Below are 277,001 nucleotides of genomic sequence, written 5' to 3'. Positions count from 1 at the left end.
AGCAGTAAAAGTAACAACCACCACCCACGTGTGTGCTGGGTCGGGAGAGAGAGAGAGTGAGTGAGTGTGTGTGTGTGTGTGTGTGTGTGTGCGCGTGTGCTGGGTCAGGAGAGGAGAGGGAAGGACAGCGCGCGCGTGTGTGTGTGTGTGTGTGTGCGCGTGTGCTGGGTCGGGAGAGGGAGAGAGAGTGAGTGTGTGTGTGCGTGTGCTGGGTCGGGAGAGGGAGAGATTGTGTGTGTGTGTGCGTGTGCTGGGTCAGGAGAGGAGAGGGAAGGACAGCACATGTGTGTGTGTGTGTGTGTGTGTGCTGGGTCAGGAGAGGAGAGGGAAGGACAGCGCATGTGTGTGTGTGTGTGTGTGTGTGTGTGCTGGGTCAGGAGAGGAGAGGGAAGGACAGCGCATGTGTGTGTGTGTGCTGGGTCAGGAGAGGAGAGGGAAGGACAGCACGTGTGTGTGTGTGTGTGTGTGTGTGTGCTGGGTCAGGAGAGGAGAGGGAAGGACAGCGCGCGCGCGTGTGTGTGTGTGTGTGTGTGTGTGTGTGTGTACGAGAGAGACACAGTGTATGCGAGTGACAGGATTTGAATTGCCAAGCTCCCTCCATCCCCTTCTCTGTGTGGAGACAGTACGGGAGTGGGGGAGGAGGGACAGCCTGACATCAGCCCCCCCCCCCCGGCCTTCTCCCTCCCACGCCCTGCACAGCAGGCAGGAGGCTCCCGGGGGGCTGCCCCGAGGCAGAGGCGGGAGCAGCAGGACAGTGGGTGAAGGGGCAGCTGAAGTGCCAGCGCTTGGGAGCTTCCCGCCAGACCAGCCGGGCGTGTCTGGCTTTCCACACGTGACTCTGCTTGGGGCCGGCCCCGAGCTGCTGGGGAGCCCTTCCCTGGCACAGAGCTCTGGACAAAGGGGCACCACCAAGCTGCTGCACAGCCCAGGGGCTCCAGTTCTGGCTCCAGCTCCCGGACGGGCGTGGGCTGCGCTTTTCCCCTGCTCACATGCCCAGACCTGCAGGCACTTCCTGGAGCCAGACACACGGTAGCCCAGGGCCAGCAGCCAGGTCATAGCCATTGATTTGGGGCGGGTTGGAGCTGGCACGGCTCCGTTGTTGCGGCTACACGGCCCAGCACTGGCATGTGCACCCGCGCAGGGGAATCCCAGGCTGAGCTCACCCCGTGAGCATGGCCACAGCCCCAGGAAAGGGCATTGCTCAGCACTGAGCCAGAGAAACCAGCCTGCTCACCGCGCACTCCGCCTGGCTGGAGCCCCGTTCCCGGGCTGGAACGCCGAGCGCAGCTGCGTGCACGGGGCTGTCCAGACCAAAGAGCCCGCGAGCTAAGAAGGCCGATCCGATTCCAATTGCTGCTTGCAAAGGGCTCTCCAGGGTGTCCAGCCGTAGCCGCCACGCGCGTGATGGCCTGTTATCTGGGTAATGGGGAGGCAGGACTCCGGGGCCAAAAGGGGCAGGTTGGCGTGGTAGTTAACTCCATGTGGCAGGGAGAAAGTCACGGTCCGTCTGCGACGCAGGCTCCTGGGGCCGGGAGTGCTGGCAGTCTGCCCCCAGGGACACAGCAGCATGAAAGAACAGTTACTCACCTCGTAGCTGTTGTTCTTCGAGACGTGTTGCTCATGTCCTTTCCGTGTAGGTGTGTACATGCAGCGTGCACGTAACACGTACACACAGACATGGAATGGACGTGAGCAATCACTCGAAGGAGAACTCGCTGTTCCATTCATCTGCAGCCTGGCACCTTCACACCCGGCTCTCCACGCGCTCTGCACTCAGAAATTGCACCTCACCAATGCCCCTGGGATGTCCAAAGGTGACTGTGTCCCCCAGGACGGAGCCGGGGGGCAGGACACGGCAGCCGGGGAGGAGCTGTGCACGAGGGCAGACAGAAGGGGAAGGGTGACACGCCTAAACAGAGTTGTTTTCACAGTGATACGTGAATGTCCTAAGCAACTGGAACCAGGTCAGGCCCTGACCCCCACGACGAACTCTGCGCAGACAGAACCCCAAGTCTGCGTGGTCCCCTCGGATGCCCGGGAGCTCTCTGCTGACGCAGTGTCTTGTGCATGGAGCTTCCTGAGGGACCGGGACAGATATTGTCTCTTTCCTTGCTCTGCAAAGCGCCGGGTGCACGCATAAATTAGCAATAAGCTTTAATAATGAATGTCCTGGTCTCTCTGCTGTAGCCACACAGGGGAGTCGGTGGCTGGAACGTTACGTTCTCCCAAAGGCTGGCTGGCTGGCTCCAAAGAGCCTTGCTCCCTCCCAGTCTTCCCAAAGCATCAGCCCTCCCGCCTTTTCCAATCAAACTGTGCCCTGTGCTGAAACATACGTACAACCCTGCACTGAGGAGAAACAAGTATGGAATAGAGTCATCAGACAAAAGGATAATATTCAGCTCTAGCAATACCTGGCCCTGTGTTAAATATCTTTTCGCCTTTGTGGGAGACAACACTAGGATCAGAGGAAATCATAATGCAACCCTGTTAAAACAACACCATTCACGCTGGGCTACAGCCTCACTGCGAGTTTTTTTGGCAGAAAATATGCTAACGAGGGACTCATTAGCATAAGTTGCAATTCATTAGCATATTTTCTGTCGCAGTAAAGACGTAGCTTCTGATTTCTGCTTGTTGCCTGCCATTGGCCTTTGCCTCCTGGCTGGGGTACTGGGTGTAATGGAACACACACACACACACACACACACACACACTCTCTTACTTTTCTTATACAATCCCCCTTGCTGATGTTAAAGTCTCTTCTATCCCCGGCTTTCTTTTATTTTCATGGGTGCTGTGCAGTATTTATTTGAAGCGCTACAATTCACTGTCAAAGTCCATTCCCGGCTGGGATTTTGCATCGGTCTCTTAGCAGCCGGAAAGTCCCCTCCTCCATAGTGGTTGTGATCCGTTGTGTTCAGTAGGCTGGGACACAGTCTTGTGTACTCAAGAACGGCCATTAGCACCTCTGCCCCTCAGTGCCCTGGGCACATTAACTAACCGACCTTCCTAGCCACCTGGGAGACAGAAACACCAGAATGAATCCCTCCTGTTAGATGGGGAAACTGAGGCAGAAGTTAAGTGACTTGACCAAGACCACAGAGGAAGATTACAGAACCTCGAAGGGAACCCAGGAGTTCCTGGCTCCCAGGCCTGAGCTTGTTCCACGAGACCATACCTCTCCCCGACATATAAGAGGAGGGACATCCTTTGCAGGCCGTGGTGTTGCCAGCTGGCTATGTTACGCTAGGTATTTCCCAGAATGCTTCACTTCCCTCCTCTCCGTGCCTCAGCTGGACTCATTTCAAAACAGGCGGGGATGCAGGAGAACGTCTGCTTCACCCGCAGCAGAAAGGGGACCGGGACCTTCGGGTCTCTGCTCCTTGGCCCCCGTCCCTGCAGGGGTCCTGCTGTCCTGGACGCGCCGTCTGTGTCTGCAGGAAGCAGGGCCCTGAGCTCTTCCTTGTCTTTGAAAGGGTCGGTGCCATATCTCTGCGCCAGCTGTCTGTGGATCTGCGGGGTGCAAGGAGAGTGATGAGGACCCGGCTGATTCCCACAGTGCAGAGTGCCCGAGGCTGGACATGTGCTGTAAGATACAACGGCCTGGTCACCTCTCCTGGGACTCCTCGACCCCTCTCCTCACATCATATGGGCCAAATCGTAACTGGCCCCCGGAAAGGGAAATGGATTGGCCCCGTATTTCAGTGGCAGGCCTCCCGGGCTATGGCTACCTATGTCATTAGCATATTCTCTGCCCAGGGCTTTTTGCACAAGAGGTTTTTGCGCAGAAACAAGCAGCATAGATGGATCCGTTCTGTGCAAAAACTCCTTTTTGTGCAAGATCCTTATGCCTCAAAAAAGGAGGTACACGGATCTTGCGCAAAAGGGAGTTTTGCACAAAACGGATCCATCGACGCTGCTTGTTTCTGTGCAAAACCCTCTTGCGCAAAAAGCCTCGGGCAGAAAATATGCTAATGACAGTGTGACAGATGCTAACGAGCACTTCATTAGCATACTGTCTGCCGGTAAAAGCCGGCAATGTAGACATAGCCTCGGATACAGGGCTCGGCAAGGGGTGCTCGTCCTCTGGAGTCTATTTGAAGCACGGGAGAGTGGGCGGGCGAAGCCTTGTGGGAGGGACGACTGGACCCGTGTCCAGTTAATTACTGGGGACAACTAATGACAAAAGGGGCAAGGAGTGCAGGCTAAAGGTTCATAACTAGGGAGCCGGATGGGGACACCGAGCAGAGAACCCCGGCAGCGCCCACCGCTCCTCAAAGCTGTGGATGGAGCCAGTGGGCGCCGCCCAGAGGAACTCTGCCCGGATTCGTGACACGAGGGAGGAGCGGAAATGGGCCCCACAGTCGCAGAGAACCCCTCGTCCAACATCTTACTCCTGGGGTTATAGATGGCGGCCTTTGCTAGGGCCAGGAGTAGGCTGACGAGGTCTCGCGACTCTGTGGGGCCACGGATGGGGTGTGCGTACAGGAAAAGGTGGGGAGAGAAGTGCAGCCAGAACCTCAATAAGAGGTTCTGGAGGAGCCAGAATAGGGGCTGCACCCTGGCGCATTCGAGAGATGCATGCGCCAGGTTTTCCCTCACGCCGCAAAAGGGACAGGCTTCCGGGATGGGGGTGAACCGCGCCAGGTACACGTCCATGAAGGAGCCGCCAACTGATGTCCCCGACGGGCCGTGGAATTAAGGTGGAGCACACACTGGCCCATCGGGGTCCCCCGCCCTCTATAGGTCTGAGATAGTCCTGCCACTTGGAATCAGGGCGGGACAGGAGGGTGGGGAGATGCAGAGTGTGGAGCATGAGCGTGTACAGCTGTTCCTAGGCGCGGTCCAGAAACAGACTGGCTGCAGCCGGCTGGGAGTCCAGGGGTGGGGAGGCCAGGGGGGCCCGTGGAACAGGGGCCCAATAAAAATAGACGGAGGCTTTGCAGGAAGGGAGGGGCGGGGCATCCCCTCTCGCAGGGCTCTCTGTAGGAGGTCGAGAGCGGGCCCCGGCAAAGCCGCCTTCACCTCCTGGAGTAGGCGCAGGAGGGTTCGGGGGGTGGAGAGCCCCATGCGCCGAGCGAGCGCTTGGGGATCCACCCAGTCCCCCCTGTCGTAGTCCAGGAGGTCTCCGACCATGGTGGTTTCTGCCAGGATCAGCCTCCAGCGCACCGAGGGAGACTCCGCCACCTGCACGCTCAAGGCTGGATTGTGGAGCAGGGGCTCCGTGAGGAGGTCTGCTCCCTCGGCGGCCACAACGGACCTGGTCGCCGAAAACAGCTTCCAGGTCTGGAGGAGGTCCTGGTAGAATTCCGGCAGCTCTGAGAGGTCTCGCGGAAGGCCCCTCGGGTGGATAAGGAAGAGCTGCCGGTCATATCTGAGCCCTCGGAGGCGGCGGAGGAAGGTGCGCGCCAAGGTGCCCCATGCCGGACTACCTGCACTAAAGAGGAGTCTCTGCAGGGCCTGGAGGCGGAAGGTCCGGACCTGGCTGCGCTTGCAGACCAGGCCCCGGCCCCCCTCCTCCAGGGGGAGGGACAGGACCCCTGCAGAGACCCAGTGCAGTCCCGGCCAAAAGAACCCCAAAGCTGCCCTCTGGAGCTTGGCCAGGACCTCCAGGGCCGGGCGCAGGGTGTTGAGCCGGTGCCAGAGCATGGACAGGACCAGCTGGTTTAGCACCAGTGTCCTCCCGCGAAGGGAGAGACACCGGAGCAATCCTGTCCATCTCCGCAGCCGCTCACCCACCCTGGCCTCCAAACCCTGCCAGTTTTCCGGCGGCGAAGGATGTGTGGCGGATAAATAGACGCCCAGATAGAGCAGCGGACCCGCGCTCCACCTGATGGCCTGAAGCGCGGATGGGAGGGAGCCGGCCCGCCACCCGTCCCCGACCACCAGGCCAGAGCTCTTGACCCAGTTGACCCGGGCGGAGGAGGCTGCCGAGTAGACGGCTTGGCAGGCCTCCACCCGCGCCAGGTCGCCCGGGTCCTGGACCACGAGGAGCACGTCGTCGGCGTACGCCGACAGGACCAGCCGCAGCTCCGGCTCTCGGGGCACCAACCCCGTCAACCTCCTACGGAGGAGACAGAGGAAGGGCTCGATCGCCAGAGCGTACAGCTGGCCCGACAGCGGACACCCCTGACGTACCCCCCGCCCAAAGCTGACCGGCTCGGTCAGGGTCCAGTTGAGCCTGACCAGACACTCCACGAGGGCGTACAGCACCCGGAGAAAACCCACAAAATGGGGCCCGAAGCCGAAGGCCTGTAGGGTGCCCAGGAGATACCCGTGTCCATCCTGTCGAACACCTTCTCCTGGTCCAGGGACAGGAGGGCGAACGACAAGCCGTCCCTACACCCGAGCTCTAAGAGATCCTGGACCAAATACAAGTTGTCAAATATGCTGCGGCCCGGGACGGTGTAGGTCTGGTTGGGATGGATCACGTCCGCCAGCACGGACTGCAGTCGTAGCGAAATGGCTTTTGCTACGACCTTGTAGTCCGTGCTGAGGAGCGAGACGGGACACCAGTTCTGTAGGTCGCGGAGGTCCCCCTTCTTCAGCAGTAGGGCGAGCATCGCTCGCCTGCACGACAGAGGGAGGACCCCGCTCTCCAAGGACTTGGCCCAGACGGTGCCGAGGTCTGGGCCGAGGACGTCCCAGAACACGCGGTAGAACTCCACGGTCAGCCCGTCCATGCCCGGGGTTTTATTGTTGGGCATGAGACGGAGGGCTTCCAAGAACTCGGCCAGAGTGAGAGGCAGCTCCAGCCGGTCTCGGTCACCCACGCTGACGGTCGGGAGCTTGGTCCAGAGCGCCTTGCAGGCGTCGGCTTCGGTCGGATCCGGGGAGAACAAACTGGCGTAGAAGGCCCTGGCCCTTCCATGCATCTCCGCCGGATCCGTGAGGGGGGGTGCCGTCCTCTGCCAGAAGGCAGGTGACGTGCTTTTTAGCCCCCCTCCTTTTCTCAGCCAACCAACAGCCCGGCTTGGTGTCATCTTTCACATGGACAGAAATCCAAGGCGCTGGGCGCTGGTGAGCCTGCAGGGTTCCATACGAGGTGACATGTGGGAACGGAGGAGGGGGTTTACGTACTGCGCTGCCGAGTTGATTAGGGTTCAGTCTCTCCCCTTTTGCTTTCTCTTCACCCAGCTGCCTGGCTTGCCCACCTCTTAGTCTGGCCCTGGGTTTTCTCCAAACCTCTTCTAATTTATCAACTGCCTTATTGAATTGGTCACAGCAGTCACATCGGCGCCCACACACAGAGCTAAAATAACCCGCCCCCTGCTCCTGCTCCTGCTCCAGATTTATGCACTCGCTCGTGTGACCACTGTCTCTGGGAGCTCAGGTCAGCTGATTATCCACCAGGACTCCCCAAACTTTCAGCGTCAGAGTCCTCCCTCTTGCCAATGTGGCTACCTGCTTTCTGCCTAGAGGAATAGACATCCATTTAGCAATGTAAAATACGTAGTGCCTGCTTGCATCCAATGTACCAAGTGATCCGCATCACTCTGAATCAGCCACCTGCGCTCCTCCAGTATTTACCAGGGAGGGTGTTATGTTTTCTTCCAGGTCCTGGCTCAAAATGTTAAACAGCTGAGGGCCAAGAATCAATGTCTGTGGGACCCTACTGGAAACATATCGACTTGACAACTATTCTCCATTGACAGGTACAATTCGAGACTGATCCGTTAACCAGTTTTCAAACTGTGTAATGTGTGCCATGCTCATGTTAGATTGTTCTGGGTTTTACCTAAAACATCATTTGATACTAAGTCAAATGCCTTACAAATGCCTGAGCACATTACATTACTACTACTATTACTACCTTTATCAACCAGCCCCCCCCCCCCACAGAGTTCTTCTTCACACAGCGTGTAGTCAACCTGTGGAACTCCTTGCCAGAGGAGGCTGTGAAGGCTAGGACTATAATAGAGTTTAAAGAGAAGCTAGATAATTTCATGGAGGTCAGGTCCATAAAAGGCTATTAGCCAGGGGATAGAAATGGTGTCCCTGGCCTCTGTTTGTCAGAGGCTGGAGAAGGATGGCAGGAGACAAATCACTTGATCATTGTCTTCGGGCCACCCTCTCTGGGGCACCTGGTGCCGGTCACTGTCGGCAGACAGGATACTGGGCTAGATGGACCTTTGGTCTGACCCAGTACGGCCGTTCTTAGGTTCTTATGTTCACACCGCTCCACTACCTTGCCTGGGATCGATGTCCGGCTAACAGGCCCGTAATTAACTAGGTTGGCCTGTTAAACAGGTCCAGGAACATGCTAGAGCAGGGGGCTGGACTTGATGACCTCCTGAGGTCTCTTCCAGCTCTATGGTTCTAGGATTCTATGCTCCCGGTTTGTGCTTGTGGCCATGGGAGTGACCAATCGGAATGAAGGGGCGGGGCAGGGCAGACTGGCTAAGCAGGTGATGAAGGCTACCGTGACCGGTGGGGGCCCAGAGAAGGTCCCAGCAGGGGACTACACTGCTCCAGGCAGGCGTCTGGGTTCCATAGCCCTGACAGCCTGGCCCTATGCAGTATTTGGAAAGTGGGTGGATTGTATGGCTCCCTCATTGGGAATCTCTCCCACCATTGGTCCCAAGCCTTGATCAGTGTCTTCCTAGTGACCTCATTTTCCCTCTCTTGGTTCCACACTCTTTGCTCCCAGGTCCCTCTCTGGACCCGGAGTCCTTCTCTCCCTGCTTGGGCCGTGCCCGGGAAGCGCTGCGTAAGGACTGACCAGCGTTACCCTGGCTCTACGCCGCCGTCTGCTCTCACCTTCTGTGCAGCGCCCTGGCCGAATTCCTCCAGCTGCTGCTTGAAGCCTGGGTTGGGATTGGCGATCGGCCGCACAGCTCTTACTGCCTGCAACACCTCCTGCCAGCTCAGCTCCGTCACTGCCATGACATAGGCAATAACAAGGGTGGTGCTCCGGGAGATGCCTGCCAGGCTGCAGACAGAAGGGGGGGAAGATCAAGGCCTTCATCCTGCTGTCTTCTTCCTCCTCCTCTCACAGCCCTCCTCCTTGGAGCCCATGGGCAGCCCCGCCACCACATGCTCCTTCCCTTGTCATGGCTATTTCAGTGCCTCCTGCGAGAACTTCTCCTGTCACCCTGATCTGATCTGCATGCACATCACAGCCCCCTAGAAGTGAAAACGTAACGGGACCTCGGGCACTTAGTGTAGGAGCCTCTACAGTAGGAGGGAGGAAAGTTGTTTGGGGTCAGGGGCCGCTGACCCACAGAAAAATCAGTTGGGGGCCACAAAACAAAACCCCCTCCCTGACGTGACTGAGTAGGGAGTCACCCTCCCCACGTTCCCCTCGCACAACAGAGCCTAGGGCAGGGGCTCCCAACCTGGGGTACGTGTACCTCCAGGGGGGACGAGACGCTTGTCAAGGAGGCATGGGGAATATTTGTTAAATAACTAGATTATCCTAATTGAAATATTCCAGAAGTAGCAGTGTGAGTGAAAAAAGTTGTGGATTCTAGAGTCTAGAATGTGTTTCCTTTCCTATTGAATGGGGGTACGGGAAGGTTTACTAAAAGCCAAGGGGGTACGGGAACCAAAAACAGTTGGGAACCCTTGGCCCAGGGGGCCCCAGCCTAGTAGATGTTATGTGTTCCAGCCCCACAGTGGGGCAGAGGAAAGGCTGGAGTGCCAGTGCAGGCTCCCCAGTACTGGGGGGAGCCCTGAGACTCAGGGGCTGGATCCAGGCAAATCAGGGGTTCCCCTCCCCTGCTCTGTAACTTGAGCTAGAAAGCCGGCTGGCTCTCAGCTTAGGCTGTAGCGCTCACTCCTTACCTCTCGCTGGAAGTGGGCTAAGTGCCGCTCCCCAGGGCCGCATTACGACTTTTGGGGGCCCTAGGCACTTCTGCCTTCGTGGGCCCCTCTCACCATAATAATATCAATATTAAAAATTATTTTTGATCTCACTTTAAATACTTCACCATTTTATTTTTTTTCTGTTTTAGGCAAAATGTAATAGATTTTCGTGGGCCCTAAAAGTTTCGTTTTTTTCTGATGCGAGAAAAAAATTAAACCATTTTCTTCGACCCTAAAAGTTTATTTTTTTTCTTCTGATTTTAAAAGAAATTAAAACATTTTTGTGGACCCCTAAGCATATCGTGGGCCCTAGGCACTGTGCCTAATGGATAAGTCGGCCCTGCCGCTCCCTGGGACAGTGACCCACCCCCCGTAGGCGTGTGGGTTACAAAAACACGAGCCACTTCCTGGAGCCCTGCCCCCCAAACTGGTTCTTCTCCTCCCCCACCCATTAAAGCTGAAGCTCATGCTGCCCTGTCTGCTTGGTCAAGGCTCCCCTAACCCAGCGGCCCCCGTACATCAAGCTGGGCTAGGAAGTCTTTCACTTCATCCCTGACTCCAGGCAGCAACCCCGTCCCCAGCGGGGTTCCCCCACCAACAGAGCCCGTCCGCCCAGCATGTGTGGTCTGTTTTCTACAGAGCCGGAGCCTCCTGGGGACTCTACTTCCCAGTCCAGTTTCCTGTGGTGCTGTGCTCCTCCGGTTATGGGAAAGGACCCTACCAGTGAACAAGGCAGTTCCCTCCGTGCAGGCGGCAGCAGTGGATGAAACGGATACAGGCCTTAAAGTGCTTCTTGCTAGCAGACAAAAGCGACAGAGAGTGAAGACTCCAGGCTGTTAAATAGGGTGTCACAGGAAGTGCAAGTGTTCCCCTGGGTGCAGGGCCAGGCGGTGGCTGCTTCTTTCCTAGGCACCGTTCCCAGCTGCTGATTTAACAGCATGGTGCACGGGTGCCAGGGGGCTGATGGGCCAGGCTACTCCGGGCACCTTGCAGCTGCCAGGCTTCCAGAGGGCCCCTCTGCTGTACCCACCAGGCCAGTAGCACAGCTGGGGACTGGGCAGCCCTTTCCTGGAGCGACCTCAGTTAAAGGAAACGAGCCAGTCTCTGGCCTTGGGCAGCTTGTCTGCTTACGCCCTTCTCTTTGTGCTCACCCGCCACAGCGCTGGGGGCAGGACACAGCACCAGACAGCCCTGCTCTGTTATTCATGCCTCCGAAGTGTGACCCTCGGCCCCTCCGATTCAGCTAAGCCTGCGGCCCTTCTCCCGCAGTGATGGGTGCCCACTGGATTCTCTCACAACGAGGCGGCCACCCACCCGGATCTCAGGCAGCCTTGTGCCTAGCTTGTGACCCCTCTCACACAGAGCTCTGGCAGGCTGGCGCACTGGGACTATGACCTAGCTTCCAATGGCCGATAGCACCATCCCTGCAGCATGGCATGATGGTTTCAGCCTCCAAGGCGTCTCTTGCAAGGCCCCACCTTGGGGGCCCACTTGAGACAGCTGGTTTGAGACCTCGGCTGTACAGTCAGGGACTTCCCTCCCCCCCCCCATACGTCCTGCACGCTCCCAGGTTCCCTCAGACTCTGGAGCAGCCTTGGCTTGGCACTCACATGTTGGCCTCGGGCGTGTCCTGCAGCGGAATGAGTAGATACGTAATTTCCTGAAATGTATACAATACATTGGTCAGAGAGATGTGGAGGTCTTATTGTCCCTAGCGCTGCCCACTCTGCAAGGACTCCTCTCCTTTTGTGTTTTAGTTACTGCTTCCTTCTCTCAACCCTGGCTCTACAGCAAAGCAAGTACGCCCCCACCCGAAAACACTTCCAGAGGCCATGGAGCAATGTCCGCTGTCTGGGAATGCAGCCCAAGGACTGAGCGATCAGGGAAGGAAATGGATGACTTCCGACAGCGATGGGATAAACAGACGAGGACACTGTGATCTCCCACTAGGGCCGAAGGGCCGACAGTCTCTGATCATTTTGCTTTCAGATCATGGGACTCTAGGATTTGGGTGCGATAGACACAGGAAGGCCCATTTTCCAGGCGGAAAGAGCAGCCCGCTGTCCCTGTGGCTGTTCTTCTTGAGGGAGGAGGAAGGTGTTAGGGGCGACCGATGCAGGGGGCGATGTTCGGGGCTTAGGTACCTACCTGCAGCAGTGGCTGGGGAGATTCATGGATTGAAATAATATGGGTGATCTTATTCCTGCTCAGTTGCTCCACGTCTTTGGCATCTGACAGAAGGAAAAGTACAACAAGATGTCCGTATGCCCTTTGTTCTTACCCGCCCCACAAGCGCGCCTGCCACACTGCTGCAGACAAAGAAACCTGCACATGCCTAGCTGCATAGGAACACACAGCTGCATTATATAGACACACAGAGACGGGTGCCCATATACACACCAGGACTACGTCTACACTGGCATGATTTTCCGGAAATGCTTTTAACGGAAACGTTTTCCGTTAAAAGCATTTTTGGAAAAGCGCGTCTAGATTGGCAGGATGCTTTTCTGCAAAAGCACTTTTTGTGGAAAAGCGTCCGTGCCAATCTAGACGCGCTTTTCCGCAAAAAAGCCCTGATTGCCATTTTCGCGATCGGGGCTTTTTTGCGGAAAAGAAATCTGAGCTGTCTACACTGGCCCTTTTGCGCAAAAGTCTTTCGGAAAAAGACTTTTGCCCGAATGGGAGCAGCATAGTATTTCCGCAAAAAAGCACTGATTTCTTTTGGAAGTCAGTGCTTTTGCAGAAATTCAAGCGGCCAGTGTAGACAGCTGGCAAGTTTTTCCGGAAAAGCTGCTGATTTTCTGGAAAAACTGGCCAGTCTAGACACAGCCCAGGGGAACAAATGCTACCACAGGTGAAAACACAACCTATAAATCCAGGCGCCCACACACGCTACATCAACAGACACATCCCTGCGCGCACCCTTACCCTGCGTGCTCACATCTGAATGAATACAAACAACATGCACTCCACACACACACACGCCAACGCTTACTGAACACAGGCCTGGAAAAATGGGAGCCGACACATGGGCCAATACATGTATCCGAATGCGGCCACATGACGGAACGCGCTCTTCCCCCACATGCACAAATGCCAGCTTGTACTGCTGCCTGCACCATGTACCCCATCCATTACCTGGGATGGAGCTACAGCCACGTACAACACGTCTGCATGTGGCCCCATCTGCCTGAACTCTCTAATGTCTGACTTTATCTCAACTGATGCCCCCATCTCCTGCCTGGCAGACGGGATCCCGCCCACGGGCCGGTATTTGCCCACTGCTAGTATGAAGGGTACTGAAGCCTCTTTGTCTGCAACTACAGTGACAAAGCGCAAGGAGCTTAATAGGATATAAAGGTGCTTCTTAGTCATGACCAAACCAGGGAGAAGCCTCTCTTCTGTGCCCACGTGGCATGGAACAATCCCTGGATGTCCCTGCCTTCTCTGGGACAAGTTGTATGGCTCAGCATCTCCGGACATCACCTCTCAGGATATTAGAACATAAGAACGGCCGTACTGGGTCAGACCAAAGGTCTATCTAGCCCAGTAGCCTGTCTGCCGACAGTGGCCAGCACCAGGTGCCCCAGAGAGGGTGGACCGAAGACAATGATCAAGCGATTTGTCTCCTGCCATCCCTCTCCAGCCTCTGACAAACAGAGGCCAGGGACACCATTTCTATCCCCTGGCTAATAGCCTTTTATGGACCTAACCTCCATGAAATTATCTAGCTTCTCTTTAAACTCTATTATAGTCCTAGCCTTCACAGCCTCCTCTGGCAAGGAGTTCCACAGGTTGACTACACGCTGTGTGAAGAAGAACTTTCTTTCATTAGTGTTAAACCTGCTACCCATTAATTTCATTTGGTGTCCTCTAGTTCTTTTATTTAGGGAACTGTAACGTGGGAGCCCAGTCCTGCTCCCCGTCGTCTCAGGTTCCCCGGTAAGCCTCCGGGTGCCGGTCCTCCGCCACTGCGTGGTAGGGGGGTCCGGGCCCACCCTCTCTCCCGGACCCCAGCCCAGGGCCCTAAGGACGGGCGAGTGGCCACCAGCTCTGCTGTGGCGGTGCTTGTCCGAAGCGCCCCGGTCCGCCGCGTTCGCCTGCCCTGGGCTGCTTCCTACCCCCTCTCTATTACCCCGAGACCCCCTCACGGGCTCATGCTACCCTCACCCCCTCTTCCTGTGTTGTGTCTATCTCTCCTCGCCCTCCTCCGCTAGTTCCTCCTTCCTCCGTCTCGTCCTCCCCCTCACCGTTCCTCCCCCGGCCTCCTCCGTTCTCCTCCGCGCTCCCTCCCTTGCTCCACCGGGCCTGTTTTTAAAAACCGCGCCGACGTCCGGCCCTGATGACGTCAGGCGCCGCGTCGGTTGGCTCCTCCCCCTCCGTGCGTCCCCACTCCGCCGTCAGCCCCACCCCCGCCGTGCCGCTCGTCAGCTGGGCCGCGGCGGCGGAGCAGGCCTGGCAACTCGGCCCCGCTCCCCGGGTAGTGCCCAGGAGTGTCAGGGCAACCGTGGGTTTAGTGCGGGGCGGGCCGACGTCGGTGGGAAGGGGGCGGCGCGCCCCATCACAGGAACTAATAAATAACTTTTCTTTATCGGCCCTCTCCACCCCACTCGTGATTTTATAGACCTCTATCCTATCCCCCCTCAGGCTCCTCTTTTCTAAACTGAAAAGTCTTAACGGCTTTAATACCAGTGTTCCTGATCTAAATAGCACACACTGTATTGTCAGGGCCTGGAGAAAATGAGGCCCTTTAGGAATGGGGACGGGGGGCAGAGGTTTACATGCAAGTGATGCAACACAGACTATCTGGAGCTTCCCAACTCAGGCAGTTCTCTGGCTCCTCTCAGCTGCGCTGCTCACCTATGAAGTTCCCAAGGTAAAGTCCAGGGAGAACCTGCAGGACACAAAAAGGAAGATTCAGCCGGAAAGTGGGTGACACCTAATGTGTCCCCCCCCCCCGCCCCCCAGAGCTGGCGTTCAGACAGAGACGCCTGGAGCATGCTTGCCGCTCGGAACAAGCCAAGAAGAACCAAGACAGACAGAGGAAACCCCCCTCTCTGCACCACCAGAGCTCCCCCTTCCTGGACCCCTGCCCACCTCTGCTGGTGAAGTCGCTAAAGCTCTTCCTGCGATGAGTGTGTGGGGACAGGGTGCTCCATTAGTGTGAGGCTCCTGCTTTGACTCTGCTGCCTCCGTGGACCCCAGTGAGACGGGCCTCCCACGCGTGAGGAGGGCTAGCAGCCCCCCCATCGGTCCCCCGCTTAGACCACTAGGTTATACTCCCTCCTCCATTTAGCCAAAGAGTGCCAGTCTTATAAGCAAATTCTCACCAGCAACTATAGACCGCACCACAGTAACTCTAACTCAGGAACCAATCCCTGCAGCAAACCTCGGTGCCAACTCTGCCCACATATCTACACCAGCGACACCATCACAGGACCTAACCAGATCAGCCAGACCATCACGGGTTCATTCACCTGCACACCTACGCCATCATGTGCCAGCAGTGGCCCTCTGCTATGTACATCGGCCAAACTGGACAGTTCCTACGTAAAAGAATAAATGGACACAAATCAGATATTAGGAATGGTAATATACAAAAACCTGTAGGAGAACACTTCAATCTCTCTGGACACACAGTAGCACATTTAAAGGTAGCCATCCTGCCGCAAAAAAACCTTCAAGACCAGACTTCAAAGAGAAACTGCTGAGCTACAGTTTATCTGCAAGTTTGACACCATCAGTTTAGGATTAAACAAAGACTGTGAATGGCTATCCAAGTACAAAAGCAGCTTCTCCTCTCTAGGGGTGTGTCTAGACTACATGCCTCCTTCAACGGAGGCATGTAGATTAGCCAGATCGGAAGAGGGAAATGAAGCCGCGATTAAAATAATCGCGGCTTCATTTAAATTTAAATGGCTGCCCCGATCTGCCGATCAGCTGTTTGTCGGCAGATCGGGGCAGTCTGGACGCGATGCGCCGACAAAGAAGCCTTTCTTCATCGGCACAGGTAAACCTGGTTTCACGAGGCTTACCTGTGCCGATGAAGAAAGGCTTCTTTGTCGGCGCGTTGCATCCAGACTGCCCCGCTCTGCCGACAAACAGCTGATCGGCAGATCGGGGCAGCCATTTAAATTTAAATGAAGCCGCGATTATTTTAATCGCGGCTTCATTTCCCTCTTCCGATCTGGCTAATCTACATGCCTCCGTCGAAGGAGGCATGTAGTCTAGATACACCCTTGGTGTTCACACCTCCACATCAGAGACTAGAAGTGGGCTTCATCCTCCCTGACTGAATTAACCTCGTTATCTCTAGCCTTATTCTTGCCTGCATATTTATGCCTGCCTCTAAAAATGTCCACTACATGCATCTGATGAAGTGGGTCTTTGCCCACGAAAGCTTATGCTCCAATACATCTGTTAGTCTATAAGGTGCGACAGGACTCCTTGTCGCTTTTGCAGTCTTATAAGAAGTCCTTTCTTTTCTTTCTATTGCTTCTGAAGTAAACTTGTTCCCAACACAAGAATAGCAGGCCAGTTTGTTGCAGAATTTAGGAACACAAATGCATGTCTAATCTGTGCAAGCAATCATAGAATCATAGAATCATAGAATAATAGGACTGGAAGGGACCTCAAGAGGTCATCGAGTCCAGCCCCCCGCCCTCAAGGCAGGACCAACCTTCGTCTACACCATCCCTGACAGATGTCTATCCAATCTGTTCTTAAATATCTCCAGAGAGGGAGATTCCACCACCTCCCTTGGCAATTTATTCCAATATTTGACCACTCTGACAGTTAGGAATTTTTTCCTAATGTCCAATCTAAACCTCCCCTGCTGCACTTTAAGCCCATTACTCCTTGTCCTGTCCTCAGAAACCAAGAGGAACAAATTTTCTCCTTCCTCCTTGGGACACCCTTTTAGATATTTGAAAACCGCTATCATGTCCCCCCTTAATCTTCTTTTTTCCAAACTAAACAAGCCCAGTTCATGAAGTACCAATCATGGTAACTGAGGTGCATACTTTGCAATTGTGTACCTGAACGGTCTGAAAATCTGGTCCTAAAGTTTTAAAGATTTTCATTTCCACATGCTCTCAATTCCAGTAATCTACCTACTGCTATTTCCCATGGTGAGATGACATCTGTTGTAGTCTTAACTTTGTTAGGCACAGTACGAACTTCCAAACCACAGAAACATCCATTTCTTTACCGCCCTAACCAATAGCACCATAGACTGTTAGAAGTAAGGCATTTAAAAATTCAGTGCACTCAGAACCTTTTAGGTTACCTTTTTACATTTCTCTCAGTCTGGACAATGAAAACAAATTGAGTCGTTTTCACTATTTCTAGAAACAGAAGATTAGATGAGATCTCAGAATCATTGAGTCCACCCCCCTGTGTTGTGGCAGGACCAAACAAGCCTAAACCATCCTTGACAGGTGTTTCTCCAACTAGCTTTTATAAGCGTGCTAGATGGGAACTCCATGACCTCCCTTGGCAGCTTGTTCCAGAGCTTAATTACTGTCACAGTTAGAAAATTAACACACCCCAAAATCGTATTTATGCAGCTGCATCTCGTTGACGATTCATATTCAGTTTGCGGCCCACTATAACCTCCCGATCCTTTTCAGCAACACGGTCACAAAACCAATTATTCCATTTGTGGTAGCTGAGCATTTGACTTTTGTTTATCGTCAATTTCAAGTTCTTGATGCTTCCATGCTTGGCTCACAAATTCTGCAGGGGAATGCTCAAAATGACAGTTTCACTTTTTTTTCCAAAGTACATTTGGAAACGTTTCTATTGGCCTCATAGTTCATAAGAGGTCTTTGAAAACATTTACAATTTGGACATCGACAATGTGCCTTTAACAAACTAACTTTCAACTGCTATCATAGCAGCTAGCTACTAAGAGACTGCTGTAGTGCATGGACTCATATTCAAGGGAAACTGCAGTAGCCACGCACCCAGGCATGTCCTTATTACACAATAATATGTGCCTCATTCAGTCCTGCTCTTCAGAGAATGGCAATAACTTCATTATATTGCATCCTTCATCCAAAATATCACAAGATTCTTTGCTGTGCAATGACAGCGTGGAGATAGAATGCGTTAAAGGGTGAAGTGTGCCGGTTCCTCCATGGGTAAATGAAGTCACTTCCTTGCAACCTGAGAAAAGTTCATTGAATGGGAAGTAGTGGCTGCCCTTTCCATTAAGCTATGCCCTGGATACCGGCTAGAGCAGTTGTCACCAACCAGTAGATCAGGATCTACTGGTAGATCTTGGAACCTTTGACAGGTGATCCTGAGAGGTTTCACTGGGAGGCTAGCAAGTGCCGGCACTTCATCTGCCCCTCTCAGCACTGCTGTGCTGCTCCTGCCCTCTGCCTTGGAAATGCCCCTCAGCCCTGGGAGTCTCCTGCTTGCTGTGCAAGGCACAGGAAGAAGAGGAGAGGGTGATGATGTCAGGGTGCCCCTCCCGCCACCCTGTACCCCATTGCCACAGAGCAGAGGGGAGAAGGGATGGAGAAAGTTTTCTGGCTGCTTTTGGGAGTGGTGCAGGGCCTGGGTCAGAGTGAACCGGCCTTAGCCCCCTGCACCACCACCCAGAAGCCACCTGTGGTAAGCGGTGCCCAGCTGGAGCCTACATTCCGAACCCCGGCCCCAGTCCTGAACCCCTCCTGCCCCCCAAACTTCTGCCCCCAGCCTGATAAAAGCGAGTGAGCATGGGGGAGGGAGGGTGGAGTGAGCAGGGGCGGGGCCTCAGAGAAGGAGCAAGTAGGAGGCGGGGCCAGGGTGTTTGGGTTGGCGGTAGATCCTGGATTGCCCTTACATTCAAAAAGTGATCTTATGCTTAAAAAGGCTGGAGACCCCTGGGCTACAGCAAAGCCAGTGGGATTAGAGCAGCTGCCACTGAGAATGCTGAGCAGCCAAGTGCGCCAGAACAGAGCTCTACAGATCTCTTCTCATGTGCTCGGGGCGGCCCTAGACTGGCTGCCAGCAACTGGCGCCCTAGGCGAACCATGCAATCAGCACCCCTACCTCCAAACCCCTCGATGATATTGCGCCACCATTCGGCGCCCCATTTAACTTGATGCCCTAGATGACTGCCTAGTTTGCCTATATGGACGGGCTGCCCATGCATGTGCTCATCTCATCTAGTTCTCCGGGGTAAAACTTTGCTTTCACCTGCACTGGGTAGTGTCCTGGGCTTTTCCTTGGCCTCCCTGGTGTCCCTGCTGTAATCTCCTGGGGAGGAATCCCAGGACCGCCATTCATCTGCTCTGACGTCTGTCTACTTACTGCTGTCTTCCTAGGGTGGGAGCACAGGTGCTTGGAGCCCTTACACTGCAGACTGGTACTAAGGACCTTGCCTACTGTCTTGCATGACCTCTAAAGCCAGTGTCCAACCAGTTCTGAAGCAAACTAGCCACATTCAACCAGCCACATAGACACATGGTTCAAGCCAACTAGCCACACACAACCAGCCACCTAGACACATGGTTCAAGCCAACTAGCCACACTCAACCAGCCATATAGGCACATGGTTCAAGCCAACTAGCCACACTCAACCAGCCATATAGGCACATGGTTCAAGCCAACTAGCCACACTCAACCAGCCACATAGACACATGGTTCAAGCCAACTAGCCACACTCAACCAGCCATATAGGCACATGGTTCAAGCCAACTAGCCACACTCAACCAGCCATATAGGCACATGGTTCAAGCCAACTAGCCACACTCAACCAGCCATATAGGCACATGGTTCAAGCCAACTAGCCACACACAACCAGCCATATAGGCACATGGTTCAAGCCAACTAGCCACACTCAACCAGCCATATAGGCACATGGTTCAAGCCAACTAGCCACACTCAACCAGCCATATAGGCACATGGTTCAAGCCAACTAGCCACACTCAACCAGCCATATAGGCACATGGTTCAAGCCAACTAGCCACACTCAACCAGCCATATAGGCACATGGTTCAAGCCAACTAGCCACACTCAACCAGCCATATAGGCACATGGTTCAAGCCAACTAGCCACACTCAACCAGCCACATAGACACATGGTTCAAGCCAAATAGCCACACTCAACCAGCCAAATAGCCGCATGTGGCTAGCGGCTAGCGTGTTAGACACCACGGCTCTAAAGAATCCCCATGTAATTTCCTGCCCAGCTTTGCACAACCTGTAGCTGAAGACCCACTTCTACTCAAGGAACTGGATTTTGCTGGTTCCTTAAAGTAGATTTCACTCTAAACTTAGGCACACACGAGGGTGCCTTGAAATCTAACAGAAAGTTCACCTGGCTCTTGCTTTCCAAGAAACAAGAGTACAATAAAAAGACCTCACACCCTAAAAGCTCTGCCAAGCCTGTCTCAGAGAGAACAGAGATCCCCAAAACCGGCGTCTCGGAGTGTTCACCTTATTCATGCCATTTCCCATGGTTCAAAGCAATTACTACCGAAGGCCAGGAGGGATGCAGGCGATGTTTCCTGATGCTTTGGCACAGCGGTCCCTCAGCTGATATCGTAGCTGCCTCTCCAAAATGCTCAATGGCAGGATTTCTGTGTGGGTGAGGAAGAGATTCACTGTGTTTGTTGCAATAGGAGCGGCTTGCTTGTTTTTTCCTCTTCACAAGCACCAAAACTGATCTGGCAGCAGCTGAAGCCCTTCTCTCAGGACGGCCTCCCTTCCGGATGGTGAAACTGCTCTCAAAGTGCCTTGTACCAGTTGTACTCTTGGCCAGGGCTGAGACAATAGAGGAGAAATCTGAAACCACCCCTCTCCGCACTCTTGTGGGAGTGCTAAGGCCATGTGGGTCTGCTGTCTTGTGTTGCTGCTTTCCAAGCAAATCTGAACAAAGCCTCCAGTGTTGGAGAAATAACAAAACCCTTTGTCCCTCTTGCTCTCTTACAAGGAAGGTTTGTTAAGCCACGCAGCTGAATGCTCAAAGGGATGCCCACTTCTTCTGCATGTGGCCCCTTGGGGCCGTGAGTACTCCTACCCCTCCAGTGAAACTCGAAGCCTCAAAGCAATTCCAGCTCTTGGTTTTCACTCACACAGAGGCAAAACTTCCCTGCTTTTGGGGTACCTTCTTGCTTTGTACTGCCAGGCATGATAGTAGCCTCTGCAGAGCAGAAAGCAAGGCCAAGGGATCACAGAGGGAAAGTGGGGTTCGGGTACCATCCATCAACATCATCGTACTTGGCAGCATGGCACATACGAAGTTCATGACAGTCTGGACAAGTATGCCTCATAATCAACCCACTCTTCAAGGTATGTAACCACCTACCCTGTTTGCTACATGGGCATGCTCAGCATTGAGAGGCGCTCAAGCAAAACTCCTGTTCCAAACATGCCTGAACTTGAGAGGACTTGGATCTGATTGGGTGCTAGCCTGTGCTGCAAGGAAGACACTTTATCTATATTTTAACGTAGGGAAACTGAGGCAGAAAGCGAAATTAACTTGAGAAAGGTCTGAAAATCCATAGCAGAACGGAGGCAATTCTCATTTCATTCTCTGCTGTGCCACAGGTGCTCCCTGTGTGACCTTGGGCAAGTCCCTTAAGTCTCTTGTACCTCAGTTTCCCATCTGTGAAACAGGGATTATAACCCTGCTCTGCATCATGCTGTGAAGCCAAATCCATAAAGACTGTGAGGTGCCTGACAGTGTAGTAAGGGTGGGGAGTATGCTTAGATCCTTGTGACCTGTGACTGTTCCTTTTACAGGACTGTATCCACTGTGCCTTTAAGAATTTAAGCTCTTTGGGTAGGAACAGGGATAGTGTTCACAATCTATCTACTATAAAGTTTCATGCCCACTGAATGCTGCACAAATTACCTGCCAGCAGGCCCCAGACAAAGATGGAATGGTGTAAAAGAATTGAGTATGCATTTGCAAATAGGCTGCGAGAAGATTCCCTTTAAGTCCTTTTAGTAAAGAAATGTTTTCTCTCTCTAGCACCCAACAGTTGTGGATTTCAAAGCACTCCATTATATCACTGTGCTGCAGGGAAGGCACATTATCTACATTTTTAAGGTGGGGAAAACTGAAGCAGAAAGAGAAATTAACTTGATAAAGGTCTGAAAATCCATTGCAGAACCCAAATCCTGCAGTTCTTTCTCAGGCAAGGCACCCAATGAAGTCAACCAGGATTTTTCTTGAAGAAATGGCAGCTAGTGCCACCCCCCCTCCCCCCGCGATTGTCGTGATCTTGCTTAGACCATTAGGCAATACTCTTTCCAGTATTAGCCAGGAGCCTCACTCACTTATTGCCTCACCAGTGACTAATGTTCCCCCTGAGAAAGGACACAGTGTATCCTTGCTCCTAGCTTCAGCAGCCAGCTCTCTCCTATAGAGCTTGAGTGCTGCTTGTGATTTCCCCAGCACCCTTCACTCTGGGAAGAGGAGGCGTGTGTCATACCCAATGCCTGGCAAGTCAGACACTGAAGTTTCTGAAGCTTCAGGGGGTAGCCGAGTTAGTCTGTTACAGAAAAAAACAACCAATGGTCTGGTGGCTCTTTATAGACTAACAAAACATGCAGATGGGATGGTGAGCTTTCGTGGGCACAGCTCACTTCTTCAGATGACCAGAGTTATGAGTTTAGGAAGTGCAGACCCAAAATAAATAGGAGGGGGAAGGGGAAAAAAGGGAAAGGGGGTGGGAGACAGGGAGCTAGAGGGAATCAGGACAGTACATATCTAAAGATTGGGTAGTTAAAATGAAGCAGATAAGAATCAATGTCAATTGATAGGATCCTTCCTGACTTAGGAGTCTACACAAAGAGCTGTTTGGACCTTCAACAGCTATTAAGGTGGTAGTGCCCCAACTTCAGATACTTACTGATTCCCTCTAGCTCCTCTCTCTCCTATTTATTTTGGGTCTGCACACCCTAAACTCATAACTCCAGTTGTCTGAAGAAGTGGGCTGTGCCCACGAAAGCTCATGATACCGTCTACATGTTTTGTTAGTTTATAAAGTGCTACCCGACCATTTGCTGTTGTTTTTACTGAAGTTTCTGGCAGATATCACTGACCAGTCTCTTTCCTACACAAATCCTTAGTTTGGTGCCAGGGATGCCTTTGGTTTGATAATCAAAAACATTATATACTCCCTTTGCTTCAAAAGGATTCAGGGTGGTTCTTTACTTGTGTAGGTCTCTGCCCCGTCACAGCTGTAAGCATCTGGATTGAGAACCGTGTTCACTGCAACAGAAAGGCAGCTCAATCATCACTCAATCACGGGTTTCAGTGAGGCCAGCGTGGAACCCAGAAAATGTTTCCTTGAATCCCTGGGATGCTTTACTAGTCTATGGATTGCCAAGGATGTTACAACAAAGCTGGGCCCAAGAGGCTGTTGCCCAGCCAGGCCTTCTGGAATCAGCCTTGTCCTTCCAGTGAAAAGTGGATGGGGGGTGTGTGTGTGGGGAGGGGGGTGCATTCACAGAGCAGTCCAGCTGCAGCTCCCAGAAGGGGCTCAGAGCAGGCTGGCTGCTGGATCCAGTTCTACCTACCACCAATGTTCTCTCTAGTCTTTTCTATACATGTGCAGAATAATTTGTGATGTGCACCACCAAGAAAAACACAAAACCTAGTTCTGAGTGCTCTGCTAATCAGCAGAGAGGCACTGGAACCTCTCCCGAGCAACTGCACAAGCACCCAGCTTGCAGGAAACACTGCCCCCCATGCAAGTCTGGCCAAGAGTCCAGCTGGAGGCCTTGAGGCTGGCAAGCAAAGGTGCATGGAGCAGACAGGAGCAAAGGCAGGGAGCCTGGGGGACAGGACCCAATGTGTGCGTGTGGCGGGGGAAGGAATGAGGAGATGGGCTGGGAGGGGGAGCAGGAAGGGAGATAAGATGGGGGAAGGGAGATGGGGGAACGTGGGGCAGAGGACAGTCTAGTGGGGGCTGGGGGAAGAAGGGAGGAGAGGTGCAGGGCAGGAAGGCAGAGTACAAACTAGTGAGGGCTGGGGGAAGAAGTGGGAGCAAGAAGGCAGAGGGGGTAGAGGACAGGGTGGGAGGACAGGCTAGTGGGGGCTGGGGGAAGAGGTGGGGGCAGGAAGGCAGAGTGGGGGGCAGAGGACAGGCTAGTGGGGGCTGAGGGAAGAGGTGGGGGCAGGCTAGTGGGGGCTGGGGGAAGAGGTGGGGGGCAGGAAGGCAGAGTGGGGGTAGAGGACAGGCTAGTGGGGGCTGGGGGAAGAGGTGGGGGCAGGCTAGTGGGGGCTGGGGGAAGAGGTGGGGGGCAGGAAGGCAGAGTGGGGGGTAGAGGACAGGCTAGTGGGGGCTGGGGGAAGAGGTGGGGGCAGGCTAGTGGGGGCTGGGGGAAGAGGGGGGCAGGAAGGCAGAGTGGGGGGTAGAGGACAGGCTAGTGGGGGCTGGGGGAAGAGGTGGGGGCAGGCTAGTGGGGGCTGGGGGAAGAGGGGGGCAGGAAGGCGGGGGGGGGACAGAGGACAGGCTAGTGGGGGCTGGGGGAAGAGGGGGGCAGGAAGGGGGGCAGGGTGGGGGGGGCTCTCGCCTCAGGACGCCCCGCCCCCCGCGCGGTGTCTGTGCGTGGGGGGGAGGGTTGGTTGGTTGGTTGCTATGGGGACGGGACGCGCAAGATGGCGGCGGCGCTGGCGTGAGCGGCGGTGCCATGGCGAAGAATAAGGTGGGGGGGGGGCCGGTCGCGGGCGCCGCGCACCTGGGGGGGGGGCGGCGCAGCGGGGCGGTTGCGCAGGGCCACGTGCCCCCCCGTCCCCCCCGTTTACCGGTGTGTCTCCGCTTGCAGGGCGCGGCCCACAGGGGGCCCTACGGCGGCGCGCGGCTGAAGGAGCGGTGAGTGGCGCCCTGCGGCGGGCCCTGGTCGGCGCCTCCGCCCGCTGGAGCCCGGGCCTGCTGGGTGCCCCCCCCTGCACGTGGAGCCCCCCCCCCCCCACAAGGAGCCCCCCCCCCCCGCGGACTCTTTGCTGATCCCGGCTCCCGGTGGCGCTGCCGCTGTGAAGCGCCCAGGATGGCCCCGCTCGGCGCTTCTAAGCGGCAGGTGCCTGGAGCCGCACAGCGCTGCCGCTTTCAGGTACCTGCCTCTTCCCCGCCCCTGCTGCCTCTCTCCATAGGGACAGCAAGGGTGGGGAGGGCTAGTCCCGCACATCCCTACTGCACCTGACTCCACCTTTGTTTCTCATCACACAAGTGCTCAGGTTTGGGCTGCCTTGGATGGTGGTGATGGGTTTCAAACAGACCTTGGTATTGTCGCTTCAGCCGCAGCGCCTCAGGCTTGCAGAGTCCTTGGGCTTTTGTGAAAATGAGAACAGTGGTTTGGGAAAGTTCTGACTCGACATTTTTGGTTGGAATGGAAGGCTACGTCTAGACTGTAAGCCTCTGTCGGAAAAGAACGTCTACACTACAACCAGTACTTTTGAAAAAGCAAGCCACTTTTTTTGAAAGGGAGCACCCAGGCAGGCTGGATGCTCTCTTTCAAAAAAAAAAAGCACAGTTTGCATTACATAGCGCCTTTTTTTTCGAAAGATCACTTTCGAAAAAAGACATTCTTCCGCGTAAAATGAGGTTTTCTGCGGTCAGAAGAAACTGCTGCATTCTTTTGATTTACTTTGGCAGCAGTCTAGACGTAGGGGAAGTTTTTTCGGGAAAAGGCCATTTTTTTTTTCGAAAAAACTCTGTAGTCTAGACACACCCTAAGGCTACGTCTACATTGGCACCCCTTTCCGGAAAAGGGATGCTAATGAGACGAGTCAGAATTGCAATCTGCGGGGGATTTAAATATCCCCCGCAGCATTTGCATTTACATGGCTGCCGCTTTTTTCCGGCTTCAGATAAGCCGGAGAAAAGCGCCAGTCTAGACGTGATTCTCCAGAAAATAAGCCGTTTTCCGGAGGATTTCTTATTTCTTTCAAGTAGGAATAAGAAATCCTCCAGAAAAGGGCTTATTTTCCGGAGAATTGCGTCTAGACTGGCGCTTTTCTCTGGCTTATCCCAAGCCGGAAAAAAGCGGCAGCCATGTAAATGCAAATGCTGCGGGGGATATTTAAATCCCCCGCGGATTTGCAATTCCGACTCGTCTCATTAGCATCCCTTTTCCGGAAAGGGGTGCCAATGTAAACGTAGCCTAAGTGTTTTGTGAAGTCAGTGTGATTTTTTTTTTTTTATAAAGTTTCTCCAGCAACTAGGCAAGTCCCAAAATGTTTCCTGGTTTCTTGCCAGCTTGCCTGCCCACCCCTTTGGCAGGCTGCGAGGGAGGATGGTTTCCAGAGTTCATAACTCTGGGGTAGCTGTCTAGGAGGATTACCTCTGAGTCTGGGACTTCAGGGCTCTAGGGTTCTGCAAGTTCCAAGCAGACTGACCCAGAGCCAGGGATCCAGAATTTCAAAAATTGGGGCTTTTGTTCCAAATTGGAATGAAACTAAATTTCAAAATTCCCCATGAAATGAAATATGTTTCTCCGCCCAGCAACAGTCATATCTTGCCAACTATATACTGTTTTTTCATCCCAGCAAATCTCAAATGTAATACACTGATGGGAATCATTTCATGCACCACAAAAATGCAGCCACATATGGGGTGAAGTGCAGCAAATAGTTAGCAGTGCTTAGTAACAGCGCATACTGTTTTGCTTATGCTAAATTATTATCAGTTGAATCAGCAGGTAGGTAAAATAATTACTTGAGATGGAACTTGACCATGGCACTGAAATTAGCCCCCCTGAGTTTCATGGTGTTTTTAATGACCACACGTGGTCAGTACCAGATTTTATATCTGATCTGAAAAATAGTATCTCCAGCACCATAGCACTTCATTACACAATTCAGGGCATTTATTATTTACAGACGTAAAGGAAAGAGTTAGAACCATTGTTTGCAGCACCGCCGTGTTCCTTGGAAACTCACATCCAGTATTTCATGCACTGACCAACCTTTTATTTAATCTGTAGGGTTGGATAGGATCATAATACAAGGTAGTATGACTGAAATGTAATTTAACCAGGGGTCTGCAAGTCATTTCAGGGGACCACAAGCCCCAGTGCCCTTCAAGGCAGGAAACCCTGCAGGGCAGAAACCGTGAGCCCCAGCATTTCATGGGGCTAAAGCCAGGGAGCCCAGAGCCACAAACCTTGGGAGTCCTGCAGGGCAGAAGCCCAGGAGCCCTATGAGGCTAAAGCTAGGAGCCCCTAGTCCTGGCCCTCTATGGGGCTAAAGCATCAAGACCCCCTCTTCCCATCCTGCAGGGCAGGGCTAGGGCCAGGAGCCCCTCAGGACAATAGCTCTCAGCCCCCAAACTATGTAGGACTAAAGTCCAGCATCTCATGGGGCAGAAGCCCAAGCCTCCTGCCTCAGCCTGGCAACTCCCCACTCCCCCCAGCAGGTGAAGCTCGGAACCCCAAGCCTATCTGGAGTCCACTAAACCCTAGAATTTTGATCACATGTTGGGGGGCTTCAGAAGGAAAAGGATTGAGAACCCCTAGATTAGAGGGTAACTTGACAGTCCGAATTACTGAAGTATAAAGGGGAGTGAGATGTTCTGCACTTCAGGACTTCATGCTGGTAAAGGCGTACATGAAAATGATTTGGGTTGTCTCAGCATAGTTAATTTTAAAATTAGGGCTGTCAATTGACCTGCATTAAAGCCTGTGATTAACGCAGGGCAGGATTAATGCGTTAATTGTTTTAATGTGTTAATCGCAGGTATGAATGCTGTACTGCCCCTTTGAGGTGCCGCTCTGGCACTTCAAAGAGGCAGCGCAAGCGGAACCAGGGATTAGCTGGAGTCCCCAGCTGATCCCCAGCTCTGCTGTTGCAAAGCCCCTTTGAAGCTGGGGACTCCAGCTGATACTGGGCTTCATGCAGCGCTGCTCCATTGAAACGCTGCTGTGGCGTTTCCAAGGGGAGGGGCATGCAATTAATTGCGTGATTAATCGCGATTGCATTTTTTAATCACTTGACAGCCCTATTTACAAATTTTTTATAGTCTTCTCCCTGATGCTCATCACCATAGTATTTAAAAACTTTGCCTATGTTAATGAATTTATCTTCATGCCACTGCTGTGAGATAAGGAAGTATTATTAACATTATTGTGCAGATAGGGAGCCTGCAGCACAAGAGATTAAATGAGTTTCCTAAAGTCACACCAAGAGCCTGTGGCTGAGCAAAGTACAGAATCCAGATGTGCATCTCAGGCAGACTTCACAGAGTGTACAGTATCTTTTTTCTTCCCCACAGAGAACCAAGAGCTTGTATCCGCTTCAAATGTGCGCTCACAAATACCATCTTAGATATCCTGCGCCAGAGACCAGGATGGGTTGAAGTAAAAGAGTAAGCTCCAGATCCTTTCCCTTTGCAAATGGGTTAGTTTCCCCCATTCTTTCATCAGTTCAGCTTGTCTGCACTCTAATTTTCAGTGTTGGCAAACATTGAAAACATTCCTCCTTGTCACTTCATGCTGAACTTTGTTATATTGTGGCTGTGGACCAGGTCATACAATGGTCAAGGCATGGTCAGTCCTTTCAAAAAGGCACGGTCAACCCTTTTTAGAGTGAAAGCTGAGTGACTGGTTTGTTGAAGCTGAACGACACTGTACACGTCATCAGAACAATTGAGCTCAACGCTGCGTCAGTCGGGGAAGGAGAAACCATGTTTGACTACTGTTGTTAAATGTGGCTGAAAATTACAGTGCAGACACAGTCTCTCTTCTTCGCCAGTCTCTCCTTCTTACTCTGATTTAGGATTGCAACCATTTATCCTGACCCTAGCTTTTTCTTTCGTTCACTGATTTGTTGTGTTTGAAAACTGAACTGCTGGGTATACTTTTTCAGTTTGAGTTCAGCTGCTATTGGTCTATCATCTGTTCACTGGGATCTTATAAATACAATTAAACAATGAAGTATTGACTCAGGAGGAAGACTGTCACACAGCGAATTGGAGGGAACTGACTTCAGTGGAGTTAACCTGGCGGTAGAGGATACCATTCTAAATCCAGCTTCTGATTTTCTAACTGGATGATTTCAGTTAAACTGGTAGGCAAGAATCAACACGGTAACTGTTCTGTGCGTGTGGTCAGCAGTCAACCATGAGGTGCCCTGACTACTAACTTGCTTTGTCTATTGAAGATAATCATTTGGCTGCATGGATGTACTCCCCTCTATGTCTCACTTGCTCTGCGCAGGTAGCCAGCATCGCAGACTTTGAGAGGGCCCCCAGAACACAGAATCAGATGAGGCATGAAGGCGCCCGGCCAGGTTTATTATAAATGACACACTGTCCTAGCTTCCCTGGATCGGGTGTCTACAATCAGGCTAACACATGTCTGCTTGTTACAGTGGACTCAGATCAAGCAGTGGGATTTCCGACTGTCACCTAGGCTGGACAAGGACAACCCCTTTAGGGTACATTTTTATACATCGGTGCAAACAAATTACACATCACTCCCAAAGTGTCATGTTGCCACTCCTCTGACATTACTAGATACCACTGCTTACTTCGCATATGGTGGTTCGATCAAAACATTTCTATCTGTCATGCTGTCATTTTAGACCCTGCCCTGAATCTGGGTCGGTATGTCCCTGTTATCTGTGGGGAATGTGTTTGGTACCAAGATGTTTCCTAGCAAGGTTTTCTGTTACCATCCCTCTGGAATGTGTTTATGCCCTGTGTCTAGTACCAATTAAGTCTAAGTGTTTCTGCAATATCAGCCCTGTTCGTGCCAAGTTCTGTGAGCAGATCCTGTCTTTTGCTCACAGTTTAACTTTGCTTTCTATTAGCAGTTTGGACCATTGGTGCCTAGGTCTCAGGCCTCATACCAGGCCAGCGGTTCATGTTTTATATATCGTCTTACTTCTTCCCTAATACATTGGTAAATTCAGACTAAAACAGACTTGGTTACAATGGGGATCATTAAGAGCCTAAAATTTTAAAGAACAAACATTTAAAAAAATAATTTAATCATGCGTACCATGGCTTTGTATTAGACTATAAAAACTGCAAGGAGAGAAGGAAGCAGTGGTGATGATGATAGCTGGTGGCTGTCAAAAAGGTTGGGTGTGGTGATGACCTACAACTCAATGCTTGCCTTATTGATTGTCTCTCCCTATAGGGATGGTGAGTGGGATTTTTACTGGTGTGATGTCAGCTGGCTTCGGGAAAATTTTGACCATACCTACATGGATGAACATGTTCGCATCTCCCACTTTCGGAACCACTATGAAGTAAGAAACCACTATGGGGCGGGGTGAAACATATGGGTCAGGATGATTTGGGGAAATAGTTTTAAACTGTTCGTAAACTTCCATGGGGAAAGCTTATTGATTAAAGTGCCTTGTAATATTCCCTCCCAGGAGACCTAATCCCCTCCTGACTGCTGGGTAACCCCTCTTCAGAATCTATCAACCTCTGCCACTCCAGGAAACAGAAGAATGACTTTGCCAGGAACACTGCCCTAGACTTAACTGTATTCCATGTCTGCTAAATCTCATGAAAACTGAGCTGGACTGTCTCAGAAATCCAGGACCAACTATACACTGTGTTGTAGCAGTTTTCCTTGGTACAGCTATAGGGTACGTCTAGACTACATCCCTCTGGCGCCAGAGGGATGTAAATTAGACATATCAACATTGCAAACGAAGCAGGGATTTAAATCTCCTGCGCTTCAATTGAATAAAAATGGCCGCCGTGTTTTGCCAAGTCAGCAGTTTGTCGGCAAAAAGCGGCTGTCAAGATGGGGATCGGGCAACAAAGAAAGCCTTTGTCGGCCAATCCCTTATGCCTCGTAAAATGAGATTTACAGGATCAGGCGACAAAGGCTTTCTTTGTTGCCCTATTCCCGTCTTGACAGCCGCTTTTTGCTGACAAACTGCTGACTCAGCAAAATGTGGTGGCCATTTTTATTCAAATGAAGCGGGAGAGATTTAAATCCCTGCTTCATTTAAATCCCCGCCGGTGACAGAGGGATGTAGTCTAGACATACCCATAGTGTAGTTCTAGAATGCAGCATGTCCAAGGCTTTAGCAGAAGCAGAAACCCAATAAGGTCCCATGTGCACTACAAAATAGAACTCTGTTTAAATATATCTGAAGACAATTGCGTTGCAACCAGGTCATCTGTGAAATGGTTGTATTTCCAGTATAGACAAGCCCAAACATTTGGTGGTCACCCTGGAAATCAGCATAGCAGCTGTTTCTAAGGGTGCGTCTACACTGCACCCTTAGCTCGAAATAAGATATGCAATTTGCATAGCATATTTTATTTTGATTCTGTTTCAAAATAGTCTATTTTGAAATTTGGTGCATCTACTTTTCAAAATTTCAAAATAACACATCCCTTATTTCTCATGGAACAAGGTTTACAGGGATGCTGAAATAGCAGGTCCGCTATATTTTGCAATAGTGGAAGTGTTCAAAAGACGTGGGATACCCAAAATAGCCTTGCATTGTAGACATACCCTGAGAGTTTTACACCAGGAAAATGTGCTGTGGATTGTGACAATTAATTTGTTTTAACATTTGCAGAGTCTGCTCTTGTATTTCTCTTTCCACTTAGCTGACTCGGAAGAACTACATAGTGAAGAACCTGAAGAGGTTTCGGAAGCAGATAGAGAGAGAGTTGGGAAAGCTGGAGGCAACAAAATGTGACTTTTTCCCCAAGACCTTTGAGATGCCCTCAGAGTACCACCTCTTTGTGGAAGAATTTCGCAAGAATCCTGGCATCACCTGGATTATGAAACCCGTAAGTATTGCCCTGTCCAAGGAAGGGGACATGGCTCACCTGGGTGTTCCGGGGGTGAGGAGTATGCACAAATCAGTAGCAGGCATTGCTCTTAGCCAGGCGAGCAAAGTAGAAACAGCACTTTTGGACCAATCTTCTGGTTGATGTTTCTTCTTTTATAACAACTTCTTTCAAAAATTGAAAAATAACCTCATTCATCTACAGTGACAAAGTAAAATGAGAAAACACAATGGCTATGTCTACACTGGCGGGTTCTTGCGCAAGAATGGCTATTCTTCTACAGAGCATCCACACTACCCGCCTGCTCTTGTGTAAGAAGATTTACAGTAAAGTGTGATAAGAGAGGGCTTCTTGCACAAGAGCTATGCTTTTTTCTAACAAGTGTAAGCTGTCTTGCGCAAGAGAGCAGTGTGGACGTGCGGCAGGGATTTCTTGCTCAAGAAAGCCCTATGGCTAAAATGGACCAACCCGGCAGCACCCCAGCTGCTCTGCCCCAGGCGTCTGGATTCAGCCTGCTGGTGAAACTGACGCTGCTGGTCAGTTTCAGCAGCGGCTGAATCCCGACGCCTGGGGCAAAGCAGCTGGGGTGCTGCCAGGTTGGTCCCGTAGCACCGCCCCTCTGCGCTGCGGGACCAACCCGGCAGGACCCCAGCTGCTCTTCCCCAGGGGTCCCCAAGTCAGCCGCTGCTGAAACAGATCAGCGGCTGATTCCAGGAAGCCCGGGGCAGAGCAGCGGGCTTCCTGGAATCAGCCGCTGATCTGTTTCAGCAGCAGCTGAATCGGGGACCCCTGGTGCAGAGCAGCTGGGGTCCTGCCGGGTTGGTCCCCCAGCGCTGTCCTTTGGCGCTGCGGGAGCAACCCGGCAGCACTCCAGCTGCTCTGCCCCAGGCGTCCCCAAGAGCAGCTGGGGTGCTGCCGGGTTGGTCCCGCAGCCCCGAGGGGCAGCGCTACGAGACCAACCCGGCAGCACCCCAGCTGCTCTGCTCCCGGCTTCCCCGATTCAGCTGCTAGTCAGTTTCAGCAGCAGCTGAATGGGGGAAGCCTGTCCGGCTGCCCCAGCACTTCCGGGTTCCTGATGGTGCCGGACCATCAGGAGTCCCAGAGCATTGGATGCCGGACTAATGGAGTTTTACTGTATATATGACAAATTAAGTTGTGCTGGTGGGGGAGTGGCATTGTATACAAAAGAAAGCATAAAGGCAAATGCAGTAAAAACCTTAAATGAATCAAACGGTATCTCTATGGATAGAAATTCCATGCTTGACTAGTAAGAATATAGCATAAGAATATGCTGCTGACTACCTAACTTGACAACAATGGCTGTAACATGATCAAGTAGAATAGAGAGGCTACAAAAATAGAAAGCCTAATAATAATGGGAAATTTTAGCTCTCCCCATGTTGACTGGGAACATATCACCTCAGGCTGGGATGCAGAAATAAAGTTCCTAGATGCCATTAATGACGACTACTTGGAGCAGCTAGTCCTGGAACCCATAAGGGAGGAGACAATTCTTGATTTAGTCCTAATACCACAGTCGCATTTAACTTCAAAAAGGAGAACTCCACACAACCAAGAAGGCTAGTTAAGCAGAAATTAAAAGGAACAGTGAGAAGAGTGAAATGTCTGCAAGCTGCACAGAAACTTTGTAATGACACAATAATGGAGGCTCAAACTACATGCATCCCCCCCAAATTAAAAAAAACAAACCAAAAACCAGAGGAACAAAAACACCACTGGGGCTAGTGAACAGGAAAAGAGGTGGTTAGAGACAAAAAGACATCTTTTAAAAACTGGAAGCCAAATCCTATTGTGGAGAAAAAAGGAGCATAAACTTGGACAAGTGTAAAAGTCTAATGAGCCAGTCCAAAAACGAATTGGAAGAGCAACTAGCAGAAGACACACAAACTAACAGCAAACTTTTGTTTAAGTACCTCAGAAGCAGGAAGCTTACCAAAATATCAGAGGAGCCTCTGGACAATCGAGATGCTAAAGGAGCACTTAGGACATCAAGGCCTGTGCAGAGAAGCTAAATTAATCCTTTGCATTGGTCTTCACTACAGCAGAGATGAGATTCCCACATTTGAGTCATGTTTTTTAGGTGGCAAATCTGTCACCTAAACTGTCCTAGGTGGACACATCAATAGAGGAGATTTTGAAATAAACTGACAAATTAAACAGCAGTAAGTCACCAGGACCGCATGGTATTCACCCAAGAGTCCTGAAGGAACTAGAGTATGTAATTGCCAAACTACTAATTGTAGTACTTAACTTACTGCTTAAATCATTCTCTATACCACTGTTTCTCAACCAGTGGTACAAGAACCCTTAGGAGTACTGGAGAGAAGTCTGAGGGGTACATTAACACAACTGAAATTTGAAGAAAACTGATTTTTTGTTTGAGTTTTACAGTGCTTTATTACTTTTGTACTTTTTACACCCAAAAATGTCATCACCTGCCCGGCTACGATTAAGTTGTTTAAACAAATGTGTTGCAGTGGTAGAAAAAAATTTTGTGTGTCTGAAAACTGTAGATATGGGGGGGTGCTTATAATTTTTTTTTTTTAAAGGGGGCACTTTATAAAAGAAGGTTGAGAAACACTGCTCTGTACCAGACTGGTGGTTAGCTAATCATTGAATCATCGAATGCTAGAACTGGCAGGGACCTCAAGAGGTTGACTCCCATCCCCTGCACTCCCAGAAGAATCAAGAACCATTTAGATCATCCCTGATAGATGCCTATCTCATCTGCTCTTAAATATCTCCAGTGATGGAGATTCTAGTACCCCTCTAGGCAATTTATTCCAGTGCTTAACCACCCTACAGGAAGTTTTTCCTAATGTCCAACCTAAACCTCCTTGCTGCAATTTAAGCCCATTGCTTCTTGTCCTATCATCAGAGGGACAATTTTTCCCTTCCTCCTTGTAATACCTTTTAGGTACTTGAAAGCTGCTATCATGTCCCCTTCTCAGTCTTCTCTTTTCCAAACTAAACAAACCCAGCTCTTTCAGTCTACCCTCGTAGCTCATGTTTTCTAGATCTTTAATTATTTGTTGTTCTTCTCTGGACCTCCTCCAATTTCTCCACATCTTTCCTGAAATGTGGTGCCCAGAATTGGACACAATACTCAGTTGAGGCATAAATGGCACAGAGTAGAGCAGAAGAATTACTTCTTGTATCTTGCTTACATCACTCCCTTTAATGCATCCAAGAAGGATGTTTCCTTTTTTTGCAATAGTGTCACACTCTTGACTCATATTTAGCTTTGTGGTCCACTATGACCAGATCGCTGTCTGCAGTACTCCTTCCTCAAATCCTTATTTTGTATGTGTGAAACTGACTGATCCTTCGTAAGTCATGTACTTTGCATTTGTCCTTATTGAACTTCATCCTGTGTACCTCAGACCGTTTCTCCAGTTTGTCCAGATCATTTTGAATTATGACCCTAGCCTCCAAAGCACTTGCAGCTCCTCTCAGCTTGCTATCAAATACTTTATAAGCGTATTTTCTATGCTATTATCTAAATCATTGATAAGGATCTTAAACAGAACTGGTCCCAAAACAGACCCCTAAGATTCCCCAGCTCCTAATGTGCTGCTCTTTTGAAGCGCCGAACCGGTGCTTCAAAGGGGCAACACAGCATTAATGCCTGCGATTAATGCATTAAAAAAATTAACGTATTAATCCTGCCCTGCGTTAATCGCAGGCATTAATGCAGATCAATTGGCAGCCCTATTTTGTATACAGACAACTAAGGGTACATCTAGACTACATGCCTCTGTCACCAGAGGCATGTAGATTAGGCTACCAGACATAGGAAAATGAAGCAGCGATTTAAATAATCGCCGCTTCATTTAAATTTACATGGCTGCTGCGCTGAGCTGACAAACAGCTGATCAGCTGTTTGTCGGCTCAGCGCGATAGTCTGGACGCGCAGGTGTCGACATCAAAAGTATTTGTTGACCACCCAGGTATACCTCATCTCAGGAGGCATACTTGGGTGGTCAACAAATACCTTTGATGTCGACACCCGTGCGTCCAGACTATCGCGCTGAGCCGATAAACAGCTGATCAGCTGTTTGTCGGCTCAGCGCGGCAGCCATGTAAATTTAAATGAAGCGGCGATTATTTAAATCGCCGCTTCATTTTACTCTGTCGGGTAGCCTAATCTACATGCCTCTGGCGACAGAGGCATGTAGTCTAGACGTACCCTAAGATACTGATTTAGTTTTGCCCCTCAGTTCTGCCTTTCTCTTCTTTATCCCTGCGATTACAGCCCATGCTCTCTTCCCAATTTCTGACCCATCTCCCAGGTCTCCATGTTTCTCACTTACCTGTGGGCTTTGGTCACCTGCCCCCCTCAAACCTATTTGAAAGCCCTCTTCAGGTTAGCCAGACTGTATCCAAATACTCTCTTCCCCTTTCTAGATAGGTGCACCTCATCTCTGCTTAGCAGTCCTTCTTCCTAGAACAGCATTACAATGTCAAGGAAACCAAAGCCCGCCCAGAGACACCATCTTCACAGCCATACATTCACCTCCAAGATGCATCTGTTATGCCAGTTTTTAAAATAGCTCCAGCAGCAAACCTGGCAACTAGAGGCCAGTAAGCCTAACTTCAAGTATTAGACAAACTGATTAAAACTGTAGTAAAGAACAGTTGTCAGACACACAGATGAATATGATATATTGGAGAAGAATCAATACGACTTTTGTTAAGGAAAATTAGACCTCACTAATCTATTAAAATTATTTGAGGATGTCAAGGAACATGGCTGAGTGATACAGTTGATATAGTGTACTTGGACTTTCAGAAAGCCTTTGGCAAAGTCCCTCACCAAAGCCTCTCAAGGCAGACTCTCGTGGGATCAGAGGAGAAACTTGAAAAACAACAAATATTTCTGCAACATCTTAGAGACTAACAAAAAATGTAGATGGTATCATGAGCTTTCGTGGGCACAACTCACCTCTTCAGATAAATGGAGTTTAAGGGGTCGGTCCAATTTTCAAATAAATAGCACTGAGAGGGGGATGCGGGGGTAGAGGAGGAAAAATAAGGAAAAAAAGGGAAATAAATTGTCAATTCGTGTCCATGCTAAATGAGGCAGATAAAAATACTTAGTGCCCTTTTGTTAGTTTTTTTTATGTCATTAGGATGTGGAATGTAGCAGGCCATCCAGCCAATAACTTTGTTTAGACTTCTCTTGTAGGTATCAAACTTGTAAATAAAATTAAGTTGTGTAGCTTCCCTGTGGAGCCGGCTTTTGAAATAATACGGTGACGCTTAGATCCATTACTAAGTGCCCAGGCAAGTTAAAATGTTCCCCAACAGGTTTCTGTGTGTTGCCTTTTCAGATATCTGAGTTGTGTCCATTAATTCTTTCTCATAGAGACTGTCCAGTTTGGCCAATATACATGGCAGAGTTACATTGCTGGCATTGATCACATTGGTGGATGAGTTGTATGAGCCTCTGATGTGGTGGTTTATGTGGTTAAGTCCTGTGATGAAATCACCTGTGTAGATGTGCGGACAGAGTTGGCATTGGGGTTGATTGCAGGGGTGGGTTCCTGGGTGAGTATGATGAGGGGGTGTTGTGTGGTTGCTGGAAAGAATTTGTTTGAGGTTAGGGAGTTGTCTGTAGGTGAGGATTGCCCTGTCCCCCAAGGCCTCTGAGAGAGAGGGGCATTTTCCAGGCTAGGTTGTAGAGTGTTGCTATCGCGCTGGAGGGGTTTAAGTTGGGGGCTGTAGGTGATGATCAGAGGGAAAGTCCTCTCTTAAACAGGCTGGGGGCTGCCTGTTGAGTAGCTCTGGTCTAGATAATACTTAGTTGTGCTTAGGGAAGTTAAATTGAGGTTATTTTAGCAATCAAGTAGTCGATAGAATTTTTATTGACTACTTGATAGGGGAAGCAGCCCCACTCAGTCCCGCCTTGCACCGGGACCTAATGCCACTGTGATTCTGCAATTTAAAAGGCAGTAGGAGTTGGGTAGCCTTCTCCACACGCGCACACGCACACGCACACGCACACACACACACACACACACGGCTCCTACCGCATTTTAAATTGCAGAACCACAGTGAGGTTTGGTCCCTGACCCAGCGTGAGCAGGGACTAAGCTAGGTTGCCTGCCCACCTGGCTCCTAAAGTTAGTTTAAATTGCAGAGCCGCAGCGAAGTTTAGTCCCGGTACAAGCCAGGACTGAGCGGGGCTGTCTGCCTAGCCTGTAGCAGCCCCTGTCTGGAGGGGAGTCCCAGCTCCCTGCTGGGACCCCACAGGCAGGGGCTGCTTTGCAGGCAGCAGCCCTTGGCCACAGGTGATCCCAGCAGGTAGTTGGGATCCCCCTGGACAGGGGCTGCTACCGGAGCTGCCTCCCCTGCTCCCCTCTCCCTGCTGCCTCTGATAGAGGCAGTGGTGGGGGGAGAGCAGAGACAGTGCTGGGAGGAACTGGCTTTTAAGCTCCTGCTCCTCCCTCCCCCCTCCCCTCTGCCTCTGATATAGAGGAGGGGTGTGTGTGTGAATGCAAGTAGTCACCGTGACTACCCGATAAGTTTAAGCTTATCAACTAATCGACTAGTCTCTTACAACCCTAGTCTTGCCTCAGTGCAGGGGACAGAAGTAGATGACCTGTCAGGGTCCCTTCCAATGCTACATTTCTGTGATTCTATGACTGAGCAACAAAAATGGCAGCTGAAATTCAGTGTTGATTAAAACAAAGTAATGCATGCTGGAAAACATCCCAACTATACATGTAAAATGATGCCATCTAAATTAGCTGTTACCACTCAAGAAAGAGATCTTGGCACCATTGTGGCTAGTTCTCTGGGAACATTTGCTCAATGTGTCATGGCCAAAAAAGCTATAAAGTGTTAGGAACCGTTAGGAAAGGGCTAAACAAGAAAATGTCAGAACGCCACAATATAAATCTATGGTACGCCTATTCCTTGAGTACTGCATGCAGATCTGGTCTCCTCTTCTCCAAAAAGGTGTATTGGAATTTGGAAAAAGTACAGAGAAGGACCAAAAAATATGAGGGCTATAGCACATACAAAGAGAGATTAAAAATACTGTTCAACTTAGAAAATAGACAACTAAGGGGGTTCAGGTCTGAGAGAGGTCTGTCAAATCATGAAGTAGGGAGAGTGACTAAGGAAGTATTAGTTCCCCCTTCACATAACACCAGGATCCGGAGTCATTGAATGAAATTAATAGGCAGCAGGCTTAAAACAAACATCAAGTAGGACTAATTCACATAACATACAGTCAACCTGTGGAACTTGTTGCTAGGGGATATTGTGAAGGCCCAAATTATAACTGGGTTAAAAATAATTACATACGTTAATAGAGGATAAGTCCATAAATGGGTATTAGTTGAGATGGTCAGGAATGCAGTCCCATGATACCTCTGATTGCCAGAAGCTGGGACTGGAAGACAGGAGATGGGTCACTCAATAAATTGCCAGGTTTTGATCATTCTCTAAAGCATCTGGCACCGGCCACTGTTGGAAGACAGGGTAGTGGGTTAGGTCTGACACAGTTACCATTCTTAGGGAAAAAAACTTCAAAAACAGACTGCAAGGGGTACTACTGAGCTGGAATTCATATGCAAATTGGAGGAATGGCTCCCACATTTCCCCTTCAGGTCCTCTCCCCTTCTCCTTACTGTTGGAGGTGAGCCACATACACCCTGGTTTAATTAGCACTAGGGTTACACTCCCCTCTCTGTATCCCTGCCTTTCTTTCACTTCAGGCATCTGAGGAAGGGACTTGTATCTCATGAAAGCTTACGCCCTAATGCCCTAATTTTGTTAGTCTTTAAGGTGTCACCAGAGTCCTTGTTGGTTTTGCTGAAACAGACTAACACAGCTACCTCTCTGAAACCTGGACGAGGTCTGGCACAGTATGGCCATTCTTTGGTTCTTGGGGCAGTCATTTTGCTCTGCAGGTCTGGCAGGAGGGGACGAGATAGGCCTGATCTGCAGCGACAAACTATGAGTAGTGAATGGGAGGCAATTATGCAAACTAACAATTTAATTACAGCCAGGAGGATAACAGCTAGTGATTATCCCAGTCTACAGATGTTAATTTGGGTTAATCAGCAACAAGAAACATTCTATTAAGCTTACATTTTGTGCCCACATCCTCAATTATCACTGGAAACAACCAGAATACAATAAATGAGAACATATTAAAAGATGGTCGTCACAAATTATACCAGCAACTGGAATGAAGTAGTTTGTGGTTGACCTCAACACTTGCAGGTAAAAATAAACTTCATGTTGCTTCTCATGTTACTCTGTGCTCCTGAAAGGCCCTAGATTTTGCAATCGCAGCCACTGCATGTGTTGTGATTGTGTTTAGAGGGATATACACAACTCTGGTCCCAGAGCTGAACTCATGTGAGGCCAGGGACAGATCTTTCTTAGTGGACAATCCATGGGATTTCCATCCTCAGATGCTTCACCAGTGTCTGGCCACTTTTACTGTGCAAGGCAAACTTGGTGGTCTTTAAGCTCATACTGCTCTCGTGCTGCTTTTCGTAGCTCTCTAGCATCTCTCTCGACTGTTGCTTTAACCACATTCTCGTTGCTACTGTAACACAACCAGACTCCAAACAGAGCTTAAATCAGAAACACGTGTTGTATTACTTTATTTCCGTAACCATGTGATTTACTTCTTGTATTTGGTCCCTTGGAACAGCCTTACCTGCATTCTGCCTACTAAGCTATCTCCACTTGGCTTACGTCTAACATCTGAGCTACTCTGATAAAAGAAAAGAGCAGGGAAGTCTCTGCCGTTTTACTTCTTTTCCCAGAAATGTACAGTAGGGAAAATGGAGCCTAAACTTAGAGGCTACAGCTACACTGCTGGTTTTGGAATCCCAGCTCTCCAGTGTGATAAAAACAAGTGTTTCTAGCTTCAAACTACCAGGACAGTAGATCATCCCTCTGGCTACGCCTACACTGCCGGTTTTGCCAGCAGTGAGTATGCAAATGAGGCACAGATTAGCATATTGCCACACCTCATTTGCATAATGTACGCAAGGCATTTTTGCGGGGGGGGGGGGGGGGGAAGTGGTGTGGATGTTTTCTTTTTGAGCAAAAACCCCTTTTCCCGCCAGATCAGTAAACCTCTTTTTTGGGGGGATAAGGAACTGGCAGGAAAAGGGGTTTTTGCACAAAAAGAAAACGTCCATGCTACTTTTTTCCCCTGCAAAAACGCCTTGCATAAATTATGCAAATGAGGCATGGAAATATGTGAATCTGTGCCTCATTTGCATACTCACTGCTGGCAAAACCGGCAGTGTAGGCGTAGCCAGAGGAATGATCTACTGTCCTGGTAGTTTGAAGCTAGAAACACTTGTTTTTATCACACTGGAGAGCTGGGATTCCAGAATTTCCTGGGGTAAAGCTTGTTTCTATCCTTGGCCTGTCTTCCTAACATCATGTCACCCTGAATTTACAGAAAATAGCTGAATTTTGGGAACTTTTTTTAATTGAATTTTACATTCACTCCAAGGCTGGTAGTTAGTAATTAAGGCAACGTGGCTTTGCTCACAGACGGAGGTGAAAAATAGTCCCCATAAAAACTTCTTACAAAATCTGAAAACTCATGGCACCCCACTCATGTGTAATGTCAGTGTGACGGCGCGTTGAGGGTCCCCCGTCTCCTGCACCCCCGAAATGGCACGAACAGACTCCACCAGCCAGTAGAATAGAGGTGGTTTATTGCTTCCCCAGTATACAGCACAGCACAGATGTCATCAGGTTACAGGGCAGGCCTAGGATGCCTCAGCCCCCCTTGATATGGGGCAGGGGTCTCGGCTTCTAAACCCCCCAGCCTTTGCTGAGGCTGCTTCCTCCATGCTCCCAGACAGAAAACTAACTCACTCTCCTCCAGCCCTGCCCCCCAGCCAGGGTAACATCCACCTTCCTTTGTTCCTCTCCATGGGGGATGGCTGGTCAGACAGGTTGAGACACCCTTTGCATAATGACTCATCCTGTTTTGCTGGGCTGTGGTACCAACTGCAGCCAGTGGGGGTTACCCCAGAGCCAGCAGCATAGAAACCAGCCAGGTACCCCCACTACGTCACAGTCGGCATCCCAATAAAACATTTATATCACCAACACCATCAAGTATTTGCTTTTTATGGCTCTGTGTAAATTGCATCTTCTGCCTTTTAAACAGAGTATGGAAAAGCACTGACATATTCATCTGTACTGGAACTGTGCGGGGTTTTGGCCGACTTTTGTAAATTAATATTATAGCTCCCTTCATCCCAGGAGCTCAAAGTGTTTTACAAAACATTGTCTCACAATATGCCTGCATAGATACACCGGTTCACCCACCGCTCAAACAGCAGCATAAAAGATCCTGATTCTGAGCTTCTTGACCTCTCAGGTCCAAGCAGCACAACGCAACAGTTCAGGACAGGAAGTGAAGTAGGACACAATTGCCTATGAGGAAGTGCAGGGAGAGCTTAGGGAAGCCAAATGTTGTTACCTGAGTAGGAATGTGGCAAATACTCCAGTTGACACTCTTATTCTTTCTTAAGTTTTAAATGGTGTTAAGTGTCCAGCAGCTGGTTTTGTCTCTTCCCACAGGTCAGCCCTCAGATAGGTCCATGACTCAGACTTCTAGGTGTTAAGGTATCACACGTTAGTGATAGCAAATGCTGTACCAGCATCACAGTCTGGAGCTGCTGGCCAGTGACGCCTGTTGAGTCTCCTGTTTCTAATTTTTTGTACAGCACCCAGAATGCCAAATGGGTGTTTAAGATATAAATGATGAATCGGTGCGCGCACCAGGTGGTCCATAATCATCGCTTAGAGGACTGCCAGTGCTCCTGAAAGGAATGCAAACTGCTGTCTGTGACTGTTGCCAACTGTAAAAGGGGCAGGAACCTGCATTTTCTGCCACAGTGCCCAGAAATAGATTCCTTTCCGGAGTCACTGGCTCCCAGCTGGAGGCGAGTGAGAAAACTCAAGAACAAAGCGACTAATACATCCCTTCTTTATGCCACAGGTTGCCAGGTCTCAAGGGAAGGGCATTTTTCTGTTCCGAAAACTCAAGGATGTCATTGACTGGAGGAAGGTGAGACATGTACTTTCTCTTCTCACACCACCAGAGGTTTTTTGGGAAGGTCCACTAGAGCAGAGGTCACCAAAGTGGGGGTGCAGTACTCTAAGGAGGTGTGGAGGACCATCCAGGGGGGCATGGCAGGGCCCAGCCAGCCCTTACGGGGGTGGGGAGGGAGTACAACCAGTCTCTTCCTGCCCCCAGCTCTGCTTCACTCCAGCCCCTAACCATATTTCCTCCCTCTCCCCCCCCCCCCAACGTGTGCATGGCCCCAGCTTCTACTGCAGCTCAGTTCCTGGCCCAGGGCTGAAACTGGGGGCAAGAAGACCCAGAGTGGAGCTGCACCTGTTCACTGATGTGGGTGCCAGCCCCCACTGCAGCCCAGCTGTGGCTCCACTCCTGCCCCCACCCCAGACCCACCTCCAGCTGTGGCCTCAGCCTTGGGCCCTTTACCCCTGTTCACAGACCTCTCCCCCCACCCCAGCCATGGTACTACTCCCAGCCCAAGCTCAAGGGAAGTGGGGGGCATGGACAGGAGAAGGGGGCACAACCCTCAAAAGTTTGGGGGCCACTGACCTAGAGCTTTGGTCTTCCAACTGTATCGTCAAGCTTTTGGTAGTCACTGGTCCCATCTATAGCTGTTTATGTAACACTTATCACCAGACCCCAGGATTACAGCAGATTTCCTTACTGTCCAATAAACCAAAAGGTGGGATGTTTTGTCATTAATCTAAAATCTAAAACTGAGTCCGACTGACTGGAGACTCATGCGAGTGCTCGTGATTTGATTTTCTCCTTATCCAGTCTGGTCCATGGAGAAGAAATAACTTGTTTTATTTTGCAGGATGGGATCCGTACAGATGATCAGAGAGATGAAACTCAAGTAGAGAATTATGTAGCTCAGTGCTATATTGAAAACCCATATTTAATAGGAGGTAAGGCGCTAGTTTCAGTCTGTATCCTCCTGACATTTGGAGGGAAACACTCCACCTCTGATGTTCCTGTCACACAGGGTGGGAGTCCTAGATAGCTCTTTCTGGTGAAGGTTAAGACTTTCTCTCGTTAGTTCGTGCCTGAAATTAGCTGGATTTAAATGTGAATCTTAGAATGCTGCTCATAGTCAGCGCTGCTGATGCGGTAGGTTAGTGGTCCTACCCAAAAAGACTTTGAGAATACAGAGGTGATCAGATGAACAAAAATGAGATCTAAGACAAGCCACAGATATTAAAAGATATTGTCATATAATAGCAGGTTCCTCTCTAAGAGCTTGGTCTTCCTACAGCCAGGTACCAAAATTACTAAATGGGTTTTAGCGCAGATCTTTCGTTATTTTGATGCAAGTCTGTGTTTGGCCACTTATTTTAGATCAAGAGCATCCTAGGGTATGTTTACACTGCCACCCTAGTTCGAACTAGGGTGGCTAATGTAGGCTATCGAAGTTGCAAATGAAGCCCGGGATTTAAATATCCCGGGCTTCATTTGCATCTTGCCGGGCGCCGCCATTTTTAAATCCCCCTTAGTGCGGACTCCATGCCCGCGGCTACACGCAGCACGGAGTAGGTAGTTCGAATTAGGCTCTCTAATTCCACGAGGTGTACTGGTAGTTCGAATTAGAGAGCCTAATTCAAACTACCTACTCCGTGCCGCATGTAGCTGCGGGCACGGAGTCCGCACTAAGGGGGATTTAAAAATGGCGGCGCCCAGCAAGATGCAAATGAAGCCCGGGATATTTAAATCCCGGGCTTCGTTTGCAACTTCGATTGCCTACATTAGCCACCCTAGTTCGAACTAGGGTGGCAGTGTAGACATACCCCCAGTGGTTTAAAGTGTCAGCAGGACACTCTTAATCTGAAATTCACGTCCACACACAGATTGGCACCAAACAACAAAAGGTGTGATTTAAGTCCTATCTCGTTATTTTGATGCACAGCTCTAACTTAGGTATTTTTAACAGTTGGTATGCAGAGCACTAACTTTGCTATGTTACGTTACTGAGTATTTCTCTTTGATTCACAGGTCGAAAGTTTGACTTGAGAGTTTATGTTCTAGTGATGTCTGTAAGTGCCAACATCCGTTGTATTTTTAGTAGTGACTGGGTTGGATTTTCTTGCTATTCACCGTCAGTTTCTCTCTCCCTTTTCTCTCAGTACATTCCCCTGAAGGCCTGGCTATACCGGGATGGCTTTGCTCGCTTTTCCAACACACGCTTCACGCTGAGTAGCATAGATGATCATTGTATCCTGCCTGTCCTTGTGTGTTACAGGGCAGCTGCAAAGGAATGGAATGTATCATTTTAGTATTTCGGGGGAAGGAGATGGAGGGGAAAAGAAGGGATCTAGAAGAACAAGAACCCTTATCTCTTGACTCCTGGATACTTACAGAATTCTCACCCTCTGCTCTAGTTTCTCACTGGCTGTTCTGCTGTTGCCTTGTTTTGCTCGCATCATCTGTCATTGGAATTCTGATATCAGTGAATCTCCAGAAACATCAGCCAGCTAGGACCAAACCTGAGTGATCAGTCCAGGTGCACTTATTGCTGCCTGCTTTTTTCATGGATTCTTGGTGTTTAAAGCCAGAAGAGTCATCTAGTCTGGCCTCCCACCGTCCATTAAGTTTCAGCCAGTTACCTCAGCCCAATAACTTGTGTTTAACAAAAACATAATTTGAATATGGCTACAGTTAAGCATATTCTTTGAGAGGCGCATCCAGTCTTGACACCGGGAGAGAGAATCCACCACTTTCCTTACTCAAATATTTAGCAACCCGCTTATTCTTGTTCAGTCTGATTAAAAGGGGGGTTGTTTTACTGAGGCAGAGCAGGTCTCCATGCCAGGCTCTTGGGCACCAGTGCTCTGCACAAAGGTTAGGCTGTATTCCCAGAAGAAGAGCCAATGAGGGCTAATACTTGTTATGGGATTTGCTACTAGTTTCTCCAGATTTCTATTTTTCGCTGTATTTATTTTTCCTGAATTTTTCACCAAGATGTCTCCCTGCAGTGTGGGTATAAGCACCCCCATTACGGAAGGGAGGAGAGATTCATTGGCAAAAGGGGCAGAGGTTGGTTTGGGACCCAAATTGAATTTCTGTTGGTTTAAATGTCATTTTTTGTCTCCATGATCCTTAACTCCTCCTCCTGTCAGATGTGCATCTCACCAATGTAGCAGTGCAGAAGACTGCACCTGACTACGATCCAGAGAAGGTAAGTGAAAACTTCCTGACTACTGCAGTTGGCCCAGCCTGAGTCCAAGAGCACATACTATGCTGGGTAGTTCAGGGAATGCAGGCACGTACCTGCTCTGGCCTCATCGTTCCAGCGTCTGTCCAGTGTACATGGCAGCTTGGGAGTCTTTGAGGATGTACTCTATGGATGCTCTGCTTAGCTGTCCTCGGCTAGCCCATGAATCTGTCCATTGATGGCTGAGTCAGGAGATCCAGTGAGCCAGAGCTCTGCTCTCATTGTTCCATTACAACTGTGCTCTACTTAGTGGCATTGACTGTTCTGACTCCAAAGCAATTCATTCTGGGGTAATGCTTCTCAGAGACTCAGCCTAGTGGTCCCGAGCATTCACTGCTATACCCACAGCTGTAAAATGAGCTTAGCATCTTCAGAGGTCATCTCAGATTGCTACCCTCCCCCCTTTTCTGGGGGGCCTGCAGTTGGAACAAAGAGAAAAGCTTAAACAAAGGAGATCAGCATTAGACAGTCTTTGTGAATCTGAGAGTTTAAAAGTTCATAGAAACAAAGGTTTGCATTGAACTTTCCATTTTATATGTTTTTCATCCTCTAAATCTCTAGTCCTGTGGTGTCCAACACGCTAGCCACATGTGGCTGTTTGGCCACTTGAGTGTGGCTAGTTCGCTATAGCAGTAACTACCCTATCATGGCTACTGCTTCAGAACTGGTAGGAAACCATGGCTCTAGCCTAATATTTCAAGGTCCCTTGGAAAGGGAAATCTTAGATGTGCATCTTGAGAAACTCTGATGGAAAGAGAAGGTGGGATGGTGATCACTGTTAGAATCTCACTCCTGGTCTTGGGGGAAAGTTTTGGTTTTACTCCACTTTCCAAGCAGAGACTGCAGTTTCTCTCTAGACTATGGTTCAATTATTCCTTTCCAAGATGCACCAAGAGGAGTAATATCTGATTCTGGGTGTTTGACTTCTTATGCAGAATTATCTCTTGACTGCAGAGAACACTGAATGATTGTTTCATGTAGGGGTGGTCACCTACGTAGGAAGAGCTTGTCACAGTTATCTTTGTACGCATTAGGGCTGCAAGTGGACGCTTCAGCGGTTCCGACAGTACCTGACTGCCAAGCACGGGGCAGAAGGGGTGGAGATTCTCTTTGCAGAGATGGACAACATTTTCATCAAGAGCCTACAGAGTGTTCAGAAAGTGATCATCAGCGACAAACACTGTTTTGAACTGTATGGATACGACATCCTCATAGACCAGGATCTGAAGCCGTAAGGATGTTAGTGCGCAGACAGGTGGCATGCGGTGCATGGAAGGCTGCCGAAACAGCTGAGCAATGGCCAAGGAAGGGAGGCTCATGGGAAACCCCTGCCAACTCCAATAACACGTAGTACAGTAACACTCCCAGGAACATTGAGATTCAGCCAAGTGCCACTATTGAACTGATAGGACTAGACATTAAGTACACTTGCCATAACCTCAAAAGTAATCGTGTGAAGTGTTGGTGAATAGGCAGCCCTTGTTACAGAGTTTTAGACCTCAGGGGGGTATTTCTGTTAAAGACTATGGGAGGAAACAGACTCCCCAGAAATCTTAGAGACTGTAACAAATCAAATTTGGTTCAACTTTGATTTTTATAAAAACCAACTTTCACAGTGGTCTTACTAGAAACAATTCAATTGTTTTTTAAATATGCATCAATTAAAATGCGCTTTTAAATATATAAGCTGCCTTCTGCAATGTTTGCAACCCAAATATTTCAGTACTGCAAACCTGAAATTAGAGCACACTTTCACTGCAAAAGTAAGCAAAGAGCAGCAAAGGCAACAAGATTAGATTTGTACGGTTTTTGGTTTTAATTACAAATTAATTAAAACTGCTCTTTGTAACACTGATAAGGAAATGTGTATAACACGTGGTTCAAACTGACAGTGCCCCTCTGAGCATCCTTATGTTTCTTCTTCCTCCCTCTAATGACGTGTGGGTAGCCAGTGTTCCAGTTACAACCCTCTATGGCTTGTCAGCATCAGTCTGATGCCTGTGCGGTGCCACTGGGGACAGCTTCATTTCAAGTGAGCTAATAAACGCTGCTCAGCTGTGGTCTTGGGTAACCCAATTTTGTACAGGCTAGTGTGCTGCAGTCATGACTTCAAACCAAGCTACTGCTTCCGTAGTGACACTCTGCTCCGAAAGAGCTTGTGTAACTTCCAGTGCTCAAGAAGCAAGTCAAGGTGAGGTGAACTGGAAGGAATCACTGATGTAACTATAATACCAGGGTTTGCTGCTGTCAACTGAGCAACTTAGTGGGAACTTCCAGAGCCACATAATCAGACTGCCTTTTTTTTTTTTTTTTTAAGGAAACTACTTCCAAAATCCCTCCACATTTCCACACTGCGGAAAGGGTTAAAATTAACCTGATTGAAGAGGATGGCAGGGGAGAGTGTTTCATCTAGCCTGTAGTTTTATTGGTATACTTTTTAGATGCTGGAGGGGCTCTCTCTTTATTACAGTCGAGCTGAATGATGTTTGCGATTAGATTGCCTATCACTTCACGCCCTCTCTCCAGCAGTGCAATGAGGTTTCTATAGATAGGCATTTCTGTTAGGTGGACTGATGATTTAGCTGTCCGCTTCCCTTTAATTCACTGTTCTTCTCTCTCCAGCTGGCTTCTTGAGGTTAATGCTTCCCCCTCCCTCACGGCCAGCAGTCAGGAGGACTATGAGCTCAAGTGTCGCCTGCTCAAGGACACCTTGCATATTGTGGACATGGAGGGCAGGTGGGTGAGGCAAACAAGTTTACTGCTCCCCATGTCTCTCACCAAAGTGTGTGAGATGTGTCCCAGCAAGTCCTTTGGCTTCTGTGGGCGAAAAGATCGTTGTCGGGGCTGTAGGTTTGACATGGTGGCATTTGCCTCCACCACCACTTGGTGCCTGTCACTGCCCTGTGATCCATTGGTGAGTCAGGATCCACTGCTTGGAAAACAGGTTCACACACATTTGTTTTACACGTCAGGAAATTGAGCCACCAAGAGCGCTCTCCCAGCGGCCCTTCCTCAGGGCCACAGAGGAAGGTGATGTCAAAGCTGGGTCTTGAACTGGAATTTCTGGTTCCCAGTCTGTTGCTCTGACCTCACTTCTCACCTCTCGCACCTTACGTATCCAGTCTCCTGTCCCAGGAAGCTTACACCTTGCATCACTTTATGATGGACTGTACAGTGTGGCTAACCCAAGATGTTCATAGTAAATATCAGCCCATTGCAGCTCTCATTTGGTTTTCTTCCTGATGATCTGCACCGATTTCCAGGCAGTGTGCAAACAGTGAATCTGAGAGCCGTTACTCCTGCACATTAACCCCTTGCATGTGATCTTGCAGGCTGACCGGGAAGGAAAAGCGTGTTGGGGGCTTTGACCTGATGTGGAACGACGGCCCTGTCAGTAGAGCAGATGGGAATGTGGATACACCAGTCAATGGAAGCTTCGTGGCAAACACACATTTAGGTACCTCACTCCTACGCAGCTGGCAGGCACCCCGCTCGAGGTCCTTCACGGTTTGGACATCACCAAAAGTGCAAAACATTCTTTTCCCGCAAGAGTAAAGGGACTGGGGGTGAATTATCACACAGGTTAGTGCTAGCTGGGCGTAGTAACCATGTGAGGTTCCGTGGGAAGGTGTGAACATTTCTCCATTGGGGGCGTAAGTGATCAAAGTTAGCACTCCTATAAAGCTGATGTGGGGGCAGCAGTTAAGATTTTTGGAATTCCTTACCTCCTGAGCACCCACAAGTATTCTTCACCTGCCAGTTCCTTTAAAAACTATTCCTAAAGGTCCATACCACAATCGTGACAGCTGTTTATTGTGCACATTTCTACGGTGGGTTGCATGTTTGTTTGGTAGCAAATCATGAGACTCTTAACCTCCCCAGTTCAGTCTGGCAGAAAGTGGCTAGTGCAGGGTTTCACATGGCATACATTGCTCCCATTTTTTTCTCTGGCTGCAGCTTCATGCTGATTGGAGCGCAGCTTTGTCTGAAGGTAGGCGGTTATCTCTGCTCTTCACCCTTTGGAGGGACTAAGTCATCCGTCCCTCCGTTGATGCTTTCGTTTCAGGCTACAACAATGACAGGAAAAAACAGCTGAAGCAGCTCTTCAAACCTCTCCCTACGCAGCAGAAAGTTTAATGCTGATCCAGAGCACCAGGCAAGAGAAGTTGCAGAGGATCGAGCTCTTTCACTCCCTCTTCCTCATATTGTACAGCAGCAGTTCTCATTTGTCTTGGACAGTTTTGCTACCTCAGCATAGGATGACCGGCTATTTCTTGGCTCTTGTGTGGGAATCTTAAACAACAAGTGAACTCTGTTCTGAAGCCAGAGCAACACTAGGAGCGGGTTGGCTTTTAACTCTGACGTGATGCAGGCAGGTGTTTTGATTGTGTCCCGGTGTGGTTGACCAGTTCTTCAGTAAAGAATGAATTTGTTTTGTTCCACTGTGCAGGCTGTAGCAAGGCTGTCAGCGGGGGGGTCCTAGCATGAAGGGAACATTATCTTGTGTCTACTGCATATGGCTCTAGATCAGCTGTACACACCATGTTGCAGCCAAAAAGCACTCCTAGCCATCACTTCGCCTCTGCATGCTGAATAAAATAGATAATGCCTTTGTGCTGTAAGAAATCCAGACGTGCAGCTTCACTGGTCCTCCATTTGAGGTTATTGACATGACTAGATTTCCTTTAAAGTGTAAACTATAACAGAGGCTATACAGACTGCTCAGTAAAATGGAAGCTTTTAAGAGAGGTGGGCATTTGAGCCTCCTGCTGCTATGATTACAGAAACCTGTCAGATCATAAAACCTGTTGCCATGATACTGTAGCAGTAACCATACCGTTATGTTTTATGAAGGCACTGAGAGTGGCTCCACTCTTCTGGTTGTGTTAAAAGGGCTCTTGTAACGAAGAGATTTAGTACCTCTGAGATAAGGAAAGTCCCTTGGCTGCCTTTGCTACAGCAGAGATGTCATTTTCTGGAAAGCTACAGGAGGGGCTATTCACTAATGGGAATTATTTTTAACTTCTGCAGCTGGAATGTAAGCTTACAGTGCACAGCTTTGCTTTCGGCCTTTGGAAGCTTAGGTGGACGTCACTCTGAACAATCTTCGACATTAGCTAGCTAAATACAGCCCCCTTCAAAACCAAAGCAGTCAAGCAAAGCTGATAGATTTATCAAACCAGCCCTGGCTTTAAGGAGAGTGGAACAGGCCTATTCTGGTGCAAACCCACTCCTCCTGAGCTCCACTTATATGTGCAAAACTGAACAAGGCAGTGGATGGTGGGGTGGAAGACCGGCTCAGGAGCAAATCATTACAGTTGTTCTGTTTAAACACCTGGTGCTCACCAGCTGTTCATCCAATCCAGCAAGAGGGGGAGTGCTAGACAAAGATAAAGGGTCAGCTACAGTTCTCTGCTGTGTCTACAGCATTTATCAAAGCAGATGCAGTTCTTTCATTGGCTTGCTAGCTATTCCTACTGCACTAAAATTCCCCACCCACAATCAATTTCCTGCAGTGCAAACACTTAAAATGAAAAAGAATGAAAATGATTCTGCTAGGCCCCTTATTCTCTTTGCTGTTTTCCGAGGAGCTCAACCTTGAGTTTGTCAAAATTAAATAGTAATAAGATATAATGCACCTATTACTGCACTATCCTCTATTGAAGCGATGAAATATGAAGGAGAGCTGCTCATGGTGGACTTGCCTTAACTCTTTTCCTGTGGTTTTTGCATTAACAATTAACTATACTTTATCTAGAAACCTTCACGTCTAGAGGGAGAACAGCAGGTTTTTCTTGCCACTGTATGTTCCTCTTCCCCAAGCCTGTGCACAACCGTAAGCAGTCACATTTGCCGTTTCATTAGAGGAGCTAGGAACAGAGGAATGAGCAGACATGGGATTTAGCTAGTCACTATACTGTTGCCAGCAGAGGCTGCTTCCAACAGCTTCTCAGAAAGGTTCAAGAAAACCTCCTTTAGGTAGTTATTGAATAATCTACCCCCCCAAGCAGTTTCCTCTGAATTCCCCAGCATGCCCACACTCCTCTTTCTCCACTCCAAATCGTTAACGTTTGTCTGAAACCCTGAAGCCTCAGGGTGTATTTTAAAAACACTATTATAGCTCTGCCAAGTCTTATTTGCCAGTGTGCAATCCTGTTTTGAATCTTGCTGTTAGCCTCCCTGTAGCTAACTGTGTAAAGAAAGTATTTCCTCCATTTTATCAGTTCTGAATTAATCACCTAGCAATTGCTTGTTCTTGTGTCGAGGCAGGATGAGACACCTCATCTCTCTTCTCTAAAAGATTCGCTGGTTTGCATACTCGTGTCCTTTCCCTAATGTAAACCATCCCACTTCTTCCAGATCTTCTTTCAAGTTTAATCACAAGATCCTAGCTCATAGGCATGCCCCTTCAGATTAACAGGCACTCTTGTATCTCTTGAACATGTATGAAAATTCCTGAATTTTTTTAAGTGCACAGTTTAATTCACAAGCAAGCTTTACAACGCAAAGTGTCTATTTATTCTTTGAAGATGCTGTGGATTCTTTCCCCTTTCCTGCCAAAAGAACACACTAGCTGGGAGATAAATTACAGGGGCTCATATATATATATATATATATATATAAAAGAAGATGCAGTTAAGAATGCCCTGTTCTTCTGATTCTAATAATCCCAATGCCACCCCAGTGATGGCAGGCAGTCAAATAATGAAAAGGGATGGTGTTCTAACACTTGTCTCTGCAGCGTCCAATCCACAACTAACACTGAACCCTGATGACTGAGTGACAGTCGGAAGTAAAGCTGAAGTCCCCAGGATGAAGGTCTAATTTCGTCCTTCCAGTATCTGGTGGATTGCTTTCATTTCCTCGGGGGTCATGGGGTTCAAGTTAAACCCCCTCAGCTCAGGCTTACCTGAGGAAAACAAGCAGAAAACACAGATATGGTTAAAAAGCATGCGTACACTGGTCCCTGCTGAAAGAGTTTAAACTGCCAGTAGAAGTAGTCTGGAAAAACACTGCTGTATCAGCCTGTCTCCATGGCCATCACTGACTCAACTGCTGTCTATTGGAAACAACTGATAACGTGGTAGTGCTGGGCAGAGGGGTCTGCGACAGGACTCATGCCCAGGAAACTGGGCAAACATGGGGCTTTTGCTGTCAACAGAAGAGAGAGGGTTGTTAAAAAGCAGGTAACTGGATAACTGTACTGGCTCCCGCCCTGCTCCCAGGGAACTAGGTGCCGCCTCATGCTGCAGGCTCTGATATACAGCCAGCAGTGCGGGGTGACAGCTGGCTCCCTGAAAGTGGGCCCAGAGTCTGTGTGTCACCGTTCACACTGACCAATAAGCCCAGACTTATTTGGTAACCGTGTAAACACTTAACCTGTTACATCCCTAGAAGAGAGGAGAGTTATTCTCGGACTCTGTTTCAAGGATTTTTTAATATCTTCCCTCCACCCCTCCTCTGATTTGTGCCTCCCACCAAATGTTCCCTGAACCTTTCACAAATACCTTGAGCTTCATAGAGACGGTTGACTTTTACTCTCAGCTCTTTCCGAAGTTGGTTTATTTCCTCATCCAACTGCTCCTGATCTGAGAAGACAGGGATGATGGTGATAATGAAGCATCCAGGAGTACAGTGAGTTAAGGAAACACAAACAGCAAGCTCTCGACTGCTCCTTATGTTGTATTCAGATTTTAACCACAAGTGCAGGGGAACTCTTCCCTACTGCCTATTCTTCAGATTCTCGTGCTCGTTGAAGTGGCTGCATTTTTTTGGTCATATAGAAATACAGCAATGTTCCCTCTAATGTTTTCCATCAATGGATGGAATAAGTTTTATGTGCACCAAGGCATGTGTGGATGTGCACCACAAGTAGAAACATGCTGCAGGCCGTGGGCTCTCTGCTAATCAACTAGGTGGCATTTTAATGTCTCCTGGGTGGCTGCCCAAGCGCTCAGTTTATAGGAAACACTGGGAACTTATACAGTTCTCTTTCCATAGCCTATGTTCCTGCCAGATAGTCCCGTCCAGCTGAGTACAATGAACTGAATGGTAAAAGGTACAAAGTTTGTGGAGCCCATGCAACCTATCAGAAAAGATATGCCACGTCAGTGCTTCTAGCCAAATAGGCAGTTTTTAAAATGGAACCATAAGCTGTCTGGAGCAAGCACTGTCTTTTATTGGGGGGAGAGGGATGTAAGTAACTAACCATCAGGGCCTGTGGGCACTACCACAATACAGGTAACACTTGTAAACCTGCCCACTTTCACAGATTTTAAGGACGGAAGGGCTGACCTGCATAGCACCAGCCAGAAAATGTCACCCGCTTACCCTTGTATTGAGTGCAGCTTTAAAATGTGCCTCCTTTCAATTTCATTGAATGTCCTTTGCCCTTTGCATTAGAGGCAAGTTGAATACACCTTCGCCTGCCCCCCCCTTTTGTTTAATACCTTTATCACATCCCCTCATAGCAGAGATTTTTTTGTCACTCATCTCCAAAGCCCCTCGAATTCTGTTGTGCCTCCTTTGATATGGGGGCCCAATGCTGCATATAGTATTAAAAAGACAGTGCCCTATTGATTTATAGACTGGTACAGCCGGTCCCTGAGTTACGACCGTTCGCATTTACGACCAAAGCTCCCATGGAGCGGTCATAAAGGCGGTCCCCGAGTTACGACCGTTCGCATTTACGACCAAAGCTCCCATGGAGCGGTCGTAAAGGCGGTCCCCGAGTTACGAACAGCGCAGTCACTATGTAACTCAATGGGGTCCGAGTTGCGAACAGATCGAGTTACGGCCAAGTGTTTGGTCCGTAACTTGTTCGTAACTCGGGGAGAGGCTGTATTCAGATATTTTCCATAGCATTCCCCAGCCTATTGTACCCTAACACAGTTTGCTTTAATGCACATCTCAGTGAAATGTATGAGGGGTTCAAATTATTCCCTCTAATATCTATTTGTCCCCACTGAATTCCATCTGCCACTTTGTTGTTCATTTACCTACCTTGCCTGGGCCCCTCCGAAATTCCTCCTCAGCTCTGCGCCCTTAATTCTTTGACCTAATTTGTCCCTGTACAGTTTATACTTAAGTGTTAAAATATGCACATAGTGTAGCTTTATGCATTTAGTCTCCTAGTTTCTTGGGAAAGAGTAAAGTCTCAGTTATGTGCACAATATGGACAGAGACCATCTTATTTCCCAGCTGAGTTCAGTGCCTCTTCCTCTGATCTGCCTCAAGAATGCTGTGCCACGCTTTGAAAAGGAAACACAGGGTACATGGTTCACAATGCAGGTTGGCACATGGGATAAAACAATAACCTGCGTGTTAGGAAACTTGAGTTCTACTCCTTATTCTGCCACTGCTCTGTGTGTGGCAAGCTACTCCTCTGTGCTTCAATCTCCCTATCTGTAAAATATAAATACTCGTAATTAAGCCTTCTCTGTAAAGCACTTTGAGGCCTAGGGATGAGAAGTGCTAGGTAGGAGCCAAGCTTCTACATGGCAGCAAGAATAAAAGCCCCGCGTGCAAAAGCTCTAAGTCGGTAAAGAGAGTAACTCAGCAACTAAATTAGCACAAGTACCACACATCTGACAACTCCTGTGTCTGTGTCCACGGTATGCAAAAAAAACCCCTTGTTCAATACTGGCTGACGCTTGAGTTTTCAAACAGACTTTAGAAATCTGACATCTGTCTTACCTTTCTGAATCATTTCTTTAGTCTTTGATTTTGGAAGCTGAATAAACATGTTTCCAAAGCAAACCATTGCTGTTTCTGAAAAGAGAAAGCAAGCCTATGTAGATATTTTCACAATGCGCTTCTCTGCTTCCTACTGGGTACAAAATAAATGTAAAATCTAACCAGCAGGCTAGCCTTTGTAAATCCCCCTATAGTCTACTCTACAGAATCGTTTAGGTGTGTTTCTAAGAGAAATTAAGCAAGATGCAGTCTCGTGGATTTCAATATTTTGTACTGGCATCTGTATCCACAAAAACGAGGTACAGATACCTGCATCCATAGCCGCAGATATAAAGTGGATATCCACAAATGTGCAGGGTTCTAGATGCAAAATTTGTATCCGCATCCACAAAAATGAGATATGGATATAAAGCAGAAATCACGGAACCTATGCAAGAGTGAGTTAAGTCACCACAAACAATTCTACCCTTTCAGAGCAGAAAGACACACACTTGGTTTCCCAAAACCCTTATTTAGTTTCTGAAACTATTCAATATTTACTACAGAGATCAAGTAAATTTTTAAATGCAGCTCTGTTTTAAGAAGTGACTTTAAAGATGGCATCCCTCTATTTTTGTCTGTAACTTTCTAATTCAATCTCCTCAATTTTTAAATTATAAACGTTTCTTCCAACGACCAGCTCTTCAAAACTAACTTGGGATGTCTGTGCCCAAGTTGGGTTCTTTCACCATCCCAGTGAAGAGTCTGCCATTGGGTCTTAGTTAATAAATCTGTTGCTAAAAACGCAGAGCAGAATATCATGTTCTCATATACAGAGTGGCTGCGTCTAGACTGGCATGATTTCTGTTAAAAGCATTTTCGGAAAAGAGCGTCTAGATTGGCACGGATGCTTTTCTGCCAAAGCACTTTTTGCGGAAAAGTGTCCGTGGCCAATCTAGACGCGCTTTTCTGCAAAAAAGCCCCAATCGCCATTTTTGTGATCGGGGCTTTTTTGCGGAAAACGAATCTGAGCTGTCTACACTGGCCCTTTTGCGCAAAAGTTTTGTGCAAAAGGGACTTTTCCCCGAACGGGAGCAGCACAGTATTTCTGCAAGAAGCCCTGATTTCAGACAGCAGGAAGTCAGTGCTTTTGCGGAAATTCAAGCGGCCAGTGTAGACAGCTGGCAAGTTTTTCCGGGAAAGTGGCTGATTTTCCGGGAAAACTGGCCAGTCTGGACGCAGCCCGATTCCAAGGGCCAGTGAGGGGTTGCAATGACACCCGCCCACACTGTAGGCAAGCAGTGGAGCTGTAGCTGCCTGGCCTGGCTGCAACACAAGGCGGGCCCGTGCAGACTGGCAGGGCGGCTCGGCCAATGGGGGAGCCGGACGCTGCAGGCGGCCCGGGCGGACACTCGCGTGCAGCCCGCGGGCCGCTCTGCAGCGGGAGGGGGGGGCCGCCCGGCGCATGCGCGCTGGCTCCCTCACCGGCGGGCTCCGGGTCCGTCCGCAGCGCCCTGAGCGCCTCCCGGTTCTGGTTCCGCTTCGCGTCCAGCTCCGCGATCTGCCGGAGAGAGGGGGGGTCAGAGCCCGGGGGGGGGGAACGGGCGGGGGGGGGTCGCGGGGGTCCCCCCCCCGCTCCCGGTACCTGCCGCCGCCCGGCCAGCGCCTCCTCCGCCAGCGCCTCCAGCTCGGCCAGGTAGCGCAGCACGAGCTCGGGCTCCCGCGCCATGGCCCGGCCTGTGCAACGCCGGCCCGCCCGCCCGGCAACCGCCGCCGCGCGCCCCGTTCCGCCCCGCCCCGCGCCCGGCCCCTCCCCGCGCCCCCCCCGCCTCCGCCCCGAGCCCCCCCCGCTCTGGTGTTGGGCCCCCCCGCCTCCTCCCCGCGCCCCCCCCCCGCTCTGGTGTTGGGTCCCCCCCGCCTCCTCCCCGCGCCCCCCCCGCCTCCTCCCCGAGCCCCCCCCCTCTGGTGTTGGGTCCCCCCCGCCTCCTCCCCGAGCCCCCCCCCCGCCTCCTCCCCGAGCCCCCCCCCCCGCTCTGGTGTTGGGTCCCCCCCGCCTCCTCCCCGAGCCCCCCCCGCTCCGGTGTTGGGCCCCCCCGCCTCCTCTCCGAGCCCCCCCCCGCTCTGGTGTTGGGTCCCCCCCGCCTCCTCCCCGAGCCCCCCCCCCGCCTCCTCCCCGAGCCCCCCCCCCGCTCTGGTGTTGGGTCCCCCCCGCCTCCTCCCCGAGCCCCCCCCGCTCCGGTGTTGGGCCCCCCCGCCTCCTCTCCGAGCCCCCCCCCGCTCTGGTGTTGGGCCCCCCTCGCCTCCTCCCCGAGCCCTCCCCCGCTCTGGTGTTGGGCCCCCCCGCCTCCTCCCCGAGCCCCCCCGCCTCCTCCCTGAGCCCCCCCCCCGCTCTGGTGTTGGGCCCCCCCGCCTCCTCCCCGAGCCCCCCCCCGCTCTGGTGTTGGGTCCCCCCCGCCTCCTCCCCGAGCCCCCCCCCGCTCTGGTGTTGGGTCCCCCCCGCCTCCTCCCCGAGCCCCCCCCCCGCTCTGGTGTTGGGTCCCCCCCGCCTCCTCCCCGAGTCCCCCCCCCCCCCGCTCTGGTGTTGGGTCCCCCCCCGCCTCCTCCTCGAGTCCCCCCCCTGCTCTGGTGTTGGGTCCCCCCCGCCTCCTCCCCGAGTCCCCCCCCTCTGGTGTTGGGTCCCCCCCGCCTCCTCCCCGAGTCCCCCCCTGCTCTGGTGTTGGGTCCCCCCCGCCTCCTCCCCGAGGCCCCCCCTCTGGTGTTGGGCCCCCCCGCCTCCTCCCCGAGCCCCCCCCGCTCTGGTGTTGGGTCCCCCCCGCCTCCTCCCCGAGCCCCCCCCTCTCGTGTTGGGTCCCCCCCGCCTCCTCCCTGAGTCCCCCCCCCCGCTCTGGTGTTGGGTCCCCCCCCGCTCTGGTGTTGGGTCCCCCCCGCCTCCTCCCCGAGCCCCCCCCTCTCGAGTTGGGTCCCCCCCCGCCTCCTCCCCGAGCCCCCCCCTCTCGTGTTGGGTCCCCCCCGCCTCCTTCCTGAGTCCCCCCCCCGCTCTGGTGTTGGGTCCCCCCCCGCGCTGGTGTTGGGCCCCCCTGCCTCCTCCCCGAGTCCCCCCCCCCCGCTCTGGTGTTGGGTCCCTCCCCGAGTCGTTCCCCCCCCCCCCCCGCTCTGGTGTTGGGTCCCCCCCGCCTCCTCCCCGAGGCCCCCCCCCCGCTCTGGTGTTGGGTCCCTCCCCGAGTCGTTCCCCCCCCCCCCCCCGCTCTGGTGTTGGGTCCCCCCCGCCTCCTCCCCGAGGCCCCCCCCCCGCTCTGGTGTTGGGCCCCCCCGCCTCCTCCCCGAGTCGTCCCGTTCCCCCCCCCGCTCTGGTGTTGGGTCCTCCCCGAGCCCCCCCCCGCTCTGGTGTTGGGTCCCCCCCGCCTCCTCCCTGACTCCTCTCCCCCCCCCGCTCTGTTGTTGAGTCCCCCCCGACTCCTCCCTGAGTCTCCCCCCCGCTCTGTTGTTGGGTGTCCCCCGACTCCTCCCTGAGTCCCCCCCCCGCTCTGTTGTTGGGTGTCCCCCTCCGGACTCCACCTCTAGGGCTAGCCCCCACATTCCTCTCTGGGAGGCCCCATCTGCTGCTGGCCCCTCCCCCCACGCTCCTCCCAGGGGGTTCCCTCCTCCGTGGCTGGGGCTCACCTGGTCAACCCCCCCTCCCCTTGGTCCTCTGTTGCAGAGGACTTCTCCTCCTCCATGCCCCCCCCATTGCGGGGCTCTGTTGCCAAGCCCTCCCCTCCCCATGGGTCTCTCTTGTGGGAAGTGCCCTTGGGGTCTGTCATTCCCTGTCACTCATCGCAAAGCCTGTTGCCAGCCACCTCCTGTCCCAGAAGGACCATTTCACCCTTCTCCACAGTGCATCGGCCTCCGGGCTGGGATGTAGCAATTGTTTAAAAGCCACCAGTAACACTGCATACCAGTTTAGGGCAAGGACTGGCAAAAAATTCTGTTACCTGGACCTTGCAGGGGAGTCCAGGTGGGTAGAACACAGTTACCAACATTGTAATTGACCTGGGGCATTGGGGTTAACAACACAAAACTTAAACGTGGTTGGCCCTGCTGTGAGGGCAGGGGATTGGATTTGATACCCTTTCAGTTCTGGTATTCTGTGATTCTCTGCCATGGGATTGCTAATGATCACCAAGTCAGCATGGGTGACACATGTCCTGCTTCCTAAGTCCAATTCTTGAGACCAGTGACGCACCTGATCTAAACAGACACTTAGGTCTGTCGATTATGGATACTCGTAGAGGTTGCTCAGTTGCATAATTCTTCCTTCGAATTCCGGCTACAGCAGTATCCCAGATAACTTCAGCTTTCAGCTGAGATGTGTGAACTGGCTTTACATTTTGTTCTTCTCACAATAATTGAATGTTTGTGGAGAATGGAGACGTTCCGTGTCCATTTGTAGGGGATGTTTGTGCGTACGTGTGCAAGAAAGAAGGGGGATCTTAGCTGAAGATGAAGTTGTCTTTATATGGCAAACATCATTTGAAATTAACAAACATATTTTAGAGAATTCCCTGCCAGAGAGAAGAGGGCTTAGGCAAATAGCCCCTCCGTTTGAAGTAACTGTGAGGCAGGGCAAAGGTGCTGTTTGTAGTATAAGAGCAAAGCGTGATGTCCAGTCCTTGGTGAAGAATAAGGACAGGACTTGGCAGCATCCCCTTCCATGCCTCTTCTGTTTGATCACTGCCTGGACACCCCTTTGTTGCCAAAACGCTCTGCTGCAGAAATGACAGCTGAATATTTAGCAACTCAGGATGGGGAGATGATTCTGTGGAAGTGAGTCAGCACCATTTTTAATGAAGCAAGCAACTCTGCTGCATGAAATAGTAAATTACATGCATGTAATTAAATGGAGGCTCTCAGAGAAGCATCTGTTTAATGCACAAAAGCAATACAGGCAAAGGATCAGAGCTTCTCCAAGGCTGGTCCCTGCCAAGTCACTGAACCGTTGTCATGACAGTATTGAAGGCTTTTCGTGGCATTAAGAACCACTTCAGCTGCAGAAGTCCTTGGAATAATGCAGCAGCGAGTAACTTTGGCATCCTGTTCTGGATTGCACGAGGGACAAGATTTGGCCAAGGAAATGCACAAGGAAACCTCACAGAATTTGTATCAATGATTGATTTGCATAAAGGTGGGGGGGTTGCTGTGCTTAGAAATCACTTAGAATATTAAGACCCACTCTTGTAGTGCCAAGTGTCTGCAAGGATGGGAAATCAAGTGCGATGAAAAGGCACAATGCAGGCAAACAATGGTACCCATGTGTCTGCAAGCCCTTAGAACATCAAGGAGTGGGTAGGGGAATTAAAGGGGATGAAGCAGTTGGAGAGAAGGTAAATCAGCAACCTTCCTAAAGCAGATGAGAAGGAAATCCCTATTTCAGGAAATCAGAGAATGGCAGGAACAGAGCAAGACGGCTCTGAGGAAGAGATTACAGAACAGCTCAAGTAACTTGAATGCAGGCAGCTCCTGGAACCAGATGGCATTGACACGAGATCGGAAGGAACGAAAATGTGAGGCTGTGGTATGGGCAGGGATCTGGGACTGGTCCCAAACCAGCTACTGAACCTGAAGAATGGAAATTCACCACTGCGGTTATCTTCCACAGAGGATCCAGGGTGACAATGAGAATTATGAACATGCCTCATGGCCGCACCGGGAAAACTGATTGGCTGTGTCTAGACTGGCAAGTTTTTCCACAAAACCAGCTGCTTTTGCGGAAAAACTTGCCAGCTGTCTACACTGGCCGCTTGAATTTCTGCAAGAACACTGACGATCTCATGTAAGAAATCAGTGCTTCTTGCGGAAATACTATGCTGCTCCCATTCAGGCAAAAGTCCTTTTACGCAAAAGCTTTTGCGCAAAAGGGCCAGTGTAGACAGCTCAGATTTGTTTTGCGCAAAAAAGCCCCGATCGCGAAAATGGCGATCGGGGCTTTTTTGCAGAAAAGCACGTCTAGATTGGCACGGACGCTTTTCCGCAAAAAGTGCTTTTGCGGAAAGCGTCCGTGCCAATCTAGACGCTCTTTTCCACAAATGCTTTTAACAGAAAATTTTTCCATTAAAAGCATTTGCGGAAAATCATGCCAGTCTAGACATAGCCACTGAGTATAATCCCCAGATAATGCACCATGTAGAAAAGTGTAAATGAATACAGTCAAACTAGCACAGGTTTTGGAAGAGTAAATATTGCTGCTCTGACCTCCTAGAAATTGACCAAGCCCTGGCTGGGATGATTGAGTTGGGATTGGTCCTGCTATGGGCAGGGGGCTGGACTCGATGACCTCCGAAGATCTCTTCCAGCCCTGGGATTCTAGGATTCCATGAAATCTTTGGCAGAACTATTAAAATACCAGAGGAGGGGGTATTGTGCAGATAAGCTTTTCTTGGATTTTCAAAAGCATTTACCGAGGTTTTTCCAAGATGCTATTAAAGAAAATAAATAGCCATGGAGTAAAGGGGCAACCTCCTCTAGGGATTTTAAAAGTAGCTAAGTGATAGGAATTAGTGTCATAATTAACTGCTGCTTTTCATAGAGGGAAGGTGCTTAATAGTGGGAAACCATGGTGATCAGTGTTGGAATTAGTCTTAAATGTTATGAAAAATGTGGTGGAAGGGGGAAATGAGCTATCTTTTCTGATGACTGAAATCTATGTAGGTGATTAACACTTATCAAAGATTGTCAGAGTCGTCCGAAGGAGGAACATTGGGGTCTGAGCATCACAGGGACATGGGACATTCACTCACCTCTCCCTCCCCCTCTCGTCAATTCACACAAAGGAAGGGCTTAATTGAGGTGTATGAAATACCAAAAGGGCTATTGAAAGCCTTCTCATTTCTGGGCAGGTAACACACTGGATGTGAGGGGACAGTGGCACTACAGCTGAAAGGCAGTACATCTAAAATGATGGCATAGGTGGGGGAACTAGGGATGTGGGGGGTGCTGCAGCACCTCCAGGCTCTCAGCCTAGCACCTAGAGTCCAGGTTGCTGCCCTACGCTCCCAGGGCTCTGCTGCCAAACCTGTGCCCAGGGTCCCGGCTGCTGCCCCATGTGCACATCACTCTGCTGCTGGCCCTGCACGCCAGGGGCTCTGCAGCTGGCTCTGGGCCTAGGATTCCAGATGTTGAACCCACACCCTGGGGGCTCTGCTGCCAGCCCTGGGTCTCAGCTGCTGCCCTGCATGCTAGGGCTTTGCTCCAAGTCTCAGCTGCGGGGAAGGGGGGAGGGAGGACAGCGGTAATGGGGGGAGATGTCAGCGCTCCACTTTTTAAAATGTTCCCGTGCCACTGAATGGTGGCATTTTTTTTTCTTCTAAACACATTGTGCAATCAACCTGTGGAACTCCTTGCCGCAAGAAGTTAGTTACACCTAGTGAGAAGTGGTGGAAAGAATAAACTAATTTCCCTGGAGAATGTCAATGAATCCATCACAGACTGAGTCTGACTAAAGAGAATGAATGAATGAATGAATGAATGAATGAATGGTGTCTCACATCTGGGAGCATTTAGCAAGAGAATGGCTTTGTGCATATTTTGGAGAGTCTAGGAAGCAATTCTTGCTTGGACTTTGAGTAACAGAGTTGAAATGACTGTGCATGAACAGATGTAGTAGCAGTCATGGGCCAGATTCTGCTGTTGGTCATGTTGGGATAAGCGCGGAGTAATTCCACAGAAATCAGTAGATGTAGGCCACATCAGTACTGCTATCATAGAGCATCGCCCGACCTAAGACAAGAGTCTAAACAGAATGGTAGTGAGGTCAGAACTGAGTGCCAACGAAAGGAGGACATTTCATTTCAGTAGGACACATTCGGAGACTCCATTCAGATTTGGGCAAAATTGAGAAGAAAAAGCAATGGAGGAAAGGGACACATAGGAAAATGGAAAGAGTTTGAAGGCAAATTACTGTATCCCCGAGTGTCTGTGCACCATAGAGCTCAATGAATACCTCAGGAGCAGAAAAAGGCCAATGGGAACGAACAGGGAAGCACAGGAAGTAATCAGGAGAGACAGCGAATTGCCCTCAAGACCTAAACCAGTGTTTCTCAACTTTTCTTATAAAGTACTCCCTTTAAAAAAAAATTATAAGTTCCCCCCGTACCTACAATTTTCAGACGCACAATTTTTTTCTACCATTGCAACACATTTGTTTAAACACCTTAATCGTAGCCAGGCGGGAGATGAAATTTTTGCGTGTAAAAAGTACAAAAGTAATAAAGCGCTGTAAAACTTAAAACAAAAATTCAGTTTTCTCCAAATTTCCATTGTGTGGACGTATTCCCCAGACTTCTCTCGAGTACCCCTGAGGGTCCTCGTCCCACTGGTTGAGAAACACTGGCCTGAACCATCGAACGGAGAAGGGCAGGAGAGTCTTCAGTGCAAAGCTAAGAGTCGATCCGTGGCAGTGAGGACCAATGGGAAAGCTGCAGCATTCAGACAGAGTATTTATGGTAGAAGGTAGCGGTTACCGAAAAGGCGGAAATGACTCCGTGGTTGTCGATTTGACAAGACAGGGTGAGGAGGGAGCATTTCTGCCGTGTCTGTTTCCCATCCAGGATGCGGCGGTGCTGATACTGAAAGTAAAAGGGGATCGGAGACGTGGGGAGGGGGGGACAAGCAGCTGGTGTAAGAGCCCTGTCCTGCCTCCGCATGAGGAATCCTCCTGAGGGCAATGCCACTGCTCACATGGGAAGGTGGGTTTGCAGATTCCGACGCCTGCCTTGGAGCACAGCTACGTGGCCCTGCCAAGGCTGCCTCAGGCTTCCCAAACCCAGAGCTGGGCAAGCGAATTGAACACAACCAGAGCCAAAAGGCTCGGGCTTGCTCACATCAGAACCAGATCTTTCTCTTTATTTTTGGGAATAAGACTTTTCCTCCCAGTGGAGGCTACAGATCTAAAATAATTAGACAGGCAGGACGAACCGTGTAAGTAAGAGGCAGGGAGCTGGGGCAGGTGAATGCACCCTAGGAAGGGGTACGCCTGAAGTGAGAGGGAATTTCTGTGACTAGTCAATGTATGGAGATATTTACCAGGAAGAACAACTTCTGTATTTCAAACAAAACGACATCGGGGTGGGGGGGGAAGGGGCAGCTTGCTTCCTCAAGACACGAGTACATACTGAGATGGAATTTCTAGCATCCTATGCCACATGTGTGGCAGGACAATCACATCATGGAAATCCCCTTTAGTCTGGACAGAAATCTGCCCTCACCATTAACCAGGCACCTCCACTGAAGTCATGGGGGTGTGCAAATTTGATCCACGATTCTGAACCCGAGGAAGATCGCGCTAGGACCTTAGCAGGAAGATCCTGTTGCTCCAGCATTCAGATTCACGGAGCAAAAGAAAACAACCAGGACTCTTCCGGTGGCACCTTGAGGTCTATTTGGGCCTCAGCTTTCATGGGCCGGAACACGCTTTGTCAGAAGCATCAGGTGGAGTGGGCTGCAGCCCCCTGTCATGCGGTTCGATTGATTTTAGATCCAAGGGAAACCAGAGAGACTTAACCACCTTCTTATTTACTGCAAGCTTTAAGCAGTTAATAGTTATTTAAGTTTTACAAGCCTTAAAAACAATTACTACACTATTTAAAGATTAAATACTATAAATTCTAAAGCAATAAATACAGTGCAAAGCAATGCAAAAGCAATTAATAGAAGATCTACTATAATACAATAATCAAGCGTAGCTCACTTACACTTCACCCATATGCTACCTGCAGTACCAGGGAGGAGGTGGTGGTCCCTTTGATTCCCACCCATCGGGATGCCAGGCACTGGGGTCGCCAGTGTGAAGGGCGGTTTCCTTCTAGTTACAACAAGCAGGACCTGAGGGTCAATCTTGCTCACTCCCTGCCATTGATTCTTCTTACTGAGCCATTTATAGCAAAGCGAGACTCGGTCGTTCTACTAATATTTACCAGTTGATGACGTATTGTGTACGATATCTAAAATGCCCAATGCCCTGTCTGGGGTCCGTCCTGATCAGGATGTTGCAAACACTCTGGCTATGTCTACACTGGTGGGTTGTTGCGCCAAAAGTATGCATATGAGGCTAAGCGTGGAATATTGCTGAGCCTCATTTGCATATCTAATGAGCCGCCATTTTTGCGGAAGAGGCTCTTGCACCAGAAGGAGCTGTCTACACTGCCCCTTCTTGCGCAAGAAAAACCCTCTTGTGCAATGCTGTTATTCCTGAAAATAATCAGTGTAATGGCATTGCGCAAGAGGGTTTTTCTTGCGCAAGAAGGGGTAGTGTAGACAGCTCCTTCTGGCGCAAGAGTCTCTTCTGCAAAAATGGCAGTTCATTAGATATGCAAATGAGGCTCGGCGATATTCCACGCTTAGCCTCATTTGCATACTTCTGGCGCAACAACCCTCCAGTATAGACATAGCCTATGTGTGTAGTTGGCAGTTCTATGGCTGCATCTGTAATTTTTGCTTATCAAAAACAGACGTACCAGTACAAGGTTGCTTGTCGTGTGTTCTTGACGTGGTCTCGCTGTACCCATTAATCGGCATTGTTATGCAAAACATTCCTGCCTCTCCCAGCCCCCGCCAGGGCCTGGCCTGCGTGCTGACCTGCACCAGACCTGAGACAGGCCTGGGTTTTGCTTTTTAGGGATCCGAACTGTGGTCAAGGTAGACATCGCCGTTCACTGTCAAGGCAGGGCTGCCTGGGCTCCCCTAACAACCACGAAAGCTGATGCCCAAATAAACGTCTCAGTCTTTAAGGTGCCACAGGACTCCTGGTTGGTTTTGCTGAAACACACTAACCCGGCTCCCCGTCAGAAATGGTGCCAACTAGGAATGTTAAACATCGGTTAATTGAATAGTCGATTAACCTCATGAATTCTTATTGGTTGCTCAACTATTGGATAGTCCCCGGGGGTGTGGCTGGCAGCCAGTGTGTGCCTCCCGAGGAGCCCCTGCCACTTCGTGCTGCTGCCTCTGTATTAGAGGCAGCAGCGTGGGATGCCAGGCAGGAGCTGGTCCACGAGGAGAACCAGTTTAAAAACCAGCTCCCTTTGTTGACTGGCTGCCTGTCACCCTTGCAGCAGTGTGGGATGGCAGAAGCCCCTGTCTGGTGGCGGGTCTGAGCGCCCAGACCCAGCGCGAGCGGGAACTGAGCCAGGCTGCCTGCCCGCCCAACTCCTAAAACACTAAATGCAGAACTGCAGCAGGGGGAGCTCCCAAACCCAGCGCAAGATGGGACTGAGCCAGGCTGCTGGCCTCCCTGCTAAAAATTTGCTGGGGGGGGGAGAAGGAAATGCGTGTAATCTATTGCATTAACTATAAGCTTTGCTTGTCAGTAAATCGACTACACGATTACATGCCTAGTGCCAGCAAGAGTAGGAGCTTGCCTTTAACGCCCCCTTTTCTGAACTCGGGCAGGAGGACAGGCGGCTCTGTCCGGAGGTGGACTGATCTGTTGTGTTGTCACCTCTGCCATGGAACGGTTATCGGAGGCAAGGCGCTCCAGTCACTGGCTGACCCCCGAGGACGTGGCGAGGAGGGCGTGATCCAGGATCACGGTTTGCCCCTGCTTCCCCCACGGGAGGCCTTACTCCTGCTCGCACACAGAAAGGATCTTCTGAGATGAAAGCCGATGGCGTCTCCACATTGCTGCCGCTGTAAATAATTTATCCTTTGTCATAAACAATCCCCCAGCCCAGCCTCCCGAGCGGTGCTCACTGGGGTTTGCGTTTTCTCGCTGCTTTCTAACAATACGCCCGTGTCAGGCAGATGGTCTCATTAATAGCAGAGGGTTGGCAGCGGCTGCGGCTGTGTTTTTTTAACAATGCGTAATAAAGAGCATTAGGAGACACAGCCGATGAGATCACATTTCACTCCCTGCAGCTTGGCTGCTCTTTCGGCGCTCAGCTGGTTATCCGCTCCTGACAGGTCCCTGGGGGAAGGGGATCGGGCTGCGGATCGGGGCAGCACCCAGCGATTAATGGAAGACGCCGTGATCTGCACTCAGAGCTGGGCATCATTCATCGTAAAACCTGCCCGATTACCCACATCTGGTGAGGCAGCAGCAACAAATCCATCAATGGAGTTCAAAGTCAGAGGGTGGGTGCCAACCACGGCCCTGGGGACCACACTGGCAACTTGCCAGGACTTTGAGGCTGTCCGATAGGCTGTGCATTTCAACCTTCAGACGGTTTAAAGGAGAACTACACTCCCCCTGCTCCTCTCTACTGATGCTATTGCGAAATAGCACGTCTACACTGCAGGGAAGCCTCAAAATGAGTCGGAGGCAGGCTCCCCTAATGCAGATGGGCTATCTCAATGTAGAGCCCCAATAGGCACGGGGGAGGAATAACTTAGAATGGCCGTGGTGAGGGGTTATTTCGAACCAGCAGCAGTGGAGCGTCTACACATGCCTTATTTCGAATGACGCTCGTTATCTCGAAATAACGGTGCAATGTAGATGCACCCTGAGTGTCCAGCAGGAGGCGCTGCAGTGCTGAGTTACACACCATGCTACAAGCAACAGCAGGGGCCGTTTCTCATGACTGACTGCGAATGCCAACAACGGACCCTCCGGATTCCACGTAGGACACGTTCCTACTTGCTTCCTCCCCTGCGGCAGGGATGGGGGGCGCTCCCAAACCACAGGCGCGGGTTCGCTTGATGTAAAATGCCAACGCTGGCTGGAAAGGGTCCCATTTCTGAGTGCCCAGGATTCCAAATGTTTTCTGCCAAACCAACCTCACCGATCAACAGCAGCTGGGATGCGCCTTGCTTGATGGCTCATTTCCGGTACTCATCAGACCAAAGAGGACGGCTGATTGGCGAGTGTTTTCTTGGAATGCACCTGTTATCCTCTTGGCTTCTCCCCAATCCTCGGCAAGCTGGGGAAAGGCGGGGGGGGGGGGCGCAATGGGATGCCTGTAATCAAGAGACACTGAGCCGGAATCGCAAGGGGAGGGGTAGTGGCCGGAACGTTTTTATGACTCATACGGCGCTTTTTGAATTTTAAAATGTGCTTGAAGAATTGCACAGCAGCCAGTGAACAGAGGGGGGCTGGGAGGCTGAGGGGAGATTGGCCCAGTCTACCCTTGCCGGTGAGCTGATGATGGGTGTGTGACGTAGTGGGGGTACTTGCTGGGCTGTGGTGACCTCTGCTGTCTGAAGCAAGACCCATCAGGGAAAACCTTATTATGCAAAGGTACCATACCGGTTGAACCAGCCTACCTCCCATGGGGAGAAACAAAGGGAGGTGGATGCTGCCCTGGCTGGGGGCAGGGCTGGGAGAGGTAGAGTTAGTTCCTGGCTGGAAAGCAGGGGAGAAGGAGCTGGGGAGGGGGGCTGGGAACCCCCCATCTCAAGGGGAGCACTGAGACCTCTTAGCCCCAGTTCCTGTAACCAGATTACATCTGTGCTATGCTGTATCCTGGAGGAGCAATAGACCACCCTCAATTCCACTGGCTGGTGGAGTCTGTTTGTGCCATTTTGGGGTGCAGGAGACGGGGGACCCCCAACGCGCCATCACAGGGTGTGAACAGGGTTGCTCGCCCGGAGTCTGGGACAGATAGCTACATAGCTCCAGCTATCGCTACAGTGCCTTGAGCCCCACACACCTTCCAACCCCCTAAACGTGAGTTAGAGACCTGAGCAGCTCCGGGTACATCCACTAGTCTCTCTGTCTCTAGGTAGGTGGATTTAGAGAGTTTGTGCATCAGTCTGTCCGTGAGTCCGTTTGTCTGTGAGTCTGTTTGGACAAGAACTCCGCCTAAATGGTAAGAGCTAGAAACCCCACATTCGGTAGGCAGTTCCCTCTGATCCTAACTTAAAGCAAGGTCAGGGTTTGGTTGTGCCAGGACAATGGGATGTGCCTGGAATCTGACTGTTTTCCATCGCATGGAAAGGGAGGAGGCTGATAGGAGGGACAATTATACTGCAGAGTGACCGCTGGGGCATGGGGGACCATGGCCAGCTGGAGCCAGGGCTCTCCATGTTGCTGGCTATAGGCCCTGGTAAGTGGCCTGTCTCCCCAAACCCTTCCCCCCAGCCCTTGGCTGCAGCACCAGACGGTGGAGGGAGGGAGCCCTGCTGACCAGCAGTCCCACTGCCCTGGAAGCATAGACTGGGGGTAAGCAATGGAGTCCTGGCCTCCACCAGAAAAGCTGGGGGCTCGGGCCAAGCAGCAGAGCCTCACCCCCCTGTCTCCCCATGGACAGGCAGGAGCCAGGGCTGGCCTGCAGAACCCTGCCCCCCCCCCAGACAAGCTGGAGGCCGGGGGCGAGGGGGGCAGCAGGAGGCTGGAGCCAGCCCACAGAGCCCCATCCTCTGACAGACAGGAAGCCAGGGCAGGCCTGTGGAGCCCCAACCCCACCTCCAGTGAGGAGCCGCTGCGGGGCCTAGATAACCCATCCCCCGCCCCAAGAGGAGCTGCCAGCTGGGGGTCCAGACAGCTTCACCCCCACAAGTATCTGCCTGCCAGAGGGGCCAGGCCGTGCCACTCTCGCAACCACAGGCAACCCCAGTAAGCCTCTCCCAACCTCCCAGCCCCCCCGATCTGAACCCCCCCCCCCCGCCCTGACTTCTGCACCCCTCACACCCACAGCCCCGTGCCCTGACAGATCGAGCAAGGGCAGGTAAATCTTCTAGTTAGGCATAAAGTAAACCCAGTGGAGTGCAAGACAGGAGATGGGAAAAGGCAACCTGCTGACGGGCCCGCCAGGAAGCACCAGACTTTTGTTTGCAGATAATCTCTTCCGAAAGATTACGCAGGGCTGGGACGATTACTGATCTTAATCACATAAGGCCATTTGTTCTCGTTAACTTGAGATGTGTTTCTGGCCCACAGCAGCGCGTGCGGCAGCAGGGATGTTTCCAGCGAGCACGGCGTTAATTAAATCGTGCCCTTGTCCACCGCGAGTTTGGCCACCACAGGGCTAAATTGGACGTCTGAGATTTTGTGAACACTGGCTAAAAAGGCACTGGAAGACAGAAATGAAATCTCCTTCTTAATTCCAGCCAGGAGAGACCCACTCTATAGCCACTGCTTTCTACCCCAGGTTTCCCTGGCTCTCCTCTTGTTCTCCTGGGAACTCCGGCATCAAGTGCTTCCTGGACAGACGTCCCTTCAGCTTCTTGGCCCACGGCCCACTGTGCTCAGTGCAAACTTTTGCACGAACCACCAACCACCCAGGCACACACCAGTGCCGGACCAAGTCATAGTTGCGTCCCGGGCAACTTCACGCATGGTGCCCCTTACCACTTCAATCAGGCACCCCCATAGGTTGGCGCCCCGGGTAGCTGCCCGGCTAGCCCCCCCCCCCACCCCTTAATCTGGCCCTGCCACCCACCCATGATAACAACATTGGTGCAGAAGCGGGTTGAGGGTGAGGGTCTCAGCACAATGGGGGTGTGTGAGGGAGATGGGGTGTAGGGTCTGAGCATGAGGAGGTTTGGGGGGCACTTACCTTGCTTGTGCCCCCTGTTGCTCCTAGGCACCGCCCCCCACTGCTCCCATTGGCTGAGATTCCAGCCAATGGGAGCAGTGAGGAAAGCCTCCAGGCAAACACTTTCCCAGCTGGGGGTAGAGAGAGCAGCAGCGGATGAAGCTGCTTCCTGCCCCCGTGAGCTGGATCCTTCCCTCCAACAACGCAGGCTTGGGGCTCCCCCTCCAACAACGCAGGGGAGGCACAGGGCTGGAGCACCAGTGGGCTCCCCAGTGGGGGGGGCGAGCTCCGAGCCTGCAGCCCACCTGCTGGATGTTTGCAGTTCACTAGTGGCCCATGGAGCACACTTTGAGAAGCACTGCGCTAGCCCCTTCTCTCTGGCCCTGCTGACCTTGGACCCCGCCCCCCGGACGACGTCATTCCACGTACGGTCCAGCAGTGGCTCCCGACTCACCGCCCTGACACATCTCCAGGGGCGCTCTGGTCGCCCGAGTCTGCTCCACACAGGAGCGCTGGCCTGACCGTCCTTTTGGGTCATTGTCCCTTCAGTAACACGGGCAGCTGTTTATCAGAAATCACTCGGCTCCTCTTGTGCCCGGCCCTTCTCTGCTGAGCCCTCCCCTTGCCACCAGCCAGCCCCGGGGGTGCGAAAAGCAGGAGCCTCGTTGGGGTGCCGGCTCCCCGGGTTGCTCTCAGTCTGTCGTGCTTCCACTCAAGTGCCCCCCATTGGCTTCAGTGTTTCCTCGTTCTGAGATGGGCGTGTTTTAGTTCCCTCTTCCAGGAACCAGTTCTCCAGCCCAGAACTTCCTCTCCAGCTTGGAAAGAAATACGAGGGAAAGGCTTCTGCTTGGTCTGAGGTGAGTGGCTGAAACCCAGACTCTGAATGGGCCCTGAGGGTTCCCCACTGGGACACTGGCTCTGACCCCATGAGCATTACTCTGGCATAACAGCGGTGCACGCAGAGTGGAGAATCGGGCCCCAGAGCCTGTCCCATGCCACTGCACAGGGTAAGGCCTGGACGCAGTTGCACTGTTGAAGCCTGAGATCAGGGCCCCAATGGGGCGGGCAAAGGGGGCAGTGACCCAGGGCCCGGAGCGTGCTCCATGTGGCTCTGAGGGCTGGAGGGGGGACATGCTCCGGGAGGCAGAGAGGGCTGGCTGCCCTGGCCATGCCCCTTTCACCCACAACCCCGCCCTTTGAGAACATGGAGCCAGGAGCCTGCGGAGGCTGTCGGCTCCCCTGCCATGATAAACATGACCTCAGTGCAGCTGTCATTGTGGTCCTACTTCCACTTGATCCTGATTGCTTTGAGGGGCGCAGAAGATAGAACCCTTCACTAGAAAAATACACAGGCGGGTCAGTATCAGTCCTGGAATCTAGACGGAGCTTTGCTTCACAAGGACACCAACTGTTAACTTCATTTCCAATGACAAAAGGCCTTATGGGCAATTATCTTTTCCATCCATGTGCGGAATACATTTTGTTATGTGTGCTGAGGCACGTGCACGTGTGTGTGGGTGGGTGGGTGCTCGGCGGGGAGGCATCTGACTGTCTCATGAGCACCCGGCTTCGAGGGACACTGCCGCTGGCAATAAAACCCGTGGATGTCCGACCCTTTCCAACACGTGAGCCGAGAGCTCGAAAGAGCCTTTTGGGAGAAGGGTTCAGCCATGGAGAGGAGGGAATCCCGCCGGCAGCTGTACTCTGGATGGCCTTGGATCCGAGAACACAGGGCCCTCCTGGCTCTCCTAGTCCCGCCTGCCTCTGCTAAGCAGGCTCCCTTTGAAGACCTCTGAGGTTGGGGGTCGGTGACTCCCCTTCTCAAACGGCCCCATGGCCTAATGGCCACAAGTCTTTCCCCCACCTCCACTTTCCCCGTCCTTTTCTCCGCTGGGAAGCCACGACCAGCCCACAAGATCCATGCTACCTCCTTCGCCTCCCTTTGTCCTCGTGTCCCAGCGCGGCCGGGGGCCCCCGACGCTGCACCCCCACCCGCAGCCAGATGTGACTCTCAGCGGGCAGGTGGAACCGAAGGTGTTATTGGTCTCCAGGGACACCGTGTAGCAGGAGATCGATGTTAGCACAGACCCCGAGAGCAGGCAGCTTTATTCTTCTGGGGGAAAGAGGGCTCCTGACCCCTCTCACCGGCCCTACCCCCCAGCCTGGGGCAGCCCCCCCTCTCCTTTGTGTCTCTTCCCGGGCAGGAGTGAATTCCTACGTTGCCCCCAGGAGTCTGGGCCCAGTGGGTCATGCTCAGCCTCACCCCCCCCCCCAATACAGCAGAGCGATGTAACAGCCCCCCACTGGGTCTCACCTCGCTTCTCTGAGCAGCCCCTATTAGCCCCCCGAGCGCTGCCGTCTGGACTGGAGCTGGAAGAGAGTCGTGGGGGTTCCCCTAGACACAGTCCCACTGGCGCTGAGCGTTGCCCTGCGCACAGGGGCTGCATTCCCGCCGCCCATTGGAACAGCCGCTCTCCGCCAAGCGCCTGGCGGGGCAGCCAGACCTCGGCCAGCGGGAGGGCGCTCGAGAGCCAGGCTGGGGCCTGTGCGGTGCGTCCCGGCCGGCAGGTTTGGAGCGGGGGGGGTTGCCCAGTTCTCCGCGCAGCCAGAGCTGGCAGCGTTCGCCCGAGGCCTGCCCGGCCTCGCCCAGGGAGCGCGCAGCCGGCGAGGGCTGGCTGCGCGCACCGCCCAGGTGCGCCTCCGCCCGTCTGGCGGGCTGCCCGGGCAGCGCGTCCCCCCGCAGCGCACGGAGAGCCGCGGCCGGCGGGGCCCTTTCTCGGGAGGAGCCCGGAGCAGCGGGGGGAGGCGCTTTCCTCCGGCCCAGGAAGGGTTCCCAGCCCGAGCGAGGCCCCTCCCCCAGCGGGCCGGAGCTGTCGGGGGCGCTCGAGGTTAGGGATGGGAGTCACGTCGTCCGAGCTTCCGCCGCAGCGCGCCCAGCTCACCCGGGGCCGGGCGCCCCCAGCCGCGAGTTACCCCACAAAGGGCTTCACCGAGTTCGGGGCAGGGGCGGGGACCCGGCCCCCGAGGCTTGCTGCTCCCCCCCCCCCCCGCATTAGCTCCAGCCCTGCGCCCCCTCCCCAACCAAACCGTGCACCTCCACTCCGCTCCTGCGCCCTCCCCGCAGCCCCTTCCCACCCACCGAGCTCCGCATTTTGGGCCCCACCCCAGCGTGTAGGGGGGGCCACAACATCGACTCGCTCCCGCCCCCCAGGCGCTGGTCTGCAAGTGGAAGGGGGGGGGGAGGTTGCTTCTCCCTTTTGCGCGACTGATTTTTCTGTGGCTCCCTGGCCCCCTGCCCCCAAAGAAGGTGCCCGCCCCTGTGTCGGGGGCAGGAGTCCGAGCCGGGGCTCTTTCGACTGGGCTCATTCTGCGGAGCGGTGCGAGGAAGAGTTTTCAAAGTTGCCAGCAAGTTTGGCCGCCCCCAGCCCCCACCCCCCACCCGCTCGGGGCCGGCCGGCGTCTGGCCCGTGAGCGTCTCAGACAGGCCCCACGACAAAGCTCCAAGGGAAATGGGGGCGAGGACGGTGCATGGCTGCTGCGAGGGGGTGGGGGTGGCCCGGGGAGCTCTGTGCGGCACAGATCAGCGCGGCCTAAAACCCGCGCCAGGGAGCAGCAGCAGCTGGTTATGTAGGTGCCTGGACCATGCGCTGCCCGGTGGGATGGGGGTGATGGTGGAATTCTTCCTCTGCGCCCCTCCTCCTGCATGTGGCTTCTTCATGGGCGCAAAGCCCTGTTGCTAGGGGCTTCGTGCTACTGCCCCCCTGGTGGCTATTCCCTCACATGGATGGCACAGGCACAGCCGGGGCATTTGGACCCCTTTGGAATACACCTGCCCCTCCATTTGCGCCCCTGGTCAGAGACCTAACCAACTCCCTGCACATCCAGGGGCCGCTCCATGCATGCCAGTGCTGGGCCTGGACCTCTGACTCTCCCAGCAATGTGGCACGAGACCGAGCCCTGCGTTCCGAAGGGTCCCACAGGAGCAAACGACAGGCCTGGGGTCATTCTCACGCCCCGGAAATGCAGCCGCCCACAGGATGGCAGGGGGCAGCTAGTCTGCATGAGAATCACTGGGTACCAGCTCGAATGGAGGGGAGCCGGGACCGGTTCTGTGGGAGCCGGTTCACACCTGGCCTGCTGTGCCGACCCCAAAATTCCCTCCGTCTGCTCGCCAGCTCCTGCCGTTGACTCCGCGGCTTGGCACGGCGACTCCCGGGACCCAGGCCTCTCCAGCTGGTTAAGTTCTCCCGGGGTCGTGCCCTCCGGAAGAGCGTGGCTGCGGTGGCGTCTCTGCCCGAAGCTTGAAGGAGCGGCCAGCCGTGGCTAAGGCGTGACGTTGGCATGGGAAGCCATGTCACCGGTATGCAGCACGTGGGATGTGAGGGGTCTGCGTGGCCGGCGTGGAACATGTGGCCTGAGGTGTGGAGGGCTCGCATGGCTCCTGAGAGCAATGGGCACGCCGGGCGCCAGCCCTGTGCCTGCTGTCAGGCCTGGTGCCAAGCTGAGGATTTACAAAGAAACCCACCCCGGGCAAAGGCTCTGGATGGGGGACCCCCTGAGTAAGGGACAAGAGTTTGTAGCTGGGTGAGAGAAGAGGAAACGACACGGTTTATCCCCTATGGAGGAGACTCTGCTAACCTGGTTCTCATGACCAGCGCTGGCCCATCCCATATTCCTTGTAGGCTGGGGGCTTGGGAGGTCACTCAGGAGAGATTCCAGTGCCACCCAGTGGATGAGCAGGGTGCTCACAGCTGGGCTTTTTGTTTCTATGGGTGGTGCACATTGCACATGCCTTGTGCACATGAAAAAATTATTCCGCATGTGGATGGAAAAAATCTGCCCATGGATGGTTAAGACGAGAGGGAATATTGGTCCTGTCCATAGGATGAATCAGTGGCCATCCCAGGACCTGCATTTTTGGGGGTGCCCTGTGGCAGCCGCTGCAACTGTCCTATAGACGGGAGGGATTACAGGGGCCTGGCGCAGGGCAACAGCAGGGGACCCCCCCACCACACTAACCACTGGGCAGTGGGAGCTGGAGCCGCCTGGCAGCCTGCCCCACCCTGCCACGCTGCCCTCTCAGCCTGCTGGGCTCTGCTTCTCCTCGGCAGCTGGAAGCAGAGCGCCCCGGCTGCAGGGCACTCTGCTTCCCATCACTGTGGGGGAGAGGGCGGTGTGGCAGGGCAGAGCAGAGGCGAGACTTAGTGGAAGGGGGGGGCGTATGGCGGGGGGAAGGGGTTGCCCCTGCCCCCACTCCGCTCTCAGGGTGGCCCCGTTCATGGCAGGCTGATCCCAGCTTTCTGGCCTGGAGAAGAACACGTTGGCTGAGAAATCCTCTCTTAGACAGGGAAGCAACATCAATCTAGGCTCCAGGTTGCGTTTTGTGTTTTCCTTTACCCCGGGCCTGATGTTTCCGAGCTTACACTGGCTTTTCTTTGAAAATCGGTCTCCAGTTCTGCTAACTAGACTGCCAGCCGGTATTACTGGAGCCAGGTCTGGGCGCCTGGCAGCAAGGCGAGTGGGGAAGTGAGGGGGACCAGCAAACCCGATGGGTGTGCATTGCAGGGGGCCAGGGGAGAGGGGACTGGGTGTAACCAAGTGTGTGGGGAGTGTAAATTCCTAGCCTGCACTGGGAATGAGCAAGCCTGATGGAACCCAGGAAAGCATTTGTCTTGCCACCAGCCAGTAGATGGATAGGGCTCCCCCAGGGGTGAGGGGGGGGCAGGCATGGCTGTCTTTGTAAGCCAGTGGTGGTGATTCACCCTGGACGCCTTGTGGATTGGATTCACTCTGCTTGCTTTGTTATGTTGCATGTGATTTCTACTGTCCTGTAGTAACCCCGTGTGTGTGTGCCTCAGTTTCCCTGGGCACTGCACCAATAGCTAGATGGGGATGGGAATTCTGCAGTGAGTGTCTCCCACAGGCACACGATGGCTGATGCCTTCTGTAACCTGAGCCTGGGGGAGGGGAGGGTGACCAGAAGGCTTGAGGCCAGGTGGGCTGCTGGGGATGTGAGTGGGTCTCGCTGGCTTGGGGTACAGGGCGGGGGGCTGGGCCCTTGGCTCTGGGCCCCCTCTCCCCAGGATGGATGGTGCTGACTGTTCCTGGTTCTCCTGCTGACAAGTCTGTTCTACTGGGAACTAATAAACCTTCTGCTTTCCCTGTTGGCTGAGAGTCACCTGTAGGGTTTAGGCTGCCATGGGGCGGGGGTGGCTGAAGGGTGCAGGGGTTCAGGGGCAAGAGGGACACCATGTTCCTGGGGGCCAGGGAAGCCAAAATCCAAGTTCGCCAGGTGCCATTTGCCCTAGGGCCGGTCCCACTGATGGGTATTTCCATTAAAACCCACCAGGCCCCTCCTGCTTCCGCCTCCCCAACTTTCCCCACGAATGACCCAACGGCTCAGTTACAAACTACCCGGCACCGGGCCCCCAATGGCCCCTGTCGCCTGCTTTCCCCTGCGCCCCGCAAAGGCACCGGCTTGGCTCCAGCCAGGCCCCTTCCCCAGCGCTGGGGGGTCACACGGTCGGGGGCTGAGACTCTGCCGGGAGGGGTTCGCCGCAGGACCCGCCTTGCTTCCCAGAGCCGAGGCGCGGGCTGAGCCCGGAGCCCAGCGCAGCGCGCACCGCCCCGGCTGCGGGGAGCCGCCCAGGAGCGCGGAGCAGCCGCTGCCGGCCCGGCCCCGAGGGGCCCCTCGCAGCGCCCGGGATGGAGGGCGCGGCCCGCGATCGATCGGGGCTGGCGGGGGCGCGCCCGTGCGAATGCGGCGCCCTCGGGGGAGGCTGAAAAGCCAGGACAGCCGGGCCGGACGGCGCGTCGCAGCCGGGTGGGTGGGGGTGGGGCCTGCCCCCGAGCCCCTCTTCGCTGAGGGGCAAGGCCCCCCCCCCCGGCAGCGGCCGGCGGGGGAAGGAGCGAACGGGAGGGGCTGGGGAGGGCAGGAGGAATGAAAGAGTAACCCCCCCCCCCCAGCGCCTCCGCCGGCTGCCCCATCCGGGCAGGCTCCGGCTCCTGCTGCCTCCGGGGGAGGGGGGCGTTCAAAGAGGGGAGCGGGGTTTGGAGAGGGGCATCCAGCAGGGGCCCTTCTTCCTGCCCCCTCCCTCCAGCCCCTCCCGACCCCTCCTCTTCCCTTCAGCCCCTCCCCCAGCCCTCCCCTCCTGCACCCCTCGCCTCCATCCCTTTTCTCCTGCCCCCTGCCCTCCATCCCGATCTCCTCCCTTCCCCCCTCCCCTCCTGCATCCCTCTGCTCTTCCCTCCAGCCCCTCCCCAGCTGCACCCCTTCCCATCCCCCCTCCCCCTCCATCCCTCTGCCCTTCCCTCCAGCCCCTCCCCAGCTGCACCCCTTCCCATCCCCCCTCCCCCTCCATCCCTCTGCCCTTCCCTCCAGCCCCTCCCCAGCTGCACCCCTTCCCATCCCCCCTCCCCCTCCATCCCTCTGCTCTTCCCTCCAGCCCCTCCCCAGCTGCACCCCTTCCCATCCTCCCCTCCCCCTCCATCCCTCTGCCCTTCCCTCCAGCCCCTTCCCAGCTGCACCCCTTCCCATCCCCCCTCCCCCTCCATCCCTCTGCCCTTCCCTCCAGCCCCTCCCCACCTCTTCACCCCTCCCCTCCAACATCCCTCCATCCTCCTCCCCTGCACCCCTCCCACTCCCCTTCCCCCAGCCCTCCCGCCCCCCTCCCCGCCCCCCTCCGGAAGTCTCTCCCTCCTCTCTCCTCCTCTCCGCCAACATGGCCGCGAAGTCGGATGGAGCGGGAGCCGGGGCCGGGGCCGGGGCCGCCGTGCGCCTGGAGGGCGCGGAGGACGCGGGGGGCGGCGGGGCGCGGCGGGGCGGGGGCGCGGGGCCCGGGCCGGGCCGGCGCTACAGCCTGCGGGACGGCTGCTGGCTGCTGGGCGCGCTGCTGGTCTTCTTCTCGGACGGGGCCAGCGACCTGTGGCTGGCGGCCCATTACTACCTGCGGCGCCAGCGCTGGTGCTTCGGCCTCACGCTGCTCTTCGCGCTGCTGCCCTCGCTCGTGGTGCAGCTGCTCAGCTTCCGCTGGTTCGTCTACGACTTCGCCGCGCCGCGCCCGCCCGCCGGCACCAAGGACAGCGGCTGCAGCAAGGGCAGCGCCCGCCCCGGCCCCGGCCCCGGCCCCGGCCCCGCGCCCGCCCGCGCCCGCGGCTGCTGCCGCCTCTGCATCTGGATCCTGCAGTCCCTCATCCACCTCCTGCAGCTGGGGCAGGTCTGGAGGTAGGGCGGGCCGGGGGGCGCGGCGGGGGCAGGGCGGCGGGTGGGGCGGGCCGGGGGGCGCGGCGGGGGCAGGGCGGCGGGTGGGGCGGGCCGGGGGGCGCGGCGGGCAGGGCGGCAGGTGGGGCGGGCCGGGGGGCGCGGCGGGGGCAGGGCGGCGGGTGGGGCGGGCCGGGGGTCGCAGCGAGGGCAGGGCTGGAGGTGGTGCGGGCCGGGGGGCGCGGCAGGTGGAACGGGCCGGGGGGCGCAGCGAGGACAGGGCTGCAGATCGGGCGAGCGGGGGGGGGGGGGGGGCGCGGTAGGGGCAGGGCTGCAGGTGGGGCGGGCCGGGGGGCGCAGCGAGGGCAGGGCTGGAGGTGGTGCGGGCCGGGGGGCGCGGCAGGTGGAACGGGCCGGGGGGCGCAGCGAGGGCAGGGCTGGAGGTGGTGCGGGCCGGGGGGCGCGGCAGGTGGAACGGGCCGGGGGGCGCAGCGAGGACAGGGCTGCAGGTCGGGCGAGCTGGGGGGCGCGGTAGGGGCAGGGCTGCAGGTCGGGCGAGCGGGGGGGCGCGGTAGGGGCAGGGCTGCAGGTGGGGCGAGCGGGGGGGCGCGGTAGGGGCAGGGCTGCAGGTCGGGCGAGCGGGGGGGCGCGGTAGGGGCAGGGCTGCAGGTCGGGCGAGCGGGGGGGCGCGGTAGGGGCAGGGCTGCAGGTCGGGCGAGCGGGGGGGCGCGGTAGGGGCAGGGCTGCAGGTCGGGCGAGCGGGGGGGCGCGGTAGGGGCAGGGCTGCAGGTCGGGCGAGCGGGGGGGCGCGGTAGGGGCAGGGCTGCAGGTCGGGCGAGCGGGGGGGCGCGGTAGGGGCAGGGCTGCAGGTCGGGCGAGCGGGGGGGCGCGGTAGGGGCAGGGCTGCAGGTCGGGCGAGCGGGGGGGGGGGCGCGGTAGGGGCAGTGCGCGAGGTAGGGCGGGTCGGGGGGCGCAGCCGGGGCGGGGCTGGAGATGGGGCGAGTCCAGGTCCTTGACCCTGGGGACCCCGCGGGGGAGCTCAGCTGGAGCGGGTCCGGAGGTGGGGCGGTTCTGGCCCCGCTGCCTGGCCTGGCGGAGGTTGGGGGGGTGAAGGGAGGCTCAGCTTGGGCAGGGCTGGAAGCCACGTGCTGGGGATTTTCGGCGGTGCAAGGGGGGGGCAGGGCAGGAGGCCTAGGCTGGGGGGGGGGTTGGGGTTCCCGCCCCTCTTTCAGGGGTAGCTGGGGCCGGGCCCTAGCCTCCCCCGGAGTGCGGGAGCTGTGTGGCTCTGCCCCTCCCCACACCAGGCTCTTCAACCCAGGCCAGGGGCTTCTGCCAGGCTCATGCCCCCCCTGCCGCTGCCAGTGGAGGAGTTTGAGGAAGGGGGTGGGGGACAAAGGACCCTGCCCTGCCCGGAGAAGTCGGCTGCCAGGCGGGGGGTAGGGGCCCTCGAGGGGACGGGAGCTGGTTGTAGCTGAATGCCCCTGGCCGGGGGGGGCCCATCTCTGGGTTTTGCCCACGAAAGCTGATGCCAAGTGAATCTGTTGATCTGTGATGCCACCGGCCTCCTTGACCCTGAGGACGGGCCAGTGGCTCTGTCCCTGCCCCCTCCCGCCCAGCTGCTCTGTCCCCTGCCTCTGGATTCCTCCTCTGAACCGTTCCGCAGACCTCAGCGAGCAGGTGGGGCCAGGGGCTCAGCCTGCCCCCCAGGCCCAGAGGCCCATCGCCCGCTACCCCCTGGAACCTGCCACTCCAAGCCCCTCTCCCCCAGCTCTCAGGCTCCTCACTCCTAAGCCCTGTGCTCAGCTGCCCCCACCCCAGGGTGGGGGTGAGGGGGATGGACATGGCCCCAGCTGCTTGCCTGGCACAGCTGGGCGAGTGCAGGAAAGAGTCTGGCCTGTAATCAGATCCGAAGCTCAACAGCTCGTTCGGGGGGGGCCGCTCCCCTGGGGTGGGAGCATCCGGCCAGCATGGGGGGAGGACGGTGGCGGAGACCTGGGCTGCTTCTCCTTTGGCGTGTGTCTGGACATTGTGATACAAACTCCCTCCTGTGAGTCAGAAGAGCGTAGAGTCCTGGCCAAGCCAGAGTCTGGGGGATGGGGGCAGCTCTGGGTCGAGCCAGGCTTTGAGTGCTGAATGTAACTGATGTGCCATGGGGCGGCTTTACCGAAACACCGGCAATGGGGAGGGGGAAGGGGCCCCTGGACCGGGGGCTGTTTTGAAATGAGATGTGGAGAAACTGGAGACGGGCCAGAGAAGAGCAACAAGAATGATGAAAGGTCGAGAGAACAGGAGCTGAGGGAAGACTGAAGGAATTGGGCTTGTTTAGTGTGGAAAGGAGAAGACTGAGAGGGGACCTGACAGCGGTTTTCAGGGATCTAAAAGGGTGTCACAAGGAGGAAGGAGAAAAATTGTTCTTCCTGGCCTCTGAGGACAGAGCAAAAAGCAATGGGCAGCAGGGGAGGTTTAGGTTGGACATTAGGAAAAAATTCCTACCTGTCAGGGTCTTCAAACACTGGAATAAATTGCCTGGGGAGGTTGTGGAATCCCCGTCTCTGGAGATATTCAAGAGCAGGGTAGATAAATGTCTAGCAGGGATGGTCTAGACAGTGCTGGGTCCTGCCATGAGAGCAGGGGACTGGACTCAATGACTCTCGAGGGCCCTTCCAGTCCGAGTGTTCTGTGACTCTATGACATTTGTGGAGCATTGTCCTAGCAGGCAGATGTAGGCACCAGGCAGATGACAGGATCAGCCTGCCCAGCCAACACCCCCCAGTTTATAATGCACGTGTGTGGATGCCAGCCAAGCTGCCAGCCTCTCAGGAAGGGGTGAACAGGGGCCCTGGGCCAAGGTCCTCAGCCACTCACCTGCTCAGCCTGGGTTCCCTGCAGGGCCTGATCCTGGGAGGGGCTGAGTGCATCGGCTGGGGTGCTGGATGCCTCTGGCTCAGCACAGGCTCCTATTCTGCGCTCAGCCCCATGGAAGCCAGTGGTGCCCCACAGGATGGGCAGGGGTGGGGGAGGGCCGTTGGTTCAGAGCTGGGAGCAGAGACGGTCCACGTGAGCGGGCGAGAGGGCACGGGCAGGCGCCGGGCACAGGTCCGCTCTGCAGCTGGCTCTCCGGACAGCCCAGCGGATCATTTCCTGGCGGGTGCGGTTCCCAGAGCCAGGCTACTGAGTTTCCCTTCTCCACCACGGACAGAGTCCCCGAGCTACACCCAGCACCGGGAGAAGGAGCTCAGCTCTGCCCTGGAACTGATTGCCAGACAAATCGATGCTGGGAAAGAAAGGGGAGACTGCAGCAAATTGCTTAAAAAAAAATACAACTAGCAAGTGAGGCTTTGAGCTCCTGTCCTGGCGCTAGTCCCTCCCTGGATTTCTGTGTTCTGGGGCCTCGCTTGGAACATCAGAGTGGCCAGACTGGGTCAGACCAACTGTCCATCCAGCCCTGTGTCCTGTCTGCCCACAGTGGCCAATACCAAGTGTCCCAGAGGGAGTGATTACAACAGGCAATCTCACGTGTTCCCTCCCCTGTCACCCATTCCCAGACAAACAGGCTGCGTCTAGACTGGCATGATTTTGCGCAAAATCTTGCCGCCTGTCTACACTGGCCACGAGTATTTGTGCAAGAACACTGACTATGTAATGTACAAAATCAGTGGTTCTTGCGCAAATACTCTGATGCTCCCGCTCAGGGATAAGCCCTCTTGTGCGAGTATTCTTGCACAAGAGGGCCAGTGTCGACAGCAACGTTAATTTCTTGCGCAAGAAAGCCCGATGGCTAAAATGGCCATCAGAGCTTCCTTGCACAAGAGCGCGTCTAAACTGGCACGGATGCTTTTGCGCAAAAGCACATCTTTTGTGCAAAGGCACATGCCAGTGTAGACGCTGTCTTGTGCAAATACTTTTAACGGAAAAACTTTTCCGTTAAAAGTATTTGCGCAAAATCATGCCAGTGTAGACACAGCCACAGAGGCTAGGGACACCATTCCTACCCACCCTGGCTAATAGCCATTGGTGGACCTAACCTCCAAGAATCTATCTAGCTCTTTTTTGAACTCTGTTAAAGTTCTAGCCTTCACCGCATCCTCTGGCAAGGAGTTCCGCGGGTTGGCTGTGGGCTGAGTGAAAAACTTCCTTTTGTTTGTTTTAAACCTGCTGCCTATTCATTTCATTTGGTGACCCCCTAGTTCTTTTCCTTATTTACTTTTTCCACACCAGTCATGATTTTATAGACCTCTATCCTATCCCCCCCTCAGTCTCCTCTTTCCTAAGCTGAAAATTCCCAGTCTTTTTAATCTCTCTTCACATGGGACCCATTTAAAAAGACTTGGACTTTGTCTTGTCTCAGCTTGTCTGTGGGGAGGCTACGCTTCCCAAGCTCAGGTAGCAAAAGTCCCCTAACTTTGTCACGATCTAGAGTGCGTCTTACTGGTGAGATTGCCTGTCCCCTCTCCTTCACGGCTGCCTAGACCGCCACCCTGGCCCTTCCTGGTCCCATAACAGCTCTGGGGCATCTGTAGCAAATGCTCACGTGGAAAAGGTTTGGTAGGGAAATGGGTTGGGTAGCACCTGTCTTTAATGTGCAGTAGCAGCTGGAAACAGTGGGGCAAGGCAGCGGGCTACAGACTGTTCCCAAGTGGTCTAGGGCCCACGGGCTTCGTGGGCCATCGATTTGAGACTAGCTCAGCCAGTTACACTGTAGTCATTTGTTCGTTTATTTCTTTGCACCGGGCTCTCTAAAGAATCTGGCCCCCTGACCTGCTACAGGGCGGTTGGGCGTTGAGCCGGTTCACGGGGTACCTCTCAGGACTGATCGCCTGGCAGGTCTGACTCAAAGCGCAGTCAAAACTCTTTCTAATCTTGGGATTGGTGGCTTGCACCGGTGGCCAGTTACATGCAGCTTGCTCGGCTCATTGGCGAGGCTGGATTGGGCGTGGGGGGCGTGGCCGTTTCTAACCGCTGGCGTACGGCTTATAAACGATGCGTGCGAAGAGGAGACTTTTCCCCCGAGCTCCTTTTTCCGTGTGGACCTGGCCGGGTTGCACTGGGGCCTTTGGTGCATCACAGCTTATGGTCAGTCAGTGCCTTGGCTGGGTGGAATCGCCCTTCGCTTTCCGGAGCACCATTTGCCCCTGCGGAATTTGCCCCGGGCATTTTTCTTTCTGCCCCTGCAGAAGGATTGGCAGCTCAGGGGTCCGCCGGGTGATCAGAGCTGCGAGTATTCCACCTTGCCCTGCAGCTGAACTGAACCATAGAATCATAGAACCATAGAACTGGAAGAGACCTCAGAAGGTCAAGTCCAGCCCCCTGCTCTAGGCAGGACCAATCCCAACTAAATCAACCCGGCCAGGGCCAAGCCAAGACTTAAACACCTCTAGGGATGGAGACTCCACTACTTCCCTAGGGAACCCAGCCCAGTGCTTCCCCACCCGCCTAGGGAAATCGTTTTTCCTAATATCCAACCTGGACCTCCTGGACCAACTGTAGGCACAACAGTGAAGGTGCACGTTTTGGGGGTGCAAACGGAGTCTGCTGAGGAGTCTGATGATAGGTCTTTGCTGTAGGAAGCTGGTGCGTAGCTGGGGGAAAGCGATGGCAGGAGTCCATTACGGCCTGTTGTAACCCGCCCATCCACAATAAACATGCGAAGTCAGCCTTGTGGGTGTGCCGGGGAGACATGGGGGTGAACCTGCGGAGTCTATTCAGGGTCCCCGCGGGCGAGCGTACCAGTGCTGGGAAATCCTTCGCACTGGACCCCTTCTGGGCCCCCGGAGCATGGTGGAGGGACAGTTCCTCGCATGCAGATTTGCAGCCCCGTCTTAAATGCCCTTCCTAAGCAGTGAAGCACAGGCCTGCTCAGAGTGGGGGCAGGTGGAGACCCTCTGAACCCATTAGCAGCCCGGATCACTGGGTGTCTCATGCTGACCAGCGGTTCCCAAACTTTTCGGCATCACGCCCCCTTTTTGATTTTTGAGAAACCCTCATGCCCCCCCCCCCGCAAGCAGCAAAACCGGGTCCGAAAAACAAAAATTGCAGCAAAACTTTTTTTTTTGGGGGGGGGGGATTAAAGAAGGGAGGGGGTAGGTTGTCTCATGCCCCCCCTGGAATATTTTCACGCCCCCAGTTTGGGAACCCATGGTTTAGATTCCTACCCCCTTTGTGCAAGAGGCCAACACTATCCCCGCAGCCTGGGGAAATAGCCAAGGGAAGAAGGTCCTTCCGCAGCTCTTCTCCCCTGGACGTGCATGCCTGACCCCCAGAAGTGTCAGTAGGAGCCTGTGCACCCAGCAAGGGGGCAGCCTCTCTCCCGTCTGTGCGCATCACGCAGAGTATTTGCATTTGGCCTTCATTGCTCTCGGCTCGTAATACCTTCGCTCAGAAAAACCTCGGCGTGGGGGGGCGTCTGGTTTCCCACTCGTGTTCTGCTTCCGCCCGGCTTCACGCCTACTTTGGTCCAGGCACGGCGCGGCCCCCTGATTTTGCAGCAGTCTCTTGCTGGCTCTGCCTGGTTGGCGTTTCTCTCTCTGCCGTCCGAGGATCTCAATGTGCTTCGCCGATTTCCTTAGGCCTCTGCGTGCGGCCGAGCCCTCCCATTTCAGCGGGGGGCTCGCCAGGAGAAACGTCCTGCCTGGGATGGTGCAGAAAAGCCAGTCTTTTTGCCAGGGCTGTAACCCAGGGGAGGTCTAGGCTGGAGATTAGGAAAAACGATTTCCCTAGGACGGTGGGGAAGCACTGGGATGGGTTCCCGAGGGAGGGGTGGAATCTCCAGCCCTAGGGGTGTTTCAGTCTCGGCTTGACACAGTCCTGGCTGGGTTGATTTAGTTGAAATTGGTCCTGCCTTGGGCAGGGGTTGGACTTGGTGACCTTCTGAGGTCTCGTCCAGCTCTCTGGTTCTATACTCTCAGGCCTGGGAGTCGTCTGGATCCAGCCCCGAGGCTCAGCCCCCCACCAGTATTGGGGAGCCCTCACTGGCACTCCAGCCCCCCATGGCCTCCCCGTGGGGCCGGAGCCCACAAAATCGACTCTCCTGGGCCCACCTAGGCTCTGGTGTGTGAGGGGAGTAGAGCGCATCTTTCTCCTTCTCGGTCATTTATTTTTTCGTTTCTTCTCACTCGTGTGCGGCCCTTGGCTGACTTTTCGGGGGGTCAGCAGCCCCTGAGCCAAAAAAGATTCCTCACCCCTGAACCTCTCAAACGAGCAGGGATTCCTTCGCGTCCCCATTTACACCGTTTTCTGGGCTCCAAACTTGGGCCATTGAAGAGCGACTTGTATTGAAAGCAGCAGTCCTGCTGTCTCGTCGGGGCACCTCCCGCATCTCCTTGCTGCGTGCTGGGCTTTTCAGAGCATGAGCTAAGAAGCGGCTGTCAGGCCTCCCCGGGGGCTTGCAGAAGTCAAGGGGGCGGGTGGGAAAGGAAGGACTTACAGCCTTTACGCCGAGCCTTGGTGTGACATCACTCATCCGGTGCCACGTGGCGCTGGTTCCAATGATTTCACTTTGCAAGAGGTATAATGGATTAAAGTGGCTGCAACTGAAAAGCAATTTTCTCCTTGTTTAAATAAAGGATTAGGGAATCATATCCCAACCGACCTGTTCGGAGAATTGGACTCTGCGTCACTCACTTTCAGATCAGTGGGTCTCTCTTGTTTTTTCAGCCCAGGACAATGATTCATGAATTCCGGTGCCGCTGGGGCTACGTGCCTCTTTGTAGTTTTTTTTATTTCGACACTTAAAAATCGGAGTCGGTAATTGGAACACGTGAAGGACCGAGCTGGCTGGCAAAGGACGGGGGGAGAGGCTGGTATTGTTTGGGGTTATTTGTGTCACACTCGACAAGGTTAATAATGAGGCTCTTTAGCAGGCCACTTGCTTGGCGGCTTGTCTCTGGGTGACCCTTGCCAGTGAGACGGTGCATTTCAACAGGTTTATTCCGGAGGCGCGAGGTTTAGCAGCACACACCAGCCACCGAAGGGCTAACGGTGCTTGTGCTAACCCTTCCGACGCTCTTCAGAGGAGAGCGGCTACTCAAACCCTTCATTTTAATTTTTACGCTCGTGTTCCTTGGATTTGGTTTTTTTTTTTACTGTGAAGAAGGTTGTAATTAGCCCTCGTGCCCTTCTCTGTAGATTTCTGCTTGATCATCAGGGTTTTTTTTTGAAAATCAAACGTGGTTTGTTTTTTTTATTGTCATTGATTTCTTATTTCGCAAGCAGCTGCCGCTGCGTTTGCGTCGTAAAACAATCTCGCCCCGGCCTGTCAGTGCCCGCCAGACTCTTTCTCTGAGTTGAAACACAAACTGCTTGATCAAATGCATAACAAATAAGAATCAGCGTTTCATTGTGGCGAGGGGCTGGGAGATGAAGCCTTGTTTTAATGAGCTCCGTGGCAGTGACGGGAAGCCGGGGGAGTCGTTGTGCCCTGCAATGAACACGCCGGGCGGGGGACAGACGGAGGGAGGCCGGGTCACTTGTTGAATCTGGGGAGCGTTGGGGACTGCATTAGCAGAGGGGCATATTTAGCGGGGCCTTAGCCCTCCCCGTTCCCTTTGTTCCCGTAATGAACTGTGCACAGCAGCTGCTGGCGGCACCGCGGGGAAGGCACCGTCACAGCCATGGGGGAGGCGGGCGTGTCGGGCCCCTGTGCACTGCAGACAGCGGGATCATTCCAATGACAAGCCCAATTAGCGACTTTGATGATGTCAAGAGGAGAAGGTCACTGGTGTGTGGGCTCCTGGGCACAGACTGGGCGGGGAAGGGGGGGGCCTCCCTGTGGATCCGGACGGCCCTGGGCACCAAGAGAGCAGAGAGCTGGGGCATGCTTCAGCTGAGCGGGCGGCGGGGTGCCGCTCCAGAGGAGGGGGCTCTGCTTTGTCCAGCCCTGCACAGCTTTGACAGCTGCCTCTCCTCCCGGCGGGGATCCTTCCACTCGAGGGCTCGGCCCCCCGTGCAAGGGGTTATCACGTGACTGTGTTGGTGCAGCGCCGAGCACAGAGGCCCGGGGCGCTGGCTAACTGGGGCAGCCGGGCACGACAGTCGTCCCGCGCCCCCTACCACCCGCTCACGTCTCTTCCCTCCGCTCCCCTCGCCTCCGGGAGTGGGCCTCCCTAGCCCTGCTCGCTCCGCGCAGGCCAGCTCAGAGGCTGTCTGTGTGTCCGTCCATCCCAACCACTCCTCGCACTCCCGAGTGTGCGGTGACTGCAGACAAATGGCTCCGCCCCTGCCCAAGGAGCTGGGTCTGTCTGGGGAGCACAGAGCGCACGTCTGTGGGGGGTGCCCTGCTAGTCCCTTTCATCGCTAGTGCCTGTCATGCTGGGAGACTGGGGCTAACTAGGCCTGCTCCATGCTCCGTGGGTCACCTTCCAGCAATGTGCTTGGGGCTGTCTCCGCAGCGTGTCTGCCGCTGACCCAAGCTTGTCAGCAGGGCCGTGCAGTAAACCCACCTCCCTGAACCATGCCAGTGTGGACCAGGGATGTGAAAGTGTCACCGTGCACATTCACGGATACACGCAGGCTCCCGGTATGTGCAAGGAGCCGGCTTAAAAGCCAGCTCCCTGTGCACACCGGCTCCCGGGGAGCCGGCTCTGGCCTTGCGCGTAGCTGTCACCGCTGAAATTTCCCACAATTACACAGTCACTTAATTACATGCATTTTAACATCACTAGTGACACTGCTTGACTTGTGCTGGCCTAACAGTCCTCCAGCAGCTGGACCACAATGCAACAGTGGCCGCTCTGGTCACTCTTGTGAACTCCGCTGCCTGGGGGCCACAGAAACTAGACGCCACTCCTCAGAGCCCTCTCAAGTATTTTTGAAATGCCTTTTCCTGATTGTCCAGCTTGGCGAACGCCCTCGGCAGCTCTCCCTGCTGCCCGCAACTGCCCCGCTACCCAGGCCAGAAGGAGCAGCTGTGCAAGCCCAGCTATGGACCAGCTGCAAAACCGTGGACATCTAGGAATACATTGCCCCGCCCCCAGCAGCGCAGGCCGAAGGGGTCCCACAGGGGTTAGCCACAGGGCTGCATAGAAGCCAAGGAGCCACCACAGGGCCAGGGAGGCCCACAGCCACGTGAGGCTGAGCCACGGAACAGCCACGTGTACAGCAGGCTGCATGCATGTCATACTTGGCAGGGACGTCCCCCTCCCCGGCACCTGGCAGGCCTTGGGGACACTGCCAGGGCCAGCGAGGAGCAGGAGGAGGGAGACGTGGTTGGAGGCGCTAGTAATGCCAGCAGCTGTTCCAGTCTCTCCCGGTCTCCCGCCAGCCTGAGCGCCGGGATCGATGCAGGGAAGGGCCCATGGGAAAGGGCTGGGGGCGTTCTCCCTCACAGGGGTGACGTGTAAAGATGGGGCCTGGCCCGCTCCCCAGACGACACCAGAATCAGCTTCTGGCGCTTTTACTCCTGTGAGGAGAGGCAGCAGCGCAGCCAGGAGCTGGCCTGAGCTTTCTGTTCCCCGGCTGGGCTGGGGGGCACAGGGAGCAGTTTGTTTACGCGCCCAAGGCCCTGGGAGCCTCTTGGAGATCGTCTGCAGCCGCCTCCGGAAGGTTTCGAGGGGCAGCGGCTTTATTTCTTCCTCTGCGGCGGGACACTTGGGGTCAGGGCTACGTTTGGCTGGCACGGGGGCAGGAAACAGGCCGTGGCCTAGAGAGCCGGGCAGCTCCGGACGCTAGTCGCAACTGAGGAGAGGCTGAGGGATTTGAGGTTATTTTGCCTGCAGAAGAGACGCGTGAGGGGGGATTTGAGAGCAGCCTGCAACTCCCCGAAGGGGGGTTCCAGAGAGGCTGGCGAGAGGCTGTTCTCAGTGGGGGCAGAACCAGGAGCAATGGGCTCAAGTTGCAGCGGGGGAGGTCTAGGTTGGAGATTAGGAAAAACCATTTCCCTAGGCAGGTGGGAAGCGCTGGGCTGGGTCCCTAGGGAGGGGGTGGAATCTCCATCCCTAGAGGTGTTTAAGTCTCAGCTTGACCAGGCCCTGGCTGGGTTGATTGAGTCGGGGCTGGTCCTGCTTTGGGCAGGGGGCTGGACCTGATGCCTCCTGAAGTCTCTGCCCGCCATGGGGCTCTCTGGGTCTTTGTGCCCCTCCAGAGTGAAATATGGGCGAAGTCCCCCCGCCTGTGGCAAACAGCGCCACGCGTCGGTACTGTGGCCTGGGCTCCTACCCGTGGGATAGGGGCTGGAGTTTTGCTCCATGCACCCCACGTTCCTTTCCTGCCCCACAGCAGAGGCGGCAATAAGCCTGCAAACTCGTCTGGGTGTCGGGAGGGTTTGGGACGTCGCTTTCCCCAGCCGTCGCGACTGCAAAGCTAGTGATGCCGCCGTCGGTTTGGATCAGCCACCGCAGGCCTACGGGGCGGCCTCGCACCCGCAGCCTGCCTGGCCCTGGGAGCAAGAAACGGGGTCAGTGAGACCCTGCAAACCAGGGCTGCCTCCGGCTGCAGAGGGTCTGGCCGGCCACCGTGGCAGACGTCCTGGGGAAGGGGCAGAGCAGAGAGGAGCGGGGCCCAGGAATCCCAGCAGACACAGGAGAGGCAGATGCACCAGGACGTGGCTGGTCTTCTCGGGCAGCAAACCCAAATGCTGAAGGCCCTGCCTGGCCTACAGGTCCAGCAGTCCTGCCTCCTCACCCTTTGCAGCCTTCGGGAACTCCTGGGTAGCAGCCCCGTCCCCCCTCCCCCCAAGCCTCTGACTTCCCACATGGCATCACACGGCAGCCGCATTTCAACTGGCCGGCCGCGAGGAAACCCCCGTGTCACATCCCCGGCCTGTGGGAACCGGCGGGCGTCTGCGTGAGCGCAGCCCACCACAGCGGGGCAGTGAGCCGGACCGAAACGCGTTTGCTGCCTTTCCCGGTGCAAAATGCCAGCCCCTGTCTACAGGCCCCGGGCTGAGCCTCAAATGCTGAAGCAGCAGCTTGCACAGTAGGCGGGAGGTGCCCGCTGACCCAGGAACTCCCGGCACCGTCTCCCTCCGGGTTCGGAGCCGTGCCTCAGTTTCCCCAGGTGCAAGCCGGGGTAATGGTGCCTCGGGGGAGGGGTTGTAAAGCACGATGAAGGGGGGGAATGCGAAACGGCATTATAGTTGGTTTGATTGTTATTTTATTTGCGTTTTCTGGCTAACACCTCCCAGTTCTCCGTCAGGACAGGCAGGTCCGGGGGTCTTGGAAGCCTGCAGCCGACACACGTGGCTTGGAAGGGGCTCTGGCTTTTCCCCGGAGGGAAAGCCGCAGTTGTGGTTAGGCTGCTAACGCGGTGGTGAACTCGGACTCCGGTGCTGCAGGGACTTTGCCTTGTTTGCTCCCTGGCCCGGCGTACCCCGGGCCCTGAGCGTCCCAGACTTGCTCAGCTGTCGGTGCCCAGCGGCGGGGAGCCAGGCTGGGGCCCGGCGGAGGAAGTGCGACCCGTCGGGGAGGGCGCGGCGTGGTGGGCCGCACAAAACGCTACAATGAGCTGCTCCTTCGGCGCTGCCTATTAAACCCTCCTTTCTTCCGCTAATGCAAACAAAGCAGCTGGAGCTGGGGAGCCTGGCGGCAGGGTCCCAGGCCGGCCCGCCGCAGTAATTGGCACATAATGAAACTGGAATTGAACTATTAAAATCCCATTATTTGCTGACACGAATGTTTTGTTCGGTTGCCAGCGCTCGGAAGGGCCTTGTGTGACGCGCGGCAGGAGAGACGCCGCGCTCTCTCTCCCTCCCGGGGGGCAGGGCGGGAATAAGAAAACGAGGCCATTAAAGCAGCTCCTAAGGGCTCTGTCCCGAGCGACCGCGTGAGAACGATACCGCGCCGGAAACCCGCCTTTCGTCCCCGCCGTTTGGCGAGAGGTGCCCTGGCGGCGGCGCGGCTGAGAGCTCCCCCTCAGCCCGGCGCTTGGAGCCCCCCATGCCGGCGCGCCAGCCCGCATGTTTGGTGTCTTTTCAGGGCTCGGCGTGGCCTGTCTCGCACGAGGATTCTGTGACGTGGGGGGGGCCCGGGGTTCCCCGCGCTGGGCCGTGCGATTCCCACTGACTCCCCCCACGTGTGGTTTGGCCCAGACACCCAGCCTGAGCGGATAACAAGGAGCTTCCCAGGGCGAGAGACAAAGGGAGGGAGGCGGAGACGCCTGGCTGGGGGCAAGGCCTGGGAGCTGGGCAGGTTTTGGCTGGGATGACATGAAGAGAGGAGACTTAGCCGAGTGCTGGGGGCTCAGGGGGGAGATGCACCTGCCCCAAGGGTCTAGGGCTGCCAGCCCCTGACTCCTGTAGCCACATCACGTCTAGGCTGGGCTGTGTCCTGGAGAAGCGATAACCCCCCTGTTCTACTGGCGGGCGGAGTCTCAGTCTCATCGTGTGGCAGACGGGGTGCAGGATCGGGGGCCGCGGATTCACCCTTTCGCGCCGGCAGAGGCTCCGAATTGTTCCTCTCCCCGGCTGAGGCTCAAGCTTCCCCCCCCCCACCTCAGGGCCGCCTCCTGCCCGACGGGGGTGTGCTGGGGGCCGGATGACTTCCCGCAGAGCTGAGCTCCTTCGGCCCGCATGGCGACGCAGCCTTCCTGCTGCTCCTTGGCCCCTGGCCCAGGAATGTGGCTGCCCCTTTGAGGGGGGTGGCTAGCCCCGCTGGGGCCCTAATTAATTAGCTGCTTCCCAGCCTGGGGGGTGGGCTAACGGGGGCTTTAATAGACCCTTGGCTCTTACCAGAAGGCTGAGGGGGGGTCAGGGTGGGTGGAGTCGGGGGAAGCGGGAGCCGAGGCCCGGGTAAACCCGCAGCGCAAGAGCTCAGTAGCAGAGCTGGGAAAAGACTGCGGGGCCGGAGGAAAAGGCAGAAGGGTTTGCTTGCTGGAGACTTGTCCCCCGGGCGGCAGTTACCTGGCTTTGCTGGAGGCCAAGCCCCGTGTCCAGCGCCGACCGGGCTGGATGGAGCTCTGCTATCTGGGCTGCCGGAGAAGGAAACTGAGTCAGGGCTGCAGAGCCCCGCCCCCGGGCAGCCAGGTGGGACATGGCTGCCCCGGTTCTCCCACATGCAGACTGGGCTGCTGGGGCTGGCCTGGGAGGCCCGGCGCTGATGAAATCGCCGCGGGATAGCGGCCTGCGCAGCTCCAGGCCGTTCAGAGCGCCCCCGAGACGAGCCCGTGACCTCGAGCTCACGTCGGCCAGCCCTGCACCTCCCTACCCACCTCCTGTACCTCAGCGGCTTCCTCCTCAGCGCTGCAGGCCCACGGCCCCCTCCCTGCTGCGGCCCTTTGTCTCTGAGCCCACCTCCCTAGCCCCCGAGCCGGGGGAGGAAGGCCCCTGTCCGGAGGTCCCGGCCACTCTCCCCGTGTCTCGTTTTTGCTGCATTTCCCCAGCCCCGGGCAAGGCTCCTGCAGGCGAAGAGCAGGGGGCCAGGGCATCTCTGCAGGTGGGAAGGCCCTGGGATAACCCCCCGCCCGCTCCTCTGCTTTCGCTGCTGGCTGCAGACCCGCCTCCCCTGCAGCCCCAGGGGGACTCTGACTCCGGGGGCGCGGTCGGGGAGCTAGCGAAGAGGGTTGGCAAGGAGGCTGCCCAGCGACCAGTCTTCCCCCTGCAAGAGGCAAGTGAATCCCACTGGAGGCAGCAGGCCGTGTGTGTCCGGCCGGGGCTGGTCAGACCTTGGGCTCCTGTGTGGCCGTGGGAGACGCCGCCTCCCTCCAGTTCCCCATCTGTGGAATGGACGCAGGGCACCTGGCTTCCTCAGGGGGTGCTGAGGCTCGATTCCTCTCTCTTGGGTGCTCAGAGAAGGGGAAGGTGCTGGCGCAGAGCTAATGGCGTGACTGGGCTGACTGCTGCTGACCCCTGACTCACGTCCCATTGTACCCAGGTCCTTCTTCCGGCGTAGCCTCCCGACTGCCATGAGAGCTGGGCCAAGTCTCACCTCAGTGAAGGGCTCAGGCAAATGGCTGGTTCCTGCGAGCCTGGGGCTTGGCGTGGGGCCGCGGCGCTGGGATACGGGGCACGCACTCTCCTGCGTATCACCAGCAGCTCCCATTGCTTCGTAACTGGCTGGGCACGGTGTCAGAACCTATTTCTTCATGCTGCGCACTGTCAACCTGTGGAACTCCTTGCCAGAGGATGATGTGAAGGCCAGGACTTTAACAGGCTTCAAAAAAGAACTAGATACATTCATGGAGGTCAGGTCCATCAATACTAATTAGCCAGGATGGGCAGGGATGGTGTCGGGAAGAATCACGTGAGGATTCCCTGTTCTGTTCATTCCTTCACTGTGGGCAGACAGGACCCTGGGCGGGATGGACCTTTGGTCTGACCCAGGCTGGCCGCTCGGATGTTCTTACCTGTGCAGAGCCGAGCCGAGTTACGTGGCAGCGCCTGGGTTGCCCTGGCACAGAGCGGTCCCAGAGAGCGGGGAGGACTCCGCCCGACAGGCTCCGGCGCCTGGCTCGGGGTGTCTGTGTGTCCCTCCACAGGACCTGCAGAGGACTTGGGGAGTAAGAGCCACTGCCCGGCCTCCTGGCCCCTCCGAGTGGCTGGAAACTCGTCAGGAGCCCAGAGACTCCCCCTTGCTGCTGAGTAGCGCGAGCAGGAATCGGGATGAGCGCTCGCTGCCACAGGCCCGTGTCCTTGGCAACGCGGCCGGCCCGGGAGCTGTCAGCCGTGACAGCAGAAAGGCTGCACAGATACACCCCCAGGCCTGCCTTTCCTCTCCCCGCCGGGCCCCGCTCTGCCTCCTTCCTCCCGGGCCCTGGGGCACTGTCTGCCGCAGGCGGTTCGGCTTCCCCTCTGCTCCCGCCCCCTTTTCCTTTCGCCCCCCTCTCTCCCTGCTGTCTGCCACCCCACAGACCAGCTGTCGGGGGGCTGCGGAGGGGCCTTCCCCCCGGGCACCAGTTCTGCAGGGCTGCGGTGTTGCTGGGCAGGTGTCTGTGCAGTAGGGCTGTGAGTGGGTAACTGGTTACCTGGTTACCATCATGCTCACCAGGCGATGCAACCGGGTAATGGTTAACCGGTGCCTGGGAGTAGCCCCCCCCGCCCACAGCTTGCCATGGCTCCAGCCCTGCCGAGCTAGGCCTGGGTGGGAGGTGGAGCCCCTTGTGGGAGCCCTACGAGGGGCTAGGCTGGGAGCCTGCAAGCCTGGGAGCCTGGGAACCGTCCCCCGCCCAGGATCCTGCTCGCTTGGTTAACCGGTTAACTGCTGGAATGAGATTTCACAGCCCTGCTCTGCCGGGTCCAGCTCTGCGGGTGGCAGCAGCCCGGCTGGTGGAATGCAGCAGGGCTGGGGCAGCAGGGGGATGCGTCCCGACCAGGGCGGGCACCAGCAGCCACATTCTGTCCGGCGGGGCAGGCAGGGCTCTGGTGCAGGCCGGTAGGGTTGCCGGGTGTCCGGTATTGGCCCGGACAGTCTGGTATTTGCAGCTTCTGTCCGGTAAAAAAAACAACCCCAGAAAATACCGGCCATGTAAAACGTCGGGTATTGTCTGTTTTTCTCAGACTGAAGGCTGCTTGGGACATTCTTCCCCTCCTGCGTCTGGCGGGCTGGGGGTGGGGGGTGCAGAGGGAGGGGGAGGGGAGATTTAAAGGTGCAAGTTTTTTGTTTTTTTTTTGCTCAACCAATTTTTTTCCTGCCATGTTCGGTATTTTTTGTGACAGTATCTGGCAACCCTACAGGCTGCAGTCAGCAGTAGTGGCCCCACCTCCATCGCACTGGGATCCCCGGTGGGTCTCTGGGCAGGGAGGGTCCAGGTCTCCGTCTCTTGCAGCCTCTGGGGCTGGTTTACTCCCCGGCGTGCATGCTGCACACACAGGCCCAGGGCCCTGCGGCTGTCCAGGGCAGCCCTGTTGGTTTCAGGCCCCGTCTCTTCTCTCTGGGCCCAGCTGCCACCCAGCCTTGGGGGCACATTGTCCCTCTCTTGTGTCTCTAGGGGAGTCTCCCCTTCCTCTGCGGCTCCAGGGCCCATGCACCCCCGCCACAGTGCCCCACGTTCCGCCTGCGCCTTCTCTTCTTCCCTGGACCTCTCAGGCTCCAGGAGTCCGGCAGCCCTGCAAACCTGCAAACCTGTCTCCCTGTTGTCCTGTGCTAGTGAGAGCAGCCTTCAGGCCGGACTCCCTTCCCTTGCCTTCGCCAGGCAGCGAAAATCTCCTCCACACGAGGCCGAGAGGGCCACGGCTCCGGTCCTGAGGGACAGCGCAGCCGCGAGGGCGGCCCAGAGGCCAGGCCAGGCTTGCAGCAGCCGCGCTTCTCTAAAGAGAAAGTGGTTTCTGGGGCACATGGGGCACGTTGCACGGACAAAGGGCTGTTCCCTTTTGTAAGCGGGGGAATGGTCCCGCTATTGTGGGGAACTTTCCTGGCTTCTATACACCCCGGTGAAATGGACCAGCGAAAGGATCTGAGTCCCCGCTCCCACTTCCTTTACTCCACGGCTCCCTGATCCTGAGGGCTCCCCCTCCACTCTCCTGAGTAGCAGAGCCCTCGAAACCCCAACAAGGCTGGGCCCAGGTTTCCTGGGGCTTAATCCCCGACCTTGTCGTCACTAGGGGCAGGAGTCAGGGTGTCCCCACTCCGAGGTGCTCTCTTTGCACTGCAGGCCTTCTTGGCCCAGTGATCACTTCATAAGGTTCAAAGCAAATACAATTTATTAAACATCAACTGATTAAAGAGAATAGAATAAGAAACAATGAGAATGGTTAAATGAGAACACACAGCCCTGCTCTGTAGCACAGGGACATCAACACAGCAGTCTGCAGAGTGTAAGGACAGTTCACAGTCTCTTCCTTAGAAGCCCTGGATGTGCTGCAAGGGGCTGCAGGCTGGACACGCTTGCACTGGCAGTGACCACACAGCCTCAGTCTCTAAGTGGCCAGACCCCTCTCCCAGTCCAGAGCCTTTCCCCACACTTTGCAGGTCCCAGTAGCTCACCACATCCAGCTGCAGGCTGTGCTGCTTGGCCAGTTCCAGCTCCTTGTGTTGCTTCTCTGTTCCTTTTGGCTTTCTGAGCACTGCCAGTCTGCTGCTCAACACAGGGTCTGCACTGCTTGGCCTGTCTGTGTCTGGTTCTGTCGCTGCAGGACTTCTTCTTGTACTCCTCTTTCAGCTCTCTGTCTTTGCAGGACCTCTTCTGCACACAGCTGGCTCTGCTCTTTCAGCTCCCTGTTTGCTCAGAGACAGAGCCAGAACAATCCCCACTTACAACCTGTCAGTCAGGCTGAGCTGGAGTGTTGGCTGCTTTCCATTGTCTCTGGGGTCTGTCAGTCTCATGAACCCTTCCCCTTCTGAAGCTGGTAAACCAAAAAACTCCCACAGAGTTTTAGTAAGGGGTAACAGTCCCCTTACACTTTGTTTGCTGCTCCAGGCTGAGCCTCTCTAGTCCGGCGCCCTAGGACCTGGCCGGTGCCGAACCAGAGAATTGCCGGCCCACGGGAGGTAGCATTGTCTAGCAGCAGGACCGGCGTTCCCACCGCTTGCGGGGCTCCGAGAAGACATTGTGGGGTAAGTTAGAGCTAAAGAACAGCACAGAGCACAGAGCCAGGACTGGGGGCTGCAACAAACTTCATGGGGCTGCAGGAAACTTGGCCGCACCCATGAGACGTGGACATCTGATTAGCTCTCATCCTGCCGGACCACGGATGTTGCCGGGCCAGAGCGTGCCGGACTAGAGGGGCTCTGCCTGTACTGGGCTGCGAGAGAGACACAGAAAGATCCAAGTGTGCCCTGTGCCCCCATCCCGCCTCCCCGCATCATCCCACTCCCTGGGCTCCTCTCATTTTCCTGCTGCAGTATAGAAATGACAGCCCCTCCTCGAGCTCTTTCCTGTGCATAGAGCAGCCTGCTGCAGTCCCTGCTCCCAGGGCGGGATCGAATATCTTCCGCCTGCCCCAGACTTCCTGCTGCTTCCTGGGGGAGGTCTGCGAAGGAGCTGTCTTTCAGCGCCCAGTGGCCCTGCCCTGCCCCCAGACACCAGCTGCTGTGTGCTCTCATCTGCTCGTCTTCCCATACTGGGTCTTGCTTATTCCCCCAGCCCGGGGTCTCCCCCCCCGGCCGTGCGGTGGGGCTCCACAGATGGCTGCATGCCTGGGGGGGTCCCAGGCCTAGCCTGCAAGGCGTTCTAGGCCAGCAGCGGGGCTCAAACTTTTTTTTCTCCTGACCCAGTTGAAGAAAATGGTCGATGCCGCGACCCGACGTCATGTGACTGGAGTGGGGGCTCCGGGGTGGGGCTGAGGATGGGGTGCAGGAAGGGGCTCCGGCTTATCTCCAGCGGCTCCCGGTCAGTGGTGTGGAGGGGGCGGGGCGGGGCGAAGGCAGCTCTCCTGGCCCCGCAGACCAGGCTGCCCCCAGATGCCACCAGCAGCAGGTTTCCAGCCAATGGGCGTGCGGGGCTTGTGCTCGGGGCAGGGGCAGTGTGGGGAGCCCTGTGCATCCCCACCACCACCTAGGAGCTGGGCCTGCTGCCGGCCGCTTCTGGGGCGCGGCTCAGTCTGTGGGGCCAGGCCAGGCAGGGAGCTGCCTTAGCCCCCCCACTGCTCACCTGATCCCTCTGCAGCCACAAACCCCAGTGCCCGACATCCCACCCACCAGTGCTGGGGTGCAGCCCGTCATTTGAAAGCTGCTGCTCCAGGGGAGGCCCGGTCTCTTGGTCTGGGCGAGGGTGTGGAGTCCCCCCGGCTGGGGGTGCTGCTGCGATGTTCTCTGGCACAGCCCAGTGGGGAACCAAGCTGCAGCTTTGGGGGGGCGGTGACAGCTGGTGGGGTCGGAGGGCGGAGCTCTGTCCAGGCCTGAGTGTGGGGGGACCCCTGAGGGAGGCGGTGGCAGTGACGCCTTTCTCTGTGCACACTGGGAACATTGCTTCTCTGTGAGCCGGTCGCCGAGGGGCCACAGGCCACGTCCCGGGCTGGCATAATCAGGCAAATCATCACCGAGACCAGTGGTGAGGTTTGCACCAGGCCTGACTTTGGCCCAATATGAGGAGCAGTTCCCCCCTGAGTGTGTGCCCTGGTGCGGATGGGTGTGCGCCCTGCTGCGGATGGGTGTTGCCCCGGTGTGGATGGGTGTTGTCCCGGTGCGGATGGGTGTGCGCCCTGGTGTGGATGGGTGTTGTCCCGGTGCGGATGGGTGTGCGCCCTGTTGCAGATGGGTGTTGTCCCGGTGCAGATGGGTGTGCGCCCTGGTGCGGATGGGTGTTGTCCCGGTGCGGATGGGTGCTGTCCTGGTGCGGATGGGTGTGCGCCCTGTTGCAGATGGGTGTTGTCCCGGTGCAGATGGGTGTGCGCCCTGGTGCGGATGGGTGTTGTCCCGGTGCGGATGGGTGCTGTCCTGGTGCGGATGGGTGTGCGCCCTGGTGCGGATGGGTGTTGTCCCGGTGCGGATGGGTGTGCGCCCTGGTGCGGATGGGTGTTGTCCCGGTGCGGATGGGTGTGCGCCCTGGTGCGGATGGGTGTTGTCCCGGTGCGGATGGGTGTGTGCCCTGGTGCGGATGGGTGTGCGCCCTGTTGCAGATGGGTGTTGCCCCGGTGCGGATGGGTGTGCGCCCTGGTGCGGATGGGTGTGCGCCCTGGTGCGGATAGGTGTGTGCCCCGGTGTGGATGGGTGTTGCCCTTGTGTGGATGAGTCTGCGCCCCGGTGCGGATGGGTGTTGCCCTGGTGTGGCTGGTTGTGCGCTCTGGTGTGGATGGGCATGCACCCCAGTGCGGATGGGTGTTGCCCCGGTGTGGATGGGTGTTGCCCTGGTGTGGCTGGTTGTGCGCCCTGGTGTGGATGGGCATGCACCCCAGTGCGGATGGGTGTTGCCCTGGTGTGGATGGTTGTGTGCCCTGGTGTGGATGGGCATGCACCCCAATGCGGTTTGGTGTTGCCCTGATGCGGATGGGTGTGCGCGCACTCGTGCCTATTGCACAAGGGTGGGAGTTGCTCTCTTGATCCAGACGAGTTGTCCATCTGTCCTCCTAGCTGCAGCTTTGCGTCCTGCTCTCTCCCCTGCGTCCCCCGGGGAGCAGTGCTGTCCTGTGGGTGGTGTTTGGCCTCAGTCAGACACACTCTGGCTACCCCACACTCTGAGGTACCTGTCCCCAGCTGCCTGTCACCGCTGGCCGACTTGCAGCCTGTCTCGGATACAAGCCTAACCCTAAGGTTACTCCGAGCATGTCAGTGAGCACTCGCTGGCTCTCACTGTTAAATCCACCCTGCCTTGTTCACTCACACAGCCCCCGCTGCCACGGGCCCCCTGTTAGTAGGAGTGTAAAAAGTACCCAAAAAAGTGACTTGAGTAAAAGTACTGCAACTTTGGAATAAATGTAACCAAGTAAAAGTCAAAGTACCCTTCTGAAAAATGACTTGAGTAAAAGTACAAAAGTATCGCATCTTAATTGTACTTAAGTATCCAGAAGTAAAAAGTAGCCGTCCTATGGAAATCTATGGTTAACCACCCAAGTTTTTGTAGGGCACCATTATTTTTCACACACACAATGTGCATGTATCTATATACTTATATGTGTGCGTACGTATGTATATATATGTATGTGTGTGTATATATCACCCTCCCTACCCCGTCCTTTAGTCATTTATTTTCTAAGCTGAAAAGTCCCAGTCCTGCTAATCTCTCCCCATGTGGAAGCTGTTCCTTACCCCTCCTCCTTTCTGCCGCCATTTCTGTACCTTTTCCAAATCCAATTTATCTTTTTTTAGATGGGGTGACCAGATCTGCATACGGTATTCAAGATGTGGGCGTTCCATGACTTTATATACAGGCAATATGATATTTTCTGTCTTATCTAGTCCTTTCCTAATGCTTCCCAATATTCTGTTGGCCTTTTAGTTTTTAAACTGCACTGCACACTGAGCAGATGTTTTTGGGGAGCTATCCGCAAGGATTCCAAGATCTCTTTCTTGAGTGCTAACAGCGATTTTAGATCCCGTCATTTTTGTGTGCATAGTTGGGATTATAGTTTTCCATGCGCGATACTTTGCATTTATCAACACTGAATTCCATCTGCTATTACGTTGCTCAATCACCCAGTTTGGTGAGATCCCTTTGCAGCTCTGTGCAGTCAGCTTTGGACTTAACTATTTTGAGTAATTTTGTATCATCTGCAAATTTTGCCATCTCCCTATTTCCCCCCCTTGTAAGAACATTTAAAAGTTTAACAGTACTAGTTCAAATGCAAATCCCAGCAGCACAACACTAATTGCTACTCTTCCCCTTCACCCCCCAGCTTTTAAGTACCTGGCAATGTTTTCATGATGATCTACACCCGTGTTTCTCAACCTTTTTAAATAAAGTGCCCTTTAAAAAAATTATAAGTACCCCCACTACCTTCAGTTTTCAGACACACAATTTTTTTCTATCTTTGCAACACATTTGTTTAAACAACTTAATTGTAGCGGGGCAGGCGATGAAATGTTTGGGTGTAAAAAGTACAAAAACAATAAAGCGCTGTAAAACTTAAAAGAAAAACTCAGTTTTCTCCAAATTTCAGTTGTGTTGACATACCCCCCAGATTTCTCTCAAGTACTCCTAAGTGTACTTGTCCCACAGGTTGAGAAACACTGATCTTAGGGCCCCTTAATTACTTAAATCACCAGCCTTAATCACCTACCTCCTTTTTTTTATAACAAACTCCCTACCCCAAAGGCAAAGCTGCAAGCACTCAAACTCTGTTGCATTTAAGAGCTGCCTCTGGAGCCAGGGCAGGCAGCTTTCAGCAGATCTCAAGTGTGAAATCCAGGGGTTCAAACTTGGTACCTAGCCCCCTCTAAATGTCACCCATGCGCATGTGGCAGTGTTTTAGCAGGTCAGACTGCTGGCTCGCACAAGTGTCAGTGGGGTGATAAAAGTAGCGAGTAACTGAGGGTATGTCTACACTACCCCCCTAGTTCGAACTAGCGGGGTAATGTATGCATACCGAACTTGCTAATGAAGCCCGGGATTTGAATTTCCCGGGCTTCATTAGCATAAAGCCAGTGCCGCCATTTTTAAAAGCCGGCTAGTGCGAACCCCGTGCTGCGCGGCTACACACGGCACGGACTAGATAGTTCGGATTAGGCTTCCACGAGGCGTACAGATAGTTCGGATTAGAAGCCTAATCCGAACTATCTAGTCCGTGCCGCGTGTAGCCGCGCAGCACGGGGTTCGCACTAGCCGGCTTTTAAAAATGGCGGCGCCGGCTTTATGCTAATGAAGCCCGGGAAATTCAAATCCCGGGCTTCATTAGCAAGTTCGGTATGCATACATTACCCCCCTAGTTCGAACTAGGGGGGTAGTGTAGACATACGCTAAGCGCTTCTGGAAATTGTAGTGGGGTAAAACGTACAATATTTAAAAAAACCTACTTAAGTAAAAGTCAAAGTATCACAAAAATACGTTACTTGAGTGAAGTACAAATACCGAAAAGATGTACCTGAGTAGTGTAATGATGTATTTCTACTTAAACTTTAAAAACAATAGTCTGGTAGCACTTTAAAGACTAACAAAACATGTAAATGGTAAATGGTATCATGAGCTTTCGTGGGCTATGCCCAGGAAAGCTCACGATTCCGTCTACATGTTTCGTTAGTCTTTAAAGTGCTACGAGACTATTTGTTGGTTTTTAAGTTTCTCCTATACAGACTAACTCGGCTACCCCCTGAAACTTTTATGTCTACTTGGTTACTTTCCACCTCTGCCCGTTAGGGGCTCTCTCTCTTCGTGCCTTCTGAGCAGACCCAGGCGAGAATTTTTTGGCACCTTTGCCGAGCAACGCATGTTTCTGGACCCCGGCACTGTCCGTGAATGCTGATGCCCTTTGGCAAATGCCTCTTGCTGACAAAGCACCTGGCAACCAAGCAGTTGAAAACCTTGAAGCATTTTGCTTTGAAAAACAATCGGAACAGCCCGTTTTTGAAATGTCGGGTTTGAGGCGACATTGGGAACGTTCCATGTCGACCTCCGTGTCGTGTCTTTTGTTCCACCAACATCCCCCCCCCCCCAAAAAAGTCAGTTTGGGTTGAAGCAAACCAATGGGTTTTTCGGGGGGTTCTCAGGTCATCTCCAAACAGACAAGTGCTGAGTGCTCAGTTCCGGCCCGGCATTATCCCTGAGGATCAGCGCAAGGCCACGGAAATGGAAACACTGATCCCCACTCGCTGACGTGCCAGCAGACTTGGGTATCTGAAAGCTGCCTTGTGGCTGGGCACAGCCAGGGACTCGGAAAGAATTTAGCAGGAAAGAAAGGCAGCACCGTGCGCCAGCTACACCCTGATTTCTGACTTGGCCAAGTTGGTCTTTGTCTAGCCCTGGTGCCCCAGCCCTTTGAGAGCCGTTGCTGGGCAGCTTGAATGGCCATGATGCAGGCAAGGAAAGGCACAGCCTTCCCAAAATTGCCTAGGTGCCCCGGCCACCTGGGAAGACTGGGGCCGCGGTGCGGCACCTCTGCTCCCTGGCTCCCAGGAAAGGCTGGGGCCATAGCATGGCAGTCCCGGCCCTCACAGTGGCCAGGAAGGATCGGGCAGGAGAATGGGCGGGGCTTGGCTCCAGGGGCGGGGCCGGGCAGAAGAGGCGGGGCTGGGGCTTGCCTTCCCCAACTGGGCCATCACCCGCTGCCCATGCCGGACAGCTCTTCACTTTTGGCCACACAGCCCCCCCAAAGTCCCAACCCGAGTAATGGGAGCGCCTAGCACAGGGCAGCCAGAAGGCGCGGGGGCCGAGTATGAGACACTGTTATGGAAAAGGACTCCAGACCCATCCGGGGCCATCCTGCCCCTGCCCCTGCCCCGCATTGCTGCTGCAGCAAGGTCTTCCTTCCTCCCTCTGCCCGAAGATCGGGGGGGCTTGCACCGGGTGGGAGGTGGCCCCGCTTGGGGATGCCCGCCCCTGCTGCATGACGTCCCCGGGGCCTTGCTCGGAGCCTGCATTATTCCAGGGAAATGGCACCCACAGACTCCAGCTGCATGTCCCACGGGGTTGGGGGAGACCCCCCTTCCCTTCCCCACGCCTGGAAATCTTGGGGGAGACCCGCCCCGGATGGACTGGGCCAGCGCTTCCTGCACGACGCTGGGGGGGAGGAGAGCGCTGACCCCGATGCACGCTCGGCCGGAACAGACGGCGACAACAGCGGAGGGCTCGCGGGGGCTGCGCTCGCGGGGCCTTGCGCCTCGGGAAGGACGTGTGAGGTCGCAGGGGCCAGTCGTTTGGACGCCCGCTCGAGCCAGCCCGGCCCCCGCGTGCCCTTCGATCGCCCGGCCCCCGGCCAGGAGCCCAGTCGCTGACTGCGGCTAGGAACAGGAACGCTGCAGGAGCTGCTGCACTGCCGGGGCACGCCAGGCCTGGGCGTCTGCCGGCAGCCAGCGGGGGCCCAGCCCTTTGCAGGACAGTTTGACTAGGCTGGGAGGGCGCTTCGGAGTCCCGCTTCCTCCGGCTCAGCCCGCCTGCTTTCCCGGCCACTTGCCTCTTGCCTTCCAACACCGACACGAGGGGCTTCAGGAGTGGGAGGCACAAGCCAGGCCCCAGCCAGGCCCTCCCGAGACACCTGTCCCCAGGGACCCAGCTCCCCGGCTGGCCCAGGGTTCGTCCAGTGCATTCAATGGCTAGTCAATAATTCAGAGGGGGTCATTGACCGTGAGCGCCAAGGCTGTTTGTGCCGAGCGGCCGGGAGAGGGCACAGAGTGAATAGCCGGCCCGGGAGGCAGGTCGGGCAGGAGCTCAGCACCAAATCCAGCTGCAGTGCAGTTCCGGCCACTTGCAGCCAATTTTCCTTCAGCACCTGTGACTGGGTTGATGAACAGCGGGGCCGAGGCTACAGGGCACTGCTACAGGGAAGCTCACATCCCTGGGCCCTTCTGGCCCAGGCCAGGCAGAATACTGCTGTAGGACAGCTCAGATCTCTGGGCCCATCTGGCCCGGGTCAGGCAGGGCACTGCTGCAGAGAAGCTCACACCTCGGGGTCCTTGTGCCCCGGGTCAGGCAGGGCACTGCTGCAGGGAAGCTCACATCTCGGGGTCCTTGTGCCCCAGGTCAGGCAGGGCACTGCTGCAGGGAAGCTCACATCTCGGGGTCCTTGTGCCCCGGGTCAGGCAGGGCACTGCTGCAGGGAAGCTCACGCTGAGGGCAAGGCTAGAAACCCGAAGGAACTTTGAACCTTGCCCCCCTGAGGGCTCGGTCTGCCCTGCCGTGGGAGGTGTGGCCGCAGCCTGGCTCCGCTCTACCCAAGCGTAGGGATTCCTCACTGCAATAGGCACAGGCAGGGCTGCATCTACTGGCGGGGGGGGGGGGGGTGTAGTTGGGGGCCAGCGTCGCTGTGCTGCTGAGGGCTCTGGCTAGTGGAAACCGGCATGGGTGCCAGCCACACCTCAGGCGGTCATGTAGGCAGGATTCCTGTGGCCCACAGGCTGCATTGGCGCTGCGTCTCCCTGGGCCTCCAGCAATGGCCCACCTTGACCCCGGGCAGCTGATCCGCCCTGGCTTGTTGCTGGGTGGGGGGGGGGGGGAGTCCCTGGTTGCAAGGGAAAGATGGCCTGTAGCCCACAAACCCTTCCGCGGACCCCACGCTGGCTGCCAGATGGCAGGCACGCGCCACGGGAGGGCAGCAGCCCGAGCCAGGCAAAGCTCCGTCATCAGAACCTCCTGGTCTCAGAGCAGCTGTTCCCTCCATCCTGTCTGAGCAGCAGGGCCGGGAGGAGAGGCTGGCTTCAGCCGGGGCGGGGGAGGCAGATCTCTGTTCCGCAAGCCGGCACGCAGCCTTCTCCAGCCGAGCTCCAGGCCTGTGAACAGACGGGCCGGCCTGGGGATCTCCCAGGGGCACCCGCCTAACCCCAGCCCCTGCCCCTGCCCCTGCCCCTGCCCCTGTCCCTGTCCAGCAGGCCCGGTCTCGCCTTGGTCCCTGGGAAGGCGGGTTATTCTCTGGCTGATTGGCAGGCAGGCTGACCACTTTTCTTCCTGTCCCACTGCTCCCCCCCCCCAGCCACGTAATCCACCTGGCCAGCCCAGGGTGGGGGTTCTTGTACATTTCAAAAGCAGGGAGCGCGGGGCCAGTAGGGGGCAGCGCGGGGCCAGTAGGGGGCTGCTCAAGTCCCTGCTGGCCCCATGTTCCCTGCGGCGCTTCCACCTTGGAAATGTAGCAAGAGCCAGCAAAGGCAGAGCCGCCCTTATCGACTAATCGGAATTGAACACCCTGCCCCCAGCAGGTCAGAGGGGAGCAAAGCCAGCTGGCCTGCTAGCTGGCCAGGGGGGGAAATACTCGTCTTCCCGTCCCTGGTTCCTGCAACCAGCCAGTCATGTGCACGGGGTAAATCGGAAACACTTGGAAGGGGCCTGGAGCCTCCCAAAGGGCTGGGCCAGCCCCGGCCCCCGTGTTACAGGGTTCTGCTGCCTGGGTCCGCGGGGACCAGCTGCTCCCGGCCTACCCCGGGCCTAGACCGTGTGGTTGTGCCGGGCGCTAAGGGGGGGCACGGGCTCGCTCAGGTCTCACCCGCTGTCCTCCCCGCCCTGCGCACAGGTACCTACGAACCCTGTACCTGGGCCTGCAGAGCCGCTGGCAGACGGAGCGGCGCCAGCGCCACTTCTACTGGCGGATGATGTTCGAGAGCGCGGACATCAGCATGCTGCGGCTGCTGGAGACCTTCCTGAAGAGCGCCCCCCAGCTCGTGCTGCAGCTGAGCATCATGGTGCAGCAGAACAACATCGAGCCCTTGCAGGGTAAGGGTCGCCCCTCGCCTGCCCGGCCCCCGGCCACCTGCCTGCGTCTGTCCCATCCCGGCCCTCCTCCTGCCTTCCTCCCACCTCTCGTCCCCTCTCGCGGCTGGGGGCAAATTCAGAACGGGGGGAGGGGAAGAGTTTCTCACATAATGCAGGAAGGGCCTGTGGAACTCTCTGCCGCAGGAAGTTGTGGAGGCCAAGAATTTCATAAGAATGAAACAGGGATTGGATGCTGGTACCAAAACCATCCAGAGTTGTCAGTAGTTCATGATCACATTCTGGAAGGGATTGAAACCCTGCTTCAGGCTAGACAGGGCTGGGATCTGGTCCAGCCGTGCCATGCCCATGTTCCAGCTTCTGTCTTCCCTTCCTCCTCCTCTGGTCTCTTCCCCTCCCCCTGTTTCTCTCCTTCCTCTCCCCTCCCACTCCCGGCCTCCCTCTGTCTCCACAGGTCTCTCGGCCTCAGCCTCCCTGGTGTCCCTGGCGTGGGTGATTGCCTCCTACCAGAAGGTGCTGCGGGACTCGCGGGAGGACAAGATGCCCATGTCCTACAAGGGGGCGGTGGTGCAGATCCTCTGGCACCTCTTCACCATCGCGGCCCGCGCCATCGCCTTCGCCCTCTTCGCCTCCGTGTTCCAGCTCTACTTCGGCATCTTCATCGTCACACACTGGTGCATCATGACCTTCTGGATCATCCAGGGCGAGACGGACTTCTGCATGTCCAAGTGGGAGGAGATCATCTACAACATGGTGGTGGGCATCATCTACATCTTCTGCTGGTTCAACGTCAAGGAGGGCCGGAGCCGCTGCCGCATGGCCATCTACTACGTCATCACGCTGGCGGAGAACGCAGCCCTCACGGGGCTCTGGTACGTCTACTACGACCGCCAGGCCACCTCCGACTTCGAGGCCTTAATCATCGTCTGCGTGGTCTCCTCCAGCTTCGCCCTGGGCATCTTCTTCATGTTCATCTACTACTGCCTCCTGCACCCCAACGGGCCGGTGTTCGGCCCCCAGGCCACAGGCTGCGCTTGCAAGAAGGCGCCGGCCACGAGCGGGGGTCCCCCGCAGGACGTCATCACCAGCCCCCCGCGCTCTCTGCCGCGGACTACAGGGGGGGAGCGGGAGGGGGTGCCGGGGGACAGGGACAGCTGCGGGCCTGTGTTTCAGGTCAGGCCGAGCGTCCCCCCGACCCCTGTGGCCCGGGCCCCCCGGACAGAAGGGCCCGTCATCCGCATAGATCTGCCCAGGAAGAAATACCCAGCCTGGGACGCCCATTTTATTGACAGGCGGCTCCGGAAGACCATCCTGGCGCTGGAGTATTCGTCGCCGGCGACCCCGCGCCTGCAGTACCGCAGCCTGGGGAGCTCGCAGGAGGTGCTGGAGTATGAGACCACGGTGTAGGCCGCCGCGGGAGCCGTGGGACGGCCGCGCGCACCCCCTCACCGTGGGGCTGCCCCGCGGGTGCATTTCCGGAGCCCAAGGGGGGCCTCTGGTCGGAGCCACCTGGCCGCTGCCCTGGAGCGTGGCGGTCCCCTCCCAGCGTTTGCCTTTTGTGTTCATTAGCATTGATGGGGCCCCCCTCCCCGCGCTGCCCCCCATCCCCAGGGGTCGGCGGGGTCAGCTGGTGCTACCCTCCTGCTCGGCTTTGCTCGGCTCTAGGCGGGGCCCTGGCCGTTTGCCTCCCTGGGCGCCCCACTGGCATCCAGGCTGCCCCCACAGCTGGGCTCCGAGGAATCCGTCCTCCTGGCCCGGTGGGAGGCTTTCTTGGTGCTGAAATCCCCCAAGCAGCTGCCGTCCCTGGACCTGCCCCTGGGGCGGCCTCTCCCCCCGCCCGGCGAAGGGGCAGGGCAGCCGGGGGTGGCATAGAGCCCGGCTGGAGGGGGTGGGGAGCGGCTTCTCTGTGGCCGTGGGGCCAGGCCGGCGCAGGGAAGGAATCGGGGCAGGCTCAGTGCGGCGGATACAGAAATGTACCGTGAGCCTCCGCTGCTTTGGGCCCAGAGGGGCCTGGGAAGTGGGGCTGAGGCGTGTGGGGCTCTGGGGGGAGGCTGGGACCCAGGCCGAGGGCTGGGGCCCACCGAGGGTGCTGGGTCAGGCGGAACGTGGCAGTGATCAACCAGCACAGCCCTTCATTCGCCCTGTCTGGAGCCTGTTCCCGCCATGCTTGGGGCCTTGGAATTGGGGGACTGACCCCCCACGTACCCTGAGACGCCTGCCACGGCGGTGCCTGTCCACGGGGGCACTGACACTTGAGCCGGTGAGTCCAGGGGACCGAGGGAGGTTAAGAAACCCCCGTCCATGGGGTAGGCATGGGAGGGGGATTCTCTCTAGAGCGTGGGGGTCAGGACAGAGAGAGCCTGGGGGTCCCAAGGAGCAGCCTTGCCAAGCTGGGCCGGCAGGAGCTGGAGAGCATGGGGGAAGGCAGGGGAAGAATGGAGGTTTGCTGGTGGCCAGGCCAAGGCAGTTTCGGCAGCCCAGGCAGGATAAATGCCAAATGGGTACCAGTGCCCGTCGGTGTTCCCTGTATGCTGAGTGCTTGGGTGGCTGCCCAGGAGAGAGATTCAGATGCCGCCCAGCTGATTAGCAGAGTGCCCGCCGCCAGCAGCAGGTGTTTCTACTGGTGGTGCACGTCTGCATGCGCCTTGGTGACAGAACAAAATTTATTCCACACACAGCTGGGGAAAAAATAGAAACAAGGTGCCCTGTTGCTGAACAGGGGGGCCGATGAGAGGAGGCAGCTGGATCCCACAGTGCCCCCCGGGCTGGTCCCAAGAGCCCCTCGGTGTCACCCACAGAGCTCCAGCGCCTCATGCCAGGGCTGCTGGGGGCATTTGCATCACGGGGGTGCTCAGAGCCAGCGAACTGACCGGTAAGCCCTGGGTATAGTGGAAACCACATCCAGCCAGGGGGCACCCCCCACCCCTCTACTCCTGGCACCGTGAGCCCCGGCAATTCTAAAGGGGGGCTGCCACTGCAGGAAGGGGGAGGGTGCCCTGAGAGCGAGAGAACCCCCAGTCTGGCTGCAGCACCGCAAGAGTGACATGACACGGAGAGAGAAGGCGAGAGAAGGGTGCATCAGGGCAAAGGCAAAGCCCCTTGCCTCCTGTTATGCCCAGGGCAGGGACCCGGGGGGGGGTGCTCCCCCCCTCACAGGCTGCTCACACTCCTGTGATCCAAGATCCACTAGGGTCAGCCCCAGGGCTCCCCTCTCCGCCCGGCTGGGGCTGGGCTGGGCGAAGGGGGGCAGCTCCCCATGGCCTGAGTTGGGCACCTTAGGGGAAGGTCTGAACTATCCCATGTCCTGTGTCCTTTTGCCCTCCCTCCAGCATCTGCTCATCCCATCTGCCCCATGCCCCCCATCCCTGCATGCTAATGTGTGCGCAGCGCCTGACACAGCATAGGCTGTGTAGCCCCTATCGGCACTGCCTGCTGGGCACGCTGACCCGAATCTGCACAAAGCGCCTGTGGTCTGGTTGTACCACGACAGGCCCAGATTACAGTCTCGGTTCAGTGGCACAGACCCAGAGTAATGCCACCATCAGTGGAATCACTCTGGATCTCCATCCAGGAGTGCAGATGCTGAAATGTTCCCTCTAATTCGTTCCTTCCATGTGTGGAATAAATTTTATGTGCACCCAGGAAGTGCAGATGTGCACCACCCATCGGCACACAAGCTGCTGGCACTCTGCAACCAGCTGGGCGGCATTGGAATCCCTCTGGGGTGGCCGCCCAAGCGCTCAGCTTCCAGGGAACCCTGACGCCGAGAGAAGGCCATCCCCTCTGCCCCGTCACAGCCTGCCCCTGCTGCTGCTTCGTTCTGACGCCCACCCTGTGCTGTCCCACCCGGCGCAGTCTGCAGCATTGTTAGCGCCAGCAGCTGGCTTGGAACCGGGGCCCTTGGAGCATCCCCGGTGGCAAGCCGGTTGGCAGGGGGAGGCGGACCCCCGGAGGCGGGTCTGAAATAGACCAACGAGCGACGGGTGGGGGGAACGGACCCAGCTGGACAGATGTGTCTCAGCACAGCCTGCGAGGCGCTGCTGCAGGGGTTCCTTAGCATCAGAGTCATTCCCACCCGATGGAGACGCGCCCGAGGAACAGGTAGTCCAAGAGCCAGGGCAGAGGCAGCCAGCGAGCGCGTCACGGCTCTCACCGGGACTTTAGACCCCCCGTGCTTCCCCTTGCCAGCAGTCGGGAAGCAGCCTGCTGACAAAAAGCCCTTTGGCTTTCCCTGGTGTTTCTCCAGCGCCCGCCAGTCCCGAGAGCCGTAGGGCACAAGCTGCCGGGGGCTTGCCTAGGGCCGCAGTATCGAGGGGTCGGCCTGGTGTTCCGGGGGCACCCCACCGCTGCCGTGTCCAGGGACCCGTCTAGGCATGGCTGGGGTGTGGTTCTGCGCAGAGCGCCCAAGCTGACGCAATGCGTTTTTTGCAGTCCGAAGGGCTGGGTGAAAGCCGTTGGCTGGGGCGTTTCTCTATCCTTCCGCTCTCAAGGGCAGCCTCAGAAATCCTGCCTGGGTGCACTCCTGGGTGGGCCGGGTTACGGCTGGCACCTAGAGGCACAGCGCACGTTTGTACTAGTGAACGGAGCACGTTTGCACTAGTGAATGGGCAGAGACGCTGTTTTGCTTTATCAGTTCCATTGGGAGGCATTCCGGCCCCCTCCCAGTGCAGCATTTACCTGCTGGCCTTTGGCAGAGCATCTGGGCTGTGGCTTCCGGGCCCTGAGGGACTGTCTGTGTGGGAGTCAGGTTTGGGTTCTGCTTCTCACTGGCTTTTGCCTCAGTAAGACAGTTGTGGGTCAGAAATAGCACGAGAGCGGGTCCCTGGGGGTTATGCGGACAGAGAAATGAGCGTTGTGTCATGGCCAGAGTGTGGGACAGGCAGTGAGGAGTTTGGGGTTCTGAGCATGGCTCTGATTCTGAGTGACTGTGTGTCCCTGGGCATGTTCACTTAATCTTCCTTGTGTGCCTCAGTTTCCCCTCCTGTACGACAGGGTAGTGGGCTCAGTGTTTGTAAGGGGGTTGGAGAGGCTCAGAAGAAAGAGGCCAGAGAAGCGAGAACTGAGGCACATTATTAGTTCCACGGTGGGCCATGCCCCACGTCACTGGTTTGGCCCTGGAAATGGCGCTGGGAGAGACGAGGCAGGTGAGGGCCCCTTTCTGCCGATGGCTGAGGCTGTGTCTACACTGCACTTGATCGACAAAACTTTTGTCGTTCTCAGGTGCTAACCCCCGACTCTCTGAACGGCCAAGTTTTGCTGCAGCCGGTGTGGGTGTGAAGGCTGCTTTGTGGGCAGGAGTGCTCTGCTGCCGAAACCTGCTCGGTGGGGAGGAGGAAAGTACCTTTCCAGCACAAGCGTCGACAAACAAGGTTCGCGCCCGCTGCCGGTTAGCGACAGGGCTGGGCCGACCCCGCCCTGGCACTACAAGCTGCCGAGGGTGGACGGACCCTGCGTCCTGCCTTCCCTGCTGTTCGGGCTCTAATTTGGCGCAAGCGTTGCGTCCCAGGCGACGGGGAGAGCCGCGGCGCACGGTTCCTCGGCCCACGGGAGGAAATCTCCTCGTAGCAAGTTGGGACGTGTCGGCTTTGTGTCCCAAGGGCGGCGGGGTTCAAACTTTTTTTCTCGTGAAAATCGTTGACATCTGCCACCCAACATCACATGATGGAGTGGGGGCTCCGGGGTGGGGTTGAGGACGGGAGCTTTGTGGGGGGGGGGCAAGGCTGGGGCAGGAGGGGCTTCCCTCGAGCGGTGTCCGGGCAGCAAGGGGTGGGGGAAGGAGGGGCTAAAGTGGCCCTGCAGACCACGCTGCCCCCAGAAGCAGCCCCCAGCGGGTTCCCAGCCAATGGGAGCGCGGCACGCTCCAGAGAGACTGACAGGGCGCCGTGTAGATGCAGCCACGGCGCTTTGAAGCGCACACCCGGCCCCTTACCCTCAGCGGGAACCGGCTGCAGCCGGCGCAGGTCCTAGGGCTCCAGCCGGAGGCGCGCCACATGCGCTGAGGGAGGGCGTGAGGCAGGGTCGGGGAATCGCTGCTTGGATCCGCAGGAGGCTCCGGGGCTGGGCTAGCAGCCAGGTGGCACCGTGCTACCAGAGCCGGGGCAAGAGGCCTTCTTGCGTGGCCTCCGTCTCCTGCATTCGGCTGGCCTTTGCCGGGGAGGCGGGGAGACCAGGACGTGCCCTTCAGACTACAGAGGCTTCCAGGGGCTGGTTTGCTTCAGCTTCGCCTGGCATCCAGCCCTGTCGGCCAGCGGGGGCCCGTCAGCAGTCGGAGCAAGGCCAGCCTCGCCGTCCTCCATCGACCTGCCCGGGGCAGCTCCCTCCAGGGCAGCGATGCTCTTCCAGGGCGACCCGCTGGGCTTGCCACGGGCGCAACGAATCTGCTTCTCTCCTTCCCCACTTGCTGGGGCCCTGTAGAAAGGCTTTCCGGGGGGCAGGCGGGTGCCCGGAGAGCCTTGTGCGAGGAGGAGCCCTGCCAGGGGTCTGTCCCGTACACGTGGGACAGCTCGCGTGCTCCTGGCTGTGTCCGGGTCCCCCTCGGAGGGACAGCGGTGGGGGGTGTTCCTGTGTTTTGCTGTGGGCTCTCCATGATGTGGCCTTGTCCAGCACACGTGGCCTGAGGCCTGCAGCCCGTCTTTCCAGCCCGGCACTGGGGTCAGGTGTCCGACGTGCCTCGAGGAAGCCAGCGAGCCCCCAGGCTCTTGCTGCACGGCTTGGCCACGCTCCCTGCCGGCGGGTAGGTCTCGCCCGAGGTGGCTGGCGCGTGGTGCGGAATCCCCCAATCTGTGGGCTGGGGCCTCGTCCCACCGAGCTGGCAGGTGGCTAGGACAAAGGACACAGTCCTCTGGGACGGGCTGCTGGCAGCGAGCCGGAGGTGGTCGCTGGCGCCGTGGCCCAGGGCGGGGCTGGGGGCTCTGCCGGGCGGGTTTCGCTGTGCACCGAGCCATGGGCGGGTTCCTCGGCAGGAGCCGTCTCGGAGCAAGGGCTGGGAAAGGGATAACAGGGCCAGTTTTCTATGCACTCTAGCCACGGTCTCCACGCCCTCTCCCGGCTCTGGGGAGAGGGCCGATGCGCCCGAGCCGCTGCAATAACCTCCCAGCAGCTCGGCAGCTGGACCCCTGCAGCCGCGGGGTGGGCGAGGGGCGGATGGGGAGGCGGACCCGGGAGTCTTGCTGGTGAAGGGCACTCAGGAGGGGAATCCCTGAGCCCATGAGGCTCAGCCCACACGATCCCTCCGGAGGGGCCTCGAGCGCCTCACTCCTGCCGGACGGTTGCCAGGGAGAACAGGGCCCGGCCCAGCCGCACTGTCTCTCAGGCAGGCAGTCCCTGGCTAGTGTCGGGGGGGACTTGGTAGTCCGGCCCCCAAAAACAAGCCCATTCCCTGCTATCGTCATGGGACTCATAATAGGGCTGAAAAAAGGCCCCAAGGGAGCGGGAAAGCTGCCCACAGCCGCTGGGTGTTACGTTCCCCTCAGAAGGTGCCGGGCACATGCACCGCTGCGCCCCACACGCCACCCTGACCATAGCAACGCCGGAACGGGCCCTTCCCGGGGGGGGCGAGGCGGGGGCCATCTTGAAATCAGGAGCCAGAGGCGGATTTTGACCCGGCTCCCCTCAAAAACATCCCAAACCATGATTTTGGTCCAGCCAAAGGGACAAAAAAGTGAGCCCAGGGCCAGGTTCAGCGCCTGCCCCCTGCGGTAAGGACGGGGGGCTCAGCCCTAGGGCTGGGTTCTCCCTACTGCACGAGAGACGGGTGCCGGGGCAGGGCCGCTCGCCCCCAGCACCTTGCGCGGAGCTGTTGGTGTCTCCCCTCGCCCTCCCGTCCGGCAGCCGGGAGCACTTCCGTCGTGTACTGTAAATACTGCGTGTGCCACCTTCTCCTTCCTTCCCTTCCGCGGGAGGCAGGCTGGGCCGGGGCGGGGGGAACGCGACCGAGGTTCTGTACTAAGACTTTTTTGTATTCCACAAACTTTTTGTATATTTTTAATTTTGCTGCGACATGAGATAATTAAATTCCTTTCAATACACGCTGCCTGCAGGCCTCTCCTTGCTCTGCCCTCGTGCGCCACGAGGCGTGTCCCAGCCTGGGGGAGGTGGGGGGGGGGGGGGGTGAGGCAGCAGGCTTCATGGGGCTGGAGAGAACCAGCTACCAAGGGACCTTCTAGCCATACCCGCAGCTGCCTTGTGGTAGAGCAGCGGCCAGGTTACTGCCCGCCATAGCTAGGAGCTGGTCTCTGTGATGTAGTGGGGGGTGCTGTCCATTCGGGCATTCGCTGGTCACTATGCTTGGGCTGTGGGTGACCCCTACTGGCCTGCGTCTGTAAGCACTGCCCAGCGGGGGTCGCCCTGAGGACCCTCAGGTCACGTAGTCCATGGCCCAACCCGTTCTTACCTGCCCAGGGAAGGGGTCTGAACAAAGGAAGAGTGTGGCCAGGAGAAGGGGCAGTCATGAAGAGAAGAGACTAAGCGGAGTGCGGGGGGTTCAGGGGCCTGTGGACCCCTCCCCACGGGGTCTAGGGCTGCCAGCCCCTGACTCCTTATGTCCACACCACGTCTACACTGTGCTGTGTCCTGGAGAAGCAATAAACCCTTCTCTGTTCTACTGGCTAGCGCAGTCTCATCTTGCTGCAGACAGGGTGCAGGATCGGGGGGTACCCGACGCGCCGCCAGTCTCCCATGGGGCAGAGTAGTCACAGCTGGTGGCAGTCAGAGCTGAGACTTTGCCTCACTTGTTTGTGGCTGAGCTGGGGGTGGCCCATGGCCAGAGGACGGGGAGCCAGGAGTCCAGGACTTCCTGGGTTCTGTTTCCAGCTCTGCCCCTAACTTCGGGAAGCTGCCTCAGTTTCCCCAGTGGCAAAATGGAGATAATGGCTCTGCTGCCCTTCCCAAGGGGAGCCACTATGTCAGTGAGGCGGGAGACACGCTGCAGGGAGGGAGCAGCATACGAGCATGTTGGTGTGATCCCCCTCCCCCAGAGCTGGGAGAGGGCAGGACACGTGCTTCTGAAAACATCCCCTCGATGTGCAGCAGCAGGCAAAAAAGCCAACAGAATGCTGGGAATCATTCAAAAAGGGAGCAAGAATAAGACAGAGACCCGCCCATTGCCTCTGTCTGAATCCAGCGTCCGCCCCCATCTTGAATCCTGCCGTGAGACAGTGTCGGGACATCGCCGGTCGCGAGGCTTGGGCTGTGGGTGACCCCTACTGGCCTGTGTCTGTGAGCACGGCCCAGTCGGGGGTCGCCTGAGGAACCTCAGGGCACGTAGTCAGTGACCCAACCGGTTCATACCTGTCGAGGGACGGGGCTTGTGATGGCGCGTCGGGTCCCCCTGATCCTGCATCACCGTAGCAGCAAGAACAGACTTGGCCGAACCGAGGGGTTATTGCTTCTCCAGGGTACAGCACAGACGTGACGTGGCTACAGGAGTCAGGGCCAGGATGCCGCAGACCCCTTGAGATGGGTCCTTGGGCCCCTAGATCCCAGCCCCCTCCTTAGTCTGTCCCCTTCATGGTTCCAGCCAGAAACTGACCCTTCCCCCAACACTCACTTCCTTTGTTCCATCCCTTCCTAGAACTGGTCCAGTCACTGTCATGGGGGCCCTCAAGGCGCCCCCGCTGGGCCGTGCTCACAGACACAGGCCGGTAGGGGTCACCTACAGTCCACAGCCCAAGCACAGCAACCAGCAAGGTAGGGACACTACGTCACAGGGCTGAACAAAGGAAGGGGCAGGTTTGGAGAAGAGTCAGTTTGGCTGGGGCAAACATGGAGAGAAGAGACTAAGCCAAGCGCTGGGAGTCCAGGGGCCTAGGCACCCCTACCCCAAGGGGTCTGAGGCTGCCTGGCCCTGACTCCTGTAACCACATCACATCTACGCTGTGCTGTATTCTATTCTACTGGCTGCCGGAGTCCCATCTTGTAGCAGATGGGGTGCAGGATCGGGGGGTCCCAGACATACCGGCACACCTGCGTGCAGATGTGGTCGCTCTATCTCAAAAAAGATCTCTTGGCATTGGGAAAGGTTCAGAAAAGGGCAACAAACATGATGAGGGGTTTGGAGCAGGTGCTATATCATATGAAGAGAGATTAAACAGTCTGGGGCTTTTCAGCTTGCAAAAGAGGAGACTAAGGGGGGACAGGATAGAGGTCTATAAGATCAAGACATGCATGGAGAAAGTGAAGAAGGAAAAATCAGTTACTTGTTCTCATAAGAACTAGGGGGTCACTAAATGATATGAATAGGTAGCAGGTTTAAAACCAACCCAAGGAAGTTTTTCTTCACACAAGGCACAGTCAACCTGTGGAACTCCTTGCCAGAGGATGTTGTGAAGACCAGGACTTGAGGGGCTGGCTATGTAGCCTCACTGGGTGGTCCTGGGTGATTCCCAGTGGGGGGAACTGCAGGACACAGCCGCCCAGGCTGGGCTTGGGAAGGATGCGCCGCACATGGCACATGGCGGGGGACCGACTTTCCACTGCCGGAGGGCACCTCGCAGGAAATGGAGCCGCCCAGGGGCTGGCCAGGCTGTGGGGACGCAGGGCGTGCGTTAGCACAGGCCGAGGGGCAGGGTCGGCCCGGACAGCAACGGGCCCGCCCCAGGGAAGGGACTGGCCCCGGGAGAGCGGTGCCGACTCTGGGGAAAGTCCCTGGCTGGCATCGAGTGGCCTTCACCCGGGGGCCCGTGTGCAGGAGAAATCACGGAACGTAGCAGCCTCGTGAGGCGCCTGACGCCAGCGATGCCCCAGCTCTTGCAGCGCCTGAAGGTCTGTCCCCTTCCTGCCCACAGGCTGGCGAGGGAAGAGGACATGTCTGCAGCTGCTGGGGCAGGGGCCGGGGCAGGGGGGAGGCGGGGACCATCCCTTCTGGCCAGGTGTCTCTCTCCCGCACTCCACGGCGTGGGCCAAGCCCGCTCCGAGCTCCCCGCAGTTCAGGGGTGGCGGGTTGGGCCTCCCATCAGCGTTCCCTGCTCACCAGCTGGGGTCCCTTGTGGGTGCGGATTTGGAGCCCTGCTGGTAGTTTCTGAATCCCCCAGGGTCTTGGTGCAGCCCCCACCATGGGCAGCATTTCAGCTCCCCGGCTCTCGGCTCTGCTCCGGGTCCCGCCTTGCCCGACAGTGGCAGTGCTTGGCTCCGGTTTGCTCGGGCAGGAGACCCAGGGGAGCCTTCGAAGACGGCGCTGGCAGAACCACCGCGCTCTCCCAGTTGGGTTATTAAAATTCGGTGGCCCGACCGCGCAAGGAGGCCAACAGCCCCCTTCCCGGGGCCGAGCGAGGGCCGGCATCTGTGTGTGATGGAGCCAGCGTGTGTGAGCAGGACAGACAGGCAGACGGCAGCAGCGCCCAGAGACACGGTGGGCTAGGGGCTGGGGCAGGTGCGAGCCCCTTAGGGGCGAGTGTTGCCCCGGGCGGGGGGGTGAGCAAGCTGGTTTTGGCAGGGCAGGCCCAGCAGCCCCTGCGCCCCGTCTGTCGGCCAGCGCCCAGCTCTCCGAGCCCTGTTCCCGCCCTGGAGGGGCAGGAACTCCACAAGGTCACGTCGGAGCCGGGGCTGGTGGAGTTTCCGACACAGGAAAAAAACAAAGGACTCGCCCGGAGCGGAAAGAGCTGCCTGGTCCGTGACAGGAGCGGAGCAGGGACAGGACATGGAGTACGAGGCCAAGAAGGGGAAGAAGGTACGTACCCGCCGAGCTGGCATTTCTCACAGGATGGCTCTGCGGGGCGGTGGGCCCTGGCGGGGCACAGTGCAGGGCACCGAGTCTTGCCCGGGGGGGAACAATGGCCCACGTGCCCCCCCTAGGCAGCGTGGAGGAGCAGGTACGTGGGAATTTTACAGAGCTGGCCGTACAGGGGAGAATGGCAGCCACTGGGGTAAGGGGAGCCCTGTGGCCAGCCGTGCTGCTGCCACTGGGATATGGGGAGCCCTGTGGCCAGCCGTGCTGCTGCTACCGGGATATGGGGAGCCCCATGGCCAACCGAGCTCCTGCCACTGGGGTATGGGGAGCCCCGTGGCCGCCGTGCTCCTGCCACCTGGATCCAGGGAGCCCCGTGGCCAGCCAAGCTCCTGCCACCGGGATATGGGGAGCCCCGTGGCCAGCCGAGCTCCTGCCACCGGGATCCAAGAAGCCCATGGCCAGCCGTGCTGCCACTGGTGTGGCTGGGGAGCTGGGAGCTGCATGCAGGACCCTGGGGGCTGAGCTGTCTCTCGTGGATGGCGAATTGCTCTGCCCTGCTCTGCCCTGCCCGGCCCATGGGATAAGATGGTGCAGATGAGGCTCTCTGGCCAGCTAAGGGCTTTCCCTTCAGGGGCTCTGTGCAGAGGGGAATACGCAGCCTGCCCCTTGGGTCTCTTACTCCCCTTTGCCCCTGCCACTGACCTGGGGCCGAGGCTTGGCCGGGTTTTTCCGCGAGGCAGCGGGCAGCCATCCAGCCTTCTGAGCTTGGCCCAGGAAGCACCCAGCTCCATCCTTGAGTCCTCCCTTCAGAGCAGCCCTGCCATTTCCTCCCTCCCCGGGGGCTGGACCTGGGGGGCTGTTCAGCCCCAGCCCACCCACAGGAAGGGCACCCCCAAGCCGCTCCCTCCAAACCCGCTGCCCCACCTGTTCTACGCTGGGCAGGCGCCTTGGGCCCAGGGCCTGGGTTCACTGGATTTGTTTCCATGGCGCCATCGGGGCCGACTCCTGAGGGAGCTCGCTCTGTCTCTTGGGAAAGATCCCCCCTCAGCATTTCCAATGGCCCCTTTACTGTACATGGGATCACCCCCGGGGGTGGGGGGGCGGCTTCCTCTCATTGGGGTTTGCTGTCGAACCCAGCGCCTGAGAGTCATGTTTGTACACGGCCAACGCCAGCCCCTCTGGGGCTGGGGACGAGGTGCCGGCTTCTCACCCGTCCTCTGTTCTCAGGGGTTTGTGTCGCCCATCAAGCGGCTCGTTTTCCCCAAGGCGGCTCGCAGGCCGGCGATCAGGAGCAGCGTCTACCGGCGGCCTCTGCATTCGGTCCCTCTCTACCCCCCCGACTACCTCATAGACCCCCAGATCCTGCTGCATGACTACGTGGAGAAGGAGGTGAAGGTACACAGGGGCAGCCCAGCCGCTCAGGGGCCGTCCCCGACGCTCAGAGCGGGGCCCAGAGGCCTGCCAGGGGTCCCTGTTGCCATGCTCCAGGGTGGGGGCTCACCTCTGGCTGGGGCACGGGGTGCCTGGCCTGCCCCAGGTGTGTGGGAATTGCCCCCGGTGATGTGGAGTGAGGAGACAGGCCAAACTGGGCTGAGCCGTGTCTGCCACAAACACACCTGGCCCCTGGCTCTTCCCTCGGTCCCTGGCCTCTCCGGGGCTTGGCAAATGCCCAGTTCCCAGGTCACCGGGCCCGCGAACGCCCGGGGGAGGCTGCGCTGAGGGGAGCTATTTGAGCTGTGAAGTGACCAAAAGTTTCAGCTTCAGAGCCACGTGCCCGGCAGGGCCCTTTGGCAAGAGCAGGCTGGGCCCCAGGAGCCGGGAACCCTCCTGCAGCGGCCGCCCCCTCGTCTCATGGGCTCCCCTGGACACCCCCTCCCTCGGCCAGGATCAGCGCCCACCCCCTGTGCTTGTTTGAGGGGGAAGCACATGTTGCGGCCACGGGTTCCCCCTTCACTCGGAGACCCGGGGCGGGACTCAGAGAGGAGACCCCTCCCCTTGTGTCCTGCAGGGGTATAGGAATGTGCCCCATGCTGGGCAGTGCACCCCACACGGACCCGCAATGGGGGCTTGAGGGGCCCTGTACGCGCTCTAGCTGCCCCTGCGGGGTGAGCAGGCAGGAGACCCAGCTGGGGAAGCAGTTGGGGATGGGGGGCAGAGAGGGGATCCCACTAGGGAAAGACTCGGCAGACCCTCTCTGGGAAGAGAGCAGGGAGTCCCGGCGGAAAAAAGCCCCTGCAGAGAGGTGGGGAGGGGAAGAGCAGACCCCGTGACAAGAACGAGGGATCACCAAATGAAATGAATAGGTATCAGGTTTAAAACGAACAAAAGGAAGTTTTTCTTCACACGCGCACTGTCAACCTGTGGAACTCCTTGCCAGAGGATGTTGTGAAGACCAGGACTTGAACAGGGTTCAAAAAAGAACTAGATAAATTCATGGAGGTTCGGTCCATCAATGGTGATTAGCCAGGATGGGCAGGGATGGTGTCCCTCGCCTCTGTTTGCCAGACCCCTGAGGAAGGGGGAGACCCCAGATGGGGGGGCTGGGTTAGGCCCAGAAGGACAATGTGGGAGCCAGACTTGGCAAAGCGCAGGAGGGGGATCTGGCAGAAGCCAGCGGGGGTGGGGGGCGTACTGGGACAGCGACTCTGCCACCGGCTGCCTTCCAGGGTGGGGAGGGGAGCCGCCCCGTCTTGTCCCGGATGCTGCGTCGACGGCGCCTGGTGTCGGGCCCCTGGCGCCTCAGGCTCGTCTCTCTTCAGTTCTTAGGCCACCTGACCTGGGTGACGTCCTCCTTGAACCCCTCCAGCCGGGATGAGCTGCTGCAGCTGCTGGACACGGCCCGGGTAAGGGAGGGAGCCGCCTCCACTCAGCCCCTGTGCTCCGAGGGCCGGCGCCACTGCCCCAGGCTGCAGGGAGCGGACGGGCAGCCTGGCTCAGGCGGCTTTGGTGTGGAGAGGGCTGGCGAAGGGCTTCATGAGGAGGGAAGGGAGGGGCGGGGGGGGCCGCCCTCCCAGCCACGCCCTGGCACTGCCCATCCTGACTCAGGGACTCCTCGCTGCCCAGCGCCCCCCGCCGGGCCACGTCCCTCTGCCTAAGACCGGGTTCCTTCGCCCCCTGCAGCAGCTGAAGGAACTGCCCCTGCAGACCACCCCGGAGCAGGACAGCATCCTGAGCCTGTCGGCCCGCTGCCTGCTCCTCACCTGGCGGGACAACGAGGAGCTCATCCTGCGCATCCCCACCCACGAGATCGCCGCCGCCTCCTACCTGCGCGACGACGCCCTGCACCTCCTGGTGCTGAAAACAGGTGCCCAGACTCCCCGGGCCCCGGCGGGGTCCTTCCCTGCACGCCCGTCTGCCCACGCTGGGTCCGCCAGCCCCATGCCCGGCTGCTTTGGCCTGCCCGTCGTTACTGGCGCCCCAGCCAGCCTGTGTCATATCCCTGGGGCCATTCGGCATCTGGCTGTGCCCAAGGACCCACTGCTCTTGCGGCCCCCAGCTGCATGCCACAGTAAAGGGGGGGGGTCCTGTGTGCCTTGCTCCCTGGCAGCGGCAGGGCTGTGGCTCACGACAGCGCGTCCGTCCTGGGCAGGTACAAGAGCTGAGATCTCTCTGCCAGCCCTTGATGGAGCTGCTGGGGGGGGGCCCAGCGGGTACCAGCTGCTAAGCTAAAGGAAGGGGTGTGGCACCTGGCGCCCCCTAGTGGCTGTAGATTGCAATGGCGTTAGGGGTTTGGACCAGGTCCCATCGGAAGAAAGATTAAAAAGACAGGGACTGTTCAGCGCCGAAAAGAGGAGACTCAGGGCGCGTCTACACTGCACCATAACTCGAAATAAGAAGCGCCCTTTGAGCGGCGCACATTGCAGATCTTATTGCGATGCTACTTCGAAACAGCTTATTTCGTCATTTGGCGCGGTTCACCCCGCGCCAAATCTCCACATAAAGCGCTCTTCCAAAACGTCCCTTACTCCTCGTGGAATGAGGTTTACGGGAATGTCGGAATAGCGAGCCCAAAATGACAGGCTTGCTGTGGAGACACGGGATAGCTATTTCGGGATTCTGCAGTATCCCGAAATAGCGTTGCAGTGTAGACGTATCCTAAGGGTGGATAGGATAGAGGTGTATAAAATCAAGACATGTATGGAGAAAGTAAAATAAGGAAAAGTTATTGACTTGTTCCCATAACAAGAACGAGGGATCACCGAATGAAATGAATAGGTATCAGGTTTAAAACAAACAAAAGGAAGTTTTTCTTCACACGCGCACTGTCAACCTGTGGAACTCCCTGCCAGAGGATGTTGTGAAGACCAGGACTTTAACAGGGTTCAAAAAAGAACTAGATACATTCATGGAGGTTCGGTCCATCCATGGCGATTAGCCAGGATGGGCAGGGATGATGTCCCTAGTCTCTGTTTGTCAGAGGCTGGGAATGGGCGACAGGGGAGGGATCACTGGACGATTCCCTGTTCTGTTCCCTCCCTCTGGGGCACCTGGCATTGGCCACTGTGGGCAGACCGGACACTGGACTGGATGGCCCTTTGGTCTGACCGTTCCTATGTTTTTATTGCTTTAGCGTCCCTTTATGGGGGCCCAGGCTGACTTCCAGATGCCAGGGGGTGTGGGGAAGGAGGAGAGTCACCTCGTAGGTCCCAGGGTCGGATGCAAGACAGGCAGGGAACAAAGTGGGTACCAACCCGCGTCCGGTGGGGGAGGCAGCATCTCCTCATGCCACTGGGGGGGGGGAGCTTTCCGAGCACTGGGCTTGTCTCTCCTCTCTTCCAGGCCTGGGAGTGGATCCTGTTCCCGCAGGGGGGAACCTGGACATGTACCCAGGGGGTAGCCTGGAGAAAAAGTTCCCTGGAGGGGCGTCTGAGAAGAGGCCAGCGGGGGTCTGCCTGGAGTCCAAGCATCTGGGGGGCACCATGGAGCGGCGGCACACCATCTGCAGCCTGGACTGGAAGATGGCCCGGGGCGGGCAGGAGGGCAGGCAGGGCGGGGGCGGGAGCCTGGAGAGGAAGCAGGCGGGTGGCAGCTGGGAGAAGAGGCGCAGCCGCCGGGTTGGGGGCAGCTGGGAGCGGAGACAGACCAACAGCAGCAGCTGGGAGCGGAGGCAGCTGAGCAAGGCTGGGGGCAGCTGGGAGCGGAGGCAGACCTACAGCGGCAGCTGGGAGCGGGGCAAGACCTACGGCAGCTGGGAGCGGAGGCACACGGGGAACAACCCGCTGGATCCCAAGGAGCCCAGCCCTGAGGCCTATTGCAACCTCATCATCCTGGCCGTGGCCAACAGGGTGAGTAGCCGTCCCAGGGGCGACCCACCCGTCGGGCGACCCGCCGCAGGTCACAACAGGCGTCTTCTCTCCTGGGGGCAGGATGCTGCTGAAGAATCCTGCGCCCTCATCTGCCAGGTCTTCCAGATCATCTACGGGGACCAGAGCATCGAGTGCGTGGACCGGGCTGGCTTCCACTACACCTCCACCCCCGAGCGGCCCTGGCTCTCCAGCAGGAGTGAGCGCCTGGAGGAGTGGGGTGACCGGACGGGGGGCCCCTCCCGCTGCTGGGTGGTTATCACGGAGCTCCGAGGCGGGGAGGCCCACATCCGGTGGCAGGGTGGGGCAGTCTGGCAGTGGGGGTGGGGTGCTGCCGGGGGGCAGCATTTGGGCTGGCAAAGCACGGAGGCAAGATTTGGGGGTGGCTGGGATTCCGCGTACGATGCCTCGTGTTCTGGCCTCGTGCCGGACCTGGCACCGTGTAGCAAACAGGAAAGGGGGGCTGGTGCCTGGGGAACACAGGGATGGGACAGTTCCCTAATCCTCCCCTACGGCCTTGCTTTTCCCAGGCGAGAGCTGCCACACTGACGGGACGTACGGATACGACGCCGATTTCAGCTGCTGCAGCTCATTGTACGTCCTGCTCCCTGGGGGCCAAATGACCCCCCCTTTATTCCTGGGCATGCTCCATGCAACCCTACGCTGCCTGCTTGCCCCTTGTGTGCGGGAGCCAGGCCCTGGGCAGGGACTCAAAGCAGCCTGAGTTAGAAACAGGGGGACACATTTATCTGCCTTTAAAGTGCTTGCGTCTGTACAAAGGGCTGGGAGCTGCCAGCCAGAGTCCAGCACCGGGCACGTGAAACAAAACCTCTTTGGTCCAAAGGGAAGCCAGGAAAGTCCAGGAAAGACTCAGGAACAAGGTTATCCTAGTCCAGGAGTTTTCTTGCTCCCAAATGGTAGGCTTCACCCGCGGGGTCATAGAATCATAGAGCTGGAAGACACCTCAGGAGTCATCAAGTCCAGCCCCCTGCCCAAGGCAGGACCAGTCCCAACTAAATCAGCCAGGTAGGTTGTTTGTAATGCAGCTGGCTGGTGCCACAGAAGAAAACAGCCTACTACAGCTGCCAGCTGGTGGAGTTGCACTTTTAGTTCAAAAGCGTATTGCAACCCTGGGTGGTCCCAGGGTTCCATCCCTGCTGACCAATCGCGCAGAGGGTTATTACATGAGGAATTACCCATAATCCACCCTGCAGAGATTTCAAACTTCAACTTCCTTTAGCAAACAAATAACCAGCCAACTCGCACCCAAGGAAGCTAGCCAATCAGCTCAGCACATTATAGCGTCAAAATATCACGCTTAAAAATTCCACGTTCCTTTATTTTACTCAATTGCAAACCTGCCTGTGGCAGTTTTCAAGTGCCTAAAGGGTGTCACAAGGAGGAGGGAGAAAAAGAGTTCTCCTTGGTCTATGATGATGGGACAAGAAGCAATGGGCTTAAATTGCAGCGAGGGAGGTTTAGGTTGGACATGAGGAAAAACTTCCAAACTGTCAGGCTGCGTCTAGACGGGCAAGTTTTTCCGCAAAAGCAAATGCTTTTGCGCAAAAACTTTCCAGCTGTCTACACTGGCCGCTTGATTTTGCGCAAAAGCACTGACGTTCTACTGTCTGAAATCAGTGCTTCTTGCGCAAATGCTTTGACGTTCCCGTTCAGGCAAAAGCCCTTTTCCGGAAATGTTTTTGCGCAAGAGGGCCAGTGTAGACAGCTAAAAACTGTTTTGCGCAAAAAAGCCCCGATGGCGAAAATGGTGATCGGGGCTTCCTTGTGCAAAACCGCGTCTAGACTGGCACGGATGCTTTTCCGTCAAAAGTGCTTTGGCGGAAAAGCGTCCGTGCCAATCTAGACGCTCTTTTCCGCAAATGCTTTTAACAGAAAAACTTTTCCGTTAAAAGCATTTGCGGAAAATCATGCCAGTCTAGACGTAGCCTCAGGGTGGTTAAACTCTGGGATAAATTGCCTGGGGAGGTTGTGGAATCCCCATCACTGGAGAGACTGAAGAGCAGGTTGGACAGACACCCGTCAGGGATGATCTAGATGGTGCTTGGTCCTGCCGGGAGGGCAGGGGAGTGGATGTGATGACCTCTGGAGGGCCCTTCCAATTCTAGAGTTTGAGTCTATGAAAATGGCCACTAAGCCCCTGAACTACATTTCCCAGAATGCTGAGCATGAGGTCAGAGGTTACAGCCCCATCTCAGGTATAAAAGGCTCCAGCGGCCAGCCATCTCTCCTGCAGGGGAAGTTCCTAAGAAAAAGACTCCAGCCAGGAAGCAATCCCACTGCTTGGAAAGTGGGGTGGGGTGGGGGGTGAAGGAGGATGTCTGGAGACAGCCCCCCTGATCTCCTTCCCTTCTGCCTGCAGCGATGGCTCCCACGAGACCTTTGAAGCGTATTACAGCGGGACGTCTTCCCCGTCCTTCCGGGAGTCACGTCACAGCCTGGCCACCGCCTGCAGCGGGAGCGACCAGAGCAGCGTGGGCCTGGAGCAGCTGCAGGACTACATGGTCACGGTGCGCTCTTTGCTGCTGCCTCCTGCCCCTGCCCCCGGCATCCTTCCAGCCCCGTGTCCTGCCCCATCGTTGCCGGGGAGCCTGGGGTGAGGCAGGGCTGGATGGGGATGTCTGCAGCCGCCTCTGACCTCGCTCTCCCTCTGCTCTGCAGCTGAGGAGCAAGCTTTCTCCCCTGGAGATCCAGCGCTTCGCGTTGCTGCTCAGGGAGTACCGGATGGGTCGGTCCGTCCAGGAATACTGCTCAGACCTGCTGCAGCTCTACGGGGACAAGAGGAAATTCCTCCTCCTGGGTAAATGGCTTGTTCCTGAGCCCTCCTGCCGGGGGCGCAGCCGGCTGGTGAGCGCAGCGTCTGGGGCATGAGACCTGGCGGCGCCTCGAGGAATGGATGCGGCCTGCGCAAAGACGGGCCCGTCGTTCCAGGGAGCTGAGGTTTGCATGGCCTGGCTAGAGCCGGGCCCAAAGCAAAAAGCCCAGGGCCAGAGTTTGCGCAGCCTGGTCCAGGCGCCCCTGAATGTGGGGCTCAGAGCCTGCGAACGTGGCAGTGCTTGTAATTAACCCACCTCCCTCCCCCGCCCTGCGAAAAACCAGGGGTCCAGACATGGGTCCCTGTGAGCTGTATGGCCACATGTCAGCACGGCTGCCTAGCTCGCCCTGGGCTGGGCAGGGGATGGTGTGAACCAGGTGTCTCCCGAAGCCAACCGTGGCCTCCTCCCTTCCACTGTGGCTGGAGTGGCCCATCCCTGGACCTCCCACTCCCCACACTGTGGCTCATCCCTGGACCTCCCACCACCACGATCTCTCCTTCTCCTCCCCCCCGGTCCATCCCTGGACCTCCCCCACACTCCCAGACAGAGCTCTTGCACCCTAACCCTTGGTTGCAGCCTGAGCCCCTCACCTCTGGCCCCATCCTAGGGCCTGCACCCCTAGCAGGAGCCCTCACACTCTTGCACCCCCCACCCTCTGCCCCACGTGAATGTTGTTAGGTGCACCAATATGCAGGTGATGTCGCATGCCTCCCCACCCCCATTCTGCACGTCACCACAGTGGTACACATAAGAAAATTCATTCTGCTCAGGGCTGGGAAAAATTAGAGGGACACTAGCCAGGTGGCTCCCAATTCTGGTTTGGGTTTCTCTCTCTAAGGCAGGGATTGAAAAGAGAAGCCTTCGGCTTATAAAGGTTCTGCTCCGATAGGGGTGACCCTGCCAGCTTCAGTGGCCCTGTAGTGGGAGATCAGACCCGAGAATATGGCCCGGAGTGAGGGGCTGCAGGGACAGTGTGTGCAGGGGGCTGGGGGCACAGGACGGCACCTGTACAGGCGGGTGGATTAGGGGAGTCTCTGGGCCTCCGTTGCCCCTCTGTAGGATGGAGGGGACAGGCCTGCCCTCCCAGAGGGGTGTGAGGAGGATCTGACGAGCAGCGGGAGGTGCATGGAGGGTGGGGTCCGGAGGGTACAGCGTGCCTGGGTCCCCTTTAACCAATTAAGTGGGGGGCCAGGCTAGAGCGGCCCCCGCAGAAGGCAGGGGCTGCTCCAGCCCAGCTACCCCAGGCCCTGCACAGGGGCTACCACAGCTGCCTCTGCCGGATCCCGTGTGGAGGCTGCCGGCTCCCAGCTCTCACAGGCTGGGAGCCGGCAGCCCCGTGCTGAGGGCCTGGTAGGGCTCTACCCATGGCTGGGCTGCTCCTGGATGCCAGGTAACCATTTCACCAGTCCCCGTAGTCGGGACTTGCTGCCTTTAGACACAGAGACTCAGGGGGCAGCCCCTGGGCTCCCCCGACCTCTCTGGCCCCCGGGAGCCCGAAGGCCTCGCAGGGCAGCAAGCGCCTGCCGGCTCCCGCCCCTCCTGAGTGCGCGTGTCCCTGCAGGCATGCGGCCCTTCATCCCCGACCAGGACATCGGCTACTTCGAGAGCTTCCTGGAGAGCATCGGCATCCGGGAAGGGGGCATCCTGACCGACAGCTTCGGGCGGATCAAGCGCAGCATGAGCAACACGTCGGCCTCCGCCGTGCGCAGCTACGACAGCTGGTCCCTGCACTCCGAGGCGGAGTCCTTCAACCGCCGCATCACGGACATCACCCACGACATCGAGGCCCTGGCTCGCGACGAGGAGGACGAGCAGGAGGAGGAGGAAGATAACTATCTGTGAGGGACTCCTCCCTCCCCCGGGGAGTCGCGCTGCAGGCGGGAGATTCCTGGGGGGCCCGAAACCTCCTGGCTGAACCCAATGGGAGCCAGCTCCACCCGCCTTTCGCCGCTGCCCTGCTGGCTTTGGAACTCTCCCTGCTCCCGCGCGGCCTCCTCAGCTCCTCCGGGCCTTGGACTCTGCCAGGGAGAGCTGGGGGGAGACGGAGCTGGGGCCTTGGCTGCACCCGCCCCAGAGTGGCTCTGTATGTGCCTCGCCACCCCCTGGCATGGCTGGACTGAAGCCGCACAAAAGCCCCCAGAGGGACTGGGGCAGCAATGTACTGTTACATGCCCAGAGACTCTACTCAGCATTGGGGGGGGGAGGGATCCTGCATCCGCCCCCGGGAAGCAGAGACCCTGCGGGCCAGGTAGGGCCGTGTGTTCCGAACAGAATTAAACGGCGGGGCTGGCGCATGTGGTCTTGCTAGGCCTGCAGGTCAGAGGGGCGCCCGGGGGCAGCCTGGGAAGGGAAGGGCCGCGTCCCAAGCGAGGTAGGCCCGAGGGAGAGGGCCAGGGTGCCATGCTGGCCGCCCTCCAGGGAGAGGAGCGGGGGGAGGGTCCCCGTGTCTGAGTGCTGTGTAGAGCAAGGAGGGGACAGGCCCACTCCAGATCGGGCCTCGGAGAAGGGCGTGGGATGCTCGTGAGCGCTGGGTGGCTCCCGGTGACGTTAGGGCCACGCTGGCATCACTGGGAGGCCGGAGCGCCAGCTGTGGGCCAGGACTGCCCCCCACAGGGGCCTTTAGAGGAGGGCAGGGTTCAAAGGGGGACCTGAGGAAGGCGACACCCAACACGGCCCATGTGGAGCCCTGCTCTGGAGCTGACTGAGACCAGCTGGGATTGGTGCTGGGGACGCTCGGATGCTGGCGAGGGGGGGCTGGGCAGTGTCGAAGGGCTCTGTAAGGGGGGGGCTGGGACCATTAAACCCACTGAGCACGAGCCCCCATCGTGGTGGGGGGAGGGAGGGAAGCATTTGCTCAGCTAGGAACTGCCTTTGCACGGCAGCCAGGGTGTGAGGCTACGGGTGAGCCCCGGACGGGACGGGATGGGAGAGCAGCATGGCCTGGCCTGGAGCATCCCCCGCCCCTTGCTCCTTTGCACTCTGCCTGCCGGGGGCACAGCCTGCTCCTTGGCTCAGTGGATGGGGCGATGGCCGCTCGGGGTGGGCTGGTGGCAGGTGGCTCACTGCTCGGGCCCCAAAGGGGGGTCTTTGTCTCCCCAGTCGCTGCACTGAAGGCTTCCGGGTGAGCAGGAGAGAGCCCAGCCAAGAGGTCCGGCCTCCTGGGGCCAGCAGTACCCGCCTCCCAAGCAAACATCCCCCCCCCCCCCGGCTGTCTGGGCAGATGGGCACGGTCTGCCCTAGGGAACGGGCACCCCCTTGCTGGGGCTTTTCTCTGCAGTGAGCCAAGAATCGGTCTGTCCCAGACGACCTCCCACCCCTGGAGAAAGTCTCCGCGGGGCGGCCGGGTGAGTCTGTAACGTTAAAAGCAACGAGTCCTGTGGCACCTCAGAGCCTAACCAAAATATGTGAACCGGGAGCTTTTGTGGGCAAACCCCACTTCCTCCGATGAGCCTGAGTGGAGGGGAAAAAGGGGGGAGTCTCAGAATAAGCGAGGAGAAGCGGGGGGGACGGGGACCTACCAATTGTCGTCCTGGTGCGAACGTTTGCACTTGGTTTGTAAAACTCCAGACCAACACGGCTACCCCTCCGAGACCTGTGACCGTGCAAGGCACCGCGTTCACCGCGTGGAGTGGAAATCCATCCACTGCACAAGGAATCTCACACTGATTCGCACGGACGTCCTCTTCCCGTGCAAGTGCAAACCTCACTAGCACCGGCACGGCAACGGCAGGTATTTTTTAACTTCTCCCTTCACGTTCCGAGGAGTCCCCCCCCCCCGCCCCTTTTCTCCTCCACTCAAGCTCACTGGAGGAAGTGGGCTGTGCCCACAAGAGCTCACGGTACTCCAGGTATATTTGGGAGGCTCTAAGGTGCCACAGGACTGCTCCCCCCATGGAGAGAGCCCCTGGGGCAGGCTGCAGCAGGCAGACTGAAATGAGGGGTGCACTTTCTGGGCCGCCTGGAGCTTAGTTGGGGGGGGCTGTTTGCAGGGAGCCCACTGGCCAGGGCTGGGACTTGATGCTGTGCTGGCCCTTGCTGGGGGCAGCTTGCTGGGTGCTAAACGCTCTGCCCCTCTTCTCGGGGAACAGAACAAGACGGGAGCACGTGGTCAGGCATCGGGGGGAGGGCAAGCAGCAAAGCCCAGAGCCAGGCTATGAACGGTCCCTCCCCTTCCCCAGCGCTGAGGGGGTCTGGAGCCGGGTTGTGCCTTGGCAAAGAGGGTTCTGCACCCGGCGCCCAGGCATCCGGATCCAGGAGCCGCCTTGAGCTGGTTGTGGGGAGAAATGGGGCTTGCACGGGCAATGCCACAGCAAGGCACTAGGGGGCACTGTTCCCTCTCGGCTTGTCCGCGTGAGAACAGGGCAGGGGCCAAGCCGGCTGTGTGGGGCAGGAGTGGAGTTTTGTGCCCCAGCTACGCCTCACGAGCCAGCCTCAGTAACCCCCGATCAGCTGCCCCCAGGCATGTCCCCCAGGGCCTTTTGAACGCCGCTGGCTTCAATTAACGCCCAGTTCTAACGATCACAGAGACCAGCCCTCGGCTGCCCTGCCGGGCTCCCCGCTTTTACACGGGTGGGGGTCCTTTGTGGGCTCCCCAGGCCAGTGAGTGACTGGCCAGGCTGCCCATGGGTTCCATGCTCAGCAGCCGCGAGCAAGGTCTGGCTGGGTGGCCTTGGGACCTAGACGTGCTCTGAGCTCCCCATGTCACTCCAGGGCGCCCCCGCCGGGCAGCATCCGGTGCAAGGTGGCTGCGTGCTGGGGGGAGCCTCCGTCAAAGGGGGTGTCTGACGTGGGGCCTTTGAGAGGGTGGAACGGTTCCCCCAGGTGAGTAAGTGACTTTCCAGTGCTGGAGGCCACCTGCCAGGAATGGTGCAACCCTGGTGACTGATGGTGACACACGTGCCCCATTGCACAAGAGCACACGGGGCTGGCAGGGACGGACTGTACAAGTCTGAATGAGCTATTGGGCGGCCGGGAGGGGCGTGTGAGAGTCAGGCGTGCCCGGCTGGCGGCGGGGGGGTGGCGCATCATTTCCTCTCTGGGCAGCTGATGGACTCCAGCCGAGGTCTCCCAGGCGGCGGCGAAGCGCAGCGCTCACTCTGTCGGTGCCACCAATGTGGAGTAATTTGCATTTCACAAAAGGAAGTTCGCACCCTGCGAGTCAACTTCCTGCTCCGCGACCAGCCGGCGCTGTTACCCCCATGCAGAGTCTCGCCCCCGCCCCTGCTCCCCCGGCTTCGGCGGCAAAACCTCCTGCGGGAGCAGGGCTGGGCGCCTCCCACGCTCCTGGCCAGCGGAATTGGATGTATCTGGCGAGGCGGTGGGGTCCAGGGGTAGCTCCTGGGCCCAGCCGCCCAGCTCCGGTCAGCATTTCCTGCACAGGGTGCGCCAGGCCTGCGCCATGCAGGGCTGGACACTCCCTCCTCCCCCGTGGTTAAAACGCCCAGGGCCTCTATGCCAGCGGGTCAGCAGGGCTGCTCTGGCTCTAGTAGGCGGCCGGGACGCTCTGCCCAAGCTCTATACAGCCCCGAGCACCCCTCCGGCTGGCCCACCCGTGGGGGGGGGAGGGGGGCGCTGCTCATCCCTGTCTCTTGCCTCAGCCTCCGGCACAGGCAGGGGGAAACCAGGAGCAATTGCAATAACAAAACTGCCCTTTCGGCTTCCCCTTCTCCCCCCCCCCCCGGGAATCCACCCAGCCCAGCTGTGACCCCCACGTCGCGCTCCGGCCTGTGCACACGTTGCATGCTCGTGCCACTGCTGCCAGGAGGGGGCTGGCGCTAGCTCTTGCCCCGGTGCCTTGAGGCCCTGCCCGGGACTGGGCCCCGCTGGGCAGGGGCTGCACAAAAAGCGAGCCCAGCTGTGAGGTGCTTCCCGTCAGCGGCTCTGGCCAGTTCCCGGCATTTGTCGGAGCACCAAGCCGGCCGGCGTCTGGGCTTCCCCGGGCCAGGGCATGGTGGGAGAGGCCTCCCCGCCTCAGCCCCTGTTTGCACCATTTCCTCCCGCCGCCCGCGGGCTTCATGCGGAGCAGTTCCCTTTTCTCAGCGTGCTGCACGTACAAAGCCCTGCCGCGGAGGAACAGGAAAACGGTTCCCGAGCAGCCCCGGTACCTGCCGCTCAGAGCACAGGGAAGTCCTCGGTGCTGACTGCGCCCGGGGCTTGAGCCTGCCTGCTCGCTTGAGACCAGCTCTGTTACCAACCCAGGCAGGAAGAGGTGGCTGGGTTAGTCTGAGGAGGCCCCCATCTGTGGTTCACTGGCCTGCTCTGCCACCCGTGCAAACTAGGGATGTTAACGACTAGTCAACAGGAGAGTCGACTAGTTGCATCCCCACACATTGCTTCCTCTATCCGATAGAGGCAGTAAGGGGGGAGAAGAAGGGGTACTGCAAAGCAGCAGCACCACACGGAGCCCGGGACCCGGGGCTCCGCCACTTTGAAACGCCGCCGTGGCATTTCAAAGGGGCAGGCCCGCCCTATCGACTAATCGAATCATTGAGGCAAAAATGCATCGACTATTTGATGACTCAATGAGACGCTACGTTACACCCTTCATGCAAACCCAGTAAGGCTGAAAATGTGACATCATCATGACTGCTTATGGGTTTGTCCCACACGAGACAGAGTTGAATGACAAGGCATGGGGTGGCGGGGGAGGTGGAGAAATCTAATGGAAAGCTAAAGCCAGCTCCCAGTTATCTGCCAGGAACCCCGTGAAGCAGTCTGGCTTAGCGGGAAGAGGTGCGCTGTGCCCACGAAAGCTCTTGATAGTCTCTGGTTTTGGTTAGTCTCTGAGGGCACGTCGACACTAGGAAATCATTTCGAACTAATAACTCCCGCAATAACTATTTCGAACTAGCGTGTCCACGCTGCCAGGAAGTCTTGAAATGAGTCTGAGGAAGCTCCCTTAAGGTCAGTGTGCTGCGAGGCAATCTGAGGTGCGCCTCGGAAAATAACAGAGTTCAAAATGGCCACCCTTAAAGGGCCAAGTGACCTTTCTTTTCTTTTCTTTTCTTTTCTTTTCTTTTCTTTTCTTTTCTTTTCTTTTCTTTTCTCAATAACTTCCCCTCAACCTTTTTTTTTAAATTCCCCTCAACAAAAAGTGGACACCCTCCCTCCCCTTAGCACCTCAGGGAGCACTGGGGAGTCGTTACTTGGAACGACTCTGGGGAGTCGTTATTTTGAAAGAGCAGCAGCGGTGCGTCTACATGGCCGCTCTTTTGAAATTCGCGTTCTTCCCCGTGGAAAGCAGGAGTTGTTAGTTCGAAATAGGCCCCTTATTTTGACATAGCAGGCTTGGCAGTGTGGACGCGCCGCTTATTATTTCAAAACAAGGGGAGCTGCTTTGCAATGGCTCCCTAGGGTGAAGCGGGGCGAAGGTGCTACAGGACTACTCGCTGGTTTTGTAAGCTACAGACGAGACTTCTAGCTTAGAAGGGTTTCTCTGTCCTCCCCTGCACAGCTAGACGAGCAGGTGTGTGGGGTACTGGTGGGTGCTAACGGCCGGCGATGTGTGTCACCCAGCCAGCCACAGGAACGTACACGGAAACGCCGGCTGGCCGTAGTTATTTATTTAAAACAACAAAGAAAGATGCAAATGAAGATGCAAATTTGGTGTCATTCTCAGGACTCCCGGGCAGCTTCCTGTAAGGCCGTCAGTGTCAAGATTTGGAGCAAGCCTGTCCCGTCTGTGTGTCCCTCCCAGACATCTGTCCTTGAGCTCATGCTTTCTCTGCTGGAGAATTGGCAAACTGTGTTACATTAGAGCTGCATCCCTCCCCTAGCCGGTGAGACACAGACCTCAACGGCTCAGGACCAGCGTTCCCTGTCAGCTGATCACTTGGGCGGCCCCCCTGGGGGAGATCCCAATGCCTCCCACCTGGTTAGCATAGCGCCCCCAGCTGGCAGCGTGTATTTCTATGGGTGGTGCCCCTCTGCACATGCCTCAGTGCACAGAACAAAATGTATTCCGCACATGGATGGAAACAATGAGAGTCAACATTGCTCAGGGGCCAAAGGAGTAATCAGGCGTCTCCACAGGAGAAACAAGCGTGTGAATTCAGCGGGCTAGTTACGGTTGATAGGGATGTATTATTCTCACAGCACAAGGGCTGGCCAAGTATTTTACCAACTGCAGTTGATTAATGACAGAGCCCAAGCACCCAGATTGGGTGATAATTAGACTCGTTAACAATTAAATCAAACAGCAGTTTAAGCCCTGGGTTTTCAAATGATGGGTCGTGCCCAAGGACAGGGAGAGGGATGTCGGGCGCTGGGGCTCGTGCTGCAAGGGGATCAGGTGAGCAGTGGGGGGCTGAGGCAGCTCCCTGCCTATCCTGGCCCTGCAGTCTGTGCTGCACCCCGGGGGGGGGGGACGCAGAGGGATCCCTGCACTGCCCCTACCCCCAGCACTAGTCCTGCACTCCCATTGGCTGGGAACCTTGGGGCTGCAGGACCAGGAAAGGCAGGAAGCTGCCTTAGTGCCCCCTCCCCCCCCCCCGCTGACCGGAGCCGCTCAAAGTAAGCCCCTCCCCCATCCCTGACCCCTCCCCAAAGCCGGAGTCCCCTCCTGGACTCCAAAGCTCCATCCTCAGCCCCACCCCGGAGCCCACACACCAGTCCCACAGCGTTGGGAAACATGGAACAACGTGCCCGTTTTTTAAAGAACGTCGGGTCGCCAGGATCAGCCCGGGACCGTCCCGGGAAAACGGGCGGGATGGGCGCTGTCGCCGGCGCGCTTGCCAGCAGCGAAGAAAACCGAACCCACTTGAGGCCCAAGCAGTCGGAGCGGGGCGCGACTCCCTCTGGCCTGCAGTTTCCTGCTCCGCTGAACTCAGCTTCCCCTTCCAGCTGTGGTCGCGCCTGCCGGTTCCTTCTAGGCTTCTGCCCCGCACTGGCCTGAAATGCTGCCTGTCAGGAATTCCTTTCGCCATCAAATTATGCTTCCCGGTGAACCCCCCCTCCCCGCCCCCCATGGGGTCCCTAGCAGCAAGCGCCTCCTGCTCCTGTCTCTTCTCCGTGGTTCCCACACGCAGGCCGAAGGGGCGAGCGAGGGAAACTTGCCCGGGTGGCTCAGAACGTGCTGACCGCGGTGCTATGCATGGGAAAGAGGTGGCCAAGGCCGGGCAAACACGAAGGTGCAGGAGTTCACTGGTGGCTCCATCCAGGCGGGCGGTGCCGGAGCGGCTCCAGTCTGGCTCCGGGAACTGGTCAAGAGCCATTTGCAAACAGGAGCCGTGCTGCAGGCGGAGCCAGCGGGGGTGAGCTGAAAGTGTGGCAGGAGAGCGCCCCATGGCGGCGAGGCCGGCCGAAGGTCCGGACAGTCTCCTGGGGGTTACGAGGGCTGATGTGGATGGCGTTCCCCGGCCCGGCGCTTTACACCTGTCAGGACGGCAGCCCTGTGTCTGAACGTCTCTACCCACCTCCTCCCTGAGCAGTCACTGTGGGACCAGGGGATGCTGGGGAAGGAAGGCTGCAGCCCCAGTGGGCCTCGTAAATATCAGCCAGAGAAGAAAACAGCCAGGACCCTCCACCCCCGGCAGCATCTGGGCTACACGGCCTAATGCAGGCGTCATGGCCTGCAGCGCAGGGAGGGGAAGTAGAGGGGCATTTCCTCTTTTCTCCTCCCCAGAGGCTGTGTGCTAGTTCGTGTTTTAGACGAGTGACCTTCCCCTGCCCCCCCCCCCTCCGCCCCGGTGACGAGACAGGTGCCCGCTGGGCAGGCCGGTGCAGTTAAGCAAACGCAAACTGTCTCAGGGCTGCGGCTGTGGCATCGCCGTCTATTTCAGGACGGGCTCCGCACGCCTGTTCCTTCCCCCCGACGCTGCGCTCGGGGCCGCCGGGGCATCGCCAAGGGGCCCGTGACCGCATGGAAAGGAACATTTTATGCCCTTTGTGACTATCGTGCCCTGCGATCTCCGTCTGCCGGGGACCACACCCGCCTGCTGGGAGGCTGCTAAAATCTCAGAACATGGCCTAGCCGCTTGCCCTGGTCTCTGAAGGGCGCCTGGCCAGAAAACACTGGATCCTGCCTCGCTCCTGCCGGCCGAGGATCGCAGAGCACTTTCTAAGGTGAGTGACGGCAGCATCCCCATCTTGCTGGAGCCAAGGTTCAGGGGTGAAATGGGGCGGAAGCCACATACAGCGTCACTAGCAGCACAGAGGCCGGTGTCTTGTTCCCAGGCTGTCAGGTCAGGGAGTTGATCCACCCACCCCGCCCCCCCATCAGAGGACACGGCCGCAATTAAATTCATGCCGTCTTTGATCTGAGGACAGGCCCAGACTGGCCTATACGACTCGATCTAACGTGAGGTCCTTTCATAAGCCTGGGGTGCTTTAGACCAAGTTTACTGCCAATCAAAATGTAACCCCGGGAGCTTGTTATTCATGTTACAGTGCAGCAATTAGTGTAGGTGTGTGCCACTTGCCTCCATTGTCCAGCATCACTACAGCTCAGCTGTGTGTCATATCACCTGTAGTACCAACGGAGAGTCTTCTTGGGGCGCAGGCAGCGAAGAGTGGTGATGTTGGAGCAGAAGCAGCTGAGTTTGGCCCCCGTTGTAATGACTGAGGTGTGCAGGGTGGGGACAGGCGTGACATCCTAGCTGGCCGCAGTGGGAAGCGAAGTGCAGTGAGATATGGAGACTCGGCACATGGGCGTGGACCCAGCTTTTGGGTTGGGGGAAAAAAACAATCGCTCCTTACACTTAGCACCTGGTGTCATTCTCCCTTTGGGGGTCTTAATCCTCACCATCTCCTCTGCCCATTTGTCATGTACTCACCAGCCTCTCAGGAACCAGCGTCAGCTCCCGGACCCACTGGGGAGGGTGAGGCTGGCAATGTACAGATTACAGGATCCAAAGCGGCATCTTGCAGCATGGCTACTGTGCAATACATCCCTGACTCCCATTGGTGTGGCTAATTGCCAGCTGGAAATACATGGGGGAGTCTAGAAATGGCATCGGGACACCAGCCACACATGTCTGTGTAATGAAGCCCAGCAGAGCCTGTGAAATATACAGACAGTGATCGTGAAAGGGGGATGTGTGATGGTCTTCCATGGCTCAGGATGTTGGAAGGCAGCAACTGTAGTGTCTGTATGAGATCACACACACGAATTAAGGTTGCAAAGTCAAACATGCAGACTTTAGGAAATACCTGCGTTAAGGATGCCTGTGCAACCTTAATTTACCCCCTTGTGTGTGTGCATGACAATACAGCCTTTAATTATGTGATGACATATTTGTTTCCACAGGCCCCTGACCTCATTCTGTGCCTCGGCCAGACAGGGCTCACTCAATGGGCAACAATTCAACATTTTATTTTATTGTTCTTGTTTGATGTATGCCCCCAACCCTTATATACCACTCTTGCAGGGGGATGCAAAAGGCGGTTGACTGTAAGCGCCACGTGCCAGAGGGTAGGGAGCAAACTTCTTGCAGGATGGGGGCAGGGCAGGAGGAGACTTCACCCGCTCCCCTGGCCCCCAAGCCCTGATTGGCCGGGGGGGTGGGGAGCAGGTCTCCTCCACACAAGGGTGTGTCTAGATGACAGGGTGTTGTCTACAAAGTGGACTTTTGTTGACAAAACTATACCTGCGTCTACACTACCACCGAGTTCTGTCGACAGTAAGTCGACAGAACGCAGCCGTTTTGCCGACGGCAGTAAACCTCATTCTACGAGGAATAACGCCTTTTGTCGACAGAGCGCTGTCGCCAATGGGGGCTATTGCAGCCACACTCTGCTTTTTCAAAAGAGAGCATCTAGACACTGTTGAAAAAGCGGCTTGCTTTGTCGACAGAACTGTCTGTCGTCTAGACGCTCTTTGTCCACAAAGCCTCTGTCGACACAAGCCTGTAGTCTAGATGTACCCTTAGAGTCAGCTGCCAGCTGTTCTGAACAGCTGGTGGTTCTCGCCGGGGCAAAGACTTCACGTGGTTCCCCACCCACAAACCAATCCCGGTCTACGGGTGAGGAAGCATGGAAGTGCCCTGGCCCCGCCCCTTCCACCTGAGGCCCCGCCCCTTCCACCTGAGGCCCCGCCCCTTCCAGGGCGACTTGAACTCCAGGTAAAAAATGATTACCCACCCCTGCCCCTCGTCAAGCCCCACTCTGAAAGGGGAATTACTCATTTCCTCATAGCCCTTCTCAGTGGGGCTTCATGCTTCTCATTGCATCTCCCTCAGATGGGGAACAGAGGCACCGAGAGATTGTGAAAATCTCATTTAGGGTGCCCAAATTCAGAGGCCTCGCACCGGATTTTGCAGCGTATGGAGCACGGCCGAGAGCTTTATCTGCAGCGGGGTCGGCTGCGAGTGCTCACCGCTTCCACAAATCAGGCAGGGGGGTCTCATGGGGGGCACCCGAAAAACGAGGAGCAGACAGTCAGTGACCACCCGGGAACCGCTCTGGCTTGAAAAAGTGCCACAGTCCCGGGGTCTCTCCAGTCCCCTCTCTGTTCCCGCAAGGCCGCCCGTATGAAGTCTCCCAGCCATCACTTGTCTTGGGCAGAGACTTGCCTCTCTCCCTCCTAGCTGATGATTTTTGCTCCCTGCCTTCCCCGTGCTATCCTCAGCAAGCCGGGCTGCCCACACCGGCCAGCGTCTGCACTTGGCTTTCTCTCTGAGGGCGAGGAATGAAGTCCCAGCTGTCCCTGCACTGCCTACCTCCACCACGGATGAGGAGCAAACTCAGCTGCTTCTGCTCCAACACCACAGATCCCTGCTACCTTAGCCACAGAAGACTCTCCACTAGCACTATAGGGGATAGGACACACCGCTCAGCTGCTGTGATGCCCTCCAAAAGAGGCAAGTGGCATTTCTACAGCCACACTAGTCTGTGCGCTGTCATTTGAATAACAGGATCACAGATTTCCATATTACAGTCCCCCAGCGCCTTCTAAGCAAGCACATTTATTCGTGAGGTAAAAGTGTTACAGAGAAGACTTATTCACACCCTGCGAGAACCTACATGTGTGCTGAAAATCTCATGTGTGCTGAAACCTACATGTGTGCTGAAAACCCACCAGGCTTATCCCAGTGTTTCACCACCCAGGGCAGCCAGATGTGACTCTTGGCCAGAGAACAGAAGGTTTATTAGTTCCCAGGGATTCAGTGCGGCACCGACTTGTCAGCACAGGAACAGCCAGCACCATCCGACTTGGGGAGAGGGGCTGGCTCTGGGCCCCCTCCCTGCCCCCCAAGCCAGCTAGACTCCCTGCATCCTAAGCCAGCCAAGACTAAGCCACACTCCCAGCAACAAGTCCCAGCCTTGCAGACAGCCCCGCCTCCTCCTTTGCCAGCTTCCTGGCCAAAAGGTGTCACTGGGTCGCCCCCCCCTCCCGTTACCGAGGCTCAGGTCACGAAAGAGCCTGAGCTTTTGTGTATGTGCTGAGCAGGTGCAGCCTGGGGCAGCCTCAGAGAGAGGCACACGCAAAACTCCCATCCCCAGCCAGGCACTGGCGCAGTGCCCAGAGAAACTGAGGCACACACACACATCCCCACTGCCTCATACCCTGGCAGGCAGGAAGTTTTTCCTCATGTCCAACCTAAACCTCGCCTGCTGCAGTTTAAGCCCATTGCTTCTTGTCCTGTCCTCAGAGGCCATAATGATAATAATACAGGGCTATGCCCTCTCATAGAGATGGAAGGGACCTTGCAAGAGGTCATCAAGTCCAGTCCTCCGCCCTCACAGCAAGACCAAGCGCCATCCCTGACAGATTTGCCCCAGATCTCTAAATGCCCCCCAAGGATTGAACTCACAACTCTTGGTTTAAACAGGCCAGCCCTCAAACCACTGAGCTATCCCTCTCGCCTTCCAAGGGGAACAATTTGTCTCCCTCCTCCTGGGGCAGGAGCGGCCCTAGACGAGCTGCCAGCAACTGGCACCCTAGGCGAAACGTGCGATTGGCGTGCGATCGGCGCCTCCAAAGCCCTCAACGTTCATTTATCTTGGTGCCCTAGGTGACCGCCTAGGCCACCTGTATTGACGGGCCGCCACCGTCCTGGGGACACCCTTTTAGGAATCTGAAGCAGCCGCTGTGTCCAGAATCACAGGGGCTCATTTCCTTAAGGACTGGATCCTCATGCAGATACGCCTGGGGGGCTGCAGCCAGGCTGTACAGGCACCCTGGAGTCTGGCATGTCCGTACTTTGGAGCGCTGCCCCGGCCACCTTCACACTGTTCATTTCACCTAATTACAGTGAGTCCGAATAGCAAAGCAAAAAGCAAAAAAACGAAAAAACCACCAACAAACCGCAAAAGCCAATAACGTCCCTCCCCCCCCCCCAATTCCATCGCGTAGCAACAAACCGTGCCAGCCCGGCTCATTGGGAGGGCTGGAGCGTTAGATCCGCCCCCGCTAGGATCTTGGGGTCCCTTGCAGGGTCTGCCGGGGGGCGCGCTCTAGTGCACTCAGACACTCCTGCCCCTTCCCCATGTGTGACCCCTTCTGCCTCTTCCATCCAGCACGCCCCTCCCTCTCTCCTTGTCTACCCCAGCTCTTCCCTCCCCGCCCCGTCTCCCCAGGTAGTCTCTCTCCCTGGTCTCCCCATCCAATGTGAGTCTCCCCCGGCCCTCCCTGGCTCTTTGCTCCAGTGTCCCCCACCCATGACTCTCCAGTCCCAGTTCTGTCCCTGGGGCCACAGCTCCTTGTCAAATCTGCCTCTCTGTCACCCACTCCCCCTGGTCCTAGGCCTCTTGTCCAGCCCCCCAGTTTCTCCCACTATCCAGCGCCTGGTCCAAGTTCCGTGGCTCCCCTCCCAGCTCACTGGCCCCCAAGTGCTCATCTTTCCCTCACTGGCTCCCGGGCCCCTTCAACCAATCTCCTGGCCCACCCTTCTTGTCCAGACAGTAGCCATCTCCTCACCCAGCTCGTCTCAATTTCTCTCCCCCTTCCAGGCCCAGTCGCCACAGACTGCACAGCTCAGTCTCCTCCAGGAGCCTGGCTTCAGTTGCCTCTGCATTTGAATCAGCATCTTCCCCTGTGGGGCCTGGGACGAGCCCCCTGCTCTGAGCTCCGGTGCTCAGCCCTACCCCAGCCTGGAGCCGGAGAGAGCAGCCATCCCAGGGGAAGGCCAGCTTCTCCCCTGGGGTGCTGGGGTCTGGGGCACACGCTCTGTGGGGATGGCGGTGCTCAGCCCTCGGAGCTGTGAGAGGACGGAGTGTGCTTGGAGGGGGGGGGGACCGAACTCTTCCAAGGTTGTAGCTGCTAAAGCGGAACATGATTCTACCAATGCAATGCAGGCTGGGAAAAACAATCCCAACGATACATACAATAGGATGGGGGCTAATTTAGCTACAACTACTCAAGAGAGATCTTGGAGTCACTGTGGAGAGGTCTGTGCAAACATCGGCTCCGTGTGCAGCAGCAGTCAAAACAGCAAACCGCATGTTAGGAATCATTAAAAAAGGGATGGAGAATAAGACAGAAGATATCTTATTGCCTCTGTATAAATCCATGGTACACCCACATCTGGAATACTGCGTACAGATGTGATTGCCTCATCTAAAAAAAAAGGTATATTGGCATTGGAAAAAGTTCAGAAAAGAGCAACAAAAATGATGAGGGCTTTGCAGTGGGTCCTATATGAAGAGAGATTAAAAAGATTTGGACTTTTCAACTTAGAAAAGAGGAGACTAAAGGGGGATAGGAGAGAGGTCTATACAATCATGAGTGGTGTGGAAAAAGTGAATAAGGAAAAGTTATTGACTTATTCCCACAATATAAGAACTAGGGGAGCACCAAATGAAATGAATAGGCAGCAGGTTTAAAACAAACCAACAGAAGTTTTTTTTCACTCAGCGCACAGGCAACCTGTGGAACTCCTTGCCAGAGGATGTGGTGAAGACTAGGACTTTAACAGCATTCAAAAAAGAGCTAGATAGATTCATGGAGGTTAGGTCCATCAGTGGCTATTAGCCGGGATGGGGAGGAATGGTGTCCCTAGCCTCTGTTTGTCTGGAAATGGGTGACGGGAGGGATCATGTGAGGATTCCCTGTTGTGTTCCCTCCCTCTGGGGAATCTGGCATTGGCCACTGTGGGCAGACAGGACACTGGGCTGGACAGACCGTTCGTCTGACCCCGTCTGGCTGTTCTGATGTTCTTAAGCATGTGCAAACTGCAATTTTCCCAAGGCGTATCGATTTACTAAGTTTGGTCAGATTTTCCTGGGCATGGGCAAAGGAACATCCCTGACACAAAACCCACCCTTGCCAAATTTAAATCTCTACTCAAATGCATGGAGGTGCCAGGGCTGTTCAAAGGAAAACTCACCCACTTCGCCAGCCTCCATCTCAGACAGGGCTAAATGGCACTGGCAGAAATCATTTTAAGAAGGGAGCCTGCAGCCGGAATGGACAGTTTCCATCTGAACAGTTAAGTTTGGCAAAGTTGTAAGCAGCTGAGAACAGGGTTTTGTAGTGGGAAGTGTCAGGCAACCTAACAGTAGGCAGTGCTTTCAGCCTGCCCTAAAGAGAGAGAGAGATGTTCAATGTTGGGGGGTGGGGGGGGTTCTAGGTTGAGAGAGATCAAGTCAGAGAGAGAGAGAGAGGGGGGGGGGTTCTATGTTGAGAGAGAGCAAGACACAGAGGCTGTGTCTACATTGGCACCCTTGTCCGGAAAAGGGATGCTAATGAGACAAGTCGGAATTGCAAATGCCGCGGGGGATTTAAATATCCCCCGCGGCATTTGCATGAACATGGCTGCCGCTTTTTCTGGCTCGGGGCCTTGCCGGAGAAAAGCGCCAGTCTAGATGGGATCTTTCAGAAAATAAAGCCTTTTCCAGAAGATCCCTTATTCCTCGTAAAATCAGGAATAAGGGATCTTCTGGAAAAGGGTTTATTTTCCGAAAGATCCCATCTACACTGGTGCTTTTCTCCGGCAAAGCCCCGAGCCGGAAAAAAGCGGCAGCCATGTTCATGCAAATGCCGCGGGGGATATTTAAATCCCCTGTGGCATTTGCAATTCCGACTTGTCTCATTAGCATCCCTTTTCCAGAAAAGGGTGCCAATGTAGACACAGCCAGAGAGAGGGAGACAGAGAGAGAGAGGGGTTCTATGTTGATAGAGACAGAGAGAGGGGTTCTATGTTGAGAGACAGACAGACAGAGAGAGGGGTTCTATGTAGAGAATTTCTCTCTTTCACAGAAGTTGATCCAATAAAAGCGATCACCTTGTCCATCCTGTCTCATAGTTAGAGTCAGAGATGGTGGGCGCAAAAGAGGGGTGCTTGGGGAGAGATGCTCGGGGTCTCAAGGACACAGAATATCCCTGGCCTTTGTGTGTAAAGTGCATCCCAAGCCAGTTCCAACAACTAAAGACGGAACTCGAGATGGCATACAACAGGTTGCTTCATTTTGCTCAGAAGAACCGATCTACCGGCAGCCGTCACGGTTCAACCTCTAGTCTAGAGGCAGCCCCGGTGCAAAGTGGCCAACCTTTGGTGGCAAGAAATCAGGTTGTTCCGTGATGGTGCGAAAGGAAGTTTTGTCCCAGTGGACCGTGGGTCAGAGTCTGATCTCTGCTGCACTGGTGTCAATCCAGAGCGACTCCACAGGCAGTGCCCGGAGTGGGGAGTCTGGCACCCCACGGCCAGAGCAGAAGGGTGACATTGCAAATCCCCTTTCACCGAGATCGGGGACAGCACAGGGAGCAAGGCAAAGCTTTGGATAAGGGTCTTGCACAAAATGAGCCCCTTTGCCCAGGACTCTGGCTGCTACTTGGCTGACACCACAGTGCTGGTCTGGTGATACCCAGAGCTCGGCTTCACACGGGATTCACCTGCCGGCTTCTGCTAGGTTCTGGCCGTGTCGGTTTTTTCCTTCTGGTGTTACTAAAGTGACACGCACGTAAAGCCAGGGTCCAGGACGGGAGGGGCATGTGATTGCACACAGCACGGACTTGTGAGAGCCCATGAGCTCCCGCTGCAGCCAATCACAGCTCTGCTACGGCTCAATCAGCCCGGCCGGCAAATTCTAGGTACACAAATGCCAACGGGCCAACAGCCACTGCCGGCCCGGAGCAAGGGGGGGCAGAAGGGGCGGGGGGAAAGGGCAGAAGGGGTGGGGCGAAAGGCGGAAGGACAGAGCTAAGGGTAATCAGCCCTTGGTGCCACCCAGCCGGCAGTGCCCCCCTCTGCTCTCGGAGCTGCACAGAGAGCCAGTGGCAATTCAAAAGGGCCAAGAGTTTCGGTGGCAACTGGGAGCTCCAGGCCCCCTTGAATCTCCAGGCCCTGGGGCAATTGCCTCCTGCCCCCGTCAGCAGGTCTGACGGGCAGAGTTAGCAGAGCTGCCCTGTCCCTGGAGACCGACGTGGTTGACAATCTTACAGCCACTGAGGAGAAGGGGCCAGGCCCTGCGGCACTCACTAGCCCAGGCTGCCTAGAACCATGCAGGTGCCAAGTTGCTAGTGGGGCGGGGTTAGACGTCGGTGGGCGGGGCCTCGGCCGTGTGGGCGTGGCCCGATACATGGAGTGCCGTCCCTTCGCCGGCTCAGGGCAGAGCGCGCGGCAGCCTGAGCTCCCGGGAGTCCGGGATAAGCGGCGGCCCCAGCCCTGCAGCAGCTGCACCCCGGGGCCCCGGGCAGACATGCAGCAAAGGCGGGGGGGGCTGAGCCCCGGGCGGAGCCGCGGCTGCAGGCGCCGGTGAGATCGCGGGGCAGCGGGGAGCCGGCCCCGACGGGCGGGCGGTGAGGGGGGGAGCCGGGAAGACGCAGGGGGCTGGCGGCCGGCGGGGCTGGCCTCGGTGAGAAGGGGCCCGGCATCTCGGGAGGGTTTGTCCCGGGCCCAGAACCGCGCTCCGGAGCTGCGGTGGGACCCGCGCGGGACGCAGCCGGGCGCACCCAGCCCCGGCCGGGCTGGAAAAGGCAGCTCGCTCCGATGTGCGCTGGCCCGGGGCGCTCCTGGGGTGCGGGGCTCCGGGGGGCGCTGTCTGAGGAAGTGGGGGCACGGCGGGGTGCGGGGCTCCGGGGGGCGCTGTCTGGGGAAGTGGGGGCACGGCGGGGTGGGGTGCGGGGCTCCGGGGGGCGCTGTCTGAAGAAGTGGGGGGTGTGGCGGTGTGCGGGGTTCCAGGGGGCGCTGTCTGAGGAAGTGGGGGCACGGCGGGGTGCGGGGTTCCGGGGGGCGCTGTCTGAGGAAGTGGGGGCACGGCGGGGTGGGGTGCGGGGCTCTGGGGGGCGCTGTCTGAGGAAGTGGGGGCACGGCCGGGTGCAGGGCTCTGGGGGGCGCTGTCTGAGGAAGTGGGGGCACGGCGGGGTGCGGGGTTCCGGGGGGGCGCTGTCTGAGGAAGTGGGGGCACGGCGGGGTGCAGGGCTCCGGGGGGGCGCTGTCTGAGGAAGTGGGGGCACGGCCGGGTGCAGGGCTCTGGGGGGTGTTGTCTGAGGAAGTGGGGGCACGGCCGGGTGCAGGGCTCTGGGGGGTGCTGTCTGAGGAAGTGGGGGCACAGCGGGGTGGGGTGCGGGGCTCTGGGGGGCGCTGTCTGAGGAAGTGGGGGCACGGCGGGGTGGGGTGCAGGGCTCCGGGGGGGCGCTGTCTGAGGAAGTGGGGGCACGGTGGGGTGCGGGGCTCCGGGGGGGCGCTGTCTGAGGAAGTGGGGGCACGGCCGGGTGCAGGGCTCTGGGGGGCGCTGTCTGAGGAAGTGGGGGCACGGCGGGGTGCGGGGCTCCGGGGGGCGCTGTCTGAGGAAGTGGGGGCACGGCGGGGTGGGGTGCGGGGCTCCGGGGGGCGCTGTCTGAAGAAGTGGGGGGTGTGGCGGTGTGCGGGGTTCCAGGGGGCGCTGTCTGAGGAAGTGGGGGCACGGCGGGGTGCGGGGTTCCGGGGGGCGCTGTCTGAGGAAGTGGGGGCACGGCGGGGTGGGGTGCGGGGCTCTGGGGGGCGCTGTCTGAGGAAGTGGGGGCACGGCCGGGTGCAGGGCTCTGGGGGGCGCTGTCTGAGGAAGTGGGGGCACGGCGGGGTGCGGGGTTCCGGGGGGGCGCTGTCTGAGGAAGTGGGGGCACGGCGGGGTGCAGGGCTCCGGGGGGGCGCTGTCTGAGGAAGTGGGGGCACGGCCGGGTGCAGGGCTCTGGGGGGTGTTGTCTGAGGAAGTGGGGGCACGGCCGGGTGCAGGGCTCTGGGGGGTGCTGTCTGAGGAAGTGGGGGCACAGCGGGGTGGGGTGCGGGGCTCTGGGGGGCGCTGTCTGAGGAAGTGGGGGCACGGCGGGGTGGGGTGCAGGGCTCCGGGGGGGCGCTGTCTGAGGAAGTGGGGGCACGGTGGGGTGCGGGGCTCCGGCGGGCGCTGTCTGAGGAAGTGGGGGGGTGTGGCGGGGTGCGGGGCTCTGGCGGGCGCTGTCTGAGGAAGTGGGGGGTGTGGCGGGGTGCGGGGTTGCGGGGGGCGCTGTCTGAGGAAGTGGGGGCACGGCCGGGTGCAGGGCTCTGGGGGGCGCTGTCTGAGGAAGTGGGGGCACGGCGGGTTGCGGGGCTCTGGGGGGCGCTGTCTGAGGAAGTGGGGGCACGGCCGGGTGCAGGGCTCTGGGGGGTGCTGTCTGAGGAAGTGGGGGGCAGGGATCCAGGGGGTGCTGTCTGAGGAAGCGGGAGGCATGGCGGGGGGGTGGGGCTCCGGGGGGGCACCGTCTGAAGAAGTGGAGGCGCTGACTTTCTCATCCGTCCCTTTTTTCAGGAACTGAAGGGCAGCGCCGGCAGCCGAGGAGGAGGAAGCGAAGTTCTCAGTTGCGAGGTACGTGGCGGGGGGGGCGGTTTCCAGGGTGAGATCGGGTGAGATAAGAGCTGACCTGGTGACACTTGGGGTCAGTTCCCTTTTGCTGCTGATGTGTAACCGCCAGAGCTAGGGGCCGGCAACTCTGTCTGCATCTACCCTGCCCCCCCCAGCCTGGTCCAGGGGGCAGGCTGGAAACCACAGCTGGAGCTGGGCGTCTGTGCTCCCAAAGGCCCTGCATTGACAGCCCCCCGGGATGGGGCGGTGCTGGCCACCACGCTGGGGAGGATTTCGTCCTTGCGGGTGTAACTACCGACCTCCGTGACGCAGCAGCTTGGCCTCTGGCATGTCACAGGTTGCGGTGACTTTCAAAGGGGCCTATTTACTTTCCCTCTCCTCCGCCAGAAAGAAAAGTCATTCGAACGCACCTTGTATCCGCGCCCTCTCAGACCCACCGCTCCCTGTGCCCGCAGCGGCCTGGGCTGAATCCAGCAACCGTAGCCGTGGTGCCTGTCCCAGCCTGGGGACTTCATTTTGTCTGGGTATTTGAAGTAGAAGTCCCAAATTTACAGCAGGGGTTCAGCCTGGCCCCTCTTATTTGGAGGTGCAATTGAACCCTGCAAGACTGAACTCCGCTCCCCTCCACCCCAGCTGGGGAGTGTTGTGTGCAGAAGTTAGCAGCTGGGTGGCTAAGTACAGGGTCTGCGGCTCCAAATATTTGTTCTCGCAATTGGAGCCTGTAGAAAGGGGAGCCTGAACTTTTGGAAATACGATGCTAACTCATAGTCCCGTGTCTAGACAGTGCTACGGAAAATGGGCATCTTTAAATACCCCCTGCCCCGTTCACTATGAAAACGGACACAAGAGAAGAGTCCCCCGGTGGTCGAAGGAAGGGAAGGAGGCTCGGAGTCTAGTTCCTCGCAGACGCGCTTTAGTACCGAACGTCCACCTCTGCAGAGACTCCCTGGCTGACCCCCCTGGGCCCTGGTGGCTGAGCAGTGTATGGGGGAAGCTTGCAGGGACTCCCTTGTCTGCTGCGCCGTTTCGATGGCAAAGGGTCTCCCCTTTCCCCGCCTTTTAATCTGGACCCTTTTGCTGGTACGAAATGCGTCCAAACAAGTTGAGGGGCGACATGAAAGAAAACCAGAAAGTAAAACTCAGCAGATTCTGCCCCGGGGTTTTCGGTCTTTTTTCATTTGCCGACCCCTACCATGGTTCACATGGAGGTGCAGGACCCTTTAGAAAGTCCGTGTAGTCTGGGGACCCGCGGACAACAGGTTGAAAACGGGTGGGAATGGTTGACCGGTTACTGGGTGATGTTTCCGGTTATGGTTAACTGGTGGCCCAGCTTGGCCAGAGCATCCTTCAGCCATGGTGGGGGGACTGCTCGAGCCTGGCCTGAGCAGCCCCCTCCCACCCCCGGTTAACCGGTTAACTGACTAAACAGGAGTTTACATCCCTAGTTGAAAGCCGCTGTCCTCGGGCTGTCGGGAAAGTGTCATCCAGGCTGCTGCCGAGGGCTACAACGGCAACGTTTGGTGCTCTCTACCTGCATAAAACGTCCAGGGCCAAGCCCAGAGGCTGGGGTAACCCCCAAAACTCCCAGTGCCTGGCTGAGGCCGGGCTGCAGGGGCTGGCCTGCGAACACCTGGCCGGAGTGAGCCCTCGAGGCCAGGCCGCAGCCTTGGGTTCAAACGCCCTCCACTGCGGCGCCTTCGTTTTCCCTTTCTAGAGAGTGATTGCGGCTCCGGGCTTTGCTCCCTGCCCGAGGGGTCTTCGGAGAGACGGCGGCAAGGGTCCGTCAGTCTGGGGGTGAGAAAGGAGGGGCCCAGCAGCTCGCTGGAGGGGGGCTTTGCCACCGCTTGGTCGGAGACTGTTCAAAGGTCGGAGACTGTATTGCAGTGTGGGGCGGGGGTGCTGGAACGATTTTTGGAGGGAGGGGCACATCCTCCTGGACTCAGAGGGGGGAGATCCAGGGGCGGGAGGCAGGGCCCGAGTCTCTGCTGTTTAGAGCAATGCAGTTTTACCTGTGGGCGGGCTGCCGGGCTCTTTCCAAAATGGAGAACTGCTTTCAAGCGCCTTTCAGCTGGCTGTTCTCAACCTCACCTGGGGCTCAGGTCCAGGCCTCATCCTGAGAGGCGCTCTGAGCCTGCTGGGAGCCAGGGGTGCTCCCGGCCCTGCAGGACCACGCCCAAGCTGTCTGCCTGTTCCACGGCGCCCCGGGCTTGCAGCGTGGTTCTCTTCTCTTTCCGTCCGCAGCCCTAGGCAGCTTCTCCTTTCTCGCCTGCTAAGCGAAGTCTCCCCAGGACATTAGGAAGCCGCATTTCCTGCCGGCTCTGCTTGCCGCGTGGGCCCTGCTGACACTCGAAAAGTTCGCTGACCTCTCGGGGGGGACTTTAGAAAGGCCAGCGCCGAGGGAGGGCCAATAGCCGCCCAGCCTAGCTCCTCACCGCCCTCTTACGTGAGGAACCCAGGAGCCGCAGAGGGGGCGAGGGCCACGCGGGAGGCAGGTGTAACAGGCCGAGGGTTAGGGATCAGTGACGGTGAATAGCGGGAATTGCTCCTGGAGGCAGTGGAGGAGTCTGCTGAGGAAGGTGGCCGAAGCCCCATCGCTGGGGAGGTTTAGGTTCCAGGCTGCACCCCGCTCGAGAGAGCGTGCAGTCAGTCTTGCTTATCAGCGTCTATTGAATTTACAGAAAACAAAGCCTTTGCCTTGTGAAGCCTTCAGTAAGGCTTCGTTTTACCGAGCGCCCTTGTTCCCGTTAGCTGTGGAGAGCTTTTCTACGGCAATGGCCATCTGACAGCTGGTGCTCTGTTTAAAGATGGTAATAACTGTCCTTTTTTGGGGGCGGGAAAGCGAAACGAGGAGTTGAAATGGTCTGGAGCTGCTGCTATTAAAGTCCAGCCCCATTTCCTGGAAGATAAAACAAGGCAAACATGCAAGAGCCGAAAGGACAGAAAAATGCAACAGGCCACGGGACCTCACTCACCTACTCCCAAAACAGACCCATAGCCTCTGGCCGAGTGACTGCCACCCCCACATCACGGTATAAAGGCTTCTTGCTACAGACGATCCACCATCTACACTAGTTTAACCCTGCAAGTGGCCCATGCCCCCTGCTGCAGAGGAAGGTGAAAACCCCCCAGGGTCTCTGCCACGGCGCCTTCCCCAGATGTGCAGGCCTGTCAGTTACCCCACCCCCGGCCCTGCTGTGCTCCAGTGGGTTTGCGGGGAGTGGGTGTGAGTGTGAGTCACGGTGAGGGAGACCGGGGCATGGCGGTTGTTTGCTATTACAGGGGAAGGGACTCTGACCTGGGGGGAAATTCTTTCTTGCCCCCAAATCTGGTGATCAGTTAGACCTTGAGCATGGGGGCAAGACCCAGCAGCCGAGCACCTCGGGAAGAATACTGTGTACAGATGTGGTCTCCTCACCTCAAAAAAGATATTTTGGCCTTGGAAAGGGTTCAGAAAAGGGCAACTAAAAATGATTAGGGGTTTGGAACAGGTCCCCTATGAAGAGGTTAAAAGGACTGGGATTTTTCAGTTTAGTAAAGAGGAGACTGAGAGGGGATATGATAGAGGTCTATAAAATCAGGAGTGGTGTGGAGAGGGCGAATAAAGAAAAGTTATTTATTAGTTCCCATAATAAAAGAACTAGAGGATACCAAATTAAGTTAATGGGTAGCAGATTTAAAACTAATAAAGAAAGTTCTTCTGTAGTCAACCTGTGGAACTCCTTGCCAGAGGAGGCTGCGAAGGCGAGGACTATAACAGAGTTTAAAGACAAACTAGATAATTTCATGGAGCTTAGGTCCATAAAAGGCTGTTAGAGGCTGGAGAAGGATGGCAGGAGACAAATCGCTTGTTCATTGTCTTCGGTCCACCCCCTGTGGGGCACCTGGTGCTGGCCGCTGTCGGCAGACAGGCTACTGGGCTAGATGGACCTTTGGTCTGACCCAGTCTGGCCGTTTTTAGGTTCTTAAGAATTCTCCCACCTAGTGCCCCGTCTCCAGCTGTTGGGGGATGTGCTGCCGGCAGTCGCGAATGGCCTGCAATAGCATGTAGCCCATCTTGTGCCACCCCCCGCAATCCCATCCGGCTCTGTCTCCTCTCCAGTCCGGTTTTATGCCCCACTGCTCCCCCGTTCAGAAGGCCCCGCCTGCGACAGTCCCGGTTGTGACACTGCTGCCCCTGGGAATCCAGCCGTGTGAATGGGGGGCCATGAAACCTTCATGACACTTTCCACTGAGGTTTTATTTTGAAGCAACCCCCCACCCCAACCACTGGTTTTGATGCAAATTTTAGATACGGCCCCGTTGCGCAAATAGAGCAGCGCTGACTCCTCGCTGTGAAAGTCCCCGGCCCGCGGGGATGGGGGCTGCCTGTGAGCTCTGCGGCTCAGACCCGGGGCTATTTAAAACCCCGCTATCAGCGAGTCTACTGCCTCCAGCCTGTGACCAAAGCCACAACGTGGCAGCCCTTGGTGTGAGATGACTCAAATAGCCGGCAGGGCGATGGACACTAGCTGAGCACACAGCAGAGTCTGGAGTTATGCAGGACTGCCCCAGGGGTGGCTTGGATTGGGGGGAGGGGTAATTGTTTTTGGGGGGGGTCCACTCCAAGAATTTGGTAAGTAGTCAAGGGCTGTGCTCTTCCATTATATTAATGGGGGAGGTGTGGGGTTTTGGATGGAGGTTGGGTGCAGAAGAGAGCTTGGGGTAGGGAATTGGGGTGCAGGAGGTTGGGTGCAGAAGAGAGCTCAGGGTAGGGAATTGGGGTGCAGGAGGTTGGGTGCAGAAGAGAGCTCGGGGTAGGGAATTGGGGTGCAGGAGGTTGGGTGCAGAAGAGAGCTTGGGGTAGGGAATTGGGGTGCAGGAGGTTGGGTGCAGAAGAGAGCTCAGGGTAGGGAATTGGGGTGCAGGAGGTTGGGTGCAGAAGAGAGCTCAGGGTAGGGAATTGGGGTGCAGGGTCTGGCAGGGGGTTGTGACCTGGGGCAAGGGATTGGGGTGCAGGATCTGGGAGAGAGTTTAGGTGAAGGAGGTGGCTGTGACCTGGGGCAGGGGATCGGGGTGCAGGAGGGGGTGCAGAGTCTGGGAGGGGGCTGTGACCTGGGGCAGGGGATCGGGGTGCAGGAGGGGGTGCAGAGTCTGGGAGGGGGCTGTGACCTGGGGCAGGGGATCGGGGTGCAGGAGGGGGTGCAGAGTCTGGGAGGGGGCTGTGACCTGGGGCAGGGGATCGGGGTGCAGGAGGGGGTGCAGAGTCTGGGAGGGGGTTGTGACCTGGGGCAGGGGATCGGGGTGCAGGGTCCGGGAAGGGATATTGGTGCAGGGGTGGAGGTGCAGAGGATTTGGGTTGTGTCTGGGGCGGGCGCATGGCCTCCCTTCCCTCCCAGGGCAGCAGAGAAGCTATGTTTGGAGATACAGGCGTCTCTGTGGGGGCGGAAGTGTGTTGTTTTAACAAGGATTCTCGTTATCGGGCCACATCCTGCTGCCCTTGCTCCTCAATTGCAATTCGCACCGAAGCTGATGGGACGTGCACCTCGCAGGATCGGGGCCAGCGGGGGTCTTGTCTCTGTACAGGCCCTGGGTTGGGTCTGTTGTTGGCATCTCAGTCCCCAAAAGTCCTCCCAGGCAGGCAGCACGAGGGGCCGCGGCCGGGAGCAGGCTGCCAGGGCTGGGCCGTTCGAGGAGTCTTCTCTCTGCTCTGTGAACCAGAACGGTGGGGAACGGGGTGTCCTTGCTCCCCGCTTGCTCCGCTCTGCCAGAGCCGCTGACTTTGGTCTGCCGTTTGCCAGTGCCCTGAGACGGCCGGGGAGAATGTGTGTCCTCCAGGCCTGGCCCCCCTTCCTGCATGGGTCTGCACAGCCCCCATGCTCTCTCCCACCCTTCCTTTGGGCCTCTCCCTGCTGCCTCGCCCTGGGGAAGTGCCCCACCGAGACGTCCCTTTTCTCTGAATCAAGGACATTTAAACCCATCCCCTCGTTTCATCCTGATGTTCTAGCCCTTCCTCAGACCGCCGGCCATGCCCCCTCCTGCCCCTCGCCGTGCCCTGGCGAATGGTACTTTGTAAGCGCCGTGGGGTCGGGGTTCCTTCCCCTTTGGGAAGTTTTCACCGTGTCCGTGGGCACCGTGAGAAGTCGCAATGCATCTGAATGACGCTCCTGCTGCACGGGTGAGCTCACCCCAGGCTGCCTAGACTTAGGGAGAGATTTCCCCCGGCGGATTTTTCTGCCATCACCAGGGTGGGGTTTTCCAGCGCTGGCGACCGAGCAGGCGAGGGTGTGGTGTGGTGCCGGCTCCGGAGGCGTGAGGCCGGGATCTGCTGGTGTCGAAGGGGTTTCCTTTCTGCGCGACCTGCCGCCCTGAGCGCTCTTTTTTTCTCTTCTTTCAGCGGCAGGATGGGTTGCGCCAAGTCAAAGGTGGCCCAAGTCCACCACAAGGACTCGAAAACCGAGCCTGGGCCTGGGCCCGTGCAGCCGCACTATGTGAAAGACCCCACGTCCGGGATCAAGAAAGTGAGTGGGGACGTTGGCGGGGGGGGCGGATGCCCCTGTGTTTGCGGATGGGTCAAGGCCCGGGGAAGAGGGAGGCGGGTCAGAAGGCAGCTGCTAGAGAGAAAAGGAGCTGCTGCCGCTCTCCCCTACCCCGCCCCACGCCAAGGTCTCTTGGTTTGGATTTGCCCTAGGCAGTGGGGCAGCCTGGCTTGGGGGCATGTGGGCCCGGGACACCCGGAGGAGACTCTTGTCCCCGGTGCCTGTGGCTGCGGGCAATGCCAGTTTATTCGGGGCTGGTACTGCAAATGTTGCAGCCGTTCCTGGGGCCGGGGAGGCGGGTACGCTGCGGGCGACGAAGACGCTAATGGAGACTGAAAAGGAAAGGGAGGGGTCAGAGAACCCTAGAATCCTGGGGCCACCGAGTCCAGCCCTCGCCCCCCCCGCCCGCCCAAAGCAGAGATGTGAAGGACGAGTCGCTCCCCCCCCCCCCCCATGCTGCCTCTATCACAAAGAGGCAGTGGGGGGGAAGAGAGAAGAGGGGGAGCATCAGCGGCCCCGCTGTGTGGAGCCTGGTGCCAGGGCTCCATGTGGTGCTGCCGCTTTGAAACGCCGCAGGGAGCACGGGGCCAGCGGGGGCTGCTTGAGTCCCCCGCTGGCCCCATGCTCCCTGCAGCGCCTTCGCCTTTCAAGTGTAGCCACAGCCCTAAGTCTGTGTCTACGCTGCAGAGGCGCTTTATCGACTAATCGAATAGTCGATGCAAAATGCACCAACTATTCAATTAGCCGATGAATCTAAATTTAACATCCCTAGCCCAAGGCAGGACCACGCCCAACTCAATCAGCCCAGCCAGGGCTTGGTCCAGCCGGGACTTAAACACCTCTAGGGATGGAGATTCCGCCCCCTCCAAAGCCCATCCCGGCGCTTCCCCGCCCGCCTAGGGACTAGTTAGGAGGAAACAGGAGGAGGAAGAGGCTGGAGAGAGAAGAGGAGGGGATGAAGGTTGTGGCTCCCCTGGAGGTCAGCAGTGAATGGGTTAAAGAGCGAAAATAAATATTGCCGGAGTCTGCCGTCCAGAATGGAGAGCCCCGAGATGGGGGACGGCTTTGGCGTCCACCGGAGCACGTGCTCCGTCCCACCGTCCAGCCAGGCTTTCATGGGGAGGCTCTCGGCTCTGCTCAGCCCTCTCCCTGTGCCCCCAGCGCTGTCCGCCTCTGGTCTCCATCCCACAGGGGAGTGGTGGTGGGGACTTCCTCCTCTAACCACTCCCCTCGTCTTGCTTTGCAGAACAGTAACTCCGGCCCGACTCTGCCCCACGCAGTGGATGGTACGTCTGGACGGGGGTGCGGGCAGCTGTGCAGGGAGCTAGTGTCAGAGATGAGTGTGCTGGGGCCTTCACGTCGGGGTCAAACTCTCCCAGCGTGGGGGGCCTTTGGAGCTGGGGCTTTGGGTTGGGCCCAGGAGCAGCAGAAGCACCTTAAAAGTGTGGGGGGCACCAGGGCTGCCTCTTCCCTGAGTCCCTGCCCTCACGGCATCCCTTCCCCCAAGACCCTGCCCTCCACTTGCTCCTCTCTGCCCCGCCCCCGGTAAAAAGTGAGAGGGTCAGGCCCCCCCTGTCCTTTGCCACTAGTTGGACTCCTCCCTTATGGGAGAATCCAGGTGTTGCTGCACAGCCGGGCTCTGGAAGGGTGCGTGCGATGCAGCCTCCTTTCGCCGCCGGGAACCTGGCTGCGGATCCCACTTGCGTCTGTGCACCAGCCACCGTGAGGGTCTCTTGTGTCATGACCTCGGATGCTCAGGCATGTCCCGAGCGGCCTGCCCTGGTTCATCCTCCCATGGGACCTCCCCCGCGTGTGCAGGCCTGTCAGTCGCCCCGCCCCTGCTGTGCACCAGTGGGTTTGCGGGGAGGGGACGTGTGCATGTTACTGGGAGGGAGACCAGGGCTTGGCTGCTGTTTGCTATTACAGGGGAAGGGGCTCAGCTGCCATATTGGGGTGGGCTGGGTGAATAAGGAAGGAGCCACCAGAAGGGCCTGATCCTGGCCAATCAGGGTTGCAGTCCACTGGGGCAGTGTTTCTCAAGCAGTGGGACGAGAACCCTCAGGGGTACTTGAGAGAGGTCTGGGGGGGACGTCCACACAATGGAAATTTGGAGAAAACTGAATTTTTGTTGTAAGTTTTACAGCGCTTGATTATTTTTGTACTTTTTACACCCAAAAATTTCATCTCCCGCCCGGCTACGATTAAGTAGTTTAAACAAATGTGTTGCAATGGGAGAAAAAAATGGTGTGTCTGAAAACTGTAGGTCCTGCGGGTACTTATGTTATTTTTGAAAAGGGGGTACTTTATAAAAAAAAAAAAAAAAAAAAAGGTTGAGAAACACTGCACTGGGGAATACAGCGGCTACAGAAGCGGAATTCCCTGACGGATCCACGGGGATAAGGGAGGGGTCCTCGTGACTGGTGAACAGAGAGGGACTTGAGGGCGTCTCGTGTTGGAGTCAGTGCTCCCCCTTTCCCAGGGGATCCCCTCTGCCATTCTCAGGGAAGGGGGTGTGCTCCGCCTTGCAGGCTCCGACGACAACATCGTGCTGGCCCTGTATGACTACGAAGCGATACACCAGGAGGACCTGAGCTTCCGGAAAGGAGATCAGCTGAAGGTGCTGCAGGAGTAAGTGCAGCCCTGATGCTTCTGTGTCTCCCGGGAGCCTGGCACCCCCTCGCCATGCCCTGGCTCTGCGGGTCCGGGGCAGCTGGGAAGGCTGCCTGCCCAGGCTGACTTCTCTGGGCTCCCGTGCCTGTAGAGTCCCTCTGCACCAGGGCTGCACAGCCTGGGTGCAGCATCGGAGACCCATGAGAACGGCTGCCTGTGGGGCTGGGGAGGGCAGGCAGTGCCCTGGGGGGTGACCCCCCCGCAGTGGCGGGGTGATGGGAACCGGCTCGTGTCTGCCTCTCTGCAGGTCGGGAGAGTGGTGGAGAGCGAAGGCGCTGACGGGGCAGGAAGGCTACATCCCGAGTAACTACGTGGCCCGAGTTAACTCCCTGGAGTCGGAAGAGTGAGTCTGGCGTCCGCTGGGGTGGGGCCGGGGCAACCTCGCGGCTCCCTGGGCAGCCTGCGCTCTGCTGCCGTCCCTAAGCCGCGGTGCTTCACCCCCGTCCACCACCACAGAAGCACAGAGCAACAGCAACCCTCCCCAGCCCGGGCCTTTCCGGGCACCCCCTTCCCGTTGCTGTTCTGCCGCTTCACCTGGACAAGTTAACTCCTGCCGGGCCTGCCACCCGTCTCTGCTTCCCACTTCCCCACCCACTCCCCCGCCTCCTCCTTGGGAACCACCAGCTTCCCCGGCCTGGCCCCAGACCCCCGGGGAACGAGTTGCCCTAATTCCACTGAGATCTTCGCAGCCCAGTGATGGACACTTAGGAGCCGGCCCGGCCTCGTGACCAGGGAACGACCCTGGCAAAGTAGAGCTGGGAGGCAGAACCCCCCCGGCCAGCCCAGCTGCCTGTTCCGCCCCCCTCGGCTGGGGTCCGGCCTAGGCTTGGAGGGGCAGCGTTTCAGGGCGGCGCAGGGGGCTGGGCTCAGCTCTGGTGTCGCCCGCCAGGTGGTTTTTCAAAGGTGTCAGCCGGAAAGATGCAGAGCGTCAGCTCCTGGCGCCGGGGAACATGATCGGCTCCTTCATGATCCGAGACAGCGAGACGACCAGAGGTGAGGCGGGGGCGGCCGAGGGGGGGCTGCTTCTGGCAGCCGGGGCAGGAGGAGGTGGAGGGAGTGGCGGGTGGCGGGCGATCCTGACCCAGACAACACAGCAGTTATCTGGCCTCCTCTGCTCCATCCCTCTTGCTGCTGGAGGCTGCAGTTGTGCTAAGCCATTGCTGCCACACAGTGTTGCGAAACACCCCCCCCCCCCGCCCCCCCCCACTGTGAGAGAGGGGAGGGATTGCAGGAAATGGCCCTGTCTGAGGTTAGGGGGAGGAGATGTCCAGGGAGGGCAGAGTTTATCTGCTTCTCAGCTCAGCCTTACAGCGACCCAGCCCCTGGCGAACGCATCCCTGTGTGGAAGGGGCTGAGTGCCTGCCTAGAACAGAGGCGGGGAACCTAAGGCCAGGACCTGGATCTGGCCCCCCAGGCTCTGGGCTACCTCCGCATCATTGGGGAGCCCGTGATGGTGCTCCAGCCCCACCCTCCCCCCCACTGCCCCACGGCAGGGCTGGAGCCCACAAAGTCAACTGGCCTGGGCCCCCCTGTGTGCGAGGGGAATGTGGGGGGAGTCTTTCTCCTCAGTCGGGGGCCCACCTCAGGGAGGGCGTTTTTGTTAGTTTCTCTCGTGTGTACAGCCCCCGACTGATTTTTCTGTGGGCCAGCAGCCCCCCGCCCCAAAAAAGGTCCCCCCCAGCCTAGAAATCCCTCTGCCCAGCCGCTGGAACTCCTCGCTGGGGTCCGGGGGCACTTTGGGGGCTGGGGAAGGAGGGGTCAGGCGGGCTGAGCTCCCTGGCTGGCTGCTGAACCGGCTGCCTGAGGGGTGAGGGCTGCGCCGCGGGCAGGGGGCCGTAGTGTGGAGGAGGGGAGCGCAGCCTGGCCGGACGGGGCCCGTAGCTGCCCGCCGATACCCCCGGCGCCTCCATTTGCGTCTCTCTCGGACCAGGGAGCTACTCCTTGTCGGTGCGGGACTTTGACCCCCAGAACGGCGAGACGGTGAAGCACTATAAGATCCGGACGCTGGACAGCGGGGGCTTCTACATCTCCCCGCGGAACAGCTTTGCCACGCTCCAGGACCTGGTCAGCCACTATAAGAGTGAGTCCGCCCTCCCGCAGGCTGCCCCGCCGCCCCTGCTCACTGCCCGGCTGTGGCCATGGCTAGGCGGTTCCCTCGGCTCCTGGCGCCTGCCGGCTCCGTCCCTCTCTGCCCACGGAGAGGCCGTTGCTGGATCCTTTCCGGGAGCGGGGGGCGGGGGGGGGGGTGGAGAAGCTGCTGCACACACAGCTGGCCACAGAAGGGCTGGATGGTTTCGGGGCCCTCGATCGGTTACAGATTCTTCCACCTCTGGGTCCCTGGTTTGAATTTTGGAGCCTGCTGGCCAGCTTGGTGCTCTAGCCCAGGGGTGGGGAACCTAAGGCCTGGGGGTCGGATTCAGCCCCCCGCCCCTCCCTGTGCTCTTCCTCCCGCCCAGACCCCACCCCCGAGCCTGCTTTCCAGCAGCCTCCTCCCGCACACTAAACCCCGCATTTTTGGCCCCACCCCAAAGTCTAGGGGGGGCCCCACAAAATCTACTAGCCTGCCCCCCCCCAGGCTCTGGTGTGGGAGGAGAATGTGGGGAGGGTCTTTCTGCTTCTCCGGGGGCCAGGTCGTCTCACTTTTGTGTGGCTCCCGACTTATTTTTCTGTGGGTCAGCAGCCCCCCAGCCTAAAAATGACACTCTCCCCCTCTGCCGCCCACCCGCTCTAACCCAGCATTTCTTGGGGCAGCTGTCCACACCCCCAGACTACACCCCTGCCTGGAGAGCTGCACAGACCCTAACTTCCCCACACCCCAGAAGGGGCTCGTGTGCCCTGGCCCCCCAAGCTTGGGTGCATAGCTCAGCGGGGACGCTTCCTCAGCGCAACGCAGCTCCTTGGTGCACCCAGGGGACTTGGCCTCCGGGCCAGGCCTCATGAGGACGAATGTTGATCCCATTAAAGCAGGGTGAGGAAGCTAAGGCCTGGGGCTGGTTGTGGTCCCTGGCTTGCCTAGGTCCAGCCCTGAAACTCAGGGCTCCCCTCCCCCAGCATTGGGGAGCCTGCACTGGGACTCCCCCCCCCCCCCCCCCCCCCCCCCATCCTCCCTGCAGGGTTGGAGCACAGAAAATCAACTAGCCTGGACCCCCTGGCTCTGCGCGAGAGGAGTGGGGGAGGAGCTTTCTCCTCAGTCGGGGGCCACGTCCGTGAGAGGCTGTGTTTTGGTTTTTTGCTTCTCACTTGTGTGCGGGCCCCATGTGGTTTTTCTGTGGGTCAGCGGCCCAGAGAAGGTTCCCCGCCCTGGCCTGAAAGCGAATCCGGTCCTCGGGGCTGGCGTCGTTTCCATGGCAGCCTGCTAGGGGAGTCGTGCGAACGCCTGCCTTCCGTCTCCACTGGCCCGTACCCTCTTGCTAGGCCAAAGGGGGCTGCTCAGGTGCTGAGGAGCTGGCCCAGAGTGGAGGAACACCGCTCCCCCTGCCTGGCAGCATAGCCTGGCCCTGACCTGGAAATTGTGTTCTTCTTTCTCAGACCAAAGCGATGGGCTCTGCCAGAAGCTCACTCAGCCCTGCACTGCGCCCAAGCCGCAGAAACCCTGGGAGAAAGACGCATGGGAAATTCCCCGGGAGTCCCTGAAGCTGGACAAGAAACTGGGAGCTGGGCAGTTTGGAGAAGTCTGGATGGGTAAGAGCAACGGGGCGGCTCAGGAAGAGCAATGATTGGGCCGGAGGGGAGAGGGAAGGCAGAAGCGACAATGAGGCAGGGGCTCCGAAGGCGGGAGGGTGAGGGATGCGGTAGACGAGGAGGCAGGGGCTCCGAAGGCGGGAGGGTGAGGGATGCGGTAGACGAGGAGGCAGGGGCTCCGAAGGCGGGAGGGTGAGGGATGTGGTAGACGAGGAGGCAGGGGCTCCCAAGGCGGGAGGGTGAGGGATGTGGTAGACGAGGAGGCAGGGGCTCCCAAGGCGGGAGGGTGAGGGATGTGGTAGACGAGGAGGCAGGGGCTCCCAAGGCGGGAGGGTGAGGGATGTGGTAGACGAGGAGGCAGGGGCTCCCAAGGCGGGAGGGTGAGGGATGTGGTAGACGAGGAGGCAGGGGCTCCCAAGGCGGGAGGGTGAGGGATTCGGTAGACGAGGAGGCAGGGGCTCCCAAGGCGGGAGGGTGAGGGATTCGGTAGACGAGGAGGCAGGGGCTCCCAAGGCGGGAGGGTGAGGGATTCGGTAGACGAGGAGGCAGGGGCTCCCAAGGCGGGAGGGTGAGGGATTCGGTAGACGAGGAGGCAGGGGCTCCCAAGGCGGGAGGGTGAGGGATTCGGTAGACGAGGAGGCAGGGGCTCCGAAGGCCGGAGGGTGAGGGATTCGGTAGACGAGGAGGCAGGGGCTCCCAAGGCGGGAGGGTGAGGGATTCGGTAGACGAGGAGGCAGGGGCTCCGAAGGCGGGAGGGTGAGGGATTCGGTAGACGAGGAGGCAGGGGCTCCGAAGGCGGGAGGGTGAGGGATGTGGTAGACGAGGAGGCAGGGGCTCCGAAGGCGGGAGGGTGAGGGATGTGGTAGACGAGGAGGCAGGGGCTCCGAAGGCGGAGGGTGAGGGATTCGGTAGACGAGGAGGCAGGGGCTCCGAAGGCGGGAGGGTGAGGGATTCGGTAGATGAGGAGGCAGGGGCTCCGAAGGCGGGAGGGTGAGGGATTCGGTAGACAATGAAGGAGGGAGGCCGTTGGCAGGTAAATACATTCTCTCTCCAGAGGGGGAGAGAGGGGGATTTGAATGACGACTCCTCCCTTGCCCACAACGCTCCTGTTCATGCAGAGCCAAATTCTGCTTTGCTTTTTTCCATGGTTTCCCTCCCGGGGCTGGGCCAGGAGCAGGGGAGGGCACTGACGGCCTTGTCTAGCCACCAGCCTTCGGGTTGCACCCGTGTCCGTGCACACCAGGGTCACACTTGTGCAATCTAACGATGTGTGCAGAGAAGCCCTGGTGCAAGCAGGGGCTGAGTCACTGGGGGTGGATGGAGGAAGAGAGATGAGAACGAGGAGCAATGGGCTCAAGTTGCAGTGGGGGGGGTCTAGGTTGAAGATTAGGAAAAACGATTTCCCTAGGCGGGTGGGGAAGCGCTGGGCTGGGTTCCCGAGGGAGGGGGTGGAATCTCCACCCTAGAGGTGTTTAAGTCTCGGCTTGACAAAGCCCTGCCTGGGTTGATTTAGTTGGGTTGGTCCTGCCTTGGGCAGGGGCTGGACTCGCTGGCTCCTGAGGGCTCTTCCAGCCCTGGGATTCTGGGGTTCTGTGAGCAGCCTCAGGGGTGCCAGCACCTAGACCAGGACCAGTGTGTAGGGACAGGGCTGTGGCCACTGGAAGTGAGGCAGCCATGGTGGTGGGTGAAGGTGGGGCAGGGGGAGGCAAGCCTCCAGCCCCGCCCCTTCTTCCCAGGCCCCGCCCACCACAGGAGCCAAGCTGCCCCTCTCCCCTGCACCATGGGGAGGTGGAGTGACATGTCGCCCCATCCCCGGAGCATGGAGAGGGAGGAGGGCACAGGGCTCCAGTCTCCTTGGGCTACAGTAGGCGTTGTGTGGGCGGGGCCAGGCGTTATGTGGGCGGGGCCAGGCGTTGTGTGGGCGGGGCCAGGCTGGTGGTGCGGGAAGCCAATGCCTCCCCCTGCCTATGACACCCGGCGCCCCCGGAGGAAGCCCTGTGCCATGGCGATGTCTGCAGCCCCATGCGGGCTGGGACCAACCTGGACGCGCCCTCGTGTGCCCTCTCTGCCAGCCACCTACAACAAACACACCAAAGTCGCCGTGAAGACCATGAAGCCGGGCAGCATGTCGGTGGACGCTTTCCTGGCCGAGGCCAACCTGATGAAGAGCCTGCAGCACGACAAGCTGGTGAAGCTGAACGCGGTGGTGACCAAGGAGGAGCCCATCTACATCATCACGGAGTTCATGGAGAAAGGTAACACAAACCGCCCCGCACGCACACGTGCACACGCACGCACACTGATCTGCCCCAGGGCACGGGAGAAGCCCAGAGCGCACCAGGGCCGTGCGAGGACACCGGCTGTCTGGGCCCTCGCAGGGGCAGGCGGGTCCTGCCTTTTGGCAGTGCCAGGCGGGCGCTGTTTGCCATCCCCCTCCCTGGGTAAGCGAGGAGGCAGCTGGCCAGGATATGGGTCAGGGCTGGGAGTGTGTGATAAACCGTGGTGGGCAGGAAGAGGGGATGGCACATGGGAAGTGACAGGGAGAGAACGAGGCAAGAGGCGAGGGACGTGTGACACCCCAAGAGTTGAGCCCCCCCCCCGACAAACCCCACCCGCGGGCATGCAGAAAGGGGGCAGGGCGCATCTGGGGCTCAGAGCCAGGGGGGCCCAGCCCTGGGAGAACTCATGGCAGGGAGCCTGGCTCTGCAGTGGGGCCTCTCTGTTTCCCGGGGGCGCGCGCTGAGTTCGCAGGCCCTGCCCCGGGGGCTCGGTGGCAGACGGGACCCACTGGCCGCGCCCTGAACCCCTCCCCCTCCTGCCCTTCGCAGGCAGCTTGCTGGATTTCCTGAAGAGCGACGAAGGGAACAAGCAGGTTCTCCCGAAGCTGATCGACTTCTCTGCCCAGGTGAGGCGCGAGCAGGGCGGGGGCATCTGAGGGCCGAGCCACCCTGGGGCCGGGGAAGCTTCTCCTCTGGGCACGAGCCACGGAGGAGGAATGGGCTGGCGCGCCATGGCCGGCGGTAAGAGAGGCCGAAGGCTTTTGTGCTGGGCATCAAGACCCCACAGGACTGGGCCATTTAGCATCAGCAGGTCACTGAGCCCCACGGGAGCCGAAAAGGGGCCGAGCAGGAGAGCGGGGCGGTTACAGAACAGAAGGGCCCTTGTACTCAAAGGCAGCGTGGTCTGGAGTACTGAGCGTGCCGCTTCACTCCGTGCGGCCTTGGGCAAGTCACTTAACTTGTGACCTGCCTCTTCTCTTGCTGAGAGCAGTGACCTGGGCCCAGCTCCCCTGAGGGGTACTTGAGAGCGGGAGCTGTAAGAGCCAAGGGCTGGCAGGTCGAAGGGCCAGGTGGGGTCCTGGCAGGAAGTGTGTTTGGTCAGCTGATTGATCTGGCCTGGAGGTCGCTAGCTGCTGGGAGCAATGCCCCGCCTGGGATGCTCCTCTCGGTAAAGGCTGCTGAGGAGGGAGGGGTTGGAAACCAGGTAGGTGCTGTGAAGAATCCAGCTGTCCAGCATGGAACAATGGGGAGCTGTGAACGAGATTTGAATATGCAAATAAGCCTGGTTTGCCCCAGGAAAATATGCGGGAGGGACCTGGTGCTTTTTCTGCAAGGGGGAAGGGGGGGAGAGGAACTCTGGAAACAATCCAGTGAGTTTCCCTCCCCTGCTGCCTGCGTGTTCTCACTCTGCTCTTGAGACAACTGGCCGCCTGTCTGCGCTGGCCCCGGGTGCGGCTGTGCGCCACGGAGCAGCAGCAGGCGCGCGGGGAAGTTGGTTGTTCTCGGAGGACTAACCTTGTAACGCTGGCGCTTGGCAGTGGCCGTTAGAGGCCTGGGACTGCCCGGCTGGTCAGTGTTGGGAAGCATCCTGCCAATCAGCAAGTGGACGGCTCGCCCGGCCCAGCCTCTCCCGTCAGGAGCTGGCGGAGACCGTCTCTGCCCCGGCGCCGGCCTTTTCTGCTCTCCGGTGGCCACCGAGATTCTGGGGGCAAGTTTCCGTTTTCTTTCCGTTTTCCAGACTTGCTCTGTCCTGTCTCGGGGATACAACACTCCTGGCTGAAATCAGCTCACGGCCAAGCGGCTGGCTCCAAGGGGCAATAACTCTGTGTATTGCGTGACCTGGCTTAAAAGCCACTGGCCACCTGGCGGCTCCGCCACTGACACCTTTCTGCCGGTTCTGCAGTCCTCGGGCAGAGCCGTGCAGCTTCCCATTCTGCGCAGTCTTTACTCAGTCAAAATGGCCTGGTTTGAGCCACCGACCACTCTCTCCTTCTATTTCCCCTACCTTCCCCCCCCCCACCCCCCGTCTTCCTTCCCCTCACCCCGGCTCTGACCTATTTCATGTTAGGACACCTGCTTTAAACACCAGACTGGTGTTGTCTTGGGCGGGGCTTCTGGGAAGAGGCGAGGAACTTTTGTGCCTGGCATGAGTGTGTTAGATGAAGCCCTGTCTCCAAGTAGCTTCCTAGCAGAGGGGAAAGCGGGTTGCAGATAAGGCCAAGGGGACTATAAAGTTTCACAGGAGTTTGCAGAACACTTCCTGAAAATAGCTCGTCAAGTTCCACTTTCAGTGTGAGATGTTTAGATAAGTTGGATGTGCAGTTGTGCATCTCATTTGCGTGGGCAGTAATCTGCTTGTGCATCCAAATGTGGTGGTGGTGTTTATCTTTCAATGGCCGCTGGAAACCCCAGGGAAAGTCCTAGGGCTGTAGGGCACAGCAGTACGCACAGGCCAAGGTTACGCTATTAAGGTTGGCCAGCATAGCTGTGAAAGTCACATTCCTTCTCCAGCGCAGCTGGAAGAGGGTGGTTCTAGCAACACAGCTTATGGGCTTCAGGGAGGTGGTGGTGTACGCTGGGAGAAGAAAAGAGTGGGCATACTAGGTCAGACCAAAGGTCCATCTAGCCCAGAGTCCTGCCAATGCCGGGTGCCCCAGAGGGAGCGAACAGAACAGGGAATCATCCAGTGATCCCTCCCCAGCCACCCATTTCCAGCCTCTGACAAACACAGGCGAGGGACACTATCCCTGCCCATCCTGGCTAATAGCCATGGATGGACCGAACCTCCATGAATGTATCTAGTTCTTTTTTGAACCCTGTTAAAGTCCTGGCCTTCACAACATCCTCTGGCAGGGAGTTCCACAGGTTGACTGTGCGTTGTGTGAAGAAAAACTTCCTTTTGTTTGTTTTAAACCTGCTGCCTATTCATTTCATTTGGTGACCTCTAAAACCTCCGGTCAGTATGCTTGATGCCTCCACTCGGAAGCTCTGCTGCAAAGATGTCAGCAAAGCCAAAGTAGCCTGCAGACTAGCCTCCCGTTATCGGTTTCTCTACACTTACAACACCACAGTGTCACACCTTCAGCGTGGCACTCGCTGTGCTGATGGGAGAGGGTTTCCTGTCAGCGTCGGGAACCCAACTCCCTGACAGGCAGTAGCTCGGTGGAGGGAAGAATTCTTCCATTGACCTGGCGCTCTGCTCAGGTGGATGTAGGTCAGTTTACATGCATGGGGCAGAGGGTGGATTTTTCACACCTCTGGCTGGCATAGTGAAACTGACCTAATTTTCTAGTGCAGACCGGTTGTCTTGGCCCTGGAGAACTTACCCTCAAACTGAGGGTGGTAGAGGCAGAAACGTGACGCGATGTGCCCAAGCTGATGACGAAGCTGGAAATTGAACACTGAACTCTTGAATGCCGTAGCCACAGGCTCATGCTGCCTTGGGGACAGCCTTGTGCAAGTTAGATACGCTCTTGTGCATGCTGCTTTTCTGGCTCGGAGACTTTGCAAAAGGCCCAGCTTGCTGGTTCTCAGTCTGCGGCCCAGTCAGCACACAGCTGCAGCCGGTGCTACATCCTCAGGGCCATACAGGGAGTATTGGCCCACCAGGGTTCGGAACCACTGTTGCACCTGCCTCTTTCCATCCGCGTTCCCAGAGAGAGGAATTCCGTATGCAAACAGCGCATAGGCAGCTGTGTGAGCTCACGTTTGCACATTCAGTAAACGAGGGTGCAAATAGGACCCGGGGTGTGAAATGACTCTCTTGAGTTTGTGACGCTTGTGGTTTTGCATGGACAGCTCAGCTGCACATATGTGAAGACTTAGGCTGCCAGATTCTCTGGGCCCGACTCTCCACAGGAGTAAGCAAGTGCAGGATGTATACTCCCCCGCCCCTCATGAGCCCTTTTCCTTCCAGCTCCATGTCCATGCTGTCCTATTCCTTGTCACCTTCTCCCTCCCACTGCTGACGAGTGCCTTTTGGGGCGTGCTTTGTGGCATTGGTCGCGGGTGCCCTCTAGTGGGCTCCTTCACTGCTGAGTGTAGTCGGATAATAAAGGAGTGTTGAGTTGTGATATGCAGTGCTACCGTGGGAATGTCAGAATTAAAATTCCCGCCTTCTAATGAAATAGCATGGGTGCCACATCCCTGGATGTCCAGGAGAGAGGTGTCTGGGGAGAGCTGTGATCGTCATATGTTTAGGTTCTTGGAGAGCTGCTCTCAGTTCTATGGAGTTTCTCCATCCTAATAGGAGAGCTGTATGCTCTCGCAGCGTAATGTCTCCCTAGGGAATTTCTTCATTCTTCTGGCCCTGCTGGGGCAGGAGGGTCAGTGGAGAAGGTGCCACGGGCACCGTTACAGTGAAACCTGGGAAAAGATTCTCGCTGAGGTGGCTTAAAACCAGACATGAACCTAGCAGCGATTCCTGTAAACTGAGCACTTGGGCGGCCACCCAGGAGAGAGTCAAAGGCTGCCCATCTGATTTAGTAGAGTGCCCAGGGCTGCCAGTGTGTGTGTATACTGGTGGTGCACATCTGCATTTGCCTCAGTGCACAGAACAAAATTTATTCTGCACATGGACAGAAAAAATTAGAGGGAACATTGGAGTCTAGTTTATTCTAGATCAGTGGTGCATCCCACTGGGGCTCCATCTGCGGCCCGCACACATCCCCGGCTGCTGCCCTCCCCCATGTGCCTCTCCTGCACTGGTACACCGGAGCCCCACACTTCCTGCTCCTCCCCCTCCCCCTCCCAGCCCTTTCGTGGCTTTTCAAGCTCTGGAAGGGAGGTGGCAGAGCAGGGATGGAGTGTGAATCAGGCACTTTGCATGCTCCAAAAGTGCTGGAGGAGCAGGTAAGTTGGGGCTCTGTTGCCACAGTGTGTGAGAGGCACAGGGGCAGATGGGGGTCCACGGGGCTGCAGGTGGAACCCCAGTGAGCCGCGGGCTGCAGCGGCCCACTGACATGAAGGAGGGCCTCTCATGTGGCCCACTCGCTATTCGTGGCTGCCCATTACTGGCCTAGATAGTAACGTTCAGGGCCTGTGGCAGCAGATTTAGTTGTGCTTGTGTATGTTCACTAGCTTGGGTGTGTGCACTAGCAACACAAGAGGAGTGTGTTTGCGTGAGTCCATGTGTATGACTGTCGGTGAAGAGGTAAAATCCCAGCTTCTAGTTCATGGAAATGTGCAGAGGCTTGTTCTGATGTATCAACTCATCCGCCACTGTCCTCTGTCATTTCCCCACTGTGGCTTCATGTGATGCATAAGTCATGTGTTGGCCCAGCCTCTGTGGAGGGCTGCATGTCCCCCAGAATCCTGGTCTTTGCCTGTCTGGAAGCATGATGAACAGCCCTTTCCTTAGGGAATAGGGATTTTAATCTGTCACTCCTCCCCCCCCCCCCCCCCAAGAGAGGGGGTTCCCTGAGCACTCTGATTGCCAGGGGCTTGTGAACAGTGAGTTAACTTCTTTCCTGGGGCCCACGAAGGGCTTGATTGTTCTGGCTCTCCAACGCTGAAACTTGTGTGCGTGGTGTATCCCCCTTTCTACAGATTGCGGAAGGAATGGCGTTCATCGAGCAGAGAAACTACATCCACAGGGACTTGAGAGCTGCCAATATCCTGGTCTCCGCCACCCTGGTGTGCAAGATCGCCGATTTCGGACTGGCCAGGATCATTGAGGATAACGAGTACACCGCCCGGGAAGGTAAAGAGCTGCCAGGGTGACACATACAAATGCAGCCTGCATGCCCTAGTTGGCATGACAAAATGCACGTGGCCAGCCATGGTCAGAGGGGACCTGAGATGGTGTAACTTGGTCTCCCTTAGGCCCACCTACACTCACATACCCGGGAGCTTGAGGTGGCGTGATCTGCATGTCAAACATGTGGAAGTTGGGTCTGTTGAGCAGGGGGGCTGCTTACCTTGCATCTCCGTGCATCCCGCTGTTAGTGACTTCTCTTGTTATGTGCCTCACTTCCGGCCCCTTGGCTTGTGAATTACACTTGACAGTTTCAATCTCTTTGCCAGGTGCCAAGTTTCCCATTAAGTGGACTGCGCCAGAAGCGATCAATTTTGGATCTTTCACCATCAAATCCGACGTCTGGTCCTTTGGAATCCTCCTGATGGAGATCGTTACCTATGGGCGGACCCCGTACCCAGGTGGGAGGTTGAGCTGTCTCCAGAGGCTATTCTTGGCTTGTCCATATAATCTACTTCTAGGTGAAGTTAGCAAGGGACCAGGGAAGGGAGGGTGCCTTGAAAACTGTGAGCCATTAGCCTTCTTGGCTACCAGGGCGCCATGTAGACTCAAATCCATCTTCTCGTCTGCTGGAACCCCCAGGACCTTTCCTGCAGAACTGCTACTTAGCTAGTCAGGCCCCAGCCTGTAACAATGCCTGGGATTCTTCCCTCCCAAGTACAGGACTCTGCACTTGGCCTTGTTGAGCCTCATCAGATTTCTTTTTGCCCAAACCTCCAATGTGTCAATCGAGTGAGAGCGTTTGCCTGTATGGGCTTGAGTGCATCATTGCTGGTAGAGCTGGCATCAGAACTCACAAGTTCTTGACTCTGAGCCTGCGCTTGGTCCACCAAATCCCATTGCCTCTTCCTTCTCAGTTTGAATTAGCATATTTGTGTGGTGCTGGAAAGCACCCCCAGATGTTTTAGAAGGGCTAATAAAGATCTGGTGGCAGAATCAGCAACTCTTTCCATTTATACTAATCTGTCTCTCTGGTACCTCTTGTAACTGGCTGGATCACAGAAATCCCCTTGGGGTTGTCCCTTAGTGCGCTGATCCAGCCACTGATACCAGCCTTCCTGCCCTCTGGGGCTCCCCACCACCCTGTCCTGCTCTGGTCTCCTCCAGCCAAGGCACAGAGTTGGGGTAACTGCCCCCCAGCAAAGTGGCACAGACCCTGAACCAGTTCAGCTTCAGAAGGGCTCAGCTCTGAGGACTCAGCACCCAGGAAATCAACCCCCAAAAGGGACCAAAACCCCAAATAAATCCATTTTACCCTGCGTAAACGTTTTACACCGAGAATACTCATGAAGATGTTTGCTCCCTTTATCCATGAAAAAGAGAGATGCCCGGTGGATTCGCCCCCTCCCCTCCACAGTAACCATTATTTACACTGCACTTGATAATAAATAAAAGTGTTTGTATTGAGTATAAAAAGTTGGATTTAAGTGATTACAATGAAAACAGACCAATCAAAGCAAGTTACTAAATTAAAATAAACAAACTCCAGCTAGGTCTAATATGCTAAGAAATTTGTTATATGCAAATTCGTACGCTAAACAGTTGATCTTATCTCGGGTAATATGCTTCAACTCCCCATTGATCTTTACTCTGGGCCTGGGTCTACAGCTGTTGTCAGGTTTTCTATGTGTGTATCCTCTGTGGGTGGGTGATGCAGTTTCAAAGGTCAGTTGAAGTCAAAGACCTGATTGCTTTCCATTCCTTAAATAGACTCCCCCCCACCCCCCAGGGCAGGAACCCTTTTCTCAGTCTCACCATCCCTATGGAAAAATACTAGACTCAAGATGGATTCCAGTACTAGGTGGCATGGTTACGTGTCTTTCTAGGACCAACCACAGTTTGGGCTTACAGGACTCACAAGATCATTCACGGGTCGTTGGTTTGAGTACTGAGTAATTAAGTTCCTTAAGTAACACTAATAGCACTCATTGGTGCATTTAGAATTAAAACCAGATTCGTACTTTGTATGTCTAACTTCACATTCAAGAGTTAGTCAGCAACTGGAAAAACTTCAACAACAACAAATCATCTTGTAGCTCAGAGACACTAACAAGAAATGTAGCTGGTATCATGAGCTTTCGTGGGCATAATCCACTGCTTCTGATGAATGGACTTAGATGTGGGTTGTGCCCACAAAAACTCATGATTCCAGCTACATTGTTTGTTAGTCTCTAAGGTGCTGCAGGATTATTTATTGTTTTTTAAGTTTTCCACATACAAGAATGATCCTTGCATGAAAATAGGATATACGGATTCGGCAGATTGTTAGTTTGAAATTGATATGTTACATGATGCATTTTGCATAGTGTATTCGAGTTATGCATATTCGTAAGTCAATTTCCATAAAGCATGGGGGGGCATGACACCTCTGAGAGATAATAAATGATTCTGCCCAAGCAAGGTGATCTGTCCATGATTTATTCACGTAGGGACTGAATCCTAGGGCAGGGCTACTCAACATGTGGCCCACGAGCCACATGTGGCCCACGAGCCGTATGTGGCCCGTGGCCTGTTTGTTTGCAGCCCGCAATGCAGTTTGGGTTTACGCAGGGCCCGCGGGTGGGAGCCAAAACAAAAAAGTCATCAATAGAATTGTCTTCTGTTGAGATGCATTTTAGTAGTTAAATTCCTGGACTGTCATTGCTCATTAAAATTGCTGTCATATGGGTGGAAATTGGGTAACTATTGCATTTTATTAATATCAGCAGAACTGACTTAATTGGGGCCTGTGTGTTGTGTAGTCTTGCCTTAATCTTTGTATTCATGTCCGTCAGTGTAAAAGAAGCTATTTGCATATATTTGCATATAGATTTGCATGTATATGCAACCACACTTAAGTTGCGGCCCTCGGCATGTGCTGAGAGCATCACTGTGGCCTCCAGGACTTCCAAAATTGAGTAGCCCTGGTCTAGGGATTGTTGGGGAAAGGGCCAATACGACTTCTCAAATTGTCCTTTCACATCAGAGCGGCCAGGCCGGGTCAGACCAAAGGTCCATCTTAGCCCACTGTCCTGTCTGCCCTCTGTGGCCAGTGCCAGGTGCTCCACAGGGAATGACCAATTCTCCAGTTATCCATCCATTTTTGTCCATTCCCAGCTTCCGGCAAACAGACTAGATCATTATCCGTGGCCAATAGCCATTGAGGACCACTGATGCTCCATTCAACTTTTCTAATTCTCTTTGAACCCTGTTTCATCTTCTGGCAAGAGTTACTCAGGCAGACTGCGCGTTGTGTGCAGAAATGCTTCCTTGGGTTGGTTTTGAACCTTCCGCCTATTACCTGAAGAACATGGCTGTTATTTTGGAGTGTTTTGCAGAACTGGACTTTGTAAATAATCATTTTTTATCTCAACTTAAGAGAGATTATGTCAATACAGCTTTAAATACCATTGTCTGATGACTCCATTGTTTTGCATGTGGTGATATAAGGGCTCATCCTATCCCTCTTCCTGTGTTTCCTCCTGTCCCTCTATGTCAAGAGATCACAGTCCCTAAATGAGTTGTTAAAAATCAAAATGAAAACACTTGTCATACTCTGTTTTCCTTCTGCCTGTTGTTGTGTTATAGGGATGTCTAACCCGGAAGTGATCCGTGCCCTGGAGCGTGGGTATCGAATGCCACGCACAGATAACTGCCCGGAAGAGCTGTATGATATCATGTTGAAATGTTGGAAGAACAAACCAGAAGATCGTCCTACCTTTGAATACACACAGAGTGTTCTGGAGGATTTCTATACTGCAACGGAGAGCCAGTACCAGCATCAGCCTTAATGTAGAAAATCCAATGACAAGAATGGAGAACCTAAGTTGTGTCTGCTTTAGTACCTGTAATATATACACACAGTCTGTTCTTCAGTTCCATCCCTTCCTTCATTTTCCTTTAATACATACTGTCCACTTCCATCAGCCTCTTCTTCGATACCAAAGATTCCCTGACACTGGCTCAAGTTGAGTTGGAGGCAGAATGCAGTCACATTACCTTTCAGCCTCCCTGGGTTGTGAACTTGCCGAATAAGCGAAACACCATTAGGCTTGTTAGCACGCAAGTGTGCGACTGCCATGGAAAATCCATTGCTGCAGAAAGGCAACAGCGGGTGGCTTCCTTCACTTTAAACCCAGACAGAACTATTGCCCTAGTGTAGTGCAAGGAGGTGCTTTGAGACAGAAGTTGCCATCTTTCCAATGGGATATAAAACTGTGGTCTTGGCCCTAAAGATCCCATGGCACTTGTTTGCTTTATGCAGCTCCAATTGCCACGTGCTGAAGGGGTATATTGTTAAACAGCTGCTGGATTTCACCCCAGAAGTGGTCACTTGTAAAGTGGTTTGTAAAGGGCTTCAGAACCTATGGATAAAAGGTTTCATGTAAAGCCTCTTTCAAGCCCATTTCTCTTGATTGTTTCCTGCCTGGATCTGAACATGGATGATTCTTCTGCCTCTTCTTGTGGATGAGCTATTGACAAGTGTATTGTATTGAACTGAACTAGATATCAAGTGCCTTGAAGCAGGAACCTTATCTCTTCACAAGACATGTAAAATGACTCTCATGTAAATGGTGTCAACAAATAACAGACATTGGCCTGATTGTTTTTCCCCCTTGAGTTGCTGAGTGATGACACCAGCATTTGTCACTTTGATTTTTTTTCAATTCCTTTTTCTTGAGCTGTTTCTGTGGGTTTTTATAGCGGCGCCTTTACAGCTGTCTGAGAATTATGGGGGTGTTATCTAGAAACTATATTAAGAACAGGATGCTAGAGACTGATCAATTCTCAAGCATCTTGCAGTGTGTAGTGGGTGACACTGGAAATCTGAAGAGAAGGTAATTGATGTCACTGATTCCATCCAATTTCTTTTCGCTGGGTAGGGGAGGGTAGTAAACTGCAAATTGTAATAACTTGCATTTCCACTAAGGAACCTGCATTTCTTGCACATTTATTTTGGGGGTTGTGTGGTGTTTTTGTTTTTGTTTTTTTTATTTAGTATTTAAAGATAGATTATTTGGGAGAAGGGATGGAGAGATGACAGGAGGAAGGATAAAGATTGTGGACAGATTTAAATCTCTCTCTCTTTTTCCTAGTGAATTTCTGAGATAGTTGTGTGACTTTCCCAGCCAATAATAACAGGAGGGACACAATGGATGCTGTACTTCGATCTCAGCTTTGATTTTCAGTCAATAAATGTGAAAATGTCTTGCATTGTTTGTGGCTTTCTCTTGCATTGTGTATTCAGGAGCTAGGCAGGCCCTAGAATTACCTGTTTCTAGCTATGGGCCCGTACTCTTCTCACCCCGCTAGAGGAAGAGGCCTTAGGGCTTGGTTTCTTTCTCATTTTTATCTCAGCAAAGGTATCCAGTCTTGCCTGTGCCCTCTGCTGGGGATACCCCAGCCTGTTCAGCGGAGGGGGAGGGGGCAGCCATCAGCCAGGATGACAGCTGCGACCGATCGCCGTCGTTAGGGTCCAGAGTAAACGATCCATTGCCCCAGATAGGAGTATTTCACACCTGCCCCCTTCTGCCCTTAGTAAAGATGGCGCCGAAGCAGGAAAAATCGGCTCCCTCTTGAGAAAAGGAGCCCTGCTGCCCTCAGTAAAGATGGCTCCTAGGACCGCCCCCACCACGCCTGAGGCTGAGCTGCTGCCCTCAGTAAAGATGGCTCCGAACGTGCCCCGCCCCCCACGTGCTGCCCTGAGTCAAGATGGCGCCGAGCGCGCTCTGTGCCCGCGCCTGACCCCGCGGCCCTGAGTAAAGATGGCGCTGCCGGCAGTGCTGTGCTGGGCGCCGGGCCCGGCGGCGAGGGGGCGCGGCGCGCCGGGGGCTCTGCCTGTGCGTGGCCCGGCCCGGCCTCGCTCGCTCCGCCCCGCGGGGTCGGCCCAGAGCCCCGCTGCCCGGAACCGGCGTCCCCCGCCCGTCGCCGTCTCCATGGTGATAAACTTCCCCGGCCAATCGCGAGCTACTTCCGCTTACGTCTGGCCCGACACGTGGATCCAAGATGGCGGCATCGGGGGCGATGGTGAGTGGAGCGGCCCGGGCACAGCCCCTCCCGGGGCCCGACCCCCTCCCCCGCCCCGGGGCTTGGCCCGGCCTCTGGCTCCGGAGCCGGGCCCGCCGCGGCCCCCGGGCCCTCCCCGTCTGGGCGGGGGGCGGGCGTCGGGGTGAGTCTCTGGGGGGGGTTTGCGCTGAGCCGGGGGGTGCTGGGGGCGATCTGGGGGGGGGGGGGCCCGGCCCAGCCCAGCCCAGTTCGGCTCGGCTCGGTTCGGCCCGGTTCAGGCGTTGGCTTCATCCTGCAGCGTGACCCCGCCGCTTGCTGGGAGTCGCAGCTTCACTGGCCCCCGACAGCCTCTTGCCAGAGGGGCGTGAACCGGGGCGTCTGTGGGATTTGTCCCCAGGGTATCACAGAGACCCAGAGGCTCTAGCCCAGGGGTCGCCAGCCAGTCCATCGGGATCGACTGGGAGATCGGGGCGCCTCGGACCGGCGATCCTCACTGGCTTGGCCAAGAGGCTGACAAGTGCTGCGCTTCAATTGCCCTTCCCCCCACTGATGTGCACCTTTTGCCTTGGAGCTTACCCCCCTCTCCCCCCGCATACACACACATGCTTGCTGGGCAGGGGAGAGGAGGGGGTGCCAATGTCAGGGTGCCCTCTTCCCACCCTGTAGTCTATCTCCACAGAAGGGTTTTGGGATGGAGGGAGTCTGTTGGAGTTTTTTGAGAGGGGTGCAGGGTCAGGGCAGGGGTAAGCCGGCCTTATCCCCACAGCACCAACACCCAGGAGCCATCTGTAGTAAGCACTGGCCAGCTGGAGCCTGCATCCTGAACCCCTGCCTCAGTCATAAACCCCCTCCCTCCTGCACCTCAAGCCCCTGCCCTAGCCCTGAGCCCCCCTACACCCAAACTCCCTTACAGAGCCTGAACCCTCTCCTGCACTCCAACCCCTCTCCAGGCTCAGCTCAGAGCCCCTCTCATACTCCAGATCCCTTAACTCAAGACCAGAGTCTGCACCCCAACCCTCTGCCCCTGCCTGATGTATTGGAGAAAGGATGAGGGAAGGAGGATGGAGTGAGCAGGGGTGAGGCCCTAGAGAGGCACAAGGTGGGGGGGCAAGGCTGTTTGGGTGTGAGGTTGGTCCTGGATTGCATTTAAATTTAAAAAAGTGATCTTGTGCTTAAAAAGGTTGGAGACCTCTGCTCTAGCCTGAAATAAATGTTCTCCCTTGAATTCTGCTTCCTTTGAACTGCGTGAAATAAACGCCCTTCCCTGACTTTTAGCCCTGTGCAGATACAAACTCTGCACAGGCCAAACATTGTCTCGGGAAAGCATGCCATGCATTAAGCGTGAGTGGGTAGCAATATTTGATGTAGCCCTCTAAGCTCAGGAGTGTCCTGAGTCTAGTAGAATCACAGAGCTGTGAAATGGGACAAAGTGGTTACTTGAGTAGGAACAGTGGTTGTTTCAGATCAGCCAAGTTGGTGTGTTAGCAGAGCCCAGCCTAAGGTTGGATATTTGATTCAAAAATAATATTCAGCTATTGTCAAAAGCAGTCAAATATTTTAAATCACTAAATTATCAGAACATTAAAACAAAAATTTGAAGAGCTCCAAAAGGCTTAGTCTTAGTTAAATACTTATGCCTAATTACAAAAAAAAAGTAGTTAATGAAGTTATTTTAACTCAGAGTTGCAAAACAGTGAACTGAAGTCCTTAAAAAGTGAAGGTATGGGACTACTATAAGGTGGGTGCATAACTGGCTGGATAACCGTACTCAGAGAGTAGTTAGTAATGGTTCACCATCCTGCTGGAAAGGCATAACCAATGGGGTTCTGCAGGGGTCTGTTTTGGGACCGGCTCTGTTCAATATCTTCATCAACGATTTAGATATTGGTATAGAACGTACGCTTATTAAGTTTGCAGATGATACTAAGCTGGGAGGGGTTGCGACTAATCTGGAGGATAGGGTAATTCAAAATGATCTGGACAAATTGGAGAAATGGTCTGAGGTAAATAGTATGAAGTTTAATAAAGACAAATGCAAAGTGCCCCACTTAGGAAGGAACAATCAGTTTCACACATACAGAATGGGAAGCGACTGTCTGGGAAGGAGTACAGCAGAAAGGGATCTAGGGGTTATAGTGGACCACAAGTTGAATATGAGTCAGCAGTGCGATGCTGTTGCAAAGAAAGCAAACATGATTCTGGGATGCATTAACAGGTGTGTTGTGAGCAAGACAGGAGAAGTTATTCATGGTTATTAAAACCATGATAGCGGTTTTCAAATATCTAAAAGGGTGTCACAAGGAGGAAGGCGAAAATTTGTTCCTCTTGGTTTCTGAGGACAGGACAAGGAGTAATGGGCTTAAAGTGCAGCAGGGGAGGTTTAGATTGGACATTAGGAAAAAATTCCTAACGGTCAGGGTGGTCAAATATTGGAATAAATTGCCAAGGGAGGTGGTGGAATCTCCCTCTCTGGAGATATTTAAGAACAGGTTAGATAGACATCTGTCAGGGATGGTGTAGATGGAGCTTGATCCTGCCTTGAGGGCGGGGGGCTGGACTCGATGACCTCTCGAGGTCCCTTCCAGTCCTATTATTCTATGATTCTATGATTCTTGTGCTCTACTCTGTGCTGGTTAGGCCTCAATTGGAGTATTGTGTCCAGTTCTGGGCACCACATTTCAAGAAAGATGTGGAGAAATTGGAGAGGATCCAGAGAAGAGCAATGAGAATGATTAAAGGTCTAGAGAACATGAGCTATGAGGGAAGGCTGAAGGAATTGGGTTTATTTAGTTTAGAAAAGAGAAGACTGAGGGGGGACATGAGAGCAGTATTCAGGTATCTAAAAGGGTGTCATTAGGAGGAGGGAGAAAACTTGTTCACTTGTCCTCTGAGGATAGAACAAGCAGCAATGGGCTTAAACTGCAGCAAGGGAGGTTTAGGTTGGACATTAGGAAAAAGTTCCTAACTGTCAGGGTGGTGAAACACTGGAATAAATTGCCCAGGGAGGTTGCGGAATCTCCATCTGTGGAGATACTTAAGAGTAGGTGAGATAAATATCTATCAGGGATGGTCTAGACCAGTGGTCCCCAACATGGTGCCCGTGGGTGCACATTTGTGTGCACCCGCCAAGTGCTCGGGGCCACCCCCAACCTGGGCGCATGGCGCATGCACGGTGCTGGCCCCAGGCGCATTGTGCATACGCAGCACCAGCCCCGGGCTCATGGCGCATGGAGAGCGCCAGGCCCGGGTATGCGGCGAATTGGCCGCCCCGCCCCCGGGTGTGCGGCACATGGGGAGCGCCGGTCCTGGGTGCATGATAGATTGGCCGCCCTGGCCCCAGGCATATGGCAGATTGGCCGCCCCACCCCCGGGCACGTGGCTATGGGGGGCACCGGCCCGGGGCGCATGGTGAATTGTCCTCCCACCCCCGGGTGCACAGCTATAGGGGGTGCCAGCTCTGGGCACGCAGCTATGGGGGGATGCTGGCCCTGGGCGCACGGCTCTGGAGGGCGCCAGCCCCAGACTTGCTGCGAATGGGCGGCCCCGCCTTTGGCTACGCGGCGCATGGGGTTGCTGGCCCCAGGCACGTGGCTCATGGGGTGTGGCATATGCGCGGCCCCACTCCTGGGTGTGCGAGTGTCCCCGCCCTCTGTCGCCTGATGGGCGAACGGCCCCACCCCCTGGCGCCCGGCAGCTCCAAATTGTTGGGGACCACTGGTCTAGACAGTATTTGGTCTTGCTGTGAGGGCAGGGAACTGGACTCAATGACCTCTCGAGGTCCCTTCCAGTCCTAGTATTCTATGATTCTGTGATCATGGAGCAATCAGAGGTAGAGGAAGGAACAATCAGTTTCATACATACAGAAGGGAAGAGACTGTCTAGGGAGGATACTACAGAAAGAGATCTAGGGGTCATAGTGGACCAGGAGCTAAATATGAGTCAACAGCGTGACACTGTTGCAACAAAACCAAACATGATGCTGGGATGCATTAACAGGAGTGTTGTGAGCCAGATATGAGAAGTAATTCTTCTGCTCTACTCTGTGCTGATTACGTCTCGATTGGAGTATTGTGTCCAGTTCTGGGCTCCCTGTTTCAGTTAGCATGTGGAGAAATTGGAGAAGCTCCAGAGAAGAGCACCAAAAAGGATTAAAGGTCTAGAAAATATGACTTGTGGAGGAAGACTGAAAGAATTGGGTTTGTTTACTTTGGAAAAGAGAAGACTGAGAGGGGACATGATAGCAGGTTTCAAATGCCTAAAAGGGTGTTACGAGGAGGAGGGAGAAAAATTGTTCTCCTTGGACTCTGATGATGGGACAAGAAGCAAAGGGCTTAAATTGTGACAGGGGAAGTTTCAGTTGGAATAAATTGCCTACGGGGGTTGTAGAATCTTCATCACTGGAGATATATAAGAGCAGGTTGGATAGACATCTGTCAGGCATGATCTAGGTGGTGCTTGGTCCTGTAGTGAGGGCAGGGGACTGGACTTGATGACCTCTTGAGGTCCGTTCCAGTTCTGGTATTCTAGGATAGGTTGCTGCCTGCATCAGGGCATTCGTGTTGGAACATTTGACAGTGTTTGACTCTGGTTAAATAATAGGCAGTGAGTTAACACATGACTGCTCAATTAATTGGCTTGCCAAGCCTACCTCAGCCTAAACTAATCACTTTTCCTAATCAGGACAAACTTTACACTTTGTCATCATTTCTTCCCTCCCCACGAAAGGTCTGGCCCACGAAAGCTCATCACCTAATAAACCATTTTGTTAGTCTTTAAAGCGCTACATAGTCCTGTTTTTTGTTCCTGCTTTTTGTAATCCAGTCTGAGATCTTGGTTAGGCCTTTTTTTCTGCACTTTAAAAATAAATAAACCTCTTGCTGTTTCACCGCTACCAGTAGATTTCTATAGTTGGTATGAACAATTGCAGAGCTAATGTAAGCAAGGCCCCTGTGATTCTTACCACAGGGGTGGCTGTTTGACTTTGCTCAGCGTAGATCTAGAGGGCGCAGTGGTAAAAACATTGATGCTGTGTCTACAAGCACTACCACTGATAACATTGGAATCTGTGTCTCTGTCTCTCTCTCACACCTACGTTTCTAGAGTGGTTTTTGACCAGAGTATCTTTTTTTAAAGCCCCTCTTTGTCTTTGCTGCTTTGTGTCTGTTGCGTCTTTTTGTTTTTCTGGTCGGCTTTAACGTCACTTCAATAATAATCACATTTGTGGCTGATACTAACATTGGAGGTGGTAATAAATACACCGGAAAACAAATCCGCAGCATAACTTGTAGGCAACAGCAATGTGGAATTTTTGTAATTATTAGCTGTATGACTAGCTTCCTGAGGTTCCAATCAGATTAAGGTCCCATTTTATTGGGTGTTGTGCAAAATTAATATAAGTTGGTCCCTGCCCAAAAGCATTTGCTAGCTAAAGTGCTGTCCCCACAAAGAGGAAATAAACAGACCAGCAATAAAACGGGATGTGTGAGGATTGAGCCAACTAACTATACCTACCACAAAGCAAAACTATTTTCATGTCTCCTATAGGGATGTAAAATCCCGTTTGATTGGGATTGTGTAATTGGGAAACATTGTTTAACTGGTTAACTGATTAAGGTGGGAGCCAGTGGTGGGCCTGGGCTGGAGCAGCCTTCTGCCACAGGCAGGGGCTGATCTGGTGTCCTGCTCGGAGCAGCTGCCTGTAGGGAGCCCGGGCCTGCTTTGGACAGAGGTTGCACCATCAGGGACACCGGAGCAGCCCTGCCTTGTGGTGGGCCCCCCGCAGGGCTGGAGTAGCCTCCTGCTCGCAGCAGGTAGGGAGCTGCTCCAGCCTAGGGATATTAAATATCGGTTAATTGAATTGTCGAATAACTTCATGAATTCTTATTGGTTAGTCGACTATTCTATAGACCCCAGGGGTGGGACCGGCAGCCAGTGTGCTCAGGCCTCACTCCCAAGGAGCCCCTGCCACTCTGTGCTGCTGCCTCTGTATCAGAGGCAGCAACGCAGGGTTCCAGGTGAGTGCTGGTCTGCGAGGGGAGCCAGTTTAAAAACCAGTTCCCCTTGCGGACTGGCTGCCTGTCGCCCTGTGATGTTGCCTCTGATACAGAGGCAGCAGCGCTTGGTGGCAGCAGCACCGGTGCAAGCCAGAACTGAGCCGGGCTGCCAGTACACTTTAAATACAGAGCTGCAGCGGGGGTAGGTCCCGGACATCACAGCCAGGACTGAGCCGGGCTGGCTGTTGGCCAGCTTGCTAAAAATGTACTGGCAAGGGGCGGGGAGGGAAATGCATGATGTCTGTAGCATTAACTATAAGCTTTTGCTTATCGGTTAATTGGTTAATCAACTACACTTTCCAGCCCTCACTGGTTAACCTTAACTGGTTAAACCTTCTCGTCCCTAGTCTACCATATACTCTTAATACCATTTTGTCACAGAACCAAGCATTTTAGCTGACCCAGTTCAGAGAGGGAGAGAAGTGTCCATCACACCAGGTGGCCCACAATCTGAAAAGGTTGAATTGTTGTCAGTAATGGCAGTATTGAGGGTAGGACTGTTTTTGGTAATGCACTTAGCAGAAACGTGGACTTAACCCAAACACTTAATGCCAGCTTTAAAGGGGCATTGTATTTGAGCATCAAATATTAGTGCAAATTGCAGTGATAAAACTAGATGAGTATAGCCTTCTTGGGTCCTGGAGCTCTTTGCCAGCATTAATTTGTTACACCTCACAAACCAGCCTACATCTGCAGGTTGGTTTGTGAGGTATAACAAATTAATGCTGGCGAAGAGCTCCAGGACCCAAGAAGGCTATACTCAAGTACCACGTATGTGGCAAAAGAAGCCCATGAGAGATCATGTGACTTGCTTGAGGTGTCACTCGGGGCAGTACTTTTTTCCCTCTATCTGGTAATGTTCTTTCGTGGAAGGAAACTCAGACAGGTTGGGCTAGCGTACGTGGGCTTATAGATGCTTTGTGGCTATAAGTGGTAGGGCACTGCTGTGTGAGGTGTTGTGTAAGTGGGGGGGCCAGCAAATACCACGGAGGGGGGAGTGTTTTCAAGATTCTTTGCACAGAAGAACTGGAATTTTCATTCCTTTTGCTTAAGGCATCTGTACTACTTGGTTCGCTGCGGAGTTGTTCCTTTGTCCCGTCGGAAGGCTGAGGCCGCAGGGCTTGTACATTGGAGCACTTGAGTAGAACTGAGGGTGCTCAGAGGTCTGGAAAAGGCCCCCTCCTTGGTGATGTAGGTTACACTGACCTAAGTGCCAGTGTGGATGGGGCTATGTTGGTGGGAGGGGAGCTTCTGCTGATGGAGCTGCTGCAACTCTGGGAGGTGGAGTGATTAGGCCCATCATCAGAGCGCACTGGCATTAGCAGCCCTGCAGCTGTGCCTTGGGAGCTATTCTGGTATAGACCAGTCCTTTGTGTTGTGTGGAGGTGAGAGCAGAGGGGGCTGTTAACAGCTCTCCAAGTGTAAAGGGGCCATCTGAAACCAGCGTGAATGTGCATCTGTCTCCTTGCCAAGGGCTTTCCGTAGCTCCACTGAATGCATGTGAAAGCTGGTCAGACGGGTAATAAAGATGAGCTTGTTTGCACAGTTGCCAAGACTATCTAGCAAGGCTGCCTTAAAAGCTCTGGGATGCACTAGATGGGTTTCTTGTCTCTCTTTCGCTGGCTTTTTCTTCCCAATCCGGCAGTCTGCCAGTTAAAAAGGGCCTCGCACCGCCCTAGCAGCAAGGCCAGACCTTTCCCAACCATTGCTGGTTCGGCACCCCCACCTCTCCGTTTCCACCCTCTGAGTACCTGTGCTATTGCCACCGGGTTTGCAAGTGAACATGGAAACTGTGGTCACAAGGAAGTCCCAGAGCAAGCCCGGGCCAGTGTCTGACACAATTAATGTCCCCGCCATCTAAGGGTAGCCTGGGTGAAATAAAGTCCTGACCTTGGTGCCGTCCCCAGGGATAACTCACAGGGCCAGTCCTGTGGGCTGCTCTGCTTGTTGGCAGTCTTGGCAGAGAGGCCTTTGATCTGAATTAGGGTTGTAAAAAGTCGTTTAAAAATTTAACCACTCAACCCCCTAACAGTTACGTGCACTGCGAGCTCTGCAGGATAAAGCTGACAAACTTTATACCTCAAAGCCTGCAGCGAAGCCTCCCTAGGATGCCCCTGCCAGCTCCACCCCCACCCCCAGGGAGCCAGTGTGTAACCTGCAGTGGAGGGGCCAGGTGGGCCCACCACAAACAGGGACTGCTCTGTCCGGAGCAGCCCCTGCCTGCAGCGGCCTCTGCAAGGCTGGAGCAGCCCCCTGCCGGAGGTGGACAGGGAGCTGCCGGTACCAGTTAACCGGAACTTGTAAGCCATTTACTTCCCTAATCTGACCGAGCTTTGAGATTGGCTTCCTCACTCCCCTAGAGTCAGTCCCTCCAGATGAGTTTTGAGGCACGTGGGCAAACTGGCATGGAGAAGAGCTTGCAGTGCATTTGTTCTGTGGAACTCAGACTCTTGTACTAGCATCTTCAGTGGCTGTGAATGCTCACACATTGTGTGGGTGCACTTGTAAGAATACAATAAAAACATCCAGTAAGCTCCTGTCTGGCCACGACACAGTTGGGGAGGGGCATAGCTATAAGCAAGTGTCTGTCTTGGAAATTGCTAACAGATGCACAGGGGAACTGGTGGCTCTTGTTAATGACTTTACAAATTGGCTTAGTCAGTCAGTGAAACTTCCTGCTGCAGTTGTTTGCTCGTGTTAAGTCTGGTGGTGATTATCTGTGTAGAAGGAGCTTCTAGGGGAGTTGGCCCAGGAAAGCTCATGAGACCATTTACATGTTTTATTAGTCTTTAAAATGCTACTTGTTGTTTTTTAAGTTTATGCTGTACAGACTAACTCGGCTACCACTCCGAAGTTCTAGGGGAGAGTTAGGCTGTGACTGACCCTGATGCTTATCAGTGCTGTTTCATACACAGAGGAGTGGTGTTTGTTTGGTGGTATGATTATAATATTGGGGGGGGGGGGGGGGTTGTGTGTTGTGAGGTATCAGGAATTCCTGGTGGGGAAGGATTCACTTAAGCCTCACAGCAAATCAGGGAGTTCTCTCTGGTCTATCTCCATGAGATTTAACTTCCAGGACTGCCGAAAAGCATAGAATTCCTGTGCGGCTAGAAGTAGACTTGCTTGAAAGAAAGCGCTGCTGCTTTTTCCATGATTTCCTCTCCTCCAGATTGTGCTGTATCTGCCCTTTGGGTGGGTTTATCACAGTAGTTCCTGTCTTGTTATCCAACTTCAGCGTGAATAATGCTGCTCCCGCTATTTGGTTTCTCTCTTGTTTACAGCTTAGTCATTTTTGTGAGTAACTAAATATTTAAACGAGATATAAGCGACTAGTCGACTATCTGATCAGCATAAGGTTATTGGATAGTCAGCTAGTCCCTCAACTAGTGGCTCCCCCCACCCTTGCTAGAGGCAGCCGGAAGGGGTGAGGGTGGAGGGGAGAGACGGCTTAAAAGCCAGTTCCCCCCTAGCGCTGTCTCTGCAGGAGGCAGGGGGTAGCAGAGACTGGGCATGAGATATGAATCAGCTGATTCCTGGTTTGTGCCCAGTCCCAGGACACTGCGCCTCTGCTTTTTAAATGTATTAAGAACCCGGTGCAAAGCACGGGAGACACAACGCGAGCCAGGACTGCTGGGTCCCCCCCTGCACTTCAGCCTTGTTAACGTATGAAGAGCCTGCCAGCTCTTCATACTTCTAAAAGGCAGAGCCGCAGCAGGGTTAGCTCCTGGGGCTGGGAGCTGACCCCACTGCAGCTCCCCTGCTTATTGACTAATTAGCTAGTTGATTAGACTAAATGTAACGTCCCTAATTTAAACTTAGTCCGTTACGATTCCCATGTGCCTAAAGGTTTTCAGGTGGGATCTGAACTTGGTACCAGGGAATTACACACTTGCTGCCACGTGGTGCAGCTCCCTCGTACATCAGTGGGGTTTTCCATCACTAGAGTGATTGACTGTGTTGGTGGTGACCACGGTTCCATTGACCCGTTGTTCCACGTGGTTGTATCGATCAGAATGTCATGCAGATTTGTTAAGGTTCCTTTACACGGCCCAAAGTAGCGTGGCCTTGTAAATGGATGATTGTAAGTGATCAGAACTGGTCTGAATTTTTGGACTTAAAAAAAAAATCCTATCCAGTCGCTTTCTGGAGATGTTTATTTGCCAGAGTAAATTGTGAGCTGGTTCCCAGCCCTGACTTGCTCTTTATTTGCCTGCGAGGTAACACTGAGCAGCTGGCTGCATAGATTTGTTGACTAATAACTAGAAATAAACGGTCAAACTTAGTTACATTGCTCTAGGCAAGGGGGCTTGGGGATTTCCTCCAATGCTCCCTACACCCATTCTTCATCCACTGTATCCTAGTTTAAATAAATTACCAAAATGATTGAAACCAGAGTGATTATAGGGTGGTGTTTTGGCAAAATATGCAGAATTTTAAAATTTGTGCAGAATTTTTCATTTTTTGCAGGACACAGTCCTTCAACCTTTTAACTCCTTCGGCTCCTGTAGCAACCTAAAGGAGCTTCCTGTGTGCAGGAACTGTTGGGCTAGGCCATGGAGTTGTGCAGACTGTTTGGCACACATCCATATTGCTGCAGCAAAAGTTTCTTTTTTTGTCTTGAAAGAAGGAAGGAAGCAAACCTACAAATGTGAAAGCGAAGGTTCTGAAACCAGCATTAACGCCTTCCATTGTGCGTGTTGCATGGTGTTGCACATCAGACAGCTATGCCAAGAATTTAAATTGGGGAGTTCCCGCAAACCCTACCTATCCTCCTCCTCCTCCTCCTCTGTCTGCTTGATTTCACCTTCAAGTCTTTGCACAATCTCATCTCTGCTTGCTCTGTATCTTTGCTTTTGTTCCCTCCTCCCAATCCTCTGTCCGTGCGATTTTCTGTATCTGCACCTCAGTTTCACACCACCTTGCTGGCCGGCTCTTGCACCGCAACCATCGTCTTCTGTCCAACGTCCACTGAAGACACGATACTTCTTCAAATCCTTCTTACGAAGCGTATAGGTCTGCTCGTTTCCCGAGCCCATCATTTTAGCCAATTGTATTGTAAGTTCCTCAGGACACGTATTGTGCCTTACTGTTTTGAAACGTGCAGGGGATGTTTCTGACAGTGCAGTGGCTGTGGCAGGAAGCCGGCAGCTGTGGGGAAGGTGTGTGATGCAGAGCAAGGATGGTTTCTCCTCTTAATGTGTTCTCCACCTAGAAGACCTTTTTCCTCTTAATGGGCTCAAACTAGGATTTGTGCAGAGGCTTATGTTTAAAGCGCCTATTCTCTGTCAGATTATTGGACTTGGTGACTAGTAGTAAAGCTGTAATTTTGTGTTGAATGACTGTGGGAAATCAGAGAGCACCTCTGGATTTATTGGATATTGTAACAGGTATCCAGTGCTTGGCTGTGCATCGCTGGTCAACTTCCTTTCTGCGGACTCGTGCTGTCAACCATCCCAGGTGGGGTGTCTTGGCTCTGAGGTTACGGAAGGCAGAGGCAAAATAGGGTCTAGTACAGAGGGGCTCTGTAGGCGAAACGCATCCGAGTAGCTTGTCTCAGGAGGAAGCTGAGCTGAGGTTTGTTGTTCGAGAGCTCGGGGAAGGGTTCAGCGTGGGCCTTACCGAGTGTGTGCTAACAGATACTGTAGTGCTTTGTCATAGCCTCGGGTTGGGACAGGTGTCTCGCTCACCCTCCTTGTTGTGAGGCTGTGTTGGGTAGTGGTTGGTGGGCAGGTGTGAATCTCCAGAGGTCAGCATCTACTCCTGACTGCTCTGCATAGTGTCTGTTGCCTCTGGCCACACAGGCCTGATTTATGTTAGGTCCCTGAGCCTGCCAATGCAGCCTTTGTTGGAGAGAGGCAGTACATACCTCTGCCGGGGGCTCCATCCTCAGAAGCAGGAATGTGGAGCCTTCACGCTGCTCCCACATGCTGCTGACCAAGCAGCTAAGCTCTGTCACCAGCGCAGCTTCCTTCCCTCTTCCTCCTCCAGCCCTGCGTCATCTGGTCAGTCTGTTCCCTCTCTTCTGTTTTCTCAGCTCCTTCCCTGTTCTCTCCCGTACTTCCTTTCACCAAGGCCCCCAGCCCCATGGCTGCTGCCTAGCGACATGGGGACACTGGACTTTGCTGCTTCCAGGGGGAAACTTCACGGGAACGTATTGACTAAGGGTTTGTTTTCAGTGCACTGTTCGCTCGTGGTGCAATGTTAGTGTTGCCCCAAACCTGGCCCTGCCCATACACAGATCTCTAGCTTGAGTTAAGCGAATACCTGCTCTGGAGTGAAACCGGGAGTTACCAGGTTGAAGGATAATGTGTATTGTATGTGAAAATAGGAGAGTCATGGTGAATATTACAGCTGCTTCCAAGCTCTTGTTTCCCTAGATCTGCAACACTTTGCGGTTCTGATCAGTAGGATATTCCACCTAAAAACTTTGATGTGCTTAGCAAATATTAACTGAGTTTCACCACACACGTGTGAGGTAAGCAGGCAAATATTATCCCATTTTAAAGATGGAGAAGCGGAAGTGGGAAATGACTTGCCGAGAGTCACCAAGTCCGGAACAGAACCCACATCTGCCGAGCCAGTTGTACTTGTATTGCTAGACCATGCAGCCTCTATAAATGTCGTTAGCTGAGTGGAGAATTTCTCATCCACCATGTCATCTCTCTCGTTGGGTCTTGCTCTGATGCGTGCCCTCCAGGCAGTGCAGCTGTGATCTCTCTCTTCCTTTGCAGGAAAGGCTGATGTGTTTGCTGCTGCTCACTCTCTTTCATGAAACAAGCTCCTTCTATGTACCAGGCGTAGCTCCTATCAACTTCCACCAGAAGGACCCCGTAGAAATCAAGGTAGGATGCATGTCACAAGAACACAAAAGAGCTGGCCTAAGAACTTTCCAAAGGTGGCGACAACAATAACACCAAACCGTTTTCACAAACTTGTGACCTGGCTGGAGGAAGGCTTCTAGCATGTTTATAGCATGGTAGCCAAGAGGGGCTATCAACATCAATCATTAGGATCCTGCCTCTAAAATTCAGTGTTTTTATAACCTGTCAATAAAAGGGCCTTCCGGACCAGACCATCCTTCTCCTCCTCCCTCAAAGTCCCAACTTTATTGTTTGGTTCTCTTTTTGGCCACCCATTTCTTCTCTGAAGTATATCTTTGAACTTGGCAAACAGCTGCACCAGAATCCCTATAGGCCTCTCTCAGCTTGGCACAAGAGGTTTCCTAGCAGCACTGGTTACAAAATGAAAGTAACCAGAAGGTCTCTGTTTCCAGTACTGTGAGTGATACATGCATGACGTAACTGAATGCAACTGTCAGCCGGGCAGTACTTGGGGGCCCCGGCAAAGCAAGAAGTGACATTGTCCTGCAGGCGATCAGATAAAGCCAAGGATAGAAAGTCATTAGCTCAAGTCAGTTCCCATGAGCTGTCTCCCCAAAACAGGAATAAACTGAAATCCATCGTATGCCCTGTTGTCATCCTCTAGAATATGCCATGGAGATGGCAAAGGCTGCCACAAGCCATTCATTATCATTTACACCTGACTCTGGAACAGCTTCTGTCCTGCTTGGGAGGGCGGGGGGAGTGCGTGCGCGCACGCGCGTAGACTTTGTCTCCAGACATTAGCATACTTAAAGCTGTCTCTTTATTCTAAAGCTGTAGGCTTAATTTCTGACTGGGCAGCCAGGAAAGTAGATGTCTGTGGAAATGCTGGAATTGGCTAGTCCGGCACTAAGCACATGGCAACTTGCTTTCTGGCTACAAACCCCCTGACGGAAGCTATTTTTAAGCAAACAAAACGAGCCTTGGAGTACAGTAAAATCACAAAGTAGCCATAGGAGGTATTGGATTAGAACAGTAACTCTCAAAAGGAATTTCAAAAGCTACGTGTCCTCCAGCAATGAGACCGGTTGGCAAATCTTCCTGTATGTTGGCAGTAAGTGAGATTGGCTTCCGTTCTAAACAGCTCCAGTTTGCCAGAACAGCTGTGTCTTTTCTATTGAATCTTTGCACCTCAATGGTGCCCTACATCTTCGTGGGTACCCTCCAGCAATATTCAGTTTTGTCACGATCGGTTATCTTCAGAAACAACTTCTGCTTGACACTTCATGTAGGACTGAGATGTGACCAGGGCCAATCTAGACTACAAACTTTTGTCAGCAGAGCTGTGTTGGTTGGGTGCGCAGAGAGCGATCTCTGACCAGAGCTGGGAGTAAAAGCCCCGACTGCAGATGCAGGTATTCCCACAAAAGTGCAGCTTTGCTTGGATGAGCTTCTTCCACACAGGGAGTGCCCTGCCAGGTAGAGCAGTTGTGCAGAGCTGGCCTAAGAACTTTCCAAAGGTGGCGACAACAATAACACCAAACCGTTTTCACAAACTTGTGACCTGTTCATGTGCTTCAAAAAACAGGCACAGGAGAGGTTCGAGGGGACTGTAGCTACAGGTAGGGATGTGAACGACTAATTGACTCTCCCATAAGCAAATGCTTATCGGATAGTTGACTAGTCGCTCTCCCCCTCCACCCCCCACTGCCTTTATCAGAAAGAGACAGCAAGGGGGGAGGAAAGAAGAGGGGTGCTTCAAAGAGGCAGCGCCGTGTGGAGCCTGGGGCCAGACCCTGGGCTCCACGCTGCGCTATGGCTTTGGAATGCCATGTGCAGCCCGGGGCCAGCTGGGGACTCCTCTGCTGACTTCATGTTCCATGTGGTGCTGCTGCTTTGAAACGCCACATGGAGCCTGACGTCCGGCTATCTGTGGTGTTTCAAAGCGGCGGCAGCACCACTGGGGACTCAGAGTCCCCAGCTGACCCCGGGCTCCCTGCAGCACTTTCGCCTTTGAAGTGTAGCAACAGCCCTGGGGCTGTTGCTACACTTCAAAGGCAGAGGCGCCCTTATCGACTAATCGAATAGTCGATGCAAATTGCACCGACTATTCAATTAGCCAGTTCATTGAAATTTTACATCCCTAGTTACAGGGGAGTGATGCTCCAGCTGTATTGGCCACGTCTGCTTCAGGCATCTCCCTGCTACTTAAAGATGGGGCTGCTACAGCAGGTGTGGCACACAGAACTATGAATAGGCTGCAGAGGGGAAGAAATTTGGACTTCATGGCAACTCCCATGTCCCCTTTCCTGGATCAGGGCTGCAGATAAAGACATGGACCTAAGGTATCGGGTGGTGGAGACAGTGACATGGTAAAACCTGAGCGCGACACAGAACTCCATTCTGGCACTCCAGCGCTCTAGTTAACTTTGCTGGAGCCGGGTTCGCTGTGAGAGCTCTTGTGCTGTAGAGAATGGCCCCACGAAGCCTGGCGGAGGTGGCAGGCTACCGATGGCAGTTACTGAGGTACTGTGGGTGGCAAGAGGGTTGCCTGTGGTTTTGGTGGGTGATGATGGAGAGGGCCGTTCAGATGGTCTAGGTGGGGAGCCAAGTTTACAGGTTTTTTTCCCCTTTGAAATTAGTCTCCTGAATGAGACTTCAACTTCTAGCTGCTGTAGGGCGAATTGGCAGTGGTCTGAGTGTTCAGCAGGTTGCAGAGGGGAAGATAACAGCTGCTTTTCTCTTCAGGCGGTGAAGCTCACCAGTTCGCGTACCCAGCTGCCATACGAGTACTACTCACTGCCCTTCTGCCAACCCAAGAAGATAACGTACAAGGCTGAGAATCTGGGTAGGTTCCCACCCCCCAGCGTGCCCCTCGTAGGTATGTGTGGTGCTGATTTGGCCTGTGCTGTGTCCTAGGCTGAGCAATAGCAGCACCTGTCCTTGGAACACAGCAGTACGTGCATGGCATGGGTGGGAGCGGCTCCAATGAGCGCATGGCGAAATGATTGCAAATGTAGCCTGTGATGGCTTGTGTCATCAGCGGGGAGGTTTTCTCCAGTGTCCCATGCTCTTCTTGCAAGCTGATCGGAAGCAGCAGCAAGTGGTGGAATCTCCATCCCCAGAGGTGTTTAAGTCCCGGCTTGACCAAGCCCTGGCTGGGATAGTTTAGTTGGGTTGGTCCTGCTTTGGGCAGGGGGTTGGACTCTGACTCCTGAGGGCTCTGCCAGCCATGGGGTTCTATGAAGCGGGAATTCCCAGTTAGCCAAGAAGTGATGGGGAAGCAGTACTTTGGAGAGCTACTATTTCTGTAGTTCTATCAATGTACTTGGTGCTTCACACAAGATCTGTGCTTCAAATTGTCCTTTCCCACGTCTTTCTGTACAGTCAGCATGTGCTACAGCCTCTGCAGCTTCCTTAAGGCTCTGTTGTCCAGCTTTTACTCACTCCATGATATGGAGTGTGCTAGAAACCCTGCGGCAGAATCATTGTTGCTTGATAATGGGGTGTCTCACCCTCCAATTGTCTGTTTCTTAGGTGAGGTTCTGCGAGGGGACCGGATAGTAAACACTCCATTCCAGGTGTTCATGAACATCGAGAAGAAATGTGAGGTTCTATGTGACTTGCCCAACAAGCCAGTCGTCTTGACAGTGGAACAGAGCAAGCTGATTGCTGAGCGGATCCAGGAGGATTACTATATCCATCTGTGAGTTGCCACCAGAATTTCGGAGTAGCCGGGATGGGGGTTGGCTTGGCTGTGCTGTAGGGATGTTAAAATTAGATTAATCAACTAATCGAATAGTTGATGGAATTTCCATCGACTATTCAATTAGTCGATAAGGGCACTTCCGCTTGGAAATGTAGCAAAAGCCTGCCCCGCTGTTGCTACATTTCAAAGGTGGAAGCTGCAGAATGAGCAGAAAGATTGAAACTCCACATGAGGCCTGGAGCCAGGGCGCTTCTGCTTTGAAATGTACAAGAGCCCCAGTGGGGACTCTTGTACATTTCAAAGTTGGAACGTTGCCACTGCGCCCCTGCCCCTCCCATGGAGCTGCAGGGAACCGGCTTTTAAGCCGGCTCCCCCCAGCATCTGCTTCTCTTCTCCCAACACCTTGCTGCCTCTTTCTGATAGAGGCAGCAAGGCAGAGGGTGACTAGTCGACTAGTGTGTCGGCTACCTAGTAAGCTTTTGCTTATCGGACAGTCAGCAAGTCGATTAGTCACTTACATGCCATCTGTGCTGTGGGCTGGATTCATTTGAAGGCATGGTGTGCTTTCAGGATTGCTGATAACTTGCCTGTGGCCACGCGGCTGGAGTTCTACTCGAATCGTGAGGAGGAGGAGAAGAAGAGGGAGAAAGATGTGCAGTTTGAGCATGGATACAGGCTGGGTTTTATGGACAGTAATAAGGTAACTTTGTCTTGAAACTTCCTGTGTAAAGCCTGTTCGGGACTCCGTACGAAGGGCACCTTGTGGCCTCCATAAAAGAAGTATTGAATTGCATCATGGTGTTAGAAGCTGCAGCAAGTGAAAGGTTGTGCCGGGTGAAATATGGTATTTTAGCTCCTCTGCCCGAGGTTATGTCTGCACTTACACTCCAGCAGATAGCAGCTGTAGTAGTTTATCAGAGTGGACATTCCAGTGATGGGAGGGTTTCTCTTGTCACTGTAGTTAATCCCCCTCCCCACCCCCCATTGAACGGCGATAGCTAGGTCAATAGATAAATTGTTCTCTCAACCTAGCACTTCTACACGGCGGGCGAGGCTGCTTAAAGTGTGTCACCCAGGGTATGTCTACACTACCCTCCTAGTTCGAACTAGGAGGGTAATGTAGGCATACCGCACTTGCAAATGAAGCCCGGGATTTGAATTTCCCGGGCTTCATTTGCATAAGCGGGGCGCTGCCATTTTTAAAACCCCGCTCGTTCGAACCCCGTGCAGCGCGGCTACACGGGGCACGAACTAGGTAGTTCGAACTAGGCTTCCTAGTTCGAACTACCGTTACTCCTCATTCCACGATCACTGGGGGACCTCCGCTCTTATGGACTAGGGAAGCTGATGTACTTGCGTGGAGCTGCTGTGCCTTGCCCAGGTGTGACGGGATACAGTTGCCCCAGAGAAGCCGTGACTAGCCTGTGACAGCCAGGATCCCCTGCAGTAATTGTCTGGTGTTCTACTGATATGTTGTGGAGCAGTAAGTTCAAAGGAGCACCCGCTGCTAGTGGAGTTGTTGAACAGGTGGCTGGGTTCTGTCCCTGTATATCTGGGGTCATCTGGTCTGAAATCAAGTGCAACAGTGTCATTCCTGTTTAGACCCAAAGCCTGAGTCTGTTACTGAGAAGAGGAGCCCCGTTCCTTGTCTCGCTCTGAGAGCTCAGAGATTGCAGCCCAGATGGATCGAGGCCTTGCCCTTCTGGGGAAGGTGCAGCTGTTGCCCCAGCTGTTGTCTATTTCTATTGAGCTGCTAACACTTTTTCTAATGTCCGTCTGTTCTAGTTCTACCTGCACAACCACCTCTCCTTCATCCTGTACTACCACAGAGAGGAGGTGGAAGAGAACCAGGAGCCCACCTACAGGGTCGTGCGCTTTGAAGTGGTTCCTCAGAGCATTAAACTTGAAGGTAAATTACATAGTCTGCTCTGGCCTGTGAGGGTGGCAGTAGAGCTCCCTACAGTCTCTGCCATCTACATTGCAGCTCCAAAGTAGAACCTAAATCCCAGCTGGCAAGTTTCAGGTGCAAAGCAGACTTGGACATTGGAACGAGAGATTTTGAAACAGGCCCCTATAAATCATAGAATCATAGAACACTAGGACTGGAAGGGACCTCGAGAGGTCATCGAGTCCAGTCCCCCGCCCTCATGGCAGGACCAAATACTGTCTAGACCATCCCTGATAGACATTTATCTAACCTGCTCTTAAATATCTCCAGAGATGGGGATTCTACAACCTCCTTGGCCAATTTACTCCAGTGTTTGACCACCCTGACAGTTAGGAACTTTTTCCAAATGTCCAACCTAAACCTCCCCTGCTGCAGTTTAAGCCCCTTGTGTCTTGTTCTATCCTCAGAGGTCAAGATAAACAAGTTTTCTCCCTCCTCCTTATGACACCCTTTTAGATACCTGAAAACGGCTCTCATGTCCCCCCTCAGTCTTCTCTTTTCTAAACTAAACAAACCCACTTCTATCAGCCTTCCTTCATAGGTCATGTTCTCTAGATCTAAATAAAAGCTCCTCTGAAACCAGACCAGTGGGATGCGTGCTGGAAACTGAAATGCACCACGTGAAAGGTCTTTTTGCATTATTAACCTGTGGAACTCATTGCCTCTAGCTTTAACAGAGGCTGATGGGGCTCAAAAAAGACAGCAGGCAGAACCATCAATGTGGATAAGGAGAACATCCACTGCTATGCTGGATGGAATTTTTTAAAAAAATTCTTAGATGGGCTACGTGTCCACCTGTCTCAGGGTACGAGCAAACCGCTTGCTGTTGAGGTTTGGAATGAGACTCCCTCAGCTCTGTTAGACTGTCATATGCCGGACTAGGGATGTCAAATTTAGATTAATTAATTAGTTGAATAGTCGATGGGATTTCCAGCCACTATTTGATTCGTCTATAAGGGCGCCTCTGCCTTTGGACTGTAGCAAGACCCCTGCTGGTATCTTGCTACAATTCAAAAGCGGAAGCCCCGCAGGGAGTGTGGGCTCCCTGCGGCACCTGAGCCTCTGAAATGTACAAGAGACCCAGCTCGCGCTGTTTCCTGCCGTGCCTCTACTTCCCCTACCTCCCGTGGAGCTGCTACTGGGGGGACCAGCTCCTGCTCCTCCCCCTTGCTGCCTCTCTCTCATAAAGCCAGCAAGGTAGGGAAAGTGACTAGTCCCATCACTGGTCACTTATATCCCTGTGCAGGACCCTGTTGGACACAGGGGATGGCAGGCGATGGACCCTGGTCTGATCCCATATGGTAATGTGATCCTGCCACTGCACTGGCTATGGGAGGAGCTGGGGGAAGAAAGAGGTTGATGGGTTTTCAGTATTTCTGATGATGCTGAGGATCCACCTGGTTGTTTCTCTTCAAACCTCTATCTTAAGTAGGGGTGTTACATTTTCACTAATCAGCTAATTGAGTAGTTGATGGAATTTCCATCGACTACTCGGTTAGTCGATAAGGGGGGTGGGGCGCTTGCTATCCCGCTGCCTCTCTCCCTTTGAAATGTATAAGAGCGGCCCACGGCTTCTATACATTTCAAAGGGAGAGACCCAATGGCTTTCCCTCTGTGCCTCTTCCTTTGAAATGAGGAAGGTGGCTCTTGTACGTTTCCAAGGAGAGGAGCAGCGACAGGTGCGATCAGGACTGAAACAGTCCTGAAAAGCTGGTTCCCCCAGCGCTTTCTCCATGTGAGCGGGGATTGAAACAGTCCTGCTTGCGCCCCTTTCCCGCTGCCCCCCGCAGAGACAGTGCTGGGGGAACCGGCTTCCCCCTCCACTGGCTCCTGCTCCCCCACCTTGCTGCCTCTTTCTGATCGTCAGCAAGTGGGGGAAGCGACTGTCCCTAGTCTTAGAGGCTCGATCGCTGTAGCCTCCATCTTTCCAGCTCAGGAGGGGCTTGACCAGGACACCCTGCAAGCAGTGTTAATGCTGATCCTTTATTGGCTGAAAGAACAGCGCTTGAACAACACAGGGCTGCTCAGCCAGCAAGGCAGGGGACTCGCTGTCCCCACAGGGCACACTGCTCTCTCCAGTGAGTAAGACTGTGCCATAGCTCTCCAGGGGAAACTTGCTTGCTCCTCCCTGTGTGGTGGAGAGAAATATTTGGTGCATATAACATGTGGGTATTTTCTCCGGTAGATCTGAAGGCAGATGAGAAGGGCACGTGTATGCTGCCTGAAGCTGCAGGCTCAGCCCCTCAGGAGATAGATCCCACTAAGAAGAACCAGCTGCTCTTCACCTACTCTGTCCATTGGGAGGTGAGGGCGTCGGGGGGACTTGGCTGACCTGTACCCTGGGTGGGGAGGAGCATGCACATGGCACCAGATGAAGAAGAGTGCCTGATTGTCTGTGACAAATGGGGTAGTGGGTGTGTGGGTAATGAGCCGGCAGCGGGGGCTGGCTTTTGGGGCATCGGATCAGTTTCTGCTGTTCTTTTCCTCCAGGAGAGTGACATTAAATGGGCTTCTCGCTGGGACACCTACCTGACCATGAGTGACGTGCAGATCCACTGGTTTTCCATCATTAACTCCGTCGTGGTGGTTTTTTTCCTTTCCGGTGAGTGAAGTCCTAGGAGGGGGGTTAATCTCCCCATTGCTGGCCACTGAGGGTCAGGAACTTGCTTTAAATGCCAGTGTCAGGTGGGCGTGTCTGAATTCCCAGACAGGTGCCGTACGCAGAAGGTCTTGCCAAAAGTCAGTGTGTGTGAGACTCTCACTCCAGGCAGCACCTTTTGGAGTCGGCCGTTGGCTTGTTTCTTGTATGAGCCAGTTGCATGGAGGAGTCCTCTTCTGCCATGCACCATGCTCTCAAGTGTTGGTGTGCGGCTGCCTCCGCCCCTTAGTGTTCTACTCGCTGGGGTGGGGGGAGGAAACAAACCTGAATAGACAACGTGGCTTTGCACATAAGGACTCCTCTGTGCACGCCGGAGGCAATGGCAAAGCTCCTGTCGACAGCGGTGCTGCGGGAACAGGCTCTGGGCAAGCAGCTGAGCTGCTTCAGTTGTGTAGCCTGAGCCCAAGCGCTGCAGGGATGAGAACTGACCAAGGGACGATGAGTCTGGGCGAGCAGGGGTGGCAGGCTCACCCGGGAGCCTGGTAACAAGTCTCATTCTCTCCGGGTTTGTGTGTTCTAGGTATCCTCAGCATGATCATTATCCGCACCCTCAGGAAGGACATCGCCAACTACAACAAGGAAGATGACATTGTACGAAACGTATCTCTTCTGCGGGGCGCGGTGTAAAACCAGAACGTGCGGGAAGGGCCCTTCTGGCCACGCGGTTCATTTCCCCACCCCCACTTCGTTAGAAGCACCCTGGCAGCGGGGGGCAGCTGTGTAATGAGCGGAAGGGGAGGATGATAGGATGATGAGCCGAGCCGCTGGTACGTTCAGCAGCCCAGCTGCCGGGAGCTCATTACAGCTGACTTGATTAAATCCTGCCAGACTTACTGAGTAAGTCGCTAGTTCCTTGATACACGCACGTCCTGGTATGCGAGCCAGATTGAAAGCTCGGCTTAGATGCCTTCGGTTTCACATCCCAGAAGAAAGCAGAGTCTCTTGTCAGAATGGAGGGATCCCTGACGTGGCACGGGTGCGGGGAGGGACACCTCTTGAAGGAGCCCGTGTTTCCATTTGGGTGATGAAATTGTAACCCCTCCTTTTCTGGTTTTGCGACAGGAAGATACAATGGAGGAGTCTGGTTGGAAGCTTGTGCATGGAGATGTCTTCAGGCCTCCACAATATCCCATGATTCTCAGCTCCCTACTGGGCTCTGGAATCCAGCTCTTTTGCATGATCCTGATAGTTATCTGTGAGTATCTCCCTGGGCTTGAGGATCCTTACCAGGAAGGGAAAGAGTGAACTGGATAGGCCTGACCATGAGCAGAACTTCAGCAGCAGGGGATCCTCGCCTCGGGATGAGCCTCGAGTGTTCTATGAAAGTAGAACGGGAAGGGACCTTGAGGCATCGAGTCCAGTCCCCGGCCCTCATGGCAGGACCCAGCACCATTGAGCCATCCCTGCCAGGTGTCTGTCCAACCTGCTCTTCAATATCTCCAGGGATGGGGATTCCACAACCTCCCCAGGCAATTTATCCCGGTGTTTAACCACCCTGACAGGCAGGACGTTTTTCCTAATGTCCAACCTAAACTTCCCTTGCTGCAGTTTAAGCCCGTTGCTGGCTATGCCCTCTTTCAGAGCTGATTCAGACTACAGAGCTATCCTCGGAAGTTCCAGTTTAGGGGCTGTTCCCAAGAAAGAGAATCTGTATGTTGGGGGGGGCGTCAGCTGGTTTTGGGTGCTGGGGTCCACCAGTGATCTGAGAGCTCTGTGTTGGGATGGCTGTTGGGGCTGTGGGAAGAGTTAACGGTAGAGCACACGGTGTATTCCTTAGCTGCACCTGGGACAGTAGTTGTCAACACTAAGAGGTTTGCAGTGTGTTGCTCCTTGGGTCTTGCCTCTTGAGCCCAGCATGGATACAAATGTCCAGCTGCAGATGGACATTGGTATCCACTGAACTGCAGAACTCTGCTCCCAGGAGAAGCTGTGGCCAAAGGAGAGGAAAGGGGCCAGTGTCCGCTGGGGTAGATTCTCCCAGCTGTGTCTTGTCTGGGGTCGGTGCAGCCCACAGCTGGGAGGCGTTGCAGGCGTGAGGTGCTGGCCTGTCCTTTGGCCGCAGCATCTCCTAGGAGTAGAGCCCTGCGGTTCGGCAGATACTGAGGTCTGTCTGCGGATATCAACATCCACGTGCATCTATGCGGGGTTGTACTTCTCTCCCTCCTTGTCTCTGTTCGCGGGGGGCTGTTGGTCTCAGCTATGACTGAGGAAATGAGTTGTGGTGGGGAGGTGAAGCATTCCAAGGCTGCTGGGTTCTGCTGCAGACAGTGAGACGAGGGCCCCTCGAGTGAGAGTTTGCTAGCACACGTCCATCTGTGGCCACCTTCTTCCTGTGTTTTGCTTTGCAGTTGTCGCCATGCTGGGGATGCTGTCGCCATCTAGCCGGGGCGCCCTGATGACCACTGCCTGCTTTCTCTTCATGTTCATGGGGTAAGCATGGCTCCTGCCATTAGGCCCTGCTGCTGTTGCCTGTCTGATCTCCGGAGATAACCTGGCTCCTTCCTGTCCTCCATCCTAGGGTTTTTGGTGGGTTCTCTGCTGGCCGTTTGTATCGGACTCTGAAAGGCCACAGATGGAAGAAAGGGGCCTTCTGTGTAAGTGACTCTGCGCTCCTTTGCTAAGGCAGCAGTTCAGCATCCTGTTGTGGCTGGACAAGTGGGCATGGCCCTGCTGTACTGTATAGCGAGAGGCTGCGTATGGGGTTGGGGTCCTGGCAGCAATGTGGGGGAGGAGAAATCCTGGCGAGAGGGGTGTGTTGAGTCTGGATCACAACAAAGCAGAAAGGCCTGGGGGCAGGATCACAGGCATGCATGAAACAGAGGGGTGGATAGCAGTGTTCCTTATAAGCTGGGTGTTGTGTGGCCACTCCGGAGAGATTCAAATGCCACCCAGCTGATTAGCAGAGGGCCCACAGCTGGGTTTGTATTTCTACTGGTGGTGCACATGCATTGGTGCACATAACAAAGTTATTCCAGACATGGACTAAATTTGCACATGATTGGAAAAGATTAGAGGGAACATAGGTGCAGAAAACACAACTATCCCCCAAATTTACCCCAGTGATGGGCCCATTAAGAATACCTGGGGCAGTAATTCCAAATCTTTTCCTCTCATGCCCTCCCCTTACTAGTAAAGGAATGTGTTTGCTTCCTCCTGGGAGTTGTGGTGTGGCCTGAGGTTGCTGGTGGCATCTGGGGAGCAGGGTTCCAGGGTGTACCTCCCAGTTGGAAGATCAGTGACCTGGATGATAGGAAACTCCCACTGGTTTAACATGTGTTCTTTCCCACAGACGGCAACCCTGTACCCTGGCGTAGTCTTTGGTATCTGCTTTGTCCTGAACTGTTTCATCTGGGGGAAGCATTCCTCTGGAGCGGTGTGTACCCACCTGTAGCAAACCAAGCTGGGTGGGGTGGCGGTAGAGTTCTTGGGAGGTCGCTTAATCTCTGGGCTCTTCTAGTTTATGGAGGTGTCTGCAGCCAAGAGCTGGCCCTGTCATGGGGCATGTCACAAAGCGCGTTTAAGCTGCTGGGGTCTGGAACACTGTTGAAGAGAAGCGATCCAGCTGCAGATGCCCTGGAGAGGGAAGTCCCCTGGGCTGTGCCCTTTGGGAGGGCCACAGTCTGACATGCTAACTCCCAAAGACGGGAACTGCCTAGAAGGGCAAATCGGTCGGCGTTGAAAAGGCCCTGCCCGCGCTCCCGGCAGCGTTTGATGTCCCTGGACACAAGTGGGATGTGAGCAGGGTTCCAGACAGCGTTCCCTATGGGCTGGCACTTGGGCAAGAGACGTTGAGATGATGCCCAGCTGATGGGCGGAGTGCCCAAAGCCAGGCTTTGTGTGTCTCTTGGTGGTGCACACACACTAAGCTCCGCACAGGGACGGGCCAGATTAGCAGGAACATGGGCTACAGCTGGCCTGGGCAAAATCCGGCCCGCCGAGGCAGTGGAGAGCCCCAGGCAGGCTCCCCTGCTTGCCCCGCAGACTGTGCAGAAATGTGGCTGCAGGGCTCCATTTCTGTGTTAAAACTGGAGGGGAGAGGGGGAAATTTTAGGAGCTACCCCGCCCCCAGCACATTCCCATTGGCCGGTTTCTGGTTAGAAACCGGCCAATGGGAGCTGCTTGTTAGAATAACAGGCAGCTAAGAAGAATGACACCCCCTCTCCTGGGCTCAGTGGCTGGCCAGGCAGGCTGGGATGTTTTAAGCTCTGCAGCAGGCAGGTTGGCAGCTGGCAAGTCTCTTGGCCACAGCCTGCTTCTGGCCCCCCAGCCCTTTCCTTCCCAACTCTCTGCCCCCCCACTCAACATACTCAAACCCTCTATCCCTCTCACACCCCCTCCCAGATCTGGCACCCAATCTCCTGCCCCAGATCACAGTCCCCTCCTACCCTAGGTCACATCCCCAACCCCTGCACTCCAGTCCCCTGCCCTAGGTCACAGCCACCTGCCTCATCCCAACTCCCTCCTACACTCCAGTCCCTTACCCCAAGCTCCCTTCTGCACCCAACCTCCATCCCAGACCCTGCATCTCCATTCATATCGTGGAAGAGTGCGGCTCTCGACCACTTTCCAAAATCTTGGAGTGGCCCCCACGGGCTACAGGGAAAGGTAAAGGGATGCCTGAAGGCCAGGCAGGGTTGAGCCCAGGCCAGCTGCATTTCCAGCTGTGATTCAAATGCTGCAGGGGAGATGTTAACCTGTGGGGACCACAAGAGAATGAGAGACTAGATAAAACATATGGGATGCAGCCTCTTAGGTTCAGGTTCTGTTTGCTCTGTCCTGTATGGTCACTACTGAGTCTCTGTCTTGAAATTGGCCATAGCCTGAGCTCCTCCACCATTCAGAGGGACTAGGGGTTTCAAGATCTTCAGGTTTGGAAGCATCTATACTCCCAGAAACAGCTAATATTAAAGTCTGTGTGAATGGTAGAACCTAAAGGATTCCCATGGTGTGATGACAGGCCACCTCTGGTCCCTCCCTGAAATCTGACGGCTGGCTGGTGAGCCAGACTTTGAAAAGCCTGGTCTGATTGTTGACATTGGTGGATTTGGTGGGTAGACTTGGGAGGACACTAGCGGTGACACTTGGTGTGGTTCCAGGTTCCCTTCCCCACCATGGTGGCCCTGCTGTGCATGTGGTTCGGTATCTCCTTGCCCTTGGTCTACCTGGGATACTACTTCGGATTTCGCAAACAGCCCTATGATAATCCTGTGCGGACCAATCAGATTCCAAGGCAGATCCCGGAGCAGAGGTGGTACATGAACAGATTTGTTGGGTGAGCGGCAAGTATTTAGTAAATCTGATGGTTTGGAAGACTCCCCCAAATCTCTCTGCCCACGCTACAATTCGGCCATCGGGTGGTCTCTGGATATGACAAGTGAATTGCAGGTGTGTGGGTGACCCCTCCCACTTAGTTTCTCAAAAAATACCAAACATGGCGGGGGAAAAATTAGTTGAGCAAAAACTTTGGGCAACCAAAGTTGTTGACCCAAACACAAAACCCCCCAATCGCGCGCACAAAAAAAAGTCACGGCGCCTTTAAATCCCCACAGTCCCCCCCATCCGATGCGGCAGGGGAAGAATGACCCAAGCGGCCTTCTGTCCGAGAAACAGAAAATACTGGACATTTTACATGTCCAGTATTATCTGTTTTTTTTTTACCGGAGAGAAGCCGCAAATACCCCACTGTCCGGATCAATACCGGACACCTGGCAACTCTTCTCCCACTGCACCTCACTTTATTCATTGTAATACTGGGCTGCTCAGAGGCATAGTAAATGTACCCTGGTCTGTAGCTTAGTACCTCCGAACTGCCTACCTACTGAGATTTAAGTGCCAAAAAAGCAGGACTTGCTCTCTTAATTGAGAGACTTATTCCAGCTATATTCTTTGATCCCAAATGTGTCTTATCTGGGTGGTGGTTTTTCTAATCTTTGCGTGAAGACAGTCATGTTTTTGCTGGTAACAGAATTTCTCCCTCACTTGTAGGATTCTGATGGCTGGCATTCTCCCTTTCGGAGCCATGTTCATTGAACTCTTCTTCATCTTCAGTGTAAGCATCAAATCTGCCCCTTTGAAATAGGAATTCTATTCCTGCTGCATTGTACCTTTGAGAGGGAGAGGGCTTATCCACCTGGAATGGAGTATCTTGGTGTGTGCGTGCAGGAAGTGGGTAATGGCTTTGCTCACACATGCATGCACGCTCACACTCAGTGGAAAGTCCTGGCCACAGGTATTCCAGACTGGTTTCTTGCTGGGGTCTTGTGAAGATTCTGTGGGTTAGCTTTGATCTGACAGAATCTTCTTGAGTTGTTCTTCGCAAAGGACAGCCAGGTGAAGGGGTGCCCCATGTTTGCTACGAAGCATAGAAACCACAGGTGTCAGGCTTTTCAGATGAGACAAATGTATTTCCTTCCCATTTTCACCTTCACATAACATTGGACTGGAAGAACTTACAGGGGTCTTGTTACTGTGGAGAACACAGTCTCAGAGAGGGAACTGTGAGAGTCTGCAACTTGAAAAACAATGAGTAGTCCTATGGCACCCTAGAGACTATGTATATATAGTATCCGCTCCATGAGCAAGGATTCGTGGGAAGGAAGGCGGTACCGTGGTGGCTCTTCCCACTCATACTATCCCTCTGAGATTGCTTGGCCCCTTTCCCTTAGATGTTCAGAATCCAGGCAGCTATTTCTTGCTTGGTTGTGTGAACTCGCTCCTCCAGTCTCTTTCAAGGCTTACTGTGACGTATACCAGGTTTCATGTGTCTGCTAGATCCACCCTAGCAGTGACCTATCACTTGGGTCAACAGTTCTGAAAAGTTAAATGAATGTTTACTGATTTACACCAGTGTCTTCCGGTGCTGTGTTGTGCGAGGAACTTATGCCGCCTTTGTTCCAGGCGATCTGGGAGAACCAGTTCTACTACCTCTTCGGCTTTCTCTTCCTGGTTTTTATAATCCTGGTGGTATCCTGCTCCCAAATCAGCATAGTCATGGTGTACTTCCAGCTCTGTGCTGAGGTGAGACAATACCCCGTTGCAGTTTCAGTAGCGCTCTGTGAATGGCCCTTGTGTCTTTCCAGAAATGTTTACTCGATTGTTACATCACTGTAGAAGCCTAGTCTGCTGATGTGAAGCCCAAATGTAGAAGGTGCTGAATGCCCTCAACTCCCACAGACTTCAAGGGGTGTGGGCTGCTGTCTGAAAGGGAGCTGCAAAGGGAGAGGTGCAGGAAGATTAGTTTCAAATATAATCCGTTCCTGGAGAAACACCTCTAGTCTGCAGCCAGCTGAAGGAGAGCTGTGCCTTGTTTCTCATGGCATATGCCACAGCAGCGACCTGGCAAGGGGCTGGCTTTCTGTTTCAATAGTTGTCCGATCTACTTCATTTAGAAACTATTTATGGTAGTTTCTTCTTTAGAAGATGAATGAATCCCTAAGAGGGAATTTTGTTTGTTTTTGTTGTATAAAGAAAGGCAGTAACCTGCCTGGTGTGGGGATAATTCATATTCCACGTGGGCCAAAGAGGCAATATGGGTCATATCTACCTAGGAGCCCCAGAGGAAAATGAACTTGCAATAATGCAGTCTCTCTTCTATCTTGTCAGGATTATCGCTGGTGGTGGAGGACCTTCTTGGTGTCTGGAGGATCTGCCTTCTACGTATTGATTTATGCCATCTTTTACTTTGTGAATAAGGTATTGTCCATCCCCACTGTGTAAAAGTTCTACCTGTCCTGAGAGTGTAGTAGAATTTGAAGAGTTAAGGCCTACTGGGTCATTTTGGTTCTAGTCCATCCACTTGTCAGTACAGTAGACTTCCGATAATCCAGAACCTATGGGATTTAGGTGGTGCCAGATTATCAAATATGCCGGACTATCAGGAGGTACTATAAGCAGCTTATATATATACTGTATATATTATATACAGTATATAAAGTGTTCTTAACCCTTTTTATTGTACATACTGTATACAGTATACTGTAATGTTTAGATTTTTTTAAGCCTTTTTTTACCCTTTTTGCTTAGTTCAGCTGCTGCCGCTGTTAACTTGTGACTCTTTTTTTTTTTTTTTTTTTTGCCGAAGCTCACTCACTAGGCTCTTGCCATTTTGATGCCGGACTATCAGGAGTGCCGGACTATTGGAGTTTTACTGTACATGGCTATTTTCGACAGTATCTCTCTCCCTCACTCCCCCCCCCCCCCCCCCCCCCAATTGTTGAGTGCACTTTTGTGTCCCTAGAAACAATTCTATTAATTACCTGAACCTTCTTGCACTTGAATGGTGTATTTGGAGACTCCAGTCTGGCCTGCATTCATCTATGGGGAGTAATCTAATATTTGCCTAATGTTCTCAAATCCTACCTTGGCGGGATCATCACCAGGTGGGGTGAAATTAATTCGGGTTGGCTTACCTGTTCTCTTTCTTCTGGTGGATCCCAGCTGTGACTTGAAAGGAGCGCTGTATTCTAGGGGAAGAGGAATTTAGCTCCTATGTTCAACTCCTCGTGCTTTCCTTTTTCACTCTGCTTCCCCTGACGCTCGCTTGTGGAAGAGTAGGCCATTGACTGAGCTAGGGAGTTGACTCTTAGCATCACTTTGTACTTAGCCTCACTTTGCTTTTTCTCATCTATTTTAGCTGGATATCGTTGAGTTCATTCCCTCCCTACTCTATTTTGGCTACACTACTCTCATGGTCCTGTCTTTCTGGCTCCTCACTGGCACCATTGGCTTCTACGCAGCCTACATGTTTGTCCGTAAGATCTACGCTGCTGTGAAAATAGACTGAAGATTCATAGACTCAGCACAAAGCAGATACCTCTGTGTGCATTTCCTCCTGGAAAGGAAAGGAAGAGCGGGGAGGATCCTTTTCCAGTTCTTTTAAGGAAACAAAACCCAATGGTGGCGTGATGAGAGAAATAATAACTCCTCATTTTGGAATGTAATTTTTGGCACAGCGTACATGGATTCTGGGACTACTTCTGGGGGGTGGGGTATGTAGATTTTAACTTCATTATTCCAGAGTCCCTTTTTTGCTAATTCATTTTTTTTATGTTGAATAATGAATGAATTTGAAACAGCAATGGAAACAGTTGTGAAACACTTTTTTCAGCTCTTACGGCACTTGAGTTCAGGGAGCGTTTTCAGACCTATACCACACAGGGTTTGTCTCCTGCCTTTGAAGAGGTGGAGCGTGCTTCAGACCACAGTGAGAGAGGAGGATCTTGAAGGCTTCTCCTGCATGAGTGAATCTGGCATGCTTTTGACTATAGCAATTTCAGTTCCAATTGGTTTACAGTTCCATGGAGGTGCCATTGAGAACCTGGCAAGTGCAATTTTGCTCTGAGAGGGCTTGAGAACCATAAGCCTCTGCATTGTTTCTCCCTCCCCCTACTTTTGGACAGCATATGCCATCCCAGATGCATAAACTGGAGGGGCTGAGACGGGCAGAAGTGATTCTCTTCTGGAAGAGCTGAGTCGCCTTTAGTGGCAGCATGATGAATCAGAACATGGCATACGACAGGCGGCGTGAACACATGTTGGTTCTAGAGCACAAGACCCTGTGCCCTGGAGAACATTTGAGGGACACATGGTTTTGTTCCACTAGTTGCTTTGACTGGCCATATGAGGAAGCAGAACAGCCCCGCTTCTTGGGAGAGGGCTCGGAGGCTGGGTAAAGCCCTGTGTAGAGAAACTCGTTACAGTGTTGCGTTAGTGCCATGAAATCTCTGCTTCCATGTGGGGACACGTCTACTACAAATCGCATGTAGGCCATATGGAAACAGCCGGAGGAGTTGGAGTGAGTGGTTCTTGAGGATTTCCTCCCTCTTCTGTTTCTTAAAGGGGAGGTGTGCGTCCCACACGCTCTGTCTCTTGGCTGGTCCTGCTCTCAATTGCTGTCTTCTGTTCTTAGACACTTTGCCTCCAGGGAGCAGGAAAGAGTCACACCTGAGTGACCTGTATTCCGCTCTTTGCTGAAAAATGGGATGATCCCTCTGGAATAATTCCTGATATTCTATAGGGGATTCCTCATTTCCCATGGCTGGAGGCCTGGCTGTGGCCATGGGAGGCATGTTTTAAAATACATTTGAACGATTGAGTAATTGAAAACAAAGCTATGGCTACTAGCAAATCTAGTCCCCAAATGCAGTGAAGCCTCCCTCCATCCCCATATCTATGGGGTGACTTTAGTCAGGGCTATAAGAATGTTTTATTTTTTAATATGACAGAAATCCCCAAATATTCTGCTCTGTCACAGGCACCATTCAAAGACTCTTAACAAAACCCCTCTGTGTTGCTAACAGTTAGTCAAGTATATTTGAGGCTTTCTATCACCTTAGCAGTCCCCATTGAGGCTGTCTAAATGGTTCTGACTTTCAATGGTGACCCTTTGTTCCCCAAGCAAGAAGAATGGAGAACTAGAATCCCAAATCATTCAATTTCTCTGCATTACATCTCACCTAATAATCCTCAATTACCCAGCCAAGAATCAAGGATGGAAAGGGGGCTTGGGATACACTATTACCTGTGGTGTGGGATCCTTAGTAATCTCTGGTTTTGAAATATTTTTCTCTGAGATTCTGGTTGATTTCCTAGTGGAGAGTTTCAGCTAGCATGAATTTCTCTCCCTCCCTCCATACTGTTTTATCTGTATTCTATTCTTTGTATTTTTAATTAATGTATGTATTCTGTGTCCGACTGTAAATAAATATGCCATTGTCCTGTTGTCCTAGTGTCCTGTGTGAGCAGCCTTTCATGGTCTCCTCTCCCATAACACCTGTTTTGATACAATCTCTTGTTATTTAAAAGACAATAAAGCTCGAAGTGGAATTGCAGTAGGAAGTACAATGTGGCTCTGCTTAGGGAGAACATCTAACTTAATTACTCCTGCAAAAGTCACTGTAAAGTTAGGCTCTTCCCAGTGCAGCATGTTCCTCATACTGAGGCACAATTTTGTGTGGCCAGAACAGAGATCTGGAAGTTGGGGTTTTGTTCCTGGCTATGATACTGACTTCCAGTTTGATGTAAGACAAATCACTATGGTTATGTCTAGACCACAACTTTTTTTTTTTTTTTTTTTTTTGGACAAAAGTACGCAAAATGCACTCCCTTCCTCCCCTCCCCACTGGGCCAAATTTCAGGAAAAAAACCTCTTTTGGAAGATTCCTTCCTCATGGAACGAGGAAGACAGGGCTTCCAAAAAAGCATGTCTGCTCTTCTGCCAAAAAAAAAAAAAAAAAAAAAAAAGTGGAAGAGCAAACACATTCCCTGGATGCAGCAGAGTTTTTTCGGGATACCAGTGGTATCCCGCAAACCCCCCCCCCCCCCCCCCCCCCCCGCGCAGTCTAGACGTATCCTTAGTCTCTCTTTGTCAGGTCTGTCACCAGTAAAATGGGGATACTTCTCTGCCTCCTGTTCTTTTCTCCCTGCAAAGTTCTGTAAGCTAAGAAAATTAGATCTGGACCTGCCTTCTTGCATAGATCAATTAATGGTTTGCGTCACATGGTAGAGTTGCTGTTTTCCAGACTGAACAATGTTGCAGAAGCCCCAACGGAAGTTATGTGGTTGCTTCTATTGGAGTTCCCGTTGCACTCTTTAGACTGGAAAACAGCAATTGGAAGTGTACTAAGTGACTAACCCAGGTTTCAGACTCTTTCAGAAAGAGAAATTTCTGATAGGATGCACGGTGCCTCCCTCCATGCCCAGTTATTTTTGTCTGGGCACAATTGTTGGGCTAGTGAAGCTTTTAAGAAATGCAGGCGGCTTTATAGTTTCTGAACAGGGAAGATGCTGGATTCTTCACTTACAGGGAAATCATGGGTCAGTTGTAGAGCTGTTAGCTTTTTCTGAGAGAGGACTGCATATGGGTTAAAGCAAGACTAGTTTCAGGCTTGTAGGTTCTATTTCTGGCTCTGCGAATGAGTTGCTGGGTGTGGAACCAGTGACCCAGGGAAGCTATGTAAAATAGAGATGACACCCATGTAATAGGTACCATGAAACTTTAGTTTTGCAGTGCTTTTAGTTGTCTTACGCACAGTGCTGTTTGAGACGGTGGTAGTTTAATGTCCCAAGTAGGTTCCCAATTGGAATCAGTTACACAGGACACACCTTGGTGCTTCCAGGCTTCTCCATGGTAACTTCTGATTCCTGATTTAAAAGCTTCAGCAGAACCTATTGAGAAGATGTCATACCAGTTTTTGACATTACCAACAAACTGACTAGCCCCAATCTTGTTCTGAACATTTAATGGGTTTTGTTTTGTGATGTTGTATAAGTTTTGTCTAAACTACAAATTCAAGCAGGCCTCGGATAGTAATGTGAAAACACCCTGCTATGGTTTGGTGTGACAGTGTGGATGTCAGATCTAAGTACATTTTAATCTCATTCAATGCTTGAGTACAATTCCAGGCTACGCTACATGTTGATACTGCATTGATAACTGTTAAACAGATTCCCCACTATGACTGTACGATATAGCCGGGGGATTTAGCTAGTATGCATCCTCGAAAGTAAACAAGAGTTTTGTTCACTCTGGTCAGGAAAATGGTGTTAGAGCCTTAGTAGCAACAGTCTTGTTTCAGCACTGCTGGTAGCTATAGCTTTAATCAGGGTGTTTAAATGTAAGCCTATGAAATGCTGTGTTCTTGTCACTTCGTTGGCACAAGATAAACCGAACCAGCCCCCAAAAGAACAGAGGCACACGTGAGAGAACTGTGTTTTCACCCATTTGCTCAGACGTGCTCCATATATGTGAAAGCAGAAATTAAAAGCACAACCACATCCATGAAGGGAATTGGAGCTTTGCGATCTACCCTGTGCTCCAGCCTCCAGAAAAAGTGCAAGCTCAAGGCAGACAGTTCAAACATTTTTAATAAACAACTTCATTATAAAAAACCCTTTCATCTTGGACTTAATTCTGTAAGACAATGGAAAAGCTAATTTTAACAGATGAGCTGTACATTTCCTAATGGCACTTGATATGTTACAATTCAAAACCTTGTTTTATATAAAGCCCAAAAATACTCTGATAAAGAGGTTATTCACTGTGTAGAAAAGTGCTAGAAAGTTTCCTTTACAAATAATCCAGCTTTAAGGAGGGGAAGCTGCTGGCCTTGGCAGCTGTGGCTGTAGGAATGGCAGCATGGACAAGGTGGCTGTGTCCCTGGTAAAAGGAGTTAGTGGCTCACTCCCTTCCACCTCAGCGACAGTGGCTGAGAAATTCCAAGTTGCTGCTTTTCATGCTCCCAGCCTTTGGACCAAATACTGCCCTCAGAAGCCCCACTCCTGCGTACTGGGACCTGAAGGCAGAATTTGTTCACTGGTGACAGAGTTCAGCCTGACTTTACCATGGCTGTGAAGGCCACTGTAGCTTCTCCTCCAGCAGCAGGTTCAGAGCTTGACTACTTCAAGGGGTGAATCTGGGTGGTTTCCAGAAGTTCCCTGCACTGTCCCTCTTATCACCACCCAGTTTTTGAACCTACACTAAGGCAAATCTTTTTTTAGTTAAATATCCTTGTTAAAGTAAAATATTGATACAAACATTACAAACTTTCTAAAACAGCTCCTAGATATTAGGGAAAACTACAAAAAAAATCAAGAACTTAATGATGCACTAAAAAAAAGGGGTGGGGAAAACTCATAAGCTCAAGACATGAGGCTTTCAGCACAAGTAATCAAATCTGCCATGCAGACTTCAGCACTCAAAGAACCTGAATGTCATTTCTTTCCCCGAAATTGCCAAAAGCTGCATCTCTGAGCAGGATGTGCGGGTGAATTCCACAAGGGGAAACCTTAATGGTACATTACTTTGAAAAGGAACAACAAAAAGCAGAAGAAAATTCTGTTTTGCTGGTGCAAATGCCAAATGTGAACTGGTCTTTTCAGATGGATACTTAATTCAGCTAGGACCCATTCTCTGAATGATGTGTTGTGGTTATTCCTGTACTGCAGAAATTGCTTCACATGGAGCTTTCCCTTTATCATCTCAGCATATTCTATGCAATAGACCTGTTTGTTCTGATTTTTGTTAACACTTTCAGGGTGCAGTACCTGTGTTAATCACTAAGAATACAGTGGAGAGGGAAAATTGTTAATACACTTATCTTACAAAATAAGTTCAGATGCTTTGACTTTGGATTGTGCAACTGCCCTATTTAATAAATGAAAATAAAATCCCACATTCTCTTTATTTTCTTCTGTTGGGCTTTAAAGCTTCCTGGTCACTCACGCCAAGCCTACCACTAGTGAATAAATTCAAATTAAGATACGCAACCCCAGCTATGTTAATTGCATAGCTGGTGTCAATTTACCTTAAAGTTTGGTGCAGTCCCCACAGCGGGAGGTCGATGGGAGAAATGTTCCTGTTGACTTTCCATATTCCTCACAAGGAGTAGGAGTACCTGCAGGGGTGCCCTTAGTGTTTGATTTAGCGGGTACTTATTAGATCCACTAAATCCAACGCCAGAAGTTCCATCTCCAGTGTCAATCCACAGGTAAGTAGATGTGGCCTTATGCTGGTTTCTCTAGTGACGTGTTGTGAGAACATAATCTGAAATGATTTCCTTGTTTTCCAAGCTTTGAGTTCACTTTGTGATCGAGGCTGGTGGGATGCAAGATTGCAGGGAGGGGCAAGGAACAGCCTACAAAAGAACTGAGGCACCTGGTTTCATATAGGAGGAAAAACAACTCATTTCTTTTCTTCTTCTAAAACACTATATATAGTTTCAAGTAACCTATTACTAACATAAGAAGCAAAATGTATTTTCAATGGGAAAGCTAAAAAAAAAAACTAAAGTGATGAGTTCTTGTATGCTCTCCATTATGAGGGTCTAGTATTCCTGGTGACTATAAAGGTTTAGTAAAATCCTTCAAGTTAGAGTCTTTATAGAGAGGAAGAAGTGTACAGTGAGCTGCCGTCTAGGAAAGCGTGGGAAGAAGATGGTATTTATACTGAATGGATGTACATTAACAAACTACCTTGGTAGGTAACAGATCTTGCCTTTGCTGTCACCAATAAAATAAGAATGTCAAATCAGCATGGTTCAGAGTACAGTAAGATTCTAAAAGAAGGTTCTAGTTTGTAATCTTCTGCCATGCTTAGAGAACACAGCCTAGAACAGGAAGATGAAATGGAAGTCACTCTACATATTTAAGGTAGACAAACACAAACTAATAAGTGGCAGTATAGTGAGAACCTGGGACAGGTCTGTGAACATTGGAAACACTGGTCCGGGACTGGAAACAAGGCAGTCCTGTGAAAGAAAGGAATGCTTAGGTTCTTAACACCTCTCTTACCTACTGCTTCTCAATCAAAAGGATTTTATAAAGAAGGGAAGTATCACCCCCATTTTACAGATAAGGAAATTGAGAAAGAGAGGGGAGGTGACTTTCTTGTGAACAACCAGCAGGCCAGTGGTGGATCTGCAATCAGAACTCAGGTTGCCAAAGTCCTGATCCAGTGTGCTGTCCACTAGGCAACACTGACTATAAATAGCAAACGAACCATATTTAGAATCCCAGGTATCAACTTTACTGCTGACACATCACAGAGGATGAAAATCATACAAGTGGCTGTAGTAGCAGAGATGAAGAAATATTGACCAGCTAGATGGCAAGACCTAGATGAGGCTTTTGATCAACAGTCCTATACAAACTATTTCACTAAAAGCAGGCTCTACTCTGATTTGTAGAAGTGCATTTATAGTTTTAGGGAAACTAAATCAATTTGTACAATAATCTGTTCCCAGCATACAACGTTCTGGATACGAGTTGTCCAAATGGTGCAGGATTTGTGTATGCAAGGCCAATAAGTCTAAACTATTGTTATTTAAAAGGACTTCTGCTGTTCCTATCAGTGGTGAAGATGTTGGATTATGGGCATAATTACTGAGTCAGATCATTACAAAGAAAACAACTTCCTGCCTGGATCAACTGGAAAATATTATTAAAATCTGGTTAAGGGGGAACCAGAAAAGCAATTAACTACAAAGAGGGAGTCCATGAGAGAATCAGTCTGGGAGGGAGTAAAAGGGATGACCAGTATGTAGGAAAACTGGGAAAGCATCTTAAATGATTTTTGCACCAGTCTTTATCATAGAAAACAATGGGAATTGCCTATGGCAGGATTTTTTTTTCCAGGCAGTGAAGGTGAAGAAGCAATGTCAGAAAAGGAGTAATGGGGAAACTCAACATGAATTACAAGTTAGTCATCTAGAAAGCTGCTGTTCACCTGTCAGTACTGAAGGAATTAAAGAACGAAGAGCCAAGTTTCCAAACAAAAGTAATCTAATCTACCATCTATTTAACCTGGAAAAGAAGATGAACAAGGTGATTCCCTCCCCCCCCACATTATTCAGATTAAAGAGCGAGCCTATTATGAGGCACTCGAGAAGAATCTAGCAAAACCAGATAAGTGGCTAACATGGTGGCAGATGAAATTTAGCATAAACAAATGCAAAATAATGGACATAGTTTCTTCCTGTTTAAGCTACCTGCACACAGAAGGATTATTGAACCAGCTGTAACCCTCAGGAAAAAGATCTAGGTGAGTTGTATTCTCCTAGTTTTAGAAATCTGAAATTGGGAAGGCCCAAGAAGCCTATCTCCTTGGCACTGCAGGATTATTCCTTACAGTATGTTTGATAAGATTCCGCTCAGACTAGCTCAATTTTATCTTCCATTGGGTGACTATCACAGGTCCTGTGACATGTCCTTCCTGCTATTCAACCTAAACTTTCCTTTTTATTAATTTAATCCCCTTGTACTACCCTCAGTAATTCCTCTCCTGGGTCTTCACATTCTGAAGGTCATTACAAAGTGTCTATTTCAAGATGAGCCCCTCAAGCCACTTAACCATTTTAATTGCTTTCCTCTGAAACTTCGTCTATGCACTTCTGGTACAGCAGTGTCTGTAAACATACAGTACTCTAGGGCACAGCATGGTCAAGCACAATGCAGGGCTAGAGTAAGGAAGTCGATTGATGGGTTCTACCTCTCAGCAAGCCAAATATTGTAGATTCTTAGCACTTCTCAGGTTTTGATGTCGACTTTGGATTTCTCTGCCTCATCCCTATTTTTTACTTATTCAATTGAGTGGTAGAAGACTAGGGATGTAAACTCTGCCCCCCCCCTCTCTCTCATATATATATATATATATATATATATATATGTATGTATATATATATGTATGTATATATATATGTATGTATAAAAATATGTATAAATAAAATTATTACAGAGGAGGTTCTTATCAGTTATAGAAATGTATTCCTCTGATGAACTGATGCTTTGCTTTATCCAGTCTAATTATTCCACAGGGCTTTTATCATTTCATTGTAAACATACATCTAACTTGCTGTCCTCTAACAGCTTTAGTTTTTTTGCGATAGTGCTTTCCAAATGTCTCCCCTTTAATATTTCCCCCCCAAGATGTTTTAACTTGCACGTCCCACATGAATCTTATTTCCCAGCTCTTTAGCTCTTTCACATTATTTCTATGTCCACAATGGTATTTGCAACGCTTGACATTTTACTCTACTATCTGCAAACTTAGTGTCTGATCCAATATCCACTGAAGTCAATAGAACCTACTACGGGTCAGGATGAATCTTTGCATCAAGTTCCCAGTGCAAACAGTTGGTTTGAATTCCTGGCTTGGTTTCCATTAATATATTCCCTGATGTTGGTTCATTTTCTATATGAACTTGCTTGCTAAAATAGCCATGGAAAGCAAACCAAGTGATGCAAAAAACTAGCAAAATGAATTCCACTGATTCTTTGAGAAAATATTTGTAGAAAACTGATACATTTGCTGCTCTCTAGACTTGGCTATTACTGAAGATATTTCAGTGAAGACCTCTTCTCAAAGCACAATAAAAGCAAAAAATAAAATAAAAATCAGATGTTTGAAATAGAAAGACAAGGAAAACTTATTATGGTACTACATAAATCTAATGTTTTCAGTTTTGATCAAGTTTTTTTCCTGTTTTTGCTTTCTTTACTTTTTTTAAAGCCAAGAATCACATAAAGAGGAAATTGTGAAACTAATTTGGAAAGAGAACAGGAGCCGTGACTGAGGTATTTAAAAATGAGTGGTTAAGAGAAGACCAGCTGAGATCATCTTTTCCAAATTAAAAGAAGGCACTTGCTGAAACTTGAAAGGCAACATTTAAAAATGGATAAAAGGAAGTACTACTTTTAATCCACAGAATTCATTGTCACAGTGTATTGCCGAGGTAAATATTTCGTAACACTTACGCTATATGAAAGTAGTATTTGCAGTTTTACTAGCTAAGCTTCAAGGTTTATCACTACTTATGTTTCAAGGTACAGTTGCGGTTAGGAAGACATTACGCAAGGATTTATTGTAACTTTTTAGTAAAGTGTAGGAACGGCAAGGCCTATGAGCAAATAAACAGAAGCAATTGCACGCAGTAGGGTTGAGACAAATAGATGAAGACAGAGGCAAATAATGTGTCATTTGAAGATGGAAATGGACACGTTCTTGGGAAAGAGAATGTTATGGGGACAGTAACTGACTTCATTTACCGAGTTAAAATAACAGGATAGAGGTAGATCTGTATTTTGAGGGTTTGTAAAGAATTCTGTCAAACTCCCTGGATTATCTTTACCTCGGATGCTTCTGCATGCTGAGGTATGAAAAAACTGCATGTCTGTGTTTGTAGATGTGCATTCAAACAGCTGTATTGAACATATCCAAGATTGAGCTACTGAGCACACTATGGACAGGAGACAATGCAGTGCTAATCAGACTGAGTCCACTGCCCCTTGAAAGTTTAACCTTTTTGCTATCAGGTGGAGGTTCCACAAAGGCAAACTCGAGGGCTGCAGATGACAGAGAACAAGGGAAGTGGCACCCACGGGTTCAGGAGGTATGGCAGGAGAAAGGAGAAATAAAAAAGGCCCACAACTCCAGGTTGGAGGAGAGGAAGGGAGACTGTAATCCCAGAGACTTCAGCTATAGTTAGGACAATTAGTGTTGGGGAAACAGTTCAAATACAGTGACTATATGTAAACAAAACTAGGGCCAGTTTTGTTTTCTCCTGACTCTTGCTATTACTCCACTACGAAGGTTAAAAGGTCTCGACACTGCTTTATGGCTCAGCCAGGAGGGCACTGACCCTGGCTAACTGGTGGGAATGTCGGCTCCTACCCTTTCCTTCATCTCCCAAAACTGGGTCTCCTGTATGACAGACAACACTTGATGCTACTGGCGCTAAACCTTGCTTTTTCACATGCTTTGGTTTCCAAGATAGAGGCAGGATTTGTGTGGTTGTGGTGTTTTTTCTTTTTTAAAAAGAGCTCACTTCATACACCACAAAAGCGAGCCACCTGTCTAAGTTTTGCTCCATCCCTCTTTGACACACATGAAAGTCAAAGGGAATGTGCAAAGAACTACCATTTAAAATGGCAGAGACTGAAGTAGTCCAAGTCAGTTTATTTTCCCCATGGGGGAAAAATGTGACCAGTGAAGAGGAGAAATCAGTGCAATCTGACTTCATTGTGTAAACAGTATTCTAGCTACACCAGATACAAAACCAATGTACATCGGTGCCTCTTATTTTTGCAATGACAGAAAGACTCGCGTTGTGTTTAAAAAAATTCACTGTAATGAGTCTAAGCTGATGGCTCTTCAAAAAGAAATGAGGTGATCTGAATCCATCGTATTGATGCTATCATTATTGCTTAACACTGCTGCAAAGTTGCATAAGCGGTACAAGTGACGGTATGAGGGTAGAGGGAAAGGACAGCTCTTTCCCTGTCTGCTCCCTCAGGGATACATCTTTGAACTTGCCCCTCCTCCAGATTCACCGGCAGGTACTAGCTTTAATATCAGAACTGCAATGTGTTTAAATAAAATGGAAGTTGGACTCTTCAAAAGGTTAGTCCAAGTATGCCCAAGCTAAAACAGTCCCAGCTCCTTGGATTCAATCCCCTTCCCAAAAAGGAACAAGGCTCCAAAGCCTCAGGGAAGGTCAGTGCTAAGTGTGGCTCCCGATTCACAGATTAAAAATTTTTTTAAAAAAAAGACAGCTGAAACCTTTTCACAAAACAGGACTGGGACATGCACAGGGATAGCTGCTCTTCCAGTCTACAAGTGCTCCCTCCAGACACCAGAATCATCCCGTCTGAAACAAGCTTTCAAAAGCTTTCACATCCCAGTGGGGAAGTATCAGAGTTGTGCATTTTCAAGGCTCTCCAAGCAAGGACGAGGGGACGATCTGCTCGCCACTGCCACAGTCATCTTATTGGAATGCCTGGTGGAAACGTGGCAGGGTGGTCGTGCTCAAGCTCGAGGTGAAGACCGGGGGTAATGAATGAAGAGGACCAAAGTTCAGGGAGCCTCCAGATCCAGGAGATTCTTGAGGTTGAGGTTGCAAAGTGGTGAGCAATGGCTGGTTTTCCCCTTGTGAGTAGCCCATGACCAGCCCTCCTGATGACACAGGTGGACTACATGGAGGAAGATTCAGGGGGAGGAAGCCCAGAAGATGAGAAAAGTCCATGTTAGCAGCACAGAGAGCCTCTGAAAGATTAGCAGGGCTCTTGGAAAGCAGAGTCTCATCCAGAGTTACTGACTGAGGCGAGGACGACTGAGGCTCACCAGATGAGAGAGAGAGACTGCCAGGCAGCTCTGACAGAAAGCTCTCCACCTCTGCTTTGGGTAGTTTCTCAGGTAAATATGAGGTAGATCCAAGCTGGTACTTCGGAGGAGGTTGTGGTGGGGAGGAGATAGGAGAAGATTCCAGAGGATAACTCATTCCCATTGGAAGAGAGGTGGGGACCAAAGAATGGGGCATCCCTGAGCTTGGCATAGCTTGGAGGTGTGTACTGTACATGCCCATAGGTAGCATGCCAGGAAAGCTCTTACCACTCATCATGTCTCTGGATGCCATACATAAAACTGGACTCAACTCTTCTTTCACTGTTACAGCGGAGCTGCAGCTTAGGAGACCCAACATGTCAACTGGCTCTGTCTTGATCTTCAGCAGTTCTTGGGAGTGGCTCTTCTTCATGTGCCTGGTCAGATGGTCCTTCCGCCCAAACCTCTGCGCACAATACTGGCACAGGAAGTCCTTCCGCCCTGTGTGCACCACCAGGTGTCTCCGCACATCTTTACGTGTGTAGAAACGTCTGTCACAGTGATCGCAAGGGTGCTTCTTTTCCTTCGCTCCACCAGACACCCTCCTGGAATGAGCCTTGAGGTGTTCCAGGAGAACCTGAGTGCTCTCAAATGTCTGCAAGCACACTTTGCAGCTCAGATCACCACTGGCAGCTGCATGCATAGCCAAATGTCGCCTGAAGCCTAGTTTGGTGTTGTAGTTCTTGCCACACTCAGGGCAGTGAAGAGCTTCCTTGTTGGGGTCATGCGTCTGCAGGTGATTACGGAGATGGTCCTTCCGGTGGAACATTTTCTCACAGTACATACACTGGTGAGGCTTCTGAGCAGAGTGTGTGGCCATGTGCCTTGTGTGAGGAAAATGGAGAAGGACAATTAGGACAATGTTCAACACAGCACAGTAAGTGCTGTTTTTGCAAGCTCTCCCAATGTTCCCTCAAAGCCTTTTTTTGTTTACAATCTTGTGTGAAATTTGTTTTTAAAGGGGTTTTATTGAAAGCTTTAGAACCACCAATCCTCCATCCACAAAAGCAGTAAAGGATCATGAGTAGTGGCCTTTCAAACTTCCCTGACAATACCCTTTCTAAGTTGCTTCAGTCCTGAAAGAAGAGTATACTGTAGTCTTTCAGTCAGTTCTTGCCTTCTCAACTGAGCCTACCAACCAGGGTAAATAGCTAGTGCCAACTATGGTAGTTTTTGTGTTGGATACTTGTCTCCTGGGGATTGGAGTGAGACCAGTAGTGCATTTCATCAGCAGCCAGAGGGTAGTAAGCATCTGTCAATACCAGTTCAGGCTGAGTTCTAACCTGAAACCTACAGATGGAATTTTCTTTAGCCTCTCTCAAACCTTAATCAATCCAGCCTTTCTTCATAATGACCTCATTTAGCAAATTTAATGATCCCATCCTATTCTTCAGCATTTAAATTTGGTGTTTGGTGGCTGGTTACTCAGAATGGTAGCCAGGGACTTATGATTAAAGCACAGGAGGAAGATTTTTAATACCGTGGCCTTCTACTGTTTGCTTTGTAAGATTAACTTGTGTGACTCAAAGTCCTCCTCAATCAAACAGAGCAGCGGTTCTCAAACTTTTTGGGCTCCGGAGCCCTTTACATGCGTAAAAATTTATGTGGAGCCCCAGAGGTCCACTGATTGTATGTGTTGTACCTATCGATGTTTCCAGTTAGTTAACCTCGCGTTGCCCGTGGAGATGTCTCGCAGAGCCCTGGGGCTCTACAGAGCACAGTTTCAGAAACACAAACAGAGAATACTTATCCTGGGCCTAAAATTTTTAACTAAAGTGAGGTCTTCAGGTGGAAGGGGCTAAAGAAATTCCAAATATGGTAACACCTGGAACTTAACTACTTGCAAAATAGCAAGGGTTTTCCCTCCTCCACCCTGCCAATAGATATGTCATAACCCCAGCGTAGTGGGGTTCTCCCTGTCCTACGATGGGAGAGAATTGACAGATACTCAGCGTAGTCACCTACCTATAGAGTTTGTACTTGGATGCAAAGGCCTTCCCACAGTGCAGCTGAGGACAGTTGTAAGGTCTCTGCTCCGTATGAGCAAACGTGTGACTTCTCAGCTTGTCCACGTTGGTAAAGGAGGTCCCAGAAATTTCACACTGGCATTTCCCTTGACTTTCAGCCTCTCGACCCCTTTGCCTGGAGACTAATTTCCAGCCCATCTCCTCCTCCTCCTGCTTTGCATCTTGAATCCAAGTAGGAACACTGGTAAAAAATGCAGTCATGGCAGGCCTAGTAGAACAGGGCCATGTTAAGCAGAACTCATACCTGTGGATGACTTGATGTTACAATGTCCCAGTACAGCTGGAACCTTTACAATTATATGGCTTTAACAGCAAGAAATCTTCATCTGAAACAACAGAACAAGTGGGGTGAGTATACTGCACGGTTTCAGCTGTGCACCCAAACAGGTACACATATACCTCTGTATAAAGCCACTCATATTTATGCTGGCCCACTGACTTAAGAAATTCTCCTGTTTCCATTGATTACACAACACAACATAACATGGCTTGATACAATGGTTTGGTTTAAGAATGCTTCCATTCTGGTAAGATCTGGATGTGAGGTTAACCATGCTACCCAATCAAGCACCCCATGAGAAGAAATCTTACTAACAGGCTGGAACATTCTTAGCACAGAGTGCTGCCAATGAGAGAGAGAGAGAGAGTTATTCTCAAACCCCAGGTCACCTTCCTACCAGTCCTCTTCCTCCCTTAATCTCAGTCAGGGGGTTCTAAAGGCACTTGAATTAATTCTGTATCAATACAATGAGAGGAGGGTTAGACCTTTCCACCACAATAGCCCTTATCTGATCATATAACTACTGTATTACAAATCATTGTGGGCTGGTGTATACATTTCCTCTAAACATATTGGCTGGCCATGCCTCTACTCCTCTAAGCTTGTCACCTTTTTCTCACTGCTTCTTCACACTAACAGCCACTCCTTATCCTAGTCCCTTTCTTTATATATGTCTCTCTTATTTACTCTGGATGGTGGGTCAACTGGGCTTCCTGTCCTGCATCACCTATCTCAGAAATTCTACAATTCTCATTTAATGTTTTTTGTTTGTATTTTACAGCTGTCTAGCAGTTTGGTCAGTTGCCAAGGGCAGTTCCCATAGAGCAAATGAGTGTTCCACCAGGGCCTAAGACGAGCACATATGATCCACTGAGGGAGGCTAATGTAACCTGCCTCTGTTTCAGAGTTTGATTAGTCTTAGAATTTTCTTTCCACCACATGTGGAATTGTTCCTGACTATCTGGCTCTACAAGCTTGCTATAATGACAGACAACTCCCCTCTTACCCTCTGACCCGACCTTTCACATCATCATGGGTAGTTTAAATATTTGCTCTTCAGCAAAACTAAACATTTGGCAGTATCCTTATAGTTCTATGGATTTCCTGGTTCCTCTTGGATGGTTTCTGCTAGTAAATTAAAACTCATATTGATTTGTCACTGCAAGCTCTAGTAGGAGGCTCCTGAGATTTGACTGCAGTCTGGCCACTTTTTTCACTTCAGTTTCCTGTACATCTCCATAACCTATTGTGGTAGGGGAAGGGTTAACCTGAATAGCTATTTTCACCAAAGTCACAGTGGAGTATATCTTCTTCCTTTAAATTTAGCTGCATGAGAAACTCTTCTTAAAATAGCATCAAACTCTCTAACCTCTTCTCCATGAATGCATATGAGGGAGGAACTCTGTACCCACATATCAACAGCAATGCCAGATGTGGGCCAGATCTGCAGCCAGGAAGGGAAAGAACCAATCCTTCTGCTAAGACAGAGCCCCAGTGAATGTTGTAAATACGTGAGACAGCAGTTGCACCTGGCTACATGATCAAACTGCAAATGGTTTCTCCAGACAAGATGGAAAATAGTGGGGATGGGAGGACTTCAGGAGAATTAGTATCTAAAAAGCATGATGTTTTGAAGTCATACTAAGAGAAAAATCTTATTTATATAACTTGAAAAATGTATCAGACACCTATTACAGAACAAGAAACAAACTACGGCATTGGTCCCCAACGCGGTGCCCGCTGGGGCATTTATGTCTGCCCACCTAGTGACCAGGGCCGGCCTGAGCCATTCTTGCGCTCCGGGCACCCGGCGCATGTGTGGCCCCCACCTGGGGCACCCGGCACATGCGCAGTGCCACCCCGGGCTCACAGCGCATGCACAGCCCCCGCCCTGGGTGTGCGGCGCATGCACGGTGACGCCCCGGGCGCGCGACACATGCGCGGCCCCACCCCCGGGCACCTGGCAGCCCCAAAAGGTTGGGGACCACTGAACTATGGTATCCCATCTCTCAAACCCAGTAGCAATGGGCTGGTGCCCTCTCCTCTCTCCCCTGGTTAGAGTCTTACCAAATTTATGGTGCATTTTGGTCAAATTTCAAGGTCATTGTATTTTTAAAATTGTTAATGTCACTATTTCAACTATTTAAATTTGAAATGTCAGTGTTGTAATTGTAGGGGTCCTGACCTAAAAGGGAGTTGGGGGGGGGGGGTTTGTCACGGTACTGCCACGGTGTTGGTTTTGCCTTCAGAGCTGGGTAGCTGGAGCACAGTGATTGCTGGTGGGGAGCCCTGCTCTGCAAGGACCAGCACCAGTTCAGAAGGATGACATAGAATGGTATTGTCATCACTGTGCCCTGTAAGCTGTGTGCTTGGGTGACAGGCCAAGAGAGATTCAAATATCCATCTAATTAACAGATCTACCATAGCCAGTAACATGTGTTTCTATTGATGATGCATATCCACACATGCCTGGGTGTACATACAAAAATTTATTCCGCACAAGGGTGGAAAAATTAGAGGGAACATTGATTGCCACCTTACTTCTGTGCTGCCGCCTTCAGAGATGGGTGCCCTGCCAACAGCTGCAACTCTCTAGCTGTGAAGGCAGTGCAGAAGGGAAGCAATACTGCAACCCTTCTCCTCCCGCCCCATAACTTTATATTCCCCTGCAACTCCCTTCTGAGAAATGGCGGCATACCCATATCATCTGTACAGTATAGGGTAAAAGCACACAAAAAACAGATTTCGTGGTCTGTGACATGTTTTTATAGCCATGAATTTGGTAGGGCCCTACCCATGGTGTTCAGGAATCCCAAATTTCATGTAAGCAGGTGCCCCATTATCTTCTTATGAAGGCACTTATACACTATCATCACCTCAACCTTTTTGACAAGCTAAATCTTTAAATCCCTCACAAAGGCATTTTTTTTCCAGCTCTTGAATCATTTTGTACTCTTCTGCATCCTAATTCTTCACCATTGTTTTTAAAAAGTGCATACCAGAATTGTCTGCGGTATTCTAGTATGTGTCTCACTAATACTGTATACAGAGGTAAAATAGCTTTTCCTTGCTCCTATTCATTATACTTTTGTTTATACATCAAAGGAATTAATACGTTAGCCTTTTTGCCACAGTATCACAGCAGGGGCTTATGTTGTTTGCTTGTCTGCTATCATCCCTAAATCCTTTCTAGGGCACAGTTCCCTCCCCCACCATTCTGTAGGTATGACTTGCATTCCTTGTTCCTAATCTATATAACTTTACTCTGTATTAAAAACAGTGTATTGGAATGGGCAGAGTTTACCAACCAATCCAGACTGTGTTGTGCATGATGGCCTTGTCATCCTCCTGATTTACCACTGCAACCATTGGTGTCGCTAAAGAATTTTATCAGGAGCGATTTAGTATTTACTTCCATATCACAGAGGAACATGCTAAATGGTGCGGGCCCCAGGACCAATTGCTACAGCATCCCCTTACCAGCCCTATCAGAGGAGGATTCCTCTTTTACAACTACTACAGATCTGAATTTAATCCATTTAGCATGTACTTTATGGATAGGGGATAGTGGTTTTGTTTTGTTTTTTAAATCGAAACGCCAAGCAGCAATAAGCCTTCCCCACCCTGTGGCTGCGTCTAGACTGGTACTTTTTTTTTTTTTGCTTTTGCGGAAAAACTTGCCAGCTGTCTACACCGGCCACTTGACTTTCCGCAAGAACACTGCCGATCTCATGTAAGAAATCAGGGCTTCTTGCGGAAATACGGAGCTGCTCCCGTTCGGGCAGAAGTCCTTTTGCGCAAAAGGGCCAGGGTAGGCAGCTCAGATTTGTTTTGCGCAAAAAAGCCCGGCTGGCGAAAATGGGGATCGGGACTTTTGTGCGGAAAAGCGCGTCTAGAGCGGCACGGGCGCTTTTCTGCAGAAAGTGCTTTTGTGCGAAAGCGTCGGTGCCGATCTAGACGGGCTGTTCCGCCAACGCTTGGAAGGGGAAGACTTTTCCGTTCAGAGCATTTCCGGAGCATCACGCCAGTGTAGACGCTGCCCCGGGGCCAGGCCGCTCTCCCGGCAGGCCCCGCGGGACGGGGCTGACAGCGAATCCCACGGGGCCGCCCCCCCCCTCGCTCCGCTGGGGCAGGCGCTCGCCGCGGGGGGGGCTCCAGGGCCGCTGCGGCGGGGCACGTGCCTGCGGCTGGCTGGGCCCTGAGGCGAGCTCGGGGGCGGGGCTCAGGGCTCGCGCCTCTGCCCGCGCGGCCCCCTCAGGCTCGAGCCGGCGGCTCCCTGGCCACGCAAAGGGGGGGGGGGCGGCTCCTCGCGCGGGGCCCCCCCCCGCACCGGCCCGCGCGGGGGGGCGTGGCTTGTCAGGCCCCTCCCCCGCCCCGGGGCGCGCCCCCGGCCCCGCACTCACCCCGTTGCCCCCGGGCCCCGCCAGGCGCGGCTCCGGCTCAGGCCCTGGCGGCCCCATTGTGCGGGGCATTGTGGGAGTGACGCCGCGCCCGCCCGCCCGCTCGCGCTCCTTCCGCCTCGATGGTGCCCGCGCCTGCTAGAGCGCCCCTGCCGGGCCGGAGCCCGGGGCATGCCGGGATAGGCCGCCCGCCGGCCGCTTCCCCCGCGAGCATGGGGGCCCCCGCGCTCCGGCTCCTGCTGCTGCTCGCGGCGAGCGGCTCGGCGGCGCCTGCCTGGGACCCGGCCGGGTACCTGCTCTACTGCCCCTGCATGGGTGAGGCCGGGCCCCTCCGACCCCTACCGCTCCCTGCCCCCCCGCCGGGCCCCCCTCCCCGCCGGGCCCCCCCGTCAGCCCCCCCGCGTCCCCCCTCCCCGCTGGGCCCCCCCGTCGGCCCCCCCGCTGGGCCCCCCTCCCCGCCGGGCCCCCCCGTCGGCTCCCCCCGCGTCCCCCCTCCCCGCTGGGCCCCCCCGTCAGCCCCCCCGCGTCCCCCCTCCCCGCCGGGCCCCCCTGTCAGCCCCCCCGCGTCCCCCCTCCCCGCTGGGCCCCCCCGCGTCCCCCCTCCCCGCTGGGCCCCCCCGTCGGGCCCCCCCGCGTCCCCCCTCCCCGCTGGGACCCCCCGTCGGCCCCCCCAGCATCCCCCCTCCCCGTCGGCCCCCCCCATCCCCACCGGGCCCCCTCCCCTGTCAGAGCCCCCCCCAGCATCCCCTCTCCCCCCACCGGGCCCCCCAGCATCCCCCTCCCCCGCTTGGCCCCCCCATCTCCACCGAGCCCTCCAGCATTCTCCTCCCCCGCTGGGCCCCCCAGCATCCCCCCATCCCCGCTGGGTCCCCCCGTCAGAGCCCCCCCAGCATCTTCCCATCCCTGCTGGGCCCCCCCCATCAGAGCCCCCCAGCATCCTCCCTCCCCCCACCGGGCCCCCCCCAGCATCCCCGCTGGGCCCCCCTATAAGAGCCCCCCCAGCATCCCCTGCCCTCCCTCCGGGCCCCCCAGCATCTTCCCATTCCCACTGGGCCCCCCAGCATCTCCCCATCCCCGCTGGGCCCTCCCGTCAGAGCCCCCCAGCATCCCCCGGTCCCCCAGCATCTTCCCATCCCCGCTGGGCCCCCCCCCCATGGCTTTTTGTGATGACACAGAAATGGGGGAGAGTATGGGATTGTAATGAGTCTGTGTGGCAACATAGGCATTCCTGATTAAGCCAATAAATCCAGTGCTTGTCACTCTTTTTAGGGAGATTTGGGAACCAGGCGGATCATTTCCTGGGCTCCTTGGCATTTGCCAAGATGCTGAATCGTACTCTGGCTGTTCCTCCCTGGATTGAATACCGACACCACAAGCCTCCCTATACCAATGTGAGTCCTGTTCAGCCCATTGATATTTTCATGTTGGGTTCTCTACAAACGAACTCATGTTCCACTCGCTACCTGTCAGGTGCATGTACATTTGTAATGCTACGTACACGTTCCTGATTAATACATTCAGCACAGCTTAATATAACAAGTGGGCCCAGACAGGCTAAATGTTCTACATGCATAAAGGAAAAAAACAGTCTCTGCTCCAAGCACTTTGCAATCTAATAGTCTAGGGAGACAAGCGTCCGTATGGCCGGTTGTATATTAACATAACTCAGGTTATTGGCTTTGAAATGTGGAAACCAGTTGGGTTTTGTCTTTTCAGCATTATTATTGATGTTTATTAAGAACTGACAGTGTACTCCATGATGTACAAGACACAAAATAGAGAGAGCCTCTGCTGCAGAGAGCTTGCATTTTGGAAGAGAGGATGTGCTGATACACAATATATAAAGAGACTCCTGAGTTTGACAATCTCAGAGTAGTTGCTATTGGACAGATGTTGCCAACGGCACTAAGTGGTCCCATTATTGGTGGTTACAACAAAGACTTCAAGGTCTGAATGGATTGTGGGGACTGAATTTCCATTGTGCCTGTAGAAATGGTCCCTCCAACTAAAACACATTGCTGCGGCATTTGGGGATTCTTGTCCTGCTGTTTGCATGCACTGAATCTCTTCCGTGGACATCTAGAGGATTTGAGTCTTTAGGGCAGCTCTTGTACGTTTCAAAGGGAGACACGCAGCGGGTTAGCGGGCACCCTCCTTATCGACTAATTGAGTAGTGGATGGAAATTCCATCGACTACTTGATTAGCTAATTAATTGAAATTTAACATCCCTAGCGGGAAAACATTATTACTGAGTGGTTTGCATCAGCTGCTGTTCAAACAATTCTTGTCTAGTCCTCTTATCCCTGAACTTTACCACCTTTTGTAATGGGCCAGTGTTACTTTTATAAAAAGTGTCAACCTGTTGAAAGTGGGGTATAAAAGTTCCAGAGATAGCTGTTGTTCACTGGGGTGCCTCTCATAGGCTGATCTGGATGCTAGTGGTGCATTTGATGACTCATTAGGTGATGTTTGGACTGACTTCCATTTGCAGTAAGCAGATCTCATTCTCTCATTCACAGTTGCATGTTTCCTACAAGGAATACTTCAAGATGGAGCCTCTCTTAGAATATCACCGTGTTATCAGCTTGGAGGACTTTATGAAGAGCTTAGCACCCATTCACTGGCCTCCTGGCAAGCGAGTGGCTTACTGCTTTGAAGCAGCAGCTCAGAGAAGCAGTGACAAAAAGACTTGTCCCATGAAGGTAAGTGTCTCGCTCCTGTTCTGCTAGTTTAAGTAAGAGCAGGGGTGAGCAATAACTTTTGACAGGGAGCCACTCCCAGATTTTGGAAAGTAGTCGAGGGCCGCACTCTTCCATGATATTAATGGAGGCCATGCGGGGTCTGAGATGGAGGTTGGGTGCAGAGGAGAGCTTGGGGTAAGGAACTGGGGTGCAGGAGGGAGAATGGTGTCTGGGAGGGAGTTTGGGTGAAGGAGATGGTTGTGACCTAGTGCAGAGGTTTGGGATGTGACCTAGAGTAGAAGAGGATTGTGGTCTGGGGCAGCAGATTGGCGTATCAGATCTGGGAGGGGGAATGGGTGCAAGAGAGGGGGGCAGAGAGTCTGGGTATGTTGTTTGGGGGCAGAGGGTGGGGCAGGGAGGGGCTGGGTTGCCAGATGCAGGCTCTGGTCAGGAGACTTATCAACCAGCAGATAAACCAGTCTGCCAGCCTGCAGAGCTAAGGCTTGCAGAGCTTAAAACCTTTCCCAGCCAGCCTGCCTGCCCAGCCACATGCTTGTGTGAATAACTGAGGGGAGGAGAGAGGACATGAATCTTCTTGGCTGCCTGTTATTCAAACAGGCAGCTCCCATTGGCCAGTTTCTGGCCAGAAACTGGCCAATGGGATTGTGCTAGGGGCAGGAGCAGCTCCTGAAGCTTTCCCTTCTCCCCTCTAATTTTGAAACAGAAATGGGGCCCGGCAGCTGCGTTTCTGAGTGGCATGTGGGGCTGCGGGGCAAGCAGGCAAGCCTGCCTGGAGCTCCCTGGTGCCTCTGCAGGCCACATTTGGTGGCTTGGCGGGCTGAATTCAGCCTGCAGGCCATATTTTACCCAGGCCTGAGTAAGAGGAATGATTGGGTCTGAGACTGGTATTTATTTACTATTTTGGGACCTTCCTAAGGCCTGGTATCTTAGACCACTGTACAGTGCAGTTCTTCCCGTGCTTATTGTAGATATTCACTCTGCAGGGCATTTCAGGCAATCTATCCATGTACAATCCTTGCACTAGAACCCATCTCTGGGGTACTTACATTCAGGTTTGATGGGGACAGTGGAGGGCCAGGAGTCAATAGAGTGGTATGTTTGAGTGAATTTATCATATTCAAAGTAACAGTACCTTAAGGTGAAAACAAGACCTTAATGGAAAAGCAGGCATTCTCTGGCCTTTTACCCAGATATCAGACCCATACGACAATTATTCCCAACTGGTTTTAAAAGCCCAGCTCCTTCAGGACAAATGGTCACTGGACATCAGACCCCTGTAACTTGATATATTTTTAGGACACCTTTTGGAATAGTCTTTTATTTTAATATAAGGACCCTCCTTATTTTATCTCTTTCTTCCCAACAAAGTTGTTCGGTGGTGAATAGGGATGTGAATGATTAACCAGTGAGCCTCACCCTTAACAGGTGACCTGAAGAGTTAGACTTATCAGTTCTAGTTAACTGATAGGGGCTGGAGCAGCTCCCCACCTGCCCCGGGTAGGAGACTGCGCCAGTCCTGCAGGACCCAGAGCAGTCCTTATCCATGGCAGGTCTGGCCACCCCCGCTGCAGGCAGGGGCTGTTTTGACCAACTGCCTGGGGCCACTGGGCTGGAACACCTCCCCCCTCCCCTCCGCTAGTCTTCCCCTTTAATTGCTTAACCGGTTAAATATAATGTGTACCCTCCTTAGGGGAGGGTCTATTAATTGAGATTCTCTATGTTCTAGTCAGGATGAGAGGATGGAAGATGATAAAGTATGGATAAGGTCAGATGAGAAACAATCACATGGGAGAGAGTCTAACACACCATGAAATGGCAGACAGATAAATAGTGACACGTTTTTAAAGTGCTTATATACAAACGCTAGAAGCCTCAATAATCAGATGGGTAACTAGAGTGCCCCATATTAAAGGAGGATATTGATATAATAGGCGTCACAGAAACTTGGTGGAATGAGGACAAACAATGGGACACAGTCATACCAGGGTTCAAAAGGACAGAACAGGTCGTGCTGGTGGGGGAGGGGCACTATACCTGAGAGAATGTGTAGAATCTAATGAAGTAAAAATCTTAAATGAACTAAACTGTTCCATAGAATCTCTGTGGGCAGTAATTCCATGCTCTAATAATAAGAATATAGCAGTAGGGATATATTATCGACCACTTGACCAGGACCGTGATAGTGGCTATGAAATACTAAGTCATTTTGCCGCTCTACTCTGCACTAGTTAGGCCTCAGCTGGAGTACTGTGTCCAGTTCTGGGCGCCACATTTCAAGAAAGATGTGGAGAAATTGGAAAGGGTACAGAGAAGAGTGACAAGAATGATTAAAGGTTTAGAGAACATGACCTATGAAGCCAGGCTTCATGAACTGGGCTTGTTTAGTTTGGAAAAAAGAAGATTAAGGGGGGACATGATAGCGGTTTTCAAATATCTAAAAGGGTGTCACAAGGAGGAAGGAGAAAATTTGTTCCTCTTGGTTTCTGAGGACAGGACAAGGAGTAATGGGCTTAAAGTGCAGCAGGGGAGGTTTAGATTGGACATTAGGAAAAAATTCCTAACTGTCAGGGTGGTCAAATATTGGAATAAATTGCCAAGGGAGGTGGTGGAATCTCCCTCTCTGGAGATATTTAAGAACAGGTTAGATAGACATCTGTCAGGGATGGTGTAGACAGAGCTTGGTCCTGCCTTGAGGGCGGGGGGCTGGACTCGATGACCTCTCGAGGTCCCTTCCAGTCCTATTATTCTATGATTCTATGATTAGAGAGGCTATCAAAATAAAAAACTCAATAATAGTGGGGGATTTCAACTATCCCCATATTGACTCGGTATGCGTCACCTCAGGATGGGATGCAGAGATAAAATTTCTTGATACCTTAAATGACTGCTTCTTGGAGCAGCTGGTTCTGGAACCCACAAGGGGACAGGCAATTAGTCCTAACTGGAGCGCAGGATCTGGTATAAGGATGTTAAATTTCAGTTACCTAGGTAATTGTATAGTTGATACAATTTGTATTGACTGTACGATTAGTTGCAGAGCCACAGCAGGGGTGGCTCCAGGAGCCGGCTCAAGTTGGGACTGAGCAGTCCCAACTCGTGCCAGCTCCCAGAGCCACCAGTGCTACGGCTCTGCATTTTAAATGTGGTGAGAGCCTGGCAGCTCTTACTACATTTAAAATGGAGAGCCTCAGCATCACAGACCAGCTCGAGCCGGGACTGAGCAGCCCCGGCTCTCGCTGAGTCCAGTAGCCTCTGTCTGCCATGGACAGCCTCTCTTTGTGGTGGCGCTCTTGCTCCATTTCAAAGGCTGAAGCACCACAGTGGGAACCACGGTTCTCTGCTATGCCTTTGCCTCTCCTGTCCTCTGTGGAGACAGTGCTGGGGAGCCGGCTTTTAAGCTGGCTCCCCCAGCACCGGCTTTTGCTCCCCACCCTCCCCTGCTGCCTCTTTCTAATAGAGGCAGCAAGGGGGAGGAGAAGTTACTGGTCGAATCACTACTTGACTTCCGATAAGTTTATGCTTATCGGATAGTTGACTAGTCACTTACGCCCCTAATCTGGTCCAAGAGGTAAATATAACTGGACCACTTGGAAATAGCAACCATAATGTAATAACATTTAACTTCCCTGTGGTGGGGAAACACTGTGGCATTGAATTTCAGAAAGGGAAACTACACAAAAATGAGGAGGTTAGTTAAATAGAAATTAAAAGGTACAATGACAAAAGTAAAATCCCTGCAAGCTGCGTGGAAACTTTTCAGATACACTATAATAGAGGCCCAAGTTAAATGTATACCCCAAATTAAAAAATACACTAAGAAAACCAAAAAAGTGCCACCATGACTTGACTTAACCAAATAAAAACAGCAGAGAGAGATAAAAAGGCATCGTTTAAAAAGTGGAAGTTAAATCCTATTGAGGAAAATAGTAAGAAGCATAAACTCTGTCAAATTAAGTGTAAAAATATAATAAGAAAAGCCAAAAAGGAGTTTGAAGAACAGCCAGCCAAAAACTCAAAAAGTAATAGCAAAATGTTTAAGTACATCAGAAGCAGGAAGCTGGCTTAAACAACCAGTGGGGCCACTGGATGATTGAGATGCTAAAGTAGCACTCAAAGACAATAAAATCATTGCAGAGAAACTAAGGGTATGTCTACACTTGCACCCTCTTTCGAGAGAGGGATGCAAATGAAGACATTTGAAATTGCAAGTGAAGCTGAGATTTAAATATCCGCGCTTCATTTGCATTTTCGTGTTATGGTGCTATTTCGAAATAAGAGACTCTGTTAAGACGTGGTTATATTTTGAGAGAGAACCCTTCACTCGAAATAACCCTTATTCCTCATACTATGAGGTTTACCAGTTATTTTGAGAAAAGGGTTTTCTCTTGAAATAACTGTCTTAACAATATCTGTTATTTCGAAATACTGTCATACTGCAAATATGCAAATGAAGCACGGGATATTTAAATCCCGGCTTCATTTGCAATTTCAAATGTCTTCATTTGCATCCCTCTCTCGAAAGAGGGTGCAAGTGTAGACATACCTTTAATGAATTCTTTGCTACAGTCTTCATGGCTGAGGATGTTAGGGAGATTGACAAACCTGAGCCTTTGTTAGGAGACACATCTGAGGAATTGACCCAGACTGGGGTGTCGTTAGTGGAGGTTTCAGAACATATTGATAAACTTAACAGTAGGGATGTTAAATTGAATTCTTCTCAGTTACTCAACTATTCTGTAGTCCCTGGGGGTGGGGCTGGCACTCCAGTCCTACTCCTGAGGAGCCCCCTGCCCTGCTGCCTCTGTATCAGAGGCAGCAGCAAGCTGTGTGAGGCAAGAGCTGTTCTGTGAGGGGAGCCAGTTTAAAAACCAGCTCCCCTCGTGGACCAACTGCCTGTCGCACCGCGCTGCTGCCTCTTGATACAGAGGCAGCAGTGCGGCGTGGCAGCAGCCCCTGTCTAGGGTGGGTTGTGAGCTCCCAGACCCAGCATGAGCCAGAAATGAGATGGGCTGCCTGCCCTCCTGGCTCCTAATACACTTTAAATGCAGAGCTGCAGCAGGGGTAAGTCCTAGACCAGGCGCAAGCCAGGACTGCACTGAGCTACTGGCCAGCCTGCTAAAAAATTTAGTGGTCGGGGGGGGGGGAGGAAATGTGTGTTGCCTATAACATTAACCGATAAGCTTTTGCTTATCGGTTAATTGACTACACTGTTACATCCCTTCAAATAGATCTCACCAAACTAAGTGATTGGGCAACAAAATGGCAAATGAAATTTAATGTTGGTAAATGTAAAGTAATGCACATTGGAAAAAATAATCCCAACAATACATACAATATGATGGGGACTAGTTTAGCTATAACTACTCAAGAGAGAGATCTTGGAGTCATTATGGATAGTTCTCTGAAAACATCCACTCTGTGCAGTGGCAATCAAAAAAGCAAACTGAATGTTGGGAATCATTTAAAAAGACACAGAGAACCTCTTATTGCCTCTATATAAAACAATGGTATGCCCAAATCTTGAATACTGCGTACAGATGTGGTTGTCTCATCTCAGAAAAGATATATTGGCATTGGAAAAGGTTCAGAAAAGGGCAAGAAAAATGATGAGGGGTTTGGAATGGGTCCCATATGAAGTGAGATTAAAAACACTGGGACTTTTCAGCTTAGAAAAGAGGACATTAAGGGGGGGATAGGATAGAGGTCTATAAAATCATGAGTGGCACAGAAAAAGTGAACAAGGAAAAGTTATTTACTTGTTCCCATAATATAAGAACTAGGAGTCTCCAAACGAAATTCATAGGTAGCAGGTTTAAAAGGAAGGGTTTTTTTTGTCATTCAGCGCACAGTCAACCTGTGGAACTCCTTGGCAGGGGATGTTGTGAAGACCAGGACTTTAACAGGGTTCAAAAAAGACTAGATAAATTCATGGAGGTTAGGTTCATCAATGGCTATTAGCCAGGATGAATAGGAATAGTGTCCCTGGCCTCTGTTTGTTAGAGGCTGGGATTGGGTGACAGGTGAGGGATCACTTGATGATTCTCTGTTGTGTTCGCTCCCTCTGGGGGACACCTGGCATTGGCCACAGCTGGAAGACAGGACACTGGGCTAGATGGACCTCTGGTCTGACCCAGTATGACTGTTCTTATGAACTGGTTAACCAATTAAATGGGATTTTTACATCCCCAGTGGTGAGCATACCAGACTGCAGTCAACCCCTCAGTAAGCATGTCTCTCTGTAGCAGAATTCTGACTGCAGACCTCTGTGTCCTCCACTTTTTTGGACTCTAGCTCTAAAACCAGGGATCCTGCTAATTGCACACAGCCAGGTTCCATATGCTGTGTTGAATGAGTAGTTACCTTTGTTTTACAGGATGGAAATCCCTTTGGTCCATTTTGGGATCAATTCAACGTGGACTTCAATAAGTCTGAGCTCTTCGGAGGCATTTCCTTCAGTGTCTCTTACAAGGACCAGTGGCTCCAAAGGTAACGAGCTTGGGGAAGCTGTGCATGTGAACTTCAGAGAGAAATCTTGCATCTGTTTCCGTTTTGCATTGGCCCAAACTTATTTCCCATGGACAGTATTAGAAGTGTAGTATGTAGGGATGAGCGACTTGCCAGCCAATAAGTGATTGATAATATTTAATTACCATGTTTATTGGCTGAGTCTTCAAGTGCTTTTTGGAAGTAAATCAGAAATAATTCAGATCTCAGCTGGTGAATAAAGGTCACACTACACTACACTTGTTCATTATCCACGTCTTGTTCTCAGAGCCACAAGTGGCCTAATATTTATTTCTACAGTTGGCCTGTTCATCAAAACTACTTTGTCCTGAGGTGAAAAATATCAGTACCCTTCAGTTAAGTAATTAATCCTCTACCATGGGTGTCAAAGCTATTTTTGTCATTGTTCAGTCCCTCAGATTGCAGTAATTCACTTCTCATTTGCTGTTGAGTCGGAGGTAAAAAACAGTGTCTTGTTACGAGTTGTGTATAATTCATAAGCTGAAATGGTGAAGAGCCATTTTATTTGACAGCAGGAGTGATAGACACTGTTATAATTCAGTTTGTATAATGGTTTCCATTCTAACTCACTGTTTTCAGTACTTTTTACACAAGGTTTTTCACGAAGCTCATAAATTTCACAGCTAAGCTTGGCTGCATCGTGCATGTAGGGACTAGCTAGCTATGCCCTGAAACTTGTAGTGCAGGAGTGAAGACCAGAGTTCAGCGCCTACATCTCTCATATGGTTGTTCTAAGGTGGACACAAGCTAGACTTCTCCTTGGACTTCCCACGTGATGGGGAGAGCAGGAATTTCTCCGTCCCTTAGGACGTAGGTTTGTAGGGGCAATAGATGGAGATGAGGGACTCAAGGACACGTGAGAGAACTGTAAGGATGGTGGTGGAGAAGAAGACGTTTAGTTTGTTCTTGAAAGTGTCTGTGATCGTGTAATAAAGACTGAATCCTAATGCACGTACCTAAAGGGATGGATTTAAAATCATTCAGGTAGCTCTAATTTTGGCAATTCTTGGTTTTGACTGGCTAGCCATATCATCTCTTCATAGGTGTAATTCTAGATTAAAATCTACTGCTTGAGCTGCTTCTTTGCTGGTTGGTTCACTAGACTTCTGTAGTGCAGGACTGCTTTGTTCTTTCCACTCCATGGAGTAACTGGCTTTTCTCATTTATCCAGGCAAGCTAACAAGGCCAAAAGGTTTCCTGCACACCTGTTTTCTTTCTTTCCCAGAGATGTTGAATATACACGGATCTCCTCTCTTATTTCTACTTCCAGGTTTCCTCCATCAGAGCACCCTGTTCTTGCTCTGCCTGGAGCTCCAGCTCAGTTTCCAGTCTTAGAGGAGCATCGGCCTCTGCACAAGTATGTGGTGTGGTCTGATGAGATGGTGCAGAAGGGAGAGGCCTATATTCATTCTTTCCTGGTTAGACCCTATGTAGGAATTCATCTGAGGATCGGCTCAGACTGGGTATGGCTCTTATGTCAATTTTGGTGGGTCTGGTGCATGCAGTCAGTGTCATCACTACGCCACTGGCCTAGCGATCATTGTCCCTATAGAACAGTGTTTCTCAACCTTTTTTTTTATCAAGTATCCCTTTTTAAAACTATATGGCTGCGTCTAGACTGGCAAGATTTTGCACAAATACTTTTAACGGAAAAGTTTTTCTGTTAAAAGTATTTGTGCAAGAGAGCGTCTACACTGGCCCAGATGCTTTTGCGCAAAAGACATCTTTTGCGTAAAAGCATCCGTGACAGTGTAGACGCTCTCTTGCGCAAGAAAGCTCCGATGGCCATTTTAGCCATCGGGCTTTCTTGCGCAATAAATTAACTGGGCTGTCTACACTGGCCCTCTTGCACAAGAATACTCACACAAGAGGGCTTATCCCTGAGCGGGAGCGTCAGAGTATTTGCGCAAGAACCACTGATTTTGTACAGTACAAAGTCAGTGTTCTTGCGCAAATACTCGCGGCCAGTGTAGACAGGTGGCAAGATTTTGCGCAAAATCTTGCCAGTCTAGATGAAGCCTATAAGTACCCCCAGAACCTACAGTTTTCAGACACAATTTTTTTTTCTACCATTGCAACACATTTGTTTAAACAACTTAATCGTAGCCAGGCGGACAATTAAATGTTTGGGTGTAAAAAGTACAAAAATAATAAAGTGCTGTAAAACTTAAAACAAAAATTCGGTTTTCTCCACATGTCAGTTCTGTTGACGCACCCCCCAGACTTCTCTCAAGTACACCTAAGTGTCCTCGTCCCACTGATTGAGAAATGCTGCTATAGAAAGAATACCAAAAGAGAAACAGCGAGTAGCACAGATTCAATCAGTCGTTCTGGGATGAGAGTCTAAACCGAGTTTGCACTCAATAACCAGCTGTTTGGATACTAGAAATGCTGGCTGTGTTGGAGTCAGTTATTTTTTCATAGCTAGAGCCATTCATGTAGGGTCGTTCTTTTTTCTCCTAATAGAAAAATGCATGTAATATGCTGAAGGATGGGACGGCTGGATCTCACTTCATGGCTTCGCCACAGTGCGTAGGCTATGACCGAAACAACGCTGCGCCTCTCACAATGGACATGTGCCTGCCAGACCTGACGGAGATCAAGCGTGCACTCAAGCTCTGGGTGAAGCAGGTGGAAGCTAAGTCAGTCTACATTGCCACTGATTCTGAGGCCTACACTATGGAAATACAGCGGCTTTTCAAAGGAAAGGTGAGTCTTTCAGGCTCTCAGACTTACAGGACTAATCTCATCATGTCTTTCCCCTGCTAGTGCTGCTGCGTGCTCTGGACATCTGATTGTGTTGTGTGTTTAAGACTGACTAACCAGTAGATGGCAGGAAGTACTCTTTGTGCCGTAGTGCTGGATTAACATTGGGGTAGATAATTTAGTGAGTGTCAAAGGATTGAATGTTTATTAGCTTGATCCTCTGAGGTTCTGAGTGTCCTAAGATTTGGGGAACATAAGGATGGCCACACTGGGTCTGACCAATGGTCTGTCTAGCTCAGTATCTTATCTTCTGACTGGCCAATACCAGAATGCCCCAGAGGGAGTGAACAGAACAGGTGATCATCAAGTAATCCCTCTCCTCACCCATTTCCAGCTAGGGACACCATTCCTGCCCATCCTGGCTAATAAGTATTGATGGACCTGACCTCTGTGAATTTATCTAGTTCTTTTTTTAACCCTATTTAAGTCCTGATCTTCACAACATCCTCAGGCAAGGAGTTCCACAGGTTGACTCTGCATGAAGAAAAACTTTTTTTTAAACCTGCCACCTATTAATTTCATTTGGTGATCCCTAGTTCTTATGGGAACAGGTAAATAACTTTTCCTTTTTCACTTTCTCCTTACCTGTCATGATTTGATAGAGCTCTATCATGTAGAGACCTCCCCCGTCTCTTTTCTAAGCTGAACAGTCTTTGTGTGGGACCCGTTCCAAACCCTTAATCATTTTTGTGAGCCTTTTCCAACGCCAATATATTTTTTTTGAGATGAGGCGACCACATCTGTACGCAGTATTCAATATGTGGGCATACCATGGATTTATATAGAGGCAATAAGATATTCTTTGTCTTATTCTCTATCCCTTTTTTAATGATTCCTAACATTCTGTTTGCTTTTTTGACTGCCGCTGCGCACTGAGTGGATGTTTTCAGAGAATCCTCTATAATGACTCCAAGATCTCTCTTTTGAGTGGGTATAGCTAAATTAGTCCCCATCATTTTGTTTATATAGTTGGGATTATTTTTTCCAGTGCGCATTACTTGGTAAATGAATTTTAATGTTGACAAATGCAATTTTACTGCCCAGTCACCTAGTTTTGTAAAATCCTCCTGAAGCTCTTCACAATCTGCTTTGGTCTTAACTATCTTGAGCAGTTTAGTGTCATCTACAAATTTTGCCTCCTCACTGTTTATCCCTTTCTCCAGATCATTTATAAATATGTTAAATAGGATTGATCCCAGGACGGACCCTTGGGGAATCCCACTAGTTACCTCTCTCCATTCAGAAAACTTACCATATATTCCTACCCTTTGTTTTCTGTCTTAACCAGTTATCAATCCATGAGAGGACCTTCTCTATTATCCCATGACAACTTTACTTAAGAGCTTTTGATGAGGGACCTTTTCAGAGACTTTCTGGAAATCTAGGTACAATCTAAGCATTCAGAACCTTGCAGATTGGGTCCTAGATAAATAACCGTAACCTCTTAAGAATCCCTGCACTCTCCCCTTTCCCATCAGTTGGCATGGGATATGTCGCTTTTCACCCAGGCATTGACCCTGGGCAGTGGAGCCCCAGTCCCCATGCCAGTGTAGTGGGAAAAATTGACAAGAGAAATTAGAAAAAAGAAGTTTGGAGAAAAATAGAAAATATGGTAGCACCGCTATTTACCACCCTCACTAGTAGGTTTATTACTTGGGCTAACAAGTGTCGGGTAGCATTTCTAAGTCCTCCCAGTGTAGATCCATGTGAACTTCAGGGTCAGCTTACCTTCCTCTTTGGAAAGTAATGCATGGAATGAGAAGTGACTTTATCCATAGCAACACGACTAAGGCACTAAGGATCCTTTGAAGATTTCAGCTTCCTCCAGAAGCAAAATATCCTGCGTTGGCAAGGACGTGGGCTGAGTTGAGATGCCAATGTCATAGCATTACTTGCTGGAAGTCTTTGAAAGGGAAAGTTTAGACTGATTCCAGTTTGTATCCATTTGCTATGTTATGGCCGGGACATGCCTACCCTGGGACCATCTGTTCTGTACAGGGGATGGCTGGATTAACTTGTTCCTTTCCTTTCACTTTGCAGATCAAAGTGGTGAATTTACAGCCTGAAGTGGCCCAGATAGACTTGTATATCCTTGGCCAATCTGACCATTTTATTGGGAACTGTGTCTCTTCATTTACTGCCTTTGTGAAACGAGAACGTGATGTGCATGGGAGGCCCTCCTCATTTTTTGGCATGGACTATCCTCCGAGGCTGCGGGATGAATTCTGAGCGGGAGAGGAAGAGGCAGATTTTGATTGTTCTCATAGCTCTAAACACCAATACACTGTCAGAAAATACACTATGATAAAAATGTCATTTCACTTCCACTATGACAGACCTGTGCCCAAACCTTCATCTTGATCTCACGTTACTCTTTGGATTTTTTCTGATCATCTTCTCAGTAATTCCATGATACCAGCATAAGATAAGAAATGGAAAGTGAATTTTTAACTCTGGGGTTGACCTCTGGAAACCTTCCGTTCTCATTATTTGGGATTTATCAGCCATCCCAATCAGATAGCAGCTCAGATTTCCCTCTCTCCATTTCCTCTATCTTACTGTTTCTTCTGCAAGTGCTGGGAAGCATTTTCAGATGCACCTGGGATGACAGGTGCTTAAGTGCACACTAGTTTTATAAAGGGGCATGATCCATGAAAGGGAATATTGCCTAAAGCTTACCACTGAGTATCAGAAGATCTGAGTTTTATTTCAAGCACAGCTGCTGTCTGACTTTGGGCAACTCACCTCTGTGCCTCCGTTTCCCACCTGTAAAATGGATTTAATACTTCTACCTCACAAGAGTGATGGGACTAAACTTAAAATATTTTGAAATGTCAAAAGTATGGTGTAGATGGTGATAGTACAGGCTGAAACTCTCAATTCTGGCACCCGGGGAACTGACTGGTATCGAACAAGAGAATTTGTCAAGCCACGAAAGGTCAATATTTTCTAGCAGCATTGCCAACATTGCCACTGTTTCTGGGCTCTTAGAAGACATTTAGGGATAAATTGAAGCTAATAACAGCACAGAACGCTGAGAGCCAGGACTGGTGGCTGTAAGCAAACCTTATGGGACCACAGGAAACTTAGTCACGCCCATGATAAGTGCACATCTGGCTAACTAAGATCATGCCAGACCATGGATGTTGCTGGAATAGAGAGGTTCAACCTGTATATCATCATCATGACGTGGCTGTCTGTTCAGTCTGTTTTAGTGCCTGCACTGAGCAGGGCACACAGGACACTAATGGGGCAATCTCGTTCAGTTTGTCAGGGCTAGTGTTTTGTGATTTCATTGCTGATGTCTCTTTCTCTGTGATGAGGATTATATTTGGTCCCAGGGATCTGTGAAAAATCAGTAAACCTTAACAATATTTTAAAATGAAACAAACTTTTAAAATAATCTCAACAGAGCATTCGGAGGACGTATGCTGGGCTTTTACCATGGGTAGGTTTCTGCATATTGTAACAAAGGGCCCTCTCTGCTGACAGCAAAACCTGGGCCACAATGATGGTTCCCATTCAACTGGTTAGGGACATTGTCCCTTTACAGTGAGATGCTAACAAACTCGGATTAAGACTTTTGACCAGTACAGTTTAATTTTGCACGGGCAACTCGATAGCCATGAAAAGATAACGATGTGGATCAACTCTTGATTGGACAACACCGGGCATCTTCTTGTTCCTGTGGCTATTTGTAAATGAGTGAGTTTTGACAGACGCTCCTTTTTTATACGGATTAGTTGTACAGGTAGGGCATTTTCTCCTGATGTGGAACACTCTCAGATCTGAGCATCACTCTTTGGTTTAATTCTCAGTGTCTCCTTATTTGTGTTCCTGTGGTTTGTAGTGAATGTCAGAGGAGTTGAGGCCCAAGTTAAATTGGAAGCTAACTGTGGTGCTGCTTCAATATACACTAGCCTAGTGCTTTTCAATGCTAACTTTCAAAAATGTATCTGATTTGGTCGTTTCAGTAGGGCTAACTGTGAGCAGGTTTTCAGCTAGCTAGGGATACATGTAACTATGGAAGCCCATAAACCTAAGCAGTCCAGATCCATCAGTATTTGCTTCCAATTTGTGGTGGTACTGAAAGATACACTCAAAAGACTGCATTGATTAAGAATGGTGAATGATTGAACAATTACTGAGATTTGCAAAATATCATGGTTTAGAAGGTGTATTTTGATTTAAGCATTGAAAAAATATTTTTGTACTTCTTTTTTCATAATAAAACACAGTTAAATATATCTTTGTCTTGAGTGTACCGAAGCTTACTGATTTCCCTTTTCCCTCAATTTGGATTGACATATTTGGTGATCGTTCTGCCTAAAGCAATGTACTTTAAGGTTGCCACATCTTAAAAAAAAAAAATCCCATTACAAAGGTAAATCAGTGCTGTCATTTCATTTTACTTAGGAATATTCAAGAATATAAGAACAGCCTAACTGGGTCAGACCAGGGTCCATCTTGCCCAGTAACCTTTCTCCTACAATGCCCCATACCTGAGCATCGGGGAACGTACAGAACAAGGCAATTCTGGATGATCTACCTCATCTACTCCTGGCTTCTGACATTCAAAGGTTTAAGGTCACCCCAAACACTCGGTTGCGTTCCTGACCCTCTTGGCTAATAATCATCCATGGGCCTATCTTCCATGAATGTATCTAATTCTTCTCTGAACCTAGTTAACTCTTTTCACCATCGTAACATCCTGTGGCACTGAGTTCCATGGGATTGTGCTTTGCATACTTTTTGTGTGTATTAAACCTAATGCCTATTCATTTCATCAGGTGACACTTGGTTTTTGTAATGTATGACTGCGTAAATAACACTTCTCATTGGCTTCTTCCTCCCTCTCCCCAATTTTATAAACCCTTTATCATGATCTTCCTTATTCCTTTATTTTCTAAAATGATCCCTAATCTTTTTAATCTCTCATATCTGCAACTAAATCTGTGGATGTAACTATCCCCAGATCAGATGCAGACACAAATTTTGTATCTGCACAGGGCTCTACTTGTATGGGAACCATTCCATAATCTTGATGATCTTTGTTGCCCTTCTCTGAACTATTTCCAGTTCCGCTATATCCTTTTTGAGATGTTCAACCAGAAGTGAATACAGTATTAAAGCTACAGGCACACTGGATTTTATGTAGTGGCATGATGATATTTTGTCTTATTTTGTATCCCTTTCCTAATAATTCCTAGCATACTATTAGACTTTTTTGACTACTACTGGGCATTTGTAGGAATCTTTCAGAGAGCTATGCACAGTGATTCCAAGATCTATTTTAGGTGGTAACGGCTAATCTAGAACCCATCATTGTGTATGGATAGCTGGGATGATTTTGCCAGTGTATGTTACTTTGCACTTATCAGTATTGTATTTCATATACCATTTTGTTGCCCAGATACTCAGTTTTGTGAACTTCTGCTGTAACTTCTTCTGCTATATTCTTATTCAATATGGAATTTCTATCCATAGAGATTCTGTGATACACTTTGATGCAATTGCAGTTTTAACTTTTTTTGACACTGCTGCTTTTAGCATAGTGCCACTGCCCCACCAGCATGACCTACTTCGTCATTCCTATTTCTTTTGTACGCTGGTATTACCAAGCCCATTTGATTAGCCTCATTCCATCATGTTTCTGCAACTCTCCTTATATCAATGACATAATTTAATATTGGGCAGTCTAGTTCACCCATCTTAGTATTTAAACTTATAGCATTTGTACATAAGCATGTGTACATTTTGTCAATATTTAGTCGCTTAACTTCATGTATCATGTTTAAATGGGATTTTTTTTTTTTTTTTACATTTGACTGTTCTGTACCAGTTTCTGCTGGTTCTTTACCAACTTCTTTCCTATCCTATGTACTAGGATATAAAATTTCTCCTTTAAGCGTCTTCCAAGGGGATTTCTACATCCAAACCATGTAGTCTTCCATACCTCTCAGTTCCTCCCCTGCCCCAGCACTTAGTTTAAAAAAATCTTCTCCAATCTGTTACATTTTGTGTTCCAGCTGTCTGATTCCATTTTGGTTAAGGTGAAGTCCATCCCTCCTGAAAAGGCTACTCCTTCTGCTAAAGGTTCCCCAATTCCTAATAAATCTAAATCCCCTCTCCCTACACCAGCATCTCATCCTCATAGGCTAAAATAACTATGGGAGAAGCTTATGCTTATAACAGTTTATGGACTCACTTTGTGACAAAAGGTATGGCAATGTTGTTCCTGTGCCTTTCGGGGTCAGATTTAATATAATAATGCTACCCCTGTCACTTGGTGCAATTATTCTGATCAGTCAGAAGGACAATGCTATGCTGCTTTTGGAGTGGTCATTATGTTAAAACACAATTTGATGGAACCTTATGAACTAACTTCAGTCATGTCTTATCACAAACCTCAACCTTTCTTTTTTGAGAATGAATACTTCTGCCCATATTTGCATTTCCACAACTGCTTACAATGCAGTTTTTTAAAATAATCTTCTATGATATGTGGTACTGTCCATTTTCAGATACAGAAGACTAGATCAAATGGACTTCTGATTTGATCTAGTTTGGTAATTCCAGCATCTTCTCCAGTATTTGTTCTGCAGCAGATTTCAACAGAGAGCTATTTGCTTCTCAGATATAAATTACAGAACCAAAATGGAAAAAAATAGCATCTGGCTAGCAAATCTGAGCTGTAGGGAAGATTCACAAAATAAAAAACAGGCAGCTGAGCTGTACTAATACTACATACAACTGAAACTACGTGTCTGGATTAGGGATGTAAAACAATATACAAAAGCATTAAATGTGTAACTGATTGAAATTCAATTGGTTACATAGTTAAAGGTTGTACCAGGAATGTAAGGTTAAGGAGGTATTGGAGGGTCAGCCTCAACCACCATGGGCTCCCGGCCTCTGGCCCCACTGTCACAGCTAGCCTCCCTGCTGTGGGCTTCTGCCACAGCCAGCTCCCTTTTCTTGAGTCATTAGCAATAAAATACATCTGGCAAGTCGTCCAATGAGCCCTTAAACTAAGGATATATCTTCATTCTCACGTGTGACCAGCTGGTCAAGAAAAGATTGAGAGGATAAGCTGAAATGTCTTGGCATTTCTTAGAAAAGCACCAGACACTTGAAAATGGAAACCATTAACGTCTTGAAACACAGGGGAGTCTGAATTAGAGCTGCCACCTTTTTGAAAATGGAATGCTGGACAATCACGGAAAGCTTGCAAAGTGATGTGAACAGCAGTTCCAGCTCCAGAAACCTGAGAGATTTAGATCCTGAGATGCAATTTCATTTCTCACAAAAAACTTGAAAATATCCCATACAATTAAAATGTCAACAACCCCTAGGCTGCTGGTTTCCTGAATTAAGCTTACGCCCTGATGCAGCTCTTGATTCTGTGTTCTGCTATTTAAAGCCTGTGTTAAAACTCAGACAGCATGGTATGTGGAATATAAAGTTCAGAGGGCAAGCAGCCTGTGCCTGGATTTATCTCAGTGAGATTACAGAGCTCAGGAGCCTTTGGCCATTGTCTTTGAAAACTTGTGGAGATTAGGGGAGGTCCCAGACTATTGGAAAAAAGGGAAGGACAATTCAGTGAACTACAAACCAGTTAGCCTCACTTCAGTCCATTGAAAAACCATGGAGGGGCTCCTCAGGGAATCCATTTTGAAGCACTTGAAAAGTGATCAGGAATGATCAACATGGATTCACCAGAGCGAGTCGTTCCTGCCCAACCTGATTGTCTCCTCCTATGAGGAGGTAACTGGCTCTGTGGACATGGGGAAGGGGGTAGTCGTGATATGCTCGGACTTTAGCAGAGCTTTTGATAGGTCTCCTACAGGATTCTTGCCAGCAAGTTATGGAAGTATGGATTGGATAAATGAACTGTAAGGTGGCTAGATTGTCAGGCCCAACAGGTAGTGATTAACAGCTCGATGTCTGGTTGATGGTCGGTTTCAAGCTGAGTGCCCCAAGGATTGGTCCTAGGGCCAGTTTTATTCAACATCTTTATTAATGACCTGGATTGAGGGCATGGATTGCACCCTCAGCAAGTTTGTGGATGACACTAAGCTAGGGGGAAGAGGTAGATACATTGGAGGGCAGGGATAGGGTACAGAGTGACCTAGACAAATTGGAGGACTGGGCCAAAAGAAATCTGATGAGGTTCAACAAGTGCAGAGTCCTGCATTTGGAACGGAAGAATCCCAAGCATTGTTATAGGCTGGGGACCGACTGGCTAAGTAGCAGCTCACCAGAAAAGGACCGGGGGATTACAGGGGATGAGAAGCTGGATATGAGTCAACAGTACACTCTTGTAGTCAAGAAGGCTAATGGCATATTAGGGTGCATTAGGAGGAGCATTTCCAGCAGATCTAGAGTAGATATGTAAATGACTAGTCAATTATCCGATAAGCAAATGCTTATCAAATAGTCAACACACTAGTCAAGTAGTCGCTCTTGCCCTCTCCCCGCCCCTGCCTCTATCAGAAAGAGGCAGCAAGTGGGGAGGAAAGAAAGGGGTGCTTCAAAGCGGTAGCGCTGCATGGAGCCCGAGGTCAGACCCTGGGCTCCACACAACGCTGCTGCTTTGAAATGCCGTGTGCAGCCCGGAGCCAGCTAGGGAGTTGCCCCATTGGTCCCATGCTCCACTCAGTGCTTTCGCCTTGGAAGTGTAGCACCAGCCCTGGGGCTGCTGCTATACTTCAAAGGTGGAGGTGTATTATCGACTATGCAAATTGCATCAACTATTCCATTAGCCAATTAATCTAAATTTAACATCCCTAATCTAGAGAAGTGATTATTCACTTTTATTCGGCACTGGTGAGGCCACATCTGGAGTATTACATCCAATTCTGAACCCCCACCCCTCCCCTGCATTGGAGAGAGATGGTTCAGCAGAGGGCAACCAAAATGATTAGGGAGCTGGAGCTAATGACCTATGAGGAGAGGCTGAGGGATTTGGGCTTGTTTAGCCTGCGGAAGAGAAGAGTGAGGGGGGATTTGATAGCAGTCTTTAGCTACCTGAAGGGAGGTTCTAAAGAGGCTTGAGAGAGGCTGTTCTCAGTAGTGATGGATGGCAGAACAAGGAGCAATGGTCTCAAGTGGCAGTGGGGGAGGTCTAGGTTGGATATTAGGAAAAACTATTTCCCTAAGAGGGTGGGGAAGCACTGGGATGGGTTCCTAGGGAGGGGGTGGAATCTCCATTCCTAGAGGTATTTAAGTCCTGGCTTGATAAAGCCCTGGCTGGGGTGGTTTAGCTGGGTCCTGCTTTGAGCAGGGAGCTGGACTTGATCACTTCCTGGGGTCTCTTCCAGCCCTAGGATTCTATGAATGTGCATGCTGCTGGACAGGCAATGTGGGTGGGAGACAGGCATACTGGTCCAACCACAAGACTCTCTCTTCCTTGCCTCTAAGCACCTAATAATTACCTACCTAAGGAAAATGGCTGCAGGGGATTGGGAGGAGGGCATCAGTGCTTACTGGGGTGGCTCCTCAAAGTGATCAGCACTCCCTGCTGGCAGCAATGACTGTGGGAGCGGGGAGGGGGTCTCCATTTGACATGCCCCTGCAGCTCCCACTAACCACAGTTCCTGGACAATGGGAGCTGTAGAGTCAGCACTCAGGGCAGGGGCAGTGTGCCCCGCTGCCCTACCCAGGGCCATAGTGACATGGTGCCAGCTGCTTCCGGGAACACTGCGAAGTGGGGACAGGCAGGATGTCTGCCTTTGTCCCTCAATGCTGTAGGGTGGTGGCAGCCAGGATCTTCTGGGCAATTGTCCCTCCCCCATGGGCAAGTCTGCTTTTCAGTAGTACTACCATCTAGCCAGTTGTTCCCCACTAATTTGTCTTCACTGAGTTTCATCTTCTTCAGACCAATTCTCTAATTTGTCAAGGTCATTTTGAATTCTAATTCTGTTCTGCAAAGTGCTTGCAAGCTAATCCAGCTTGATGTCATCAGCAAATGTTATAAGCATACTCTCCACTCAAGTATCCAGATAACTAACAAAAATACTGTATAGTTCTCCACGTAGGGGTTACCTTAGTGGGACCCTACTAAAGACACTGTCCCAATTTGACAGCAAACCATTGGTAATTACTTTTTGAGTAATCTTTCAACCAGCTGTGTACCCATCTTATAGTAATTGCTTTTATGCATTTCCCTTTTTTATGAGAATATCATGTGGGACTGTGTCAAAAGCCTTACTACAATCAAGATAGAACATCTACTGTTTCGCCCATCCATTAGCGTCTTACCAGGAATCAAAGCTGATTGATCTAGAATTCCGAGTCTTCTTTGTTCTCTTTTTCAAAAATAGGTACTATGATTGTCTTTCTCAAGTCCTCTCTAGGACCTCAACTATTGTCCATACATTCTTGAAAATGATTGCTTCAGCTATTTCCTACAGCAGGGTTTATACCTGTTTTATACTGCGGACTAGCAAACCTGTTCACAAACTTTAGGTGGACCAGCAACATTTTATCTGTCTGCCTAGTCCCAACCGAGCTCCTTGCTCTGGCAGTGCCTAACACCCTTTAACCCCCACCCCTACACCCTGTGCCAACACCCTCTTGCTCTATGACCCCACCAAGCCCTCACCCAACATTCCTTTGCTCTTTGATCCCACCCCACCCCTGCACTCCCCAGAGCGAGGCTGTCCCCTCCTGAGACTGTGGCAATTACTGCTGCAGGGGCAGGGGAAGCAGCCATTGGTGCTGCATGCACTCCCTCCTTCCTGCCCTCTCCCTCCCCAAGTGTCTCATGCCCCCAGGGGTAAAGGATACTCTGCCTCCTGCTGCTGCTGCCTCAGCACTGCCACTGGTGACTGCGCTGAGTGAAGAAAAACTTCCTTTTGTGTCTTTTAAACCTGCTGCCTATTAATTTCTTTTTTTAATAATGGAGATTGCCTATCTCCTAGAACTGGAAGAGACCTTGAAAGGTCATCGAGTCCAGTCCCCTGCCTTCTCAGCAGGACCAAGTACCATCCCTGATGAATTTTTGCCCCAAATCCCTAAATGGTCTCTGGAAGGATTGAACTCACAACCCTGGGTTTAGCAGGCCAATGCTCAAATCACTGAGCTATCCCTAGTGACCCATGGGCTATGTCTACACTGGCCCCTCTTCCGGAAGGGGCATGTAAATTTCACTAGTCATCGTAGGGAAATCCGCGGGGGATTTAAATATCCCCGCGGCATTTAAATAAAAATGTCCGCCGCTTTTTTCCGGCTTTTAAAAAAGCCGGAAAAGAGCGTCTAGACTGGCCCCGATCCTCCGGAAAAAGTGCCCTTTTCCGGAGGCTCTTATTCTTACTTCAAAGTACTTACTTCAAAGTAAGAATAAGAGCCTCCGGAAAAGGGCACTTTTTCCAGAGGATCGGGGCCAGTCTAGACGCTCTTTTCCGGCTTTTTTAAAAGCCGGAAAAAAGCGGCGGACATTTTTATTTAAATGCCGCGGGGGATATTTAAATCCCCCGCGGATTTCCCTACGACGACTAGTGAAATTTACATGCCCCTTCCGGAAGAGGGGCCAGTGTAGACGTAGCCCTAGTTCTTATATTGTGGGAATAAGTAAAAAACTTTTCCTCATTCACTTTTTCTACATCAGTCCTGATTTTACAGACCTCTATCATATCCCCCCCTTAGTCTCTTCTTTTCTAAGATGAACAGTCCCAGTCTTTTTAATCTCTCTTCATTTGGGACCTGTTCCATACCCCTAATCATTTTTGTTGCACTTTTCTGAACCTTTTCCAGTGCTAATATATCTTTTTTGAGATGAGGCAACCATATTGGTACGCAGTATTCAAGTTGTGGGCATACCATGGTTTTATACATAGGCAATAAGATGTTCCTGGTCTTATTCTCTATGCCTTTTTTAATGATTCACAACATTGTTTGCTTTTTTGACTGCCGCTGCACACTGAGTGGATGTTTTCAGAGAACTATCCACAGTGACTCCAAGATCTCTCTTGAGTAGTTGTAGCTAAATTGGTACCCATCATATTGTATGTATAGTTGGGATTTTTTCCCAATGTGCATTACTTTACATTCATTAATATTAAATTTCATTTGCCATTTTGTTGCCCAATCACTTAGTTTGGTGAGATCTTTTTGAAGCTCTTCACAGTCTGCTTTGGTCTTAACTATCTTGAGCAGTTTGGTATCATCTGCAAATTTTGCCACCTCGCTGTTTACCTCTTTCTCCAGATCATTTATAAATATGTTGAATAGGACTGGTCCCAGGACAGACTCTTGGGAGACCCCATTAGTTATCTGTCTCGATTCAGAAAATTTACCATTTATTCCTATCCTTTGTTTCCTGTCTTTTAACCAGTTCTCAATCCATGAAAGGACCTTCCCTCTTATCGCATAACAACTTACCTTACTTAAGAGGCTTTGGTGAGGGACCTTGTTAAAGGCTTTCTGGAAATCTAAATATACTATATCCACTAGATACCCCTTGTCCATATGTTTGTTGACCTCCTCAAAGAATTCTAGCAGATTAGTAAGGCATGATTTCCCTTTACGGAAACCATGTTGACTTTTCCCCAACAAATTATGCTCATCTATGTGTCTGACAATTTTATTCTTTACTATAGTTTCAACTAATTTGCCTGGTACTGACGTTAAACTTACCCGTCTGTAGTTGCCAGGATCACCTCTAGAGCTCTTTTTAAATGTTGACATCTTTTTAGCTATCTTCCAGTCATTAGGTACAGAAGCCTATTTAAAGGCTAGGTTACAAACAACAGTTAATAGTTCCACCATTTCACATCTGAGTTCTTGGCTGAATGCCATCTAGTCCCCGTGACTTGTTACTGTAAAGTTTATCAATTTGTTCCAAAACCTCCTCTCATAACACCTCAATCTGGGACAATGCCTCAGATTCGACACCTAAAAAGAATGTATCCTTATATGCTTGTGGTAATCTTTTGTACTCTTCATTATTAATCCATCCATGTTTCCACATTTTTTACAAATCCTTTTTTTTTATTTTCAGGCCATCAAAACTCTCCTGATGGAGCCATAATGACTTCTTACTATTCTTTCTATCTTTTCATCACATCAGTATAGTTTGCTCTTGCACTTCAAATATTGAAACTTCCATCTCTCCTGAATGCTTTTCATTTTAGTTCCCTCCCCCCTCATGGAACCTTACTTACTAGTACTGCCTTTATTCTGATGTTCTCAATCCTTCCCAGGCCTGACAAGGGGGGGGGGGGGGAAAGGAGCAGTTGCCCTAGTGATTCAGAAGAGCCTGCAGCTCCTGACCAGTGCTGCAGCAGCAGCTGAAGCTCCAGGCTCAGATGGCACCTCTGGGGGATATTAAGGACTGACTGGGGAGAGGGGACATGCTAAAGGCTGGTCGGGTCTGCCTCTTCCAGCAGCACAGGGCCACAAACACGCACACACCCCTTTCCCAGGGGCCCAGCAAGTCTATCGCCCCCCCTTCTTTGATTCAAATCACAAACTCTACCGTTTCTTGATCACTTTCACCCAAATGGCCCTTGACCCTCTGATTCTGCCTAACCGGGAGTTTGCAAATCAAGTCCAGAACAGCCACTCCCAGTGACACTCTTGACTTTCCAAAATAAAAACTGTCCCCAAAACATCCGCATAACTTAATTGGAAATATTGTTCGGCCATCTGAGAGGCCCCTCTTGCAACCAATCCCTCCCACCCCCACCTGCCTCCACCCGTCCACCCCCCCACCTCCCCCTGGACCCACACATCCACCCTCTGCACCCCCCCTTAGCCCCACACATCCACCCTCTGCACCCCCCCTTAGCCCCACACATCCACCCTCCCTCCCCCTGGCCCCACACATCCACCCTCTGCACCCCCCCTTAGCCCCACACATCCACCCTCTGCACCCCCCCTTGGCCCCACACATCCACCCTCCCTCCCCCTGGCCCCACACATCCACCCTCTGCACCCCCCCTGGCCCCACACATCCACCCCTCTGCACTCCCCCTCTCACCTCCCCGCCCCCTACATCCACTCCCTCTGGCCCCGCCTCACGCCGCCCCCTAGAGCCTCGCCTGGCCCCGCCCCTAGTGAGCAGAGTCCCCGGATGCAGCCCGCCTCGGCAGGGCGGGGCTCGTTGCCAGGGAAGCGGAGGCGCCTCGTCCCTGTCCGGTCGCCGCGGAAGTGAGACCCGTTGCTATGGCGGCCCGAGGGGCCTGTTGCTAAGGAAGTGATGGCGTGGGGGCGGGCGCGCGGGTTGCCAAGGAAGTGCGCGGCGGCCGCCCCCGCCGTATCCGGTGCAGCGGGCGCGGCGGCGGGGGAGGGGGCTCCATGGTGACGGCGCAGGTGAGTCCCGCACTGACCTGCCAGCGCCAGCGGAGGCGGGGAGGCCCTGCGGGGGGAGGGGCTCCCACGGCACCGGCGGGGATCGCCTCCCCCTCGCGGGGCGAGCCACGGAGGGGCGGCGGCAGCCCTGGGGCACGCGCGTGTGCGCTGGTGGGCGTGCAAAGGTGGGGCGGCAGTGCCTACTGTACACGCATCTGCGCACTTGGGCGTGCAAAGGAGGGTTGGCTGCCCTTGTCACGTGCATCTGTGCACTTGGGCGTGCAAAGGAGGGTTGGCTGCCCTTGTCACGTGCATCTGTGCACTTGGCCGTGCAAAGAAGGGTTGGCTGCCCTTGTCACGTGCATCTGCGCACTTGGGCGTGCAAAGGAGGGTTGGCTGCCCTTGTCACGTGCATCTGCACACTTGGGCGTGCAAAGAAGGGTTGGCTGCCCTTGTCACGTGCATCTGCACACTTGGGCGTGCAAAGAAGGGTTGGCTGCCCTTGTCACGTGCATCTGCGCACTTGGGCGTGCAAAGAAGGGTTGGCTGCCCTTGTCACGTGCATCTGCGCACTTGGCCGTGCAAAGAAGGGTTGGCTGCCCTTGTCACGTGCATCTGTGCACTTGGCCGTGCAAAGAAGGGTTGGCTGCCCTTGTCACGTGCATCTGTGCACTTGGCCGTGCAAAGAAGGGTTGGCTGCCCTTGTCACGTGCATCTGTGCACTTGGCCGTGCAAAGAAGGGTTGGCTACCCTTGTCACGTGCATCTGCGCACTTGGGCGTGCAAAGAAGGGTTGGCTACCCTTGTCACGTGCATCTGCGCACTTGGGCGTGCAAAGAAGGGTTGGCTGCCCTTGTCACGTGCATCTGTGCACTTGGGCGTGCAAAGGAGGGTTGGCTGCCCTTGTCACGTGCATCTGTGCACTTGGCCGTGCAAAGAAGGGTTGGCTGCCCTTGTCACGTGCATCTGCGCACTTGGGCGTGCAAAGAAGGGTTGGCTGCCCTTGTCACGTGCATCTGCACACTTGGGCGTGCAAAGAAGGGTTGGCTGCCCTTGTCACGTGCATCTGCGCACTTGGGCGTGCAAAGAAGGGTTGGCTGCCCTTGTCACGTGCATCTGTGCACCTAGCCGTGCAAAGGAGGGTTGGCTGCCCTTGTCACGTGCATCTGTGCACCTGGCCGTGCAAAGGAGGGTTGGCTGCCCTTGTCACGTGCATCTGTGCACCTGGCCGTGCAAAGGAGGGTTGGCTGCCCTTGTCACGTGCATCTGTGCACTTGGGTGTGCAAAGAAGGGTTGGCTGCCCTTGTCACACGCATCTGTGCACCTGGGCATGGAAGAAGGGTTGGCTGCCCTTGACACACGCATCTGTGCACCTGGGCATGGAAGAAGGGTTGGCTGCCCTTGTCACACATCTATCTATGCACCTGGATGTGCAAAGAAGGGTTGGCTGCTCTTGTCACATGCATCTGTGCACTTGGGCATGCAAAGAAGGGTTGGCTGCCTTTGTCACACACGCATCTGTGCATCTGGGCATGGAAGAAGGGTTGCCTGCCCTTGTCACACACGCATCTGTGCACTTGGGCCTGCAAAGAAGGGTTGGCTGCCCTTGACACACGCATCTGTGCACCTGGGCCTGCAAAGAAGGGTTGGCTGCCCTTGTCACACACATCTGTGCACTTGGGCCTGCAAAGAAGGGTTGGCTGCCTTTGTCACACACGCATCTGTGCACTTGGGTCTGCAAAGAAGGGTTGGCTGCCTTTGTCACACACGCATCTGTGCACTTGGGTCTGCAAAGAAGGGTTGGCTGCCTTTGTCACACACGTATCTGTGCACTTGGGTCTGCAAAGAAGGGTTGGCTGCCTTTGTCACACACGCATCTGTGCACTTGGGTCTGCAAAGAAGGGTTGGCTGCCCTTGACACACGCATCTGTGCTCCTGGGCCTGCAAAGAAGGGTTGGCTGCCCTTGTCTCACACATATCTGTGCACCTGGGTTTGTGAAAAAATGGCTCAGCAACCTCTGGGCATCCAAAGGAGGGGCAGCAGTCCCTGTCACATACATGTACGCATCTGGGCCTACAAAGGTGTGACAGAAGTCCCTGTCTTGTGTGCGTATTTGGGCATGCAAAGCATGGAGAGCAGCCCCTGTTGTCCATGGTTGTGTGCATCTGCATGCACAGGGGGCATGGTAGCGCCTTTTACTGTGCATGTACACACCTAAGCATGCAAAGGAGGGAGAGTTTCCACCCATATGTGTATGTGAAGGAAGAACCAGCCCCATGATTATAGAAAGGAAGAAATCTCTCATGCGATTGGCATGTAAATGGGTACTCTTCCTTCCCCAACCCCACTCCTGTCTGCGTCAGCCTCCTGATTGGCCTACTGTGTACTTTCGGAATGATTTCTGTGGTGTTACAGGCTATGGCATGATCTCATAACCCACTGCAATGGCTTTGAGTTGTTTCCAGGCCAAAATTCACTATTGCTCGTCTGCATTTGTTAAGTGTCATGCTCATCATAACACATAATGTTATATCAGAAATCTAATGTGTCAAAGTACCTACAGTATAGGACTTTTGGTCAGTAGTGTGGTTCTGATATTGGTTTGAAACTGAAGGCCGACACTCAGATGCTTTGTGATCTGCTAGCTGGAGATGAAGTTATAGCCTCAAATGTACAGACAGCTCGGGGTTTACAGAAGTCTCGCTAAACTCTGGTTTCTCTCTCAGTGGAAGGCAGGCATCTGGGAAACAATAATGGCCAAACAGTCTTGGGATGGTAGCAGGCAGAAAATTAAACATGGATTTGCATTCTGTGGTGTGATCATGCCTGGGATTATCTATTCTGTTCTTGGCACTTCTTTAGCAGAGAGAGAAATCAGAAGATGTTTAGAGAAGAGCCACCGAAAGGAGATTGGAGGTATTGGGTTCTGAGAAAAGATTAAAAGAACTAAATGCAGTTAAGTGGGGAGTTAAATCTACAAACATCTGAAGACCATACACAGCAAGGAGGTAATGCAGTTATTTAGGGTGATGCCTGGAGGTATAACCAGAGTAATGAGATGAGATTATGAAACATAAGGATTAGGCTGCATATTAAGAAACTCTTCCTGACAGGAAGACCTGTTAAGTTTTGCAGGGAAGAGTGTTAAAAAAGAGAGGTTAAAGCATACTAGACAGTATTTGGTCCTGCCATGAGGGCAGGGGACTGGGCTCGATGACCTCTCGAGGTCCCTTCCAGTCCTAGTATTCTATGATTCTATGATGTCCAGTATGGTACCAGTCCTGCATTGGCCCCATGACCAGGGAGTGGGTTGGTCCAAATGTTCTCTGCCATCTCTAATTTCTAAAATTCACCCATGATTAAATGTGACCTCACTTATTTTTTCAGGCATGATCTCATATTGTATTAAAAGAGAATAGGGCTTAACATTCTTCCTGTAATCATTCAAGGCAAAATTTCACATACACTAATCTCAACCTTAAAGTCTAACTGGCAGTTTGGGATTTTATCCAGATCTGTTTGGATTTACTGCTTTCATGAGGAACAACTGTTCATCACAGCATACAAAGAAATGGTGCTGGGTTGTAAGCCAAGTGATAGTTTGCAGGCTATTTCATTCCATCTATCACCTGCTGTTTCTTCTAGTGAAAATTTTGCAATAGAATTTTTGGTGATTATAAAATCTATATGTTAAATTGCCTTTTAATTTTTAGGTGAGACAAATTTCTGTTCATATTCCCTAGAATACTAGTAAAAAGCATTCAGCCAATTATTTGATGCACTAGTAACTGTTTACAATAGCAACCAGAAACAATGGAAATGGATCAGGATAAGTTATCATGATAGGAGTGCAAATCACAGGTGAGAAGAGATGAATGGACTGACTTGTTTGTGGCAAAAGTAGATCTGAGAGATGCATTTGAGCAAGGCAGTCCTAGGTGACTGACAAATAGACAATATAATTCTTTCTAAAGTATAGATAGGCTACCAAACTGTGAGAGCCAGTGGGCGGTTGGTTCCTCTGCTGTTTATGTATATTTTCTCTTACATTCAAGATGGCCACATGTGAATAGCAATATACTTTTGTACTGTTTTTTTTTTTACCAGCAGATTAAATAAACTAGGATCACCTAATCCTAGTCAATATCTCTTGTGGGAGGTGCCAGAAATAAAGGCAAGAGGACATGAGTACACTTGGCTATCTTCAGCTTAGGATGTATATACTTTTAGGGTTTCTCCCACAGTGTAGACCTGGCTGTAATAGTTGAAGCTGGGGAAAATTGGTGTTACTTTGCAAGCCCCAACCCTTAGATAGCAGTTACACCTAAAACCAGTTCTGAAGCACTAGCCACTATAGTGGCTATTGCTATAGAAAACTAGCCACAGTATTCTGAAAATGTAAATCATTTTGAGACAACTAGCCACACTCAACTGGCCAAATAGCCACATGTGGCTAGCGTGTTGGATACCATGCACCTAGAAGAAGGTGGAGTATGAACAAAGACATTTTGCTCATATTCTTTATTTTGATATTAAGTTCAATTTATTTTATGCTTTCTTCTAATTTTAAAGACAGAGTCCTCAGCCCCTCATAAGAAGCGGTGCAAAAGGGCCCTAAACCAGCCTTAAGAGGGAGGAATCTGGCATCCTGAGTCTCTCATTTGTCAACTCTCAGTTCCATGCAGAATATGTTTTTGGGCTGGCTGTGAGGGAATAGGAGCATGTTGAGAGTTGGAGGGGGAAGATCCAGGACCAGACTGCAGTGCACTTCACTGATCCCTTACCAGCTGAATAATACTAAAAGGATTGTCATAGCTAGTGCAAGTTATAATAGCCCATAGCTGCTCTAACTTGCACTTGGTCCAGGACCAACCCCAGAGGCAAAACATAACCTAGAGCTATTTTGTATGGCTTCTTCTATTTTTCATGTGCTATAGCTGTTTGTATTGCATTGGAAAAGTTTCAGAAAAGGGCAACAAAAATGATTAGGGGTTTGGAACTGGTCCCATATGAAGAAGGGGGGAGAGAAGAAGACTGGGACTGTTCAGCTTAGAAAAGGGGAGACTAAGGGGGGATAGGATAGAGGTCTATATAATCATAACTGGTGTTGGAAAAAGTGAATAAGGAAAAGTTATTTATTTATTCCCACAATATAAGAACTAGGGGTCATCAAATGAAATTAATAGGCAGCAGGTTTAAAAGAAACAAAAGGAAGTTTTTCTTCACTCAGTGCACAGTCAACCTGTGGAACTCCTTGCCAGAGGATATTGTGAAGACTAGGACTTTAACAGAGTACAAAAAAGAGCTTGATAGATTCATGGAGGGTAGGTCCACCAATGGCTATTAGCTAGGATGAGTAGGAATGGTGTCCCTAGCCTCTGTTTGTCTGGAAATGGATGACAGGAGAGGGATCATGTGAGGATTACCTGTTGTGCTCCCTTCCTCTGGGGCATCTGGTATAGGCCACTGTCGGCAGACAGGATACTAGGCTAGATGGACCTTTGATCTGACCAGTATGGCCATTTTTATGTTCACTGTATATGTTGTTAGGAGGAACCTGAAGGTTTTAGAAACAGTGTGGAGGGCAGTTGAGATTTACAGCTCCCAGTGAGCTGTACGAGGCAAAAGTTTTATTTTTTTTCTGTCATGTCAGACTTTTAACACTGGGCTGGAATACTTCTCTTCCATCCTTCCACCTTGTGGCTTGAGGTCTTGTCATAACCAGCACTGCAAGCCTTAACAGCAAAAAGCTGTCTGCACTTGTCCCAGGTTCATCTATTAGCTCTAACTTCTGCCACAAGGACAGTACTTAAATTAAGTGTTTATATTTAATTCCAGTTGGTTTCATTCATTGAGATGAATGGGGATTGGTTAAGTTACAGGCATTTCCCAAGTATGCAGACAATTCTGCCTTGGTTCATGCTCAGTTTACATCGTAGGTTTTCTTTGCAATGATAAGAACTAGACGTGTGTGCACGTGCGTGTGTGCGCGCGCACATGCATGTTTGAGAGAGAGGTTGCCTGGCCCTTGTCCACATTACAGACTCATATCAGTATAACTGTGTTGCTCAGGGGTGACTTTGAACACACCAGTGAGTGACATAGCTATACCAACCTAATTCTTGGTGCAGATAGCGCTTTGTCAACGGGAGAACTTCTGTCGATATAGCTATGCCAATGGGAGGAGCTCTCTCATCAGTGTAAATAGCATCTTCACTAAGTGTTGACGCGTCCTTGTATGCTGCCACATGTTCCTGTCGCAGATAGGAGATTCGGCATCCAATTCCATGGGTCTGGAAACAGACTACACAAGGCGTTAGGTATAATGGTCGGAAGGTGAAAAGATGCTTAATGGGTTTCTCATGAATCCTGGCAGTTCCATTAAAGATTTGTTATGCTGCAATTAGACTTACAGAACGTGATTTAAAATCTAACAAAGAAAAGGAAAAAGCATGAATGGCACTTTTCCAGGCACTTTCCTTTAAGACGTCCTACAGATGAGTTCTGAACCTCTGGGACTGGCAGGAAACTGATGCGCTGCATACTTCTGATGACCTAACATCTATGGCATAGGACTAATTAAATCTGCATCTTGACCCTGAAGTGCCAGAACCCATATGTGACTCTCCAGAATCCAGTGTATTTATACTTGATTCCCAAAGAACCTCACAATCTGTCAGCTGCAGCTGCAGTAAAAATAATCAAGGACAATTTTTAGGCAACTAAAAATGCAAGCGGTTAAAGCTGGCAGCTTATAAGGAGAGGCACACAGGCTGCCGTTCACCGGTTCCTTTTTGTCCTGTAGGGGTGCTCCATGACCTTCCATTTCTCTGCAGTATAAGGGCAGCTGAAGAGGGAGAGGCAGCAGCATTAGGTAATGTAACTGTTTCATGCCTCTTCCCTGAAATTAAATGTGATATGCCAGGAAGGGTATTGGCAAAGGAGTGGCCACTGTTAGGTCTTTATTTAACTTCTGTGCCAAGAAAGATCATGGAGCAGGTAATTAAGGAATTCATCTGCTAATATCTGGATATTAAGGTGATAGATAACAGCCAGCATGGATAGAGAACAAATCATGCCAAATCAATCTGATAGCTTTCTTTGATAGGATAACAAGTCTTGTGGATAAGGGAGAAGTGGTGGACGTGAATACCTAGACTTTAGTAAGTCATTTGATACAATTTTGCATGATCTTCTTATCAATAAACTAGGCAAATATAACCTATATAGGGCTACTATAAGGTGGGTGCATAACTGGCTGCAGTAGTTCTTAGAGAGTAGTTATTAACGTTTTACAATCATGTTGTGGCATAACAAGTGGGGTTCCACTGGGGTCTGTTTTGGGACCGGTTCTGTTCAATATCTTCATCAATGATTAGATATTGGCATAGAAAGTGCGCTTATTAAGTTTGCAGATGATACCAAGCTGGGAGGGGTTGCAACTGCTTTTGAAGATAGGGTCAGAATTCAAAATGATCTGGACAAATGGAGAAATGGTCTGAGGTCAATAGGATGAAGTTTAATAAGGACTAATGCAAACTAAACTCCACTTAGGAAGGAGCAATCTACTCTGCACTGACTAGGCCTCAGTTGGAGGATTGTGTCCAGTTCTGGGCACCACATTTCAAGAAAGATGTGGAGAAACTGGAGAAGGTCCAGAGAAGAGCAACAAGAATGATTAAAGGTCTAGAGAACATGAACTATGAGGGAAGACTAAAAGTATTGGGCTTGTTTAGTTGGGAAAGGAGAAGACTGAGGGGGAGATGATAGCGGTTTTCAAGTATCTAAAAGGGTGTCACAAGGAGGAGGGAGACAAATTGTTCTCTGAGGATAGGACAAGAAGCAGTGGGCTTAAACTGCAGCCAGGGAGATTTAGGTTGGACATGAGGAAAAACTTCCTACCTGTTAGGGTGATTAAACACTGGAATAAGTTGCCTAGGGAGGCTGTGGAAACTCCATCACTGAAGATATTTAAGAGCAGGTTAGATAGACATCTATCAGAGATGGTAGACGATGCTTGGTCCTTGGGATTGGACTTGATGACCTCTCGAGAGCCCTTCCAATTCTAGTATTCTGTGAAATTAAAATGTTTAGTAACAGAAGGTAGTTTTAATCAGAGGCAACTTTCTAAATATATGCACAATTTCTTGAGATCTCTCCTGAATTTATAACTTTGCGGGATGAGATGAAGTACTTGATCTAGACACTGACTGGGTTCCTTACAGGAACCTCTAAACACCATATTTTTAATGCTGTAGGCAACAACATAAGCACCAGGCAAAATGACTGAAAAGTGTGTGTGTGTGTGTGTATTAGAGTTATAAGTGCTTTGATTAGAACCTGAAGCTAATACCTTTAGTCAGTTAGTTTCAGGTTCTAATCGCAGCACTTATAAACCAGAATGTAGAAGATGTTTATTGCAATGGATTTAATTAATTAAAAAGGGTTAAGCAGTATTTCTAATTTTTAAAGGGAAGGGAAATGGGTAAATTTACCAACTACAGCGATTTTGTTTCATGAAGATTCTTGGCAACACTTCTTTATGTAACCAAATATTAATATATAAGTTTTTGAGATATTGTTTCAAACAGAGTCAGATTTTTAAAAATGTTTACCTTGTACTTTATTTGTGTGCTTCAGAATCCTTCACAGCTCAGTTGTCTCAAGGCCTGCAGAATTAAATAAGTTAAATGTGTGCCGTTGCATACAATAGTTATTTATTGAAACTGTTGTCAAATGCACTTTCTTTGTTTATTTGTAGGTTTTCAGCGCTCCTGCCCCATCTGTCAAATCTACCCAGCCACCATCCGGTCATCATGTCTAAGTTAAAGAGTTCTGAATCTGTCAGGGTTGTTGTGCGGTGCCGGCCAATGAATGGCAAAGAAAAGGCAGCTTCATATGATAAAGTTGTTGATGTGGATGTCAAATTAGGGCAGGTATCAGTGAAGAATCCAAGGGGAACGTCTAGTGAGCTGCCTAAAACTTTTACCTTTGATGCTGTCTATGACTGGAATTCCAAGCAGTTTGAACTTTATGATGAGACCTTCAGACCGCTGGTGGATTCTGTCCTGCAAGGGTTCAACGGGACTATCTTTGCCTATGGGCAGACTGGGACAGGGAAAACGTATACAATGGAAGGAGTGCGTGGTGATCTGGAAAAAAGAGGAGTAATCCCCAATTCATTTGATCACATCTTCACCCACATCTCTAGATCTCAGAACCAGCAGTATTTGGTTAGAGCGTCTTATCTGGAAATATACCAAGAAGAAATCCGAGATTTGCTATCAAAGGATCAGTCCAAGAGGCTGGAGCTGAAAGAGAGACCAGACACTGGTGTGTATGTGAAGGACTTGTCATCTTTTGTCACAAAAAGTGTCAAGGAGATTGAACACGTCATGAATGTGGGGAACCAAAACCGCTCAGTCGGTGCTACCAACATGAATGAGCATAGCTCCCGGTCCCATGCCATTTTTGTGATCACTATTGAGTGCAGTGAGGTGGGACTTGATGGCGAGAATCACATTCGTGTAGGAAAACTCAACCTAGTGGACCTTGCAGGCAGTGAACGCCAGGCCAAGACTGGAGCACAGGGGGAAAGATTGAAGGAAGCTACCAAGATTAACCTCTCCCTTTCAGCTTTGGGCAATGTTATATCTGCCCTAGTAGATGGCAAAAGCACTCACATTCCATACCGGGACTCAAAACTAACTAGGCTACTTCAGGACTCACTAGGTGGGAATGCCAAGACTGTGATGGTGGCCAATATAGGCCCTGCCTCTTATAACGTAGAAGAAACTCTTACTACCCTGCGATATGCCAACCGTGCCAAAAACATCAAGAACAAACCAAGAGTTAATGAGGACCCTAAGGATGCACTCCTACGAGAATTCCAGGAAGAAATCGCTCGGCTCAAGGCACAATTGGAAAAACGATCTGTTGGCAAAAGAAAGAGAAGAGAAAGGAGAAGAGATGGTGGTGAAGGGGAAGAGGAAGAGGAGGATGGAGAAGAGGGTGATGAAGGGGATGACAAAGATGACTACTGGAGAGAGCAGCAGGAAAAGCTGGAAATTGAGAAGAAAGCTATTGTAGAGGATCACAGTTTGGTGGCAGAAGAAAAGATGAGACTGCTAAAGGAGAAAGAGAAGAAGATGGAGGATTTGAAACGAGAGAAGGAAGCAGCAGAAATGCTAGGTGCCAAAATCAAGGTAGAGTGCTTGTTGGACTCCTTAAAGAGACTGTTTTCTGGATTTAGGGGAGGATGGTAGGTTGTTGGATTGGGAAAATAACCTTGTAGGGAAAGTTTTGGAATAAGGATGATGAATTGTGCCTTGCTCAGAAATTTTAAAAATCAACTTTGGGAAGACAGCAGTGGGAATTCTTTTAAAACTGAGTTTAGAATTAGTGGTGCACATTGTAAGATGTTTTATATCATTTATAAATTGTGGCTATAGAACCTAATTCTAGGACCCTGGGAAGTCAGTACAGTAGATTGAATGTGATGTACATGCTTCTTATTGTGTTGCAACTTATAAGTAACAAACTTCAGTCTGTTACTATTGTGGCACGTCTACACTGTACAGAAGATCGACATTCCAGAGGTCAGTCTTCTGGCGTTCAATTTAGTATGGACCCATATGTCGAATGCTGAGCGCAGCTTTGGCCAGCATCCGGTACTCCTCCTTTTGTGAGGAGTAAGGGAAGCCGATGGGAGCATTTGTTCCCATCAGTCTCCTGCTGTGTGGACTGTACGGAAACGCAATTTAAGATATGTCGACTCCAGCTAAGTAATTAACATATCGGGAGTTGCATATCTTATTTCAGCCTTCTGCTGTATTGTAGACATGGCCATAGAAACTTATGTGTGTGAAAGCATCTAGCTCAACCTCTCAGTCCAAATGTGGGAAAGATTTCCACAATGCAGAGCACAAGACAATTTACTTAGTGCTTAAACCAGTGGTCCCCATTGGCACCACGGTGCCCGCCAGAGCATTTATGTGCGTCCGCTGAATGATCTCGGCCGGCTCCGGGCACGCGACGCATGGGCGGCCCTGCAGCGCGTGCGGCCCCGGGCACCCGGCAGCCCCTAAAGGTTGGGGACCACTGGCTTAAACCTTACAGTTATGTAGGATTTCACAGAGAGCACCATTTCCATAACAATACATTTTAAATTTGAATGTTTAGTCAGTGATACCCCTTAGAACGAAGGAGAGTTCGGTGTTAATCATGTAAGAAGTTGCTCCTGCTTTTTAAAAAGGATTGGCTGCATGGCTGTTTCAGAGGTTAACCTCTCAAGCTGTTTTTTGTTTTAAACAGGCAATGGAAAGCAAGCTCCTTGTTGGAGGGAAGAACATTGTAGATCACACAAATGAACAGCAGAAAATCTTAGAGCAGAAACGTCAGGAAATTGCAGAACAGGTAAGAGGGGGAAACATTTATTATTTTGCGGCAGTTAGTTGCTTTTCTAGACCAAGGGTGTGGAACCTCAGGACCGGGGCCAGATGTGGCCCTCGTCTTGCCTGGATCCAGTCCTCAAGGCTCAGGTCTCCCCCCCAGCATTGGGGAGCCCGCACTGGTGCTCCTGTCCCCCTGCTATTCGCCGGGGGCTGGAGTGCACAAATCTACTCAGCTGGGCCCCCCTAGGCTCTGGTGTGCGAGGGGAATGTGGGGAGTGTCTTTCTCATCAGTCAGGGGCCACTGTGAGGGGTTTTTTCCCACTTCTCACTTGAGTGCAGCCCCTGACTGATTTTTTTAGGGGTCAGCGGCCCCTGACCCAAAAAAGGTTTCCCACCCCCATTCTAGATGTTTCAGAAAACATGAAGGTAAGAGAAATTATAAATTAGTGTTCTTGAAGTACATGATTGATCCCTCACCCTAGTTTAATGATTACTGGCAAAAGAGAGGCAAAAAGGACTTCTGACCTTTTTGCTGCATTATAATGTATAGAGAAGACCAGTAATCTTTTTTCTTCTTTGTTTTTTACATTAGAGACTCTGGTTCTGTCTTGGTTGGAAATTTTTGTGGTGAAGAACTAATGAAATGAGGAAATCATAAGACCCTAGAGAGTGAAAGCTGCAGCTATTAAATGAGGAAAAATGTAGTCAGAATATTTACACCTTTTTCTATATTGTGTTTTTGTTGGTGCATATTTAACTGCAATGACTACTTACAGTTTTGGAGAAAGAAAGTCCTTGCTCAAGATTCAACACTCCCCCTCCTTTAACTGAGCTTATTCCCAATCAATATCCTATGAGGCCCCCAACAAACCCTTCATCAAAGTCACATAAGCAGAGAGTTGATGTTCCTGATATTTCTAAGAGGGGAAAAAATACCTTTAATTTGGAATCTAAATGCAGGGACCTGGGTCCCAGGCAAAAGAGACGCCTTGGATGTGGCGTTCATGTATGCGAGCAGTGAAGGTAATAATAAGACAGTGTTGATCTCATCCTGTCTGTGATATTCATTAGAAACGTCGAGAACGAGAAATCCAGCAACAAATGGAAAGTCGGGATGAGGAGACGCTGGAGCTGAAAGAGACCTATAGTTCCCTACAGCAAGAGGTGGACATCAAAACAAAAAAACTCAAAAAGGTAAAAAGTAAATAATGGTAGATCAGACAGATTCGAGACTGAATGGCTCTGCATGTGGAGGTGATAGCAAGTCATGGCTCTGGTTCTTTTCCTCTCTTCCAGCTGTTTTCCAAGCTGCAAGCTGTGAAGGCAGAGATCCATGACCTCCAAGAGGAGCACATCAAAGAACGGCAAGAACTGGAGCAGACCCAGAATGAGCTTACTAGGGAGCTAAAGCTAAAGTAGGTCCCATTGCTCAGCTGCTGCCCTTAACTCTTACTGAAGGTGTTTTGTTTTATTTTTCGAGGTGGGTTGCAAGCCATCTGCTTGTAGAATAAGATTTAAACATGAGGGAGAACTAGACATTCCTTCTCTTTTTCTAGGGTTGTTTTGGATCAGTGAGGGAGAGGTGACATGAAGACAAACAGAGATGTGAATTCTCCTATTTGCTTATGTCCCATCTTTGTTCTTGCCTGTTATCTACAGGCACCTGATTATTGAAAACTTTATTCCCCTGGAAGAAAAGAACAAGATCATGAACAGATCTTTCTTTGATGAAGAGGAAGACCAGTGGAAACTGCATCCCATAACCCGGATAGAGTGAGTTTACCTCTTTAACCTTACATTAAGACTAGAGTGTGGTCATGTGATGACTTCAAGTTGGCCAGCCCAAGAAACTCCAGATAGATAGGTTTATCCTCATGCAGCCAGAGTGCTTAACTTTTGGTTGCAGTATTAATCCAGAGTAAAGTTCTAGCTAGACAAATAATGAGCAGCCTAGGCTAGTGAGTGGGTGGCCCTCTTGACTGTTGTAACCAAAATGGTCTCCCGCTATAGGGTTGTTTTGCTAATTGCACTAGAATTTGTGGGGTGTGCCGATTGAACTGTTTCAGCACTTTGATTGGATACTGAGGGAGCGTGCGGCTCTCACAGTCAGTGTTGTGTGCAATCAGCAGGCACCTTCCTTCATGTGCCCTGGCTTTATGTGCTTGTCACGTTAATAATACCGGTAAGAAAAAAACGACATGGACAGAAACCAGCAGAATCTGTCAACCCTGCACATGTGCAGAAATAAACAAAATGTCTTGTGAGCCACACATAGAACCCCGATGGGCTGCATGTAGCCCCCACGCTGCAGGTTGCCCACCACTGGGGCAGGCTGTAACCTGAATAGAACAATTGTGAAGGCAAAGCTAGGAAAATTCTAACCTGTGAGGAGAGGAAGGAAGTTCTACTGATAATTTTTTATATTATATATAGCATCTTTCTTCCATACAGTGCTATGTTCACCATTAAAAAGTTAACAGATTCACATACATACTACTACAGTTATTTCCTATTTTAAATATAAGATGTCTCCGAGGCCAGTGTTTAGAAACAGTTGACAACTCTTGAGTACTTTATAGGAGGTTCTAAAGAGCAAATGTAGGATGAGAGGGCTAGGAATGTACTCACAATAAGCATAAAAGAACATATTGGACAGTCCAACTGTCCTACTTCCATGTCTCTAACTGCACAATGATATGAAGGATGGTATCGGATACTACTTGCTGGGTTTTTACTGTCCATTTAGAATACTTTCCCAGGTGCCTGTAGCAATCTTATTTTTCCATATAGATACCTTGGATTGTCGCAGAGCATTGCAGATGTTTTGATTTATTCAAATAACGAGAAATCGTGTCGGTTTTTGGCATGTAATGGATTTGAGTACTTCTCTCCTTTTCAGTAACCAGCAGATGATGAAAAGGCCAGTGTCAGCAGTGGGATACAAGCGACCTTTGAGTCAGCATGCCAGGATGTCCATGATGATTCGTCCAGAGGCTCGGTACAGGGTAAGCCCACATACGGATGCAGCTTGCCAATATGCTTGCCTCTTGTATTCAAAGGAGGATGAAGTTCTGAGACGCATAGTTGTCCTACATAAACCCCTCCCTCTTGCCACCTAAAAAAATGTGTCTTAAAATAAACCCCGCTGCCTGGTGTTGCTCGAGCAGAGTTTATGCTCTTCGTGCTGCTGCTAAGTTACCTTCACCCAGAGTTGACAGCAAGTGAAACTGGCTTGGGCAGGGTGGTAGGAAAGTTCTAAGCCAGAGAGAATGAAGTGGCCCGAGAGGAATCTTTGCGACAAGTGTAAAGTGACCACAAGCACACAGGAAATAAACATTTCCTATAAATCTAGGAGTTCTGCTAACAGTCCTTATCAAAGCGTGGACTATGTCCATACAGTAAGTGGACAGTATGAGTATGCGTTGACATTGATGGTTCCGGTTCTGCTTCCACTTTCTTAGGCAGAAAACATTGTGTTACTGGAGCTAGATATGCCTAGCCGAACAACCAGAGACTACGAGGGCCCAGCCATTGCTCCCAAAGTGCAGGCTGCTCTAGAAGCAGCTCTGCAGGATGAAGATGAGATACAGGTGGATGCCTCCACTTTTGAGAGCATGTCAAATAAAAAATCGAAATCCAGGTGAGTCAAGTTGTAGAAAGTAGGTTACGTCCAGGGGCCCCTGCCAGCAGTGAACGCATGCACACACAGGGCCACTGTCTGTCTGCACGACTCGTCAGTTGGGTGAAAATTAAATTCACCCTGAGGTAGGTGAAGAGAGGTGGGGAAAATAGGGCAGCGGCACAAGCTGAGGTTGACTGGATATAGTTTTCTATCAAACTCATTACACTTTTGGGAAACGAGTGTTAATATCTAACAGGTAATTTTCTTTGTTTTTTTTACTTCAGGCCTAAAACTGGAAGGAAATCAGGGGGCTCCTCTTCCTCAAGCACCTCTGGGTCTCAGCTCTACCCACAATCCCGGGGGCTGGTTCCTAAGTAAAACCAGCAATTCCTCTCCAGGGTGTGAATGGCATTTACCTTCTGAGAGCAAAGACAAGTCAAAACCTGCAGAGAAGCCTCTCAGCCAGACTCCATGCCCTTTCCTTTGGGGAATAGTAATGGTCTCCTTGCCATTTAACTGACTTGCGTCAAAATGTGCCAGTCCCCAGTGTGCTGAACCTTGCAGGAAAATCTAGGAATCAGCCCCTAGTGGAAACAGATTTTAGTTAGGAAATCAGAAATGCATGAGGTACGTTAAAGTGTAATAGAAGCAATGGGAAGCATGAGGATCATCTCAGAACATTGCCCTCTCTCCTTCTGTTCTAGCCCCCTTACTGCACTGGGCTCTCTTGCTGATGGGCAACAGGAAAGAGTTGAAAGTCATCTCAACAGAATCCACTCTCCAGAACCTCAGGATGAAAACTTAGTGAGATTAAGAAGGGGAAGGCGTGGCCAGGCATGAGTAGATGCTTTGTTTTCCTCTTTCTGTTGAAAGAATGGCATCTTCATTTGGAGTTAGTCCGGTTGAATAACCCTGAGAAGGGCAGGATTGGTGATCTGTCTCTGTGCACTTCACAGCTAGCCCTATCTGCTTCCCTTTAGAAAAATAGGACAAGAGAGGGTCTTGGAGGTGTGTATTGCTCCTCTAGAATGAATGCAATAGAAACTGACATTCTCTGTTTACAGGCATCAGTAAGAGTCTGACCTACTAAAGACTCGGACCCTACCAGCAGGGACCACCTTGTCAAAGAGTAAGTCTGTAAGTTAGTGGCAGCTCCATGTTAGTTTTCTTCCTCTCTTCTCCATCCCCTACCTGGCGTTTTAGGCCAGCATCCATACTGAACAGCTAAACCCCAGGTTGGGTCTGGCCATTTTCTCAGCTCTTCCACCATCTGCAGGACATGTAGATCTAGGTTGGTACTAGATCTTGGCCAGGAGGCAAACATGGCTACTTCTGCTATTCCCTATGACAAGGGTGGAATCTGAAGCACTAAGAGGCAAAGCCATACCAGACTGCACTTTTCTAATAAGCATGCCACCTTTCCCTTGTTGTTATGAGGAGGTTCAGTGCAGGAGTGCTGCCTTTTGTGTCTCATCCTGTTCTAAGTTAACAACATTCCCACTTCTCAGTCTTAAGCTTTCCTGAATACAGGGGGGCCATGTGTAATCACAGGTCTGTGAATGTAAGGAAATCCGATATAAATTCCAAGGATGGTACACTGGAATTGGAGGGGGAAGCACTACTTTAGATGGTCTCTCTTCAAAGTTTGCCCTATGACTAACGTAGGCAACAGGCCTGCATGGTCCAGCGGGAAGAGGGAAACTGCTGTACTGGATGAGCTCAGAAGACTGATTAAGGTGTTCCTGTCTTGCATCTCGCTGTTGTTCAGCTTGTAAGTTTTAGTTCCCTGTATATTGAGAGTTGGGCTATTTTTTTTTTCTTGACTGTTGTCAACTGTTGTCCTGTGATTGCCTTTATCCGTTACCTCTTCCTTGCAGATGACCTCTCCCTAGACTGACTGAAGGTGTCTGAGAACTTTCCTGTTCTTAGAAATACTCTAATGTAGGGACTCTACCTTGTGTTCTTGTCAAGTATCCACTGATTGACTCTGTCTAGTCTGGAAAAACTAGGAACACGACACCTTTAGCATAAAGCTCTCCTCTGCATCTTGCTGGCATGGTGCTTGGGGAGCTAACTGCTCAGGTGGCCTTGGGTTAAGTTCTAAATCAGCAGCTTTGATTCAAGGAGTGTATTTCTGGGTGTGGACCAGATTAATATTTTTTTTTTTTTAGATGTTGATGGGGGGGAGTTTTGCCTATGGATGAGGGAGGAGCCATCTGCTCATTTTCTGCTAACCAGATAATGGAAGCCTGGCATAACTTTCCTTTTTATAACCCTTTTCTGTACAAAAAGCCTTTTCATTGTCTCTTGTGGTATAAAACATGTCGTCCCCCCCCACCCCCCCACCCTCTGGTATATAATCTTCTTTATTTCCTAACTGAAAAAGGAGATTCCATGGTTCCAGAATTCAAAGAATTGAAATGAGGCAAAGTAACTGTTCAACCTGAGATAGCATATACATGCTATATCTCGGCCTCTTCATGCACTACTATTTCATTGGGTTTCTCTATGAAATGTATAAGATGATAATTCCCCATGTGACAGATATAAGTACCTGGAAAACCACAGCCCAAACCCAGACTGCTCTGCTTTCACTGTTAATATGCTAGAATGGCTGATACCTCAGAAAGATGTTTATAAATGTGTGTAAGTTAGAGTGAGAGAAAAGGGAATAGAGTAGGCAAAGTTATAGTGTTTAAATTGGAACTGTGGATAAAGTATGTACAGTGAATTGAGATAAGCAAATCACAGGGCTACAGCAGCTTTCAGCATCTCACTGTGACTTACCTGCCCCTGGAGTAGATCCGTAGGTTATATCTACACTGCAATTACAAATCTGTGGCTGGCCTGAGACTGCCAGCCTGGGCTTATGGGGTTTGGGCTAAGGGGCTGTTGAATTATGGGTAGCCCCTGCGAGATCCCAAAGCTCAAGCTGGAGTCCAAGCCAAACACTGAAAGTAAACCGCCCTTTAGCCTGAGCCCAAATCAGCTGGCACAGGCCAGCTCCAAGTCTCTAAAGGCCGGGCGGACATACGTTTTGTGACCGCGAGCTTGGGATGAAACGAATGTGTTTTGTCTTAAATTGTACAACATTAGTGAAGTTCTGGAGTGACATGTCTAAAAAGCGATCCTGCCGGGCTTGTGCCACTCTGGTGCATGTGGGTATGATCTGAACCATATGGGTTTTCTGCAGGCTAACAGCCAAAGAAGACAGGAAATCCATCAAGTTCCTGGAAGAGGCCTTTGGAGAGTATGCAGATCTGTCTCTTCAAAGGAATGTTTAAAACCCTCCTCCTCTTTGCTCTGATCTGTATAATTGGATGCAATTTTATTTTCCAGGTTACATGCAATAAAGGTAGCTCTTCTGTTCCAGAGCCAGATCACACCTGAAATGGAACACATTAGGAATTACAGCACTTAACATTCTTAATATAGGTCTGATCACCCTTAGTTGAAAGGTTTGCATGCTGCTTGAAGCTTTTGAACACATACCTCTGTGATGACCTTTTGAACTGTAATGATGCATTATACAGACTTTTGGTTTAATACAGAACTGTCTGTACAGCTGTACTAAGTCCTTCTTCACTGTGTCTAGATACATTGCCAAGTTTCAGAGAAGCATTGATTTCTAAAAATCTGATTATTTTATCTGTCCTGTCTTTCAATTTATAGTGTCTGACCATACAACCAGGCCTTAAAAGGGAAAGGGATTCTTGTGGCTCCCTTTCGACAGTGTTAAACACACAGACAAATTAGAAAAAAACATATGTGCATAGTGTAAAAGTTATAATTGGATGCTCATTTGAAACCAAACAAACTCCCTGTGAACTAGGCACTTACTACATTACCCTCAGACAAATTAGAAAAAAACATATGTGCATAGTGTAAAAGTTATAATTGGATGCTCATTTGAAACCAAACAAACTCCCTGTGAACTAGGCACTTACTACATTACCCTCCTCAGCTCCATGTTTCTTGTTTCTGGAATGAAGTGCCCAACGGTGCTTGGAGGCACAACTGCCTTTGTGAGATTTCACACTCCTTGATCTTATACTGATCTTGAGCTTTTCTTTGGTGACCTGTAGACAAAGAACATCCCAGTTCTGTCAATAAGTTTTACAGCTTATATTTATTTGTATTCATCTCTTTTGGCTAGGAATGTAAAAGTGATCCTAAAATAAGATGTGGAATAAAATCAATCAGATTTATGATATCTAGAATGTGTCCTTTTTTTTACATTCTTCAATGAATGTATAAATTATGGCAATGTTCACGGAGCCTTGAGTGTGTGTAAAACATCAGCCCCTTTTTCCATTAGTGTCTGCAGAAACTAGCTAGTTGCAGCTAAACAATGGAATGTTAATGTGGTGACAGACTGGAGCCCCAGAGAGAAACACCCTCCTGCTCTCAGAAAAGGTGTAGTTCAAGCTAAAGCCGCACAAAGTCCTTGGTCTCCTCCCTGCACCTGGAGGCTCACCTCTGTTCTGAAGAGACCACTTGTGGGGCTGAAAGGGTAATTTGGTTCCCTTGTCCTTTCTGCTGAGTGACCAAGAGGGATCGAATTAGTGGTAATTAGGGTGGCGATTTTTGTGCTGTAAACACCTGGAAAATGGAATGAGACCACTCAGCTCATTTAATATAGGTCACTATATGGCCTCTGAGTTTAATATTTTGGTTGGAAAAACAATCTTTTGCTCTATTTATTTAATTTGTGAAGTTTTATAAGCAGTAGCAAGGCTTTGTATTTAATGAAGCATGGCGTTCTGTTCCTCAGCTATGTTGTAATGTGGCATGGCGAGGGATCCATGCCCCCCCTCCTCAAAAAAAAAAAAAAAGCTCCAGTGGAAAAGGTGGGAAAAACTCTAACCCCTTCACTCTCCCCAAGCTTTACTTGGAACACACAATAAGGCCCAGATCCACAACGGTATTTAGGCTCCTAACTTATATTGATTTAAATGGACGTTAGAAGCCTACATCCTTTGAAAAACTGGGCCTAAATCCTGTAGTCAAGGAAATAAGGTCAAACGTGCTTGCAGTCCCTAATTTCCTTCACTAGAGGGAAGTAAAGAGAATGAGAATGGGCAAGGTTATATAGAAAAAGATAGCTGCAAATAAGCAATTTAACACAAGCCCTGGAGAGGCCTGACATTTCCAGGACTGCAATTCAGCTGATTGTAGAAGATAAAAGAAACAAGTGAGATGAGCAAAAGGGGTACTGGAAGCATTGAATACAATCCATCACTCTAAAATGCTCCAAGCAGCTGCAGGAATCTTCAAGCTGGTCTTGAGTTGATAGTAGCAGGAAGACTGTGTAGTACTGATCAAGTAGTTAGAGCCCCATGGTTTGACAATTTTTAATATTTATTGTACCTTTTAAATTTTGTTTTAATTGCAAGAACGTGAGTTTTGATTCTGTATTAAGAGTAACCTGGATCACAGAATATAATGCTCTTCATCTGTTGTATTCTAATTAGGATTAAAATATTTCTATGGTATCAGTCAAATATTCAGACCAGTTCTTTTCCCTGCTGTGCTGCCATCACATCTGCTTCTCAAATGGCATGAGGTGAAGAGAAGCGGCTTTGTTATACAATTACAGGATACGAATATATGACTAAATCAGTTCTCTGCTACAAAATGGTTTGCTTTCAATTTGTTCTTCTGATTCTTTTCCTTCTTCTAGCTCAGTGGTTTTCAAACTGTGGGTCAGGCACTGGGTTGCCTTGCTGTAGGGGGACCGAGTGACTAGTGGTGGGTGCTCAGGCAGGCTGCCTGCCTGTCCTGGTACTGCAGACCACGCTGCATCCCAGAAGCAGCCAGCAGCAGGTTTAGCTCCAGAGGGGCAGGCATGGGGCTCCATGCGCTGTCCCCTCCCCGAGCACTGACCCCACCCTTCCACTGGTCAATTCCCAGCCAATGGGAGTGGAGGAGGGGTGTGTGTCTGTGCCTGTGGGCAAGAGCTTGTGTGCCTGTGCCTTGGAGCTAGACCTGCTGCTGGCTGCTTCTAGGGAGAGGCAGGAAGCTGCCTTAGCACTTGGGATGTTAAAATGCATTTATTTTGGTAAATGTGTACCTGTGGAAATGTTCAGCATTTACACACTTACGCACCCGGGGGAGGCAGCTCCATGGGAGCTGGTATGCCTCCTTTCCTCCTCCCCCTCCTCCGCCCACTGCTGCCTCTGTATCAGGTGGGAGCCAGTGCTCATGGGGCGCCTGCTTAAAAGCCGGTGCCCCATGAGCACCAGTTCCTGCTTGTGCAACCCCTCCACTGCTGCCTCTGTATCAGAGGTGGCAGCAGGGGAGGCAGCTGCATGTAACCGTGAAGATTAACCAATGAGCCCAGGATTAACCGTTTAGATGTTTACACTGTCACATCGCTACTTAGAACCTCCACTGCGCTGCTGACCAGGAGCTGCTGGAGGTAAACCTGCGCCCAACCCCTTGCCCCAGCCCTGAACCCAACCCGAAGCCCCCTCCTACACCCCAGGCCCCTCATTTCTAGCCTCCCCCCAGAGCCTGCACTCTAGTCAAAAGATACAATTATGTTGGGTCACGAGCATCAACCATTTTCTTCAATTGGCACATAAAGTTTGTAGACCACTGTGCTAGCTGTTGAGTTTTGGCACTGGAAGTTGTGATTTTCACCTATTAGAAGGGAAAAATCACTTTTTAAATGAGAACAGGAAAAACACCAAGATTTTTTTTGTGTGAAATGAAAAATTAATATACATTGTAAGCACAAAAAAAGTCCAAAATTAAAAGCTTCCAATTCTATAAGTAAAACACAAAAGCACAGTTGTAGTCTGAAGTCTATTGTTAATGTTTGGCATTCTTTTGTATCTAATCTTAGAGGCCAACATATATTTTCCCAATTTATTTGCTATTTTAGGACCTAGCCTATTGTGAAGTTTTGATCAAGCTTGTGTGAATTAAATTCCTATTGATGCTGTGTTGACTGAGGAATGCAAATCCTCAAAAAAGGAATGGCTTCAACTGTCCTGTTTACAATTATTTTATCTCCACACATTTCCAACATTTTGATGCAAAAACCAGCGACCCAACCTCCTTCGCAGATTTGACACACAAATCGGAACCTGCAATTTTATGTATGAAAATTCCTGAAGGGAGGTTCCAAAGAGGCTGGAAAGAGGCTGTTCTCAATAGTGACGGATGGCAGAACAAGGAGCAATGGTCTCAAGTTACAGTGGGGGAGGTCTAGGTTGGATATTAGGAAAAACTATTTCCCTAGGAGGGTGATGAAGCACTGGGATGGGTTACCTAGGGAGGTGACGGAATCCTATAGGTTTTTAAGTCCTGGCTTGACAAAGCCCTGGCTGGGATGATTGAGTTGGGATTGGTCCTGCTTTGGGCAGGGGGCTGGACTCAATGACCTTCTGAGGTCTCTTCCAGCCCTGGGATTCTGTGAAAGGAACTGAGAATTTCCTACACTCAGCCCCATTTCGGCCTTTTTTCTAGCTGTCAAATGTACAACCTATTTAGGATCAACTTTTTTGATAAATAAAGGAAAGAGTTCATTTGTCTCTGAGGATTTCATTTTATTTTTATTTTTTTTTTCAGTCCTTTGTTATTTAGTTCGAGCTAGATTCCACTGGGATTCCATATAATTCATTTGCCTCTACTTTGTGAAATCCCTTGTTTTGGCTTGGTAAGTATAGTGCCCTCCGTTAAGTGTCTCATTTTGCAAAGCACTTGCTCTGGAAAGTCCTCTTCAGGTTCATCTTAAGATAGCGGGATACAATAGTCTGATTTTTCTCTTGTGAGAGGTGGTGTTGTCACTAATGTCAAAAAACATTATTGCTAGAATGTCTTTTTGCAGTTTCCCAAATCTGCACCGTCCTTTGTGGGTGATGAATCTGAGGAGCTGTCCTGGATTGAAGTGTCATTAGAGGACGTTTTGGAACAAATAGAAAAACTTAATGTTAACAAATCACTGGGACCGGATTGCATTCATCCAAGGGTTCTAAAAGAACTCAGATGGGAAATAGCTGAACTATTCTCTGTGGTTTGTAACCTATCCTTTAAATTGGCTTCCGTACCTAATGACTGGAAGGTAGCTAATGTGACACCAATATTTAAAAAGGGCTCTAGAGGCAATCCTGGCAATTACAGACCGGTAAGTCTAACTTCAGTGCCGGGCAAATTAGTCGAAACAATAGTAAAGAATAAAATTGTCAGGCATGTGGAAGAACGTAATTTGCTGGACAAAAGTCAACATGGTTTCTGTAAAGGGAAATCATGTCTTAATAGATTAGTAAGAGGCTCTTGTGTAAATTACATTGTCATAGGACAAGAGGGAAGGTCCTTTCGTGGATTGAGAACTGGTTAAAAGACAGGAAACAAAGGGTAGGAATAAATGGTAAATTTTCAGAATAGAGAAGGGTAACTAGTGGTGTCCCCCAAGGGTCAGTCCTGAGACCAATCCTGTTCAACTTATTTATAAATGATCTGGAAAAAGGGGTAAGCAGTGAGGTGGTAAAGTTTGCGGATGATACAAAACTGTTTAAGATAGTTAAGACAGAAGCAGACTGTGAAGGACTTCAGAAAGATCTCACCAAACTGAGTGATTTGGGCAACAAAATGGCACATGAAATTTCATGTGGATAAGTGTAAAGTAATGTAGGTTGGAAAAAATAACCCCAACTATACATACAGTATGATGGGGACTAATTTGGCTATGACAAATCAGGAAAGAGATCTTGGAGATATCGTGGATAGATCTCTGAAAACTTCCACACAGTGTGCAGCGGCGATCAAAAAGGCAAATAGGATGTTAGGAATTATTAAGAAAGGGATAGAAAATAAGACACAGAGTAACTTACTGCCCCTGTATAAAACTATGGTACGCCCACTTGTTGAATACTGTGGACAGATGTGGCCTCCTCACCTCAAAAAAGATATTTTGGCCTTAGGGTTCAGAAAAGGGCAACTAAAATGATTAGGGGTTTGGAACGGGTCCCATATGAAGAGAGATTAAAGCGACTGGGGCTTTTCAGTTTAGAAAAGAGGAGACTGAGGGGGGATATGATAGAGGTATATAAAATCATGTGTGATATGGAGTGGGTGAATAAAGAAAAGTTATTTATTAGTTCCCAGAATAGAAGAACTAGAGGACACCAAAAGAAGTTAATGGGTAGCAGGTTTAAAACTAATAAAAGAAAGTTTTTCTTCACACAGCATGTGGTCAATCTGTGGAACTCCTTGCCAGAGGAGGCTGTGAAGGTGAGGACTATAACCGAGTTTAAAGAGAAGCTAGATAATTTCCTGGAGGTTAGGTCCATAAAAGGCTATTAGCCAGGGGATAAAATGGTGTCCTTGGCCTCTGTTTGTTAGAGGCTGGAGAAGGATGGCAGGAGACAAATCGCTTGATCATTGTCTTTGGTCCACCTCCTCTGGGGCACCTGGCACTGGCCACTGTCGACAGACAGGCTACTGGGCTAGATGGACCTTTGGTCTGACCCAGTACGGCCATTCTTAAGTTCTTATGTCTTTTTCAAACTTTGAGGGCCAGTCTTTCACCATTACTTTTCACTTGCCTTGGACCAGAGTTAGAACACAAGCCTTTAAAAGACACTATAAACCCACTGTAGCACAGCTGCAGCTATGCCACGGTAGTGCCTTAGATGCTTCCTACATTGACAGAAGGGCTACGTCTAGACTGGCATGATTTTCCGGAAATGCTTTTAACAGAAAAGTTTTCTGTTAAAAGCATTTTCGGAAAAGACCGTCTAGATTGGCACAGACGCTTTTCCGCAAAAGCACTTTTGCGTAAAAGCATCCATGCCAATCTAGACGCGCTTTTCCGCAAAAAAGCCTCGATCACCATTTTCGCGATTGGGGCTTTTTTACGGAAAACAAATCTGAGCTGTCTACACTGGCCCTTTTGCACAAAAGTTTTGCACAAAAGGGACTTTTGCCCGAACGGGAGCAGCATAGTATTTCCGCAAAAAGCACTGATTTCTTACAGTAGGAAGTCAGTGCTTTTGCGGAAATTCAAGCGGCCAGTGTAGACAGCTGCCAAGTTTTTCCGGAAAAGCGGCTGATTTTCCGGAAAAACTGGCCAGTCTGGACACAGCACAGGGGTTTTTCTATTGATGTAGATAATTCACTTCACTGAGCAGCAGTAGCTAGGTCAATGGAAGATTTTTTTTTTTTTAGTCTAGCCATGTGTATGCCAAAGGCTGTGTTGTCACAGTTACGGTGCTCATGGCTGTGATTGTTTTTACAATGCAAGCAAGGTAGGTGAATCTAAAAGTATAGATCAGGGTTCAGTTATCATTTTGATAGTACAACAATGGTAATATTTGGCTTGGGGGTGCATGTGGCCCTTCATACTCACACACACTGCACCCCTGACTACATGACCCTAGAAGGGGAGACTGAAGCCTGAGTGTGCCTGATTCACACTGTCCCAGGTCAAGGAGCCAAAGTTCAAGCCCCCCTACCCTAGGCAGGGAAGGGGTCAAAGCTGAAACCCAAGGGCTTCAGCCCCAGCTAGGGGGCCTGTAACACAAGTCCTGCCACTGAGGACTCAATCCCTCAAACTTCAGCTTTGGCTCTGGACCGTAGAGCTCGGGACTTCAGCTCTGAGCCCCAGCAAGGCTAAGCCACTCCTGCTGACCCCAGTAAAAAGGGCTGCGATTAGGGATGTGAATGTTTAACCAGTTAACTGGTAAGCCTCACCCTTAACCCGTGAAGCTTACTGGTTAAGCCAAGGTAACACACCCACTACCTGCAACCCACTTTGGGGTCCAATCCAGTTTGAGAACTGCTAGTCTAGATTGCTTCTAGCTCTGAAAGTGACTGTGGCCTCAGCCCTTAGGCCTTGTGAATACCCTTCACGGTTTGCTATGCTGGGTTGCAAGGGGTATGTGTGCATGCATAGGCAAAGCCCTGGTGTGTGCATTTATAAATGGCTGTGGGCAGGTGTTTACATGAGCAAACAGCTCTGTGTGGTTCTGGGTTCAAAGTGTGCATGTTTGCTCCTATCAGTACAGATGGCCCTGTGGGGGTTCACAAGTGCAAAGAGCACCTGTGGGTGGTTCATCCAAGTGTGAATAAGCCGGTGTGGCATGAACCTTTGGCTGTGTCTAGACTGGCGTGCTTTTGCGCAAAAGCAGTTGCTTTTGTGCAAAATCTTGCAGCCTGTGTACACTGGCCGCGAGTATTTGCGCAAGAACACTGACTGTAATGTACAAAATCAGTGGTTCTTGTGCAAATATTCTGATGCTCCCGCTCAGGGATAAGCCCTCTTGCACAAGTATTCTTGCACAAGAGGCCAGTGTAGACAGCAATGTTAATTTATTGCGCAAGAAAGCCCGATGGCTAAAATGGCCATTGGAGCTTTCTTGCGCAAGAGAGCGTCTACACTGGCATGAATGCTTTTCGCAAAAGCAAATCTTTGCGCAAAGGCACATGCCAGTCTAGACACTCTCTCGCACAAATACTTTTAACAGAAAAACTTTTCCGTTAAAAGTATTTGCGTAAAATCATGCCAGTGTAGACGCAGCCTTTGTGTATGGGGGTGTGTTAAGATGCAAATGACTGCATGAATGGTCCTGTGTATCTGGGGAGAGGGTGCTCATGAGGGTGAATGGCTAAGGGTGCATGTATGCTCACACGAGGGTGAATGAGCCAGGACGATGGGGACCCACATGAGGGTGAATGGCCCTGGGGAGGGGGGAAGACTCAAACAAGAGTGAATTGCTGTGGGGGGGTGTGTGTGCTCACACAAGGGCGAATGGCCACTGGGTAGGTGTGCTCACACGAAGGTGACTGGCCCGGGGTAGAGGGGTGGACCTCATACGAAGGTGAATGGCCCTGTGGGGGGGTGCTCACACGAGAGTGAATGGTCCAGTGGGGGGATGCTCACACGAGGGTGAATGGGCCTGTGGGGGAGGGGGGTGCTCACACGAGGGTGACTGGCCCGGGGGGTGGACCTCACACGAGTGTGTATGGCCCTGCGGGCTGTGTGCTCACACGAGGGTGAATGGCCCTGCGGGCTGTGCGCTCACACGAGGGTGAATGGCCCTGTGGGGGGGGGTGCTCACACGAGGGTGAATGGCCCTGCGGGCTGTGCGCTCACACGAGGGTGAATGGCCCTGGGGGGGTGCTCACACGAGTGTGAATGGCCCTGTGGGGGGGTGCTCACACGAGGGTGAATGGCCCTGCGGGCTGTGCGCTCACACGAGGGTGAATGGCCCTGCGGGCTGTGCGCTCACACGAGGGTGAATGGCCCTGCGGGGGGGGTGCTCACACGAGGGTGAATGGCCCTGTGGGGGGGTGCTCACACGAGGGTGAATGGCCCTGCGGGCTGTGCGCTCACACGAGGGTGAATGGCCCTGTGGGGGGGTGCTCACACGAGTGAGAATGGCCCTGCGGGCTGTGTGCTCACACGAGTGTGAATGGCCCTGTGGGGGGGTGCTCACACGAGTGTGAATGGCCCTGTGGGGGGGTGCTCACACGAGGGTGAATGGCCCTGTGGGGGGGTGCTCACACGAGGGAGAATGGCCCTGCGGGCTGTGTGCTCACACGAGTGTGAATGGCCCTGTGGGGGGGGTGCTCACACGAGTGTGAATGGCCCTGTGGGGGGGGTGCTCACACGAGGGTGAATGGCCCTGTGGGGGGGTGCTCACACGAGGGAGAATGGCCCTGCGGGCTGTGTGCTCACACGAGTGTGAATGGCCCTGCGGGCTGTGTGCTCACACGAGTGTGAATGGCCCTGGGGGGGTGCTCACACGAGGGAGAATGGCCCTGTGGGGGGGGGTGCTCACACGAGTGTGAATGGCCCTATGGGGGGGTGCTCACACGAGGGAGAATGGCCCTGCGGGCTGTGTGCTCACACGAGTGTGAATGGCCCTGTGGGGGGGTGCTCACACGAGGGAGAATGGCCCTGCGGGGGGGGGTGCTCACACGAGTGTGAATGGCCCTGTGGGGGGGGTGCTCACACGAGTGTGAATGGCCCTGTGGGGGGGGTGCTCACACGAGGGTGAATGGCCCTGGGGGATT

The 277,001-nt window shown here is 52.8% G+C and overlaps 10 protein-coding genes and 1 long non-coding RNA gene across 27 annotated transcripts in view; 8 read left to right on the top strand and 3 right to left on the bottom strand.

Annotated features, from left to right (window-relative positions):
* The window catches only part of LOC112546924 (uncharacterized), an 11,554-nt gene extending 2,767 nt beyond the window's left edge, over positions 1 to 8,787 (top strand). Inside the window, exons 2-3 of the long non-coding RNA XR_012896460.1 lie at positions 7,558 to 7,655; positions 8,651 to 8,787. This is a non-coding gene — a long non-coding RNA (uncharacterized LOC112546924). The remainder of the gene's footprint in view (positions 1 to 7,557; positions 7,656 to 8,650) is intronic.
* DUSP15 (dual specificity phosphatase 15) lies at positions 536 to 20,644 on the bottom strand. Of its 3 annotated transcripts, XM_025188158.2 has the most exons (8): positions 20,238 to 20,614; positions 15,285 to 15,353; positions 14,668 to 14,701; positions 11,956 to 12,038; positions 11,418 to 11,467; positions 10,529 to 10,603; positions 8,761 to 8,932; positions 541 to 3,513 (listed from the first exon to the last, which is right to left on the bottom strand). In XM_025188158.2, the coding sequence occupies exons 1-8, from the start codon at positions 20,256 to 20,258 to the stop codon at positions 3,268 to 3,270; spliced, it is 750 nt and encodes a 249-aa protein (XP_025043943.1). In that variant the 5' UTR covers positions 20,259 to 20,614; the 3' UTR covers positions 541 to 3,267. The 3 variants fall into 3 exon arrangements, with proteins under 3 accessions (XP_075756970.1, XP_025043943.1, XP_006130015.1); XM_075900855.1 differs by lacking the exon at positions 10,529 to 10,603 and having other exon boundaries at positions 536 to 3,513; positions 20,238 to 20,644; XM_006129953.4 differs by lacking the exon at positions 15,285 to 15,353 and having other exon boundaries at positions 542 to 3,513; positions 20,238 to 20,602.
* Positions 20,645 to 24,351: 3,707 nt separating this feature from the next.
* On the top strand, positions 24,352 to 52,451 carry TTLL9 (tubulin tyrosine ligase like 9). Of its 5 annotated transcripts, none has more exons than XM_075900851.1 (14): positions 24,352 to 24,461; positions 24,582 to 24,628; positions 28,025 to 28,117; positions 29,895 to 30,006; positions 31,337 to 31,522; positions 42,546 to 42,614; positions 43,444 to 43,534; positions 44,616 to 44,656; positions 44,747 to 44,834; positions 45,740 to 45,798; positions 46,869 to 47,065; positions 48,457 to 48,570; positions 49,167 to 49,291; positions 49,901 to 52,451. In XM_075900851.1, the coding sequence occupies exons 1-14, from the start codon at positions 24,447 to 24,449 to the stop codon at positions 49,969 to 49,971; spliced, it is 1,308 nt and encodes a 435-aa protein (XP_075756966.1). In that variant the 5' UTR covers positions 24,352 to 24,446; the 3' UTR covers positions 49,972 to 52,451. The 5 variants fall into 5 exon arrangements, with proteins under 5 accessions (XP_075756966.1, XP_075756965.1, XP_075756967.1 ...); XM_075900850.1 differs by having other exon boundaries at positions 49,167 to 49,416; XM_075900852.1 differs by lacking the exon at positions 24,582 to 24,628 and having other exon boundaries at positions 24,403 to 24,461; positions 49,167 to 49,416.
* Positions 52,331 to 57,315, bottom strand: PDRG1 (p53 and DNA damage regulated 1). The gene is made up of 5 exons (XM_075900856.1): positions 57,155 to 57,315; positions 56,995 to 57,070; positions 55,531 to 55,605; positions 53,343 to 53,423; positions 52,331 to 52,744 (listed from the first exon to the last, which is right to left on the bottom strand). The coding sequence occupies exons 1-5, from the start codon at positions 57,236 to 57,238 to the stop codon at positions 52,656 to 52,658; spliced, it is 405 nt and encodes a 134-aa protein (XP_075756971.1). The 5' UTR covers positions 57,239 to 57,315; the 3' UTR covers positions 52,331 to 52,655.
* A 21,358-nt stretch (positions 57,316 to 78,673) lies between these two features.
* XKR7 (XK related 7) lies at positions 78,674 to 112,650 on the top strand. Its single transcript, XM_075900842.1, has 3 exons — positions 78,674 to 79,176; positions 106,544 to 106,743; positions 107,195 to 112,650. Exons 1-3 carry the CDS (start codon positions 78,674 to 78,676, stop codon positions 108,145 to 108,147), a joined length of 1,656 nt encoding a protein of 551 aa, XP_075756957.1. The 3' UTR covers positions 108,148 to 112,650.
* Positions 112,651 to 117,623: 4,973 nt separating this feature from the next.
* Positions 117,624 to 133,545, top strand: CCM2L (CCM2 like scaffold protein). Of its 4 annotated transcripts, XM_075900839.1 has the most exons (10): positions 118,119 to 118,405; positions 119,633 to 119,800; positions 121,165 to 121,248; positions 121,526 to 121,709; positions 123,185 to 123,690; positions 123,772 to 123,907; positions 124,239 to 124,302; positions 126,089 to 126,236; positions 126,388 to 126,526; positions 128,104 to 133,545. In XM_075900839.1, the coding sequence occupies exons 1-10, from the start codon at positions 118,376 to 118,378 to the stop codon at positions 128,382 to 128,384; spliced, it is 1,740 nt and encodes a 579-aa protein (XP_075756954.1). In that variant the 5' UTR covers positions 118,119 to 118,375; the 3' UTR covers positions 128,385 to 133,545. The 4 variants fall into 4 exon arrangements, with proteins under 4 accessions (XP_075756956.1, XP_075756954.1, XP_075756953.1 ...); XM_075900841.1 differs by lacking the exon at positions 128,104 to 133,545 and having other exon boundaries at positions 117,624 to 118,405; positions 123,772 to 123,960; XM_075900838.1 differs by lacking the exon at positions 118,119 to 118,405 and adding an exon at positions 118,412 to 118,547 and having other exon boundaries at positions 123,185 to 123,907.
* A 2,722-nt stretch (positions 133,546 to 136,267) lies between these two features.
* HCK (HCK proto-oncogene, Src family tyrosine kinase) lies at positions 136,268 to 173,327 on the top strand. 2 transcript variants are annotated; one of them, XM_075900845.1, is made up of 14 exons: positions 136,268 to 136,604; positions 147,183 to 147,239; positions 153,610 to 153,733; positions 154,998 to 155,037; positions 156,280 to 156,379; positions 156,669 to 156,764; positions 157,311 to 157,414; positions 158,352 to 158,501; positions 159,950 to 160,102; positions 162,175 to 162,357; positions 162,931 to 163,007; positions 167,929 to 168,082; positions 168,406 to 168,537; positions 171,704 to 173,327. In XM_075900845.1, exons 3-14 carry the CDS (start codon positions 153,617 to 153,619, stop codon positions 171,904 to 171,906), a joined length of 1,509 nt encoding a protein of 502 aa, XP_075756960.1. In that variant the 5' UTR covers positions 136,268 to 136,604; positions 147,183 to 147,239; positions 153,610 to 153,616; the 3' UTR covers positions 171,907 to 173,327. The 2 variants fall into 2 exon arrangements, with proteins under 2 accessions (XP_075756960.1, XP_075756959.1); XM_075900844.1 differs by lacking the exon at positions 136,268 to 136,604 and adding an exon at positions 145,019 to 145,174.
* A 644-nt stretch (positions 173,328 to 173,971) lies between these two features.
* On the top strand, positions 173,972 to 206,031 carry TM9SF4 (transmembrane 9 superfamily member 4). 2 transcript variants are annotated; one of them, XM_075900836.1, is made up of 18 exons: positions 173,972 to 174,142; positions 186,906 to 187,016; positions 189,744 to 189,843; positions 190,533 to 190,701; positions 191,275 to 191,404; positions 192,490 to 192,613; positions 194,838 to 194,956; positions 195,143 to 195,254; positions 195,832 to 195,902; positions 196,374 to 196,506; positions 197,660 to 197,741; positions 197,830 to 197,905; positions 198,601 to 198,684; positions 200,408 to 200,583; positions 201,297 to 201,360; positions 202,209 to 202,328; positions 202,914 to 203,003; positions 203,944 to 206,031. In XM_075900836.1, the coding sequence occupies exons 1-18, from the start codon at positions 174,122 to 174,124 to the stop codon at positions 204,091 to 204,093; spliced, it is 1,932 nt and encodes a 643-aa protein (XP_075756951.1). In that variant the 5' UTR covers positions 173,972 to 174,121; the 3' UTR covers positions 204,094 to 206,031. The 2 variants fall into 2 exon arrangements, with proteins under 2 accessions (XP_075756951.1, XP_075756952.1); XM_075900837.1 differs by lacking the exon at positions 173,972 to 174,142 and adding an exon at positions 174,163 to 174,284.
* Positions 206,032 to 208,157: 2,126 nt separating this feature from the next.
* PLAGL2 (PLAG1 like zinc finger 2) lies at positions 208,158 to 222,813 on the bottom strand. 3 transcript variants are annotated; one of them, XM_075900847.1, is made up of 4 exons: positions 222,675 to 222,813; positions 218,236 to 218,317; positions 217,930 to 218,152; positions 208,158 to 216,788 (listed from the first exon to the last, which is right to left on the bottom strand). In XM_075900847.1, exons 3-4 carry the CDS (start codon positions 218,127 to 218,129, stop codon positions 215,570 to 215,572), a joined length of 1,419 nt encoding a protein of 472 aa, XP_075756962.1. In that variant the 5' UTR covers positions 218,130 to 218,152; positions 218,236 to 218,317; positions 222,675 to 222,813; the 3' UTR covers positions 208,158 to 215,569. The 3 variants fall into 3 exon arrangements, with proteins under 3 accessions (XP_075756962.1, XP_075756961.1, XP_075756963.1); XM_075900846.1 differs by having other exon boundaries at positions 217,930 to 218,317; XM_075900848.1 differs by lacking the exon at positions 217,930 to 218,152.
* POFUT1 (protein O-fucosyltransferase 1) lies at positions 222,700 to 238,912 on the top strand. Its single transcript, XM_075900849.1, has 7 exons — positions 222,700 to 222,986; positions 223,941 to 224,062; positions 225,192 to 225,374; positions 231,748 to 231,860; positions 233,170 to 233,362; positions 234,366 to 234,608; positions 236,706 to 238,912. Exons 1-7 carry the CDS (start codon positions 222,794 to 222,796, stop codon positions 236,892 to 236,894), a joined length of 1,236 nt encoding a protein of 411 aa, XP_075756964.1. The 5' UTR covers positions 222,700 to 222,793; the 3' UTR covers positions 236,895 to 238,912.
* A 9,902-nt stretch (positions 238,913 to 248,814) lies between these two features.
* On the top strand, positions 248,815 to 268,183 carry KIF3B (kinesin family member 3B). 4 transcript variants are annotated; one of them, XR_012896459.1, is made up of 10 exons: positions 248,815 to 248,981; positions 257,722 to 259,165; positions 260,274 to 260,375; positions 261,425 to 261,547; positions 261,650 to 261,768; positions 262,013 to 262,126; positions 263,253 to 263,358; positions 263,815 to 263,993; positions 264,260 to 267,807; positions 267,915 to 268,183. XR_012896459.1 is itself a non-coding variant. In XM_075900832.1 (9 exons), the coding sequence occupies exons 2-9, from the start codon at positions 257,777 to 257,779 to the stop codon at positions 264,351 to 264,353; spliced, it is 2,226 nt and encodes a 741-aa protein (XP_075756947.1). In that variant the 5' UTR covers positions 248,815 to 248,981; positions 257,722 to 257,776; the 3' UTR covers positions 264,354 to 268,183. The 4 variants fall into 4 exon arrangements, 3 of the variants coding, with proteins under 3 accessions (XP_075756947.1, XP_075756950.1, XP_075756948.1); XM_075900832.1 differs by having other exon boundaries at positions 264,260 to 268,183; XM_075900835.1 differs by lacking the exon at positions 248,815 to 248,981 and adding an exon at positions 249,029 to 249,145 and having other exon boundaries at positions 264,260 to 268,183.
* The last annotated feature ends 8,818 nt before the right edge of the window (positions 268,184 to 277,001 follow it).

This window comes from Pelodiscus sinensis, chromosome 18 (assembly GCF_049634645.1).
Source record: "Pelodiscus sinensis isolate JC-2024 chromosome 18, ASM4963464v1, whole genome shotgun sequence".
In the NCBI taxonomy this organism is placed as follows: domain Eukaryota; kingdom Metazoa; phylum Chordata; order Testudines; family Trionychidae; genus Pelodiscus; species Pelodiscus sinensis.
Note: the sequence above shows the minus strand (reverse complement) of the source record. Positions and strands in the feature narration are given on the sequence as shown.

Coding starts and splice junctions, on each gene's coding strand:
- DUSP15 (XM_025188158.2), bottom strand. CDS start 20,258: ATGGGAAATGGCATGAATAAG. Junction 15,354..20,237: donor TGGGAAATGGCATGAATAAG/GTGAACACTCCG, acceptor TCTTTTACGTAG/GAACTGTCCAGTTTGGCCGA. Junction 11,468..11,955: donor CTCCCCAGCCACTGCTGCAG/GTAGGTACCTAA, acceptor TATACATTTCAG/GAAATTACGTATCTACTCAT.
- TTLL9 (XM_075900850.1), top strand. Junction 30,007..31,336: donor ACTTTCGGAACCACTATGAA/GTAAGAAACCAC, acceptor CTTTCCACTTAG/CTGACTCGGAAGAACTACAT. Junction 31,523..42,545: donor TCACCTGGATTATGAAACCC/GTAAGTATTGCC, acceptor TTTATGCCACAG/GTTGCCAGGTCTCAAGGGAA.
- PDRG1 (XM_075900856.1), bottom strand. CDS start 57,238: ATGGCGCGGGAGCCCGAGCTCGTGCTGCGCTACCTGGCCGAGCTGGAG. Junction 53,424..55,530: donor TAAAGAAATGATTCAGAAAG/GTAAGACAGATG, acceptor CTGTCTTCTCAG/ATCAGGAGCAGTTGGATGAG. Junction 52,745..53,342: donor CCGTCTCTATGAAGCTCAAG/GTATTTGTGAAA, acceptor TGTTTTCCTCAG/GTAAGCCTGAGCTGAGGGGG.
- XKR7 (XM_075900842.1), top strand. CDS start 78,674: ATGGCCGCGAAGTCGGATGGAGCGGGAGCCGGGGCCGGGGCCGGGGCC. Junction 79,177..106,543: donor CAGCTGGGGCAGGTCTGGAG/GTAGGGCGGGCC, acceptor CCCTGCGCACAG/GTACCTACGAACCCTGTACC. Junction 106,744..107,194: donor CAACATCGAGCCCTTGCAGG/GTAAGGGTCGCC, acceptor CTGTCTCCACAG/GTCTCTCGGCCTCAGCCTCC.
- CCM2L (XM_075900838.1), top strand. CDS start 118,509: ATGGCCCACGTGCCCCCCCTAGGCAGCGTGGAGGAGCAG. Junction 118,548..119,632: donor TAGGCAGCGTGGAGGAGCAG/GTACGTGGGAAT, acceptor CTCTGTTCTCAG/GGGTTTGTGTCGCCCATCAA. Junction 119,801..121,164: donor ACGTGGAGAAGGAGGTGAAG/GTACACAGGGGC, acceptor GTCTCTCTTCAG/TTCTTAGGCCACCTGACCTG.
- HCK (XM_075900845.1), top strand. CDS start 153,617: ATGGGTTGCGCCAAGTCAAAGGTGGCCCAAGTCCACCACAAGGACTCG. Junction 158,502..159,949: donor CCTGGTCAGCCACTATAAGA/GTGAGTCCGCCC, acceptor CTTCTTTCTCAG/ACCAAAGCGATGGGCTCTGC. Junction 163,008..167,928: donor TGATCGACTTCTCTGCCCAG/GTGAGGCGCGAG, acceptor CCCTTTCTACAG/ATTGCGGAAGGAATGGCGTT.
- TM9SF4 (XM_075900836.1), top strand. CDS start 174,122: ATGGCGGCATCGGGGGCGATG. Junction 190,702..191,274: donor GAGGATTACTATATCCATCT/GTGAGTTGCCAC, acceptor GTGTGCTTTCAG/GATTGCTGATAACTTGCCTG. Junction 203,004..203,943: donor TCTTTTACTTTGTGAATAAG/GTATTGTCCATC, acceptor CATCTATTTTAG/CTGGATATCGTTGAGTTCAT.
- PLAGL2 (XM_075900846.1), bottom strand. CDS start 218,192: ATGACTGCATTTTTTACCAGTGTTCCTACTTGGATTCAAGATGCAAAG. Junction 216,789..217,929: donor TCCAAGTACAAACTCTATAG/GTAGGTGACTAC, acceptor TCCTCACACAAG/GCACATGGCCACACACTCTG.
- POFUT1 (XM_075900849.1), top strand. CDS start 222,794: ATGGTGCCCGCGCCTGCTAGAGCGCCCCTGCCGGGCCGGAGCCCGGGG. Junction 222,987..223,940: donor GCTCTACTGCCCCTGCATGG/GTGAGGCCGGGC, acceptor CACTCTTTTTAG/GGAGATTTGGGAACCAGGCG. Junction 224,063..225,191: donor ACAAGCCTCCCTATACCAAT/GTGAGTCCTGTT, acceptor TCTCATTCACAG/TTGCATGTTTCCTACAAGGA.
- KIF3B (XM_075900832.1), top strand. CDS start 257,777: ATGTCTAAGTTAAAGAGTTCTGAATCTGTCAGGGTTGTTGTGCGGTGC. Junction 261,769..262,012: donor ACTAGGGAGCTAAAGCTAAA/GTAGGTCCCATT, acceptor TGTTATCTACAG/GCACCTGATTATTGAAAACT. Junction 262,127..263,252: donor CATCCCATAACCCGGATAGA/GTGAGTTTACCT, acceptor TCTCCTTTTCAG/TAACCAGCAGATGATGAAAA.